Source organism: Bos indicus, chromosome 8, assembly GCF_029378745.1.
Source record: "Bos indicus isolate NIAB-ARS_2022 breed Sahiwal x Tharparkar chromosome 8, NIAB-ARS_B.indTharparkar_mat_pri_1.0, whole genome shotgun sequence".
In the NCBI taxonomy this organism is placed as follows: Eukaryota; Metazoa; Chordata; class Mammalia; order Artiodactyla; family Bovidae; genus Bos; species Bos indicus.
Window position 1 is genome coordinate 6,706,063 of NC_091767.1, and position 250,252 is coordinate 6,956,314.

A 250,252-nucleotide genomic window follows, 5' to 3' on the forward strand; every position below is an offset into this window, starting at 1 on the left:
GGTGATCGTCGGAATTCGTCATTGATTCCTCTCAATCCGTAAATATAGTGATTTACACCTTAAGTGGGTGGTATGTTCTGCAATTAGTCTACAGAGCAAAAGTCACACAGGCTAAAAATTAGTGAGACTATTTTAAAGTGCCCATGAAATACACTGAACATGATTGTGCCTAAAAAGGTTGAGTATGTTATTATTTTCATACACTAAAATATGAAAACTACTAAACTAGACTAAAGAAGAAAACTAAGGCAAGATCTATAATGTGAACGTCTGTCCATTCAAACTGGTCTTCTTTTACGACAGACATAGAATTCCTAGTAATGAATTGGAGATGAATGGAAGACTTTGAAAAATTGTCCTGCTTCCTGGTCCATTTTTACTGTATTTCTGTTTTCACAGTAAGCTTTATTCATGTCAACAGTGTTAAGATGAAGATGAAAAGAGATATAGTGAAGTCACAACTATGCATGTGGATGAGATGATCATCAGGTTCCCAAGTTAGGGAGTAGGTTAATTGGGTAACATTACATCTTCCCTGTTGTGGTCCTTATTCTGAACTGTCATATCTTTTAACCTCTAACTCCTGTATGGATTACCATATTCTCTCTTGTGATTGGTAGTTATTTTAATATTTGTACTATCTGTCTGTAGAGCCAAGGTCTTAAATACATATTAATATTTTGATTCAATAAAACATAGGCATTTGAATAGCTAATTTCTCACCTCCAATTTTCTAATTTTTTCTCATTAGGAGGAAAACAAAGTCAATATGTATAAGAAGTAATGAATATTTTTTTAGATATATCATTTTCTAATTCATTCTTCAATATTCTAGTGCATGTCAACTCACATACACTGTGGTTCTTTTTCTTCCTTCCACCACTTCTATTTTTTAATAATGAAAAAAATTATGTATTTATTTACTTAATTATTTTTGAGCAGAAAATAAGGAGAGTTTCCATATGTCCTTTCCACTCCCAGGCACCCCCATTATCAGTACCTCCCACAAGATAGTGTGTTTGTCACAAGCCATGAACCAACATTGATACAGCAGTATCACCCAAGTTTATCATTTGTATTAGGTTCACTCTTTATGTTATACTTTCTATGAGTTTTGACAAATGACTAAACACGTGTGTCTACCACTATAGTATTGATGTTATACAGAATACTTTCACTGCCCTGAAAATCCCATGTTCTACCCATTCAACCACTAACCTCTGGCAACCACTGATTTTTCTACTGCCTCCATAGTTTTGCCTTTTCTAGAATGTCATATAATTAGAATCACACAGCATAGAGCCTTTACAGAATGGCTAATTTCACTGAATAATGTGATTTTTTTTCTCCATGTCTCATTGAGTGTTAAATGGGAATTTTAAGGAGCCATTAATAGCAATGTTTTTACTTAACTCTGAAAAGAGATGTAAATGTGCTTTTTGAACAAAATTATTGATTATTTGAATACCTCCTGCTTCTTTGAGAAAAGAGATGTAAATGTGCTTTTTGAACAAAATTATTGATTATTTGAATACCTCCTGCTTCTTCAATAAAGTGTGGTCAGGAAGATATGAAAATTATGACACATTAATTATTATAGATGCTAAATAATAGAAAATGTAATGAAAATGAGATAATTAACTCTGACCTAGGTTCACTGGACAGTATGAGCTGTTGTACAGTAAGTTTTTAGTATTAATGAACTCTTGCTTGTTGCAAGTAGGAACTGATTGTATGTTTATAGAATTGGATTGAATGAACTCTAATGATATGTTGATGCTGTGAAAGTGCTGCACTCAATATGCCAGCATATGGAAAACTCAGCAGTGGCGACAGGACTGGAAAAGGTCAGTTTTCATTTCAATCTCAAAGAAAGGCAATGCCAAAGAATGCTCAAACTACTGCACAATTGCGCTCATCTCACACGCTAGTAAAGTAATGCTCAAAATTCTCCAAGCCAGGCTTCAGCAATACGTGAACCGTGAACTTCCAAATGTTCAAGCTGGTTTTAGAAAGGGCAGAAGAACCAGAGATCAAATTGCCAACATCCGCTGGATCATGGAAAAAGCAAGAGAGTTCCAGAAAAACATCTATTTCTGGCTTTATTGACTATGCCAAAGCCTTTGACTGTGTGGATCACAATAAACTGTGGAAAATTCTTCAAGAGATGGAAACCCCAGACCACCTGACCTGCCTCCTGAGAAATCTGTATGCAGGTCAAGAAGCAACAGCTAGAACTGGACATGGAACAACAGATGGGTTCCAAATGGGAAAAGGAATACTTTAAGGCTATATATTGTCACCCTGCTTATTTAACTTATATGCAGAGTACATCATGAGAAACACTGGGCTGGAGGGAGCACAAGCTGGAATCGAGATTACCGGGAGAAATATCAATAACCTCAGATATGCAGATGACACCACCCTTATGGCAGAAAATGAAGAAGAAATAAAGAGCCTCTTGATGAAAGTGCAAGAGGAGAGTGAAAAAGTTGGTTTAAAGCTCAACGTTCAGAAAACTAAGATCATGACATCTGATCCCATCACTTCATGGGAAATAGATGGGGAAACAGTGTCAGACTTTATTTTTTTGGGCTCCAAAACCACTGCAGATGGTGATTGCAGCCATGAAATTGAAAGACGCTTACTCCTTGGAAGGAAAGTTATGACCAACCTAGATAGCATATTGAAAAGCAGAGACATTACTTTGCCAACAAAGGTCTGTCTAGTCCAGGCTATGGTTTTTCCAGTAGTCATGTATGGATGTGAGAGTTGGGCTGTGAAGAAAGCTGAGCGCCGAAGAATTGATGCTTTTGAACTGTGGTGTTGGAGAAGACTCTTGAGAGTCCCTTGGACTGAAAGAAGATCCAACCAGTCCATCCTAAAGGAGATCAGTTGGTGTTGAAGCTGAAACTCCAATACTTTGGCCACCTGATGCGAAGAGGTGATTCATTGGAAAAGACCCTGATGCTGAAAAAGATTGAGGGCAGGAAGAAAAGGGGATGACAGAGAATGAGATGGTTGAATGGCATCACTGACTCAATGGACATGGGTTTGGGTGGACTCTGGTGGTTGGTGATGGACAGGGAGGCCTGGCATGCTGCGGTTCATGGGTCACAGAGTCGGACACAACTGAGTGACTGAACTGAACTGAATGTTATGTTGCCCAAAAAGAAGGCAAATGTTTAAATGTTATATTTTTTTATATATTTAATCCAATTATTTGCATGGATTGAAAACAATAGTTTTATTCTAATTTAATTAAAATGCAGCATAGAGAATTAGGACAGTCATTTGAAGTTCATGGTTAAATAAATGTAACTATGGTGAAGTCTGTCACAATAGGAAATAAAATCTGTTTTTCTATGCTTTAATTCTTTATGTCCTATGTTTCTTTAACAGTAATATTCAGACTCTTAGTTTTTAAAGGAACTTAATATGTCATCAAACTTGAGGAAATAATCAATTACTGTTTGACTGAATGTTCCCTTTCTCAGGTGGTTGTTTTAATGCATATATTAACTATGATACCGATGAAGAACTGCTATTGAATCTAAGTCATGAAATCTGTTCTTCAACTTTGCTCCAATCCTATCAGGGGATTTACTCAGTTAGAAGCTTGGTACACATCACCAGGGTACTCAGGGAACTGAGTACATGATTATTGTCAATGGTGAGAAATTATTTCTGAAAATATGTATATAAACAAAGAACAGACTTCCAGTTTTTTTACAATTGCTTTAAAAGTAATTTCATATTATTAACCTTAAAAATGCATTCCAATATACATGAGGTGCAGACAAATGGTGTTTGATTCCAGTGATACAAAAAGTACCTGCTGTTGCTGCTAAGTCGCTTCAGTCGTATCCAACTCCGTGAGACCCCATAGACGACAGCCCACCGGGCTCCCCCATCCCTAGGATTCTCCAGGCAAGAACACTGGAGTGGATTGCCATTTCCTTCTCCAATGCATGAAAGTGAAAAGTGAAAGTGAAGTCGCTCAGTCGTGTCCAACTCTTCTGCAACCCCATGGACTGCAGCCTACCAGGCTCCTCCGTCCATGGGATTTTCCAGGCAAAAGTACTGGAGTGGATTGCCATTGCCTTCTCCATAAAAGTTCCTAGAATAGTCAAATTCATAGAACCAGAAAGTACACTGGTAGATGCCATGGGTCAGAGGGTGGGTGAGAGGGAGGGAGAGAGAATGAGGAGTTAGTGTTTAATGGGAACAGAGTTTCAGTTTGGGAAGGTGAAAAATTCTGGAGATGGATGATGGTGAGAGTTGTACAACAATGTGAATGTTCTTAGTGCTACTGAACTGTACAATTAAATATGGGTAAAATAGTATGTTTTATATTATGTGATTTGACTAGAATAAATTTTTTTAATTTTTTTTTCAATAGTATTTACGAGATATTGTGTTTGTTTTTAAAAATTAGTTTTGAGCTGTAGCTACCTGTATTTAGTTACCATCCAGTCTTTACTTTAAGGCAAAATTCAATTGAAATTTACATCAAATCTGTCAGACACATATAGCAATTGTGTGAAATCAAGCAAATCCATTAAGTATAACTTTTCAGCATCAATCATTCTGATAACAATTGTTCAAAAGACCTCATTCTATACAGAGCTTGATTTATTTTAGAGAAAATGAAGTAGAAAGATTAAGTGAACTAAAATAAACTCAACATCTCTATAATATTTTCTTTTATAAACTATTTATATATCAAGAAAAAACACTGGCTGGAAACTGCTGAAATCAGATAACAGGGCCCTATGAATCTCTTGACTCTAAGAGGGTGCAATTAACTGATAAAGGGGGTATGTTTACACATCTTCAAAACTATCACCACCCTTTAAAAAACAGATCCGTTTCTTCTTTGGCAGTTATATTCTATGGGAAAAGAATACAATTCTATTTTGCTTTCTAATTTTAACTTTGGAAGACAAAGTCTCAAAAGACTGTTTGATTTAATTCTAAGTAATAAAGGTAAAAATTCAGGGACTTCCCTGGTGGTTCAGTGGGAAAGAATCTGCCTGCTAATGCAAGAGACCTGGGTTCGATACCTGACCCAGAAAGATCCCACATCCTGTGGAGCAACTAAGCCTGTGCACCATAGCTACTGAGCCTGTGCTCCAGAGCCCGGGAGCTGCGACTATTGAGCCCACATACCCTAGAGCCTGAGCTCCAGCAACATGAGAGTCCACTGCAATGAAAAGCCCAGGTCAAAGAACAGCTCCTGCTTACCAAAACTAGAGAGAAACGTGTGCAGCAATGAACACTCAGGCACCCCACTCCAGTACTTTTGCCTAGAAAATCCCATGGAAGGAGGAGCCTGGTAGGCTGCAGTCCATGGGGTCGCTAGAGTCAGACATGACTGAGCGACTTCACTTTCACTTTTCACCTTCATGCGTTGGAGAAGGAAATGGCAGCCTGCTCCAGTGTTCTTGCCTGGAGAATCCCAGGAACGGGGAAGCCTGGTGGGCTGCCGTCTATGGGGTCGCATAGAGTCGGACATGACTGAAGCGACTTAGCAGCAGCAGCACAGTAAAAAAAAAAAATTAAAAATTCAAACTTAAAAAAAATCAGTGTTCAATTGTTGAAATATAATTAAAAAGAAAACCTTTAACTCAGAAAACCTCTTTACAAAGATAGTAGAAAATAAATCCGTTTTATTCATGATCAAAAGTGAAACCAGAATGTGATACGCATCACAACTGGTTAAGAGACTGCAAAATCAGAAAGAAACCTCACCTCTCAGTGTATCCAAGCGGATAAAACCCATCAAAATAAACATCACTAGTTCTCAAGGAAGTGGACCTGATAGCACTTTTTGTTTCACTGATTCATCCTAACTTTATCACGATAATTGGGGAGATCCCCTGTGCTGTCTATCTAGAAGAGAAAAAACAATTCTACTAAATTCAAGAGGATACAAGAGAGTTAGACTCTTCCTTTCCCACAGGACTGAGGAGACAGGAGTGCTGTCTATCTCAACGTTTGCCTTTCAAAAAGATGGCTCACAGAACCTTGTGAAAACATTCCCTAGCTATGAGACTGGCAGAGACTTATTTAGTCATTATTAAGATTTACAAACATTTGAAAAGGACAGAGGAAAAAATTCTGGAGCCAAACGCAGAGAGAGGGAGAATTAATCATTGTTTTTTAATTGGAGTATAGTTGCCTTCCAATGTTGTATTGGTTTCTGCTATACAGCAAAGTGAATCAGCCATATGTATACATATGTCCACTCTTTTTAGAATTTTCTCCCCATTTAGGTCACCGCAGAGCACTGAGTAGAGCTCCCTGGGCTACACAGTCAGTTTTCATTAGCTATCTATTTTATACATAGTACTGTATATATGTCAATCCTAATCTCCAAATCCATTCCACTCCCTCCTTCCCCCCTTGGTAGCCACACATTTGTTCTCTATGTCTGTGCCTCTATTTCTGCTTTTCAAATAAGTTCATCTATACCATTTTTTCTAGATTCCCATATATGCACTAATACACAATATCTGTTGTTCTCTTTCTAACTTACTTCACTCTGTATGACAGTCTCTAGGTCCATCCACATCTCTGCAAATGGCACAGTTTCATTCCTTTCTACGGTGGAGTAATATTCCACTGCATATATGTACCAGATCTTTTTTACCATTTCTGTGTAGATATAATCTTCTTGTTTTTAATTCATATTTGCCTTGATACCATGTGAAGGAATAGAGAAATAGTGTTATAAATTTACTATAATTCCCTTCCTCCTTTTTCAATCATCTGGAGAGCTTTCTTCAGGTGCTACCTATTTTTAAAAACAGCTTTATTAAGGTGTAACTGACAGGGATGTACAATCCATTGCAATATTTAAAATGTACAATTATATTTGACATATATACACACCTATGAAACTATGACAACATTGGGAAGGAAAAAGCTTTCCTCTACTCTTCTAGGTTCTTTTGGCTGTTTGAATAATTAAGTTGGCATAAGACAGATTAACAGGATAAAAACAAATTTAATTACATATGTATGAGAGCCCCATGAGAATACAAGACCCATGGGCAGTCATGCAGTGAGGCTTACACACCATCCTGAGCTATGGAGAGTATATAAAGGTCTGGGACTTCAAAGAGGGAGGAAGACAATTTACGGGAAGATGGGAGAGGCAAATATTTGGCAAACAAATGTTTGTAGTGCCATCTGGAGACATGCGGCCCAGAGAGGAATTTGAACAAACCAGCTTGCCTGAGCTCCCCGAAGCCAACTCACCCTCTCTGTAGTTCTCCCTGGTGATCACTCTCTTCCTGGACTAGACCCTCCATCCAAGTTCTTTTAGTCAACTAAAGAGGAGGTTAAAAAGCTCCTCCTGAGTCTTTCAAGCCTTGTTTGTCTTCAGCTCAAGATAACCCATGTGCCAAAGTGGCAAATTTTGGGGAGGCTCCTTCTGAACCCCTTCTATCACAGTCCACACAGTGAACCTATTCATCATCCTTGAACGCTTTCTCCCACTTCTAATTCCTTCTCTCCACCACTCCCACTCCTCCCTTCTCCAGGCACACACTGTTCTACTCTCCATCACTATAAATTAGTTTCATGTTTTAGAGTGCTATATAAATGGAATTATTCATTAGGTACTTTTGTAGGTCTACTTTTTCACTCAGTGTAGTGTCTCAAAGCTCATCCATGTTGTCACAGGTTAGATAGGTCTTTCTATTCATTGCTGAATAGCAATGAAAAGTATATACTAAAAATGTGCTAATGCACACATCTATTAATAGACATTTGACTTGCTTCCAGTTTTTTACTATTACGAATGAAACTGCAGTGAACAGTATGTGACTGGTCTTTGGATAGACATGTATGTTCTATTTTCCTGGGTAAATACCTATTAGAGAAATGACTGAACTATATGGGAGTAAAGAGTAGCAGAATGATGATGTCGTTGTTGTTCAGTTACTCAGTCATGTCTGATTCTTTGCAACCCCATAGACTGCAGCACACCAGGCTTCCCTGCCCTTCACTATCTCCCGGACTCAGCTCAAACTCATGTCCACTGCATCAGTGATGCCATCCAACCATCTTGTCCTCTGTCACCCACTTCTCCTCCTGCCCTCAGTTTTTCCCAACGTCAGGGTCTTTTCCCATAAGTTGACTCTTTACATCAGATGGCCAAAGTATTGGAGCTTCAGCGTCAGTCCTTCCAATGAATATTCTGGGTTGATTTCCTTTGGGATTGACTGGCTTGCCATCCTAAAAATATGCCTTTTTAGCATAAGGATTATTTTGAGTGATTATTTTTTAATATACAGCTGACACAGGAGAACCTCTGAAAACAGTAGGATTTACTTTTTTGTGTGAAATTTACATTTATAAAGGAAATCTCCTTTGGTAAGGATGTCTCCCCTTTCTTCCAGGAAGGAAGGATGACTCTGAAGTCCAAGAAAATTTTATCACTGGTGAAGTCAGTGACTTACACCTGCCTAACAAACATTCTTGTTTATCTTGCTTTTCTAGGTACCTCCCCATATCTGTACCTGCCCCCCAATGCACAGTTTCTTTTCTTTTGTTTTTAGCTGATGATATTCAAACTGGAGTTCTAAGCCTCCTTGGAGAGTTACTCCTTTTCTCTTGGGTAACTCCCCTGTATGCCTGAGATATACATGTTAATTGTGTTTTAAGAGAAGATTCTCAGCCAAGAACTCAGAAGAGTAGAAGGAAATTAGGAAGGAAAATTATTTTTCTTTTCCTATAGGAGGCATGGGCTTCCCCAGTGGCTCAGCAGTAAAGAATCTGCCTGCAATGTAGGAGACGCAGGAGACTGGGTTTGATCCCTGGATTGGGAAGATCCTCTGGAGGAGAAAATGGCAACCTACTCCAGCATTCTTGCTGGGAAAATCCCATGGACAGAGGAGCCTGTGGGCTGCAGCTCATGGGCTCGCAAGAGTTGGGCATGACTGGGTGACTAACACTTTCACTTCACTTTTACTTTAAATATCTAAGCAATGTATGGCACCCACTCCAACATTTGGTATAATATGTTTAGTTTTTTCTTTTCCTTTAAATTAAGCCAAATTAATAGCTTTGGCATCTCATTGTGGTTTTAATTTGCATTTTCTTAATTATAATGATACTGAACACATTATAATATTCTATGAAGTGCAATGGAATAGGCCACTCCAAATATGCCACTCTGGTATAAGGGTTACTTTGAGTTGAAGGTAATTGAGAAGCAGCAGACACAGGAAGAACACTCTGTCCTCTCTTGTTCTGCCTGAAAAGCAGGACATAAATTTCCCTTTATAAAGATGACATAAATGTCCATATGTGAAGGCGTTCCCCTCTCCTGAACCAGGAAAGAGTGAACAACTCTTATCTGCTTAACACACCTTACTAAACAATCCTTATGCCAGTTTCCTAGTCACCGTTTCCACCCCTGGGAGCCCAAAGCTTCTTTTATCCTATATCTTCACCAGGGGCTTCCCTGGTAGCTCAGACGGTAAAGCGTCTGCCTACAATGCAGGAGACCTGGGTTGGATCCCTGGGTAGGGAAGATCCCTTTGAGAAGGAAATGGCCACCCACTCCAGTACTCTTGTCTGGAAAATCCCATGGACTGAGGAGCCTGGTAGGCTACAGTCCATGGGGTCACAAAGAGTCGGACATGACTGAGCAACTTCAACCTTTGTTAAATGATAAATAAGCTCTGAGTCAAGCCACCTCTCGGTTTTCACGTCTTTCCTGTGAATTCTCCATGCATGTAAAATTAAAAACATCACTAAAAGTTATATGCCTTTCCTCTGTTCATCTGTCTATTGTCAGTGTGATACTCATGCCTTAGATGCTGTACCTAAGAGGATAGAGAAAAAGATTTTTCTCCCCCACAGCATCCATATATTTGGTGAAGCATCTGTTCAAATTTTACTTTTACTTTTTTTTTTTTTTTTTTGGCCAAGCTATGTGACATTTTTTTCCCTAACATCTTCAGCATTTAATCAATGAATTGTTACATCTGCCTGCAATACAGGAGACCAGGGTTTGATTCCTGGGTCTGGAAGATCCCCTGGAGAAGAAAATGGCAAGCCACTCCAGTATTCTTGGCTGGAAAATCCCATGGATAAAGGACCCTTGTGGGCTACAGTCCATGGGGTCCCAAGAGTCAGACACAACTTAGCAATAAAACCACCAAAGAATGTTCAAATTATCACACAATTGCACTCATCTCACACACCAGCAAAGCAATGCTAAAAATTCTCCAAGCCAGGCTTCAAGAGTATGTGAAGTGAGAACTTTAAGATGTTCAAACTGAATTTAGAAAAGGCAGAGGAACAATAGATCAAATTACCAATATCCACTGGATCATCGAAAAAGCAAGAGAGTTCCAGAAAAACATCTAGTTTTGCTTTATTGACTACACCAAAGCCTTTGACTGTGTGGATCGCAACAAACTGGAAAATTCTGAAAGAGATGGGAATACCAGACCAACCTACCTGCCTCCTGAGAAATCTGCATGCAGGTCAGGAAGCAACAGTTAGAACTGGACATGGAACAATGGTCTGGTTCCAAGCTCAGAAAAGAGTACGTCAAGGCTGTATACTGTCACTCTACTTATTTAACTTATATGCAGTGTACATATTCCAAAATGCCTGGCTGGATGAAACACAAGCTGGAATCAAGATTGCAGGGAAAAATATCAATAACCTCAGATATCCAGATGACACCACCCTTATGCCAGAAAGCGAAGAGGAACTAAAGAGCCTTGTGATTAAAGTTAAAAAGGAGAATGAAAAAGCTGGCTTAAACTTCAACATTAAATAAAGAAAGATCATGGCATCTGGTCCCATTGCTGCTGCTGCTGCTGTTGCTGCTAAGTCGCTTCAGTCATGTCCAACTCTGTGTGACCCCATAGACGGCAGCCCACCAGGCTCCCCCATCCCTGGGATTCTCCAGGCAAGAATATTGGAGTGGGTTGCCATTTCCTTCTCCAATGCATGAAAGTGAAAAGTGAAAGTGAAGTCGCTAAGTCGTGTCCGACTCTTAGCGACCCCATGGACTGCAGCCTACCAGGCTCCTCCATCCATGGGATTTTCCAGGCAAGAGTACTGGAGTGGGGTGCCATTGCCTTCTCCAATCTGGTCCCATTACTTCATGGCAAATAGATGGGGAAACAATGGAAACAGTGTCAGACCTTATTTTCTTGGGTTCCAAAATTATTGCAGATGGTGACTTCAGCCGTGAAATTAAAAGATGCTTGCTCCTTGGAAAAAAAAAAGTCATGAGGAACCTAGATAGCATATCAAAAAGCAGAGACATTCCTTTGCCCACAAAGGTTTGTCTAGTCAAAGCTATGGTTTTTTCAGTAGTCATGAATGGATGTGAGAGTTGGACTACAAAGAAACCTGAGCACTGAAGAATTGATGCTTTTGAACTGTGCTGTTGGAGAAGGCTCTTGAAAGTCCCTTGGACTGCAAGGAGATCAAAACAGTCAATCCTAAAGGAAATCAGTCCTGAATATACACTGGAAGGACTGCTGCTGAAGCTGAAGGCAGGAGGAGAAGGGAATGACAGAGGCTGAGATGGTTGGATGGCATCACTGACTCGATGGATAAGAGTTAGAGCAAACTCCAGGAGTTGGTAATGGACAGGGAAGCCTGGTGTGCTGCATTCCATGGAGTGGCAAAAAGTTGGACATGCCTGAGCGACTAAACTGAACTGATGCGACAGGTGAGAGATTAGTTTTCCAACCAGGGATCACACATGTACCCTCTGCACTGGAAGGCAAAGTCTTAACCACTGAACTGCCAAATTTTACTTTTAACTGGGTTGCATGCTTTCTTATTATTGAAATTTGAGAATGCTTTACATACTTTTATATAAATCCTTTAACAGACATACGTTTTGCAAACTTTTTATTCTAGCCTGTGGCTTATCCTTTCATTCTCTTACCAGTTACTTTTGAAGAGCAAAAGTGGTTCATTTTGATGAATTTTTAAAAATCAGTTTGTTCTTTAATGGATTGTACTTTTAGTGTCATTGTTGTCCTTGTTTAGTCACTAAGTCATGTCAGACTCTTTGTGACCCATGAACTGTAGTCTGCTAGGCTCTTCTGTCCATAGATTATCCAGTCAGGAATACTGGAGTGGGCCGCCATTTCCTTCTGTAGAGGATCTTCCCAACCCTGGGATCAAATTCATGTCTCCCGCATTGGCAGGCAGATTTTTTTTTTACCACTAAGTCAGCAAGGAAGCCTCTTCTAGTGTCGTATCTAAGAACAATTTCACTAACAAAATCACAAAAGTTTTCTCCAATGTGTTCTTGAAGTAGTATAGTTTTAACATTTACATTTAGCACTAAACCCATTTTGAGTTAATTCTTTGCATATGGTACAAGATATCAAGCAAAGTGGGTTTTTTCTGGCTTTTTTTTTTAACTTTTGTTTTTGTTTGAGCATATAGATATCTATTTATTCCAGCACCATTTTTTGAAAAAGCTGTTCTTTGACCACTGAAATGCTTTCATACTTTTGTCAAAGCTCAGTTGTCTTTGTATCCATTTCTGGATTCTCTGTTATGTACCATTGATCTAGTTATCTCTATTAACTTCCATAAATATGTTTTAATTGCAGTTGGTTAATATGTCTTGAAATCCAATAGTGTTTATGCTCCACTTTGTTCTGCTTTTTCAAAGTTGCTTTGGTTATTCTGTCTTTTGCATTTCCTAAGAATTTTAGAAACAGTTTGTTAATTTCTATAAACTTTTCTATCAAGGTTTTGTTTGGGATTGCCTTAAATCTAGGCAATTTGGAGACAACTGACATCTTAACAATACTGAGACTCCAACCCATGAATGAGATGTGTCTCTCTGTTTATTTAGGACTTTTTAAACTTCTTTAATTTACACACAGATCACAAACATGTAAACCAATAATTACAATAAGCCTATGAGCCCACAAAGGAGAGGCTACTAAATTCTACCTGCAGTTTCAGAGAAAAATTTTGAATAGAAGGTAATCTTTCTTCTGACTTTTACAGTAAATATGTGAACATTAGGTAAACAAGTGAGCTCAGAGACAAAAGAAAATTCACTGGGGTGTGAGTTAGGATTAAACATTTAAAGAAATATGTAGTTATGGTTTGACATGTTGGAAGTCATTACTGGGTATGAGAATTAAGAACACAGATATGTGTTTAGACCTTGATCTTAGTGCTCCTGGAAGATAACCAGTCTTATTCCTGTGAGCAATAGGGGATATTAAAGAATTTTAGCAGAGGAGCCACAGCATGTTGAAACCATCATTCTGAAAGTTGAGTGACTTGTTTAAATATTTTTAAAGATGTTTATATTTTAAGCCATATAAACTCCCGGGGGGTAATCTCCATATTTGTGGAATACCATGCACATTGTATAAATATTATTTATTTTTGTTTGACTTAAATTTATCTCTTTTTAGCATTATAAAATACATCTTAGCTGTGTTGACATAGGACTCCAGTGAGCAAGTTTAACCCTAACACTGTACTTGATTCTGATGTTTTTCATATTTTCTAGTTTCAGTTTTTTTTTTTTTTTTTCCATTTCAGTTCTTTTAAGCTTATTCTCGGGTATCATCATTTAACTGTACAAAAGAGTTCCTTGTTTTTTTGTTTTTTAACTGTACTGATTTTGTTTGTTTTTATTACGTTCAGTTATAAACTCCCTTATACATTTAGTGGGTTTCGCTGGAGGCACAGACGGTAAAGAATTCACTTGCAATTCGGGAGACCAGGGTTCTATTCCTGAGTTGGGAAGGTCCCCTAGAGGAGGGACCAGCAATTCATTCTAGTATTCTTGCCTGGAGAATTCCATGGACAAGGGGCCTGGCGGGCTACAGTCCATGGGGTCACAGAGTTGGACATGACTGAGCGACTTTCTCTTTCACACTTAGGTGTGTTAGTCACTCAGTCATGTCCGGCTCTTTGTGACCCCATGGACTGTAGCCTGCCAGGCTCCTCTGTCCCTGGAATTCTCCAGGCAAGAATACTGGAATGGGTTGCCATACCCTTCTGCAGGGGGATCCTCCCAGCCTAGGGATCCAACCAGGGTCTCTCGAATTGCAGGCAGATTCTTTACCATTTGAGCTACCCCAATAACCCCTTTATTCATTCCTTACCCCTGATCTCTGCCTATGCTCAACACTGCCAGCTATTTTCAGTGTCATGTCATTTAAATACATATGATGGTTTTCTATGACATTATTTCTTGCAGTTAACTCTCTTTGTGCAAACAACTCAGTTGCTTTTACTCCTTAGGCTTTTCTCTGTAGGGGGGCAACATCCATTCATTGTTCAACTTACTCTCCCCTTCACTATGATCTAAGCAAGGGTGGGAGGGTGACCTCTTAGTACTTTTTTGAATTCCTGTGTCCCTTCCTAAAATCCTGCCTTGCTATCAACATACATTTTGTCCAACTTCTATAATGCAAGTGAGTCCATTTTATCACACACAGTGATGACTGTATAGAGAATGCTGACTAGTTAGATAACCCAGGTATTATGGGTTAATAGTTGAGTCAAGGTTTGTTGTGTTGTTATTGTTTAGTTGCTAAGTCTTGTCCGACTCTTTGCAACACTATGGACTGTAGCCCACAGGCTCCTCTGTCTGTTGGATTTCCCAGGCAGGAACACTGGAGTGGGTTGTCATTTCCTTCTCCAGGGGGACTTCCTGACCCAGGGACTGAACCCACGTCTCCTGCTTGACAGGTCAGTTCTTTACCTCTGAGCCACCAGGGAAGCCCCTGACTCAAGGTTTCAGTCAGTTCAATTCAGTTCAGTTGCTCAGTCTAGTCAAAGTTTAGAGAAAGTAAAATCCAGGCTTCTGAATTCCCAGTCATGTTTCCTTTTCACCTTTCTGTTTCAAAGTTAATTTCTACTGTTCCAAAGAAAATTGTGTTTTTCTCTAGCTAAATATTGCTCCTTGATATTTTTTTCTCTTCCCTGTATCATTTATTTTGGTTCTTGACTATTCTTCCATCTTTAACTCTGAACTTCTGATTCTCCTCTCTAAGTAGTTTCCTCATTGGTCTTAAACAACTTTGTTTCCCACCATATCAGCTTTGTTTGCATCCTTTAAAGAAGGTGAAATAATATTTCTGACTGAACCTCAGTCTTCTTTGACCCAGCTGTTGACCCAAATACTTTCAAATACAATGATTCCTAAATTGACTATGGGATCTCAGAACACATGTTCCTGAACACATTTCATATTTTCCCTACAAACCTATTGCTTATTCTCTCTAATCTTTCAAACCTTTGACTATAGAGTTTTATCTTAATGCCTAGTTAGTATATTCTTGCTCTTTCTTAATCAAGTATTGCTCTATTTTTTTCAAGTATAGAATATTTTTTAAGTATATAAAATTTTAATTATAGAAATTTGAAAGCCCAAATTTCACTTTGGGCTTCCCTGATAGCTCAGTAGTAAAGAATTTGCCCGCCAATGTTGGTAAGATCTCCCAGAGAAGGAAATAGCAACCCTCTCTAGTATTCTTGCCTGGAAAATCACATGAACAGAGGAGCTTGGAGGGCTACAATACATGCGGTCACAAAAGAGTCAGATACGACTTAGCGACTAAACAACTCTATCACTTAACTGCATTTTGATTACTGGAATGCTTTTTTGGATTTTTATTAACTTGTATAGCTATCTACATTTAATATATAGTTTATATAAATCTATTTAACAAAAACGCCAGTCTTTTGAAATTAATCTCTAATATGACCTATGGAATGATTTGGGTCTAAAGAACTCTTCTGCTTATATTATGAACAGTTGTCATAAATAATTAGCAATTACCCCTGATTGAGTAATAAGATGTGTGTAAAGGTCGGAGAAGGCAATGGCACCCCACTCCAGTACTGATGCCTGGAAAATCCCATGGATGGGGGAACCTGGTGGGCTGCAGTCCATGGGGTCGCTAAGAGTCGGACCTGACTGAGTGACTTCACTTTCACTTTTCACTTTCATGCATTGGAGAAGGAAATGGCGACCCACTCCAGTGTTCTTGCCTGGAGAATCCCAGGGACGGAGGAGCCTGGTGAGCTGCTGTCTATGGGGTCGCACAGAGTTGGACACGACTGAAGCGACTTAGCAGCAGTAGCAGCAGAGGTAATAAGTAGTTAAGTTTTCTTTTTCTCATGGTACTTTGGATAAAAGTCAAACTAGGTTGCTAAATTTAGTGTGGTTCATAATCAGAGTAATATGATATTTGTTGAAACTTTCAACTAAGTGAGACAGACTAAAATACAGATCAAATATATTGTTCTACCGGAGACTAAAACAACCACTGTAAATAATAGATTGACCTTTTTCTCTTGATACGTACTTCAAATATTACATCAAACTCTCCCTCACTGTTTTTAAATATTGTTAGGGTGAGATAGTCTGAACATGGTAGTAATGTAAGTTCCAGAACTTTTTCATGTATGCAAAACATTGTAGAGTCAACTGCCTAAAAATTAAATTGTGACAATTTTTTACTGTTAATCCAAAAGCGTTTTAAATGAATCAATATTTTACAAATCATAACAGTACTCTCATACATTTAAGGTAGGAATATGCATACATAAGGGGCTTCCCTGGTAGCTCAGCTGGTAAAGAATCCACCTGCAATGCAGGAGACCCGGTTTGATTCCTGGGTTGCGAAGATCCCCTGGAGGAGGCCATAGCAACCCACTTCAGTACTCTTGCCTGGAGAATCTCATGGACAGAGCAGCCCAGCGGGCTACAGTCCATAGGGTTGTATAGAGTCGGACAGGACTGAAGCGACTAAACAGCAGCAGCAGTATTTATAAGGGCTTCCCTGGTGGTTCAGACGGTAAAGAATCTGCCTACAATATAGGAGACCAAAGTTCTATCCCTGGGTGAGGAAGATCCCCTGGAGAAGGGAATGGCAACTCAGTGCAGTCTTCCTGACTGGGAAATTCCATGGACAGAGTAGCCTGGTAGGCTACAGTTCATGGGGCGACAAAAGAGCTGGACACAACTGAGCAACTAACACATGCATATATAAAAATGTGAAAAATCTACCTTTTATTCATCTTCAACATTTAGAACCAATGCGAGTTCCCAGATACCTCAGATGATTAATGAGTAGAAGACAGATAGGACAGTGGGGTTTGGCAGGGGAAAGAAGAGTGGAACTCAAAAAACTGGGTCCAGGGGAGTTAGAAATGATTGATTTCCTATGGCAGCTTTTGGTCAGAGATCCACACATTTAGTATCCCTAAAACAAGGAATGTAATGGGCATTTCAGGACAAAGGGAGGACAGGCTGAATGTTGAGATATGTCAGGCAAAGAATGCCATGCAGTCAACGCATAGCTCTGTGTTCTTATTTTTATTTTCAGAGTCTCTGTCTCTGGGTAGACCAGAGATTGCAGTACTTTGGGAGATCTGTTATAAATTTGATTGTATCTTAATGTTTTCTCTTCCGGTGGAGTTTTTACTAGCTTCAGCCCCATTGAGTTATAGCTAACCGAACTGACCACAGGCAACATTTTGCTCCAGAGTTCAAGGGTATGGCTCAATTAATGGAAATAGATTTGTGGCGCCTCCACATAAATCCAAGGAATTCTAGAAACCAAGCCAAGTCAACCACTATAAGTGGGAGCCAATAATAAGTGAAAATAGCTCCTCAGGCCACTAAGTACTACTTGGCATTGAATAGCAATAATTTGATTTATATTGCCTTTATGTTTTTACAAAATCAAAACTCCTTTTTTAAAGAAAAAATTTTTTTCAAATATACTTTGAGGAACCATGAACAATCTCTTTAACCGAGGAAACCTTGGGAAAGGTGTTGTGCCAAATTATTCAAGGCTAGGGTAGAAGCTTTTTTCTGCCTTTGTTTCATGTTTTGATCTCAATAAGCCATTTGTTTTCCCTTTTCTAGGCATTTAGGTAAAAAAGATTTAACTATTTCATAATAAATAATGTCCCCATCTCCCTGAAAATTTCAGACACTATTACTTTTCAGTGTAATTCTTAAAATCCAAAATGCAATTTGAATTTGCATATGCATTTAAAAGGGCTTCCCAGGTGGCTCAGTGGTAAAGAACCCACCTGCCAACACAGAAGACATGGATTCGATCCCCGGTTGGGAAGATTCCCTGGAAGAGGGAATGGCAACCCACTCTAGTATTCTTGCCTGGGAAATCCCAAGGATGGAGGAGCCTGGAGGGATACAGTCCATAGGGGTGAAAAGAGTTGGACATGACTGAATCGGCTTAGGACGTGCGCATGTATTTAAAAAAAGATGATGAGGGGTAGATGGAAGCAATTGATATAAGAACACCCTTCACAAATCCTCTGCTGCTGCTGCTGCTGCTGCTAAATCGCTTCAGTCATGTCTGACTCTTAGCGACCCCATGGACTGCAGCCTACCAGACTCCTCCATCCATGGGATTTTCCAGGCAAGAGTACTGGAGTGGGGTGCCATTGCCTTCTCCACACAAATCCTCTTCTATCTTCCAACTGACTCCTAGTTGATTCTAAGTGCATTTTGAGGAGCCATTAAATCTAGGTTTTATTTTATCAGTGATATAGAAGCAGAGAGAAGACTCCCTCCAAATATTTATTTTAAAACCTAGAAAAACATTTTGTTTAATCAGGGTAAATAAGATGAAATGCAGTGCACTGGACTTTAAGGAAAAAGTTAAGATTATATTTAGATTTAAGTTTTTTTGCAAGAAATGCTGTATTAGTTTAGGTAATTGCTAGGATTTCCTTTTTTAAATGTTAACGTCATCTTAGTCAAAGTGACGAACGTGCACAAATTTAGAAAATACTGAAAGTACTGAATAATTATAAACAGCTTCTTGTTCCAGTGTTCTTGGCATCCAACTCTATTCCTCAGAGGAATGTATTGTCAAATCGTTTAGCTATTTTTAGCTTTATTCATGGGCTTCCCTGGTGACTCAGATGGTAAAGAATCTGCCTACAATGCAGGAGACCTGGGTTTGATCCCTGGGTTGGGAAGATCCCCTGAAGAACGGAATGCTACCCGCTCCAGTATTCTGGCCTGGAGAATTCCATGGACAGAGGATTCTAGCAGGCTACAGTCCTTAAGGTCGAAAAGAGTCGGACAGACTGAGTGACTTTCAAAAAAAAAAAAAAAAAAAAAGCTTATTCATATATGTTATACTAGCTAATATTAAGGGTGAGAGAGGCAACAGACACTGACTTCCCTTATGATATTAGGGATTTAGATCTGCTATATAACATCTAGTATCTGATTTGAAAGAGAAAATGAGAAAAAAAATTCTAGTACTTTTGTTTGTAGCTCCCTTAGCATGCAACAATGAAGAATCCTTGTACCATTTAAACACCATTTGCCCCAACACATCATTAATAAATGTGTGCTTTGAGAATAGAATAAAATTAATTAAAAAAAAAATAAATGTGTGCATGTGCTCAGTCATGTCTGACTCTTTGAGACACCCATGGACTGTAGCCTACCAGGCTTCTGCATCCATGGAATTCTCCAGGCAAGAATACTGGAGTGGGCTGCCCTTTCCTACTCCAGAGGATTTTCCTGACCCAGGGATCGAATTCCCTGCTCCTGCATTGGCAGGCACAGTCTTTAACACTGCGCCACCTGGGAAACCCCATTAATAAAACAGACATATAAAACACTCCATTGTGCAAACTTAGAGTTATTTGCACTATCCTGAAAATAGCAAGAATTTTACCCCTTTCTCTCTCACCCTAGAATATCTAAATGCAAAATATCTAAAAGCATATCTAAATGCAAATGATTGTGAGTAGAATTATTAATAAATTTAATGTATTAAAATTTGTGCCTTAAGGTAAATAATTTGTCCATTGAGGGAAAAGTTTACTACCTACCTCACATCAAAATAAAACTAATTTTAAATGGATTGCCAATCTAAATATAAGGCAACACACTAAAACTTATGAAAGAAAATACAAAACAATTTCTTCACATCTTTGGAAGAGGAAAAGATTTCTTAAACAAGACATAACATCCACTGTGCATAAAGAAAAATATTGAGAAATTGGACTATATTAAAATGAAAGATTTAAGGACATTTTTATTAGATTGGACAGACCAGAAACAGACTTGTAGAAAAGATCTGAAATTATTTATCTGACAAAGAACGCAGAGAATATTGACTACCCAGGAAATCAGTGGGAAAATTCTGAATCCCGGATAGAAAGTGGGCAAAAAATTTGAATGGAAGCATCACAAAAAGGGTTATCCAAATGGCCAAATTATTTATGAAAAAATGATCAACCTATTGACCATCAGGGAAATGCAGATGAAAACCACAATAAGATACTACTACACACACACCAGGATAGAGTTTTCAAATTTAGCAAATAAAATATAGAATTCCTAGATATGGGTGAATTTTAGATAAATAGTGAATAACATTTTTGATGTAAGTATGTCCCTTGCATGTGTGCTATCCAACTTTTTGTGACCCTGTCAACTGTAGCCCACCAGGCTCCCATGTCCATGATACTCTCCAGACAAAAATACTGGAGTGGGTGGCCATCCCCTCCTCCTTCGCAACCCAGGGATTGAACTCAAATCTCTTACATTTTCTGCATTAGCCAGTGGGTTCTTTACCACTAGCGCCACTGGGGAAGTCACAAATTTCAAATGTAAATGGAAGTCCTGTATTCTCTGATAACACTAAGAATAAAGGCTGAAATGGAAATGATGAGTCTTACCAAGCATTGATGGCCATGTGGAGCCTCTGGGACTTTCCAACATTGCTGTGTGGAGTGGAAATTGGTGCAAGACTTCTTGGGAAAACTCTTAAGGAATTATGTATTAAGTTCAAATCCAGTAAGTCTTAGGACTCAGCAATCCCTCTCTAAGGAATACAAAAACATATGTACATAAACATTCACCACGCCATTCTTTGTATCAGAACTATTTTCAAAAAGCAAAGCAAATAGATGTTTATTAATAATACAATTGACAAATAAATTATATTAATATAATAATATAATGATACATATGCTTCCCTGGTGGTTCAGGCAGTAAAAAAATCTGCCTGCAATGCAGGACACTCGGGTTTGATCCTTGGGTCAGAAAGATCCTCTGGAGAAAGGCAAGGCAACCCACTCCAGTGTTCTAGACTGGAGAATCCCATGGACAGAGGAGACTGGCAGACTACAGTCCACAGTGTCACAAATAGTTGGGCACAACTAAAAGCAACTTCAAACAGCACAGCATGTAGAGCCTTTTGACTTGTGTCCATTTCTTTGTGCAGGTTATTTCAGCAGTAAAAAGGTTTTTTTTTGTTTTTTTTTTTTTTAAATCATTCACAAAGTTAGCAATTTGTTTTTAGTGGTAGAAAATTATTTGTCACACTCTTGACAAATGATTTACCTGGTTCATTGTGATGATGTCTTTGAGGTGAGCCCCTGGGAAGCACTGGACCCTCTGCGAGAGAAGGGCCTCACTCTCTTCCTGTCCCCGCAGGGTGAGGGGAAGAGAAGCAGAAGTGGCTGTTCTGGGCAAACACTCACAGATGCACCTGTCAGCTTGTGGAAAATAACTGTTCCACAGGTTTAGGTCATTCTACTGTAAATCTGTCTGCTTCAGTCTATTTTAGACTTTACTCCCTCTCTGGTGTGCTCTCTCTAGCTCATGTCCTTTGTCTGAATTCCTAGCAGTCGGCTGGGGCTTTGGCTTTGCTTTGAGGCTTAAATGTTTCCCCTTTGTCTGCCTTGGCTTCATGACTCATGCTTGTTAGTACTTAGGATAATCTGAATTGATACCTATACCCTTCCTCCATCCTGTGCCCTGGGATGCTGTCTTTCTGGGATGCAGTAAAACTGAAAGTATCACCATGTAGAGAAGGAACATTATTACCCAAAATATTTTAATGATGGAAGGAAATCTATGATATAATTGTAATTTGTTGTTGTTCAGTTGCTAAGTTGAGTCCAACTCTTTGCGACCCCTGGGACTATAGCCGACAGGTTCCTCTGTCTACGGGATTTCCCAGGCAAGAATACTGGAGTGGGTTGCCATTTCCTTCTTAGGTGGTCTTCATGACTCAGGGATCAAACCCTCAGCTCCTGAATTGGCAGGTGGATTCTTTACCACTGAGCCACCAGGGAAGACCCAGAGTTGCAATACTGTACCACATTTTTATTATTGAACATTTATATAGTTCCCAGGTTTTATTACAATAAGCACATCAAGAAATTTCTTTACACATAAATCAATATATATAGTTATTATCATTGCCTTTGAATGTATACCTACACTGGCTGAATTGAGGATCAAAGCTTTGTGAACATTTTTGAGCTTCTTAAAATATATACATATTTAATTTATTTTATAGATTCCACCAGCAACATATGAGTCTCATTAATGCCGAACCTTACCAGATTGAGTTGGACCATAAGGCTGAGTGCCAAAGAATTTATGTTTTCGAACTGTGGTGCTGGAGAAGACTCTCGAGAGTCCCTTGAACAGTAAGGAGATCAAACCAGTCAAATCTAAAGGAAATCAACCCTGAATATTCATTGGAAGGACTGCTACTGAAGCTGATGCTCCAGTACTTTGGCCACCTGATATAAAGAGCTGATTCATTGGAAAAGACCCTGATCCTGGGAAAGACTAAGGGCAGGAGGAGAAGGAGGTGACAGAGGATGAGGTAGTTGAATGACATCACCTACTCAATGTACCTGAGTTTGAGCAAACTCCAGGAGATTGTGAAGGACAGGGAAGTCTGGTGTGCTGAAGATCATGGGGTGGCAAAGAGTCAGACAGAACTCAGAGACTGAATAACAATGACTAGATTGAGTATTGCTTTTAAAATTTTAATAATTTCACACATGAAGATGGTATTTTATTATTTCTATTTTTATTTCTCTGATAATCATGCCTTTGAAGTAACTTCTGTTTACAGCACATGAAAGTCTAAGCCACTGGAAATATTCAATCTGAAGCTGCCTTACTCAAAATGATATATTTAATGAGAATCTCTTCTAGTGTTTTTGTTTTTTAATTGTATTTACTATGATGGTTGATTGGTAATTTTTATCAGGAAGTCTGGACCAAAACCATGTCCACTTCTGCTGATGGTCTATAACTTTATGGCATTGATTTTTCTTTTTAAAAAATTCATTTATTTTTAATTGGAGGATAATTGCTTTATAATACTGTGTTGGTTTCTGCCATGTATCAAAGTGAACCTGCCGCAGGTTGTTAATGACTTTTCATTTCTTTTGTGTGCAGGAGAGAACTCAACTATCTTGTAAACACAAGACTGACCTGTTGGGAGCCCACCCTCTGTCAGTTCCATGTGGTGCCAACCCTGGGTTTCTTGTCCCCTTGCCTTTCCTGTGAGTGTCACCCTAAGGACTGCCTTCCCTTACTGGCACCAGTTCTTCCTCGTAACAGCAACTGAATCCCATTTGCAGCTTTTCCAGAACTTGCAGAAGTAGCTCCATCACATCTCGTATTATTAACTGCCCCACCAGGAATTGGGGTCCCTCTCCACCCTCCAAGGAGTTCTTCTCGAAGCTCAGGGAACCACCATCAGCTGTCAGCAAGTTCCTCTTCTTAAGAAGTGTTGCTTCACAGAGCTCCTCCTGTAAATCTCTACATTTCAAAAATCTTAACCTTTCTTCTCGTTTCCCCAGCAGTAAGGTATAAGCTGTTTCTTGCAGTTACCTCCTCTGTGGTTACCTTCCAATTCCCTTTTTACCCTTTTGTTAACTGGTTAATGACTTTCTATCTAGTTAGCAATTCTGTATATTAAATTATTTTCCCTTTAAATAACTGGTGAGATTTCTTTCACTGGACTGGACCTTGGCAGGGGCACTCCAGAAAAGTCAGTCACAGAAAATATGATCATATTCTCTTTATTGAAAATAAACATTGTATGGCATAAACCAACACAACATTGTAAAGCATTCTTCAGTTAAAAATAAATTTTAAAAAGGGTAATCCAAGTGAAAATACTTTTAAAAAGAGAAAATGAAGGGCCAGATGCCTACTACAAAAAAGGGTCAGAGAGATGACATTTATTAATGTGTAGATAACTTTAGGTTAATTTTGCATTGTATAGTTTAAGGCATGTAAAATATGATAGTATAACACCTTTTAAAGTTGTGAAGATTAAAATGGCAAAACTAAAATTAGGAGTTTCAATGGGTTCCCTAGACTGAATTGCGTTGTCCCCAAATTCACATGTAGAAGCCATAACATCCGGTGTGATGGGATTTGGGGATGAGACCTTTGGGAGGTAATTATGGTGAAACGGTATCATGAAGACAGAGGCCTCATTCTAAAACGAGTGCCTTTTTAAGAAAAGCCACAGGGAGTTTGCTCTCTCTCCCTGCCATGGGCATACACAGAGAGAAGGCAGCTGTCTGTAAGCCAAGAAGAGTTTTCACCAGAAACTGGCCTTGCTGGCACCCTGATCTTGAACTTCCCAGCCTCCAAAACTGTGAGAAAATAATTTTCTATTGTATAAGCCACCCTAGTCAATAGTATTTTGCTGTGATGGCATGAGCAGACAATTATAGCAGAAGATGTTCCACCTCATTGGAAAGAAATTATTAAAATTTGATGGTTTGGAAATGAAGCAATGAATGAAAATGTTTTTAGGGAAAAATCCAAAGTGGAGAAATGTTTTTACACTCATTGATTCAGAGGAATTCTGTGGTCTGGGATGTCAGAAATCTAGGAGATTCTTACAACTGACAGTCATTAATTGAAATCACTGTGAAATTTTACTCACTTATAAACCTATACCATTGGCTTTCTGATACGGTCTTCCAGGGATTGTGCTATGTTTTCCCAGACTCAGTCTTACTCTCTCAAACAGTCTACCTCAGTGACCAAGATGCTGTAAGAAATTATTGAAGAACGTATGGAAAGGGGTTATTTTGATCAGAACCTGACGAAAGCTGCAGCTGCAGTTTCTTCAGCACTGTGCCCTACTGGGCTTAGCCTTGAAAAAAGAAAGTGTTGGTCACTCAGTCGTGTCCAACTACTTGAGACCTTATGGACTATAGCCCACCAGGCTCCTCTGTCCAAGGGATTTTCCAGACAAGAATACTGGAGTGGGTTGCCATTCCCTTCTCCAGGGGAACTTCTTGATCCAGGGATCAAACCAGGGTTTCCTGAACTGGGGACAGATTCTTTACCATCTGAGCCACCCAGGAAGTGGCTGCCTTAATTTGTAGTATTTCAGTATTTTGAAGGGCATGATCAAATTGCTTGGATTTGAGAATGCTTACCATTCTGGGAAAGAGTTTCGGGTCACAGGACTCTGAAAGGCAGGTTAGAATGACCTTTTCTCTGGCAGTTAACATAGGCCATCATGTGTTAAGAAAAGAACAGGAAGCAGAGCTCACAGAAAGCCAAAAGAAGCATCTTGGGGGTACCATTTATTACCAAGTCAACAATGTAGGAATAAGGCTGCAAAACCTATGCAAACCTGCAGAGGGGAGAAACATGAGGGCAAGTACTGAAGTAAGATGTTTGGTTAAGGAAAAATAACATATAAATGAGATAACCATTAAAAAATGAGCAAACACTTCTCAGTACACATTGAGATGTGTGCCACATTCCAGGTTCTAAGAAAGAGCTGACATTTCAGCCTCTGGTCTTCTGGGGTGGGGGGTGGGCATGTTCTGTGGCTATGATACGGCAGGTAGAGTGGAGAGAGAATGTGAATTTGTAGCTGTGATTATCCTCTTTGGCTTTTCATTTTTATAGTTAAATCCATGTTAAGAATAAACCACTTTTATGGCAGAAAGCGAAGAGGAGCTAAAGAGCCTCTTGATGAAAGGGGAGAATGAAAAAGCTGGCTTAAAGATCAACATTCAGTGAACTAAGATTGTGGCATCTGGTCCCATCACTTCATGACATATAGATGGGAAAACAATGAAAATGGTGAAAGACTGTTTTCTTGGGGTCCAAATCATTGCAGATAGGGACTGCAGCAATAGTGACTGCCATGAAATTAAAAGATGCTTGCTCCTTTGAAGAAAAGCTATGACAAACCTAGACAGCATGTACAAAGCAGAGACATTCCTTTGCTAACGAAGGCCCATATAGTCAAAGCTATGGTTTTTCCAGTAGTCATGTATGGATATGAGATCTGGGCCATAAAGAAGGTTGAGCACCAAAGAACTGATGCTTTTGAACTATGGTGTTGGAGAAGACTCTTGAGAGTTCCGTGGACTGCAAGGAGATCAAACCAATCAATTCTAAAGGAAATCAACCCTGAATATTCATTGGAAAGACTGATGCTGAAGCTGAAGCTCCAATACTTTGGTCACCTGATGTGAAGAGCCCACTCATTGGAAAAGACCCTGATGCTGGGAAAGATTGAGGGCGGGAGGAGAAGGGGACAACAGAGGATGAGATGGTTGGATGGCATCACCGACTCAATGGACATGAGTTTGAGCAAACTCTCGATTCAGTTCAGTTGCTCATTCGTGTCCTACTCTTCGAAACCCCATGGACTGCAGCACGCCAGGCCTCCCTGTCCATAACCAACTCCTGGAGTTCACTCAATCTGAAGCAAGTCAGCAGAATGTATTCTACTTATTGAAAACATTTGTGACTCATGAGCCCTCTTAAATGAGATTAGTAGCTGTTTCTCTATATCTGATCTACAAACATATAAAGTGAGTTGTGTTTCTCCTTATTTCTTTATTTGTTTACTTATACTAAAATTACACAGACGGATGCATAAAAATGAGGGAAAAATAAATCACCTGCAAACCCAGAAAGTAATCTACTATTGTTTAATTGATTTTCTCCAAGTTACTTTCATATACATATTCATATAACAGCAATCTTGGTGAAAATATAATTTTATTTTATTTTATTTAGTTTATAAATTAATTGAATTAAAAATTTATATTACTTTCAATTTAATGACTATATAACATATACCATAACTATATATTAATATGGTATATGTAGGATATATTCTATAATAATTATAGACTATAATTTAAATAGTCTTTGTTAGTAAACAAAGCTTCCATTTTGTTTCTATTAGAAACAATAGTTCTACAAATACCTTTATTCTTTCACTTTTGGGGCTTATAGTTTTTTCCTTGTTACCAAAGACAACAAACATGAAAGTCCTACATGGAGATAAAGGCTGTGGCTTGGAAAACATTGCTGTAGTAATGGGATTAACTGATATATATGTTATACATACAATATATATGTTAGCTAGAATTTCTTATGTATTTTCCATTAAATGAGCTGGTGCTTTTTAAAATACGATTTGAAAGAATTATAGGACGAGAGCAGGAGTCACTTCAGGCAGATTCTACTTCTCAGCTTCAGTTTCTAACTCTTTGTAGTTCCCCATTTGCTTCGTGGAGCCCCGTGGGTATGGTAGGATCTGACCACCATGGAAACTGAAAACAGGGCTGGGGGTGGGGCTGGGGGTGAGAGTTGGGGGAGGGGTGGAGTCTAAATGGTGGTTATTTTGGATGGGATACTAGTAGGCTCATTGTATAAACTTAAGGTGACTTGGAAAGATAAAGAAAATGAACCTCAAGAAATTCCAGTGAAGGTAGAGAGAACCTGAGGTAAGAAAAACAAATTCTAGGAAGTTTTTCTTCAGAGAGTTTTAGATTTCATGACCAGGATGGTATGAAGGGAAGCACAAAGAAGAAAAGGAAGAAGACATTATTACTGGCATTTTAGCGTCTCCAACTGCCATGAAAGTATGTGGTGTAGAAAGGAAGTCTATTCTGTCTAAGTCCAAGAGAAATTAATTTTGATTCAGTTGGGACTATTTAAGACAGACATCTGGCTACTTCATAGTGACCTGAGACCAACAAAATCTGTTTTTCCCAATTTTTCACTAGCTCAGTTTGAATCAAACTGCCAAAATGTTATTTTATGAATTTTATTGGTCGACTTCAACTCTAAGTTAAATATAAACATACTGCATCTGTTGAACCTCAGTTTGGTCTTATTTATAAAATACGTATGCCTCATGTATATTAAAAAAAAAAATCTTCCAATAACTGAATTAATTAAGATAAGTTGAATTTACTGACTAGGTTTTTCCAAGAAGGGTTTCCATGGATTTTTGAAAATAAATGTGACCATAAAAATAGGACATTATTAAGATATTCTTCCTGGTCCTCCTTTCACTCTTTCCAAAACAAAAATTGAAACTTAATTTGACCTCTTGTACCATGGTGTTTGCCATGTATTCCAAAACCAATTATCATCACAAATAAAACATTCACTAAAACAGCTGCCATGGAAAACTGATTTTGAATGATATGTTCCAGAGTTGCGTCTTATCCTCAGCATCAGCTAATACTTGATCCCTTCACAGGGTGTTTGGTACTCTAATTGGCTGTGTTTGTATACACGCACACACAGCCACACACACACACACACACTCATATATATACAATTTTTAGTAAAGTGCAACTAGTATTATTTAACATAATATTAAGTAACACCACTTTGTTACCTAAATGTAGTTTTTAATTTTTTATTGGAGAATAATTGCTTACAATATTGTGCCAGTTTCTGCTGTGCAACAAATGTGAATGAGCTATATGTCTGTGTGTGTATATATGCATATATTATATATATATATATATATATATATATATATATACTCCCTTTTGAGCCTCCCTCCCATGGCCCCCATCCCACCCTTCTAGGTCACAGAGCACCAAGCTGAGCTTCTTGTGTTATATAGTGGATTCCTAGTACCTATCTATTTTACTCATGGTAGTGTATATATATATGTTAATGCTGTTTTCTCAGTTCGTCCCACCCTCTCCTTCCCTACTGCATCCACAGTTCATTATTTACATCTGCATATCTATTCCTGTCCTGCAAATAGGGTCATCAGTACTGTTTTCCTAGAATCCACACATGTGTGTGTGCCCTGTCATGTCTGACTCTTTGTGACCTCAAGGACTGTAGCCCACCAGGCTCCTCTGTCCATGAGATTTTCCAGGCAAGAATACTGGAGTGGGTTGCCATTTCTTTCTCCAGGCGAACTTCCTGACCCAGGGATGGAACCCACCTCTCTTGAGTCCCCTGTGTTGGCAGGCCAATTCTTTAACACCCAGCCACCAGGGAAGCCCTGTTCATGATTTTAAACATTGTTCCAGATTTTACCACAATTTAGATGTGGCTCAGGGAGGCAGAAGGTAATACAGGACAGGTTAGCCCATGTGGACCCTGCCACTTTAAAATCCCTGGGATGTCCTGTGATACCTTCCACAGGCCATCATCCTTATGTGACTTTGCAGTAACAGATACCAGTGTCACAGAGGAAGGAGAAGAGCACATATGAAATCCTCATCAATCTGAGGAAGAATACATTGAAATTTCATAGCAAATGGCTGCAAACAGTCAAATTTCCATCTTAGTCTTTCTGTGCATCTAAATGCTTGTGTAGTCTAATGACTTTCAAGTTATTAGATATTCTTCCCTAATATAAATTAGCAGAGATTTTAGGGGCTCAAAGTAAATGAATAGCTAAGCACAATAAGAACTCCTAAGGTAGATAAAATTTTTCTCCCTAGAGAAAGAAATTATCTTTAGAGATAATATTTACCTGAAGTCTGTTATCTTGTAGGAAATTGAGTCTCTACATCTCCTTTCTCTCCTTTCTAGATCAGGAAATTGCAAACACTCTCAACCAATTGGGAAGACATTTCTTTTCTTTGAGCAAGTTCCTCCTCCTCCTGCTGCTGCTGCTAAGGCGCTTCAGTCGTGTCCGACTCTGTGCGACCCCATAGGCGGAAGCCTGCCAGGCTCCTCCGATCCTGGGATTCTCCTGCACCCCTTGTCAATTTGCTAGCTAAGTGTCCATTGTTGTTATTGTTGTTTGCTCACTCAGTTGTGTTGTTGTTTTTGTTCAGTCTCTCAGTTGTGTCTGACTCTTTGAGACCCCATGGACTGCAGCATACCAGGCTTCCCTGTCCTTTACTATCTCTCAGAGTTTGCTCAAACTCATGTCCATTGAGTCAGTGATGCCATCCAACCATCTCTTCCTCTCTCACCACCTTCTCCTGCTATCCTCAATCTTTCTCAGCATCAGGGTCTTTGACAGTGAGTTGCAACAGTTACATCAGGTGGCCAAACTATTGGAGCTTCAGCTTTAGCATCAGCCCTTCCAGCGAATATTCAGGGTTGATTTCCTTTAGGATTGACTGGTTTGATCTCCAGCCAAGTGTCCATGGCTATGCTTATTTGTCCATCCTTATTGTTCTCTAGGACTCTGACCTTTCCTTGATCTGGGTTAATTCCCCAGCCTTCATTTTTAAGACTTATGTTTGTGACAATGTATGTGAAAGCATTTTGTGCAATTGTGGACCCATAGTTTTGCACAATTACAGGGTTTGTGTGTGTGTGTGTGCGTGTGTGTGTGTAAGAAAGGTTCATGGCAGTCATCTTTTTGAAGGCAGTAACTAGGGGATTTATCCTGGAGCTATGTGTGCCTGGAAAGTACTTGATTTTACTGACATTTCATGTTTATCTGTGGTAGATTTGGAAAGGCTATTGGGGCATGTGGAGGGACTAGAGGTCTCAATGATCCTCTCCTAAATTAGTGAGAGTTTTCTTACCCCAAAACAAGTGTTTTAGAGTTTGTTGAAATTTATCTAAGCCATTTATTATGATACAGGAGATGAAAATTTGAATATTTGACAGAAAGCATGAAAAGAATGACAGAAAACATATTGGTTAGCTTTCGGTCAATGAAAATTGACTTTTTTTTTCTTAATAGAACAGTAGAGCAATAACATGGGTGACATTACTGTTTAATTTCTCATCTGTTAATATTAGCAGAGTATCTTACAATTATATTCATTGGAAGGACTGATGCTAAAGCTGAAGCTCCAAACTTTGGCCACCTAATGTGAAGAGCTGACTCACTGGGAAAAGCCCTAATGCTGGGAAAGATCAAAGTCAAAAGGAGAAGAGGGTGACAAAGGAAGAGACGCTTAAGTAGCATCACTGACTCAACGGACATGAATTTCAGCAAACTCTGGGAGACAGTGAAGGACAGAAGAACCAGTGTGCTACAGTCCATGAGGTTGCAGACAGTCCCACATGACTTAGTGACTCAACAACAACAACAACAAATCTTACAGGTATAGCAGGTTCCTTATGTAAAGACTCCTTTTACTCAGCTGACTTGTGTGAAATAATGGCTATAACTGAGTTATAGTGGAGACTGTATTCCCCATCTGTGCATCCATCCTGCCCTTCCTTTATTGTGTAGCTGCTATGTGATTTGAGTCTGGTCATCCTCTCTCCAACTCTAGGGGTGAGCCCTGATTGTTCCAAGACAACCAGAGCAATCCCAGGTCCTTTCCCTACAGAGATCCTTTCAGAAATCCAGTGATCCAGACAGAAACCAATCCACACATGGCTCAAGTTCAGGGTTTGATTCAGAAGTTAGCATCTTATGAAGAAGGAACTGATTAGAATTGAGCTTGGAACTTTTTGTTTTTTAAAGGAAATTACAAAAATTTTTTTAATTTATTTATTTTAATTGGGGGTTAATTACTTTACAATATTGTAGTGGTTTTTTTCCATACAGTCACATGAATCAGCCATGGGTGTACATGTGTTCCCCATCCTGAAACCCCCTCCCCATCCCATCCTTCAGGGTCATCCCAGTGCACCAGCCCTGAGCACTCTGTCTCATGCATCAAGCCTGGACTGGCGATCTATTTCACATATGAAATACACACATATTTCAATGCTGTTCTCTCAAATCATCCCACCCTTGCCTTCTTCCACTGAGCTTGGAACTTTTTTTGATGACTGTAAGAAGAGAAGAGAGACAAGCAAGGTCAAATACACCCAGCAGTGCCATATTCTTCCATAATGAAGTTGGTACAGAAAGAATACAGAGCCTAGAGAATTAGTCACAAATAACCCTTGAACAAGTTATGCCTATAGTTTGTCCTCCTGGGCTCTCAGGCTCATAAATGAATAAACTACCTGGATTGATTTTTGTTTTTATTATTTGCAACCATAAGCCTCATGGCTGTCATGAGTGTATGTATCCAGTGGCATTTTGATAAACTTGCATAAGGATAATAATGGTATCTTATCTTGGGTGAGGAACTTTGGGATTTGTTTTCCAGAATTTGCATACATTTCTTCATTAATATTTACAGTGGTTGGTGCACAGAAGTCTATAGTTTTGTGATTATCTTTGCTTCAAAAAGAAATTGTGATACAGAGTAATTAAGCAGTTTCTTTCAGTTTAATCCATAATCATGTAGAGTTAAGAAATTAAAGAAGTTGTACAGGAGAATAGAGTGGAAGAGTTGAAATACACACAGTAATTTAAATGGGGCGAAAAAAACAGAAATGGCATGGGAAAAGTTTCTCTTTTTACAAAATTAAAGAAAAGCATCTGGGTTAGATCTTACAGTTGAAGAGAGAACATTTATGTCTCTAGTCTCATTTTAATGCCTCAACTCCACAGTAATTACTTTCCTTCAAAACTTAACATATTGAAGTGAAAAGGAGCACACAGAGTCTTAGCTGCAAGCTGGATGCAAAGAAGGATAATCAGTCAAATGATAAGATGATGAGCTTCTTAATATCTTTTTTATTATTCCAATTTTTAAAATTTGTCGTGTTCACGTTATGAGTGAATAAAAATGAACAATACTTTTTCTTCTCTAGTAAGCTGTTATCTGATTGTAAGTTATTTAAGGAATCCTGGCTCAGAGTGGTATTCCTCCCCGGACTGAGGGTCTAATCCAGGAGAATGTTTCTCTAGTAAACAGAAGAAACCTGGACAGGGGGCTGTGGCTACGACCTACCACCAGGTCAGCTTCTAGTTTTTATTTTCAGCGCACGACTAGAGACACAAAGCTGTGCTGTGTGAGTCATTAGCTGATGGTCACTCTGTTGCTAGAACGTTCCATCCTGCAAATGTCAACATTAGAGTGCTCGAAAGTCCCAAGAGATTTCAGAATGAGTTGCCAATTAAAGCTCAGCATCTGTGTAGATTAATAAGAGAGGAGATACTCTCCAGAGCACCAAAATATGGGTGGTTTGAGACAAGCAGACATGTGGCATTATCAGTCATTTTTGTAGTTACAAAATGTTGAGCCTCTGTTTGCAGCTGACATCCACATTGCTACAATTTTCATAAGACAAATTGTATTATTTGAGATATTTTTCTTCACTGCAGTGCCTCTAAAATAAAAGGCATTAATTTTCAAAAGATATTAAGACTACTCATGTTTGGCTATATGTAATAATGAATCATCTTATTAATAATTGCAAATAGTTTCCTGGAAAATTACTAAGTTATCTGTTGTATTCAAGGACATTTGTCACCTCTATACTTTAAGCCTTGAAAGACACTGGTATTTGCATATAAAAGCTCATGATAAAATGCATGTATCAGTATTATTCTCTAGGTAATGCAGATGGCACAATTCTTATCTCTGACCTTGACCAAAAAGATTTCATTGCTTTATTGCTCATGATTGTAGAAGTATTCAGGTGTCTGGTTTTCCTTAATTCAATCTTTTTTAAAAATTGAAGTATAGTTGATTTACAATTTTCACATATACTGCAAAGTGAGTTAGTTATACACATACATGTATATATATATACACACACACACACACACACACACACAGGCTTCCCTGGTGGCTCAGATGGTAAAGCATCTACTTGCAATGAGGGAGACCTATATTTGATCCCTGGGTTGGGATGATCCCCTGGAAGAAGGCATAGCAACCCACTCCAGTGTTCTTGCTGGAGAATCCAGCAATAATCCCCACGGACAGAGGAGCTTGGCAGACTACAGTCCACGGTGTCACAAACAGTTGGACATGACTGAGCAATTAAGCACAGGATATAGGCAGATACTGCTGCTGCTGCTGCTGCTGCTACTGCTGCTGCTGCTGCTGCTTCTGCTGTGGCTAAGTCGCTTCAGTCGTGTCTGACTCTGTGCGACCCCATAGATGGCAGCCCACCAGGCTCCCCCATCCCTGGGATTCTCCAGGCAAGAACACTGGAGTGGGTTGCCATTTCCTTCTCCAATGCATGAAAGTGCAAAGTGAAAGTGAAGTCGCTCAGTCATGTCCTACTTAGCGACCCCATGGACTACAGCCTACCAGGCTCCCCCGTCCATGGGATTTTCCGGGCAAGAGTACTGGAGTGGGGTGCCAGTGCCTTCTCTGAGGCAGATATTAGATATTCTTTTTCAGATCCTTTTGAAAAAGTTTTATTTTATATTGGAGTAAAGTTGATTTACAGTGTTACATTAGTTTCAAGTGTAGAGCAAAGTGATTCAACTATATAAATATATACGCAAGTATCTATTCTTTTTCAAATTATTTTCCCATTTGGTTTATTACAGAATATTGAACAGAGTTCCTTGTGCTATACAGTAAGTCCATTTTGCTTATCTATCTTATATATAGTACTATGTATATATTAATTCCAAACTCCTCACTTATCCCTTCCCCTTCCCCCTTTGGTAACCATCAGTTTGTTTTCTATGTCTGTGTATTTTATTTTTTAAATTGAAGCAGAGTTAGTTTAAATATTATATTAGTCTCAAGGGTACAAGATAGTGACTCGGATTTTTTATATATTATAGTTATTATAAAATGTATATTTCCTTTGATCTAGCAATCTCATTATTAGCAATTTTTCTTGTGCACACACAGAGACAATTTCCAATACACATGTAAAAGATATTTACTGAACACAGTTTGTTAAAGAAAGCAATAAAAAAGATAAATAGAAACATCCTTTGGTGGGTGAATGAGAAAATAAGTTTAATCAATACATACTGTAGAATACTTTCTAATCACTAAAAAGAAAATAAGTAGATCTATATGTACTAAAAATACACACACATAAATACATAGAATATATATATATATTTAGAATAAATATGTATATATTTGGTGGCTCAGTGGTAAAGAATCCATCTACCAATTCAGGAGATATGATTCGATCCCTGGTCCAGGAAGATCCCCCTAGATGAGGAAATGGCAACCCACTCTAGTATTCTTGCCTGGGAAATCCCATGGACAGAGGAGCCTGGTGGGCTACAGTTCATGGGGTCATAGAGCTGGACACGACTTAGTGGCTCAACGACAACAATATATACTTGTCGGGGACTGGGAGAATAAGTGCTGGAACTACTGCTTAAAAACAAAAGAGAAGTTGCTAATTGATGACCATTTATCTCTCAATCTCTCCACTTTTTCCTGGACAGTCTTGGTAGTAAACGTCCTGGATTTAGTGGGCAATGTTGCTATTCCCCCAGATTTCTTGGACACCCTTTTAAGTCTTCTCTGAGGGTAGAGGGCGTGCCCTGAGATCTGCATTCAGTGGCCAGTGTCCCCTTTCAGAGAGCTGCTCTGGGGCCTCTGAAGCAGATTTGCCAGCAGATGCTATGAGCAGAAGTACCTGGAAGTTTCCTACTCTTCACCCCAACTACTGGTAAACAGTGGCTGTTGAGCAGGAGAATTTATGAAAGCCTGGCTTCCTCACCTCTGGAATACCTTTTGAGCCATCACTTTCATTCCTGTTGGTCTCTGGGATCAGGCTAAAGCTTATCCAGTGGTAGGACTCAAGCCTCTGGTCCCCTCTGTGCTTGGCTTCCCCTTTTTACTCTGACCTGCTTCCCTCGTCTCCTTATTTACCCATCTCCCCCAAGTGTCCCTCCTTAAGGAATCCCTTGCAAGTGAATCCTGGTCTCAGCATGTGCTTCTGGGGAACCAGACCTAAGACCCTCTCCGCTCACATGCTGGTCCCATGCAAGAGCTGCTTCCTGCCAGCCTGCCTTCCCTAAAATATGGTAAGACCTTGGACAATTCCAGATCTCCTAAAATATTTAATATGAGACAACAAAAGTAGTTAATTCAGAGGAGATAGTGCAATTCTATCTTTAAAAGTATATGAACGTTGTTGCCTACCAAGACAAGTTCCAACTTTAGATGTTGGCCTTTTCATGATATAATGCCAAGTTCTCATGAAGCGATGATACGATAGGACTGCTCAGACCAAGATGCTGGCCCCGCGCCTTCCTTTCTGGAATTGCTCAGCCAGTGGATCTAAGACATAGATGCCTTAGGCCCTTTCTTTGGGCTTTCTCAGCTTTCTCTGCCAATTATGCTTTGGTTTTTTACCATTGTTCATCAGGAACCAGTTTACCGCATTTAGTATCAAGCAAGTGCCAACCAAACTGAAGTGGATTTCTTCCCAGGGATGAGAGATGCGTGGTTAAGAAGAATCAATTTCATGAGTAATTTCTCAGCTCCATCTGATGACTTTTAGTAATCACAAACTGAGAGTGTGAAATGAGATTACATTGTAGGAAAAACAATTTTTGTTGCAGCAAGTTTGGTGGTCTCTGCTGACGTTTCTTTAATTATTCCAAACAGCTTTATCATGATCATATTTGATAGAATACAAGCTAGCACAAGAGCTTGTAGCCTGTATAACATGCTGGAGACTAAGCCAAATATATAATTAAAGTACTTTCATTCTATGGGATTTCCATTCTGTGGAAAAATTTTTTTCCACAGAATTTGTAATTTGGGGTGTTTTGCATTCACTACAGAAATTGTAGTGTATACAAATTGTACATTGCAACCTACTGTCAGTTACCACCTATTTTTTAAGGTAAAAGGTAAAGATAGACAAAAAGGTATACAATACCCCAAAGGTAAAAGGATACAATTTCATGAGCTTTGAGAGATGCTTATACCCATGCAACCACAACTTTATCAAGGTAGAATGTTACTATTTCTGGAAAATTCTCCCATACCTCTTCTTGGAGAGTTACCACCTCTCCTCACAAACAGAGGCAACCAATGTTATGTTTGTTTGTCTCAGTTGTTTATACCATTAATTTTGTCTGCTCTAAAACTGCAAATCCCTGGACTCATACAGTACATACACTTTTGTATCTAGTGTTCACTTAACATAATATTTTGGAGAGTCTTCTATGTTTTCAAATGTAGCAGCAATTTGTTTCTTTCTATTACTGAGAAACCATCCATTAAATGAAGATACTAACATTTGCTGATGCAATATGTTGTTGATGGACATTGGGGTTGTTAAGAGCATTTGTCTATTATGAATAAGCCTGCCATGAACAGTTTTTGTGGATGTGTGGTTTCATTTCTCTTGGATAAATATATAGGAATGCAATGGCTGGGTCATACTCTTAAGTGCATATTTAATTGTGTAAGAAACAGCCAGGGCTTTCCCCAAGTTTATTGTATCATTTTACATTCTTACCAGCCATGTATAAAAGTTCTGGTTGCTTGCAACATAGCATAAGATGTCGGAGAAGGCAATGACACCCCACTCCAGTACTCTTGTCTGGAAAATCCCATGGATGGAGGAGCCTGGTGGGCTGCAGTCCATGGGGTCGCTAAGAGTCGAACACGACTGAGCGACTTCACTTTCACTTTTCACTTTCCTGCATTGGAGAAGGAAATGGCAACCCACTCCAGTGTTCTTGCCTGGAGAATCCCAGATACGGCGGAGCCTTATGGGCTGCGGTCTATGGGGTCGCACAGAGTCAGACACGACTGAAGCGACTTAGCAGCAGCAGCAGCATAAGACGTGAGGATTTCCACTTTAGCCAATCTCATAGGTGAATGGTGGTATTTCACTGTGGTTTTAATTTGTATTTCTCTGATAACTAATAATTTTGACTCCTTCCTAAGTGCCTTTTAGTCATTCATAAATTCTTTCTGAAATATCTATTAAAAGGCTTATAAAATGGAATTACTTGTCTTTTTAACTATTGAGTGGTAGAGGTTCTTTATGGGCTTTTTCAAAGGCTCAGCGGTAAAGAATCCACCTGCAATGCAGGATGTGTGGGTTCGATCTCTGGGTTCAGAAGATCCCCTGGAGTAGGACATGGCAACCCACTCCAGTATTCTTGCCTAGAGAATCCCATAGAAAAAAGGAGTCTGGCGGGCTACAGGTCCATGGAGTCTCAAAGAGTCAGACATGACTGAAGTGATTTAGCACACACAACACAGGGGTTCTACAGTATAATGTTTTTTTCACTTTTGAATTTTATGACCATGTTTACAAATTCTGTGGCTTGCTTGTTCATTTGATTAATAGAATCTTTTGATGAAAATATTTTAATTTTAATAGTCGTTTAGTCATTTTTTGCTTGATTGTTATTGCTTTTTATGTCATACTTAAGAAATCTTCACCTACCCATAGTCAAAAAGACACTCGCCTATGGTTTTCTCCAGATTTGTGACTTTAGCCTTTATGCTTAGGGCTATGATCCATCCCAAATTAAATTTTTCTGCTTGGTATGATGCCTGAGGGTGGAGTTGAAGTAAATTCTTTTTTTAAATTTTACTATCCTTAGAGGATAGTATTTCAACACTATTTGTTGATAAAAGGTTCCTGTAATTTCAGGATAGCTGAAGACAGCAGTTGCTGCTTTGGTCCCTGTCTTCCAATACTTCCTCCTCAAATACCACAGAAAAATAAAAGGATTTGAAAAAACTACCTCCTCTCAAACTTGAAGACAGAGAATGCTTATCCCACAACATAACTGGAGAATTTAAATGCAAAAGGGTAAAATTCTAGTGAACAGTCTGTCCTTTGCTTATCCTACTTTAAAGTTTTGTGGCAAGAAAAAGCAGGCCAAGAAACTGTGGGAAGAAACCGTGGAGAAAGGGATGGTCCTAGAATTGATCTTAACCATCACCAAAAAGAGGAATGCACTCTGAGTCTGAAGAAAATCAAAATACAAAATGAAGGAGTTTCCAGGACTTCCCTGGAGGTCCAGTGGTTACAGGTTTGACCCCTTGTTAGGGAACTAGACCCCACACACTGTATGATGTGGCCAATAAAGTAATTAATTAATGCAATTACTTTATTAAAAAAAAAAGAAGGCATTTCCTGGTAGACCAGACATGGAAGGGATGTAAACATATGCATGAAAAAAATAAAATTAGAAAATAAGCATGATGTAAAGTGACCTTTGAAGCACAACTTCTAGAGAGGAAAATTGTAAAACCCAAAGGGAGAAGCAGCACTTCAGAGTTCGGTGGTGAAGGAGGAAAAAGCAAAGGGAGAAATTTGGCAGGAGTCCCACAAGAACACACGAGACAGCAAGTATCAGAAAACAAGCCATGCCTCTCTCTCTCTATCAGAATAACCCACTGATGAATCTCGACTTTGCCTCACTGAATGAAGTTAATACCTGTGAAGCAGGAATCTTGCAAACCTTTCCAGTGCTGTAGACATGAAGAGAAAAAGAAATAAATCTTTACAGAATTTTTAAAAATTAGAAAATGAATTCCAATACACCTTGATGAGGGGCATTTCTCCCCTCTAAAAAGAATCATGAAGCAGAGTCACCCAATAATCCCTCAGAACGGTAGCTGACTTTATAGTTTGCAGACCGAAAGGGATTTACTATTTAGTACTGCTATGGCTGAATGTTTGTGTCCCCTCAAAATTTGGAAATTGAATTCCTAATCTCCAAGGTGATTAAATCATAAGGTAGAGCCCTCATGAATGAGATTAGAGCCTCACAACCAGTCAATCCTAAAGGAAATCAACCCTGAATATTCATTGGAAGGACTGAAACTGAAGCTCCAATACTTAGGCCACCTGATGGAAAGAGTTAACTCTCTGGAAAAGACTGTGATGCTGGGAAACATTGAAGGCAAAGGAGAAGGGGGCAGCAGAGGATGAGACGGTTAGATAGCATCACTGACTCAATGGACATGAATCTGAGCAAACTTGGGGAAATAGCGAGGGACAGAGGATCCTGGTGTGCTGCAGTCCATGGGTCAAAAGAAGTCGGACATGTCTTAGCAACTGAACAACAACAGATGTTGGGCTTTAAGGAAATGGAAGAAGATATGTCACGGTTACTAGATACTAAATACCAAATATTTTCTAACAGTGATACCGAGTTTTTCTCAATGAATATTCAGACAAAATATTAAAAGAATGGCCAGAAAAGACTTTGATACTGGAACTAAAATCCAAGAGGAAATATCACACATATGAGGATAACAAGATTTTACATAAAATAGACTGGGAAGACTTCCACCTAAGAGAATTTAGAAACTTGTGCTACCACTAAAATTTAAAAAATGTTCATATTTGAAGGAAGATGAAAATCTAGGTTGCAAGTGATACGTGACTGTAAGTATAATATTGGGAATTGCAATATGATATTTTCAAAGGCAAACCAAAGAATGGTTTTCACATTGTCTGAGAGGATATGACTGTTTACTAAGAATTTGTCAGCGTTATAGACTGCAGACATAACAACAGTCTCCTCCTGTTTGGAGGACACAAATATTCAAGTCATTAGCAATATGCCCTTTGAGGAAGAAAGGCAGTTTAACACTGTCATGTTTCGTAATTAACTGTTCAGTTCAGTTCAGTTCAGTCACTCAGTCATGTTTAACTCTTTGAGACCCCTGGACTCCAGCACACCAGGCTTCTCTGTCCATCACCAACTCCCAGAGCCTGCTGAAACTCATGTCCATCAAATCAGTGATGCCATCCAACCATCTCATCCTCTGTCATCCCCTTCTCCTCCCACCTTCAATGTTTCCCAGCATCAGGTCTTTTCCAGTGAGTCAGTTCTTCACATGAGGTGGCCAAAGTATTGGAGTTTCAGCTTCAGCATCAGTCCTCCCAATGCATACTCAGGACTGATTTCCTTTAGGATGGACTGATTTTATCTTGCAGTCCAAGGGCCTCTCAAGAGTCTTCTCCAACACCACAATTCAAAAGAGTCAATTCTTCGGCACCCAGCTTTCTTTATAGTCCTACTCTCACACCCATTCATGACTACTGGAAAAACCATAGCTTTGACTAGATGGACCTTTGTTGGCAAAATAATGTCTCTGCTTTTTGATATGCTGTCTAGGTTGGTCATAGCTTTTCTTCCAAGGAGCAAGCATCTCTTAATTTCACGGCTGTAATCACCATCTGCAGTAAATTTGGAACCCTCAAAAATTGGAGAAGGCAATGGCAACCCACTCCAGTACTTTTGCCTGGAAAATCCCATGGATAGAGGAGCCTGGTAGGTTGCAGTCCATGGGGTCGCAAAGAATCGGACACAACTGAGCGAGTTTACTTTCACTTTTCACTTTCATGCATTGGAGAAGGAAACGGCAACCCACTCCAGTGTTCTTGCCTGGAGAATCCCAGGGACGGGGGAGCCTGGTGGGCTGCTGTCTATGGGGTCACACAGAGTCGGATACGACTGAAGAGACTTAGCAGCAGCAGCAGCAAAAATAAAGTCTCTCACTATTTCCCCAACTATTTACCATGAAGTGATGGAACCAGATGCCATGATCTTAGTTTTCTGAATGTTGAGTTTTAAGCCAACTTTTTCACTCCCATCTTTCGTTTTCATCAAGAGGCTCTTTAGTTCTTCTTTGCTTTCTGCCATAAGAAACATAATTAACTGGTTTTTTTTAATTATTATATTTATATATAATATATATAATTTTAAGTTAATATAATTAACTGTTACTATTGTCTAAATGATGTGCAAACATAAGAAACATCCATCTTCCCACTGTTGATTCAACAACCAAAACTACACTGTAAGTACTTGAAGGTTGTGTTTCTCTTATCACTGCAGCATCAGTGCCAGGACACTGTCTAGAAACTCAGAGACACTCAACGAAATTAGTTAAAAAAAAAAAAAAACACAAAGAATAACACTCAGGTGCTCTTGTTTTCATCTTTTTACCTCCATTACCTGGCATCTGGTAGCAGTTCAGTAAATATTTATGGAATGATCCTAACCCGTTTTCCTTAAAATGGTGAACTGCTACTGCTACTGCTAAGTCACTTCAGTCGTGTCCGACTCTGTGCGACCCCATAGACGGCAGCCCACCAGGCTCCCCCGTCCCTGGGATTCTCCAGGCAAGAACACTGGAGTGGGTTGCCATTTCCTTCTCCAGTGCAGGAAAGTGAAAAGTGAAAGTGAAGTCACTCAGTCGTGTTCGACTCTTAGCGACCCCATGGACTGCAGCCCACCAGGCTTCTCCATCCATGGGGTTTTCCAGGCAAGAGTACTAGAGTGGGGTGCCATTGCCTTCTCCGAAAATCGTGAACTAGAAACTGTAAATTTAAAATAGGGATATACAATAAAATGTCAGGAGTCATTGGCCAAGGAAACCATGTTTTGAAAGGAGCCCTAAAATATGACTTTATTCTGAATAATGCATTGAACTTATCCTACTGATGCTTTTTGATGATTATCTAATTTAATCTTTGTTAATAAAGGCCTACTTATTGGTAGAAATTATGTTGATGAAGGTTTCTACCCCTCAACTGTACATCTAGTAAAATCTAGTGTTTGTATTAATAAATCTGACTTGTTTTGCTGTTTTAATAATAGAAGAGATGTGGATTTTGAGTGATCGCTCCACTCGTGTGGTTGTATGAACCACCTACAAGCTAATTGTTCTACAACCTGTAAATTTCTGCTTCTCTCAAGTTCTACACTTATCAGTCCTACAAAGAGAAATTTTCACTTCCATTCTTTATGAAACACACCAGATGAGCCCAGTGTGGAATTTGCTGTCTTCCTCCCAATCATTCTCCAGGGTCTAGAGTCCCCATGCCAATTCATGGCTTCAAAAACTTCCCCAAGCTAGTAATTTTCAGCATCTTTTTGCTATTTCCCTCAGGATTACCCTTCACTGGACCTGGAGTAAAACATATTAACAAGATAATGTGATACAGAGCAAAGTCAAGAGGTGTCAGATGTGGGAGTTGATAACTCCTTGTTCCTTCCCAATTTAACATTGACTCTTTATAAAAATCTCTCTTGGAGAGTGGATCAATACCTGAATTCATTTTGTTGCCAAATACATATGGAAGGACTGTGCTTGACAGTTAATTGCAAAAAAAACTTTTATTACTGAAGAGGAAAATCCCTAAATTCTCTTTTGATCTGTGGGTTTGTGTGAACAAAACTTGGGTCTGCTCGCCCACACACAGTAAAGCCAATGTACTGTGACATTAAGTTGTGATGAAGGAAAGTACAGCGCTTATTGCAGGTATGAATACAAGGAGACCAGGATAGCTGGGTGCTCAAAAAGCCTGAACCCTCCAATAGACTTTGGCAAAGCATTTTTTTTTAAACTTTTTATTTTGTATGGGTGTGTAGCTGATTAGCAACATTATGATAGTTTCAAGTGAACAGCAGAGTAACTCAGCCATACACATGCATGTATCCATTCTCCCCTATAGTCACCTCCAATTGAGGCTGAAAGTGAAAGTGTTAGTTTCTCAGTTGTGTCTGATCCTTTGTAATCCCATGGATTGTAGCCACCAGTCTCCTCAGTCCATGGAGTTCTCCAGACAAGAATATTGAAGTGGGTTGCCATTTCCTTCTCCAGGGAATCTTCCTGATCCAGGGTTCAAACCTGAGTCTCCCATATTGTAGGCATATTCATTACCATATGGCAAAGCATTTTTAAAAGCCAGGTGAAGGAAGGGGGTTTCAGGGTATATGATCAGCTCATGCACAGTTCTCTGACTGGTTGGAAGATGTGGTAACAAGACAGTGTCATGGGGGTCAGCATTATCAATCCTTAAGCTCCCATAGGCCTGGGGGCTACATGCTCATGGTCATCAAGTAGTTAATATCTTCCATTGGGTGCGAATTTCAGCATCTGTAAAACAACTCAGGAAATGTGCATCAGATACTATTAGGTGGGTACTTCAGGGAGGAGCTACAGCAGAGGATATGGGGGAGGAGGTCTGTCCCCCTAGGGTTCTGCTTGGGTACAGGTTTTGAAATATTTTTGCAATTTCCTGTCCTCTGATGATGGGATCTTCTCATTTTGAGGGCCAAAGAGGACTGTTTCCTCTAACTACTGAAATCTGACTATTCCTTCAAGGCTTACTCAACCTCTGTCATGAAGCATTACTGAATTATTCAAATCTTCCCTGGGACTTCAATGCCAAAAGTAATCTCTACCACTTAAAAGATACCAATCATACACCACTTCCTATTTCAAGTTACTAGTAAACATTCTTGGATGTTAGGCTTCTGAATGGAGGGTTACATGTGTGTAACTCTAGGTGCCCCATGGCTGCAGAAAAATAATTTACACAAGAATTTATTCAATGCACTGAATAGTTTGGTTTTTGTGTTTTTCCAGGGATGGCCAGAGGGTTTTTGTTTCACTGTGATTATACCTATCTTTTCTTGCATATTCCTTTCTATAAATTCTGTAAATTCTGGCTTGGATTTATTTGTTGGATAATTTGTGAGATAGTGCGGAGGTTCAGAGGGAAGCAGGCTGTGCACATAGCATCTACAACTGGTCGTTGCTGTTGTTGTATAGTCACTAAGTTGTGTCTGACTCTTTGCAACCCCATGGAATGTAGTTCATCAGGGTCCTCTGTCAATGGGATTTCCCAGGCAACAATACTGGAGTGGGGTGCTATTTTCTTCTCCAGCGGATTTTCCCAACCCAGAGATCGAACCCCAGTGTCCTGCATCTCCTGCTTGGCAGGCAAATTCTTTACCACTGAGCCACAAGGGAAGCCCTCTAAAACTGGACTTTAGCAAAATGGTCTGTCCTTAAACAGATGAAGCTGCCATGTCATAGTTAGGAAAACTGCGATAGAAATTCTCTCTTTGACTAAACTCCAATATGATTTTTGGAAGCGGAAGACTGTTCCTGGGTTGTCCTAGCCCCCGGCACCGCCTGGAGCTCCTGTCTGGAAAAGCTTAAGGCCACCAAAACAATTTACCTTTGTTCCAGCTCACACCTGAGGATAGGCCCCCAGAGCACTTATTAACAAAAACAAACAAACTGACTATAGTCAAGTCTTCCTCTGTCCCTTTGAGGTATATATATATATGTCTCCCCTACAACCAAAGGTGTCTTTTTCAAGGACTTGAAAGCCATTCCTTTGAAATGTAATCATCAGGAAGAATGGGGCCCCTGTCTGCTCTTTGTGGGAAGACAGAATCTCAACTTCAATAAGTGCTAGCTGGAACGCACAGCTGGCCTCAAGGCAGCCTTGACATTGACCTCTTACCCAATTTTTAATAATGCTTCAATTCCCTGACTCTGCTTGGGTCTCTGCTTATCCCCACTCCACTCCCTCACTCTTCCTTTAAAATCCCCAGTCACCTCCCCACCAATCCAAGTAGAGCTAAACTTACTCTGCAGTCTTTCCAACTGCAGGAGTTAACACTATCGAAGATGTTTTTACCATCTTTAGTATCTGGCTTCGTCTTTGACAGGCAGCTGTTGTGCAGCTTGTAGAAAATACTTTGCTGAACAGCTTTGCGTGGTTAACTGTACAATCCGCTGAGAGACTGTCCACTTTTTGCCCTCTGTGTATTTCATTGTCTTGCAAATACTGTCTACAATTAGCACAGTTTTAAATCTGTCCTTACCACTACTGTTCGGACACTACTAGTCTAGTTAATCTAATTAACTAGTCTAGTTAATCTAGTTATGGATTGGTAGAACTCTGAACTGAATGTAAAAATATTTTCTCTCCCCTTTAGTGATCAGCAGAATTGAGTTATTCTGCACATGGCTTTAAGGTTGGTAAATACTTCCTCATATGGAAGCCAATTGTTGTGTTCAAAATATGCAGATTATTTGTTGCAGTCATGTGGAAGTTAGAGTGACTATTTCATGTCTGACACCCAATAAGAAACTATTGCTGATGTGATCAACTGTGATTTGTTCTGCCAACATAAACATGTGTATTTCACAATTTTTAATTTGACCCAAGAAAAATATATCTATATAGTATGTATGTAGGTCTGTATGTTTGAGTGTGTTTTGTTTTAGTGAGGAGGTAAGGAGAATAGAACTTGTTAAGCTTTAAGATTTACCATAATAACAGCTGTTACTTATTATTTTTATACTATGAGTACATTATATACATTTATGTACATTATACTTAATCATTACAACAGGAAAGTAGGCAGTACTTTTCCAACTTCAAAATAAAGGCAATGAGACACAAGAGAGGCTTGTAGTAAGGAATTTAAACCTAAATCTGTGCTCTTTCTACTATACCTCTTTCTACTATCCCTCCCGACTAACATATAGTCAGTAGTTTGGAAAGTAAAAACTTTTTGTTGAACTGTTCTCATGAACTTGCTGGCAGAGTCCACAACACTGAAAAACTATAAAGGGAAATCCCTGACTCAAACTTAGAAACCAAAAAAAAAAAAAGCATTTATTGGCTGTTGCTTAACAAACAGAGCCAGAATAATTTCAAAAATAATTTAACTACGTTCTATGATGACTGTTTATTCCAAATTTAGAGATCCAGAGGACTGTGGAGAAAGGTGAAAACTTGGCTGTTTTGCACACTTAGAGTGAATATGTTGTATACTGTTTTTTAATGTTGCAAAGAATTTTCCTAGGAGGTATGTTAAAATTAAACAAAGGAAAAGACAGCTGTGCCAAAGGAAATTGGTGAGAAAATAAAATAAAAACAAAAATATCATCCATAAATAGAAGTTAAATATTCAGCTTGTTAAGTTTTGACTCTTTTATAGTCGGTAATTTATTTTCTTCTCAGATATGGTGCTAAAGTACAAACAACTCTGCCTTTTTTTCCCAGTGTGTTATTACTTATGTTTGCCTCTGCTGTGGCTTACAAGCCTCTGTAGTTAAACTTCACTAACATACTGAGAGCAGTAGCAAATGTTCCACACTTAATAAAATGAGTTTGCCTGTTTGATATAATAAGCTGTCCCTGGGACCTCCCTGGTGGTCCAGTGGTTCAGACTCTGTGCTTCCCCTGCAGGCAGTGTGGGTTCAATCCTTGGTGGAGAAACTAGGGTCCCCATGCAGCAGTTCCACCAAAATAAATGAATAGATACGTAAATAAAATACTCTTGAAACACATAAGAAACAACTCCTTTTTTTTAAAGTTGTCTTATACAAAGAATTACTAGTCTTATGAATAAAATATATATTATATCAGAGTTTGTCATAACTTTCTAAGGTCAAGTGTGACATAAGCATTTTTTTTAAGTCAGGAACTGAATTTTATATCTCTGAAGGCTTCTAGATGACACCACTAGATGGGACTTAATTTTAAAGATCAATGTAAAATTAGAATCCCTAATAAGAACTCTTTTAGACTTTAGAATTAAACATAATTCAGCACAATTGTGAAATTTCTCATTTTTGGCTTTGTTTTTCACCTGCCATCTTAGGTTCCTCATCTGGAACTCTAAACATTAAACTGGTGAAAAATAGATTGCTAAGAGAGAACATGAACAGAATTTTAGTAAGGTGCGTGACACATATGCAAGTGAGAATACTCAGTGATGAGTAACCCAAAGGACTGGTTAGAAGTTTGGTGTGTGTTTTTTTTTAATCTTTATTGAAAATATTGCAATAGTATTGTTTCTGTTTTATGGTGGTTTATTTTTTGGGTGGGAGGGCCTGAGGCATGAGGGATCTTAGCTCCCCAACCAGGAATCTAACCTTCAGCCCCTGCACTGAAAGGAGAAATTTTAACCACTGGACTACCACGGAAGTCCCAGAAGTTGTGTTTGTACACCATCCTAGGCTAGAGGAAGTAAATAGGTTATGAGGGTTGGGAATTCTGAGTAAGCACAAGTCATGGGAAGATGCCCAAGAAAAGTATGGTAAACAAGGATCATTCAGCATTTGTAACGCAGACCCGTCAGAGTCTACTGATGAGCTGAGCTGTCTTTTTCCTGGTACAGGAAAGCAATATACCTTTACAAATGGAAATTTCCTTCACACAGGGAAAACTTGTGCCCCATTTTTAGAGCACTTCCCCAGTTTCATGGTTCTCACTGGCTTTTAGCTGAAAATAAGTGAAAATGTGAAAGTGTTAGTCGTTCAGTCATGTCTGACTCTTTGTGACCCCATGGACTGTAGACAGCCAGGCTCCTCTGTCCATGGAATTCTCCAGGCAAGAATACTGGAGTGGGTAGACATTCTCTTCTCCAGGGGATCTTCCTGACTGAGTGACTGAACCTGAGTCTCCTGCATTACAGGCAGATTCTTTACTGTTGAGCCACCAGGGAAGCCTTGGCTCAAAAAATCTATATGCTACAGAGGCAAATTTTGTGGTGGGATATTCTGATACAGTTCAGTTCAGTTCAGTCACTCAGTTGTGTCTGACTCTTTGCAACCCCATGGACTGCAGCACGCCAGGCCTCCCTGTCCATCACCAACTCCCGGAGTTCACTCAAACTCATGTCCATTGAGTCGGTGATGCCATCCAACCATCTCATCCTCTGTCATCCCCTTTTCCTCCCTCCTTCAATCTTTCCCAGCATCAGAGTCTTTACTGACTAAACAACAACAACAATCTCTTTAAATAACCTAGAAAATCCAACTCGTTGTTGTTTTATCTTTTTGTACATAAAGGCAGAGCAGTAGAATGACTGACTGAGGAGGGAGTCTGGTATCTGTCAATGTTCTTTATTGCAGGACTCATGGGCATCATGGCAGCTTGGCTTTGGATGTCTAACTTTGGTTTGAGACAAGAAATATAACTGCACTTTTTTTTTGCTTCTTATATAATAATAATTTTTTCATTTTCTCTGTTAATAGAGAGCTTCTGCTGAGTTTCATAGTTCTTCATCAAATGCTTTTTTAATTTCTCATGCTTTGTATCTTCTTATTGGATTTTCTAATCAACCTTTAAAGTGAAATCATATCATTCATGGTGAAAAACCCAAAAAGCTGAAATAATTTTCACTACCAAGAAGGTTATTTTTTCAGTCTTGTTTCCTTCCTCCTCCTCTCTCTGCCTCCCTCTCTCCATTCTTCTGCTCACTTCCTTCCTTCCTTGTTTCTTTCCTTTCCCCATCTCGACACTTTTTTGAATATATTTCAAGTACATTGAATGTTAATGTCTTCTGGACTTTTGGCTCTGTCCCCTCCCTCCCCCAAGGAATCTAGTTTCATCTTGAAGAGTTCTCCCAATTGTCCTGTTTCTCATTGCTCTCTTATTCAGCACATGTTATAACTAAAAGAAGTCAGGATTAGCATTGTATGTGATATAAATTGCTGGGTCCTCTAACTTGATTACTTAAAATATTCTCAATTATCTCTGCTCTTGACTTTTTTTCCCTCCTGCCCTTGACCTTATTTTACTTTTCTTGTCCTATGAAGTTGTATGTAAACATATTTTAAAGAAGACAACTTTATTTTTAAACTTTCTCATTGTTGTGGTTTCTCAAAAATGGAAACAAGCCCTGGTCTAAAAGCCCTAGTTGGGCAGTGTGTGGACTCTTTGCTACCCCATGGACTGCAGTATGCTGGGTTTCTCTGTCCTTGACTATCTCCTGGAGTTTGCTCACATGTTCATTGAATCAGTGATGCTATCCAATCATTTCATCCTCTTCTTCCCCCTTCTCCTCCTGCCTTCAATCTTTGCCAGCATCAGGGTCTTTTCCATTGAGTCAGTTCTTCGCATCAGGTGGCCAAAATATTGGAACTTCAGCATCAGTCCTTCTAATATATACTCAGGGTTGATTTCCTTTAGGACTGACTGGTTTGATCTCCCTGCAATACAAAGGGACTCTCAAGACTTTTCTCCAGCACCTCAGTCCCAATCTCCCAATTCAACCTGTCCCCCACTCATTCTAGCTTTCTTATTTCTTCTCTCTCCACCTTTGCAGAATAATGTGATTTGTTTACAGTGTGTTATATAAAGCTTCTTTTTTTTTTAAAAAAAAAGTCTTCTTCACATATATATATTCTTCTTTTTCCAATACTTATTTTTGGATTCTATTCAGTGGGATATATTTGACTTTATGCTTTCAGATTTCAAATAAATGCAGTCTTATAGACCACAAAGGAATAATTATTAATTATATCAAGTGACTTTGCAGGAGGGAAATACTTAGAAACCTAAGTGGAGCTTTTAAGGACCTTCAAAATCTAATCTACAGCACTTTGTCATCTTTTTATCAATTCTCTTACAGAGAAATTTACTGTATATTTGAGGAAATGGATAAATATAAACAGAAGATAGAGATTAACCTAATTCAGGTTGACTAAGAAAAAGAAGGCGTACTTGAATTTGTGTTTAAGGGATGACTGGAATTTCTGTAACTCCAAGTAGATTAGTACTATCCCAGGTGTGAAAAACTATATGAGTAAATTTTGTATGACATTTTGTCAAGATATCAAGTTTCCTGGTATGGTTTGTTTTAAGGGTAGTTGTACAGGTTGGATAAAGAAAAATATTTATTGCTTTGGGTTGATGATAAAGAGCCTTGAAAACATACTCAGAGGTTAAGACACTATTCCACTGTCTCCAGAAAAATCATCAAATATCTAGAATGAGGAGAATGATAAGATTAAATCTGTACTTTGAAAAAAAAATGCTCTTTTCTTAAGCGCTGCTGCTGCTGCTAAGTCACTTCAGTCATGTCCAACTCTGTGCGACCCCATAAACGGCAGCCCACCAGGCTCCCCTGTCCCTGGGATTCTCCAGGCAAGAACACTGGAGTGGGTTGCCATTTCCTTCACCAATGCATGAAAGTGAAAGTCATTCAGTCGTGTTCAACCCTCAGCGACCCCATGGACTGCAGCCTACCAGGCTCCTCCGTCCATGGGATTTTCCAGGCAGGAGTACTGGAGTGGGGTCCCGTTGCCTTCTTAAGCCCTAGCAGCCTCTAAAAGACCATGCAATTTATTTATGTACTACGTTTATTTTCTGTTTTTCAGTCTGAACAAAAAATTTTTTGTCTGAGTTTTAAAAATGCTTCCAAATAGTTAGTACATGCATGGTTCAGAGAAGATACTCAGGAAACATTTGGTAAATGAGAGAACAGATACACAATTTGGGAACTTAATTCTGGTGATAAGGTGAAGGGCACGCACATACACATTGTTGGGAGATCCTGATTGTATTCAGTCTCCAGCTTGACAGGTTCACTTACTCACTCTTGAACTCACATCCTGCATTTCCTTCTTGCTAATCGTCTCCCTTTTACTCACAGGAAAATTTTCAATGGCCCAACCCTGTTCATCACCTGCTTGACTCTCACCCATGGGAAGGAATAGCTTGAACCTCATACACCTGGGTCGATACATTTTTTTTTTTTTCCTTCTTAGGGCAATTACTTTACCTATGTGTGAAATGCGCACAGAAATACTACTTCATAGAATTTCTATGAGGCTAAAATGAGAAGTCATAAAATTCCTAGCAAAGTATCCAGCATACTATATTATTGTTGTTTGGTCTCTAAGTCACATTTTGTGATCCCATGGACTGTAGCTTCTCTGTCCATGGGATTTCCCAGGGAAGAATACTGGAGTGGGTTGCCATTTCCTCCTCCAGGATCTTCCTGGCATTTTATAGATGCTCACTAAATGTTGGTTTCCTTAACTTTCCGTCCTTCACCGGCTCAAGTTTCTAGCAGATCCTTAAAGTCTTTCCTGACCATCAGAGATCACAGCAACTGTTGTCACTTTTGAAGTATTCAATACACCCTTCATCACACCCTCTGCGATGATGTCATTTGATTAGCATCTGACTCTCTTTGATTCAGAACCGGGCACAGCTATGTATTCTAGCTGTTTCTGAATATGTGTGTGGTACATCACTTCATTCCTGTTTGACTCTTTGAGATCCTATGGACTGTAACTCATCAGACTTCTGTGTCCATGGGATTCTCCAGGTGAGAATACTGGAATGGGTTGCCATTTCCTTTTCCAGGGGATCTTCCTGACCCAGGGATTGAATCATTGTCTCTTATGTCTCCTGTATTGGCAGGTGGGTTCTTTACCACTAGTGCCGGGGAAGCCTGGTAGAAGAACAGAAGTAGCTCTGCTTCTGAATGTACACAGATTCAAAGTGTTACCACATCTGATCTTTGTTTTTGGTCATCAGACTGAAGCTACTGGCACATAACCTTATGCACAGTGAATGTTTGTATGTGTTGTGTTTGCCTGCATTGCACTAGTGATATTAGTGAAAGTTGCTCAGTTGTGTCCGACTCTTTGCAACCCCATGGACTATACAGTCCATGGGATTCTCCAGGCCAGAATACTGGAATGGGCAGCTGTTCCCTTCTCCAGGGGATCTTCCCAACCCAGAGACCGAACCCAGGTCTCCTGCCTTGCAGGCGGATTCTTTACCAGCTGAGCCACAAGGGAAGCCCAATAATACTGGAGTGGGTAGCCTTCCCTTCTCTAGGGGATCTTCCTGACCCAGGAATCAAACCAGGGTCTCCTGCACTGCAGGTGGATTCTTTACCAACTGAGGTATCAGGGAAGCCTTGCATTGCACTCAGTTCAGTTCAGTTCAGTCGCTCAGTGGTGTCCGATTCTTTGCGATTGCACTACTTTATATTTAATCTTCCTAACATTTTGTTCTTTCAGTATTATCAGGTTGACCAAAAAAGTCATTGTGGTTTTTTCATAAAATCTTACAGAAAACCTCAAATGAAACTTTTGGCCAACCCAGCATTTACAGAGACCCTACTATCTAGGTAATGGAGATAAAATATTTTCTCTACCTCATGAAATTTACAATACCGTAGAATAATATATATATATTTTTTTATTTTTTAGCTACTTACTCTTATTACTAATGTAACTGCTTTACCTACATGCAAAGAATTCTCTGGAGAGCACACCATGAAATTTCAATAATTTCAATAAACCTTGCTGGGGTTTTTGTGTGTGTGTGTGTAATAAAGTTTTATTAAAGTATAAAGGAGATAGAGAAAGCTTCTGACATAGGCATCAGAAGGGGGCAGGAAGAGTACCCGCTTGCTAGCATTGACAATGAAGTTATATACTCTCCAATGAATCCAAAGAATGTCTGGAGGTTGTAAAGACCTCATCAGACCTACTCCCATAATTTACATTATCCAAAGACTGTCCTTAGGCAGGATACATTATTGTTATATAATCCTAAGGAATGTGGAGAAAGAAAAAAGTTTGTCCTTTCTTCCTCCTTGAGAATTCCAGACCCCTCCCTCCTTGGGGACCCCCAGACTCCTTATCAACCTTCCTAGGAAATGACTGTCTCATTCCCCCCTTTTCTTTTAGGAGAATTATGTTGCCTAGGGAAAAGGGGCATCATTCTCGTTCTATAACTACTTCCGAGCTGACAAGGGGCGTTGTCCCTAAATTGGTGAGACAACATATTCTCCTAATCCTCATATTGAGGATATTTGATCCAGGGGCCCCAAATAGTAGCTGGAGGAAGCTACAGCAGTAGCAGGAGTTTGAGCAACCATTTGTAACTTAAAAGCTTTCATGCGGCTAGAAACAAATCCAGTTATACAATTACAGATGCAGGGAGCAAACAGCAAAAACACAACATTCAGAATCAAAATTAAAAGTCACATTATGTCCATAGTTAAAGTGCAAAGTATTGCACCAGTCCATTTTAGGGTTGGTAGATGTCATCAGATGAATAAGAGACATCGCATGTGATTGTTGTCGAAGGTATTCACAGACTTGGAGAAAGTCTTTTCCTTGAAGTGGAGATGTCCACCTCCAGAAGCCTTCCACTGATGAAGAGGGGACCGCTCCGCAGACCCAGCAGTTAGACGGATTGTGGAATGCAGCATAGGAGTGAGCCCAGGACAGGAAGGCATTGTCTTGAGGATCCAACGGCAGACTCAGGATATTTGGAGTCAGCAGAAGTAGACTCACATAGATTATCAGGCCCATCCGCTGCCCTTTGCTTAACTCTAGAGCTTGGGTCAGGGCCACAAGCTCCGCCAACAGAGCAATGGTTCCCTGGGGGAGAGATTTTGCTTCCAAAACCTGTTCAGCAGTCACCAGGGCGTAACCTGCTTTATGCTTTCCATCCCGAACAAAAGAACTGCCATCTGTAAATATTTCCATGTCACGATTGTCTAATGGGGTATCCTTTAGATCTTACCAAGCTCCTTGCTGGGTTTTTATCTGAAGGACAACACAAGAAAGTTAGATTGTGTTCTTATCAATTTTTCTTGCATCTATATGCTGCCATTGTTAGGTAGATTTCAGGTCTTCTGGGCTATTATATCAGTATTCAGTGATACTGGTTTTGTAGTCTCATTGTTTTTCAGTCACTCAGTTGTGTGTGACTCTTTGTGACCCCATGGACTGCAGCACTTGTCCCTCACCATCTCCTGGAGCTTGCTCAAACTTATGTCCATCCAGTCGATGATGCCATCCAACCATCTCGTCCCCTGGCGTCCCTTCTCCTCCTGCCTTCAATCTTTCCCAGCATCAGGGTCTTTTCCAATGAGTCAGCCAAAGTATTGGAGCTTTAGCTTCAACATTGTCCTTCCAGTGATTATGCAGGATTGATTTCCTTTAGCTTTGACTGGTTTGATCTCCTTGCAGTCCAAGGGGCTCTCAAGAGTTTTCTCCAACACCACAGTTCTAAAATATCAATTCTTTGGTGCTCAGCCTTCTTTATGAGTGTGAGATTATTTTGGCTTTCATTAATCAAGTCTTTAAATTATTTAAATAAGAGTATTAGATCTAATTCTGTCAGAGTTGAGTTGCTATTCTTATTCAAGATGCTATGTTAACATATATGTTGCTCTTTTAGTGTATTTATATTATGTGAATTTATGCATATATGTATTTATACTGTATGCTTATTGTTTGCTATTTCTCTGTTAAATTATGAGCTACTTGAGAACAAGTACTCTATTACTCATTTTATAAATTATTTTAGCTTTCTGCATGATGTCACATTTGAAGTAGATGGTCATTTCCTCTTAGAAGTTGCTGATAATGAAAGATGACAGAAAATTTATTTTTCTCTTACTTGAGAATTCGTATTTTAGTTCTATACTTGGAGTAAGGAACGTGAAGATGCATATGGTTGTTTATTCTAAAATTTGTATTTCTCAATGTTCATTTGGAATTTAAAATCTTAAGATAACAATTCCCACTTATTACATTGTATTTCTACACAATAAATATATTGAATTTCTATATATTAGAAATTCAGAGAGCCAATCAGAATTGTTTTAAATTTAGATTATAATAAAGGAGAATCATTATCTAACTTTTAATGCAAGATGAAATATTCATTTCTGTTCTTTTAACCAGGTTTTAACACAAACTGTGCTTTGAAAAAATATTATTATACAGTAGTATTAATAGCTCAATTTTCTTCAGTTCAGTTCAGTTGCTCAGTCATGTCCAACTTTTTGCAACCCCATGAATCACTGCACGCCAGGCCTCCCTGTCCGTCACCAACTTCCGGAGTTCACTCAACTCATGTCCATTGAGTCGGTGATGCCATCCAGCCATCTCATCCTCTGTCGTCCCCTTCTCCTCCTGTCCCCAATCCCTCCCAGCATCAGAGTCTTTTCCAATGAGTCAACTCTTCACATGAGGTGGCCAAAGTACTGGAGTTTCAGCTTTAGCATCAGTCCTTCCAATGAACACCCATGACTGATCTCCCCTAGGATGGACTGGTTGGATCTCCTTGCAGTCCAAGGGACTCTCAAGAGTCTTCTCCAACACCACAGTTCAAAAGCATCAATTCTTCAGTGCTCAGCTTTCTTCACAGTCCAACTCTCACATCTATACGTGACCACTGGAAATACCATATCCTTGACTAGACGAACCTTTGTTGGCAAAGTAATGTCTCTGCTTTGGAATATGCTATCTAGGTTGGTCATAACTTTCCTTCCAAGGAGTAAGCGTCTTTTAATTTCATGGCTGCAGTCACCATCTGCAGTGATTTTGGAGCCCCAAAAAATAAAGTCTGACACTGTTTCCACTGTTTCCCCACCTATTTCCCATGAAGAGATGGGACCTGATGCCATGATCTTCATTTTCTGAATGTTGAGCTTTAAGCCAACTTTTTCACTCTCCACTTTCACTTTCATTAAGAGGCTTTTGAGTTCCTCTTCACTTTCGGCCATAAGGGTGGTGTCATCTGCATATCTGAGGTTATTGATATTTCTCCTGGCAATCTTAATTCCAGCTTGTGCTTCTTCCAGCCCAGCATTTCTCATGATGTACTCTGCATAGAAGTTAAATAAGCAGGTTTACAATATACAGCCTTGACGTATTCCTTTTCCTATTTGGAACCAGTCTGTTGTTCCATGTCCAGTTCTAACTGTTGTTCCTGACCTGCATATAGGTTTCTCAAGAGGCAGGTCAGGTGGTCTAGTATTCCCAACTATTTCAGAATTTTCCACAGTTTATTGTGATCCACAGTCAAAGGTTTTGGCATAGTCAATAAAGCAGAAATAGATGTTTTTCTGGAACTCTCTTGCTTTTTCCATGATCCAGCAGATGTTGGCAATTTGATCTCTGGTTCCTTCACCTTTTCTAAAACCAGTTTGATAATCTGGAAGCTCACGGTACACGTATTGCTGAAACCTGGCTTGGAGAATTTTGAGCATTACTTTACTAGCGTGTGAGATAAGTGCAATTGTGCGGTAGTTTGAGCATTATTTGGCATTGCCTTTCTTTGGGATTGGAATGAAAACTGACCTTTTCCAGTCCTGTGGCCACTACTGAGTTTTCCAAATTTGCTGGCATATTGAGTGCAGCACTTTCACAGCATCATCTTTCAGGATTTGAAATAGCTCAACTGGAATGCCATCACCTCCACTAGTTTTGTTCGTAGTGATGCTTTCTAAGGCCTACTTGACTTCACATTCCAGGATGTCTGGCTCTAGGTGAGTGATCACACCATTGTGATTATCAGGCCATGAAGCTCTTTTTGTACAATTTTGTGTATTCTTGCCACCTCTTCTCAATATCTTCTGCTTCTGTTAGGTCCATACGATTTCTGTCCTCTATCGAGCCCATCTTTGCATGAAATGTTCCCCTGGTACCTCTAATTTTCTTGAAGCGATCTCTAGTCTTTCCCATTCTATTGTTTTTCTCTATTTCTTTGCATTGATCGCTAACAAAGACTTTCTTATGTCTCCGTGCTATTCTTTGGAACTCTGCATTCAGATGCTTCAGTTACCTTTAAGTAAACCCAAGTTAGAGAAATACTCTGGTACTTGAATGGTACTTTTAAAGCTAGTGCAGTAAAAAAATCTCCAAAAAAAATTAATGATTAGGTGTTTTTAATGATGGCAATGTATACATCTTCTGACATTTGGCATAAATATCTATTGTTCTATGAGAAAGTTAATGCAAAACCATATATGAAGACTTTTTTTTTAATCAAACACTTATTTAAATAGTTAGAAAAAAGTTGTCTTAAAAATAAGTTCTGTTAATTTACTTCCCCAAATTTTATATATATGTGTGTGTGTGTGTGTGTGTGTGTATACCTTGTGTATATATATATATCTATGGGTATATTTGTATATCTACATGTATTTCTTTTGTGAGCTTGTCTATGATTTTTTCCAGACCTTGAAACAAATTCCAGAACCTCTGCCTTAGATGAAGCTGCAAAAGTTGCAAAGATGAAGAAATGTTCAAAACCAACATTTAACATCTGTGTAAGGAGATTGAGATGGCTAATTGAAAATAAAAAAATTAACTGATTAGCAAAGCTGGTGAAAGTAGACCAGATGGTTTGGATATTCAGTTATTATGTCCTTGATTTTCTGTTTTGCTTGGAAAAGAAGAAAGGCACAGGACCATAGGAAAGAGAAGCCATGTGAAACAGAGAAATCAGTAAGCTTATGTGAAAAAACCTTTCTTATAAAATGGATTTCTGTTCAATCCAGCCATAACAGAGAGTTTTAGGGCAGCAAAACATTTTTAACAGCAGTAATGGATAAAATTTGACAGACCTCTTTACAATGAGAAGCTGAAAATACTTTTTTTATTGATCAGATGAACACTTAGAATAACAACAAACACCCATTTTTACAATAAGTACCCATTTTTGAGAAGATGCCAACTTATTTGTGGGCATTCATGCAGCAATAAACTTGGCTAGGAATTATATATCATAGTTTAATCAAGCACTGATACTAAAGCTGGGAGGGATAAATTCAGAGTTTGAGATTATCATATGCTCACTACTATATAGAAAATAGATATCCACAAAGATATACTGTATATCACAAGGAACTAGACTCAATATTCTGTAATAACCTATCTGGGAAAAGAATCTGAAAAAAGAGTGGATATACGTATAACTGAATCACTTTGCTGCACACCTGAAACATAGCATTGTAAATCGACTATATGCCAATATAAAAATTTTAAAATGTAAATTCATACTAACAAACTTTTAATTTTATGCTATTAAAAATATAAAATATTTTATCAAAATTAAACATTCTAAGACCTATTTTCCACCTCTCAAGAAAAAGTCTACTCTGATTTCCCAGGCAGTTCTAATCAGGTGGGTCTGCTTGGCTACCTTTGTGCCTTCATCGCTTTTATTTCAAGAACGCTTTACTGAGTGTGAATTGTTTATCAAGCATTAATTAGATGCTAGTGCTACAAAGGTAGCAAAGAACGTCTGCCTTCAGGGAGATCAGTCCAGGGCAGACAGAGGAGAAACACAATTACAATGCATTGCTGTAAGTGTGGGAAAGGAATATTGAGGATAATTGCAGGGATCTGGGAACCAAGAAGAGAGGAATTCAGCCCCCAGATGGAGGATGCTGTGACTGGTAGTGGGTGTGCCATGAGGAGGGGGCAGACTCTGGTAGGTGATGATGCCTGAGATGAGTTTAAGGAGTCAGAACACCTGGAAAGTTCAGAAAGGGAGCAAATTTTCAGGAAATGGAAAAATACACAAATATAAGGTGGTGTGAAGTGTATGGAAAATTTAAACATGGTAAGAATGAGCAGGACGTAGGACATGGATAGTGCAACTGGAGTTGGAGAACTGGGAAAGTCGGACCACAATCTACCAAAGTTATTCTGCTGAAAAATTGTTGTGAGGCTTCCTGTTGTGTTCATGACGTTTTCCACAGTCCTAAGTGTGGCATCCAGACCTCACAGCCTCTCTCTCAGTGTCACATCACTGTTCATCACTGGGACCCTTCTCATCCCCATCTTTCTGCTTCCTTCCGTTGGTACCTGAGGGGCATCCCTAGTGGCTCAGAAGATAAAGAATTTGCCTGCAATGCAGGAGACCTGGGTTTGATCCCTGGGTTAGGGAAGTCCCCTGGAGAAGGGAATGGCAACCCACTCCAATATTCTTGCCTGGAGAATTCCATGGACAGATAGAGGAGTCTGGTGGGCTACAGTCCATGGGATCACAAAGAACCGGACACAACTGATCGACTAACATGGTTGGTTATCCATTTTAAATATAGCAGTGTGTACATGTCCATCTCAAACTCCATAACTATCTCTATCTCCCATCCTTCTTCTTTGTTATCCCCCATTCTTCCTCCTTGAAAACCCTAAGTTCTTCTCTAAGTCTGTGAGTCTGTTTCTGATTTGTAAATAAGTTCATTTGTATCACTTCTTTTTAGATTCCACATATAAATGATATTACATGATATTTCTCTGTCTGACTTACTTCATTTAGTATGATCATCTCTAGGTCCATCCATGTTGGTGCAAATGGTATTATTTCATTCTTTCTAATGGCTGAGAAGGAGAAGGCAATGGCACCCCACTCCAGTACTCTTGCCTGGAAAGTCCCATGGATGGAGGAGCCTGGTGGGCTGCAGTCCATGGGGTCGTGAAGAGTCGGACACGACTCAGCCACTTCCCTTTCACTTTTCACTTTCATGCATTGGAGAAGGAAATGGCAACCCACTCCAATATTCTTGCCTGGAGAATCCCGGGAACGGGGGAGCCTGGTGGGCTGCCATCTATGGGGTCGCACAGAGTCGGACATGACTGAAGTGACTTAGCAGTAGCAATGGCTGAGTAATATTCCATGGTATGTATGTACCACATAGTCCTTATCCATTCATCTGTTGATGGACATTTAGGTTGCTTCCATTTTAGGAATCTCAGTAGTCAACTTGCCCAGATACTGGGCTTTGTTGTATTTGAAAGATATTAAACTGCTTGGAGAATACTTCTTTTTTTAAACATTTAATTAATTAATTTATTTGGCTGAGTCAGATCTTAGTTGCAGCATGCAGGATCTTCGTTGTGGTCCATGGACTGTCTAGCTGTAAGCAGATGGGCTCCCGAGTGCTCAAGCTCAGTAGTTGTGGTATGTGAGCTTAGTTGCTCTGAGGCATGTGGGATCTTAGTTCCCTGCCCAGGAATTGAGCCTGCATTCTCTGTAAGGTGGATTCTTAACTACTGGACCACCAAGGAAGTCTCTGGAAAATGCTTCTTTTGTCAAAGTTTTTAATTTAAGTCTATAGCCTATTGGGATCTCCAAAATCTTAAATCTTAATGTCTCAATAACGATAACACTTACTTTACATTTCCATTCTTTGTCACCAATGCTAAACCACCTTGGAGCAAAATCGTGCCATTGGCAGAACAGAGATGAGGTGAGTAGAAGGAAATGCAAAGGAGGAAAAGCACGTTCATCCCATCCTGTACATCTTACCAAGCTGTGCTGACGAGGCTGTGGTGCTGGGAGGAAGGGCAGGAAGGGCACAAGGTCCCAGGGTCTTGATCTTTTAATAACAGAGATGGAAGTTCATGAGGGAACCACAGAGTGGAACTATAGCAGGAAATACTTCAAAACCAGAAAGGGCTTGGGGCTGTTGCCATAAAGCAGAGCAAGAAAGTCAACCATGAAAAAGAAACATTAAATTCAACTGAGAAACTAAGGAAGGGTAATGTCACAGTAGAATTACTAAAGGCACCCACAACTTCCCTGAATATTTTAGCTTCCTTTACAATCAATCAATGGTACTACTCATTTGTTTCTCTGTTTCATCAGAGGAAAGATTTATGGGAGAAAATAATTTGATGGTATGATACTCCTTGGGCTTTCCTGGTGGCTCAGATGGTAAAGAGTCTGCCTGAAGTATGGGAGACTTGGGTTCTATCCCTGGGTTGGGAAGATCCCCTGGAGAAAGAAATGGCAACCCATTCCACTATTCTTGCCTGGAAAATCTCACGGACGGAGGAGCCTGGCAGGCTACATGGATTCTCAGAGTCAGACACAACTAAGCGACTTCACTATATATGTATGATACTCCTTAAGGACGGTAGGACGAAAGGTGTACATTGCTAGCTGGGATGATATTTCTTCTGGTCTTTATATAAGGAAAGCACATTGAGAAAATTTAGATTAGGTCTTGATCATAGCAAAGGCTTCCCTGGTAGCTCAGATGGTAAGGAATCTGTCTGCAATGCAAGAGACCTAGCTTCAGTCCCTGGGTTGGGATGATCCCCTGGAGAAGGAAACGGCTACCTACTCCAGAGTTCTCGCCAAGAGAATTCCACGGACAAAGGAGTCTGGTGGGCCACAGTCCATGGGGTTGCAAAGAGTCTGAGCCACTAACACTAAACACTAACTAATAATAAGCATATGCTATAGAATGAAAGCAAAACCAATTCTATGACTTGGACTTTTGAGCCTAAAAGCCTTTGCTGAAATTTAAAATCAAAGTCAAAAGATTGATCCATGGGGAGAAGGTATAATGATGAATACCACAATGATTGTGTTGAAAGCTTTCATTTGAATTCAGATCACCTGGGATTTTGTTAAAGTGTGGATTCTGGTTTGGTAGGTGTGGGCAGGGCTTGAGCTTCTGCATTTCTCATAAGCTCATGGCCTTAGTCATAGATAACTTTTGAACAAAATGCTGTAGAAAAGCTCTTGGAGAGACTTAATTGGCCTACCTGGGTGTCAAAATTGTCATGGGTGCCTTTGGACTTGCATTTTTTCAAATGCATTTTAGAATTAGCTTATGTAGTGAAGATGGCAGAAAAATGTTATCCTAAACTATGCTAGTTGGCATCAGGATTATTTTGAGCTAAAGGTACTTGTAAAACAGTTAACCAAAGGTAGCTCCCCCTCTTTCTGCCTGAAACTGGAAGCTAAAACTCCAATATGAGGTTTGCCTTCTCTGTAACAGGAGAAAAAAAAAACATTCTTATTGCCAGAGAAGCTGAATTGAGCCCTAGAAAAATCTGTGCAAATAGACTTTGAAACATAATTCTTATTTTTCATTAACCTCCCTATACATTTTAGCTACTTTTTTCTTTTTGTTTTTGGCTGCTGCTGCTGCTGCTAAGTCACTTCAGTCATGTCCAACTCTGTGCGACCCCATAGACGGCAGCCCACCAGGCTCTCCCGTCCCTGGAATTCTCCAGGCAAGAACACTGGAGTGGGTTGCCATTTCCTTCTCCAATGCATGAAAGTGAAAAGTGAAAGTGAAGTCGCTCAGTCATGTCCGACTTTTGGCTGCTACTCTTTGTTTAATACTTCATGGCAAATAGATGGGGAAACAGTGAAAACAGCGGCTGACTTTATTTTTCTGGGCTCCAAAATCACTGCAGATGGTGATTGCAGCCATGAAATTAAAAGACGCTTACTCCTTGGAAGGAAAGTTATGACCAACCTAGAGAGCATATTAAAAAGCAGAAACATTACTTTGTCCACAAAAGTCCGTCTGGTCAAGGCTATGGTTTTTCCAGTGGTCATGGATGTGAGAGTTGGACTATAAAGAAACCTGAGCACTGAAGAATTGATGCCTTTGAACTGTGGTGTTGGAGAAGCCTCTTGAGAGTCCCTTGGACTGCAAGGAAATCCAACCAGTCCATCATAAAGGAGATCAGTCCTTGGTGTTTATTGGAAGGACTGATGTTGAAGTTGAAACTCCAATACTTTGGCCACCTAATGCGAAGAGCTGACTCCTTTGAAAAGATCCTGATGCTGGGAAAGATTGAGGGCAGGAGGAGAAGAGGACAACAGAGGATGAGATGGTTGGATGGCATCACTGACTCAATGGACATGGGTTTGGGTGGACTCCAGGAGTTGGTGATGGACAGGGAAGCCTGGCATGCTGTGGTTCATGGGATCACAAAGAGTTGGACATGACTGAGCGACTGAACTGAACTGAACTGAATATATATATGTTTGGTTCTTGTTGATCCTTCTTTGGGTCTTTATTTTCTTATGGGGCTCTGATGTATGTGGATATATCTATATATTAATACTTTTCTCCTGTGAATTTGCCTTCTCAGGCCCAGTCTAAGACTCTAAGAGGGTCCAGGGAAAGTTTTTCACCCTCTTTCAGTAGCTTCATGAATAATTCCCTGGATATTTTGATTGAAGTTACATTTGATTTGTAGATATAGTGAGTAGAAATGGAAATATATATAACATTAACTCTTCCCACTCTATTAATGTCTTTCTTGAATTATCTAAATTTTATTTATGTCCATCTGTGAGATTTTATAATTTTTTGGTATAGCAGTTATATATTTCTTTTAATGTTTTTTTCCTCTAGAAACACCATGTTTGTTGCTACCATCACAAATAGAATCTTCTTTATTATTGTACTTTCTAATGGGTTGTTGCTGATGTGTAAAACACCACCCACTTCTTCATATTGACCTTTTCCTCATAATTCATGCAAAACCCTTTAGTTTGTTCTCACGGGTGGTTTATATATTTTTTCAAAATTTTTCTATGAAAGCAACTGTTTACAGTTGACAGTTCTGTCTCTTCCTTTCTTCTCTCCTACCCTTTATTTCTTTAATTAAAGAATTTATGTTTTTAACTGGTGAGGAATTCCAATCTGACAATTTTTGTTGATATAATCACAATAGACATTGTTGTTCATTCTTCTCTTAATGGATGATATAACTATTAGTTCCTAGAAAAATTAAAATTATTATCTACCCCAGGAAACTTTCACCTACCACTTCCATTACCAAGGATGCTGTTTTGTACATATGCTTCCCAGTTCTTTCTTTTGGGTCATTCATGCCAAAGCTGAAATCTCACCTGCAAATAATTCATGACTCTTTCATGAATAATGATACAGGAACCCATGACAAGAACTAAGTAACTTAATCAATTGAGGGGCCACGTATTGGCCTCGACCTGAAAGGCACAGAGGTGATTGTGGCTTTAGTCAGACTGGTATTGAAGATTTCCTCTTTTTCTCTTTCATTTCTTAAACAAATTACTTCAGGGTTGTAAACATGACCACAGCCTGCTTTTTACAAGTTTACCAACTCCATGAGATGGGAACTTTTTCTCTGTTAAGGTATCTGATTCTGATTGCCCTCTTTGGGATTAGGTGCTCATCCCCAAGCCAATGACTGTTACAGGGGAAGAGATCCCATCCTATCTCCACAGTAGGTGGAATAGGCACCTTCTTGGCAAATGGTCTGTCCAAAATTTTTCAGCACCAAGAATAAATGGCTCACAAATCAGGCTGGATAGACCAAAATATCTGAGGTCCACTAAACATGATCAGAGGTATCTTTCCTGACACCAGCTCATCCTTTAATTCTTTCCCTAAGCAACCCCTGAATCTGGAAGATCCTCTGGAGAAGAGAATGACTACTGCAATCCGGTATTCTTGCCTGGAGAATCCCATGGTCAGAGGAGCCTAGTGGGCTACAGACCATGGTGTCACAAAGAGCTGGACACGACTGAGCGACTAACACTTTCCCTTTCCCTAATCCCTTTATGACCTGTATATCACTGATCCTGATTTGGAATTTCAATGTAGGCATATGTCTTGAATTAGAATGTAAGCTCCATGACAAAAGGGACATGGAGTTCCTTGTTACCTGTTGCATCTCCAGGATATATGTTGATGGGTGTTACATGGGAGGAATTCAATAAATCTTTTGTTAAAAAGAATAACTTAACTAAAATAATAAGAATAAAAGCAAAAATAAACAAATGGGACCTAATTAACCTTAAAAGCTTCTGCACATCAAAGGAAACTATTAGCAAGGTGAAAAGACAGCCTTCAGAATGGGAGAAAATAATAGCAAATGAAACAACCGACAAACAACTAATCTCAAAAATATACAAGCAACTCCTACAGCTCAACTCCAGAAAAATAAACGACCCAATCAAAAAATGGGCCAAAGAACTAAATAGACATTTCTCCAAAGAAGACATACAGATGGCTAACAAACACATGAAAAGATGCTCAACATCACTCATTATCAGAGAAATGCAAATCAAAACCACTATGAGGTACCATTTCACACCAGTCAGAATGGCTGCGATCCAAAAGTCTACAAATAATAAATGCTGGAGAAGGTGTGGAGAAAAGGGAACCCTCTTACACTGTTGGTGGGAATGCAAACTAGTAGAGCCACTATGGAGAACAGTGTGGAGATTCCTTAAAAAACTGGAAATAGAACTGCCTTATGATCCAGCAATCCCACTGCTGGGCATACACACTGAGGAAACCAGAAGGGAAAGAGACACGTGTACCCCAATGTTCATCTCAGCACTGTTTATAATAGCCAGGACATGGAAGCAACCTAGATGCCCATCAGCAGATGAATGGATAAGAAAGCAGTGGTACATATACACAATGGAGTATTACTCAGCCATTAAAAAGAATACATTTGAATCAGTTCTAATGAGGTGGATGAAACTGGAGCCTATTATACAGAGTGAAGTAAGCTAGAAGGAAAAACATAAATACAGTATACTAACGCATATATATGGAATTTAGAAAGATGGTAACAATAATCCTGTATGCGAGACAGCAAAAGAGACACAGATGTATAGAACAGTCTTATGGACTCTGTGGGAGAGGGAGAGGGTGGGAAGATTTGGGAGAATGGCATTGAAACATGTAAAATATCATGTAAGAAACGAGTTGCCAGTCCAGGTTCGATGCACGATACTGGATGCTTGGGGCTAGCGCACTGGGACGACCCAGAGGGATGGTATGGGGAGGGAGGAGGGAGGAGGGTTCAGGATGGGGAACACATGTATACCTGTGGCGGATTCATTTTGATATTTGGCAAAACTAATACAATTATGTAAAGTTTAAAAATAAAATAAAATTAGAAAAAAAATATTTAAAAAAAAGGAAAAAAAAAAAAGAATCCATATTTGGGAAGAATAACCTTCTAATACTGAGATGACTCAGTATTTTAGTCTTTTTTTTTAAAGTTGATAAACAAGAGAAAGTAGAACATTAGCTTATTGGTTCTCTTTTGAAAGACAATCTGTTGACAGTTAGATGTCTACTCTTGGCCTAGGAGAGCTATGACTGTCACCATGAACTTGAATAAATTGAAGGCTGATCTACATGCACAATTTTTAAGCTTTATTATTTTTATAACTACATCTTGCTTTAAACACATATATTTAAATATGTGTTTCAGTATATGTGTTCTTGCTGTTATCTTCAGTATGCTAACTTCTCTAAAACCTTCACTGTCATGTCTATAAAAATGGAGTCTTAATGCCCACTTCATAGAATATCATGAAGATTAAATGAGACAAAGTATTTTTTAAAACTAACTGCAATACTTTGCAATAGTGGGATTTTTTGAAAATGATCATTCTTATTGTAATTGTTTCTTGCCTTTTGATATAGAGTGTGTTTGGGGGTATACTTTGTTTCAGCCATGATAGAGGTGGCTGGCTTCCCACATAAACCATCTTTGATATATAATCTTTGGCAAGTATAATGCTTATATATATAGCATTTCTGTTATAATCCTCTGTGTTTAGGTTAACAGCTTCTTTCATATGGCAATTTTAGTATATGTGCTGCCAAAGTGAGCACTAAGGATCATACTGCAGAGGACACAGTGACTAAGCAGAAAAGAGAAAAAAGAGTTGGGATCATTTTATTCTAAGATGTCAGTGCTCAGTGGCAGGCATTCCGGCCTCAGGAATTCGGATGTTCACATGGGTGGTGGAGGACAGGATACTAGGAACTGAATTTCCATTTCCCAATCATCCAAACGTCATCCCTTTCATCTGGCTTATAAAATGTTTTCTAGGGTTATTACAAATCAACATATTAAATGAGTTTATCATTAACAAATCAACATATTAAATGGGTTTATCATTAAAGATATTGGCTTATATGTAGCATCATCTAAAACATGCTAAGCAAAACAGCAAGTAAAAACAAGGGCAAATTGTTCCAAGTAGCAGCAATAGTCTGAATCCGCTTAATGGATGGTTTCATTTTGAAAGGTCCACTCTTTCACCTGAGCCAGATACATTCTTGATTCACCACTTAGCTTTGCCCTTCTAGAACTTTCTAAGTGAAGACATAAAGTAGGCTGGAAAGGGAGCTCATCCAGTGGAAAATCGTGGGATATCAATTTTACAGGGAGACCTTCCTGGATGTGAAAGTCCTACAGGAAGGTGAAAACTACCTGGAACCAAAAGCTAGAGAGGCATACAGTATTGAAGGCCTAGCTTCAGAGAAAAGACCTGCTGGACAACAGAGACAATCAGAGAAGCAGGTTAAGATGTTCCAGTCTATTCCTCAAAACAGATTTTGTTTTCCCAGGTGGACCATTGGTAAAGAATCTGCCTGTCAATGCAGGAAACAGGGGGTCTATCCCTCGGTTGAGAAGATCCTCTGGAGGAGGAAATGGCAACCCACTCCAGTATTTTTGTCTGGAAAATCCCATGGACAGAGGACCTTGGGAGTCTACAGCCTACGGGGTCACAAAGAGTAGGCATGACTGAGTATGCACACAGACACACACACAAAGTGTGCATTATAAGAATGAGAGAGACATACCAGCAGGAAGCAAATAAAGCAAGTCAGACTGAAGCATATAAGGGCTATCAGTCTGTAAGGTCTGTCATTGCTGCTATGCACCTGTTGTCTGATTTTCCAAAGTTTGTGATTTCCTATTTTTCTTTTTATCCTTATTTATCTCTAGCCACTTGGGTGCTTTCCTTCTGCATAAGGGTTTGATGTATCTTCATCAGAAATTTCACGTTTTCTCCTGGTCTTTTCTTGTTCATTCACTTTATTGCCTGCTTTTCAGTTTAGTGACTTTTCTCATTTTCTTTTATTCCCATGCTTATCCGGATGTGGGTTTCCTGTTCATCGTGACCTTCAGTGCTGGTTTCTGCCTGTTAAGTTTTGTCTGTGTGATGACTCATTTCCTGGATCACGGGACAAGGATAGGCGGATTTTTCAAACCCTGCAGTGGGCAGCCAGAAGGGATTGAGAAGCAGTGTGCACGGTCACTAGGGTGGATGAAGAGGGAGAGGCTTCTGCTAAAGGGGGAAATAACTGCTTTCCAAAACCTTTGGCTCTTACATACTTTTATCCAAATCCAGCCTGGCTGATCATAATTTGTTTGAATTCATGCATTATCCTCCTAAGTGGCCTTTCTGTCACCACTCTTTGTAACTCATCTATCACAAAGAAGCCTGATGGTTTTTCCTAAAACAAAGCATGTGTGGTTCTCCTCTGATAACACGTTTTTCTTGCTTTCCATTATCTAAGAGCAAACCCTCTTATCTCTACGAAATCCAAGCTTGACTATCAGGATCTTCACAGTTTTATCCCAACACCATCTTTCTAACCTGTGAAAGTGAAAGTCACTCAGTCATGTATGACTGTTTGTGACCCATGGTCCATGGGATTCTCCAGGCCAGAATACTGGAGTGGGTAGCTTTTCCCTTCACCAGAGGATCTTCCCAACCCAGGGATCAAACCCAGGTCTCCTGCATTGCAGGCAGATTCTTAACCACCTGAGCTATCAGGGTAGCCTTCCAATCTGGAATCTCACCAAATCCATCACTCTTCTTTCCACTCCATGAACCTGGACTCACAGCCAACAGAACTTCTCCAGGCCACTTGTGCTAGTTTCTGATTTTTCAACATCACACAAGTTCCGGTAAACCCAGGATAGCCTTCTTCTATTGCCTCACTTGATCTTTTTTTCCCTTATGTTTACTTACTGATTGATTTTCGGCTGCACTGGGTCTTCACTGTTGCTCTCAGGCTTCCTTTAGTTGTGGAGAGCAGGGGCCACTCTTTCGTTGTGGAGTACAGGCTCTAGGAGTCACAGCCTGGGTAGTAGTGGTGCAGAGGCTTAGTTGTTCTGTGGCATGTGGGATCTTCCTGGATCTGGGATTTTGAGCCCACGTCCCCTGCGTTGGCAGGTGGATTCTTAACCACTGGGCCACCAGGGAAGCCCTTCGCTCATCTTCTAAACCTCAAAGATCACCTCTTCTTCCCACACTAACTATTTGAAATACTTATTTACATTTGATGCAGTTTCTTCATACCTTCTCTGACAGTTGCTCTCACCCTCTTATCCTCCTTCTCATCCTTCTCTTCCTTTCCATTTCCTTCTTTCAACTGTTGGCAAAAATAATTAATCTATAATTGATTATAATAGGAATAGAAAAGAGTTTTATTTGAGTCAAACTGAGGACTATAGTTTGGAAGACAGCCTCTCAGATAACTCTGAGGAATTGCTCTGGAGAAGCATGGTTTTCAGCACAGTTTTAGATCTTGTCAGAACACAGAACATCAAACAAGTCAGGTGTACATTCCTTCAAGTTTTCATAAAAATAGAAAAGCATATATGCAGCAAGTGAGTAAGACCAGTATGTCATATGAGAAGGGAGTCTTATCATTGAAGGAGGACCAGCATTAGTGACCCAGGAAGGGAGGCATTTAATTTTTATTTTTAACATGAACATTCTTTGAAAAAGGGAAAGTGAAAGTAAAGTTGCTCAGTCGTGTCTGACTCTTTGGAGATCCCATGGACTGTAGCCCACCAGGCTCCTCTGCCAATGGGATTTTCCAGGCAAGAGAACTGGAGTGGGTTGCCATTTCCTTCTCCAGGGGATCTTCCCAACTCAGGGATCGAAGCCGGGTCTCCCATATTGTAAGCAGACACTTTACCATCTGAGCCACGAGGGAACATTCTTTATTTCTGCTCAATGCACTCTTTCCTTTAATTAAAGCAGAGGTACAATGTATGTTTGATAGCCCACAAAAAGGCAATTTTAGTTAGCATAAAATTCAAATTAAATCATAAATAAACCAAAATTAGTTCCCCATACCTTAAAATGTGAAAATTGCTTTCATAATGACAGATATTTTTGGAGCATGTGCTCTGCCATATGGTGAGTTAAACGGAAGCCTGCAATCCCCGTCCTCGAGGAGCTCACCGTTTCAGCACAACTCATCATCTATTACTTGTTGTCCACCACTGGTTGTAAACTGCTTGCAGGGCAGGAACTGACTTGTTGTTTTCACATTTTCAGTAACACTCAGTACAGTAGAGGCCACAGAATAGATTGCCAGAAATATTTCTGGAAAGAATAACCAAAGAAGTTAATGGAGTTTTTAAAATAAAAAGTTTTTTCTCAGACTCATAGACTTAGAGAATGAACTTATGGTTGCCCATAGGAGGAGTGAGGGGAAAGAATAATCAGAGCGTTTGGGATGGACATGTACACATAGCTATATTTAAAAGGGATAACCAACAAAGACCTACTGTATAACATAGGGAACTCTGCTCAATGTTATGTGGCAGCTTGGATGGGAGGGGGGTCTGCGGGAGAATGGATACGTGTAAATGTATGGCTGAGTCCCTTGACCGATAGTTCACCTGAGACTATCACAACATTGTTAAACAGCTGTACTCCAATACAAAATAAAAAGTTAAAATGACTTTTTCTAGCTGTATTATGTGTATTTAATATGTCTTCCTAATCAATTTGATAAAACAAACACAAACACTATCATATCATGTGTATGATCTCATTTATACTTCACAGCCCTCTGAAAAGGGCATTATTATCCTTATTCTATAGTTGAGGAAACCAAGGTATAAGTGGTCACTTACAGAAGACGTTGGCTCCTGAGATCGCAATCTTTTGCTCTCTCAGTTGTCTCCAGGATGTCTTCTGGCTGTTGTTCAGTCACTAAGTCTTGTCTAACTCTTTGCCATCCCGTGGACTGCAGCACACCAGGTTCCTCTGTCTTTCACTATCTCCCAGAGATGCTCAAATTTATGTCCACTGAGTCGGCGACGCTATCTAACCATCTCATCCTCTGCCTCCCTCTTCTACTCTCCTGGTCTCTCTTTGTAATCACTGGAACTATTGAAAACAAAGTACTTTTGTCGTGTATGTACATTAAATCTCAAATGGCCTAATACTCATCTAATGTATTGTGATTTCTTATGAAAGAAGAAATGTCTCATTTCAGAAAGAAAAAAGGAACATGGAATGTTATATTACTAAACACACAAATCATTTTAAATGTTGAAAACAAGAGTGGATAAACAAGGTCCTATTATAGAACACAGGGAAATATATCCAATATCCTGTGATAAACCATAATGGAAAAGTATATGAAAAAGAATATGTATATATTTGTATAACTGAATCACTTTGCCATACAGCGGTAATTAACACAACATTGTAAATCAGTTATATGCCCATAAAATAAATTTTAAAAGAATGTGTAATAAAGCTACTTTAAGGTGTAGACCAGAGTTATTGTTTTCTTGAGATCATCTCAACCTGGTACAAAATGTTCCTACTTTAAATTTCAAACAGGTTCACAGTTAATTTCACAGTAATTTGTCACCTTGCCTTAAGTATTGAGCTTCTGGAGGCTTACACCCACTGGGTGTGTCCTAATGATGTGGAGATGCCTAATGAAAGTACAATGAATCTGTACCAATAGAGGTTGGGTGGTTTTACAATTTATTCTGCTATTATACTCTTCTTTAATTTGGTCTACATGCTGCTATAAAGTTAAACAAATGCTATTAACACATTTTTAGCCTGTTTAGTGCTTGCATATACTGATTTAAATCTTAAAAGGAAGCACATGGCTTCAAACATATGGAAAGATTTTTCTGCTGCAAATATTAAATATAAATATTAATATTCATAAATATTATGAGTAAAGGCAAATGTATAATACAAATATAAAATACAGTATGAAAATGCCTATCTTGCTCAACCTTATAATCAGTGTTATAGTAAAATTAATATAAATATACATAAGTATATGTCAAGCCAGACTTCAACAGTGTATGAACCATGAACTTCCAGATGTTCAAGCTGGATTTAGAAAAGGCAGAGGAACCAGAGATCAAATTGCCAACATCCATTGGATCATAGAAAAAGCAAGAGAGTTCCAGAAAAACATCTACTTCTGCTTTATTGACTATGCCAAATCCTTTGACTATGTGGATCACAACAAACTATGGAAAATTCTTCAAGAGATGAGAATGCCAGACCACCTGACCTGCCTTCTGAAAAATTTGTATGCAGGCCAAGAAGCAACAGTTAGAACTGGACATGGAACAACAGACTGGTTCCAAATAGGAAAAGGAGTATGTCAAGGCTGCATATTGTCACCCTGCTCATTTAACTTATATGCAGAGTACATCATGAGAAATGCTGGGCTGGAAGAAGCACAAGCTGGAATCAAGATTGCTGGGAGAAATATCAATAACCTCAGATATGCAGATGACACCACCCTTATGGCAGAAAGTGAAGAGGAACTGAAGAGCCTCTTCATGAAAGTGAAAGTGGAGAGTGAAAAAAGTTGGCTTAAAGCTCAACATTCAGAAAACTAAGATCATGGCAACCAGTCCCATCACTTGATTGCAAATAGATGAGGAAACAGTGGAAACAATGTCAGACTCTATTTGGGGGGGGGCTCCAAAATCACTGCAGATGGTGATTGCAGCCAGGAAATTAAAAGACACTTGCTCCTTGGAAGAAAGGCTATGACCAACCTAGAGAGCATATTAAAAAGCAGAGACATTACTTTCCCAACAAAGTTTCATCGAGTCAAAGCTATGATTTTTCCAGTAGTCATGTATGGATGTGAAAGTTGGACTATAAAGAAAGCTGAGCACAGAAGAATTGATGCTTTTGAACTGTGGTGTTGGAGAAGACTCTTGAGAGTCCCTTGAACTGCAAGGAGATCCAACCAGTCCATCCTAAAGGGAATCAGTCCTGAATATTCATTGGAAGAACTGATGCTGAAGCTGAAGCTCCAATATTTTGGCCACCTGATGCGAAGAATTGACTCATTGGGAAAGATCCTGATGCTGGGAAAGATTGAAGGAGGGAGGAGAAGGGGACAGACAGAGAATGAGATGGTTGGATGGTGTCACTGACTCAGTGGACATGAGTTTGAGTAAATTCTGGGAGTTGGTGATGGACAGGGAGGCCTGGTGTGCTGCAGTCCATGGGGTCGCAAAGAGTTGGACACAACTGAGTAACTAGACTGACTGACTGACTGATACATAAGTATTTATGTATCTATTTAACATACAGATTATATGCTATAAGGCTGAATGAGGTGGGCATTATATATTATACTTTTGCCTTTCTTGAGGGCCTAGTATGCTTGTCTCAAATATGTTCCCCATTTTACTGGTTCAGAAATATTTATGGAGTATAACTAGCTATTAGCTGATGTTTTAGTCACAGGCATACTGATATAAAAAAAAATTAAGTTTGATCTCAAGGAACTTGGGCTTCCTTGATCGCTCAGTTGGTAAAGAATCCGCCTGCAATGTAGGAGACCCCAGTTCGATCCCTGGGTAGGGAAGATCTGCTGGAGAAGTGACAGGCTACCCACTCCACTATTCTGGCCTGGAGAATTACATGAACTGTACAGTCATGGGCTTGCAAAGAGTCGGACATGACTGAGTGACTTTCACTTTTTAAGGAACTCAGGAAATTTGGTGAGATGGTCAAGAAAATAATAACAGAGAAAAGCAGTTTTAACAGATGTATACACTGAGTATTCTGGAAATCAAGAAAAAGAGACTCAGAGAAAAGCCTGAGTTTACTATTAAACATATTCAACATACTTCTATAATTCATTTGATATCATTTTCCAAGGGGAATTATTATTACAAGATGATAATGACATGATATCAACCGCAAATATTGGAATGCCAAACTCAGAATGACAGGTATAAAAATGCCCTGACATCTGGTAATACTTGGAAATTTGTAAGTAATTTAATATTTTTGGAGCTAAAGATATATATACATCCCAGGTGAGAGAGACGGCTGGAGTAGTAGGATGTCAGTGACAGAGTTCCAGCAGAGAATTTTAAGCAGTGATGTGACATGATCAAAGCGTATCTTTCTTTTTTAGAATTAACCTTTGAGACTGGTTGAGGGGTGACTAAAACCTGCAGTATGGAAACGATTTAGAATCCATATGAGAAAAGATCAAGATCTGAATGATAATCATGTCAGAGGGAATAGATACAAAATTACTAAAACACATGAGTGAGTGAAGTCGCTCAGTCGTGCCCGACTCTTTGCGACCCCATGGACAGTAGCCTGCCCCAAGCTCCTCCATCCATGGGATTTTCCAGGCAAGAGTACTGAAGTGGGTTGCCATTTCCTTCTCCAGGGAATCTTCCCGACCCAGGGATCAAACCCAAGTCTCCCGCGTTGTAGACAGACGCTTTACCGTCTGAGCCACCATAGAAATGAATAAATCAAAGAGTGGATGGTGAGGATGAAAACATTTCAGATAGCTTGAACATTTAGAGCACACTTTAGTGATGCTTATGAGAGAGAACACAAGAAGTTGCGTAGTTTAGTTAAGTCTGGCATTGTGCTATGTGTTCAGTCGTGTCTGACTCTTTGCAACCCCATGGACTGTAGTCCATCTGTTCTCTGTCCATGGAATCTTCCAGGCACAAAAATACTGGAGCCAGTTGCCATTGCTTACTCCAGGGGATCTTCCAGATCCAGGGATCGAATCCATGTCTCTTGCATCTCCTGCCTTGGCAGGCAGGTTCTTTACTGCTAGCACCACCTGGGGTGCCCAAGTCTGGCATTGGAAATGAGTTTAATGTGAGTTTAATGAATTTGGAACCCAGGTCAGGGGACTGGGCTGTCAGCAATGATCTGAGAGTAGTTATCACATGGGTGATAGTTGAAGTTGTGTTTTTTTTTTTTTTGGATGGAATTTTCTGAGAATTACACATAATGCGAAATGAAAAAAGAGTCACAAGTGAAGACAGCAGCCATTGAAAGGCCCATGAAAATCAAGGATTAAAATGTCTATTCGGTTTGACCATGTTAAAATTGCCTTTGGGAGATAAATTTAGATAGAGTAAGTAGAGCTAGCACCAGATGTAAGTGCGATATAGATATTAATTACTGATATGTAAAAATCATTCTTTAAAATCTTTTAAGGCCATCTGATGATTTTAATAAATGAGAAAATTTATGAATAAATATGGCAATGCTATTATTTTATGTCTTGGAGATCACTGTCATGCTCCATGTAAATAATTGAATGACTCTCAAAAAGTATTTATCACATAGGGACAAGAAGTTTTCCAAACTTTTATCCGTATTTGAGTGGTGAATTCATCATTGGCTGATTTGAGGAGTACCAAGGACTCTGTTTTGAAGATACTCTATATTACAGCAGGAAGCTTACCTCAAAATCCAAGAGTTCTCATAGAATCAGGGAGGAATAGGTCTCTGCTCCAATGGAAGTAAAAATTTCCCAGTAGAACAGCAAGTTTCATCAGTGTTCCTTACCAATGAAAAAGTTAATAGATTTTCTAGTGGATGAGGCTTTTTTTTTTTTCAAATCATAGAATTTGAGTAGGATTGCTGGTAGTGTTTATTTCTCATTATTTGCTTATTTATTTATTTTCTGATGTGTTTTTTGAGTTCAGCTCTTATTTCTCTTCATGAAACTTCCAAGAGCAATAACTGTGTTGAAAGTCTTAATTTATTCCATTTGGGTTTTTTTCCTGATGTTTTAATTCTTTGTTCTAAGCATATCTTTTCTTAGTTAACTTTTGTATCTGTTTTCATGGAAACTTTTAATTTCTCACTGGATATTCTGTACACTTAGACTCTTTCATCATTTATTTGTTCTGCTTTTTCTGATTTTGGGTATTATATCCAAACAGATACATGGAACAAATCTCTCACAGGGAAAAAAAAAACCCCTTTGCAATCACTGTAATAGCATGGCAAGAAAGTGCAAGGTGATCAAAAATAAACCAAAAGATTGAATCTTAAAAACTTAAAGTGTAAAGTTTGTAAATAAATAAAAACCTAAAGTAACCAGTAACTAAGTAATAAGAAGAGTTAATGGGAAATAATTGGATTTACTTTTCTGGACTTAATATTCAAGAGGAAAAATAAACTAAGTATTTATGTTTATGACCTATATACTTCTGGATCTCTAACAACAACAACAAAAATTAGGATAATTCAGTTCAGTTCAATTCAGTTGCTCAGTTGTGTCCGACTCTTTGCGACCCCATGAATAGCAGCATGCCAGGCCTCCCTGTCTATCACCATCTCCCGGAGTTCACTCAGACTCACGTCCATCGAGTCGGTGATGCCATCCAGCCATCTCATCCTCTGTCATCCCCTTCTCCTCCTGCCCCCAATCCCTCCCAGCATCAGAGTCTTTGCCAATGAGTCAACTCTTCGCATGAGGTGGCCAAAGTACTGGAGTTTCAGCTTTAGCATCATTCCTTCCAAAGAAATCCCAGGGCTGATCTCCTTCAGAATGGACTGGTTGGATCTCCTTGCAGTCCAAGGGACTCTCAAGAGTCTTCTGCAATACCACAGTTCAAAAGCATCAATTCTTCGGTGCTCAGCCTTCTCCACAGTCCAACTCTCACATCCATACATGACCACAGGAAAAACCATAGCCTTGACTGGACGGACCTTTGTTGGCAAAGTAATGTCTCTGCTTTTGAATATGCTATCTAGGTTGGTCAATTACCTTTCAGTATTTAAATTCTAATATTTTCAAACAACATAATTTTGCTTTCTTACTATATTATACTTGTTGTTGTGTCACTAAGTCATGTCCGACTCTTTGAGACCCCATGGACTACAGCCCACAAGCTCCTCTGTCCATGGGACTTCCCAGGCAGAAATACTGGAGTGGGTTGCAATCTCCTTCTCCAGGTTATCTTCCCGACCCAAGGATCAAACCTGCATCTCCTCCTGAATTGCAGGCAGATTTTTTACCACTGAGCCACCAGGGAAGACCTTTCTTACATTAACACTCAATTTTAAGAAGTTAAATAATAAGAAAACTCATCCTCTGAGCATAAAGATTGACTGCAACTTAACTATGTCATGTATATAGGGTACATGCTTAGTAATTTATGAAATAATTTTAATACACGACAATCCTATGTCACTGCCTTAGAATGGTCATACCAAGTAGCAGTGGATATATTTATACCATGGTCAAAGTCTAGTACATCCTCAGGATTCAATAAATATGTTTTTTAAAAGCTGAATGTATCACAGTCTTGTCATTTGACTAATAATGCACATATGAGTCAGTCCCAAAGAATATGAGGAGCATGGTGACTACATTATATCCAGATCACCACTGGTAAGACATGTGAGATCCACAATAGTGTAGATTGTACTCATCAACTAGAAGCCTCTGTTGAATAAGGAAAACAAAATAAAACATAATTTTCAAAAATATGAGAAGGTTAAGAGTCACTATTATCAGAGATCTTACCTTTTGAGCACAGTACGCCCATATTGAATGCATTTCTAAGATGTTTGCTCAGTTGAATCAAATTTTGAGTTGCTATTTTTAGCGTCTTGTTAACTGAATTGACTGACCTTTTTAGCCCAAACAGCTGAGCCGTGTTTGCTTGTAGATGGCATTTTTACCAGCTATTCTTGGACTGAAAAGCACTCTGCACTCTGTGGTCTCAGCAATTCTGTTTATTGTATTTCTAAATACTATAATAAAAAATCAACAAGTACCGTTCTATTTATGCAATGAACTATTATTTTGCCATATAAAGAAGTAAAATATTGATTCATTCCACAACATGGATGAATCTTGAAAACAGTCTTAGTAAAAAACTCAGACACCAAAGGTCAGGTGTTGTATGATTTAATTTACACAAAATGTTCAGAATACACAAATCCACAGAGATAGATCACTGGTTGCCAGTTGGTAGGGGAATGGTAGGAGGAAACGGGGGAATGACTGATAGCAGGTATGGGATTATTTTTTAAAGCAATGAAATGTTCTGGAAGTAGATAATGATGGTGGTTACATAACTATGAATATGCTAAAGCCCAGTGAGTTGTACATTTTAGTCTGTGGTATGGGAAAGATATTTCAATTAAATTTTATAAAAACTAGCTAGAGCTTTAAGTCTTTACCTTTTGACTATTAAGCACTGGTTCACTCAAAGTGTATTTTTAACCTGTTTTGCCATTTATCCTTAAAAAGTGTTTTTCCTAAAGGTAAATGTGTGAGGTGGTGGCTCTATTAACTTGATTGTGGACCTCCTTTTACAATGCATATGCTATCAGATCATCTTGTCGTAGGCTTTTTATACTTCAGTAAAGCTGGTGGGGAGAAGAATCTAATGAGACAAAAGAAAGACTTAGAAAACTGCAGCCAGAGCGGAGAGGGCTTGGAAAATATAGGTAAATGAACAATAAGTAGCCTGGTGAAAAGTAATATGAAGCAAATAGAAAGATGATTTAGGGATTTCTTCTATGCTTCTAAAATGCCATCTTAATTATGACAGCGTAGACCACTTTTATTTCCTCATATTAAAACTTCTCTACTCAGGGACTACTCTGGTGGTCCAGTGTTTAAGAAACCGTCTTACAATGCAGGGATGCAGGGGACATGGGATTGATTTCTGATTGGGCAACTAAGATCCTACATGCCACAGAGCAACTAAGCCCACTCACTGCAACTAGAAAGGCCATGAGCTGCGACAAAGATCCCACTGCTACCTGATGCAGCCAAACAAATAAATATTAAAAAAAAAAAAAAAAATTCCCTGCTCAAATCAGAAACATCCAGGGCCCTTTAAAGCAACAATAACAACAATAAGAAAAAGAATGTATTTTTCTTGTGCTGATCATAGTACTAAAGTGGTATGAATTGGAAACTCTGTGGTCAGGCTGTAACTGATATAATTTGAGGAAAAGTTCAATTTAAGGGGCACCCCAAGAATGATACTGGTGGTAGTTTTGAGTTATCAGGACCTGTTTCAATAAGTGCTATGAAAGATGTAATGTATGGTGAAAAAAATAGAAGTGCTCTATTGAAGTGACCATGGTGGGAGTTTTAGTGGACAAATGTACGCCATAGCTAGACTTGGTTTGTGTACCACACCTATGGAAATACAGCTCCAAATTCTACAGTTAACTCTAGGGATCTTCATATGTACGAGACTGGATCAGCAAAGGGACATGCAATCCCTGACATCTGATGTTATTTCCACAAGTTTTTACCTAGTCCCATTTTATTTTGGTGACATGACTGGTGAATAACAGGATGCTGCTGCTGCTGCTAAGTCGTTTCAGTCGTGTCCGACTCTGTGCGACGCCATGGACGGCAGCCCACCAGGCTCCCCGGTCCCTGGGATTCTCCAGGCAAGAACACTGGAGTGGGTTGCCATTTCCTTCTCCAATGCATGAAAGTGAAAAGTGAAAGTGAAGTCGCTCAGTCGTGTCCGACTCTTAGCGACCCCATGGACTGCAGCCCACCAGGCTCCTCCGTCCATGGGGTTTTCCAGGCAAGAGTACTGGAGTGGGATGCCATTGCCTTCCCCGGAACAACAGGATAAGTCCTCCTAAATGAATGTTTTACTTCTCTTAAAACTGGTGGTGGAATGATTTATAAACTTTTTTTTACCCATAAATGGTTGCATCTCACCAGTGACATTGTTCATCATTTAGAATACTTTCGGGTTTCACCCCCTTTCCTAAAAGAAACCTTAATGTTTTCTTGTCTTACTTTTTATGACTTCCCTGCTGGTAAAGAATCCGCCTGGAGGCAGGAGACCCTGGTTCAATTCCTGGGTTGGGAAGACCCATTGGAAAAGGTATAGGCTACCCACTCCAGTATTCTTGGGCTTCCCTGGTGGTTCAGCTGGTAAAGAATCTGCCTGCAATGCGGGAGACCTGATTTCAATCCCTGGGTTGGGAAGATTTCCTGGAGAAGGGAACAGCTACCCACCCCAGTATTCTGGCCTGGAGAATTCCGTGGACTGTATAGTCTATGGGGTCACAAAGAGTTGGACACTACTGAGTGACTTTCACTTTCACTTACTTTTATATTGGTGTATAGTTGCTAGTCAAGGCTATGGTTTTTCCAGTGGTCATGTATAGATGTGAGACTTGGACTGTGAAGAAAGCTGAGCGCTGAAGAATTGATGCCTTTGAACTGTGGTGTTGGAGAAGACTCTTGAGAGTCCCTTGGACTGCAAGGAGATCCAACCAGTCCATTCTGAAGGAGATCAGCCCTGGGATTTCTTTGGAAGGAATGATGCTAAAGCTGAAGCTCCAGTACTTTAGCCACCTCATGCAAAGAGTTGACTCATTGGAAAAGACTCTGATGCTGAGAGGGATTGGGGGCAGGAGGAGAAGGGGATGACAGAGGATGAGATGGCTGGATGGCATCACCTACTCGATGGACGTGAGTCTGAGTGAACTCCGGGAGATGGTGATGGACAGGGAGGCCTGGCGTGCTGCGATTCATGGGATCGCAAAGAGTCAGACACGACTGAGTGACTGAACTGAACTGAACTGATAGTTGCTTTACAGTATTGTGTTATCACTATGGAAAATGGTATGGAGGTTCCTTAAAAAACTAAAAATAGAACTACGTTATAACCCAGTAATCCCACTACGAGGCATATACCCAGAGAAAACCATAATTCAAAAGACGCATGCTTCAGGTGTTCATTGCAGCACTATTTACAATAGCCAGGACATGGAAACAACCTAAATGTCCATGGACTTTATTTAATATTTTATGAATTTGTCTTGTATAGGACAAGTAAACATTTTGCTATATACTGGGTCCCTTTCTGGAGAACTCCAAATGACTGTTATTCTTACAGTCTCCTTAAACTTTTCTTACACACAGATTGTATGTTCTAGCATTTCTATCACTATATTGGTGACTCTTTTATATTGGCCACAGCTAATGAAACAGGAAGTGGTTACCTAATTCTTACACACAGATTGTATGTTCTAGCATTCCTATCACTATACTAGATGACTCTTTTATATTGGCCACAGCTAATGAAATGGGAAGTGGTTACCTAAGCCAAACTAGGCCAATGTAATAAAGTGGATAACAGATTAAGACCTAACATAGATGCAAAGTTCTGCCCGCTAGAAGCAGACTATATTGGAATGTGATGGTCCCAACCAGTTAAATTCTTGCTTTTGTGGAGTTTAACTAGGGGACCTAGTCAAAACTAAGAGGAAAAAAAAAATCTAGTATAGTCAAAGCCATAGTTTTTCCAACAGTCATGTATGAATGTTAGGAAAGAGCTGATTCTTTCAAATTGTGGTGCTAGAGAAGACTCTTGAGAGCTCCTTGGACTGCAAGGAGATCAAACCAGTCAATCCTAAAGGAAATCAACCCTGAATATTCTTTGGAAGAACTGATGCTGAAGCTGAAGCTCCAATACTTTGGCCACCTGGTGCAAAGAGCAGACTCACTGGAAAAGACTCTGATACTGGGAAAGATTGAGGGCAGGAGAAGAAGGGTGCAGCAAAGGATGAGCCAGTTGGATGGCATCACCAACTCAATGGACATGAGTTTGACTAAACTTTGGGAGATACTGAAGGACAGGGAAGCCTGGTCTACTGTAGTCCATGGGTCGCAAGGAGTCGGACATGACTGAGTGACTGAACAACAACGATGACTGAGGAGCTTAGTAATTGGTAATGACAACCGGGAGACCAAATGAGGAGGTTAGCAGTTGATAATGGGAACAGAAACTAGCAGTGTAGAGACATGACAAGTCTGAAGCAGCTACTATGCATGGAGAAAAAGCTAGGGGAGAATAACTCAGTCATTATTCATGGAAGCAATTGAAGTAAATTAGGAGTATGTTTGAAAGCCAGAGCCTTGGAATAGTGAGCCACTGAGAGTAGGAAGCAATAAGGAAGCTGTGAGGGTGTGACCAGCTGGTGACATTTGCCAGTGTTCCAGTGTGTTTTGGATGGCTTCTCAAGGTCTGGGAATACCGATTTAGGAGGCAATGGCACCCCACTCCAGTACTCTTGCCTGGAAAATCCCATGGATGGAGGAGCCTGGTGGGCTGCCGTCTCTGGGGTTGCACAGAGTCAGACATGACTGAAGCGACTTAGCAGCAGCAGCAGTATTCATTTTTCATTCCACATATACTTATCAGTTGCTTCTGTGCCAAGTGCATATGCATGAACAGGAGAGTTCTTAGCCCTGTGGATTTATATTCCAGCAGCACTGGATTATTTTTATAATTTTCTCCATATCTTTATAACAAAACTGTGTCACCTGAATTAATACAAATGTGCCTTTTTCCCTTTCAGTCTGAAGGAGTCTAAAAACATGTTATCACAGAGGGAACTCTGCTCAATATTATGTGGCTGCCTGGATGGGAGAGGAGTTTGGGGAAGAATGGATGTGTATATGTATGGCTGAGTTCCTGTGCTGTTCACTTGAAAATATCACAATGTTGTTAATTGGCTATACTTCAATATAAAATAAAAAGTTAAAAAACAAAGCATTATGGTTATCAGTGGACTTTGATTATACAGGTTAGCCCTATTCCTGCAGATAACTGACAGTTTAAAATCACAAATTACTTGCAAAATATAAAAACCATGTGAAAGTAAACTCTAAAATTATAGCAGATAAGAAAGAAAATAAAAATAAATTCTTAAAATGCTGTTTGTGTTTCATTTTCATAAGCATTATTTTAAGGAATTTTTTTACAAATAATAATGCATTAAGTTTTCATGATAATTCTATTAAAATATCTAAGTTTTACAGAAGAGGAAATAAAGGGGAAAGCAAGGTTTACAATTTTCATGTAAGATAGATGGTGCTGGTAATTCCATGGACAATGGCTAAATGGTGCAGCCAAGTTTTTAATCAGATAGTTAGGCTCCAGTGTTCGTGTCTTAGCCACTTTTTCTGCTACCTTTTGAAATATCTGTGGTAGAATACCCTTTGTGTCTGAGTAACTACATTTATATGGATATGATCCTTCTCAAAGAATACTTACCTTGTATCTCATTAATTTTATGGAGCACAGGGTTTCTATTCAGTCTTTAATATACATATCTTCACAAGTATCTCTACGTAAGGTATTATATTATGGGAGGGTGAAGTGATAGTACTGTTAGTAATGTTGGTCACCAATTATATCAGAAGGTAACAACTTTTCTTCTTGAAATCTTCCCAGAATCATCAATCACTATAGAAACACACATTATCACACATAGTAACATCATGGTGAATCATAGTAATTCTCAGAGGGATGTGCACATTAATTTCCTTTATTCATCAGAAGCTCTGAGTCACAGGGGTGAATGGACATATCACAGCTACCCTCCAGGTACTACAGTAATTCCTCTGAAAGATGACTAGTTTGTTATATAACACCTTTGAGAAAGTTTTTCATGTGATTCTCACCTTTGCTACATAGTAAATCTCTACTGGCTCAGATACAATTATGTTTTTGCATCTCCTTTAGATTGTTTTGTTCTGTGGAATTATGCAAAATGGTTGAAAATATGCAAATGATTGAAATCCATACACAATACCAGTTGACCTCATGCTGTCTCTTCAATTTACAACAGTGCCGACCCAGAACACAGAGGATTATGTTCACAGTAAATTACTTACATACATGTTTTGAATATCATCTATCTTCTCATTTTTCTTTCAATGTATTGAATTTTGATGGAATTCACCAAGATCCCCAAAGTTACCACAGATGGTTTTGATATATACGTAGGAGGCCCTTGGAGTAACGTTTGTTGAAACTTAAAGATGAACAAATCCCAAAATTCACTAGTGCAAAATGATTAAAATGTTTAAAATGCTGCAGGTGGCTTTCAGATTTATTCCCTGAGGTATGAACTTGTTTCCAAGGAAACCTCTCACAAATGGTAGGAAATGTCTCACTGAGTGGCTTTTTCACCTGTTCCCCTGGTTTGTGAATGCCCCAAGCCCATTCTGTAGAGTGCTGCTGACAGTTTCTATCCTGCTATATTTATGAATAAATTATAGCCCCCCAAAGAACTAAGCACAACTGTCTAGGAGAAAATTCTCCTGGTTTTATTTTCTGTAAGAAAACAACAGAGGATCACATTGATTAGAAATAGTTTCAATGATTGAAAAAATCTGGATAGAGTCAGAAGGAATTTAGAATAAACCAAAAAGAAACACAAATTCAGTAATTGTAGTGGTAACAATATACAAACTAAATCATACTAAATAATCTGGATAGTGGCAAATGATTGTTGATAATTTGGGGAACAGTGTGATTAACAGACTAGGTATGAATTAAAGTTCACCTTATAGTAATATTATTTGGGGAGGGCAAATAGAAAACTATTTTAAATTTTAACTGTTTTTCTATTACATTGTTTACTATAAGAAATTCATTATTACATTTAGTGGGTCAGATTCTCTTCTACTCTCAACTTCCCAAGCTCAAGGTATGTATGGGACCATAAATTCTGAATGTGAGAGACATCTAGAGCATTAAAATGCCTTCTTTTATCAACTACGAAAACATAATTTAACTCCAACTAATAAGAGGGACATAAGCATAAAGCATAAATATTTTTCCAGTAGTTGTTTCTAGATATGAGAGTTGGACCATAAAGAAGGCTGAATGCCAAAGAATTGATGCTTTCGAATTGTGGTGCTGGAGAAGACTCATGAGAGTCCCTTGGACTGTAAGGAGATCAAACCAGTCCATCCTAAAAGAAATCAACCCTGAATATTTACTAGAAGGACTGATGCTGAAGCTGAAGCTCCAATACTTTGGCCACCTGATGTGACGAGCTGACCCATTGGAAAAGACCCTGATGCTGGAAAAGGTTGAAGGTGAAAGGGGAAAGGGGAGCGGTAGAGGATGAGATGGCTAGATAGCATCACCAACTAAATGGTCATAAATTTGAGCAAACTTTGGGAGATAGTGGAGAACAGAGAACCTGGGGTGCTGCAGTCCACGGGGTCACAAAGAGTCAGACACGACTTAGTGACTGCACAACAGCAACAACAAGCACAAAGCAAATTAACACGCCAGAGACTGGATTGGTGCTTATTTCTATTCTGAATATTTATATTTAATTTTTAAAGGGAATTATTAGGGAAGCCAGGTTAGGAGCATTCTGACAGCTCATTATAAGCTTCAATTTCTACAGTAGCCAACATTTGGTACTTTGCTATAGTTCATTAATTTATTTATAAAGCAATTATATATTGGTTGATCACTTACTAGATAAGTACTTGATGTTAAGGTTACAAAAACAGAGTAAGTCAGAAAGAGAAAAACAAATATCATATGTTAACACATGTATGTAGACTTTAAAAAAATAGTCCAGATGAACCTAGTTCCAGGGTAGGAATAGAGACGCAGATGTACAAAATAAACATGTGGACCTGGGAGTGGGAAGGGGATGATGGGATGAACTGGGAGATTAGGATTGACATAAATATACTGCAATGTGTAAAATAGAGAGCTCGTGGGAACCTGCTGTAAAGCTCATTCAGTTCAGTGCTCTGTGATGACCTGGAGAGGTAGGATGGGGGGATGGGAGGGAGGCTTAAGCAGGGGGATATATGTTTGCATATAACTGAGTCACTTTATTGCACAACAGAAACTAACATAACATTGTAAAGCAATTATACTCCAAAAAAAAAAAAAAAAAAAGAGTCTCTACTTTTAAGAATGCAGTTCTAATGGGGATATTAGAAGATTTATAGTTGCGTGGTATTAGAGATATGAATTAGGGAGAATGTGTGTGTGTTCTGTTGATCCTGATCTTCATTTCTAGACTTTTAACTCCATCAATAGATTGTAAAAAATATTAGTCTTGTGTATAAGGAACAGCTTGCTCATGGTTTCATGTGTGGAGTGACACTAAGATTAAAGAAAGGTGCAGAGAGACACATCTAATACTAGGTAGTAGGCGGTGATTTCAGGGAAGGTGATGGCACCCCACTCCAGTACTTTTGCCTGTAAAATCCCATGGACAGAGCAGCCTGGTAGGCTGCAGTCCAGGGGCTCGCGAAGAGTCGGAAACAACTGAACAACTTCACTTTCACTTCTCACTTTCATGCATTGGAGAAGGAAACAGCAACCCACTCCAGTGTTCTTGCTTGGAGAACCCCAGGGACGGGGGAGCCTGGTGGGCTGCCGTCTATGGGGTTGCACAGAGTCAGACACGACTGAAGCGACTTAGCAGCAGCAGCAGCAACAGGCTGTGATTTTTATCATCTATAACAAAGGCCAGTCCACACGGTTTTGGCCTCAAGTACTCTTTTTCCACACCTCTTTTGTTGTCGCTGTTGTTTTTTTTCATTAGCGATGACTAGAGAAAATTAATCTGGCTCAGAGGCAACTGGACTGCTTCTTGACCACTCCCAAGGTGTAGGTAGCTTTTACATGGGTGGATGATCTCTTTTAGTGTGATACATATAAAGCAGGAAGCCTGAACCTCTATAATCTCCCCTAGATTCTAAAACCTGGTGATGACATAGGCAGATATAAATTTTGAAGAAGCAGATAACGTATTTATCTTGAAATATTTCAGTGAAACTCAATCTGACTTTATTGTGATGGCTTCTAACTTGCCAGAAGAAGTCACATGAAAAATATTATATTCACTGAAAATTCTTGTGATTTATTTCAACCATGACTATGGCTTGACTCATTGGAAAAGACTCTGATGCTGGGAGGGATTGGGGGTAGGAGGAGAAGGGGACGGCAGAGCATGAGATGGCTGGATGGCATCACTGACTCGATGAACGTGAGTCTCAGTGAACTCTGGGAGTTGGTGATGGACAGGGAGGCCTGGCGTGCTGCGATTCATGGGGTCGCAAAGAGTCGGAAACAACTGAGTGACTGAACTGATGGCTTGATTTATGTGCTTGATTTTCAGGTTTTGAAAATGGCAGCTAAGCAACAATATCTTAAGGAAATTTTCTTAATAAATGTACAGAAAGTAAGAGTAAACTCATAGTTACAGCTTTTATGCTGACCATCAAACAAGCAATAAAAATGTCATAGATTTATTGAAGAATAATACATACTTAAAGAAAGACATAAGGGTGAATAATAAAAAGCAAAGAGGTTCTTAGTTTAACTTTCAAACATTCAGTTTAGTTCAGTTGCACAGTCATGTCCGACTCTTTGCGACCCCAAGAATCGCAGCACGCCAGGCCTCCCTGTACATCACCAACTCCCAGAGTTCACTCAAACTCACGTCCATCGAGTCAGTGATGCCATCCAGCCATCTCATCCTCTGTCGTCCCCTTTTCGTCCTGCCCCCAATCCCTCCCAGCATCAGAGTCTTTTCCAGTGAGTCAACTCTTCACATGAGGTGGCCAAAGTATTGGAGTTTCAGCTTTAGCATCATTCCTTCCAAAGAAATCCCAGGGCTGATCTCCTTCAGAATGGACTGGTTGGATCTCCTTGCAGTCCAAGAGACTCTCAAGAGTCTTCTCCAACACCACAGTTCAAAAGCATCAATTCAAACATTAGGTCAATTCAAATAATTGCATGTTTGTTTTCTTTTTCCGATGCATGTGTCTACATATTACCGTTTCAGCAGGTTTAGCATGGTATTTCACGGCTGCTGTCAATTCCTATGTTTTTAAATTATTTTGAAATTGGAGTAAGTCACCTATAATTTTTTTCTTAAATTAAAAATTCACCATGTACAAAAGTTGATTTGCAATGTATTTATTTTTCTTTAGGATGTCATAGAGCATAGATGAATAAAGAGATTTTATCTAAATGCTTTTCAAACCCAGGGATTTGTGCATGAGATGAACATTTTTAATGTCTAACTAAAATAGTCTCCTTTTTATTATTAAATTGAAACTGAAATTACTAATGAAATGTATCCATATATTGAAAGCTAGAGAGAAAAAGTAAAAGGAAACATGTAAATTAACAAGTTTTTGTAGTTTAAGGAATATGATTAGGACACTGTTGCTATTTTCAAAGTATAGATTTTAAATCCTGCATTGAAACAGACAAATAATATGACTCACGATTGAACTAAAACTAAGTCGTCTTGAAAATGTATTTTAATTTTCCATAGATCATTTCTCTTAAATATTTGATATGTGGGCCTATGACTTCTACAGTATGAGTGGCCAGGTCACTCAAAGAAATTAAAACAATCATGTCAGTGTTTTAAGACGGAGTTGCTTCATATGCTGGGATAGTATAGAGACAGAGTAAGAGCTTTTGTCGTCTTTCCTTTATTTTTTTTTTTGTCTCTACATGTACCATTTCCTGGTGCTACCTGGGGCTTCCATGATGGCTCAGTGGTAAAGAATCTGCCTGCCAGTGCAGGAGACCCAGAAGCACGAATTCAATCCCTGGAAGATCCTCTGGAGGAGAGCATGGCAACCCACTCCAGTATTCTTGCCTGGGAAATTCCATGGACAGAGGAGCCTGGCGACTGCAGTCCACGGGGTTGCAAAGAGTCGGACGTGTCTGAGCAATTGAGCACACATTAGCATTTCCAACTGTCCGGCATCCAGTCAGTTGTGGAAGAGTGAGTTGACATGAAACAAAGCACACAGAAGTGGAACTTGAAAGATGAAATGTAGATGATGGTGAGACCCCTGCATATGTTCTCTTGTCTTCAGATTTAACATATATCCTCAGTGGTGCTGACTCTGTATTTATACTTCTTATATTAGCTCAGGAGCAACTGCATGGCTCCCAGCAAGAATCCCTGATAAAACTGGAATGGAGTTGAAAAATAAAATGGGTACCATAGCAAGTTTCTCTCTGTGACACTGGAATTTCTCTTCAGCAGCTGATACTCATTTTAACTTTGTATTTCTTTCATGATATAGGTGTCTCAGACTCTATAGTGAAATTGTCACTCCAGAAAGATATTAGTATTTATCTTAGAACTTCTGATCACAGCAAACCAGGGTCTTCTTATCTCCATATGAAGATCAAGAACAAGGACCAACTGAGAGGACAGGTCTGGTTTCTGAAGTTACTGGGATCCAAAGCATGAAGCAAAATCGCCTGTATCTTTAGGCTCCATTTCATCATTTGCAGCATAAGGGTTCTGAATAGGTTATCCCTCAAAACTCTGCTAATAAAGCTGTTAAAGAGCAGGATTATACTGATTTGTACAATTTACTTTCAGTCTATATAAATACACTCTTGTATGAAAATATTGCCCTAAATACTCATTGAAATGACATTTAAAATTCCCAAACCAATGGGAGGGAGCCATCTTGTGGTTTAGACCCAAAGCAGCTTACATTTATAAACGGAAAGAATGTATATTCTTTGCAAATATAATAAATAACAAATATATATATATGTATAATATTGTTATGCATAATAAATACATTATGAACATAATCTAAAGTCTTCATTTACAGGAAATTTAAAGAAAATTCTGAATATGAGTAATTATTCTTTAAACAATTCTGGTAACTTATTTGAAACCAAGGGTACATAGGGCCTAGCATAAGATGGTTGTGATTTATTTTCTTATTTAGCAAAGACATTTCAGTATGTACTGAGCTAGTAGTTGTAATGCTTACTGAAGATGCCAAAGGTGTTTTGGCCATCTCACTTAGGAAATAATGGAGAATAATGATATTAAAGCAGACAATTATATGTTACCTTTATATTCTGTAATTACTTTTCTGAGTCATAAAAATCAAGCACATTGACCAGTTAGAGAGTTAATTATGCTGATAATGGCATGTGAACTTGTCATAGTTTGTTGCTTAAGAATACAATGTACAACACATATTAAAGGCATACATGTTTATCATAAATAATACCAATGTAATGTAAAAGTTAATAAAATATGTTAATATATTAAATACTATACTATAATATTACTTCTTAAATTTCCCGTTTAGAAACTAAATTATATTGTCTATCAGGTGAATAAATCATATGAAGATATTTTCCCTAGGTGTGTTTCTTTAAATAAATAAAATAACATTTTTTACATATCCCAATATTTTCACTAGTCAACTTTGCAGATAGTATGAAAGAGACATTTTTAACATAACCAATTTAGCATCAGCAAATAGGTTCTGATTTTTCAGACTCAAAGTATATTACAAAGACTATATTATTTCTAGTTATTTCTCATGCTTCCTCTTTTTCATTCAACATGGAAAAAATGGAATCAATCATATGAATTGGAAAAGTGTTTTAATTTATTAAATGCCACACATTAAGTTCCTTAATTTTAGAAAAGGTTGAGTCTTGTATAGAGATTACTTATTGCTCATAAACAGTACGAACATGAAATGTGCACGAAATAAGCTTCTGATCCATGACACATGGTTCCTGCAAATGTTCTCTTTCTTGCTTTGCTCTTGAATGTGGAAGCAGCTTTCCTGTTCACCGCCGCTTGGGGTTTCCACTGCCTAATCAGGAGGAACTCAGGAAGATTTTTTGATGATGATGGAAACAAAGAAAGATGGTATTACTCAGAGATAATATTACCAACGGGTAGACTTCTGGTATTTATTAAATATGAAGTAACTAATTAAAACATTATTTCTTTCAAGGGATGCAATAAACCATTGTCAGCCTCCTAGCGGCAATTTCCAAGTAACTAAAAAAAAACAAAACTACACTGTTGGATTTTCTACTCTGTTTCAAATAATTTGGAAATTGAATAAATTCCCTTGCTTTCTTATTTACATTTCATTCCATATTTTTTGACTTGTCACTTAGGAAATGCAAGGTTGCACTCACAAGAATGATCTTTCATAGAATAAATATTTCAAGCTAGGTCATTCTGTACAAAATCAGTTTTTTGGAGAAAAGTAACTGTTTCAAAAAAGACCCTATAAATCTATAAATATGATTACTTCTGTAACTATTTAAAAGAGCCTAATTTATTTATTTACTCTGTAGAAAATGAATCTGACATTATCTCAAAAGATTGAGTGATTATTTTTTGGATGGCTGAAACAGAGACCCATTTGGAAGACCAGGAGCCTCGAAGCTAGACAAGCAGATGTTGTCATTAGATTTCTAATTAGTATACCTTGTCTGGAGAATCAGTCTTTAGTCTGCTAATGCCTCTTGTCACATCTGGGACCATGAGTGAGGACAACCCCAAGTTCCCAGTGTCCTGAGTGGGCTTTTCAGAGCAGCACACCACTGGGGTTAAGACTGCTTGCCGAGAAAACATGGTAAGACAACACACAGGGTCAAATATAAGGAAACAGTAGCAAGACAGCTACATATTTTCAGTGTACCATGGTTCGGTTAATGATAGTCTCATTCCAATTTAATTTTTCCATGAACAGGTAATTAGCAATGGAAACTGTACAAAGTGAGAAACAAGAAATACATATATCAGGGAAAATAAGTTTATCAAGAAAGCAATTGTCAGCAAGAGTAAATTGGAATAAACAATTCAGTGGTACCGAAAATAGAAAATATAAGAGAATAATGAAAACATTTTAAACCATGAAAATACACATTGATGTTTTTAAGTTATAGTTTATCAATAAGTTGTGCACATGATGCTTACTCATATACATTTTGGTTAAACGTCTTTCACCCATGGATATCTCTAGCACTTAATACTTAGAGATGACCTTGCTTGAGTCTATGACATGAAAGAATAAATGGGGAGTTAAACTATAACTCATGTGGCCTTCAGGGCCAAAGAACAAAATGATCATTAATCATTGAGTAATTAGGAAACAGTAATCAATAACAAATCAGTAACTAAGACTAATATTCTTATCTATAGATTTTCCACCAGATGTGTAAAACATGTCACTCTGAGATGCCAGTTGAGAAGCAGTCTGGGGTCGGTTTTCCAACCCCAGGATCATATCTTGTTTTCAGGATTATGAACTGTCCCCTCTGGACTTGTTCCAAGACTCTCATGCCTGATAGCATCAAGTTTATCAATAATATACATTTATTTTGTGGCCCTTGCCGGGGCCTGCTTTTCTTTTATTCTTCCTGTCTCCTACAATGACAGCATTTCAGTCAAGAGTTTCCATTGATACTGTGGTATGAACCATTCAACTGCAACTCAAGAAGTTAGTAAAGGCCAGGTCATTAAGAAAACACAATGCCAACGCAGCAAGCAATTTCCAGTCCATCAATTTTCCTGAACCTTAGGCATTCCATAAATACAAAACTACATTTAAATTATAAGTACTTTGAAAATGAGAGACCAATTATCATAGATCATATTGCAATAATTTCCTAATTTCTGACATCTTAATTTTTCTTATTTCTTTGCCAACTATCGTATTATCACTAAACTCTAGCATCACTGTTTAGAGGAAAACACCACACCAAAATTCTAAAAATAGAAAAGACCAACATTCTATTCTGAAATGGTCTCTATGGGTAAGTTAAATAGAAGTGGTTTATTCAACAAAGAGATTTTAAGGAAAAGATTTTCAAACAAACAAAACTTATTAAAAAATAATGTGAAGTAATTTTTATAGATAGTCATACATCTTCTCTCATTCTATTCTAAGTTGAAAAGTTCCATTCACCAGCCTCTTTACTGTACTTTTTCTGTAATGATATACATATATTAAGTCTTCTCTGAATGGTGTATTACCAAGTTTGTAATCTCTGTATAATAACTTCCATCAGAAATGCAGAAAACATGACCCTTTCATAAAACTCAAAAAAGTGGGACAAAAGAGTTATTCATATTGAAAAGAGTTAATTTTTATTGTTTCTGATCAAATTATCTACACTTACATGATAAATATTATATACTGCACATGAGCTAATGACTCTGATTTGAGAATTTGTAACTTTCAGAATTGAACTAAAGATTATACAAAGAGGAACAAGTTGATAAAACAATGCATACAATTTTAAATATATTTTCAGCATAGTTTCCTGAAAAATATGATATCATCTGGACAGGAAAGTAGACAGACATCAGACTCAGGAAGACGTGTTTTAAATCTACAGAAAAAAAAATAACACCATAGAAGAGCTGTACTTTTTTTGGTAGTCTTTTAAACAACTTGGCTCATGAATAATAAATCACTGTATATGACATTATAATAGTACATTGAAAATATATGGCACATTTTCTTTTCATTTTGTTTTCCACAGCAGGTTATATAATATTCATAGAAAGGCTGTCTAGTTCTATTTTTCCCAAGTATCATAATCTATCATATGTTAAAATACAAATTTAAGGAAAAGCCATTGCATAATTCATAGACATGAAAGTGAAGGAGTGCAAAATTATTCAAGCATGTTCAATACAGTCTCACTCTGAACCTTTCCTGACCTTTGATCCACAGGTTCTTACTCTTCATTTACATTACAAGCCAGACTGAATAATGAATATGTAGTGGGTTTGCCTGAAGACGCCTTGGCTAAAACCATTCCAAAAAAAAAAATCAACAATTAAAACAACTTCATTCATTAAATTTTTATTATATTGATAGCTTTGCTCTGAAAATATTATGTTTGACTGATAAAGTGAACGTGTTAGTCACTGAATCGTGTCTGACTCTTTGAGACCCCATGAACTGCAGCCCACCAGGCTCCTCTGTCCATGGGATTCTCCAGGGAAGAGTACTGGAGTATGGGACTTCCTTGGTGGTCTGGCAGTTAAGACTCCCAGTGCAGGGAGCCCAGGTTTGATTCCTAGTCAGGGAACTAGATCCCACATGCCACAACGAAGACCTGGTGCAACCAAATTTTAAAAAAGAAAAGAATACTGGACTGGGTAGCCATTCTCTTCTCCAAGGGATCTTTCCGACCCAGGGATCAAATCCCGGTCTCCTACCTTATAGGCAGATTCTTTACGTCTGAGCCACCAGGGAAGTCCCATTAGGGTTTTTTTTTTTTTAACAGATTCATATCATGAAATACATTGTTAAACACTTAATTGAAAATATTGCCACATTATAGGAAGACATTTAAAGTTACTACAAATGATTCACATAGAATTTTATCAATTTCTATTTATTGATAAAGATAATTTTAAATTTCATTGTTTTATGCACCTGAAGCATCTCATTGTTGAACACAAAATATATCGATAATTTACTTAAATTAGAATAAAGCTAGTGATAGGGGATTAAAAAGGAATATTGATGAAGCCCCCACACAGGAAGTAGATATGAAAAAACACATGAGGCACTGTCCTTAAGGGGATGGGGGAGACTTAGTTGGAATATATTAAGTAAAAGTCATTTCTTGATAAACTTTTTTTTTAATCACTTAAAGCTGTGTTATAGCAGAAGAGGCTGTATTCAGAGTAATGAACTCTCTGTTGCTCTAAGTGTTTCAGGAGAATGTAGATGATTTTGTACCAGGAATGTGCCAGAGATGGTGAAGATTCTGACACTGGAAGGAAAGCTGAACTGAAACAACTCAAAGGTTTATTTTTAATTTTTAATTATAAGGATATAAATGAGAAATAATTACAATGAATATGAAGAAAGAAACATTATAAAACATTCAGTGATAAATTGAGTATTATTAGAAGAATAGGTTTGTATATGTTCGTGTCAATTGTTCTGACTTGTGCAACTCTTGTCAATAACCCAGAATTCCATACTTACTCTGAACATACTGAATTCAACACTCACAACAATGCCAGGTACCTAGAAGGTGCTTCAGGAATGTTTGTTAAACCAATGATTGAATTATAAACTCTCATGTTGAACACCAGCATGTATACATGTTTAAAAATGTGTCTAAGGGATATTAAGGTACAGCCAGGAATCAAAATCACCATTTTTTAAAATAATACTCTACCACCATCAAAACCCTTTTAGTGTGTTTTATGTGTAGTACTAGTTATGACTGATTGTCTTTGGGAAGAACTGATGACAAATATTTAGTCATTCTTCAAACACAGTCCAAGCAGTGTTTTAGATTTCTATCATTAATGGTTGGAGAAAAATTTGACCCGCATAGCTTTGTTCTTATGTTGTTGAGCCAAAATATTCTGGTTTCATAAATAAGTGTTTCCCACCAGAAATCACTGATATTGCAAAACACATCACAGAATTAAGAGCATCTTCCTAGAAAAGCTGACTTTCTTTGCATTTCCAATTTGAAAACATTTATCCCACAAACAGCAGCAATGATAAGTGTGTGTGCACACACACACACATGTGTGTGTTTGGGAGAAGGGAAGAAAAGAGATGAGGGCAACATAAAAATGGTAGAAGGAAGAATGAGTAAGAGTATCCTAGCAACTGGCTCAGGATTCTGTTTTTAGGCTGATTACTGATAGAAGCTTCTCCAGAATATTTTCCCTGCCTGAGTTATTTTCAAATCCTCGGGGGCTATATTTTACACATGGACTCTAGGCATCCTTGTTATCAAAGAACATGTGCTTCACTTTTTAGGTAATTAGAACAACAGCCATTTCCTTATGGAAGCTGAGTATATTTTTAAAGAGGAATGGTGGCTGGGATAAAAGTTTAATTTTAAAGTTATTGAATTAACTCAGTTCCTCCCTATTGTGTCCTACTCATTTATTCACAGAGAGTTTATATACCAATAAGAATAAAACGAGATTGCTATATTTTATCACTCTTTGCTGGGCCTTCCCTCGTAGCTTAGATGGTAAAGGCTCTGCCTTCAATGCAGGAGACCCAGGTTCAATCCCTGGGTCAGGAAGATCCCCTGGAAAAGGGAATAGCTACCCACTCCAGTATTTCTGTCTGGAGAATCCTGTGGACAGAGGAGCCTGGCAGGCTGGCAGTCCACGGGGTCTCAAAGAGTCAGACACGACTGAGTAACTAACACTTTCACTTCACTTTTCATCACTCTTTGTAGTACTTGAACCAGAAAATAAAAACCAATGCACCTGCTGAGGAAGACAGATATTATGGGTATTTTATTTGTATTCAATCAAGGGAGAACCTGTGTGTTCATATACACTGTAGTTTCTAAAATATTTAATTGAAAAGCACCCTACTGTCTTCCAGACACAGACTTTAATTCTTATCATTCTTTAGCATCCTTCATTAAAGAGATGAGTTGGTGAACTTCAAGGTCTAAAATACGTCATGGAAACTGAGATGGTGACTGTTTGCTTAGTTAAAGGTTGTTATTCACTGATCATTGGGATGGACAAGATTGTTTCTGCACTGCTATGAATGGTCCCAAGAAGAGGATACAGTAAGGAATTATGTAGGCATTGTGGAGAAGAAGATTTGGTTGCCATTATATTCAAAATTTCAGTCTTTTTTGGAATTCTAATCCTCATGGTCTTACCTTTCCACTGCCCATTGCTCAGGAAGGTTCAGCTAAGCAAAGTGGTCTTGTCAAAAAATATTGGAAAAACTGCACCAGAAAATCCTTTAGTTTTGCTTGAGCAAATTAGACAGTTCAGGATACAGTTTTAAGAAATATTGAAATTTGTCATTTTAAAAAGTTGTGCAGTTTTTGCAACTCAATTCTTTTCTGAAATGCACATGATGGTGGCAAGTTTTTATAGTCTGCCGGAGCTGATGATGGTGGATTCATTTTGATATTTGGCAAAACTAATACAATTATGTAAAGTTTAAAAATAAAATAAAATTTAAAAAAAATAAATAAAAGTTCCAGTACCTCTATAATTGCATGTAACTCAGTCCAAAAGTCAAGGGGAGGCAATATAATGATCTAGTTTAAAAACTGAATACCCAAATGAACAAGCAAAATGTCATTATCATAATTGTGCTTGACAAGTAAATATAACTCAAAAGACAAATTTATAATTATAAAGGTGCAGAAACTATTCTTTGAGTCACTGAAACAATTTCCAACTAATCCCTTAAATGAACTCACATAAATATTAACGCACAGGCTCAGTTTCATTGATGATATTTTCCTTGGATAGACTGTTAAAATTAAAATGCCTTGAGGTGGAACCCATATTTATTCTCTTAATGTGTTTCAGTCAAGTTCATTACCTTGCAGTCTTTGCCTTGTCAGCATTAATGAGTATGGACAGACAGACTATATAAAAGTCAGTGCTCTGTCCTTAGGGTGTTTTGCTTTTCTTTACTAGGTCAGCATCAACTAGATGAGAAATACAGATGGTATATGCTCATAAATTTTGAGAACTTTTCCTGTTATCTATGTTTCAAGGTCTGTGAAATCTATTTAGAGTTGGAGACAGGACCTCAAAGATTACTAATGATTCATTGGTCTAAGAACTGTGGCTTATATGCCTTCTGAGTTTCATTCTGAGAGGGCTCTAACAGGTTGTTAGGGGACACCTGTGAATGTCAGTGTTGCCCACTTCCTATTTATTTAATATTGAAAGAATTTTCTGTGTTTAATATTGGCAAGTCCCATCTTTCCTTGAGTACTTTTCATGGAATGTGTACTTTGTAGATGAAAGAACAATTTAGCTGCCAATATATCTCAGTCTTCCAAAGTGAAGCAGGTTGAGGTATATCATGTTAAGAATAGAACAGTATATTTTTAAAAACAGGGTGAAAGACATTCAGAAAAGAGAACGTATAGTATGGAGGGTACACTTATTTTTCTCTTAAAATCTTAAAAACTACATAAGTTGCACAGAGTGCTAAAACAGGTAACAACTTTCTCTCTTCCATCAAACATGCAGCCTCATTTTCTCACGGTTTTGCCCTAAAATTTCCATTATCTTCCATAAGATCCTGGGAATTTATAAGCACAATGCATGTATTCATATTTTAGGGATATACAGATTGAAAGCATCTGTAATTTAAAATTAAAGTAAAAGTTTTTAGAATGAATATACCTATAGAATAGGAATTGACTATAGGATAAGTAGGCAGAACAGTCCCTTAAATTCAGCAGCTGGGAGTAGCGTAGGCTCTCCAGGTGAGTAAGTGTTCTGGAGAAACAAGCAAAAAGTATGGAGACGTTTTAGAAACCCTTGGCTTTCTGCTTCTACAGCAACTTTCTGGAATCTGTTTTAAATAGTAAAGAAAGTTCTAGGTCCTCACTATAGTTAAACTCCAATTCTAATAGCTGGGAAAGAAAAAGATGTTACATAGTATATGCTAAGGTATCAATACAAGGTTTCCTAAAATTCACATGTAACTACAGATTTCAGTGGTTGAGATACAAAATTAGAAAAAAAGTAAAGCAAACTGCATGTAGAAAAATAACAAACTTCTTAATGTGACCATTTCAAAATGCTTCAGAATATCCGTATTAGAATTTCAACCTATGTGTGGGTACCCAGGGCATATGCACACATTTTAATTTTCACATCATTAATAGATTTGCAATTGGCTTAATTTGAAATATCAGGGTTTGACACAGGGCTCATTTAGGCAAATACTGCCTTAGGATGCTAATTACAATAAATTTTCACCATTTAAAAGGGTATCTAGGAGTTCATTTTAAAGGGTATCTTCAGGAGTTGGTAATGGACAGGGAAGCCTGGTGTGCTGCAGTCCATGGGGGTCACAAAGAGTCGGACACAACTGAGCTGATCTGAATTGAGGAGTTCGTTAAAGGGGACAGGTTCCTTTAAACTTTTTGGATTCAGATATATTTGTGATGTCACTGTTGCCATAGGAGTGAAACATTAGAGTTTTTTTTTTTTTTTTCTGGCTGTACTATGCGGCATGTGGGGTCTTAGCTACCTTATCAGAGATTAAACCTGTGCCCCCTGCATTGGAAGCACAAAGTCTTAATCACTGGACTGCCAGGGAACTCCATTTTAAATTAAAAAAAAAAAAAAATGTTTTTCAGAGTATTTTCTTTGCATAGGGAGACAATGTTAAGTACATATACCTAAGTAAAATTTAATTCTTTTGAGATAGAGAGATTTCTACCATATCAACACCCTTGCTGAAAAAGCTGTTTCATGGCTAGTATTTGTACATTCTAAGTTTCAAGCTTAAAAAAAGAGACACTTTTAATATTCTCAAATGTAAAAACAAGTGATGTTCATAAATTTCTTTAGGGGCATAGGTTCATTGCCTATGTCTATGTATGTCTAAGCAAGCATTGTACATTTGCTTTTGGCAGAATTCATTTAATTTAGGCAATGATGAAGAACTTTAGAAATAAGATGTATGAAGTATAGAAAAATGTGTTCAAGTATTTCAGAGATATGTTGAGACAACACATAGTTTATCATCGATTCAAACCCACTAGCTTATCCTCAGAAAACACAAACAACATATCTACCTTTAATCCACCTTTAGTACAAGAATATATTTCCATGATTTTGGTTCATAAACACTCAGTGAAGAAGGACATGTCGAGATGCAGAGTTCTCAAAATAAAGTACATAGTAGTATCTTCTGCTGTGGCATTTTCATTTAAGGGCAACCCTTTTTTTCCCCTAATTGTATTTTAAATTACCTACAAAGTAAGAAAATTTGGAGTTTTAGTAGCAAAAAATGCCAAATATACATTATTTTTAAATTTACTTTTTTTAAAGTACAATTAGGTAGACCAAAGTTTGATAACATTGAAACATTTCAGCTTTAAATGGCAGCTCTTGCTTTTAGTTTAATAATAAAGATCAGAAAATAGTACTGTCTTGTTCAAAAGTGCCTATTTATCCCTCTTAAATCTGAGTTACTTGTTTTCTTCATGATTAAATCTTTATCTGTCAGTAATTTGGCTTGAGTTTCCATCTAGAGAATCTGACCAGTAATTAAACATTTTTAAAAAGGATTGTAGAGCTTTTTAAAAATACAACACTGGTGATAAAAATAATGCAAAAAATAGCAAAACAGGAAAAGAATCAGAGTCTGGTTCAATTTAACCCCAAAACTCTATCATATATTTTCACTTAATTACATTGCATGAAATGAGTTAATGCCCCATTGTAGTTGAAATAATTCCATGGGGTTCCTGATAAGTTTTAAGTAAAATTTTTGTTTAGAATTATTCACAATTAGTGGATGTATTATATGTTGAAATTATTAATTCAGAAATACAAAGCAATCAATTCTCATTTATAGAAGTGACTTATTTATATAATTTAGAATTAAAATCTTCCTTCCTTATATTTAGGGCTACGATTTGGAACCCATATAACTTTGATGGGAAGTCTGTTCTTATTTTTAAAAATCTCCCTAAATTTATTTTGGTTTTTATTAAATTCATTTTTTAAAAAAATGTAAATACTATAATCTCATTGAATTTTAAAGTCTCATTCTAAACTAAAATATAAAAGTCTTACTGAACTTTGTTCAACTATATCAAAACAATAAACATAATTACTTACAGATGATTAAGCAACTATTAAAAATCTAACAAAACAAAGATGCTGGCTTGAATTTTTTCAGTGTTTGGCAACAAAGAAAAATACATAGCTATAACACTTTTTAAAAACAATTGTGTTTTTAGTATATCTACATTCATTCACAGATATATAAAGTTAAGAAAAGTAGATTTTATGTATAATATGATTGCTTAGGCCATTAAAAACATTTCCAAAGAGGAAAATTTGATATTTCAAACAATTAAATTTAGTACATAAACAATAAAAGTTTTTTAATCTCCTGATTTTAATTTTCTATTACTTAAGTTGGCTCTATAGCATTTGTATGTACAATTTTCTATTATTATTGAGTGAATTTGTCACTTAACTATCATATTTTTCTATTTTGTAACTACAAGTATAAGAAAATATTTTAAAGCCTCAAGCTACATTTTTAAAATCTTCAACATTTCCTGTTTTTCCTTTTTAAAAGTTTTCTGTGCAAATTTTACTTTTGTGTTATTTAATACTGAATTGAAAAATCAAAGAATTTCAAAGCAATTCTCACATGTACTGTTATGTGACATCATATTACATACAAACACATTGACAATAATATGTCCACTTGTAAAATTTACTGTGAAAGAACAGATAATCTTAATGAAATAGAATCCCAATAATACATATATTTTATATTCATTAAAGGAATCATAACTGCCCCATGACTTTGCATAGCAAGTCATAATAACACCTTTCCATGTGTCACTTGAGCACAATGGTCATCATTTGTATACCACACACACACACACACAAACACCCTTATGGCAAAAAGCCTTCCTTCTGAGTTGACACACTGAGTTTGTACACTTGCACACTCCCTGAGGCTTAATCTTACTGCTGATGAATATCCTCATGCCTAAGAATTTTATAGATAACCCAGTAGAAAATATTAAAAATCAAAAAGGCTAATGGGAAGCAGGCTCGGGAGATGGTGTCAATCTTCTTGGCCCTGTCGATAAAGACCTTCCTCATCTCATCTGGGCTCTTCGGCATTACTTGGACAGGATGGTTGGGGCCCTTTGGGGTCACACCTTCTTTGGTTTGCAGACACGGCCCCATTCCATAAGCTGTGAAGCTGAACCGGCTTTCCCTTATCTCATCATCCTGTCATAAGAAAAATAGAAGCACTGAAGTCATAGAATAAGGCAAGGCATGTATAACAAGTGCTTCAGAACCATAACTGAGGCTTTATCATGATAAATGATAACATTATTATAATGAAAAGATAAGCATATCAAGGTGAGTTGACTTTTTTTCCTATTCAAGTTTTATCCTGCTGTATCATATAGATGAGTCTATTCAATAAAACTCTCAAGTGTTATGTTTTAATGGAAAAACTAAATATTCTGGTATTCCCTACATATTGCCAGACCACCTATATAAACTGGGCAAGAAAAAATTCTATGTGGCTAATAAGTTATCCAACATCTGTTGGGTCATCGAAAAAGCAAGAGAGTTCCAGAAAAACATCTACTTCTGCTTTATTGACTATGCCAAAGCCTTTGACTGTGTGGATCACAAGAAACTGTGGAAAATTCTTCAAGAGATGAGAATACCAGACCACCTGACGTGCCTCTTGAGAAATCTGTATGCAGGTCAAGAAGCAACAGTTAGAACTGGACATGGAACAACAGACTGGTTCCAAATCAGGAAAGGAGTATGTCAAGGCTGCATATTGTCACCCTGCTTATTTAACTTTTATGCAGAGTATACCATCATGAGAAATGCTGGACTGGATGAAGCACAAGCTGGAATCAAGATTACCAGGAGAAATATTAATAACCTCAGATATGCAAATGAACACACCCTTATGGCAGAAAGTGAAGAAGAACTAAAGAGCCTCTTGATGAAAGTGAAAGAGGAGAGTGAAAAAGCTGGCTTAGGGTGATAGTGGCCTCATAGAATGAATTTGGAAGTTTACCTTCCTCTGCAATTTTCTGGAAGAGTTTGAGCAGGGTAGGTGTTAGCTCTTCTCTAAATTTTTGGTAGAATTTAGCTGTGAAGCCATCTGGACCTGGGCTTTTGTTTGCTGGAAGATTTCTGATTACAGTTTCAATTTCCGTGCTTGTGATGGATCTGTTAAGATTTTCTATTTCTTCCTAGTTCAGTTTTGGAAAGTTGTACTTTTCTAAGAATTTGTCCATTTCTTCCAAGTTGTCCATTTTATTGGCATATAGTTGCTGATAATAGTCTCTTATGATCCTTTGTATTTCTGTGTTGTCTGTTGTGATCTCTCCATTTTCATTTCTAATTTTATTGATTTGGTTTTTCTCCCTTTGTTTCTTGATGAGTCTGGCTAACGGTCTGTCAATTTTATTTATCTTCTCAAAGAACTAGCTTTTGGCTTTGTTGATTTTTGCTATGGTCTCTTTTGTTTCTTTTGGACTTATTACTGCCCTAATTTTTAAGATTTCTTTCCTTCTACTAACCCTGGGGTTCTTCATTTCTTCCTTTTCTAGTTGCTTTAGGTGTAGAGTTAGGTTATTTATTTGACTTTTTTCTTTTCTTGAGGTAAGCCTGTATTGCTATGAACCTTCCCCTTAGCACTGCTTTTACAGTGTCCCATAGGTTTTGGGTTGTTGTGTTTTCATTTTCATTCATTTCTATGCATATTTTGATTTCTTTTTTAATTTCCTCTGTGATTTGTTGGTTATTCAGCCGTGTGTTTGTTGTTCAGCCTCCATATGTTGGAATTTTTAATAGTTTTTCTCCTGTAATTGACATCTAATCTTACTGCATTGTGGTCAGAAAAGATGCTTGGAATGATTTCAATTTTTTTCAGTTTACCAAGGTTAGATTTATGGCCCAGGATGTGATCTATCCTGGAGAAGGTTCCATGCGTGCTTGAGAAAAAGTGAAATTCATTGTTTTGGGATGGAATGTCCTATAGATATCAGTTAGGTCTAACTGGTCTATTGTATCACCCTAATACCAAAACCTGACAAAGATGCCACATAAAAAGAAAACTACAGGCCAATATCACTGATGAACATAGATACAAAAATCCTTAACAAAATTCTAGCAAACAGAATCCAACAACACATTAAAAAGATCATACACCATGACCAAGTGGGCTTTATCCCAGGGATGCAAGAATTCTTCAATATCCACAAATCGATCAATGAAATACACCACATTAACAACTTAAAGAGTAAAAACCATATGGTTATCTCAATAGATGCAGAGAAAGCCTTTGACAAAATTCAACATCCATTTATGATAAAAACCCTCCAGAAAGCAGGAATAGAAGGAACATATCTCAACATAATAAAAGCTATATATGACAAACCCACAGCAAACATTATCCTCAATGGTGAAAAATTGAAAGCATTTCCCCTAAAGTCAGGAATAAGACAAAGGTGCCCACTCTCACCACTACTATTCAACATAGTTTTGGAAGTTTTGGCCACAGCAATCAGAGCAGAAAAAGAAATAAAAGGAATCCAGATTGGAAAAGAAGAAGTAAAACTCTCACTGTTTGCAGATGACATGATCCTCTACATAGAAAACCCTAAAGATGCCACTAGAAAATTACTAGAACTAATCAATGAATATAGTAAAGTTGCAGGATATAAAATCAACACACAGAAATCCCTTGCATTCCTATACACTAACAATGAGAAAACAGAAAGAGAAATTAAGGAAATATTCCATTCACCATTGCAACAAAAAGAATAAAATATTTAGGAATATAGCTATCTAAAGAAACAAAAGACCTATATATATAAAACTATAAAACACTGGTGAAAGAAATCAAATAGGACACAAATAGTTGGAGAAATATATCATGTTCATGGATTGGAAGACTCAATATAGTGAAAATGAGTGTACTACCCAAAGCAATCTATAAATTCAATTCAATCCCTATCAAGCTACCAACAGTATTTTTCAGAGAACTAGAACAAATAATTTTACAATTTGTATGGAAATACAAAAAACCTTGAATAGCCAAAGCAATCTTGAGAAAGAAGAATGGAACTGGAGGAATCAACCTGCCTGACTTCAGGCTCTACTACAAAGCCACAGTCATCAAGACAGTACGGTACTGGCACAAAGACAGAAATATACATCAAGGGAACAAAATAGAAAGCCCAGAGATAAATCCACACACCTATGGACACAGTCAAAAAATGGGCCAAAGAACTAAACAGACATTTCTCCAAAGAAGACATACATATGGCTAACAAACACATGAAAAGATGCTCAACATCACTCATTATTAGAGAAATGCAAATCAAAACCACAATGAGGTACCATTTCATGCCAGTCAGAATGGCTGCCATTCAAAAGTCTACAAGCAATAAATGCTGGAGAGGATGTGGAGAAAAGGGAACCCTCTTACACTGTTGGTGGGAATGCAAACTAGTACAGCCACTATGGAGAACAGTGTGGAGATTCCTTAAAAAACTGGAAATAGAACTGCCTTGTGACCCAGCAATCCCACTGCTGGGCATACACACCGAGGAAACCAGAATTGAAAGAGACATGTGTACCCCAAAGTTCATCACAGCACTGTTTATAATAGCCAGGACATGGAAGCAACCTAGATGTCCATCAGCAGATGAATGGATAAGAAAGCTGTGGTACATATACACAATGGAATATTACTCAGCCATTAAAAAGAATACATTTGAATAAGTTCTAATGAGGTGGATGAAACTGGAACCTATTGTATAGAGTGAAGTAAGCCAGAAAGAAAAACACCAATACAGTATACTAACTCATATATATGGAATTTAGAAAGATGGTAACAATAACCCTGTATATGAGACAGCAAAAGAGACACTGATGTATAGAACAGTCTTTTGGACTCTGTGGGAGAGGGAGAGGGTGGGATGATTTGGGAGAATGGCATTGAAACATGTATATTATCATATGTGAAATGAATCGCCAGTCCAGTTTCAATGCATGAGACAGGGCGCTTGGGGCTGGTGCACTGGGATGACCCAGAGGGATAGGATGGGGAGGGAGGTGGGAGGGGGGTTCAGGAAGGGGAACACATGTACATCCATGGCAGATTCATGTCAATGTATAGCAAAACTAATACAATATTGTAAAGTAATTAGCCTCCAGTTAAAATAAATAATTTTTTTTTAAAAAAGCTGGCTTAATATTCAACATTCAGAAAACTAAGATCATGGCATACAGTCCTATCACTTCATGGCAAATAGATGGGGAAACAGTGGAAACAGTGTCAGACTCTATTTTGGGGGGCTCCAAAATCACTGCAGATGGTGACTGCAGCCAGGAAATTAAAAGACGCTTGCTCCTTGGAAGAAAAGTTATGACCAACCTAGATAGCATATTAAAAAGCAGAGACGTTACTTTATCAAAGGTCCATCTAGTCAAAGCTATGGCTTTTCCATACTCATTTGAAAAGACCCTGATGCTGGGAAAGATTGAAGGCAGGAGGAGAAGGGGATGGCAGAGGATAAAATGGTTGGATGGCCTCACCAATTCAATGAACATGAGTTTGAGTAAACTCTGGGAGTTGTTGATGGACAGGGAAGCCTGGCGTGCTACAGTCCATGGGGTCACAAAGAGTTGGACACCACTGAGCGACTGAACTGAATTGATTAAGTTATGTTGTGTCTAGTAATGTTCATGTACTACATTTTTTCTCATCATGTGTTTAAATGGGTGCATATATGTTGTTAAAGGGAAAATACCAGGATCACTGACTGAATTTTTCTTTTTTTGTGGAGGCAAGTTTTTTTAATGCTGTTTCCTACAACTTCATGTTACTTCATTGGGAAATACAGCTTAGATAGACAACACTGCTGGGTTATTGTTACTCCCCTTGATGTTTTATGCTAACCCATTTGGAATACCATCAGATGGTCAGATATCCTAGTTGATACACAATAACTTTTCGGGTATATTGGTTTAGTTGAAATTATGAAGGAAACCTGGCAGAAATTGGTTTCATGTTAAAGAAAATTACAACATGATAAAAAGTTATGTTCTAAAAAGTAATGTTAATTTTCTCCTAAATGCTCAAATTGAAGAGAATTCATCATGTATGTATATGAAAAGAAAATTTTAAAGAAAAATTACTTAATAAAAAGATGATAAATGAAATATTTTGTAAGAGGAAAATATGGTAATTAATCATTTATAATGAAATTCATTCATGAATAATTTAATGTATTTGTTTAGAATATAACAGTAGGTAGCTGCCTATTTATTAAAAGATGACATCTTATAAAGGTATTATATCTCTATCCTTATAGTAATAGAATGGTAAATTAAGAGTTAAAAGTAATTAATTGGCCCACATTCTCAAAAAATTATTTTAGGTCTGTGAAAGTACAGTCTCAATGAGCAGTATATTATAAAATATTAAAGTGAAAAAGAGAAATTAAGATGAATTCCAAAATTAAGGAGATGATGTAATAATTCATGAAATAATTTCCTGGGGAATTGTTACATAAAACAATTTCACCTGTAAAAACAGAAACATAATTATTGGAAAATATCTCAACTGTAAGATGTATAAGCTGGAATCAAGACTGCCAGGAGAAATATCAATAACCTCAGATATGCAGGTGACACCACCCTTATGGAAGATAGTGAAGAAGAACTAAAGAGCCTCTTGATGAAAGTGAAAGAGAAGAGTGGAAAAAGTTGGCTTAAAACTCAACATTCAGAAAACTAAGATCATGGCATCTGCTCCCATCACTTCATGGCAAATAGATGGGGAAACAGTGGAAACAGTGTCAGACTTTATTTTTGGGGCTCCAAAATCACTGCAGATGGTGACTGCAGCCAGGAAATTAAAAGACGCTTGCTCCTTGGAAGAAAAGTTATGACCAACACAGACAGCATATTAAAAAGCAGAGACATTACTTTGCTAACAAAGGTCTGTCTAGTCAAAGCTATGGTTTTTCCGATAGTCATGTATGGATGTGAGAGTTGGACTGTAAAGAAAGCTGAGCACCTAAGAATTGATGCTTTTGAACTGTGGTGTTGGAGAAGACTCTTGAGAGTCCCTTGAACTGCAAGGAGATCCAAGCAGTGCATCCTAAAGGAAATCAGTCCTGAATATTCATTGGAAGGGCTGATGCTGAAGCTGAAACTCCAATACTTTGGCCACCTGATGTGAAGAACTGACTCATTTGAAAAGACCCTTATGGTGGGAAAGACTGAAGGTGGGAGGAGAAGGGGACCACAGAGGATGAGATGGTTGGATGGCATCACCAACTCAATGAACATGAATTTGAGTACGCTCCAGGAGTTGTTGATGGACACAAAAGCCTAGCATGCTGCAGTCCATGGGATCACAAAGAGTCAGACACGACTGAGCAACTGACCTGAACAAAGGATGTATAAGTAATTGACTTTTGAGTAAATAAGTGTGAAATGAAATTGATGACCCAAAGTACACATAACTGTTGTAATCTTACAAAAAAACTGGAAACTGATTTCCCAGTGGTCTTTAAAAAGGATGTTCATTTATACAGCCAATAGTTTTCACTTCTGTGGGATTGTTAAGGCTAAATAACTGTTTTCTTTGATTTTTCTTTTTCTTTATGGAGAAATAATTGACACAGAGTTGTATAAATTTAAGGTGTAGTGTGTGATGGTTTGACTTACATATATTGTGAAATGATTACCACAGTATGTTTAGTGAACATCCATCATCTCACATAGACTAAAAAGAGAAAAAATTATCTTTGTGGTGAGAACTCTCAGGGTCTATTCTGTTAAAAACTTTCCTGTATGTCATATGTGCTATATCTTACAGCAGTGTTAACTACAGTTGTGTTGTACATTATGTCCCTAGGGCTTATATATTTAGAGCTGGAAGTCCATACCTTCTAACCATCTTCCTCCACTGACCATCTGTTCTAGAGAACTGAGTATTTTCAAACCTTCAGAGAGCTCCCCACATAGACTCTTATCTCAAAACAGAGAAAATCCTCTTCAGATTTAACATATGTCATGAACAACTATAAGTTTCTCATCTCTGTCTTTCCAGTGAACTCTGAGTAAAGGCTTAATGCCAGGTCTTGCTGTTGAGGACTGCAGAGAAACACTAGTACTTCCAGCATCATTTCCTTGAAAACAATGGCCTTAAGGTAACAGGAATGAGGAGTTTGTGCCCTGTGCTGTGGCTCCTGCCCTGGCGGAGCTGTGTGGTGGCTCGAAGAGTGAGGGGCCAAAAACGCTCTTGAGTGGCTGCCCCCACCCCAACTCCTGAGATGGAGATGCTGTGTCTGGTCTGTTGCCTGCCTTGTCTGCTCCTAGAGGACTGAGTAAACACAATATCAGGTTAAAGTCTATTGTGTCTGGAGGGTCTGACTGAGAGTTTGAACCCAAAACCTCAGCGGTGGTGACGGAAGGTGACCTGGCTTTCAGATCCTTTCAGCCTCAATGTGGCCCAAGTTTCTGGGAGGGAGTTCTGATGAGAACTTGACCCTGATCCTCCTTGAGTTTGAGATAGCAAACCTGCAGGGAAAATACTGGGGATAAATCGTACTGTTGGGAGATGGATGACACAGCTGTATGCCCTGTTGAATTGATCACTGAGAGAAAACCAATTGGAAACTAGGTTATAAAACAGGGGAAAGTGGCTCAAGATACAATTGATAATTGATAATCTCTGTGCAACTTGGCTTCCCAGGTAGCTCTAGTGGTAAACAACCTGACTGCAATGCAGGAGACATAAGAGATGCGGGTTCCATCCCTGGGTCAGGAAGATTCCCTGGAGGAGGGTATGGCAGTCCACTCTAGTATTCTTGCCTGGGAAATCCCATGGATAGAGAAGCCTGGCAGGCTAGAGTCCACGGGAGTCTCAAAGAGTCAGACATGACTTAGTGATTAAACAAAAATTAATAATAATAGAAGGAAAATAAATTAGATTCCTCAAGCCTTATCCTCTGACCTAAACTCTGGTAGACATGGTGATTCAGGGAATCCCCTAGGCCTGGGTTCTCAGGTGGCTCTCCTTTGGGCAAAGAAGGAGGGTATGTATGATTTGTGGAGAGGTTTACCCTAGCAGCTGACATGCTGGGTTTCACTAATGGGAAAAAAAAAAAATTCCAGGCCATTCAGAAGAAAGAGCTTGGCCAGAAGAGAATCTATCAGCTCTCTTGAGGTGACTTTTAAAAGAACGAAAATTGACAGGATTCCTATGAAAGGTTTCCTGGCAGGTTGTCACCAGTCGGGAGGAAGGAAATGGTTTCAAGTTCCTGCAGCTGCTTCCCTTAAGAAACCCTGTTCAATCTGCTGTTTTCATCTCAGAAGTTAATCTAGTGATGCCAATGGGAATACAAACAAAAGGGGCTGACCAGGTGGCTGAATTGACTCCATCTGCAAAGACAGAGTCCGAAGGCCAAGTTCTCCTTGCCCAGTTCTGAGTGGGGTCCCAGGCTGTGCCATGGTTAACATAGAAGAGTCGTGGGTGGTAAACACAGCTCTTTGGGACTGTGGAAGCCGGTGTACCATGTGCAGTCAGACTGTTGAAAAGTGAGAAGATGATATTAAGAATAATAAGAAGCTGGCGGGCACAGTGATGCTGGGTTCATAGGCATCATGGTCATAGCAGAATGACCATGATGACATGCAGATAGGAAAATAAGGGACTGAGATATATCCACTGGGCTTCCCTTGTAGCTCATGGACAGAGGAGCCTGGCAGCCTACAATCGATGGGGTCGCAGGAGCCGGACACGACTTAGCGACTAAACCACCACCACGGTATATCCCTGATAGCTCAGTTGATAAAGAATTCATCTGCAATGCAGGAGACCCTGGTTTGATTCCTGTGTTGGGAAGCTCCTCTGGAGAAAGGGAAAGGCTATCCACTCCAGTATTCTGGCCTGGAGAATTCCAAGGACTGTATAGTCCATGGGGTTGCAAATAGTTGGACATGACTGAGCAACTTTCACTTTCACTTTCAAGAGACATCCAGTAGGTGGCATCAACCAAAGACTAAATGTATTAATATAATTGGAAAGGCTGTGACCACGGATGAAGGACCCGGCCATTTTCTGTCTTGAGCCTAATCTTGGGTTATTGTTCCTTGTGCCTGCTGCATGTGGTCATATCCAACTCTTTGATGGCTGAACACTTGAGTTCACTAAGGAAATGCCCCCCAATAGCCTCTACCAGGATGGACATGGCAAAAACTGTTTAGGAGTTTCATTATAGGAATTCCAGGGTAGAATTAATTAGGTGATAGAGTCCCCATCTAGTTGCTGGCTCAGAAGGGGACTATGTCCCAAGGTGGATGTCTTGGATTGGCCTTTGACATAGTCATGGTGGTGAACAAACCATGAAGCAATGGATATAACATGTCCCTCTGTTGATTGCCCACTGAAGCCATTGATGTGGTCAGAGCTTGTCCAGAATATTAACAAGATTAAAAAAACAATTGCTCAGGATTGCTTTTGGATCGAATCTCCAGAGGACAAGTGCTAACACAAAGCTGACAGATGGAATGCCACTAGGGTTTTTGCCCAGGGCTCTTGGAGGAGTCAACTGACTATAGAAGGAATAGGGCTTCCCTGGTGGCTCAGATGGGAAAGAATCTGCCTGCAGTGTGGGAGATCCGGGTTCAATCGCTGGATTGGGAAGATCCTCTGGAGAAGGGAATGGCTACCCACTCCAGTATTCTTGCCAGAAGAACTCCACGGACAGAGGAGTCTCACAGGCTACAGTCCGTGGAGTCACAAAGAGTTGGACGCAACCGAGTGACTTTGAGACAGAGAGTCCATATTGGGCTTTGTTTACACTGTAACAAAAGCCACAGCTGAAAATACTATTTATGGCTTGAATCAGGTCCTTTCATATCAGTCTGGGCCCCTGGAATAGATCCCTTTGGATAAAGGAACACATTTACAAATGATCAGTGTATAAAATGTTCCAAGAGCACAACATAGTAAGGGTATATCAAATTCCATCAGCTCACAGAGCAGTGGTTGAAACGCAAATTAAAACCTTATTACTAGGGACTTCCCTGGTAGTCCAGTGGATGAGACTCTGATCATAAGCAATAGAAGCTATATTGAAACAAATTCAATAAAGACTTTAAAAATGGCCCCCACAAAAAAATAAAAAAAAGAAAGAAACACCATTATCACTAAACACAGGATGGTCAGGACATGAACGGTTGCCTGGTTGGGTCACTGGACGAGTACGCAGACCACACAGTGATACTAAGAAGCAAATGCCTTTAGAAAGGTTTCTGGTTTCTGGTAGTGGACGTGTGTGTGTGTCTAGCATTGGGGGGTTGGGGGATAGGAAGGCTATTACTTAACTCTGTCCCACCTCACAGGTTTCCCTTTTGTATCACCTGATATTATGGTTTTGGGTCCACGACTGTATTTTCCAGTTGAAGGGCTCATTTCTACTCATCATACTATATGTATTTATTTAGACTAGAAAGCCATTCATGCTCTCTGTGGAAGAGGGATCTAAACGTCCTATGTGCTTGAGTAGCTGGAAGGCCTTCCACTTAGATGAAGATACTTTATCTGCTGTCTCTCTTGCTTCTTATCCTACTGAAAAGCTAAGCAAATGACATATGAGATCAAAGCTTATTTCTGTCTTGAAAGTACAAATGCCTCCTCAAACCTGTAATCAGAGCTATGGAGCTGCACTGACAAAGCTACTTTACTTTGGATATTGATTTTAATAGAAAATGACACTTTTGAAAAACTGAAACTTCAACATCATCAGGCAGCATTGGCCTAGCATGAAAACTGGCCACAATTTGTAAAACTATGATATTCTATGTGCATGCAATAATGACAGTCCAGGCCAGGACAAGACTTCTCACAGTGAGGTCCATGCAACAGCTGTCTCAGAATCACTTGGAGGCATGGCTGAGATCCAGTTTTATGCATCTCAATTGCACAGATTTGCACTCATTAACATTTAGGTTGTCTCTGTCATCTGCATTTCCAAATTCTCCAGGTGATCATAATGCTCAAATATGTAGAAACAAAAATTCCCAAAAGACACAATGCAGCTATCTAGTTAGCTGGAATTCATGGTGATGTAACATTTTTTGAATTCCTCTAACACTTTCTTTTTTTTTTTATTAGTTTTGCCATACATCAACATGAATCCGCCACGGGTGTACACATGTTCCCAATCCTGAACCCCCCTCCCACTTCCCAATCCCACTGCTGGGCATACACACCAAGGAAACCAGAATTGAAAGAGACACGTGTACCCCAACATTCATCGCAGCACTGTTTGTAATAGCCAGGACATGGAAGCAACCTAGATGTCCATCAGCAGATGAATGGATAAGAAAGCAGTGGTACATATACACAATGGAGTATTACTCAGCCATTAAAAAGAATACATTTGAATTAGTTCTAATGAGGTGGATGAAACTGGAGCCAATTATACCGAGTGTAGTAAGCCAGAGAGAAAAACACCAATACAGTATACTAACACATACACATGGAATTTAGAAAGATGGTGACGATAACCCTGTATGCAAGACAGCAAAAGAGACACAGATGTATAGAATAGTCTTTTGGACTCTGTGGGAGAGGGAGAGGGTGGGATGATTTGGGAGAATGGCATTGTAACACTTTCTAATTTAAATTTAAAGTGGTAGTTTATGAAAACATACTCTGTAATGACATTTGATGCTTTTGAACTGGGGTGTTGGAGAAGACTCTTGAGAGTCCCTTGGACTGCAAGGAGATCCAACCAGTCCATCCTAAAAGAGACCAGTCCTGGGTGTTCATTGGAAGGACTGATGCTGAGGCTGAAACTCCAATATTTTGGCTACCTCATGCAAAGAGTTGACTCATTGGAAAAGACCCTGATGTTGGGAGGGGTTGGGGGCAGGAGGAGAAGGGGACGACAGAGGGTGAGATGGCTGGATGGCATCACTAACTCAATGCACGTGAGTTTGGGTGAACTCTGGGAGTTGGTGATGGACAGGAAGGCCTGGCGTGCAGCAATTCATGAGGTCACAAAGAGTCAGACACAACTGAGTGACTGAACTCAACTGAATGACATTTGGGCTAGTACTGAGATATTATTTTATTTTTTAACAATTCCTGTTTTTAAGTCAGGCTGTGTCTAGGAGAGGCTGTATGTAAGCCTATTTATGTGAACTATATCTTTATTCATTTTTAAATTTATGATGGACCAAAGAATATTTTAGGAGTAGAATTTTGACAATTACATTTTATAATGTGATTTGGTGCTGTATTGTTTTCAAAAGCATCTGGGATATGATTTCACTAATAAATATATCACCGGTGGCTTTTCTATTAATTTTGGAGGTGAAGAAATAGAAATCTTCCATTTCAGTAAAAATATTTCCCTTGTTAAAACCTGTCATTCAAACATTTATGGGGGGCTTCCCAGGTGGCACAGTGGTAAAGAACCCGCCTGCCAATGCAAGAGACGCAGGTTTGATCCCTGGGGCAAGAAGGTCCCCTGGAGTAGAAATGGCAGCCCATTCCAGTATTCCTGCCTGGAAAATTCCATGGACAGAGGAGCCTGGTGGGCTACAGTTGATGAGGCCACAGAAAGTCAGACATGACTGAGAAAATAAGCACATAACTAAAAAGTACATCACGTTATTTTACAACAACTAATTTTTCTGCTTTGTAAAACTCAGTCAAAAGATTATCCTGTGTTTATGTATGTTTACAAGTGCAGTGATATTCTTTATTCCAATTAGCACTCAAATTTTTTTTTGAGATAATTCAATTTTCTGGAGCTACCTTCAGCTTGGCTTTCTAATAGAGTGAAGGCCACAAAAGTAAGGTTTAGACAAACATCTAAAACTTTTGACTCACTATAGGTTAGCTAGTGTTTAAAGTTCAGGAAATTAAGCCCCTTTACAACTCAAAATATAGACAATAAGAAAGATTAAATAGAATGAATTAAAAATGAACTAAAGAACATGGCTGATTCAAAAAGTAAAATTGAAGAAACAGCTTAGTTTACCCACAAGTCAATCGTCTCAATATGCTTCAAGCAAGTTAGAAGGATAGGCAATAAAAAATATAAAAAGTCATTTTGTTGGTGTATAATTCTTTCTACAGGAGGACCTGTTTTCACTAAATATGGAAATGAGAAAAACGTTTCAGTAATTAAGCAACAATACCATACTGTGAAACATTCTCAGTGCTTTTCTGCCTTATTTAGAGAATTATGCCAAAGATTGACTCATGTAACATGCATATTATAACTAGAATTATTACAAAAAGACAATTCATGGGCAGATATAGTAATTCAATTTAATTTCTTCATCTTTATCATCAAACATGATATATTATCATATATATGAGAAAAGAATTAATTTCCTATCCTCTTCTTAGTTTTAAAATAGCAACAAAAAAAACCTTATTTGTTTGCTGACATGGTGAAAGCATGAAGATTGCTAGTGAGTAGTTACAAATCATTAATCATATAAGACAGCCTGAATGATGATTAATTATGACAATTGCTGTGAGATACAACAGCATTAAGTATGTTACTTTCATCCTGATGTTTTCCTGGGCTGCTGCTGCTGCTAAGTCGCTTCAGTCGTGTCTGACTCTGTGCGACCCCATAGATGGCAGCCCACCAGGCTCCCCCATCCCTGGGATTCTCCAGGCAAGAACACTGGAGTGGGTTGCCATTTCCTTCTCCAATGCATGAAAGTGAAAAGTGTAAATGAAGTCACTCAGTCGTGTCCAACTCTGTACGGCCCCATAGACAGCAGCCCACTAGGCTCCTCCGTCCATGGGATTTTCCAGGCAAGAGTACTGGAGTGGGGTGCCATTGCCTTCTTCGTGTTTTCCCCCTAGTGGATACCTTTGAGATTTCTTTATACAATGAAGATGCTAAGTAAATTATTCTAAAGGTTGTTTTATTTAAATAATTTTCTGTAACTTTTAATTGTCAAGTAGGAAAATGACAGAAGAAGGAAAAGTAAATTGATATTAATTCACATTTATATGATTTCAAAGTATGTAGATTTTTAAAAAAATGTTTTTTAAATTTTTTGAAAATTGCTAATTAACAAAACAATGGATTGTTTTTGTTGAGAGAAATAAGCATCATTTAGAAAATTTTAAGGCAAGGTGAAGTATGTGAATGAATTAAAAGTTGTTCTCTAGGATAAGTATCAGCCTAAAACAAAAATCCTGTTTAATACATCTGAGTACATTTCTGTATCACCCACCCAAACATGGAAGGCTTAAAAGAGTACAACTATGTATGATGTTAAAAATACTTTAGACTTACAAGTCAATTGTCAATATAAAATTCCTTGAAATTTAGCGTCCAGGAGAACCTTGCATTTATTATAGATGACATATGAATTAGCTGGGCTTCCCAGGTGGCTCAAACAGTAAAGAATTAGCCTGCAATGCAGGAGACCCAGGTTCAGTCCCTGGGTCGGGAAGATACGCTGGAGAAGGGGATGGCTACCCACTCCAGTATTCCTGCACGGAGAATCCCATGGATAGAGGAACCTGTCGGGCTGCAGCCCATGGGATCACAAAGAGTCAGATACAACTGAGCGATACTGCTACTACTGATACTACTTCCTCTTTCATGAAGTAGTTATAAACTAGCCAAATTTATGCTCGGTGTATTGAATTTAGATTCAGAAATGGTTTGGAGATTATTGAATGGTAAAATGTAAGCTTAAAAGGATGAATATTTTAGGTGAAACTTTGTGAAAACATGATATGTGTACATACATAGGGGAATTGAAAAGTCAATGAAATAATTTTTTTTTAAATCTGCATATCTATTTCTAACTTAATGTTCTAGATTCTTTCAGTGCCAACTTATCATCATAGGGTGACATAAGATAATATTTTACAGTAGATAGCACATAAAGAGCACTGTGCCTGTTTTATTTAACTGTGTGATGGAAGTCATTATACAGCGTGTGAACTTAAGTAGAGACTATTTTATTTATTGAATATTATTTTCCTAAACAGATATTTCAGAGGGGATAGAGCTCTAAAAAATAGTTGTATTTAACATACACTTGGAATACTTGTTGTAGGAAATAATCAAATTTTTATAATTTTTCTTTTACGTAAGAAGAAATTTCTAATCCCTGTGCATCAGTCATTCAAGTAGAATTAGTTTGAAATTGTTGAGAAACTACTTTTTTTCAAGTATATATCAAATACTTACCTATGGAAAGAATATCTTCTATTTTAGAATATAGCATAAACTGACCTCCAATGGAAACTTTAGAAAATAATTCCATGTATACAGGTACTACATTGCTTCCAACCATGAAGCCTCATTCCTTCAACCAAAATAGTATGCATATATATTTATAATTGGGCTTCTCTGGTGGCTCAGTGGTTAAGAATCTGCCTGCAATGCAAGAGACCCAGGTTCAATCCCTGAGACAGGAAGATTCCCTAAAGAAGGGAATGGCAATCCAGTCCGATATGCTTGCCTGGAAAATTCCATGGACAGAGGAACTTGGTGGGCTACAGTCCATGGGGTCACAAGGAATCGGACACAACTGAGCAACTAACACTTTTTGCACGTTTTTCATATTTATATCTGTTCTAAATTTTATTTGTTTTCATAATTATATTCTAGACCTCACAAAGGGTATTAATACAAGGCAGAAAAATCAATTATTTGTTATTCTTAATAGTTACCTTGAGTTATTTTTTAAAGTAATACAGGACATAAATACATATGTAAATAAGTTTTTGTACAAATAATCAAAATACAGTCAATTATTTTAAAAAGAAAACAAGCAAAAATATACACTTGGCAATTAGTTTTTGAATCTAGAATTTGTGGTCCATTCTTATTTCATTTGCATACACAAGTAGCAATTAATATACAAGAATAAGCAGGAAGATACACCCGAACACCATGTATATGTATTTTTGCTCAGCAAACTTTCATTATCACATTGCAAAGCAAAAGCTGCATGAAATGCATTAAAGCAATCCCATATCATCCATATTTCTCAACAAGTTACATATGTTCAGAAATATTTCGGCATGTGTTTAAACCCTCCAGGACTAAAGTAATGATATCATACATGGGAAGAGCAACTTCTAACCAAAATACTTTTGTATCATGCATACACCCACACACACACAGCACTAAGGATAAGCATTTATGGCAAGGTGCGGTGGTGTGTGATTGGCACACAGCAGGCTAGAACAGTGTGGGGTGGGGAAATTTGGATACAAGCGCGAACGTGTATTCTTTCACAGTATACAAAAAGGATCCATTGTACGTTTACAGGGGAAAAGGTAAGGCGTAAAAGATCATATGCAGTGCCTAGGCCAAATGCTAAACCAAGGTAAAACTTTCCCGGGAATAATATGTTTATCAGTGTAAAGCCCTTTGTTATGTGAAGCTTTCTATAATGGGGCAATTTTATTTACTGCCTCGTCTGCCGAATTAAAATACTATGAAAAACATGCAAATCAGTACTGATGAAAAGAAAGGATATTCAGTTAATTTTTAGACTTATCTTGATTATGTTAATTTAATGATTTAGATTGCTTAGACTGTCACTAAGCAAAGTGTATACTTTGGTTTTTTTTTTTTTAATGATGAATTCATTTGGCCCAGAGGACTATTAGGTTGAGAAAAATTGTTTTCAAAAAGTGAAAATGATCAACCTTAATTATCATCAACCTGAATGATAATTAGAATGTTATAAAAATAAATGTGATGCATATATTTCTAATCAAATGTATTTGCATTTATTGTATTTTTAAAATGTATTTGTATTTTCTTAAATAATATAGCTAGTAAACCATATTGTTTCCTTTTTAAAAAATAAGTATTTATTGACTGTTAGCAAAGGAAATCTGTATTTTCATCAGAGTTATTTTTGTACTGTTTTGTCAGGCAATATCTAATTGAATATATATTTCATACTAACATTCCTTATATACTGTTTAGTTACTGAAAATTTAAATATATACCTCTCCCAAAGACGCAACTATGTGTTATGAAAATTCAAGGCAATGAATTTTTAAAGAAAATTAGTTAGGATAATTACATAAAACTAATTGGATCATGTGAATTTTCCCCCCAGGGATGAAAATTGAAGACATAGGTAGCTACAGTGGGAACAACTATGAAATTTTAGTAGAAAAGAAAAATAGTTGAGGAAGTATTATAATATAGGAATATATAATATAGGAATATAATTAATAACTGCTTTAAAATAATCTTTGGTCTAGATACTTGTTATGAAATTAAGATCACTATTCATCTAACAGTATGTCTGTTGTGTATTCACACAATTGTATCTATTCTTAAGTGAGATTTGTCGTAAAAATTATCTGGAGAGGTATTTTTAAATACACTTTATTCCAGAAATTTTAATTTAGTAGACTGGACTGTTTGGATATGATTTCCCAAGCTAAATTCTTGGGTTTGGGTATATTTAAAATTTAATTAGAGTGATATATTATGGATCTCCAAGTCAAATTACTAATATGCTGTACTGTAGATTACATTTCTAAACACTTAGCCATTCTAATTAGAGGTGTGTCCTTGTTATCTATTTTTAATCAAACATTTCCAAGGATGCTGAAATCAAAATAAAATTAAAAAAAAAAACAAAATCATTCATTTACTCTAAAGAATCTCAACATATATTAACATTAAAAATAGTTTGTAAAGATACATAAGTTAGATAAAGCATTTTATTTTTGCCTTATTTTTAGGTCTCTATTTTCTGGCAAGAGGAGCTGTTTTTAGAACTTATTTGTACAAATAAATGTCCCATCTATTTTGCAACTACTTTTGTCAAAGTGTATGATTATTTTCTCTACAGAGACTATTATAAGATGCATGTGATATTTCTGTGTAATATATATTTTTAAATTATTTTGACCAAACAAATAACTCAGTTCATAGAATGAAAAATAACATTTCAAAATTTTTTTACTGAGTGAAGAGAGACAACGGGAATTGTTAGAAAAAGAGAATATTCTTAGCTGAAGGGGATTGGTGGTTGTTCAGCTTCAAGTGTGCAGGGGTCTGTGTTTCCCCACCCAACACTGCCTGAGTGCAGAGGATGCTGTCTGCTTTTTTTTTTTAACTGATGACCACATTCTTCTACTTAAAGTTAAGAAAATGAATTTACCGTGTCTGAGAAACGGTAAAACTTCTCCAATGCAAAAGCTTCTGTCTGTGGGAAGGTAATGGACCAACAGGGATTGAGAAACCAGAGAATCAAGTCATAGATGGTTAAAATATAATTGCACAATTGGCATTCATTGCACACATCATCTTAACAAATGTAGGTATCAATTAATAGTTTCTCACATACATAAGCTATCCAGCCCCAGAGTATGAACTAAAAAAATAAATGAATTTCTTTACTGTACTATATCTTAATTACAATATATGTTCACTGAGTATTTCAAATGGTGATTAGAAATACAATCAGATGTTACTATTTTTGCACTTCGACACTTTTCTAGAGTGCCAATCACTAGAAAAATTAATCTTGCTGTCTTTCTGTGAGCTAAATAATAAAGGGTGTCAAATATTTTTATCCCAATACACTTACAGGTGGTAAAACTGAATAAAGAGTTGCTGTGGCATGGATTTTTTTAAGGAGGAACCAGAAATGAGTGTCTAAGTTTGTAGAGCATTATCTTATCCATTGGCTGCTCTGACTGCCAGATATGTGGTGGGTGCAGAAAAGGTCTGAGCTCTCATCTCCCCTTGGAACATCACCTGTGTACGACTCCTCATTTCTGGTGTTGGCAGCACGTGGCTGATACATCCTACACTGAAGGAAGGAGAAGAAAGGCAGAAAAATGTAAAATAAATGTGAAAAAGTGAATCAAAATGAGAGGGGGATATAAGTATTGCTTTACTTTTGATTCATGATGTTGGAAGGAAAAATTGTCTTGATCAGTCATTCAGCGGGGAAAAAATGACCACACCTTCACTCCTGGGATACAGAATGCTCTGTCTTATCACAATGTTTCAGCCTGTGCCAGGTATCATGAGAAAAAGGACAAAATGAGAAGTAAGGGAGGTTAGAAAGAAGTGGAGGGGGAGACGGGGAGGCAGAGTGAGAAAAGTGTAAGGACACCAGCAGACTAGGAGAGGCTGGGGGCAGGAGATAAAGTTCATCTCTCCACGAAAATATATGTTAATATATAAATGATGTGCTTTAATGCTTATAAAAAATTGGTCAGATACAAGCTCTGGCATTGTTTTTCTGTCAGCCGTCTTACCCAGAGTATTGCAATGCTGAAATTTCTCCCATGCTACAGTGAATCAGGATGTTTACTGGAGCAGGTGATGATTCTGAGGAGTCAATTAGACACTACTGAATAAATTACTGCTTCAGATGTTCAAATTGAGTAGACTCAGCCCTGAGAGATCATGGCTTAGGGTTTTTTTTTAACATTTTATAAATATATAAATTACAGTCAGTCCTTCAGAAACCATAAGAAATTCCTTAGAAATTAAATTCTTAAAAATGTATGCTATATATAAACCAGACTATTCATTTTAAGATTTGAGAATGTTTTGACTTAAGTATCTCAGTATATTGGATTCTGGTCACAGTTTTCCTTGTAATATATGACTGTGACATTTCTCTATAGCTTGAGACCATTTGCTTTTTTAAAATGTCAGCTGGCACATTCACATTAAATGTAAACTCAAAGATAGGTTGGCTCACAGAAACTCTTTCAGAAAAGGTTGATTGAAATTATGTGCATATAAAGAGAGATGACATTATAAGTCTTATTAGAGGGGAACTACCTCATCCTGTACATCCAAATCCAATTAGAAGATTACTTCTACAGTTTCCTGTGGTCTCCCAGGGATGTCCCTGATTTATCAGGTGATAGCAAGGCAAAAATACACGTTTACTGTGTTTCCAATGGGGATCCAGAAGAAATGTCTCAAAAACACAAAGATACATATAAGAAAGAGACCACATAGCTTTATGTGAACATCAGAGTATTATAAAATAAATAGATAACATTTGATTAAAAAAATTCAAGGAATTAGTTCAAAAAAAGAAAAAATTAATAGCAATAGTTGATGACTTGTGTCAAGTAAAGCCATCAGAAACATTACAGCATTGCAAATAAGAAATGATAGATTTTATTAGTTGAAGCAAAAAATGATGTTTTTCCAGGACAGATATTAGAAAGAAGTCGATAAAGCTCTCATGTCACCAGATCTGCTGTGTAAAGTATTGGAAAGCAACTAGATGTTACTATTTTCTCCCGGAAGCAATTTTTGACAATGTAAGTTTCAGTTGGACAAAATCAAAGGACAGTCATCTCTTTGAGTTTCTATCTCCATTTTCTTTCTGTACATCCCTATTAAACATAACAAATTCACTTTCCAGGGAGAATTGTATCCTAAGGAACTTCATGCATTTAATCACTTACCTTACTCCTTCTCTTTCGTCGAAATCTCAGAAGTTCTTTGTGTTGTCTTGATACAAAATTTACCGCTGCATATTCCAGAAGTGCTGAAAACACAAAAAGGAGGCACACTGCCATCCAAATATCAATAGCTTTGACATATGAGACCTAACCAGGAAAGAGAGAGTGAGAAAAGTGACTTGTTACTTCCATGGAGAACAAAAATGGACATCTGTTCTAAATTATACCATTTATATACTAGTAATTTTTTACTTAAAATTTTTGTAAGTTTTATGTATTAGTCATACATTAAAATATATATTTCTTGCTAGCAATTTTTTTTTTCAAATGAAGCACTAGACCAAATGTATGATGAAAGAAAATAAGATGAAAGGTAATTTTATCATCAGGGTAAGATAGTATCATACTTGAAAAGTGTGCAGTAACATTGAAAGATACCTGCAGAGTAGCAGAATGCTTGAGAAAGTCTGAAGCAATATTGAGATATAGAAAATACTATTGAACTTGTAGCTCCGTATTTTCTTAATTAAAATTTATTTTTTACTTTGAAATAATTTTAACCTTACAGACATGTTGGTGGAACAGTAAAAAGAACTCCCAAGTTCAACAGTTGTTAATGTTTACTTACATTTCTCTCCCTTCCCTTAATCTCGATCTCTTATGTTTTTCTCCCTGAATTATTTGACTATAATATGCAGACATGATGCCCTGATACTTATGTGTTTTTCTAAAAGGACACTCTCCTACACACACTCAGTTGACCTTTCAGGGCTCAGGATAAATTTTGCTAAAATCTGATTCAGAATCCTATGACATCTGTGTTTACCTGAACACACTGTGCTGTAATTGCTTATTGCTTGTTTTCTTTTTGGTTAGAGTGTGAACTCTTTGAGGACAGATGGCATTTGTTTTGTTCACCACCACAGTAGTGTCTGACCGATGTGTGCATATTTGCTGACTGAATGAGCAGATAAATGAAGGTGCAAAATGTTAAAACACCAGGGAGGAGGGAGCCATAGATAATGATTCCTGTGGAAATTCACTATCTCGAGTGATGCTCTGTTAATACCTGGAACTGAATTGATTTTCTTTTAAAAAGAACTGTCAACTTACACCACTTCCAATGGTGTCAACTTACATGTGAGATGTGCCAACATGGGGGCCCTCTGCATCTCCTCCTGTATCTTAAGTGTGATTTCTGCTGATCAGAAAGAACTCTACCGAGCAGAGACAGAAAGAACTCTACCGAGCAGAGAGATGTATGCCCTCAATTTATTCCATGGTTGTGCTAAGTGTCCGTATGTTTGTAAAGCATAGATTTAAATCTCATGAGTTCTGCAATTGTGTCAGAAATTTCTGGCTGCCCTCAAATGCATATGGTCCCAGAAGATGTAATACAGTTTTCACAGGCACCATCTCAGGCTACACCGTTCCTTGGGAAAATAGGACTCATAAAGTGTGTGTGCATTTTTTTTCAACAACCAGGATCTATAATGACATGAACCAAGAGATCAAATAAGAAATTTGGTTTTCAAATGAACCTGACAACTGTTTTCCTATGACAACAGAACTATGCAAACATCATCTATGCAGCCCACATTCTGCTTCTTGTGATCAATACTTGATTGTCGAGACTGAAAAGTCAACTCTCCTCATCCTCTCCTCTGACTCCCACCAACTTCAATTCTCTCTCTCCTCCATCCTCACTGACCCTCCAAGGACAGCAACCACAGGCCCTGGAAGGTTTGGGACTCTAGCACTAATAACTTTAAAACAACACAGCAGTGGGACTTCACTGGTGGTTAAGTGGTTAAGATCCTGTATTTTCAATGCAGGGGGCATGGGTTTGATCCTTGGTCAGGGAAGTAAGATCCTATATGCCATAAAGTGTGGCCAAGAAATAAAAATACATAAATAAATAGTTTTAATAATTCTACCTGTTTAAAAAATAAATAAAATAAAACAGCAGTTTCCTCACCAACACATGGACAACATATTCATGACATATGACACTCATCGCCTGTGATTCTGGTACCGCCTTGTTTCCACCCACTCCTGCCCCTGTCCTTTGTGGCAGCCTCATTCTAATCCAGCCCATCCCCCTGGACCACCATGCCATGGCCCCATTGTTCACTGTGCTATTGGAAACTTGATCTTAAGTAACAATCTCTCCTTGGTATTATTCCTTGGGTACAGGAGTATGAGAAAATGAAGCCTAAATGTTTGCTGACTAGACACTCTAGGCAGGAGAACCGTTGTCTTGGAAACCAAACCAAAGCCACATGTGGAAGACTGCTTCCTTCCTGAAGCTCGTTCTTCCCCTGGCTCCTTGATCTGCATTCTTTGGGTTTCCTCCCTCCACCCCACCCGACTCGGCTCTCTAGGCCTTTCCTCTTCTTCCTGAGATCCTCAGAGACAGGGCCTGGGCCCCGTCTGTTCTCACACTGAAACTTCTCACTTTCAGCCCTTAACTATTACTTTAGATCCAATTCCTCCTTTGCACTCAGGGTCCCCCGCCTCCGTTTCCTGACTAAACCTCCCGCTAGCCAGTTTCTTACACGACTAGCTTTTGGATGTCTCAGGCTCCTCAGACTTCATTTGACTGAAAAGAAAAGCTAGGAATCTCTACTGGACTCAACCAGCAAACACACACAACTGCCTTTTCCTCCTCATTAAAGGCTAGGCTCTATTCATCTCCAAATCTCACAGCAAAAAACCAAGTCCGGGAATCCTACCTTTTGGCTATTTCTGAAATTTATCGTTTTCTGTCCTTTCTTACTGACATCGTATTGTGTATTGATCTCAACCACCATAATCTGTTTCTCAGTTTCTCTTAGGGCTGAAGTTACAAAGATAGTAAGACAAACAAGGTATATCTTTGTTAAAATTGGGGTATAATTGCTTTACCATGTTTTGTTAGTTTCTGCTGTATACAACAAAGTGAATCAGCTATATGTATACATACATGTGTTCTCTCCATCTGGGACCTCCCTCTTACCCCTCATCCCCCTCTAAGTCATCACAGAGCACTGAACTGAGTTCCCTGTGCTATTGGAACCAACATTCAAGAGGGGGGAAATAGACAGCAAAAGTAAGCACACAAATGAAGATAATTTAAGAGAACTGCAATAATGAAACCCCTGTAGGGTCATGGGAAAGGGACAGTGTGAAGGGGGCTGTTAGGTGGCACAGTTCCTAAAGGCCTCTCCGAGGGTGTGATACAACGACCATCTCAGGCCACTTTCTTGCTTGCCCGTCATTCTTCACATTTCTTCCTCTAGTTCTTGGCAGAGACCAATGGACAAGCTCCATCCTGCCTCAGCAGCTTTGAACTCCCTGTTACTTCTGTCTGAAACACTCCTTCCTTTATGGAACCCTTGCTAAATCCTTCAGACTTTAGCTTAAAAGCCATGATTTCAGGGAAACCTTCTCCAAATGCTCAGATCAGTACAGCCCTTCTCACCTTCTTACCTCCACTTTCCTCCTAGAACCCATCTCTCAAATGACTCATTGCAGTTGCAATGATATTTATCTGTGGGTAGTTCTCACAAGGTGACCACTGCTGCTACTGCTGCTGCTGCTAAGTCGCTTCAGTCGTGTCTGACTCTGTGCGACCCCATAGACCAGAGAACATCATTTAAATGCCCCCCCTTCAGCTAATTACTCTGTTCCACAGCCCCTAAGGGCCATTTTCCTAAAACTCTGGGTGGAGGAATGCAAAAATGAGCATGTCCCTGAGGATTTCAAGGTGAAATATCTATACTGATATTTTAGCAAACTATGTGTTGACAGCAAACACCAAATAATGAATCTTATTATTGACCTTGCCCCACTGTATCATCATTATCCATTTACATATCTTTCTCCTTTTAGACTAATGTATCCTGTGAGTCAAGGCAAGGGCCAGGTCTTATTCAGCTTTGTGTTTCAAGGACCTAACACAGTGCCAGTTATATGATGGGCTCTCATAATATTGAATTGATTGAACCATGTGGAGTGACTTGCAATCACTGGCCATTTATTATTAGAGAAATAATTATAATAACTAGCATGCCAGGAATGTTCTTAGGAGTGTCTGTAGAACTACTGAGTGTTCTTAGTAATTGTCCAAAAGTAGCACTTTTAATCCGCACAACTATTCCTCTTATAAAGGTGAGGAGACTGAGACACGTGAAATAACTTGTCATTTTATACACTCAGTTCAATTCATTTCAGTAGCTCAGTCATGTCCGACTCTTTGTGACCCCATGGACTGCAGCATGACAGGCTTCCCTGTCCATCACCAACTCCCAGGGCTTGCTCAAACATGTCCATCCAGTCAGTGATGCCATCCAACCATCTCATTCTCTGTCGTCTCCTTTACACTACCCTGTGTAAAATAGATAGCTAGTGAGAAGCTGCAGTATAACACAAGCTCACTCAATGTCCTATGATGACCTGGAGGGGTGAAGGGGGAGGGAGGTTCAAGAGGGAGGGAATGTAAGTATAGCTGATTCACGCTGTTGTACAGCAGAAATTAACAAATATTATAAAGCAATTACAGTCCAATAAAAAAAATAACATCAGATAGCAACCGCTATACACTGAATATGGTCCTTCAAAAATCCTGATGTTGAAATATACCTCTAAGGTGATGGTAATAGGATGTGGGATCTTTGGGGAGTGGTTAGGTCATGAGGGTAGAGCCCTCGTGAATGGGATTGGTGCTCTCATTAAAAGGACCCCAGAGAGTGTGTTGCCTTTTCTATTATGAAAGAACGCAGCCTGTAGATTGCCATATATAAACTAAAAAGTGGGCTCTCACCAGACACTGAATCTGCCAGCACCTTGATCTTGAACTTCCCGGGCTCTAGTTTCTATTGTCTATAAACCACCTCATCTATGATACTCTATCATAGAAACCTGGACAAACTGGATGCTACCAAGTTGCAAAGCTAGGATTTGAATAGGTCATCTGGCTAAAAAAATCTGTAACTCAACTACTATTATACATCACCTGGTTATTAGGCTCCTTCTATTTAAGCTACCACCATAAGTTAACAACTGTGAGCACACTAAGTAGAAATAAGTATCTGTATCTTAATATTCCAGGCTCTTCAAATTTTACATGATAGTTAAGGGTGAAATCATTACATAGTATACACATTGGAGGGTTCTGTATGTTTGTTGATCCTAAAATCCGACAATAAACTTCCTAGTAGACAATGTAGAAAAGGAGTTGTGAGAATGTAATTACCACATCAAAAACCAAGTGTTTGCTCTGCAGAAGCGAAACTCTATCAGGCAAACATTTTACCCTTTGAAATACAATGAGAGTCCCCTCAACAATATTCTTACATTAGTTAGGATGAAGTGTTTTTATGAGACAGTTGCCTACTTGCCACGTGATAATCCAGGAAGAGATCAACTTGATAAATTATCATTTGAATGTGCAGAGAGCTGGGTTACTGCAAAGCCTTATCTTTTTCATTTTAAAAAATAAGTTTTATAATGTGAGGAAGGAATATAAGCATCATTGATTCTACAGACTTCTTAGATCATGTGATTTTTTTTTTCCAGAAAAATTCTCTATTTATTTTAACCTGAATGAACTTTTTAGACAACCCAATATTTTGCAATATTATCATTAGAAAACAGAGAAAATCTGCTTCTGGAGTCCTGAAAAGATGCATATTGGATTTTATCATTAGTACTTATCCTGGTTATAAAGATTGGAATCCAGTCCCCTTGACCCTGGGAAGCATTTGTGTTCAGGAAACTTGTCTAAGCATGATTTTCTTTATATCTACTTCCAATGATACAAGGAAGTGGGCATAGGAGGATTCAAGCTATGATTTGATAAGAATAACCAACAATCCCAAATCTCACTGGCTTGAAACAGCGAAGGTCAATCCATGTCCACTCAGAGCTGATGGTAACCCTGGACAAGTGTCGTCGCACTGTGACCTCAGCTCCTAGTGTGGTCCCTCTCTGGAACACTGGTGGTGACCACAGCAGAGGAAAACCAGAGCACGGGTCATCTCACATTTGGTAATAAATAATCCAGGCCAGAAGAGGCACAGATCACCAGGCTCAAAACTCACTGTTTATGTGTTTGTGCCCGCATGCTCAGTCACGTCAGGTTCTTTGTGACCCTATCGGCCGCAGGCTGCCAAGCTCCTCTGTCTATGGGATTCTCAAGGCAAGAACACTGGGGTGCGTTACCATCTCCTCCTCCAGGGGATCTTCCAGACCCAGATATGGAACTGAGTCTCCTGCCTTAGCATTAGCCAGAACTATTTACCGTGAACACGAGAAAAACGGACCTGGGAGGTGCAACCTCATCGTGTGTCTGGAAGGGAGACAAAGCCCACAGGTGGCAAAGGAAGTGGAGGCGGGGAAGGGTCTACTTTGTGCTTCTGAAAACTAAACAAGGATTCTGACAAGTCCAGGATTGAAGACAAGTGTGGACTGTGATCTGATCACTGTGATATCTTGAGGGGAGAACTAGAGCAGCTTTCAGTTCTGTTCAGTCTCTCAATCACGTCCAACTCTTTGTAACCTCATGGACTGCAGCACGCCAGGACTCCCTCTCCATCACCAACTGCTGGAGTTCACCCAAACTCATGTCCATTGAGTCGGAGATGCCATCCAACTATCGCATCCTCTGTCATCCCCTTCTCCTCCCACCTTCAGTCTTTCCCAGCATCAGGGTCTTTTCAAATGAGTCAGCTCTTCACATCAGATGGCCAAAGTATTGGAGTTTCAGCTTCAACATCAGTTCTTCCAATGAATATTCAGGACTGATTTCCTTTAGTATGGACTGCTTGGATCTCCTTGCAGTCCCAGGGACTCTCAAGAGTCTTCACAACACCACAGTTCAAGAGCATCAATCCTTTGGTGCTCAGCTTTCTTTATAGTCCAACTCTCACACCCATACATAACTACTGGAAAAACCATAATCTTGACTAGACAGACCTTGTTGGCAAAGTAATGTCTCTGCTTTTTAATATGCTGTCTAGGCTGGTCACTGTCAGCAGTGATTTTGGAGACCCAGAAAATAGAGTCTGACACTGTTTCCACTGTTTCCCCACCTATTTGCCATGAAGTGATGGGACCAGATGCCATGATCTTCGTTTTCTGAATGTTGAGCTTTAAGCCAACTTTTTCACTCTCTTCTTTCACTTTCATCAAGAGGCTCTTTAGTTCTTCTTCACTTTCTGCCATAAGGGTGGTGTCATCTGCATATCTGAGGTTATTGATATTTCTCCCAGCAATCTTGATTCCAGCTTGTGCTTCTGCCAGCCCAGCGTTTCTCATGATGTACTCTACATATAAGTTAAATAAGCAGGGTGACAATATACAGCCTTGACATACTCCTTTTGCTACTCAGAACCGGTCTGTTGTTCCATGTCCAGTTCTAATTGTTGCTTCCTGACCTGCATACAGATTTCTCAAGAAGAGGTCAGGTGGTCTGATATTCCCATCACTTTCAGAATTTTCCACAGTTTATTGTGATCCACCCAGTCAAAGGCTTTGGCATAGTCAAGAAAGCAGAAATAGACGTTTTTCTGGAACTTTCTTGCTTTTTCAATGATCCAGCAGATGTTGGCAATTTGATTTCTGGTTCCTCTCCCTTTTCTAAATCCAGCTTGAACATCTGGAAGTTCACAGTTCACATATTGTTGAAGCCTGGCTTGGATAATTTTGAGCATTACTTTACTAGCGTGTGAGATGAGTGCAGTTTTGCAGTAGTTTGAGCTTTCTTTGGCATTGCCTTTCTTTTGGATTGGACTGAAAACTGACCTGTTTCAGTCATGTGACCACTGCTGAGTTTTCCTGATATGCTGGCATATTGAGTGCAGCACTTTCACAGCATCATCTTATAGGATTTGAAATAGCTCAACTGGAATTCCATCACCTCCACTAGCTTTCTTTGTAGTGAGGCTTCCTAAAGCCCATTTGACTTCACAATCTAGGATGACTGGCTCTAAGTGAGTGATCACACTATCATGATTATCTGGGTCCTTAAGATCTTTCTTGTACAGTTCTTCTGTGTGTTCTTGCCACCTCTTCTTAATATCTTCTGCTTATGTTAGGTCCATACCATTTCTGTCCTTTATCAAGCCCATCTTTGCATGACATGTTCCCTTGGTATCTCTAATTTTCTTGAAGAGATCTCTAGTCTTTCCCATTCTGTTTTTTTCCTCTATTTCTTTGCACTGATCACTGAGGAAGGCTTTCTTATCTCTCCTTGCTATTCTTTGGAACTCTGCATTAAAATGGGTATATCTTTCCTTTTTTCCTTTGCTTTTTGCTTCTCTTATTTTCACAGCTATTTGTAAGGCCTCCTCAGACAGCCATTTTGCTTTTTTGCATTTCTTTTTCTTGGGGATGGTCTTGATCCTTGTCTCCTGTACAATGTCACAAAGCTCCATCCACAGTTCATCAAGCACTCTATCAGATCTAGTCCCTTAAATCTATATCACACTTTCATTGTATAGTTGTTAGGGATTTGATTTAGGTCATACATGAATGGTCTAGTGGTTTTCCCTACTTTCTTCAGTTTAAGTCTGAATTTGGCAATAAGGAGTTCATGATCTGAGCCACAGTCAACTCACAGAGCAGCTTTAGAGGGCAAAACTCACTGCTTTAGAGAGAGCAGCTGTTAAGTAATGAGAGGATGACAGAGGAAAACAAAACAAAACAAAACAAAACAGTACTGATCTTTAACTCCACATTTGTTCAAACCATGTCAGGTCAGAGTTCAGTAAAATTAGTCACAAGCAGGTTACAGAAGAGTCCAGATAGTGCTCTAAAGTGTTGATTTAATCTAGCAGAGGTAATAGATTTTTCAGATTATAAAGACAGGCAGGCTGCCAGGCAAATTCAAGCATGGGAATGGTGTGCTTGTACTACACAGGGTCTCAAAAAAAAGAAAAAGACTGTGCCTCCAAGTACGGACCACGCTTCACCAGTTAATACTCATCCTTGTCCCTTACTAGTTCCACCAGACCCAACTGTTCACTTATGTGTGCATACACCCTCCAAAGTCAACTGGTTGTGTTCCACTTTGATTCAGGGCAAGAGATGGCTTGCACGTATCTCAGGCAATTCTTTATAAATCAATTTAATGTAAGGCAAATTTTTGGTGAGATAATTAAGTAGCGACAATTTTAGATTACATTCCTTTACAAGATCATTGACTGAGCTAAACCATACGAATGGCACCATCTGCTATAGTTGAGAAGCTTCTTGTCCAGATGCATAACTTTATCTTACCATGCATAGAAATGATCAAATGGATCGCCTTAGGACAAATACTGTCCTGCTGGTAGATGATAAGGCATGAATGGGTAAATAGATTAGATTGATTAGACTATAAGCCAGACTACTAAATTATAGCAAATTATACTCACTAATTTATGTTATAACCCAGACTACTATTAATCAAGAATTTCTTGAAATAGAAATATATAGTGCACTTATAAGAAGCACAGCTTTGAAGGATAAGAAATTGATTAAACCAGAAAGTGGTGTGAATCTCCAAATCTAATGCAAACCAACATGCAGGCACTCTACACGGTTAATATCCCAGGACAGTGAACATTTTCTCAATTCTTCTCTCAGTCCAAATTTGCTTTTAATTTGAGAAAGAGGTATAACAAACATCACAGTATATTGCTTTTGATTAGTTAAAACAGTCCTTTCAGTAGGGTGATTCATTATCCGTTGGATGATGATCAATCCTGGTAAATTCTCCCAGTTCCTCTGAATTGTCAAACCGATGAGTAATTCTGGCTGTGAAATGGGCAAGCGGCTCAAAGGTATTTTTCTGAGTTATGCTGAAAAATTTCCTGCTTGTGTCATGGCTTTTTTCCTAGGGGGTTTGTTTCGATCACATTGGTATTTATCTTTCGATCTGTAAAACCCAAATTGTATTACACTTAATCCCTCATTTCTTCCAGTGTAAAAGCTGTATAAGAATTTTGAATATAGTAATGCTTATAGAAAAAGTATTATATTAGTTTCAAAATTATTTTGAGTTTCATTTAAGACTAAAAGCCAGAGAGATGAAGAAAAAAAAAGCTTTTTTTTTATAAGTGTTAAAGTAAAATGAAGCAAACTGAAAAAGAAAATGAACTGTCTGCAGGACTGTATTCTTGGAATTCTAGGTGGTGAATCACACAGATTTTGTGAACTCTGATGTTTATCATCCTGGAGGGCAATTCACAACCGCAGAATCCTACATGTTACATTCATACTAATTACAATCCTCATAAACTTAGTAAGTGAATGATGCTGCATAGAGTCTTTATTTGCCATGTAAAGGCTTTTACTTTAAGAAATGAAATGGCAGAACTGCATTATATCCTAAGTCATGAACTTGACAAATCTTTCCAATCACCAGATGAGAAAAACACAATTAAAAAGGGTAAGGTATTTTGAAAGGTCATTCCATCGTCCCTGACTTAGGCTTCAATTATGGGAGCTTTACTTCCATCTTTTCTATAGGACATGATTCTCAAGACTAGCAAAAAAATCTAGATGTTGCTAGAAATGCTACTTAAGTGCACATTGTTACTAACATTTGTTTATATTTTTTGTGTGTGACCTGCTTAAGGAAACTTGAATTATATTTGTGACTTCTCTTCCCTGTGCATTCTTGCCCTGGAAGTTTTGTATTTCTAGAACATCATCTTTATTATACCTATATACCTTTCTAATACCTTTTCCCAACACCTCAAGATCTGACATTTTCATATTTAACTTCAATCAGAAATCAGGAAGACAGATAAAACTTGTAAGCTATGTCTAACACTGATTTGGGGACCAAATTCTTTATTCCTTTGGCAAAGGGGCAGTTTTACATCAGATTTATCTGTCGGCGGGGAGGGTGGGTCATGGTATGGACTGTAGGATTTATGTGAATACAGAAAAGGGAGTTTAAGACATTAAATAGGGTAAAATTGGCTCCAAGTTGCATAAACACCTTTTGTTTGTAAACTTAGCTTGATGTTAAAGCCCCTGCATTATGTCATTTCAAAAATTTTTTAACTTTGTGATTTGATCATATATTTTCTCCAAATTGTGCCATCAGATTTAAGAACTTATGTCATGGCTCTGTCTCTATGTCATCCACAGAGGATCTGCTTGATGATTGTTAAATTCAACTTAATGAGACCTAGTAAGCCTAAATTGTAAGCACTAAGATCAAATATAGAACCAGAGACAATTTTCAATTTCTATTCTTACTATACTCCTTGGAAGGAAAGTTATGACCAACCTAGATAGCATATTCAAAAGCAAAGACATTACTTTGCCAACAAAGGTCCGTCTAGTCAAGGCTATGGTTTTTCCAGTGGTCATGTATGGATGTGAGAATTGGACTGTGAAGAAGGCTAAGCGCCGAAGAATTGATGCTTTTGAACTGTGGTGTTGGAAAAGACTCTTGAGAGTCCCTTGGACTGCAAGGAGATCCAACCGGTCCATTCTGAAGGAGATCAGCCCTGGGATTTCTTTGGAAGGAATGATGCTAAAGCTGAAACTCCAGTACTTTGGCCACCTCATGCGAAGAGTTGACTCATTGGAAAAGACTCTGATGCTGGGAGGGATTGGGGGCAGGAGGAGAAGGGGACGACAGAGGATGAGATGGCTGGTTGGCATCGCTGACTCAATGGACGTGAGTCTGGGTGAACTCTGGGAGTTGGTGATGGACAGGGAGGCCTGGCGTGCTGCGATTCATGGGGGTCTCAAAGAGTCAGACATGACTGAGCAACTGAACTGAACTGAACTGATTCTTACTATGGGATCTACCTATGTTTAGGAATTACTTATTTACTGAAGACAGAAAATACAGTAATAAAATTGTATACTATTTGTATGTAGTATATCTTTTGCTTTTAAAAGAAAGGGCAGGAGTAAATAATTTTTTTAATTTTTGCACCTTTTTTGTTTCTCTTTTTCCTACAGGAATAAGGCAGGGAAAAAAAACTATTAACATATTCAATGAAAATACTTTTAAATTAAATATATTACTCACATCAAATACTGTATTATAACATTAAATATACTTAATAACTATTGTGTGATGTTAATGAATTAAAAATGAGCCCACTTGTATCATATTTATATTGAACTTGATTGAAGTAATTTTTGTTAACTATACTTTGAATAGATACTAGAATCTTTTTTCAAAAGATTTTTTTTTCTTTAATGTGGACCATTTTTAAAGTTTTTATTGAATGTGTCACAATACTGCTTCTATTTTATGTTTTGGTTTTTTGGCCCCAAAGCATGTGGGATCTTAGCTCTCCCACCATGGACAGAGTTCGCACCCCCTTCATTGGAAGGTAACATCTTAACCACTGGACCTCCAGGGAAGACCCAATATTAGAATCTTATATTCAAATAGTGAGAATCAAAACATTATCAACAGTAATAGTTATCAATAGGAAAACCTGATTACTATACAACCCCTCTCCCCATTTAATTACTGCTGATATTTACAATGTACTCTCCTTTATAACTGCAGGGTAGTTTTTTTTTTTTTTTTTTTTTTTTAGGAGAATGAGAACCAGTTAGAAATGGCAATAGTGAATACGAATACTTTATTTTCCTTCCCATCCCCTGCCTTTTCAGTGTAATGCCAATAGACCTCCATGTGTCCACATAATCATGGTATCCAATTATAAATAACTCCAGTTCATTTCAGTTCAGTTGCTCAGTCATGTCCAACTATTTGCGTCCTCATGAATCACAGCATGCCAGGCCTCCCTGTCCATCACCAACTCCCGGAGTTCACTTAAACTCACGTCCATCGAGTCGGTAATGCCATCCAGCCATCTCATCCTCTGTCATCCCCTTTCCCTCCTGCCCCCAATCCCTCCCAGCATCAGAGTCTTTTCCAATGAGTCAACTCTTCACATGAGGTGGCCAAAGTACTGGAGTTTCAGCTTTAGCATCATTCTTTCCAAAGAACACCCAGGGCTGATCTCCTTTAGAATGGACTGGTTGGATCTCCTTGAAGTCCAAGGGACTCTCAAGAGTCTTCTCCAACACCACAATTCAAAAGTATCTTCGGTGCTCAGATATCTGTTAGATTTATATTATCTAATCATCGTAATCACTTTTATAGTTGATGATTTCAAGAAGAATAAAAGTTAATATGAAAGCTATTGTGATGTTTTCTAGAACCATTGTTTTTATTATACTGCAAGGTAGATACATGCAATATTTAATACCTTTTTCATTAATTTGGTGATTCTCAGGGGTACATATGATTCTTCATAAATAAAAAGTAATTCAACTGAGTTTTTACATTCTTTTTAGAGGGACAAAAAATGGCATATTCTTGCTTTTTAAGTTAACTACTAAGCAAAGTTTAAAAACTCACATTTACTCTATAGAGGTGTATCACATTCCGCATGACATTTACTCTATAGACCTGTATCACATTCTGAGGATAAAAATATGTAAAAGATAGACTATCCTCTCAAAAAGCTACTCCTGGTGGGTTTCACAGACAGACTGAATAAGGGAAGACACCACTGTATACCTAGACTTTCCTGGAGTTTCCTAAAGCAGTTCTTTCTAGAATCATAGTTTATAAATTAAAATTATATTTTGTCCCTCTTATTATTTCCTCTATTCCTACCCATCTCAATACTGAATAAAAAATATATTGAATAATTCCCTGTGTCAAGATCTTAACAACATATTAGTATAAATCAAATATATACTCAAAATAGTTTAATAACTATTACTACTCTCTCTTTCACCTGGGTTAAAATCTAATTCTCCCAAGGAGTATTGCTTTTCCACATCTAAAAAAAAATTCACAAAATGTTGGTAATCTCAAAGAGTTTGTGAGAAGGGTTTTGAGGTAAGCGGGTCTAGGCTGTGACTAAGCTGTATAACCTTTCCTTGTGCATGAGGGAGACAGAGTCCTAGAGGAAGAAAGGAGGGAAGATACTTTGAATATACAGTATATATACTAAAATATACTTTGAATATACTTCCTCCTCTTTCTGGACTTTCATTTGCTCTTACAAGAATCATCTCTGGTCTGCTTCCCTATCAATCTGTAGTTCACTCCTTGAAGTCTTAGGCCTGGATGTCCCTGGTCAGAACTTTGGGAGTTCTGACTTTTTGACAATTCAATGTGGCTATCATATACATCTCAAAGTTAACATGCTTAACCATAGAACTAATACCTCTTTGACCTTCCTCATGAGTAAATATTACCACTGCATGCCATTACCCAGCGGAAAGCCACTTTTGACTCCTGATTCTCCCTTAATCCTCAAAATTCAGTTCAGAAGCAAATCCTGTCTCTTTCACCTGCAAATACATTTTCTCTAAAAAAAAAAAAAAAAAAAAACCTACATCTTTCTAACTCCGCCTGCGATGCTTCATCTCTGCAGCTAGCAACCTAGCCAGATCATCCTCGGCTCTGAACTATCGTTTTCATGGTAGCACCTCTGCTTCCATTTTTACCTCTTCTATCTGATCTTCACATAGAAATGAGAGTGATCACTCCTCTCAATAAAATCCTTCCAAAATCCATCCACAATAAGCTTTATATTTACCAAGTTTTATAAAACCCTCCATGACCTGGCTCTGTGATCACCACCATTTTTCCTCACTCATTCTACTCCAAATAAATCATGTTAGGAAGCATTCCTAAAGTTTTCTAACTTTGAAAAATTGCTGGCAGTAGGATGCGTTGTCACCCTCTTCTGGCCACCTACTGCCGGCACTGCGGAAATGCCAGATTGCTCCAAGCTCCAAGAAATGAATCACAGGAGTTTTCTTGCTTTGGGCTATCATACTCCTAATTTATGAGACTGTTGAGGCCAGTGCAACAGGAAATTTCAGAGAGGAATCTCAGGTCTATAGTTCACGAGGTGCTGACTCAAGTCAGCATTCTCAGAGATTTTCTACTTTGACTTTTACTTGACATATTTCCAAGCTCCTTCTTATCTACAGGACATGTACTGGCACAGAGCCTGACAAAACACTCGGCGATGATCATAAATTAGTGATTTATCATTTCTTCCTCCCACATCTGATAATCCCCTATTGTTTTCCTGAATTTAATTTTGCTTTCCTCCTTCCTAGATTTCGTCAGTAGGAGAATGGTGGATGTTTCCATGGCAAGATTTTCAGGCATCTGAGGGTTCTTTTGTGAGGGTGAGAATAGCAGATCTTAAGGGGCATGGTTTCACACTTCTATTCCTAAATCCAGTGTGAGCCCTTGCCCTTTGCCTTTCCAAATCACAATATCAGGAGTGCATTTTTTTAAGAGACATTCTACCCTTTTGAATGATCTCATTCAATAGGAAAATTTTTGTTTACTCTCAGACTTCAGTGTATGCCATACTGAATTCCAATGTACAAACTGCTGCACATAAGCAGTGCCTTAAATATCACAAAGGCTAAGATAATTACTAACTCTTAAGATATCTGTTTGCTAATCAATTCTTTTTTATGGCTCAAAAATAAATCTGCTATCATACTTCCAGTGTCTCTATGATCTGAGAGATAGACTTTGTATACATCTATGTATGTAATGTAACTGACTTCATACTTGAAAATTTACTCCTTCCCTGAGATCATGATGAAATTAATGCCTTTAACAAAATTTCTTGAGAAAAAGAATGAAGTCATCTCAGACCTCTCTTCCTTTAAAAAAAAAAAAAAAACCCTCATGTCTTCATTCTGTTTCTTTTTAATTTCTTTCTTTCTTTATTTCTGTTTCATCCACCCACCCCTTCATGCTCTCCTAATTCTGCCTTAATCTCTTTATCCAGATGTGTTTATGCTGTGCCTCATAGAATTTGTAGTTTCCTTAAACAGATCATTAAGTACCCCCACTTTCTGGATAACAACTTATAGAATGAATGAGCTTTCATTTCTGTTTAGCTCAGTGAGGAAAATCAATGAATAAACTGGTAATTTCATTTACAAATCGACTATGGAACTTCAACTATTACTCAGAGCCCTTGAGACATTTATATGTATATAAATAAGCGCCTAATATTATAAGCAGATTTACAGTTTTCACTTGGACGATATTTTATAAAACACTAGTTGATATGGATTATTTTGAAAATACAATTATATGTTAATAAAAGTGAACCTTATTTTGAAAGACAACCATTCAATCTTAGCAAGGCAGAGTGAGCATTGCTAAATATTAATTCTTTCAATAGTAAGTAACATTTTTAATGATAAAATATTTTGCCATCAACTTTTACTTATTTAGATATTTAACTGAATAAATTAGTCAGAGATGCAATTCATAGTAAGGCGTAAAGGAAGCCATGACAGCAGATTTATAATTTACTTGGCATGGTGGGAAAATAGCATCAAACATACAAGAAAAGTTAATACGATTTTTTTACATTAATGTACATCATTGTAATGAAAAGAATAGTGGAGCTTATTGGAGGCCAGACAGGATTACTTTATTTAGACAGTAGAAATTTCTTTCTTAGGAACCATTTAGGCGAAGAAAATAATTTTCTGTTGCTGTGCTACTAAATGGATAAAAAGGACTTCTATGTTTTATTTCACCACATCTTTAAAAAAAACAGTACTGGGTCTTTTACAAACCTCATACAGGAATAGTTTTATTTTAATTCTGGCAGCTCAGCACAGACTGAAATATTATGTATTAGATAAGTTTTTCTTTTTATTGACCTATGGCTGCTCAAAAGCCAAAGCAAACACACGTACAAAAAAGTAAACACTGTATTTGGCCCAGGGTGTAAGACTACGGGCATTTTCATATAATACTTGTGAGAGTATAATTGCTATAAATTTTTCTCAAGGGAAATTTGGCAATACAGATCAATGCATACAGCTATCAGTGCAACAATTCCAGTTCTAAGAATTAAAACTAAGAAAATAATACAAAATGCATGTAGAGTTATATATTCATGTATGTATATGTGTGTGTACACATTTGCACATATACATTCATGTATATAACAATCATTATATACATGTTCATTATTGTATTAGTCCTAATAGAGAGTGCATAGATTGTTATGACACATCTATACAGTGGAGTCATATACTGCCGTTTAATCTATAGATTTAACTTACATGCAAGTTTGATATACTTCTAAATATTTAAAAATCTATAAATAATAAATTCTGTCGAGCATAAGAGTATTATTGATGTTTAAATAATTGGGGGTCATAACACAAACTATGGATAAGAGATGTCATTGTTTGGTAGAATATTTTCCTTCACCTACGTCTCTGTTTTATAATTTTTTTTCTGCCTCGATTATATATTACTTTAAAAACTGGTGATGAATACAGATCTTCCTCAGTTTATGATTGGGTTACATCCAGATAACCCCACTGTAGGTTGAAAATAGCCTTAAGTTGAAAAAGCATTTAATACACCTAACCTATGAATGTCATAGCTTATGCCAGCCTACCTGAAACATGATCAGAACACTTAGTGGGCAAAATCATCGAACCCAAAGCCTGTGTGCTCAGATGCTCAGTCGTGTCTGACTCTTTGCGATGCCATGGACTGTAACCCACCAGGCTCCTCTGTCCTTGGGATCCTCCAGGCAAGAATACTGGAATGACTTGCCATTTCCTCCTACATGGGATCTTCCCAACATTTTATAATAAAGTATTGACTATTTCATGTAACTTATTGAATACTGTACTGTCAGTAAAAAACAGAATGGCTGTCTGGGTACAGAAGGGTTGTGAGTGTATCCACTGTTTACTCCCCTGGTCACATGGCTGATGGGTGCTGTAGATGCCATAACCCAGCATCCTGAGAGCAGATACCATGCAACACTGGGCCAGGAAAAGATCAAAATTCAAGGCTGGAGGTGTGGTTCCTGCTGAATGCTTGTCACTGTCACACCATACAAAAGTCCAAAAAATTTAAGTCGAACTGTCATAAATCAGAGACCAACTGTAAATACACTGAAAAAGATCTGGCAAAAATAATGCCACATATACAAATGAGTGCACGCATGAGTGTCTGCCCTTTCAGGGCACTCACCTTTGGTAAGGAAGCCCGTGATCCTGAACTCTGTGTGGTCATGGTCAGCACAGTGGTTATTCCCAAGGCTACCCGGGCCGGGGCAGCATCCATGTTGATCCAGAAGGAAACCCAGGAGAGAATGACAATCAGGAGGCTTGGAATGTACATCTGGATCAGATAGTAGCCCATTTGTCGTTCAAGATGGAATCGCACTTCTATACATGTAAACTTTCCTGATGGGTTGCAAAATAAATGCAGCAATTGGTAAAAACAGGTCTTCACTATTGCATCAAAGGTCACAATGTTGCTTTCATAATAATTTTGCCTTAAACATTATAATGTTATAATGAAATGGGGTCCTAAGTCATATATGCAAATTGGTTTCTGAAAAATATTTTTTTTTATGTGTATGTTGGCATCTAGAAGCAATGTAATAGAAAAGTGTTCTATTTCAGGAATAATATATAAAATTATTACTTCATATTTTATTAGCACTTCATAGTTGTCTAGGTACTAAAAAGTCTATTATTTCCCGTGACTTATGTCTGTTTTTGTACCTTTTTTTAAACACTGTACCTTGAGATTCTAGCCAGGATAATTAGGCAAAAAAAAAAAAAAAGGCATTTAGATTGAAAAGTAAGTAGCAAAACTATCTCTGTAAGCAGAAGCCATTAACTTTGTATTTAGAAAATCCTAAAAAACTCATTAAAAATCTATTTGAGCTGAAAAGCTCATCAAGGTTACAAGATACACTACCAGTATAGAAAAAGCAATTGTGTTTCTGTATACTAGCAATGAATAATCCAAAAATTAAATTAAGAAAACAATTCCATTTAGATAGAACCAAATAAAATAAAATATTTAGAAATAAAGTTAACAAAAAGTGTAAAACTTATACAATAAAAAATAACAAAACATACATCAGCCTCACTTTTGCTGTCTCGTACACAGGGTTATTGTTATCATCTTTCTAAATTCCATATATATGCGTTAGTATACTGTATTGCTGATGTATGGAACAGTCTTATGGACTCTGTGGGAGAGGGAGAGGGTGGGAAGATTTGGGAGAATGGCATTGAAACATGTAAAATATCATGTATGAAACGAGATGCCAGTCCACGTTCAATGCACGATACTGGATGCTTGGGGCTAGTGCACTGGGACGACCCAGAGGGATGGGATGGGGAGGGAGGAGGGTTCAGGATGGGGAGCACATGTATACCTGTGATGGATTCATTTTGATATTTGGCAAAACTAATACAATTATGTAAAGTTTAAAAATAAAATAAAATTAAAAAAATAACAAAACAGTTGAATAAAATTAAAGAAGATTATAAAAAAAGGTCATTGTGTAGCCATTAATCAGAAGACTCATATGGTTAAAATTTAAATATTTCCCATCTTGATTTATAAGTTTATTGCAATTTCTATCAAAATCCTACCTAGTTTTTATGTAGAAATTGTCAGGCTGATCTTAAAATTAGTATGAAAATGCAAGTGAAGTCGCTCAGTCGTGTCTGACTCTTTGCGACCCCGTGGACTGTACCCCACCAGGCTCCTCTGTCCATGGGATTCTCCAGGCAAGAATACTGGAGTGGGTTGCCATTTCCTTCTCCAGGGGAAAATGCAAGGGACCTACAATAGCCAAAAATAGCCTTGAGGGGAAAAAAGAGCAAATTTGGTAAAGTCACACTTTGTAATTTCAAGACATGCTGCAAATTTACAATAATCACAAACTGTGGTACTGTGGAGAAGGGAATGGCAAACCACTTCAGTATTCTTGCCTTGAGAACCACATGAACAGTATGAGAAGGCAAAATGATAGGATACTGAAAGAGGAACTCCCCAGGTCGGTAGGTGCCCAATATGCTACTGGAGATCAGTGGAGAAGTAACTCCAGAAAGAATGAAGGGATGGAGCCAAAGCAAAAACAATACCCAGCTGTGGATGTGACTGGTGATAGAAGCAAGGTCCGATGCTGTAAATAGCAATATTGCATAGGAACCTGGAATGTTAGGTCCATGAATCAAGGCAAATTGGAAGTGCTCAAACAGGAGATGGCAAGAGTGAATGTCGACATTCTAGGAATCAGCGAACTAAAAGGGACTGGAATGGGTGAATTTAACTCAGATGACCATTATATCTACTACTGTGGGCAGGAATCCCTTAGAAGAAATGGAGTAGCCATCATGGTCAACAAAAGAGTCTGAAATGCAGTACTTGGATGGAATCTCAAAAATGACAGAATGATCTCTGTTCATTTCCAAGGCAAATCATTCAATATCAGAGTAATCCAAGTCTATGCCCCAACCGGTAACACTGAGGAAGCTGAAGTTGAATGGTTCTATGAAGACCTACAAGACCTTTGAGAACTAACACCCCAAAAAGATGTCCTTTTCATTATAGGGGATGGGAATGCAAAAGTAGGAAGTCAAGAAACACCTAGGGTAAGAGGCAAATTTGGCCTTGGAATACAGAATGAAGCAGGGCAAAGGCTAATAGAGTTTTGCCAAGAGAACGCACTGGTCATAACAAACACCCTCTTCCAACAACACAAGAGAAGACTCTACACATGGACATCACCAGATGGGAAATCAGATTGATTATATTCTTTGCAGCCAAAAATGGAGAAGCTCTATACAGACAGCGAAAACAAGACCGGGAGCTGACTGTGGCTCAGATCATGAACTCCTTATTGCCAAATTCAGACCTAAATTGAAGAAAGTAGGGGAAACAACTAGACTATTCAGGTATGACTTAAATCAAGTCCCTTATTATTATACAGTGGAAGTGAGAAATAGATTTAAGGGACTAGATCTGATAAATTGAGTGCCTGATGAACTACGGATGGAGGTTCATGACACTGTACAGAAGACAGGGATCAAGACCATCCCCATGGAAAAGAAATGCAAAAAAGCAAAATGGCTGCCTGGGGAGGCCTTACAAATAGCTGTGAAAAGAAGAGAAGCGAAAAGCAAAGGAGAAAAGGAAAGATACAAGCATCTGAATGCAGAGTTCCAAAGAATAGCAAGGAGAGATAAGAAAGCCTTCCTCAGAGATGAATGCAAAGAAATAGAGGAAAAAAAACAGAATGGGAAAGACTAGAGATCTCTTCAAGAAAACTAGAGATACCAAGGGAACTTATCATGCAAAGATGGGCTCGATAAAGGACAGAAATGGTATGGACCTAACAGAAGCAGAAGATATTAAGAAGAGGTGGCAAGAATACACAGAAGAACTATACAAAAAAGATCTTCACGACCTAGATAATCAAGATGGTGTGATCACTCACCTAGAGCCAGACATCCTGGAATGTGAAGTCAAGTGGGCCTTAGGAATCATCACTATGAACAAAGCTAGTAGAGGTGATGGAATTCCAGTTGAGCTATTTCAAATCCTGAAAGATGATGCTATGAAAGTGCTGCACTCAATATGCCAACAAATTTGGAAAACTCAGCAATAGCCACAAGACTGGAAAAGGTCAGTTTTCATTCCAATCCCAAAGAAAGGCAATGCCAAAGAATGCTCAAACTACCGCACAATAGCACTCATCTCACATGCTAGTAAAGTAATGCTCAAAATTCTCAAAGCCAGGCTTCAACAATATGTGAACTGTGAACTTCCTGATGTTCAAGCTGGTTTTAGAAAAGGCAGAGGAACCAGAAATCAAATTGCCAACATCTGCTGGATCATGGAAAAAGCAAGAGAGTTCCAGAAAAACATCTATTTCTGCTTTATTGATCATGCCAAAGCCTTTGACTGTGTGGATCACAATAAACTGTGGAAAATTCTTCAAGAGATGGGAATACCAGACCACCTGACCTGCCTCTTGAGAAACCTATATGCAGGTCAGGAACAACAGTTAGAACTGAACATGGAACAACAGACTGATTCCAAATAGGAAAAGGAGTACATCAAGGCTGTATATTGTCACCCTGTATATTTAACTTCTATGCAGAGTACATCATGAGAAACGCTGGGCTGGATGAAGCACAAGCTGGAATAGAGATTGCCAGGAGAAATATCAATAACCTCAGATATGCAGATGACACCACCCTTATGGCTGAAGTGAAAAGGCACTAAAAAGCCTCTTGATGAAAGTGAAAGAGGAGAATGAAAAAGTGGGCTTAAAGCTCAACATTCGGAAAACGAAGATCATGGCATCTGGTCCCATCACTTCATGGGAAATAGATGGGGAAACAGGGGAAACAGGGTCAGACTTTATTTTGGGGGGCTCCAGAATCACTGCAGATGGGGATTGCAGCCATGAAATTAAAAGACGTTTACTCCTTGGAAGGAAAGTTATGACCAACCTAGATAGCATATTGAAAAGCAGAGACATTACTTTGCCAACAAAGGTCCGTCTAGTCAACGCTATGGTTTTTCCAGTGGTTACGTATGGATGTGAGAGTTGGACTATGAAGAAAGCTGAGCACTGAAGAATTAATGTTTTTGAACTGTGGTGTTGGAGAAGACTCTTGAGAGTCCCTTGGACTGCAAGGAGATCCAACCAGTCCATCCTAAAGGAGATCGATCTTGGGTGTTCTTTGGAAGGAATGATGCTAAAGCTGGAACTCCAGTACTTTGGCCACCTCATGCAAAGACTTGACTCATTGGAAAAGACTCTGATGCTGGGAGGGATTGGGGGCAGGAGGAGAAGGGAACGACAGAGGATGAGATGGCTGATGGCATCACCGACTTGATGGATGTGAGTTGGAATGAACTCCGGAAGTTGGTGATGGACAGGGAGGCCTGGCATGCTGCAATTCATGGGGTCGCAAAGACTCGGACACGACTGAGTGACTGAACTGAACTGAACTGTGGTACTGTTATAAGTAAAGATGTACAGATCAATGGAATAAAATTGAAAGTCAAGAAATGATCATTTATGGTCAATTGATTTTTTAAAAAGGATTAAGACTATTCAATAGGGAAAGAATGATCTCTTTAATACAGGGCTTCACTGGTGGCTCAGTGGATGAAAATCCACCTGCCAGTGAAGAAGACAGGGGTTCATTCCCCAATCCTGGAAGATCCCACATGCTGTGGAGCAACTAAACCCACACAGCACAGCCAAAAATAAATAAGTAAAATTATGTTTTTAAAAAAGAAACTAAAGTAAAATAAAAAATAAATGGTACAGGAAGAACGTTGCTTTGTGGAACTTTCTGGAATTTTTTTCCCAAATATTTTCCTTCCCAGTTGGTTGTATCTTTGGATACGAGCCCGTGGATATGGAGGACTGGCTGTACAATGAAAGTCAGGTCACATTTCTGGAAGTGCTGAGCCCGAAAGGAATCATAGTTACTCTAAGGATGTTAGTGGAAGGGCATTCACTCACCACATGGGAGAAATATGTCAAATGTGGGCAGTTTAACGGAACTTGTAAGAGTAGGTTAGGAGTTAGAATAGATATTACAGGAATATCCCATGCCAACAGAGAAAAGTGGACAGATAGCATGAATGTACAAGTTTTGCAGTCCTTGATGTTGATAACTGCATCTGATACTTATCCTCAAAGGTAACAGGCTACTGCATCAGTGTGAGTGGTAAGTGCTTAGTAAATATCTTGAAATGCATGACATTGTGGCCAAAATAAAAAATTAAGCAAGAGAAGCCTTAAAAAATATATATATCTCTTTTCTTTTGTTAGCAAACACAATGTTTATGACCCAGGGAAAGTTAAAAAGTACATTTTACTGCTCACATAGAAATTAAAGGAACTTTTTTGAAAAGAGCATTATTATTTAACTATAGGTGTTTCAAAAAGAGAAATTATTTAAATATAATGGAATTCCAAGCATTTCTTTTGTTCCATACAGACTAATTATATAGCAACATGCAATGAGTCAAAAGTTCTGCAAATTTCGAAGATGTCCATTTTCTGCTCGATGACTATAAATAACATTCAGCTATAAACTGCTGAAATAATTAGCCTAGCACTATAAGAAGCATCTGGATAGCATATAACTACAAGTCATAAGTGTAATAAAGAACACTGAACCCCTACCTGTGTTGTAATGTTTAGTGCAGTATCGTAAATCTTTCTCTTCTTTCAACAGAAACTGGGGTAAAGTGAGTCCTTCTGCCACTTGTACAGGTGCCTCATCTTGCCATTCAAATATGAGATCATTCATTGTGTACCCAACTAGACAAAACATAGTAAAAAATATTTAGAATGTAACAGGGCATTCAAAGATGAGAAATTGTAACAAATCACTTGTAGATTTCTCATAGCATGAGAAGACCAAATAATGTCATCTTAACTCTATTGACTGAACTATGCATTGCACAATTTCAGGCTATGAAGTCTATTCATATGAAATGTGTATCAAATAACATAAGAAAATGTAGTAAGCTAATAAGTATAACATATACATCCTTTCCTTAGGATAGGCAGATACTGCATTCACTCAATGATTCATTTTGGTTCCAATACACTAGGTCTCCCTCGCCGTTTCTCAAAGTATTCAGGGCCGTTTCAAACAAAAGCTGAAATTGTCACTGGTTAGGAAATGATATGAACTATAACATCCAGGGAGGGAATGTACAGTGCTTTCTTGGTTTAATCATTAACTGCTTTCGCTTATCACATCTGCTTCTCTGTCCCAAGTCCCAAAGTAGACAAATGATATTTTAGATAGAAATGTTTGCTATCCAGTGTACAAAAAAATACACAAGTTTGTGGAGAGATTATACTCTTGTACATGCAATGAGTCAATTAAGAACAGAATTAAATAATGTATTTTGTAGTAAGCTGGCACATTTTAGTAAATTAAAATGTCCTCTGTCTGTAGAAATAAAAGAAAATGAAAGTGAAGTCACTCAGTTGTGTCCAGCTCTTTGCGATCCCATGGACTGTAGCCCACCAGGCTTCTCTGTCCATGGAATTTTCCAGGCAAGAGTACTAGAGTGGGTTGCCATTTCCTTCTCCAAGGGATCTTCCTGACCCAGGGATCAAAGGGATCGAACCCAGGTCTCCTGCAGTGCAGGCAGATTCTTTAGCAACTGAGCCACCAGGGAAGCCCTCTGTCTATAGTAGTGGTATCTTTTTCTTCCCTGTGAGTGAGAAGCTGTTGAAATGTACACGTGAAGGCTGTTGCAGAGAAGGAGTCAATGTGAAATGTAACCTGTTGAGGAAGACGATTGCCAGCATTCATGATGGCCCTGGAGGTAGGCCTCTGAGCTAAGTCAGTAAGTTCAGTTCAGTCACTTAGTTGTGTCCAACTCTTCGCAACACCATGAACTGGAGCATGCCAGGCTTTCCTGTACATCACCAACTCCCAGAGCATGCTCAAACTCATGTCCATTGGTCGGTGATGCCATCCAACCATCTCATCCTCTGTCATCCCCTTAGTCTCCTGCCTTCAATCTTTCCCAGCACCAGGATCTTTTTCAATGAGTAAGTTCTTCCCATCATCTGGCCAAAGTATTGGAGCTTCAGCTTCAGCTTCAGCATCAGTCCTTCCAAAGAATATTCATGACTGATTTCCTTTAGGATTGACTGGTTTGATCTCCTTGAAGTACAAGGGACTCTCATGAGTCTTCTCCAACACCACAGTTCAAAAGCATCAGTTCTTCAGTGCTCAGCTTTCTTTATAGTCCAACTGTCAAATCCATACATGACTACTGGAAAAAACACAGCTTTGCACAGATGGACCTTTGTTGGCAAAGTAATGTCTCTGCTTTTTAATATGCTGTCTAGGTTGGTCATAGCTTTTCTTCCAAGGAGTGTCTTTTAATTTCATGACTGCAGCCACCATCTGCAGTGATTTTGGAGCCCAAAAAATTCTCCAAGCCAGGCTTCAAATTATGTGGACCGTGAACCTCCAGATGTTCAAGCTGGATTTAGAAAAGGCAGATGAACTATGACTTGACTCGACTTGACTATGAGGGCTATTCCATTTCTTCTAAGGGATCTTGCTGCAGTCGTAGATATTATGCTCATCTGAGTTAAATTCGTCCATTCCAGTCCATTTTAGTTCACTGATTCCTAAAATGTCGATGTTCATTCTTGCCATCTCCTATTTGACTACTTCCAATTTACCTTGATTCACAGACCTAACATTCCAAGTTCCTATGCAATATTGTTCTTTACAGCATCAGACTTTACTTCCATCACCAGTCACATCAACAGCTGGGTGTTGTTTTTGCTTTGGCTCTGTCTCTTCATTCTTTCTGGAGTTATTTCTCCACTCTTCTCCAGTAGCATATTGGGCACCTACTGACCTGGAAGTTCATCTTTCAGTGTCCTATCTTTTTGCATTTTCATACTCTTCATGGGGTTTTCAAGGCAAAAATACTGAAGTGGTTTACCATTCCCTTCTCGAACTAAGTCAAGGGGTCAGAAAAAGGAAGCAAAAGCTCTAGGTGAATGAAAACAACAAACACGAGAAACTCCCAAATTCTCTGCTAGTTAATGTTGTAGACAGGAGGCTGTGTGTGTGATAATAGTAGAAATAGCTGGTGATGGTGGCAACTGGAGCCTGACACCTACCCCACTCACTTGACCTGTGTACACCCCTCACAGCATCCACTCCACTGGACATGGGGAAGGTGGTACCAAGGGCGTCTGTGGTGAGAGAGTCTGCGTAGACTGTCTGGGATCCTACTATCAAACTTTCAGCAGCAGCTGCTGCCATGTGATAGCTTATTATGGAGCAAGTGTGATTTGGTAGAGGTTGTCAAGTCCTCCAGATTGAAGGGGACATACATGAATTCTGGTTCCCGAACACATATGAGAACCTGTAGGACTGTCTTCCAGATGATCGGACTTAGCACAGCAAAGACTCGCTTACACTAGGATATATTTCATTGAATCCTGCAATGAATGATTTGGTGGATAATAATAGAAGGCTTTCAATTTTATTTGTAAGTCTTTTGATATAGCCATTGTAAATATCATTTCACCTAGAGAGAAAATAGATGCATATTTCTCAAGGATCAAGAATTAGCAAAATATGCCCTGATTCTTATCTATTTCTAGGTAAACAGGTACTTTATTCTTTCACACATGCAATCCCTAAGGACAAAATATGTGAGACATTTCCCAACTCAGATAAACGGAGAAATGAACTGAAACCTGGTTTTGTTTTTTACATTCTAAATTTTTCCTAGAATCTTCTGTGAAAAGAAGGTAGCTCTCTGAAATTCCCTCAAAGAGAAGCTTTAGTTAGTCTCTGATGCAGTTTATAGGCAACATACATAACTTGCTCTTATAACAATCATCCTCACTAGGTAACTTAATGCGTATATCCTAACCATGGGGCTTTCCAGGTGGCACAGTGGTAAAGAATCCACCTGTCAATAAAGGAGACACAAGAGACTTGATTTCGATCCTTGGGTCAGGAAGATGCCCTGGAGAAGGAAATGGCAACCTGCTCTAGTATTCTTGCCTGGGAAATTCCATGGACAGAGAAGCCTGATGGGCTACAGTCCATGGGGTCACAGAGTCAGACAGGACTGAGCACACACACACTCTCCACATATCCTAATCAGAGTATGCTATTCCCTTAAACTATTTAAGTTTGAAATCAGAAGAAAAATAGTGAGATGGCAAGTTTGGGGAGGTAATACTTTTATTGAGTAATTTACTGGGTGTTCAAGGAAAATAACTGGTAATTTTGCCTCAATAAGCCTTCAAACGTAACTTTTAAAAGATCAATACTTTTCCACACAGTTCTCAGTGTTTTAGCATCCTTATGTTTTTGGCTGTTAGAACTTTATACAATTCTGGGAATTGCCAAGGTGAACAGACTGGCTAATGAGTTCAAGGCTGTGAGTTGAATTGCCTTGTATCATAGTGAGTTTCACAAGAAGGAATACTTTATTGAGGGAACAAAGACATTAACTCTACATTCAGCCAACAATCTCATAGGGGATTTGCAGGGAAGCATGTAAACAAATGACTCAGTGAAACCAAACACTTGTTTCTTCAACAAGTATTTATTGGGCACTGACAATATGTAAAAGCATCCTAGTGGGGATGCCGAGCATTATTACCAGGTACAAAGTAAGTGTCATGGGTGAGGTACAATGTGCTATGTGCATTCAGAAGAGGGATCTATGATATCCACGTAAACCTCATTTGAGTTGGACCTTGAAGAAAAGCAAGACCTGTATACAAAGAACATGAGAGAAAGTGAGACACTCATGCAAAGGAAAGAGTATGATTGGTTGAAAGAAACCACAAACTTCCAAGGTTTATAATAGGAATATCAATAGAGCCAGTTTGCATGAAGAAGCATATGGAATGAAAAGATGAATTAATGTAAGATCATATAAAATTTAATCTCAAGGTTGAAAGTTTGATTTTTTTAAAAAAATTCCCTGTGGGTAATGGTAACCAATTGGAATCTTTTGAGCAGGGGAGTGACGTGACAAAAACCGTGCTTTAGAAACATTACTTTAGTAGAATCTTTTCATGGGATGTACAAGATCCAAACCGCTTTCATAATCGTAAGACATTATCTGTCTTCTTCATTGTCTTGACATTTGCCCAGATGATAAAAAAAATAAATAAATAAGCAAAACTCCTAGTGTTTAGCATAGTTAAAAACAGTGGCACCAAATTGTGCTAGTGGTTACTGTATTCTTTGTGGCCACATCTTGCATTATAAACATTACCACTTTTATTTAAGGATGCCCTAAATCCTAGATAAAAACAGTAACAATCACCATCTCATTAAATTTTTACCTCTATGTCAATGTCCTTTTACTATTCTGTGTATCAAAATGGAAAGTATGGATAAAACACTTCAGCTGCACACTCTAAACATAATGGTTGTTTTAAGGAAAAGCACTGGTGTGACTGATTTGCAAGTAAGTTGGCTGGTTTTGCTTGAAATCCTATTTTTACTTGAAAAAATAAATGACTGGCAAACTGTGGTTATTAACTTAGAGGGATGGGTGGGGAGGGAGGTGGGAAGAAGGCTCAACAGGGAGGGGACATAGGTATACCTACGGCCGATTCATGTTGATGTTTGGCAGAAACCAACACAATATTGTAAAGCAATTATCCTTCAATTAAAAATAAATAAATTTAATTATTAAAAGCTGTGGTTATTACAATTAGGTACATGACCAAACATTTTCTTGAAAATAAAAGAAGTGAGTGAACCTCTCACGTTGAAGGAAACAGACACTATTTGTTGTCAATGGTAGATTTTGAGCTTTTTATTCAACATTAGACTTTTGGTAAAATTGTTTTTCCATCCCCTAAAACATTTTTTTTGATGAGCTCAATGGTGATATTAACAAATGTGACTTTTCAATATTGTATAATGTTATGTGTTAATGTTTGGAATATCTGAATAACTCATTAAGCCACTGTTTTCCAAATGAGCAAGGCATAATTTTAAAAATCATGCATATGGTAATGTTACTCTTTCCATACATCTGTAAAATAGATAGCAAATGGGAATTTGCTGTATGCCTCAGGAAACTCAAACAGAGGCTCTATATCAACCTAGAGGCGTGGAGTGGGGATGGAGATGGGAAGAAGGTTAAAAAGGGAGGCGACATATGTATACCTATGGCTGATTCATGTTGAGGTTTGACAGAAAACAACGAAATTTTGTAAAGCAATTATCCTTCAATAAAAAATAAATAAATAAATCATGCATAGATAAGAGATCCATTTAATATTCAAGATGGACAAACAGATTTTAATTTACAAGAGTCTGAAGAGTTCATTACAAGTGTATAGCAAAATGATTCATACCACTTTGAAAAATATATATGTATTTTTTCAGATTATTTTGCTGAATTTTACTGTACACTTGAAACTAATACAATGTTATAAATCAGCTACACTTCAACAAAATGAATTCATTGCAGTGGTTTCCAATTTCACATTGCAACCAACCTTTAAGAAACTACCACCTCTAGAAACTAAGACTTTCCCCCATATTATAGAACTTTCTTCTTTTTAAAGGTTGAATAGTACCCCATTGTTATGTATATACTACATTTTCTTTATCCATTCATCTGTCAATGGATATGTAAGTTGTCTCCACATCTTGACTACTGTGAACAGTGCTGCAATGAACACAACAATACTAGTATTTTTTCAAGATCCTGATTTTAACTTTTATAATAAATGTCCAGAAGTTAGATTACTGGATCATATGATAGTCTTATTTTTCATTGTTGCAACCCATGGATGAAGCTTGAAGATATTGTGTCAAGTGAAATAAGCCAGTCAGAGAAAGGCAAATAGGGCATGATTTCACATATATGCAGTATCTTAAATTATCATATTCATAGAATCAAAGAATGGAATGGTGATCGCCAGGGGCTGAGGAACTGAGAAATGAGAAAAATCAACAAGCATAAAGTTTTAGTCAAACAAGATGAATAAGCTCTAGACAACTGCTGTACAGCATTGTACTTACAGTCAACAATAATGTACATTTTAAAAATCTGTTAAAAAGGGAGATCTCATGCAAAGTGTTCTAAACACAATATAATACATTTTTAAAAGGTATATTTGCATTCTTGAGAAGGTAAAGAAAAAACTCTCATTCTTCCTCAATGTTTCTTCAGGAAGTCAGAGGTGATATTTTAGTAGACCATTTTGTCAAAATAGGGGGAAAATATAGAGATAAGGGAAAATAAGTTATAGAACTTTTCAGTTTCAAGTCTAAGTCACTGACACACAGCTATGCCTCAGTTCTTTGCCGACATAGAATGTGAGTAGAGTAGGCTTCTCTGACCATCTTATAAAATACTTTTCTTCAGTAAGTCTTTCCTGCTTATTTTTTCCATTGAACTTCTTTCTACCTGACAGTCATGTCTGACTCTTTGTGACCCCATGGACTCCATGGAATTCTTCAGGCTAGAATCCTGGAGAGGGTAGCCTTTCCCTTCTCCAGGGTATCTTCCCAACCCTGGGATAGAACCAAGGTCTCCCACATTGCAGGTGGACTCTACCAACTGAGCCATCAGGGAAGCTCTGACATGGTAGACAGTCATCAACTTTTTATTTGGTTTGTTTCCTATCTAACTTCCTAGAATTTAAACTTTGTAGAAGCAGAGATTATTCTGTTTTAATCACCAGCATGTTTTTCCAGTACCTAAAATAGTATGTAGCATATACCAGGAACTTGAATATATATATATATTCACTGACATATATACACTATCATAAGTAAAAAGAAGAAGAGCTCAGCTAGGTGCTTGGTGATGACCTAGAGGGGGTGGGACAGGGAAGTGATGGGGAGAAAGGCTCAAGAGGGAGGGGATATATGTAAATATATTTATATATGCACTATGGCTGACTTGCATTGTTGTAAGGCAGAAATCAACACAACACTGTAAAGCAATTATTCTCCAATTAAAAATTTTAAAAAATAGAAAAGGGTTAATTACTGTTACAGAAGGGTTTCCCTGGTGGTTCAGTGGTAAAGAATCTGTCTGCCAATGCAGGAGATGCCAGGTCAATCCCTGGGTCAGGAAGATCCCCTGGAGAAGGAAATGGCAACCCACTCCAGTGTTCTTGCCTGGGAAATCCTCTAGACAGAGGAGTCTGGTGGGCTGCAGTCCATTGGGTAGCAAAGGGTCAGATACAACTTGGCAACTAAACAGCAACAACTGTTATAGAGACAGAAAGACTGATCAAAGGAACCAAAGATAAAGTTTAGAAAGATATCTAAGCATGTATAAACACTGAAAAGTTCTGCCACTTGCCTACAGCACTGTAAGAGGTAGGGGGTGTAAAGCATCAAGTGCAATATAGCCATGTGAATGTCTATGGGTTGGGCTAAGGCACAGGTGTAATCTTGAGAGATTCAGAAAAGCTGGAGCCTGAACTTCTTGAGTGGTACCTCTGGGGCTAGTCAAGAGTGGGCAATGCCAGAAAAATGCCCAGTGTTCAGCTTTTGGTGGTTTATTGATACCCATAAGGAGAAGCAGAAGCATGGCAGTAATAGTCTGATAGATTTGGGTTCAAGACTCCCGTAGACCCAAGTCATGAAAGCTATCAAATCATGAAAAGATATGGAAGAAACTTAAATGCTTGTTACTAAGTGGAAGAAGTCAATCACTCTGAAAAGGTTACATGCTATATAATTCCAACTCCATGACATTCTAGAAAGGGTAAAACTATGGAGGTAGTGAAAAGCTCAGTGGTAACCAGGGCCCTGGGGCAAGGAAGGAGTGAATAGGCAGAACAACGAGGATATTTAGGGCAATGAAACTATTCTGTGTGTGTGCACACTCAGTCAGTCATGTCCGATTCTTTGCAACCCCATGGACTATAACATGCCAGACTCCTCTGTCCTTGGTATTTTCCAGGCAAGAATACTGGAGTGGGTTTCCTATTCTATACAATACTATAGTGCCATTTCCTATTCTATACAATACGATAGCAGAATACAAGTCATTACATACTTGTCAAAACTCAGAGAATACACACCATCAAGAGTGAACCCTAGTGCAGGTCCATGGATTGTAATAAGTGCATCTCTCTGGTGTGGGGTGTTGACACGGAGGATGTACTTATGTGTGGAGTCAGAGACGTATGCAAGAAATTGATTTTTGTTCAATTTTGTCATGAACCTAAAACTGCTCTTAAAAAGTCTGTAGTTGTTAAATTGTTCATTTTTATACGAACACCAAGTGACTGAACTATAATTCTGTGTGTGACAAAGCTGATGTCGAGCCAAAAATTGTATTTCCTCAAGGCATAACGTGTTGTTCTATTTACTGTTTTCATCAGCTAAATTTTTTTTTAAAAATTTGAACATTTGAAGAGTTACTGTATAAATCAGTTCATATATTCTGCAATGGTATTAAACTTTCAGTAAATAGGTTCTCCAAATTTTTGCTGAATTTATTCAAAATCAGTTAGAAATATTTAGTCAAATTATTTTACAAATGCAGCACTAAAATTTTAGATTCTGAAACTTTTTAGCAAATGGGAGTTATAGATATGATGCTTATAAACAGTAACACATTGAGATTAATCCCTATAACAGAAAGAGAGAAATACTGAGGTCTCAAATGTTGCACAATATTTATTTTTTATTTATGTAATAAATCTATTTTGGAACATCTTATGTGAAGATTATATTGATGGACTGTTTGTTTTTAACTGGATAATTTATATTGAAAGTCAATGGAATTCAGAAGGCATATTTTCCAGCAAGTAAATCAGGTGGAGAATTTGAAAAGATTCCTAAATAAAAGTGACTAATTTGACTGAGTTTTGTCCTGTAAAAAAAATTTTTTATAGAAGTTACTCATTGAAGAAAAAGGCAATATCTGTAAAAATATATGGGTTGAACTAGTTAGCTATTAATATTTCAATACAAAGAAATTAAGTTCTGAAATTATCAAATACTTTAGCCATCTCAACTATATAGAGATTATTTTCTCAGTAAGACCATTATAGTCTATACAGGAGGGTCCACCAACAGCATCAACAATTACAAATTTAGTACAAAAATTGCAGCTTTAAAGATGGCTCTAAATTATTTTGATTTGCTATTATATACTTTGTATATTTCTTTAGGAAGGATTATATTTTATACACTAGAACTATAGTCTTCCACTAATATAAAAAACATCAGTTAATAGATATTACAAAGATACAGTAATTTAAATACTTGTAGTGCCCTTCATTTATCTTCATAAGCCTCCCCATTTTGATGATAAATTATAGGGTCACCCTGATGATAAGGAGAAAGATAGAGACCAAGCTGGATGTAATCCAGCTTGAAATCTCCTGTTCTTAACAAACAGCTGGAATTTTAAAAACTAAAGGAAGAAAATGCTCACATTTGGCAGGTGCTGGCAGTCTTTGGCCGGAAGAGATGTTACTCCATTAAATTTTATTGACCTGATATATTTGACTGCCATGTCAAAATGTATTTAACTAAAACATTGTAATTCATAATGTGTGCATTTCATTTGAATAATTTTACTATAAACCAGACTGTTACCTACGGTTTTAAGTTCTTAGCCTTGTTAAATTATTTTCACTAAAATTCCCTCTTATAAATAACCTATCATGATTATTCTAGGCTTCCCAGGTGGCGCTAGTGATATAGAATCCACTTGCCAGTGCAGGAGACTTAAGAGATATATGTTCAATCCCTGGGTTGGGAAGATCCCCTGGAGGAAGGCATGGCAACCCACACCAATTATTCTTGTCTGGAGAATCCCATAGACAGAGGAGCCTGGCAGGCTACAGTCCATGAGGTCACAGAATCAGACACTACTGAAGCGACTTAGCATGCACAACCATTATTCTACTAGTATTTTGATTACATTTGTCTTTGAAGACCTAAAATACTTTATCATAGATCATCTGTGTAAACTTTCTCCCTTTCTCTCTTAGGACAATGTTGGAAATAAAATTCCTGACTCCTAATCTGTCTTCTCAAATGACAATCACTCTGATAACTTTGTACACATTTTTCAAAACTTCACAAACTTCACTAAATTATCACACCATGTTTTAAAGTTCTTATGAGAAATCTCAACTGAAGTCAGAAAAGGACCTAATTTTGATCCCATTTTAATGAGAAAAAGGTGTATAATTGGTTCTGGCCTGGGAGAGGTATGGAGGGCTCTTTGGAAAAACACTGTGTCTGCCTAGTGTTAGAGATTCAAATCTGCTCAAATTTATGAATTGATTAGTTTATTCACAGACCCAAATAATTCAAACAGACTCTGAGCCAATATCAGTTTTGCAACACTTAAAGTTTGTGTAGTTGGAGAAAGAAATGGCAACCTACTTCAGCATTCTTGCCTGGAGAATCCCAGGGACAGAGGAGTGGGCTGCCGTCTATGGGGTCACACAGAGTCAGACACGACTGAGCAACTTAGCAGCAGCAAAGGTTGTGTAAGGTTTGAGTAAAGAATCGGAAGGCACTACAAACCTTTGATTGGACCAAAGTTTTCCTGATGCCTGATATGTCAGTATAACTAATCATTCACAAGAACCAAAAGCTAGGTTAACCTTAGAGAAGGAAGTCTTACATGATATTAGCAAGAGAATCCATTTCAGAATCTTAGTTCCAGAAGCATTTGAAGAGTGTCATTACAAAATAGCAGAAAATTTTAACACGGCTAGAATAAAATTAAAAATTTTTAGTTCAACTTCTCTTCAAGGTGAAATATTATAAAATGTCTCTCACTACAATACATTCATTGAAGTACACAAGACAATATAACTAGCATTATGGTAATAAATGGATGTCAAATGTTGAAATTCACATTCAATACATAGAACAACAAAAATGAAATAATAGAATAATTATTTTACAATTTTCCATATAAACAAACTACATTTTCCCTCTCAGGTCTCTTGGAATTTATATATATTTTTCTATTCTTAATCTTTTTACTTATTTTTAGAACTTTAAACATTGCTGAGTGAAGCAAAAGATAGCTGATGTTTTATTTGAAATAAAAGCCTATATGTGAAAAAAATTTCTATCTAAAATGAAACTGGAGGATATAAAATAAAGAATCTCAGGCATGTATCCTCAGAAAGGAACTTAAGAACTGAGAGACTGATTTTCTGCAAAAGTCTGGTTTACAGAGATGGAGACTTACCTCCTGACCAACAAACATCCACCAAGAATGTCTCCCCATCCCCAAGACAATGAACTTCCTGCTTGGACTCTGGCTGGACTTGTCCCTCTTTGCGCTCCTTGCCCATAAACAGAATTCCAAGAACAGAACCCTCTATGGACGTGCTTGGAACTTGCTACAGCGTGGATTTCTCAAATTGCATTTCCTCTGCTATTCCCAATAAACTCAATTTCTGGTCATTTGAGCTTGCTTTTATTTACTTCTTTACTTAGGTCAACATCTCTAACATCAAATATACCTAAGATGAAAGTGACATTCATGCAGAAAAGTATCTGAATAACAGGAAAAGAATGACTTTATTCTTTTTCTCCTCAGATAAATGATGCAGTAAAATCAGCACTGACTCATAAAAGATAGATTTATAGGAGCCATAAATACAGTTGTGAGAACTTGCAATAATAAAATTTCAACTAAATTAGTATGTTTACAAATGGGATGCACTTTTGATGGACTCATCATACCAAGAGGTGTTGAGGGCTTTGCTACTTAAAGTTGCATGTGTCTTAAATTGCTCATCACAAATGAACCAGAAGTTTAAAGCTTTACTCAGTGGGCAATATCTCTATATTATTTTAGATAATTAATATTTGTTATTTAACAAAATTTTTTGTTAAATTATTCAGTTTTATTGCAATCCATGCTACCAGAGTATTTTTGTGCTTTAAGTCACTAGTTGCTAGCTGAATGCTGATTATTTCCGGTAAACATGAAAAACTAATTTTAAGAATTGAGGATTTTTGCATCCAGAGGATTATATCGTGGCTATATGCTAGTGGAGATGAGAGAAACAGTGATCATTACAAGCTGAGAAGGAAGGTTTAATCACCAATGAGAATGTCAGCTACTTGCAGAGCAATTTTTAGAAGACTGACCCGGCCTGTGAGTGTCCAGAAGTCTCCAGTGGAGGCGTGGGTCGACAGTGGACTGCCGCAGGGTCAGGAGCGCTGAATACAACAGTGCCTGCACAAGTCCTTTTGAATGAGGTCGCCATTATCTTTATTACCCCTACCAGTTTGGTCTCAGGTCAAACAACAGGGAGGGAACACAACCCTGCCCATCAACAGAAAATTGGATTAAAGTTTTACTGAGCATGGCCCTGCCCATCAAAACAAGATCCAGTTTCCCCCACAGTCATCTCTCCCATTAAGAAGCTTCCATAACCCTCTCGTGGGCTTCCCTGGTGGCTCAGAGGTTAAAGCCTCTGCCTGCAATACGGGAGACCTGGGTTCAATCCCTGGGTCAGGAAGATCCCCTGGAGAAGGAAACAGCAACCCACTCCAGTATTCTTACATGGAGAATCCCATGGACAGAGGAGCCTGGTGGGCTACAGTCCACGGAGTCGCAAAGAGTCAGACACGACTGACTGAAAGTGAAAGTGAAGTTGCTCAGTCGTGTCTGACTCTTTGCGACCCCATGGACTGTAGCCCACCAGGCTCCTCCATCCATGGGAGTCCATGGGATTCTCCAGGCAAGAATACTGGAGTGGGTTGCCATTTCCTTCTCCAGGGGATCTTCCTGACCCAGGGATTGAACCCAGGTCTCCCACATTGCAGGCAGACACACTAACCTCTGAGCCACCAGGGAAGCCCAGGATATTACCCATAAGAGGGCAGACAGAATGAAAACCACAATCACAGAAAACTAGTCAAATTAATCACATGGACCACAGCCTTGTCTAACTCAATGAAGCTATGAGCCATGCTGTGTAGGGCTATCCAAGACGGATGGGTCATGGTGGAGACTTCTGACAAAATGTGGTCACTGGAGAAGGGAATGGCAAACCACTTTCGTATTCTTGCCTTGAGAACCCCATGAAGAGTATGAAAAGGCAAAAAGATATGACACTGAAAGATGAACTCCCTAAAGTCAGTAGGTGCCCAATATGCTACTGGAGAAGAGTGGAGAAATAACTCCAAAAAGAATGAAGAGGCTGAGCCAAAGCAAAAACAGCACCCAAATGTGGAAGTGACTGGTGATGGAAGGGAAGTAAAGTCTGATGCTGTAAAGAAAAATATTGAATAGGAACCTGGAAAGTTAGGTTCATGAATCAAGGTAAACTGGAAGTGGTCAAATAGGAGATGCCAAAAGGGAACATTAGACATTTTAGGAATCAGTGAGCTAAAATGAACTGGAATGGGTGAATTTAATTCAGATGACTATTATATCCACTACGGTCAGCAAGAATCCTTTCGAAGAAACGGAGTAGCACTCATAGTCAACAAAAGTCCAAAATGCAGTACTTGGGTGAAATATAAAAAATGACAGAATAATCTCTGTTCGTTTCCAAGGAAAACCATTCAATATCACAGTAATCCAAGTCCATGCCACAACCACTAATGCCGAAGAAGGTGAAGTTGAACGGTTCTATGAAGACCTACAAGACCTTCCAGAACTAACACCAAAAAAAGACATCCTTTTCATCAGAGGGGACTAGAATGCAAAAGTAGGAAGTCAAGAGATACCTGGAGAAACAGGCAAGTTTGAGGTAGGAGTACAAAATGAAGCAGGACAAAAGCTAACAGAGTTTTGCCAAGAGAACACACTGGTCATAGCAAACACCTTCTTCCAACAACACAAGAGATGACTCTACACATGGATGTCACCAGCTGATCAAATTTGAAATCAAATTGATTATATTCCTTGCAGCCAAAGATGGAGAAGCTCTATACAGTCAGCGAAAACACAGCTGGGAGCTGACTGTGGGTCAGATCATGAACTTCTTATTGCCAAATCGGGACTTAAATTGAAGAAAGTAGGGGAAACCACTAGACCATTCAGGTATGACCTAAATCAAACCCCTTATGATCATACAGTGGAAGTGACAAATAGATTCAAGGGATTAGATCTGATAGACAGAGTGCCTGAAGAACTATGGACAGAGGTTCGTGACATTGTACAGGAGGCAGTGATCAAGAACATCCCCAAGAAAAATAAATGCAAAAAGGCAAAATGGTTGTCTGAGGATGCCTTACAAATGGCTGAGAAAAGAAGAGAAGCTAAAGGCAAAGGAGAAAAGGAAAGGTATACCCATCTGAATACAGAGTTCTAAAGAATAGCAAAGACAGATAAGAAAGCCTTCCTCAGTGATCAGTGCAAAGAAATAGAGGAAAACAATAGAATGGGAAAGACTAGAGATCTCTTCAAGAAAATTAGAGATACCAAGGGAATATTTCAAGCAAAGATGGGCACAATAAAGGACAGAAATGGTATGGACTTAACAGAAGCAGAGGTGCTTAAGAAGAGGTGGCAAGAATACACAGAAGAACTATACAAAAAAGATCTTCATGACCCAGATAACCACAATGGTGTGATCACTCACCTAGAGCCAGACATCTTGGAATGCAAAGTCCAGTGGGCCTTAGGAAGCATCACTATGAACAAAGCTAGTAGAGGTGATGGAATTCCAGTTGAGCTATTTCAAATCCTCAAAGATGATGCTGTGAAAGTGCTGCACTCAATATGCCAGCAAATTTGGAAAACTCATCAGTGGCCACAGGACTGGAAAAGGTCAGTTTTCATTCCAATCCCAAAGAAAGGCAATGCCAAAGAATGTTCAAACTACCACACAATTGCATTCATCTCAAATGCTAGCCAAGTAATGCTCAAAATTCTCCATGCCAGGCTTCAAGAGCACGCTAACCAAGAACTTCCAGATGTTCAAGCTGGATTTAGAAAAGGCAGAGGAATCAGAGCTCAAATGGCCAACATCTTTTGATTCATAGAAAAAGCAAGAGAGTTCCAGAAAAACACCTACTTCTGCTTTATTGATTATGCCAAAGCCTTTAACTGTGTGGATCACAATAAACTGTGGAAAATTCCTAAAGAGATGGGAATACCAGGCCACCTGACCTGCCTTCTGAGAAATCTGTATGCAGGTCAAGAAGCAACAGTTTGAATTGGAAATGAAATTACAGACTGGGTCCAGATTGGTAAGGTTTAGGTTTAGTCACTAAGTCGTGTCCGACTCTTGCGACACCATGTAGCCTGCCAGGCTCCTCTGTCTATGGGATTCTCCAGGCAAGAAAACTGGAGTGGGTTGCCATTTCCTTCTCCAGGTTATCTTCCTGACCTGGTAATTGAACCCAGGTCTCCTGCATTGCCGGCAGATTTTCCAAATTGGTGAAGAAGTATGTTAAGGCTGTATATTGTCACCCTGCTTATTTAACTTATATGCAGAGTACATCATGTGAAATGCCAGGCAAGATGAAGCACAACTGAAATCAAGTTTTCAGGGAGAAATATCAATAACCTCAGATACACAGATGACACCACCTTTATGGCAGAAAGCAAAGAATAACTAAAGAACCTCTTGATGAAAGTGAAAGGAGTGGAAAAAGCTGGCTTAAAACTCAACATTCAAAAAACTAAGATCATAACATCTGGTCCCATCACTTTATGGCAAATAGATGGGGAAACAATGGAAACACTGACAGACTTTATTTTCTTGGGCTGCAAAATCACTGCAGACAGTGACGGCAGCCACGAAATGAAAAGATTCTTGCTCCTTGAAAGAAAATCTATGACCAACCTAGACAGCATGTTAAAAAGCAGAGACACTACTTTGCCAACAAAGGTCCATCTAGTCAAAGCTATGGTTTTTCCAGTAGTCAGGTATGGATGTGAGAGTTGGAGCATAAATCAAGATTTGATGCTTTTGAACTGTGCTGTTGGAAAAGACTCATGAGAGTCCCTTGCACTGCAAGGAGATCAAACAGTCAATCCTAAAGGAAATCAGTCCTGAAAACTCATTGGAAGGACTGATGCTGAAGCTCAAGCTCCAATACTTTGGCTACCTGATGCAAAGAGCCAATTCACTGGAAAAGACCCTGATGCTGGTAAGATTAAGGGCAGGAGGAGAAGGGGACAACAGAGGATGAGATGGTTGGATGGCATCACCAACTCGATGGACATGAGTTTGAGCAAGCTCCAGGAAGTGGTGATGGACAGGGAAGCCTGGGGTGCTGCAGCCCATGGGGTCACAAAGAGTTGGACATGACTGAGCAACTGAACTGAACTGTGTCCAGACTACTCACATCAGTTCCAAAAGAGTAATTTTGGAAAAATTTATGAAACTGCTGTTAACTTAGGGGAAAAAACTCACTATTCCTAGACAATGCTCTGACTTCTATTGATGGCATGTATGGCTTCAGTCGTGTCCGACTCTGTGTGATCCTATGGACTGCAGCCCATCAGGCTCCTCTTTCTCCAGGCAAGAATACTAGAGTGAATTGTCATGCCCTCTTCCGGGGGATTTTCCAGGCCCAGGGATCGAATCTGCACCTCTTATCTCTCCTGCACTGGCAAGTGGGTTCTTTACTGGGTTTTTTTATTAGCACCACCTGGGAAGCCCCTATTGATGGCATATTTGTACCATATTAATATATAAAGAGCATATTGCAGAAACTGCTCACATTTATGAACTCATTATAATGATTGTATTTATTATTTTAAGTCAAAACTTAAAATAATAAGCAGGCCTAAGAACTGGCAATGATATGAGTCCTTACTCCTAATAAGTGCTAACAATTTGATAGTGGGTTTGGCTTTTTATTTTTTTCATTTTGTTCTGTTTTATAGATTTGCATATGGACTGTCTTTCCAGTCTGATGCAGAAAGCAAAGAAATCAACAAATTTCTAGGGACTGGCTACCACAGGTAGGGTATTTCGTGAAAAAGACATAAGCTTACTTGGGACTTAAAAGACTCCAGAAATTTGATTAAGCATTCTATAAATGCCTTAGAGACTTTAAAATCTCCTGGAATGTCAGCAGGATACGTACAACGTGACACAAGCAACCTCTGGCCATAGCTGCCCCAGAGGGAAGTGTGAATTTGTCAGCCACAGGCATTGTCATCACCACTGGTCCTGAGTTTTGACCTCAGCATCGCATTAAAAATGCTTCTAAAGACCATCTCTATATTCACGTAAACTCTTTAATCACATTCTTGTGTTCCATTAAAAAAAAAAAACAGATTATTTTCGCCAAACTTTCACTGCATATTTTTTCTTTCTTTCATATTTTCATTTTCTTGTGTTTCAGTTTTGCTTGTTTTCCTCCTGATTTTCATTATAGATCATTTAAGTTATAATTTTTTCATTGTTTTTTTTCTCAATTCCTTTTTGTAGATACACCATGGTTTGTAGATGTGATGTTTTTAATGTTACATGTCAGATTTATGGTCTTGCATATTTGAAAAATGTACGGGATCCTAGAGTTGAGGGAATCTTTGTCGTCACCTAATGCAGTTCACTTATCGTACAGAAGAGAAAACTGAATATCTGGGAAAACACTACATCTACATAGTTTACACAGTTGCTTAATGAAAGACAAAGGCACAATGGATTTTCCTGAATTCGTTCTCTGACACAGGTAGTAGCAATGCATGGCACAGTTTAAGTTATTGAGATTGAACATGGGACAACCTCTGGGGAAGGGATATTCAAGTTTTGAAAAAGCATACTCTGAAAAGATCATTTGGAGTAGGTGGCAAATAGGAGGGCTGGAGGAACTGGGGTTATTGGAGGAATTAAGCAAGAAAGAAAATTGTGACACTCTGAGCTATAATTAGAAAATGGTAGGATCCCAGAAAAATGACATAACACTTTAAATTGAAGGTGATTTTGAATACTCCTTTTATTTTTAATTGATGGATAATTGCTTTGCAATATTGTGTTCGTTTCTGCCATACATCAACATGCACCAGCCATAAGTATACACATGTCCCTTCCCTCTTGAGCCTCCCTCCCATCCCATCCCATCCCTCTAGGTTGATCTTGAGTATTCTAAAAGGATTACTGAAACTCCTACCCATTGGGATGGCTACCAAAAAAATGCAGATAACGACTGTCGGTGAGGACGGGAGTAATTAGAACACTCCAGCACTGCTGGTGAAAATAAAACGGTGCAGCTATAATGAAAAATGGGATGACAGTTCCTTAAAAAATTAAAAATGGTGTTAGCTTATGATTCAGAAATTCTACTTCTGGATATATAGCCAAAAGAATTAAAAGCAAGGTCTTGAAGAGATATTTGTACTCCCATTCCATAGCAGCACTATTTGCAACAGCTAAAAGGTGGAAGTAATTCAAGTATCCACCAACAAATGAATGAACTGCATGTATATATCACATGCAAAATGTGGCACACGATGGAATATTACTCACTCTTGAAAATGAAGGAAACTCTCATACATTCCACAACATGGATGAACCATGAGGGTATTATGTTAACTCACAACAAGACAAATACTGTACAATTCACATATATGAAGTATCTAGAGTAATCAAATCCATGGAAACAGAAAATATAATGGTGGTTTCCAGGGGCGGCAAGGAGGAGGAAATATTGAGTTCTTTCATGGGTACAAAGTTTGTCTCACAAGATGAGAAAATTCTGGAGACTGGTTGTATAGCAATGTGATATACTTAACAATACTGAGCTGTACATTTGAAAATGGTTAGGATGGTAAATTTTAAATATGTGTGTGTGCATGCCTGCCTAGGCACTCAGTCATGTCTGACTCTTTGCAACCCACTGAACTAGAGCCCGCCAGACTTCTCTGTCCATGGGATTTCCCAGGCAAGAATACTGGAGTGGGCTGCCATTTCTTCCTCCAGGGAATCTTATCCACCCAGGAATTAAACCCACATCTCCCATGTCTCCTTCATTGGCAGGCAAGTTCTTTACCACTGAGCCATCTTGGAAGCCTTTATGTATGTGTATTTTACCAAATCAAAATTAAAAGTTAAAAAGAAAAGCTCCTGAAAGTTGTAGGCAGAAGAAGAATGAGGACAGCATAGCTTACGGAAGACCTTAGTGGCATCATGGCATGAGTTAAAAGTAGAGCCTGGGTAAGATGATGAGTTAGCCTCAAGGCATTCACTGTGTATGAGAGGGCATTTGTTCCACAGAGCTAATTGATAATCTCCTTAAAGAGCTCACAGCAAGGAGGGGAGGGTGGGATAAGGTGGGATAAGGGTGGGAAAGGAAGATTAACATATATACACTACCAGAGTGCATCAAGGCTGTATATTGTCACCCTGCTTATGTAACTTATATGCAGAGTACATCATAGAAAATGCCAGGCTGGATGAATCACAAGCTGGAATCAAGATTGCCAGGAGAAACATCAACAACCTAAGATATGCAGATGATACCACCCTAAAGGCAGAAAGCAAAGCAGAACTAAAGAGCCTCTTGATAAAAATGAAAGAGGAGAGTGAAAAATGCTAGCTTAAAACTCAGCATTCAAAAAGCTACGATCATGGCATCCAGTCCCATCACTTCATGGCAAATAGATGGGGAAAAAGTGAAAACAGTGACAGATTTTATCTTGAGGGGCTCCAAAATCACTGCGGAAGATGACAGCAGCCACGAAATTAAAAGATGCTTGCTACTTGGAAAACAAGCTATGACAAACCTAGACAGCATATTAAAAAAGCAGAAACCTAACTTTGTCAACAAAGATCCATCTAGTCAAAGCTATGGAGAAGGCAATGGCAATTCACTCCTGTACTCTTGCCTGGAAAAATCCCATGGACGGAGGAGCCTGGTAGGCTGCAGTCCATGGGGTCGCTAGGAGTTGGACACGACTGAGCAACTTCACTTTCACTTTTCACTTTCATGCATTGGAGAAGGAAATGGCAACCCACTCCAGTGTTTTTGCCTGGAGAATCCCAGGGATGGGGGAGCCTGGTGGGCTGCCGTCTATGGGGTCGCACAGAGTTGGACACGACTGAAATGACTTAGCAGCAGCAGCAGCAGTCAAAGCTATGGTTTTTCCAGTAGTTATATATGGATGTGAGAGTTGGACTATAAAGAAGACTGAGTGCCGAAGAATTGATGCTTTCAAATTATGGTGTTGGAGAAGACTCTTGAGAGTCCCTTGGACAGCAAGGAGATCAAACCAGTCAATCCTAAAGGAAATCAGTCCTGAATATTCTTAGGAAGGGCTGATGCTGAAGCTGAAGCTCCAATACTTTGGCCACCTGACGTGAAGAACTGATTCATTTGAAAAGACCCTGATGCTGGGAAAGATTGAGGGCAGAGGGAGAAGGAGGCAACAGAGGATGAGATGGTTGGATGGCATCCCTGACTCATGTCCATTGACTGGTTTGAGCATGAGCAAACTCTGGGAAATAGTGAAGGACAAGCAAGCCTGGTGTGCTGCAGTCCATGGGGTCACAAAGAGTCGGACAGGGCTGAAGGACTGAACAATAACGTGTGACACAGGTTGCTGCTGGGAAGCTGCTGTAAAGCAGAGAGAGCTCAGCTCAGTTCTCTGTGATGACCGGGACGGGTGGGACAGGGATGGGTGGAGGGGGAGGTTCAAGAGGGAGGGGGATATATGTACACGTATGGTTGACTCACTTCATTGTACAGCAGAAACTAACACAGTATTGTAAAGCAATTATATGATTCCAATAAAATAAAGAATCCATGGTTTAAATATAATTACAGTGGGCCACCTTAACTGCTCTAGGTAAGACATGCACATGTGATTATCTGTGGTTAAGAGAAAGAAAGAGAACATTATCTTAATTTTCATCATAATTTCTGGGAATAATAAATTACAAACAAAAGAGACAATTTCAAGGAGCTTGGATGTAGTAGCAGGGGTGGAACTCATAGGTATTATTGTTGCTAAGTCACTTCAGTCGTGTCCGACTCTGTGTGACCCCATAGACGGCAGCCCACCAGGCTCCCCCATCTTTGGGATTCTCCAGGCAAGAACACTGGAGTAGGCTTTCATTTCCTTCTCTGATACATGAAAGTGAAAAGTGAAAGGGAAGTCGCTTAGTTGTGTCTGTCTCTTTGCGACCCCACAGACTGCAGCCCACCAGGCTCCTCCGTCTGTGGGATTTTCCAGGCAAGAGTACTGGAGTGAGGTGCCATCGCCTTCTCTGATAGATATTATTAAGGAAATATAATAGCTATTATTAAGGAAATATAGTGATAGTTATTATTAAGGAAATATAAAAATATAGTTGGATAGAGACTGACTTGTGAGAAAAGGTGGTCAGAAGTGGCCTGAAGAATTGCAAAGCTATCATGAGATTAAAGCTGAGAATATACTCAAGTTTATTAACAGGTAGACCATGCATTAAAAATAAAGGAGCTTAACACCAAACCCACAAAATTCTGGAGAGGTTAAAATTTAGTCTGTGTGCAGGTAAGTTAGGAAGCCATCCATGGTCAGTAGATGCCAATAGCATCATAAAGGAAAAGCCATGCTTATTAACATCATGTAATGATCTTATGACCAAGTGTGCTGGAATTCTAAGGCAAATGTATATATTGAAGGAATTCTTATGTTATCCTTATGAACAAGAATTTCAAAATACTGTTAAGGATAATATGCATAGGTGATTTATAACTGATTTAAAGAGCAATTGTTAATTTTTTTCTTTTGAGTAGTACTCCATCTAGAAGAATCCTTCTAGTGCATTGTTGAACAATTTTCTCAGACCAGCCTTTTTGGATTGTATAATGGTTCAGTTCAGTTCAGTTCAGTTGGTCAGTAGTGTCCGACTCTTTGCAACCCCATGAATCGCAGCACGCCAGGCCTCCCTGTCCATCACCATCTCCCGGAGTTCACTCAGACTCATGTCCATCGAGTCAGTGATGCCATCAAGTCATCTCATCCTCTGTCATCCCCTTCTCCTCCTGCCCCCAATCCCTCCCAGCATCAGAGTCTTTGCCAATGAGTCAACTCTTCGCATGAGGTGGCCAAAGTACTGGAGTTTCGGCTTTAGCATCATTCCTTCCAAAGAAATCCCAGGGCTGATCTCCTTCAGAATGGACTGGTTGGATCTCCTTGCAGTCCAAGGGACTCTCAAGAGTCTTCTCCAACACCACAGTTCAAAAGCATCAATTCTTCGGCGCTCAGCTTTCTTCACAGTCCAACTCTCACATCCATACATGACCACTGGAAAAACCATAGCCTTGACTAGATGGACCTTTGTTGGCAAAGTAACGTCTCTGCTTTTCAATATGCTATCCAGGTTGGTCATGACTTTCCTTCCAAGGAGTAAGCGTCTTTTAATTTCATGGCTTCAATCACCATCTGCAGTGATTTTGGAGCCCCCAAAAATAAAGTCTGACACTGTTTCTACTGTTTCCCCATCTATTTCCCATGAAGTGATGGGACGGGATGCCATGATCTTCATTTTCTGAATGTTGAGCTTTAAGCCCACTTTTTCATTCTCCTCTTTCACTTTCATCAAGAGGCTTTTGAGTTCCTCTTCACTTTCTGCCATAAGGGTGGTGTCATCTGCATATCTGAGGTTATTGATATTTCTCCCAGCAATCTTGATTCCAGATTGTGCTTCTTCCAGCCCAGCGTTTCTCATGATGTACTCTGCATACAAGTTAAATAAGCGGGGTGACAATATACAGCCTTGACGTACTCCTTTTCCTATTTGGAACCAGTCTGTTGTTCCATGTCCAGTTCTAACTGTTGCTTCCTGACCTGCATACAAATTTCTCAAGAGGCAGATCAGGTGGTCTGGTAGTCCCATCTCTTTCAGAATTTTCCACAGTTTATTGTGATCCACACAGTCAAAGGCTTTGGCATAGTCAATAAAGCAGAAATAGATGTTTTTCTGGAACTCTCTTGCTTTTTCAATGATCCAGCGCATGTTGGCAATTTGTATAATGGTACGTTGCTGAATTCTCTAGACTATTAACTAGAAAAGATACAGATCATCAGGTAAAGATTATGGGCTGAATCTAACATAAAGATGTTTAACTGGGGCAAAGGCAAACTTGTAATTAGTCAAGTCACCCAATTGGGTAGACATAAAACAAGATATATTGTGGTATCTACAGTAGCTGATGTAGATGTGATCTGGGTCAAGAGTGTTTTGCAGCTCCCTGTGATCTTAGATCTTAGACTGCACATCACAAAATGATTGTCATTGTCAGCCAAGGTGGAAGGGGGGTGGAGGGATGTGCATGCTAAGAGGCTTCAGTCATGTCCAACTCTTTACAACCCTGTGGACTGTAGCCTTCCAGGCTCCTCTGTCCTCGAGATTCTCTAGGCAAGAACACCGGAGTGGGTTGCCATGCCTTCCTCCAGGGGCATCTTCCTGACCCCAGGATCGAACCAGCATCTCTTATATCTTTTGCATTGGCAAGCAGGTTCTTTACCACTAGAGCCACCTGAGAAACCCACAACTTGGTATAGGCCAATTGTAATACAAGGGAAGACATTCAGGGGAGGAGAAATAGGCAGAGGAAGGAACTCTAAGCCTTTTCATCTGAGAAAGCAAGTAAAATTACTGGGTATATTTAACTGTAGAGCTAAATTATGTATACCATAATCACACACTATAAATATTTTGAAATTGTCAGATAGAGTTCAAAGTGACTGAATGTTGCTTAATGTAAGTTTGTGGGCTATTAATTCACATGAATTTGCTTTGTCTACTTCTTAATTGTGTAACTTTGGGAAAGTCTCTTAAGCTTTGTAAGCCTTAACTTGCTGATATTTAAATGGAAATAAAACCTATCTTATTAAATTGTGGTTAGGACTAAATCAGATAAGTAATGAATATAAAACAATTGTGACATTATCTTTTTGAAAGATTTTTAACTACATGGTCTTTTATTATATTGTCAAACACTCAGAATATCTGATAATTAGCAAAATTCAAATTACAAATATATGGACAAATTAGGAGAGTTAAATAGAATACGTTAAATAAATGTGTTAAATAGAAAGGAATATTTAATGTTTAAGTGGGAACTGATTTTCCAAGTAGCTAGTTAGTTCATTAGTGAATATTTTTGTCTTGAGAAAACTTGCTTTCTAACCACCATTGTAACCACAGAGGATTAAGTAATAACTACTCAGAAAATAAGAACAATTTGTATCTCTAACTATCCAGGCAAAAAGCATAATATTATTTTGAATAATATTCACATTTTTTTTAAATTATGAAAGAGTTTGAATAACAATAGAGATTATTAGGAAATAACTGTAACCTTTTTAAAAATTAGTCTTAACATAAATTCCAGAGTAACCAGTCTGAATCTTTTCAGACATGGTTTCAAAATGAATCTGAAAAATTAAATAGCAAAAAACTCTCATCTATTTTAGATATATCTATTTGAAAACCTCATTAAAGCATATTTCAAAAGCTTCTTAAAATTTCAGACAGTAATTTTTATTCATTTTAACTCTTATAAGTAACTTTTACTGTAATTTTAGGGATTTAGGCTGTTCTTTGCAGAAAAGAATTCTTTCATCAATGAATTATTTCCTCATTTTTTCTTTTCCAACTTGAATAATTAAAACTTATTTAACTTTCTCTGGTGATGTTTTCCTCTTTTGTTACCTACATTCTTCTTTAGATGTGAAACACAGAATTATACTGTTTATTGGACATAGTGATAGTTTGTGTATCCTATGTCATACTGTCTCCAACTACAAGTTGACACTTGCCATAGGCACTTGCTATTTACCCCTGAAAGAAAGTGTTAGTCACTCAGTCGTGTCTGACTCTTTGTGACTCCATGGACTGTAGCCTGCTAGGCTCTTCTGTCCATGGAATTCTCCAGGCAAGAATACTGGAGTGGGTTGCTATTCCCTTCTCCAGCAGATCTTCCCAACCCAGGGATTGAACCCGTATCTCCTGCACCTCCTGCATTGGCAGGTGGATTCTTTACCATTCAGCCACCTGGGAAGCCCTCTACAAAGATTAAATCATGTGCTGCTGCAGCTGCTGATTTTCAACACCCATTGAAAGGAGTTCAGGGTGAAGAATGGGAATGAGGCATTCTGTGCTCAAGGAAAAACTGGCAGAACAGGTCTTCAGATAGATATTTTCAGGAGCCGATTTTATGGGCCCAATTCTCTTATTTTCTCATAACTAGAAAAGCACTACAATCCTTCATGGAGATGACTGCTTCTTGTGACTAACAGAAACCTTCTATAAAAAAAATGTGTTTGATTGCATGTATTCCCTCTTCACCAAAATCACATACATACCCATTCTCCCTCTGCCCCTTTGGCTCTTTGGAACAGCGTCTCAGAGGTATCTGATATGTATCCTGGGCTAAGTCCTCATTTTGTCCCAAATAAAATTTAACTCACAACTCTCATGTTGTACATTTTTTAAAGTCAACACTGTCTTTTAATGAACAAGAAAGCTTTATTATGACTCAAAGAAACTACTGTCCAATATTCTTTCAAGATCAAAAATATCCTCTATTTCTTTTTTTAACTAGGGGGAAAAAATTGCCCATTTAGAAAGTTTCTTTATGACATAAATAAAAGCTGAATATTAAATCTTTTTTTTTCCATACCTCTATTTCTGCACATTGCTTTGCACTGTAAATTCCTTAGGGGTGTAGTATAAATTATAAAATAGCTGTGTTTCCTTCCCTCATAGATTAGCTGCTTATCAAGGAAATAAGTAAGATGCTTTTATAAGTAAAACAGCAATATCAATGAAAATTTATTTTTTTAAAAGATAGCCCTAAGTTTTACTTCATACAGTCAATTAAAAAAAAAAAATGAATCATGTATTGAATCTTGAACTTCAGTAAACTAAACTAGTACATCTAATTCTGAGAAGCAAAGTTAGTGATCACTTTAATATTTAGTTCATCTTCACTAGAAATGCCACTCAGTTTTATATATTGCCAGCAAAAATTGGGGTGCAAATTATAGACTATTTTAAAAATTAAATAAAACGCTTAGTGAAAAGCAGGGCTTCATTGTAGAATGCTCTCTGTAGTATATATGATTTCATATTTTATTAGGCTTCTACTGATGTAAATTTTGGAAAATGCAAATTGTCAAGGTAATTGGCCTGTATTTTCTGGCTGGACTTGGAGAGTAAAAAAATGACTACTACAAAGAAGGAAAAATAAGCTAACACAATTTCTTTTCACCCCAAAGCAAGCATTTACTGTATTTATTTCAGAATTCTCTTCTGAGGTTGAAAGAAGGATATTCAAGACCAGAAGAAAATATTTAAGAAAATATTAAAATTTTGGGCAAATAAAAGCAGTTGGGTAAATCTGTTGAGATTTGAGGAACAAGTAGACTATGGCAGTGGTCTCCAACCTTTTTGGCACCAGGGACCATTTTTGAGGAGGACAATATTTCCACAGACCAGGGGGAGGAGGAGATGGTTTGGGAATGATTCAAGCTCATTACATTCGTTGTGTGCTTCATTTCTATTATTCTTACATCAGTTTTGCCTCAGATCATCAGGCATTAGATCCTGGAGGATGGGGACTCCTGGACTGTGCGACAGGCCTTTAGATTTCATAAGGGAAACATCTGAACCTGGGCCATATAAATGGACCACATTCTTCCTTTATTTCAGTGGAATTCTCAGTGATAGGATTTAGCATTCCAGGTTAATCTAAGGGTAAAGTTTCCATTTTTCCTTTTGGTACTCTCCATGGGGTTCCCGCAGCAAGAATGCTGGAGTGGTTTGCCATTCCCTCCTCCTCGCCATACAGTTGTGCTCATTTCACATGCTTGCAAAGTTATACTCAGAATCCTTCAAACTAGGCTTCTGCAGTACACGAACCCAGAACTTCCAGACGTATAAGCTGAGTTGAGAAAAGGCAGAGGAACCACGAATCAAATTGCCAACATTCACTGGATCATAGAAAAAGGAAAAAAATACAAGAAAAACATCTACTTCTGCTTTATTGACTATGCTAAAGCCTTTGACTGTATGAATAAAAAAAAAAAAAAAAAAAGGAAAATTCTTAAAGAGATGGGAATACCAGACCACTTTACCATCTCCTGAGAAACCTATATGCAGATCAAGAAGCAACACTTAGAACCTTACATGGAACAACTGACTGGTTCAAAATTGTGAAAAGAGTAGGACAAGGCTGTATATTGTCATTTTGTTTATTTAACATATACAGTGAAGAGTCAGACACGACTGAGAGACTTCCCTTTCACTTTTCACTTTCATGCATTGGAGAAGGAAATGGTAACCCACTCCAGTGTTCTTGCCTGGAGAATCCCAGGGACAGGGGAGCCCGGTAAGCTGCCGTCTATGGGGCCACACAGAGTCGGACATGACTGAAGTGACTTAGCAGCAGCAGAGTATATCATGCGAAATGCCAGGCTGGATGAATCACAAGCTAGAATCAAGATTGTGAGGAGTAATGTCAACAACCTCAGATATGCAGATGATACCACTCTAATGGCAGAAAGCAAAGAGGAACTAAAGAGCCTCTAGATGAGAATGAAAGAGGAGAGTGAAAAAGCTGGCTTAAAACTCAACATTCTAAAAACTAAGATCATGGCATCTGCTCCCATCACTTCGTGGCAAATAGAAGGGGATAAAAGTAGACGCAATGACAGATTTTATTTTCTCGGGCTCCAGTGTCACTGTGGATGATGACTGCAACTATGAAATTAAAAGACACTTGCTCCTTGGAAGGAAAGCAATGACCAAATTAGAGAGTGTATTAAAAAGCACAGACATCACTTTGTCAACAAAGGTCCATATAGTCAAGCTATGGTTTTTTCAGTAGTTGTGTATAGATGTGAGAGCTGAAAGAAGAATTGATGCTTTCAAATTGTGGTGCTGGAGAAGACTCTTGAGAGTCCCTTAGATTGCAAGGTGATCAAACCAGTCAACCCTGAATATTCATTGGAAGGACATTGAAGCTCCAATACTCTGGCCACCTGATGCAAAGAGCCAACTCATTGAAAAAGACCCTGATGCTGGGAAAGATTGAGGGCAGAAGGAGAAGGGGATGGCAGAGGATGAGATGGTTAGATAGCATCACTGACTTAATGGACATGAACTTGAGCAAACCCTAAGAGATTGTAAAAGACAGGGAAGCCTGGCATGCTTCAGTCCATGGAGTAGCAAAGAGCTGGACACGACTGAGCAACTGAATAACAACAACCTCTAAATGTAGGTCTTTCTTAAGAGTTGGTTCTTCTTTGTGGGTTTGCTTGCATCTCTGTACTCTCTGCTTTAAAAATTTCATCTTGTTGAACTACTCTGTAGATGGCTCATAACAGTACATCTTCATAACACAGTGAGCTCAGCTTGGTGTCTGTGATGAACTTGAGGGGTGGGATGGGGTGTGGGAGGGAAGCTCCAGAGGGAGGGAAAATGTGTATACTTATAGCTGATTCACTTTGTTGCACAGCAGAGATCAACACAACATTGTAATGTAATTATCCTTCAATTAAAATTCAGTTACAAAAAACCAGTACATCTTCAGTGTTAACTCCTTCCTTTGGCTTTTTATGTACATTTCCCAAATCACAAATATATTAAGACTGGATTTATCAGTATTCCTTTTAACATTTATTTCTCACTCTGTTTTTTTCTCTGTCAGTATTTCCAAAATGATTCTACTTATCTAAGCTCTTTGTCTCTGATTAATTGGGCACTCAGAGACTTTGCATCCACTTTGTATTGCCAACAAAGGTCCGTCTAGTCAAGGCTATGGTTATTCCTGTGGTCATGTATGGATGTGAGAGTTGGACTGTGAAGAAGGCTGAGCACCGAAGAATTGATGCTTTTGAACTGTGGTGTTGGAGAAGACTCTTGAGAGTCTCTTGGACTGCAAGGAGATCCAACCAGTCCATTCTGAAGTCCATCATTTCTTTGGAAGAAATGATGCTAAAGCTGAAACTCCAGTACTTTGGCCACCTCATGCGAAGAGTTGACTCATTGGAAAAGACTCTGATGCTGGGAAGGATTGGGGGCAGGAGGAGAAGGGGACGACAGAGGATGAGATGGCTGGATGGCATCACTGACTCGATGGACGTGAGTCTGAGTGAACTCCGGGAGTTGGTGATGGACAGGGAGGCCTGGCGTGCTGCAATTCATGGGGTGGCAAAGAGTCGGACACGAATGAGCGACTGAACTGAACTGAACTGAACTGTATTGAAGTAAATGAAAACAGTGGAATATGTACCCCCAAAATATGCCACTTCGGCAGAAGAATGATTTTAAGCTAAAGGCACCTGAAAAACAGCAGGTGTGAGAAGGGCATTCTAATCTCTCCTTTTCTTTCTGAAAACAGTAGACTAAAAACTTCCATGTGAGCTGTACTCACATGGAGCTCACACTTCCAAGGAGCTGTACTCCTTGTACTAGGAGAAAAAGAAACACTCTTCAACAGGGGATCAAAGCCAAGAGAATTCTGTAGAGATATTGTTAAAATAATTCTCATCTTCCTTTGGCTTCCTCACATAGCATTATTTTTCCACAACTGCTTCTCGCTTTTCTTTGTTTAACCTGGTATAAAAGAATTTAGGCTTTGCCACTTCCTTGACTATTCATTTCCTTCTGTAAAACTTATATTAAATAAATTTGTATCCTTTTCTTCTGTTCATGTTTTATTTCTGCTTAATTTTCAGGCCAAGGCTGAGGAGCCTAAGAAGGTAAAGATAACATTTTGCTTCCTCTACAGCATCAATCTGTATTGTATCTACTTTCCACACTGCTCTTCTTTGCTCCTACTTTCATTCTTTTTATTGGAATATTATGGAACCTTCTTAAATAACTTGGTTCATCTGTATGAGAGAATCTTCAAGAGCATAATATTAACCAACTCATGTTCTTGCTCCTAAATCTTCCACAGCTCCTCACTATTGGATAATATTTAGTATTCTTAAATTAATAATTAGGGAACCAGTCTGTCTTAGACTATTTTTCATATGATTTTTTTCCCTCCATACTCTCCAATGTACCTAATTTTGCAACAAAGATACCTGTCCTCAGAATGCCTTCAAGGTAGAGTTAGAAATCAACACTGCTAGGAATCCTGTATTGCTTCCCACTCCCAACTCCAACCTCCAATTTTTATTGCTAAATAGATCTTCCAATTAAAACTAAATTTTAGTTTTCCTTTCATTTAATTTAGTAATTTATCCATGGGTGTGACTAATATTTAAGTTGAAAGTGAAAGTGAAGTCGCTCAGTTGTGTCCGACTCTTTGCGACCCATGGACTATAGACCACCAGGCTCCTCCGTCCATGGGATTCTCCAGGCAAGAATACTGGAGTGGGTTGCCATTTCCTTCTCCAGGGGATCTTCCTGACCCAGGGATTGAATCCAGGTGTCCCGCATTGCAGGCAGACACTTTAACCCCTGAGCCACCAGGGAAGCCCTATATTTAAGTTAATAAAATGTAAATATTGAGTAAATTAATATATTCACATTAATTAACTTATATTAATTAAATTAATCCACTTATATAATATATTTAAATTTAACAGGAAGATATTATATTATCTTCCTGCTAAGTTTTATTATCAGAGAAATAGGTATTTGCACTTCCTTTCTTTAAGAGAAAACCAGTGTGCAGTGTTGGCAACAAGTCCCCCTACGAAGTAGGCATGCCCTCTAGTGGCAGATTCACCACCCTACAGGACTGGAATCTCATGCCACCAGTTCTGAAGTTCCAGCTGCAATTTTTTTCTAAAGGAATATGTCAAACAGGCACTTTTTTCTAAATATAATGGAGTATCATGGGGTTGCAAAGAGTTGGACAAGACAGCGACTGATCTGATCTGATCACAAAAATATTACATAATGTCGACCAACCAAGTTTGGGGTAATAAACAGATAAGTTTAAAGAAATAAAAGGACCTAAAGTTTTCATGTGTTAATATTTTGGACAGAAAGAAGGACGTTTCTGAGGGAAACCTGACAGACACAAGGACATTTCTGACAGAAAGAAGGTCTTTTCTGGGAAAGAAACTTGACAGAAAGAAGGCATATTTTGTACTTACCACCTCAATAATTTGGGGTAAAAATATTCAAAGTAACGATTTACACAGGTGGAAACATGACAATAACAACAGTTCTGTTGTGTGTATGAGAAATAACACATGACAATGTTTGGATTCCAGCACGCACTTCATAAAAAAAAGTACCATATTTTTCAAAGTTAGCATCCATTTTACCATTGATGAGTATAAAGAGAATAGATATGTCTTAATCTTCAAAAATGGCATTTCTAGCTTGAAATTTACTTTAAATAGCAGTATAGAGTGTATAGAGTGTAAGACAGATACCAATCCATAACAGGTGCAAAATAACATGTATTTTCAGTAAATGTCAGAAAAAAACTAAAAAACTAATAATATATATCATGCATTATTATAAATCTACTAATTTTTTACATGTTTTTTCTAGAATTTTTTAGGGGAAAAAAAGAGAATTCAGATAGAAACTAGATAGAAAGGAGATTTCTGACAGAAAGAAAGTGTTTTCTGGGAAAGAAAACCGACAGAAAGAAGGCAATTTCTGACAGAAAGAAGGGCGCTTCTGAGGGAAACCTGACACAAAGAAGGAGATTTCTGACAGAAAGAACGTCTTTTTCTAGGAGAGAAACCTCACAGAAAAAGGGTGATTTCTGACAAATGGCAGAAAGAAGGATGTGTCTGAGGGAAACCTAATGGAAAGAAGATTCCAGACAGAAAGGTTTTTTTCTGGGAGATAAATCTGACAGAAAGAAGACAACTTCTGACAAAAAAGACATTTCTGAGGGAAATCTGATGGAAGGAAGGTGATTTCTGACAGAAAGAAGGATGTTTCTGAGGGAAACCTGACAGAAAGAAGGAGATATCAGACAGATAGAAGGTCTTTTCTGGGACAGAAACCTGATACAAAGAAGGATATTTCTAACAGAAAAAGGTCTTTTCTCAGAGAGAAACCTGACAGAAAGAAGGCACTTTCTGACAGAAAGAAGGACATTTCTGAGTAAAACCTGATGGAAAGATGGAGATTTCTGACAGAAAGAAGGTTGTTTCTGAGGGAAACCTAATAGAAAGGAGGAGATACCTGACAGAAAGAAGGTCTTTTCTCAGAGAGAAACATGACAGAAAGAAAGCAATTTCTGACAGAAAAAAAGAACGATTCTGAGGGAATCCTGACACAAAGAAGGGGATTTCTAACAGAAAGAAGGTCTTTTCTGGGATATAAACCTGACAGAAAGAAAGCACTTTCTGACAGAAGGATGTTTCTAAGGGAAATCTGATGAAAAGGAGTTTTCTGACAGAAAGGTCTTTCCTGGGAGCAAAACCTGACAGAAAGAAGGCAATTTCTGACAGGAAGAAAGACATTTTTGAGCGAAACCTAACACAAAGAGACTTCTGCCTGAATATGTTTTGAGGGAGAGAAACCTGAAAGAAAGAAGGATGTTTCTGAGGGAAACCTGATGGAAAGAAGAAGTTTTCTGACAGAAAGGTCTTTCCTGGGAGCAAAACCTGACAGAAAGAGGGCAATTTCTGACAGAAAAAAGGATGTTTCTGAGGGAAACCTGATGGAAAGATGGAGATTTCTGATAGAAAGAAGGGTGTTCTGAGGGAAACCTAACAGAAAGAAGGAGATATCGGACAGAAAGCAGGTCTATCCTGGGAGAGAAATGTGACAGAAAGAACGCAATTTCTGACAGAAAAAAAGGACAATTCTGAGGGAAACCTCACACAAAGAAGGGGATTTCTAACAGAAAGAAGGTCTTTTCTGGGAAAGAAGCCTGACAGAAAGAAGGAGATTTCTGACAGCAAGAAGGACATTTCTAAGTGAAACCTGACACAAAGAAGGAGATTTCTGACAGAAAGAATGTGTTTTGGGGGGGAAAAACCTGACAGAAAGAAGGGGACTTCTGACAGAAAGAAGGATGTTTCTGAGGGAAACCTGATGAAAAGGAGTTTTCTGACAGAAAGGTCTTTTCTGGGAGAGAATCCTGACAAAAATAAGGCATCTAACAGGAAGAAAGACATTTTTGAGCGAAACCTAACACAAAGAAGACTTCTGCCCAAATATGTTTTGAGGGAGAGAAACCTGAAAGAAAGAAGGATATTTCTGAGGGAAACCTGACAGAAAGAAGGAGATATCAGACAGATAGAAGGTCTTTTCTGGGACAGAAACCTGACACAAAGAAGGATATTTCTAACAGAAAAAGGTCTTTTCTCAGAGAGAAACCTGACAGAAAGAAGGCACTTTCTGACAGAAAGAAGGATGTTTCTGAGGGAAACCTAATGGAAAGATGGAGATTTCTGACAGAAAGAAGGGTGTTCTGAGGGAAACCTAACAGAAAGAAGGAGATATTGGACAGAAAGAAGGTCTTTTCTGGGAAAGAAATGTGACAGAAAGAAGGCAATTTCTGACAGAATAAAAAGAATGATTCTGAGGGAAACCTCACACAAAGAAGGGGATTTCTGATAGAAAGTCTTTTCTGGGAGATAAACCTGACAGAAAGAATTTCTGACAGAAAGAAATAAGGATGTTTCTGAGGGAAAACTGCCAGAAAGGCGATATCAGACAGGAAGAAGGTCTTTATTGACAGAAAGAAGGACATTTCTGAGGAAAACCCGACAGAAGGAGACTTCTGACAGAAAGAATGTGTTTTTTTTTTAGTGGGGAGAAACCTGACACAAATAAGAACATTTCTGAGGGAAACCTGATGAAAAGAAGTTTTCTGACAGGAAGGTCTTTTCTGGGAGAGAATCCTGACAGAAAGAATATTTCTGAGGGATACTGAAAGAAAGAAGTTTTCGTCCAGAAAGATTTTTCCTGTGAGAGAAACCTGACAAAAAGCTGATTTCTGACTGAGAGAGGGACTTTTCTGAGGAAAGCTGACTGAAAGATTTCTGACAGAAATAAGGTTTCCTTCGTGAGTGAAACCTGACAGAAAGAAGGCAATTTCTGACAAAAGGAGGGACTTTTCTGATAGAAGTAAAAGTTGCTCAGTCGTGTCCAGCTCTTTGCAACCCCATGGACTGACTATACAATCCATGGAATTCTCCAGGCAAGAATACTAGAGTGGGTAGCCTTTCCCTTCTCCAGGGGATCTTCCCAACCCAGGGATCAAACCCAGGTTTCCCACATTACAGGCAGATTCTTTACCAGCTGAGCCACAAGGGAAGCCTAAGAATACTGGAGTGGGTAGCCTATCCCTTCTCTGGCGGATCTTCCTGACCCAGGAATCAATCCGGGGTCTTCTGCATTGCAGGAGGGTTCTTTACCAACTGAATATCAGGGTAACCCTTTCTGATAGAAAGAAGAGATATGCCAGAAAGAAGGACTTTTCTTTAATGGAAACATGATAGGAAAAAAAGGAGATTTCTGACAGAAAGAAGGATTTCTTTGTGATAGAAACCTGATAGAAAGAAGATATCTATAAAAGTTATTTTATATAAACCTGGCAGAAAGATGGAGATTTCTTTCTGTCTTTCTGTCTTTAGACAGACAGAAGGTCTCTTCTAGGGGAACCTGAGAGATAGGAGATTTCTGACAGAAAGAAGGACTGTTCTTCGAGGGAAATCTGACAGAATGAAAGATTTGTGAGAGAAAGTAGGACTTTTTTGAATAAATTCTGAGTGAAGTTTGTAGGAGGGAATTCTGAGTGAAGGAATTTTATATTTATTTCAGTCTGTCAGGTTTCCTTTGGTGAAAGGAATCCTGCTTATAGGTGAGTATGAGGGAATTTTTACACCTTGAAATTGAAATTGAATTTTGAGAAAATGAGATTTGAGATATTATTGTGAAGAATGAGATTCTATGTAATTCTGCGAGAAAGATTGAGAGTCAGGGAAATCTGAGAGATAGAAGGAGATTCCAAGAGAATTCTGAGAGTAAGTAGAGTCTGAGGAAATTCTGAGAGAAAGAAGAGGGTCTGCAGAATTCTGAAAGAGTCAGAGGTAATTTTTAGAAGAATGATAACAGGAATTACTTTGAGAAGTTTGGTGAAAGGATATCTGAGTGAGAGAGGGTTTGATTTCATTATCCATGAGAAAGAGTATAAGGGAATTCTGAGAGAAGGAAGGTGAGATGGTATTCTGAGAATGATATTCAGTGAGTATTCCGGGAGAAATCTGTATCTACTATTTTTTAAAAATGTTCAGGAAAACTTGTGTTATTCTTACTTACAGCTTTCCAGTTGCATTATACATGTTTGTACATCCATTGGAAAATTCTTGAGATCCATTGGACAGGAGAGTGTTAATGTCAACCTGAAAGAATTCAAAGTAATCATTTTATAAAGAAATTTGTAATATCATCAGACATGACTGAGCGACTTCACTTTCACTTTTCACTTTGATGCATTGGAGAAGGAAATGGCAACCCACTCCAGTGTTCTTGCCTGGAGAATCCCAGGGATAGGGGAGCCTGGTGGGCTGCCGTCTATGGGGTCGCAAAGAGTCAGACACGACTGAAGCGACTTAGCAGCAGCAACAGCATAATATCATATTAACATTCTATTGTTCAGGATACAATGGAAAACAATGCTGTTTTGGTTATGGCTAACATCTACTCAAGAAAATTTTCTCCAGCTTGTATATATAGTGTGAAATAACTGTATCCTTTAAATAAATCTGGTTTTGGAGGGAAGAAAAGCTGTATATATAAACATCTAATCACAGTTATTTATTTGTATATTTATGCTTTCCTTTAGATAGTACTGGAGATATCTAAGAGTGGTCTCTATTTCCAGAAAAGACCCTTTTAAAAAAGATATTTGAGAGTAAGCTTTATAAAATTAATACCAAAGGCCAAAAGACAAAATTCCCCCAAATCATAGAGACAACATCATTGAGGCAAGTACTGATGACCAAAAACTTCGTTTGGGTTTTTCCATAAGATGTTACAGAAAAACCCAAACGAACTTTTTGGCCAACCCAATAGATCCAAGGTTTGGAATCTGGATGTGAAAAGGCTGAGTGCCAGAAAATAATTTCATGAGACATCTTTTAATGTCTTTTTAACTACACTGAAGATCTTCTCAGTGAACATCCAGTGGAAAAAAACTCTGGTCTAGAGGATTCCAAAATTCTCATTATTAGGGCTTCCCTGTTGTGGAATTAGAGCATTTCACCACATTGTATTAGGTCCACAAAATAGCCCTCTCAAACATGTGTGACATATTCTGTGTTCAGCAAACAAACTTTTGATGGGACTTCACACAAAGTGAGATGACATGATGGTGAACCCTACTTTTCCTCATTTCAGAATGTATTATAATGTTGACTTTCCAGGTAATTTACTACTCGAATTTTTTTTTTTTTCCTTTAAAGAGTACATGACTTCAGGGATTACCTATCTTCATGGATTACCAAGAGTTTGTAGTTTCTGGATATGAGAAAAAGAAGCCCACATCCAAATAAATCCAAATTTATTCAAATGAAGTTCTTTCCTAAGAACTCTCTAGCCAGTCCCTTTTTTTTAAAGCTTTCCCAATGAAATGAAGTGTATTAGTGGATATCCTAGGCTGAGTCATTCATCTAAACTCTGTGACCAAAGAATTTATGGTCTCCAATTATGTCATTTCACTCTATTTCAGTTTTCACGTCTCCAAAAGGAAGGTAATAATAATAATACCTATTCTGGAGACAGGTTGTGAGCAATATATTAGTTAATCTGTGAAATGCTCAATCAAGTGCTTGACACCTAGTAAACAATCAACATTAGTTATTAAGGATTACTAGCAATGGCACCCCACTCCAGTACTCTGACCTGGAAAATCCCATGGACGGAGGAGCCTGGAAGGCTGCAGTCCATGGGGTCGCTGAGGGTCGGACACAACTAAGTGACTTCAGTTTCACTTTTCACTTTCACCCATTGGAGAAGGAAATGGCAACCCACTCCAGTGTTCTTGCCAGGAGAATCCCAGGGACGGGGGAGCCTTGTGGGCTGCCGTCTATGGGATTCCACAGAGTCGGACATGACTGATGTGACTTAGTAGTAGCAGTAGCAGCAGCGCATTCTCACTACCCCAGGCCTCCCCATTTCCTCCTCCCCCAAATTATACAGTATGCACACAAAGATGACAGAATTAAATCACTTATTAAAAAAATTAAGTTTTAGCAAAAAATAGCCATCAGCTCTACTAAATGCAACCACATTCTCTGAAGTAGCATTTTTATGTAGGCCATAGACATAAAGCTATAATGATGTACATCTGACGATAAATACTCTTGGTAAGGTCCCAGTGACATCATTTGAGAGGCATAAGCTGACAGAGGGTGAAGCTGCTGACTTTTTAAGAGTCCCAGGGGATCATCTGACAATTCACTCAAGTTAGAGTCCATAGCACACTAAAAGAATCCACACAGAATTGAATCTTCAAAAGCAAGTTTTCTCCTAAATCAGCTAGGTTAAGTGATCCTGCAAGTGTGATATTGTCCATCTGCAAAATTCTTTCTTCAAAAGGCAATTGTAAAATCTGCTGGACACAATGTTCTCTGTCTTGTGAAAAGGTTTATTAGAAGTGTATGCACAAGTACAATTTGAACGTACACTCATTAATTTCCCAAACATCCAAGACTCTCTAGCCAGCCAGTTTCAAATATTGGCTTAGAGAATTAATTCTGTGACCTTTTGTATGGAAGTAAATAGCATTCTTAGAATCTTTTCCAGGCTCTCACCATGCATGTGATGTCAAATTCATATCTTTGCTATTTTTCTGGTGTAAAAAAAAATAGACATTGCATAATTCTTTAAAAAAAAAAAAAGATACTTGGAAGGAATTATTTGGCAATGAAAAACACTGTTTGTAGGATTTCTGTCATAAATCATACCCTGAATAAAAATCTATTTGTTGACTTTCTTTTTGTTTAAGGTATAATACAATAGCTTCTTTAACAGCACAGGGATGAAAAAATGTGTCATCTTGGTGAGTGTGATCCTGCATTTCTTTATTAAAACATATAAATTAAAGATTTGTCCTGACCACATCAAAAGAAAACTAAATCAAGATGTAATTAATCACATTCTACTGTTTAGGAAATACTGTGTAAGAGAGGACATGGAGTTCTCTTTTCTGAAACAAGACACGCAAACAGGATGTGTGTTTCTTTCATTTTCCCTTAAAACATCTTGGCTTAGTTAAGCAGCAATGTCAAAAAAATAAGACCATGACTGTAATCTATTTTAAATAATTCACCTCATTAAAATCAAGGTATTACCAATTTTCAAACAAGCATTGCTTGTTTGCCCAGAGTATGTGGTCCCAACCATTAACTGAAGTATTTTGTAAAAAGGCTTTTTGATGCAACTTTAGGCTTTATTTGCAAACAATAAGCATTTTATTAGTTTTTAATATTTCTAAATGTACTGTTATAAGGACAATTGCCTCAACTATAAGCATTGAAATATTATCTGTAATATCATACTAGGTAATGCTTTTTGCTTACTGTGTGGTAGGCACTATTTTAAATATTTCATATATGCCTTAATTCATTTATTTCTTAGTATGAATTTACAGGTAAGTGATGTTACCTTTACTTAGAGATGAGGAGATTAAGACTTAACTCTCCTGATATGTAAAGCAGAAATTGATAGAGCTGAATCAATAGACCTGAGAGTCTGGCTGTAGATTCTGTGCCCTTAACCTTTAAGTCTACTGCCTTTCAAGGGCATTAGAATGCTTTTCATGAAAATGAGTTCTCATCCATCTCATTAGAACTGATTCAAATGTATTCTTTTTAATGGCTGAGTAATACTCCATTGTGTATATGTACCACTGCTTTCTTATCCATTCATCTGCTGATGGGCATCTAGGTTGCTTCCATGTCCTGGCTATTATAAACAGTGCTGCGATGAACATTGGGGTACACGTGTCTCTTTCCCTTCTGGTTTCCTCAGTGTGTATGCCCAGCAGTGGGATTGCTGGATCATAAGGCAGTTTTATTTCCAGTTTTTTAGGGAATCTCCACACTGTTCTCCACAGTGGCTGTACTAGTTTGCATTCCCACAACAGGGTAAGAGAGTTCCCTTTTCTCCACACCCTCTCCAGCATTTATTGCTTGTAGACTTTTGGATCGCAGCCATTCTGACTGGCGTGAAATAGTACCTCATAGTACGAGACAGCAAAAGAGACACTGATGTATAGATCAGCCTTATGGACTCTGTGGGAGAGGGAGAGGGTGGGGAGATTTGGGAGAATGGCATTGAAACATGTATAATATCATGTATGAAACGAGTTGCCAGTCCAGGTTCGATGCACGATACTGGATGCTTGGGGCTGGTGCACTGGGACGACCCAGAGGGAGGGTATGGGGAGGGAGGAGGGAGGAGGGTTCAGGATGGGGAACACAGGTATACCTGTGGCGGATTCATTTCGATATTTGGCAAAATTAATACAATATTGTAAAGTTTAAAAATAAAATAAAGTTTAAAAAAAATGAGTTCTCTAATTATTATGACTTTGAAAGTGTGCATTTATGTAACATAAAAATGATGATTTTCATACACTATGAGTTATTAAAGTAAAAGACACATGTGGTTTGTTCAAAAAGAAACTTAGTCATTAAACTTTAGAAAATAGAAGAAAGCTGCCCATGGATTTTACATATTTACTTGGGTGATTTGACATTTCGTCAAGAAAAATTCTATAAAGAGTAAATAAGGAAATAACTCGCAGGGTTTCAGATTGTTAGAACACCAGATGGAAGATTGGAACTAGTGTTCTAGTTGGAGTTTTGTTGTCCTCTGATTCTAGAGATGATCATAAAGCTTATTAACCCATCACCTGTGCAATCTCAGTCTTGTTAATGGTCACTTTAAGAAGCTGATATAAGCTATGGGCCTCTTCAAAAGACTGTACGTAACCAAACACACCAAAACATCCTTACAACATATATTTTATGGCATTGTAAATCAATTTTCCTTGAGTAAACAGCATCTTAAAAAGCATCAACAAAGAATGAAATTAGAACACTTCCTAACACCCTACACAAAGATAAATTCAAAAGGGATTACAGACTTAAATGTAAGACCAGAAAGTATAAAACTCTTAGAGGAAAACATGGGCAGAACACTCGATGGCATAAATCAAAGCAAGATCTTCTATGACCCACCTTCTAGTGTAAAGGAAATAGAAACAAAAGTAAACAAGTGGGACCTAATTAAACTTAAAAACTTTTGCACAGCAAAGAAAACTATAAACAAGGTGAAAAGACAACCCTCAAAATGGGAGAAAATAATAGCAAATGAAACAACTGACAAAGGATTAATTTCCAAAATATACAAGCAGCTCATACAACTCAATATCAGAAAAACAAACCACCCAATAAAAAGTGGGGGAAAGACCTACATGGACATTTCTCCAAAGAAGACACACAGATGGCTAACAAACACATGAAAAGATGCTCAACATTGCTCATTGTTAGAGAAATGCAGATCAAAACTACAATGAGGTATGCATCACATCACACCAGTCAGAATGGCCATAATCAAAAAGTCTACAAACAATAAATCCTGGAGAGGGTGTGGACAAAAGGGAACCCTCTTGCACTGCTGGTGGGAATGTAAGCTGATACAACCACTACAGAAGATGGTATGGATATTCCCTAAAAATCTAGGAATAAAACCACAATATGATCTAGCAATCCCACTCCTAGACATATACCCTGAGGAAACCAAAATTGAAAAGACACATGTACCCCAATGTTCATCCCAGCACTATTTACGATAGCTAGGACATGGAAACAACCTAAATGTCCATTGAGAGATGAATGAATAAAGAAGTTGTGGTACATATACACAATGGAATATTACTCAGCCATAAAAAGGAATGCATTTGAATCAGCTTTAATGGAGTAGATAAACCTAGAGCCTATTATACAAAGTGAAGTAAGTCAGAAAGAGAAAGAGAAATATCACATATTAATGCATGTATATGGAATCTAGAAAGGTGGTACTGATGAATTTATTTGCAAGGCAGCAATGGAGAAACAGACACAGAGGACAGACTTACAGACACAGGGAGAGGGGAGGAGAGCGTGAGATGTATGGAAAGAGTAACATGGAAACTTACATTACCATATGTGAAATAGATAGCCAATGGGAATTTGCTGTATGGCTCAGGAAACTCAAACAGGGGCTCTGTATCAACCTAGAGGGATGGGATGGGGAGGGAGATAGGAAGGATGTTCAAGAGGGAGGGGACATATGTATATCTATGGCTGATTCGTATTGATGTTTGACAGAAAACAACAAAATTCTGTAAAGTAATTATCTTTCAATTAAAAATAAATTTTTAGAAAAACTTTTAAAAGCATCAATTGAAATGTTTGCTTTTTTATTTAAAAATTAATGACTAATTTCAAAAAATAAGTACATATTGTATAAGTAATCTTTAATTCTTTTCACAACCAAATTTCAAAGAAAGAGTGATAATAATAAGTATTGTTGCTCAGTCACTAACTCCTGTTATGGACTGCAGCACACCGGCTTCCCTTTACTTCACTGTCTCCTGGAGTTTGCTCAGACTCATGTCCATTGAGTTGCTGATGCCATCTAACTATCTCATCTTCTGTCATGAGCCTTTCACAGGTAAAGAGAACTGTCCCAAACCACAGCCAGTAAGTAAATTTACCTCCTGTTGGGTCTATTGAGAATGGAAGGCCCTGATGATACTTTCTCGTGAACCATTTATTTCTCAGGGTTGTCTGTGTAGCTGCTCATTCTGAGAGATGAGAGCACATTCCCATGGACAAAGAGAAGGCTTGCTTGCTGCTTGCTATGAAAGCAGTGGATTCCCCAATCTCAGTGTTCCACAATTGTGTGGCAGATCCCTGGATGTGTTGTGTCCATCTGTGTCTGCTGTATTCTTCCCACGAGACCTGAGGACCATGCAGAAGTTGGGCAAATGTGCTGAGGCGCCTGCTGCTTGGCTGCAGTGAGTACTTCATTCCTCTGTCTCTGATCCCAGAGACCTGCGTTGGCAGTCAGCACCCATGAAGTACATAATAAGCTAACTTTATAAGTAGAATAAAGTCAAATCCCAAACTTGACAATCCAAAATCATGTGTCTTGTCCCAACACCTTTGCTTGAAAAGCATTTCACTCCAAGAGGGAGGGAATGTATGTTTACATACAGCTGATTCACTTTGTTGTACAGCAGAAACTAACACAGTCGTAAAGCAATTATACTCCAATTTTTTTTTTAATTTTGACATAAATGCAGAATTCTTCTCTTGCAAGTAAATGAGTAAAAATCATGTTAAAAAAGAAAAGAAAAATTATCAACATAATTAAAAATTATAATAGAAGTTATTAATATAGTTTACTTAAAATTTATCAATGTAATTCATGGATGGCATTTAGAAGCTTGACAATTACATAAAACATATGGAAAAGAGCTTTGCCCCACCCATCCTTACCCCCAGTTCAGTTCTAGCTCCTCAGAGGCAGCCTTCTTTGGAAATCTGTTTGGGACTTGTATTCTGTATCTAAATTGCTATCACGCTATGCTGGATTTTTAAAATATGTGAAGTTTCCTATTAATTTGCTACAAAGGAAAATAAGAATATACTTCCCTTATACCACACTCTCTGTACACTTAACATTCCAGCAGAATTCAAAATTTAGGTATGTAAAAATTAACAGTGAAATTAATATTCAGTGTTTACATGTTGTGAATATGCAATTAGTGTTCATAGTTAAGGTTAGTTGTTTGCCATAATTACAGCTCTTGGATAGTGTTTGTTTTCCCTAGTGTTAATAACTGTCTTACTTTAATGATCACTTCAGTTTCTATTCCCTACTATTACTTCAAACTCAACAAACTCCTTATCAGAACCAAGTCCTTCTCAATGATTAAACAGACCAGACAGTGGATCTCTTCCTTATTTTTCATGGAAGTCTCTATTTCTTTTCAAGTCAGATATTGAACCTCTGTATTGATACTCTGCTTTTCATATCCTTTCTTTCCTATTTCCTATTTCTCAGTATCTTGATTCTGCTTCTTGGCAGATTTCTCCATTTCATCTTTCAAATATTCCACTAATGATTTTTCCACTTCAGTTTACTATCTGTACTTTCCTATGCTCTGAATGACTTCATTTCTCCTTTCCTGAAAGTCTCCTATTTCATTTCTGTCCAGAGATTTCTTTTCATGGTCTCTTCTGCTTCTGGCATTTTCTCTTGAGTAATTTTTTTCTCTTTTTGTTTCTTTAATTTTCTTCTTTTTGCTCTTTATTTCCTCTGCATGTTTATTCTGACCTCTGCTTCTTTTTTTAATTACTGTTATTATTATAGGATGTCCTCCAATGTCTGTTTATATTTAAGAATGAGGTAATAAAACTAGTTGGAATTCAATGAGCAAAAGATGATTCATTGAGTTATGGCATGATTCATTCATCACAGGGTGGCTGCTCAGATTTTTCACTGGTGGTTCCCCAGTTGTCTGTAGACCTTTCCTCTTAGACATTCTACAGAGAACAGGCTATCAGCATTCAGTGTGCAGACCTCACTGTACCCTCATTTTCTTGATGTGATGCTTCTGACAGACCCAGCTGTGCCTGTAGTCCCTACTCCAGAAGCTCTTGGAACAACCTTGTTGGAGTTTTCTGTCCTCCTGCTTTCTGCCCAGATCAGAAGGCATAAAAGTAGATCCTAGTCTGAGAAACATGGGCACGAAAGTGAGGATAAAGGGCTCACTGTTGTTCCTGTAAAGTTTACATCAGATTATTTTTTTTTTAATTTTTAAAGACTTTTTGATGTGGACCATTTTTAAAGTCTTTTATTGAATTTGTTACAATACTTCTTCTGTCATTTATGCTCTGGTTTTTTGGCTGAGAGGCATGTGGGATTTCAGCTCCCCAACCAGAGATTGGATCCACACTCCCTGCACCAGAAGGTGAATTTTTAACCACTAAACTGCCAGGGAAGTCCCTCAACTCTTTGTTTTTTAATTTCCTTTCTAGTCCCCTCTTTCTGATATCCTAGCTACCTCAAATTTCTAAAAATTTGAGGATATTATTTCTTCCTTTTAGGTTCCCCCATTTTGTCTTAGGTTTTAGCTATCTCTGTGAAGTCAGTTTTCACAAGTGCATTCATTTTCAAGCCTCCTAAAATATCTCGTCATCACTCATCTGTCACTTTTATTTCCCATTCCTTTCATCTTCCTGTGTGTTAATGTCATTTCATTCCTTATTCAGTTTATTTCTTTGTTTTAGTGGCTTTAAGCAGGAAGTACAGAGAAATTTTAAGTTCAACAGGTCGAGTTTGCCAGGACATTCTTCTTTCTTTGAACAAGCAAGAATGCAGATCGCTCATGAAACATCACAGGTGCTCCATTTGTAAATCGAACAAGATTTTTTTTCCCGAGCACAACTTTTGTTAACAAAGAAACTGCTTGCCATTTGAAATTTCAAAGTCCTGTGAAATTTCCAAAAACAACTGAAAAAAAACATGAATTTAGTCTTTGATCATGTGAGCCAGGATAGAGCAAACAAAAACTAGATGCCAAGAGACATCATCTGTTTCATCTGAACTCATACTGAAAGAAGAAAGATGCAATTCTGAATTATTCTATAACTTTTCTCAAAATATTAGAAGAAATGTGGGCAATTTATAATGGATGGCACCATTTTCCAAGTCCATTAAGACTTGATATAAACAAGTAAATAGGCATAATCGTACGGGATACAATAAAACACACACATTGTTATTTCAACAAATCTAGATATTACAATTTTGCAAAATGATTTTCCAAGCTACTTGGTGATATATTCTTGCAATTCAAATTATATCTTCCACAAAGTTTATTTTCAAGTTAACAGGAAAAGAAGTAAATTCGATTTGTTTATACCTGTTATGGATCCCCTGATAACCATCACAAAGCCACATCACAGAGGAGCCAAGGATCATGATTTCAGGTTAAAAGCCTCTGTCACTTAAAATATATGTATTTAATTCATAAGTAAAATATAACTCTTACTAAAAAATTCAAATAATATAAACTTACATATGGGGAAATTTATAGCTCACCTTTATTTCTACCTAAATTCTAAGGTTCTTTTCCATAATTGGTTATTTTTAACAAATTGTGGGTATCCTTCTAAACTTCTTGTATGGAATTAGATATATGTGTATTTTTTTATATTTTATTTACTTTTTTTCAGTTAAGAGAACAATGTTAATTTGTTTTTTGTAACTGGAGGATAATTGCTTTACAGTGTTGTGTTGGTTTCTGCTGTACAACAACACGAGTCAGCCATATGTATACATGCATCCCTTCCCTCTGGAGCCCCCTCCCAATTCCCCCACCCCAGCCCTCTAGGTCATCACAGTGCATGGAGCTGAGCTCCCTGTGCTATACAGCAGCTTCCCACTAGCTACTTACTTTATCCATGTATATGGTAAGTGTATATATGTCAATACTGCTCTCCCAGTTTGTCCAACTCCCCCCAGATATATGTGTATTTTTACATACACTTTTATGTTACATATAGAGAATGTTTTAAATAAAAATAAGCATGAAACATTTCTAACCCTAAGGATATTTTGAAGGCATTTTCTTACGAATACATTTAGCTCTAGATCCTGCAGAGTATTTCATGATTTGGGGCTATCATTTTGTTCTGCCTTGTTCTCATTAGCAAATATCCAGGGTCTTTTGTTGCTGTTTCAGTGGTACAGTGTGTATCTTTGTAAATGTGTCTTGTTGTACACATGAACACATAAATAACATAAATTCCTAGAAGCAGCATTGTTGGGTTGAAGGATAAATGTATTTTACATTTTTGTATAACCCAACAAATCATTTTACAAAGTCATCTGGGTATTAGACAAAGGGTATTTACAAAGTCAAAGGGTATTAGCACTAAATATTACATCTCATTAATTTCTGCCAATGTAATTGTAAAAAGTTCTCTTATTTCTTATTTGGCATTTTCCCTTACACCAATGTTATAATTCCTGCTTCAACTGTCAAGCATAATTTAGAAAATTCAAGAGGAGAAGAAAAGTCTATTATATTTGCTCATATTTCTGATGACAGTTTCCTTTCTTCTTTCTTGATGCTTCAATGTTTCTTCTCTTATTGGTTCCTTTCTGTTTAGAAAACTTCCTTTAGCTGTACTTTCAGGGGAGGTCTGCCCACCTACCTGCCTGCTAAGTCACTTCAGTCATGTCGTGCCCCACTCTCTTTGCAACGCTATGGACTGTGACACATCAGGCTCCTCTGTCCATGGGATTCTCTAGGCCAGAATTCTGGAGTGGGTTGAAGTGCCTTCCTCCAAGGGATCTTCCTAACCCAGAGATCGAACTCGCCTCTCTTACATCTCCAGCATTGGCAGGCGGATTCTTTACCACTAATGCCATGAGGGGAAGAAGGCAATGGCAACCCACTCCAGTACTCTTGCCTGGAAAATCCCATGGACGGAGGAGCCTGGTAGGCTACAGTCCATGGGGTCGTGAAGAGTCAGACACGACTAAGCTATTTCACTTTCACTTTTCACTTTTATGCATTGGAGAAGGAAATGGCAACCCAGTCCAGTATTCTTGGCTGGAGAAACCCAGGGACAGAGGAGCCTGGTGGGGTCGCACAGAGTCAGACATGACTGACATGACTTAGCAGCAGCAGTGCCATGAGGTCTATTTGTGACAAATTCTCTTAATTTTCCTTTATCCAAGAATGTCTCAATTTCCCCTTCATTCCTAAAAGATATTTTCACCAGGTGAAAGTGAAAGTGTTAGTTACTCAGTCGTGTCCAACTCTTTTTGACACCAGGCTCCTCTATCCATGGAATCCTCCAGGCAAGAATACTGGAATGGGCTGCCATTTCCTTCTCCAGGGGATCTTCCCGACCTCAGGATGGAACCCAGCTCTCCCACATTGCAGGCAGACTCTTTACCAACTGAGTCGCCAGGGAAGCCCTTCACCAGGTACAAAGGTCCGTATAGTCAAACTTATGAATTTTCCAGTAGTTATCTATGGGTGTGAGAGTTGGGGCATAGCGAAGACTGAGCACTGAAAAATTCATGCTTTTGAATTGTGGTGCTGAAGAAGACTCTTGAGAGTCCCTTGGATAGCAAGGAGATCAAACTAGTTAATCCTAAAGAAAATCAACCGTGAATATTCATTGGAAGAACTGATAGTGAAGCTGAAGTTCCAGTACTTTGACCACCTGATGCAAGGAGCTGACTCACTGGAAAAGACCCTGATGAAAGGAAAGACTGAGGGCAGGAGAAGAGGGTGGCAGAGGATGAGATGGTTGGATGGCATCATCAACTCAATGGACAGGAGTTTGAGCACGCTCCGGGAGAAAAGGAAGCCTAGTGTGCTTCAGACCATGGAGTCCTCAAGAGTCAGACACAAGTGAGCAACTAAACAACAAGATTCCAGGGATACCAGTTCCTTTCTTTCAGCACTTGAAAAATGCATGTCTTCTTTTTGGTTTCTATGATTTCTGATCAGAAATTAGCTATCATTTCCATTGTTTTTCCCCTACAGGTAAGGTTTTGTTGCTCTCGATATTATCTGTATTTTTATTTAGTTTTCAGAAGTTTGCGTGTGATGTGATTTGGTATTAATATCTTTGGGATTTAGGCAGTATCTTGAATTTGTAGATCTATGCCTTTTGCAAAATATATACATTTCAGCCATTAATTCCTTTAATATTTTTTGCAGCTCTATACCTTATTCTCTGTCTCCATCTGAGACTCCGATGACACGAATGTTAGATCATTTGTTATACTGCCACAGGTCCCTGAGGCTCTGTCCTCCACTGGCCCCCAGTCTATCGTTTCTGTTGTTTAGAATGTGTAATTTTATTATTCTTAGAGTTCACTAGTTCTTTCCTCTTTTAACATGGAATAAAAAATATGAAAATCATATATATATTGAGATAAAGAATTAGCATGATTTACAAAACAGCTTTGTATAAAAATGTTTTCAAAATCACTAAGGTACTAAGATTAAATTTTCATTCCTGCTATTTCTATTATATATTATTTCATGGAAAAAATAACAACTATCCCTGATATTGGGCAGATGAACTCAAAATCAAATATACCCATTCCTGGTGAGAATAAAAGTTAAAAAATAGAAAATAGAGAGGTAAAAATCTAAGGAATTAACTTTCAGGCTATAGATCCAATGCCTAGTTTACCTTGATACTTTTAAAATATGTTACTGGTGATACACATATTTTTGAAGCAATTGACTATTGCTATAAATAGAGTATATTGTGTCTTCTGAGAAATATGATATGAATTCTGATCCTAACCTTCTGTTCTTTTCAAAAAAAATTAACTAAGTCACTAAAACTAATTATGGAAAATCAAGATAAATTAAGAGAAAATTAAGATAAATTAATTTAAGAAAATTGAGGTAAATTAAGATAAAATTAAATAAGACAGTCATTTTATTTTAGAATTTTTTCATATGGAGCACAATTCTTCAGGTAGATTAGTGTAAGTACCTATTTACTGAATTTATACCTATTTGATATTAGGTATAAATAGCAAAGCTGAATTTGAATGAGTTTCAAAGTTCAACTGTCAAGAAATGTTACTATTAATGTTTATATTTTGATATTATTGCTATATTTTGGTATTAGCTTTGAAAGGCTACATGGTCTTTGGAGAAATGTATAGTAAATAACCAAAATGTAAATTAGATCTTTTTCTAAAGATTGACCACAGAAGTTCAAGGACATCTTTAAAAAATACATACACCTGATAAATAATTTATGGGAAATGGATCCCAGAGAAGCAAACCTAAATATTACCTCCTGTATAAATATTTAAAGGAAGTATGCATACATAAAAATGTAATCACAACATATGATTCAAACTACATTCAATTTACCTTTAAACCACCCACCAATTTGGCTGATGTAAGAACCCAGGCCATTTATTTTAAAAAGTGGATTTCCAAGAATCACTCATATAGTTCCTGGATCTGGAATTTGGTGTCTTAAAGTTGATTAAATATATTTGGGAAATGATATATCATAGGAACTTAAGTGGAACAATGAAAGCACTTACTCAAACATTTCAAAACACTCACTAAAAGCTAAAAAACAAACAAACCACTACTCTGTTTCCCTGAAATGCTCACCTTATTGAATAAAGAACATTCCCATTCTTGAAAATTCGTAACAATTTGTTGTCTGTAGTCACTTCATGAAAGTTGGCTCCCTTTTCATTGGCAAAGAACAAATCAGGTTTCCAAATGGAATCCAACATGGAAGGGTCTAGGTCTAAGGAGTCATCAGGGTATTCACTGTATGCAAGACGCGGGTCGTTCCATTTCTGACGAAGAAAAATATTCACTCTGTAATCCTGTGACAAAAGAAAGAAAGAGGGGAAAAGGCCTGTTTTTAAACGCTTTGAATTGTATGTGTTAGTCTTTCGGCTTCTCTGCCGCCGCTACTGCTGCTGTTAAGTCACTTCAGTCGTGTCCAACTCTGTGTGACCCCACAGACGGCCTCCTACCAGGCTCCCCCGTCCCTGGGATTCTCCAGGCAAGAACACTGGAGTGGGTTGCCATTTCCTTCTCCGATGCATGAAAGTGGAAAGTGTAAGTGAAGTCGCTCAGTCGTGTCTGACTCTTAGTGACCTCATGGACTGCAGCCTACCAGACTCCTCCATCCATGGGATTTTCCAGGCAAGAGTACTCTGAATTATAGCAAAAACTGCTGACATCCTTGTGAGATTTCCATACCCCTCAATCCTCAGTCATTACCACCAACAGTCTCTAGTTCTGAGGCTTTGCCCATGTTTCTACATGCCTCCAAAGAAAAGGCCACAGAAGAGCATACTTTTATCAAGCTTATATTTTGCTGTTTCATTCTATTTTTACTTTCTTGAATAAAATACTGAATTGCTATTGGACACTCAGAATAAAATATTTTAGAATCACTTCTTTTAGTAGGTGTCCATTAGCATCCAGAATGCATTTAGTAAAATTTTCTTGAAAGCTGCCTATTCTGTAAAAATAAACATATGTATTGTTTACAATAAAGCCCCATTTTCTCATATTTAATATATCACAAAGGTTCTATGAAACTGGTGAAGTAGTAAAAATAAAAGGTGGTTTTGGAATAATAAAGGAATGTTATTGCCAGTAATACTTTAAGATTTGACTTATGAGATTTTCCAATTAGATCTTTCATAGTTGAAGACAATGGCACCCCACTCCAGTACTTTGCCTGGAAACTCCCATGGATGGAGGAGCCTGGTGGGCTGAAGTCCATGGGGTCGCTAAGAGTCGGGCATGACTGAGCGACTTCACTTTCACTTTTCACTTTCATGCATTGGAAAAGGAAATGGCAACCCACTCCAGTGTTCTTGCCTGGAGAATCCCAGGGACGGGGGAGCCTGGTGGCTGCCGTCTGTGGGATCACACAGAGTCGGACACGACTGAAGTGACTTAGCAGCAGCAGCAGTTATTAATGAAAGAAAAGTCAAAGATTCCAATCAAATTCTTGCTTATAGGTTCCAGACTAAGGTTCAGTTCAGTTCGGTCCTCAGTTGTGTCTAATTCTTTGCGACCCCATGAACCACAGCACGCCAGGCCTCCCTGTGCATCACCAACTCCTGGGGTTTACCCAGACTCATGTCCATTGAGTCGGTGATGCCATCCAACCATCTTATCCTCTGTCGTCCCCTTCTCCCCTTGCCCTTAATCTTTCCCAGCATCAAGGTCTTTTCCAATGAGTCAGCTCTTCGCATCAGGTGGCCAAAGTATTGGAGTTTCAGCTTCAACATCAGTCCTTCCAATGAATATTCAGGACTGATTTCCTATAGGACTGACTGGTTGGATCTCCTTGCAGTCCAAGGGACTCTCAAAAGTCTTCTCCAACACCACAGTTCAAAAGCATCAATTCTTCGGTGCTCAGCTTTCTCTATAGTCCAACTCTCACTGGAAAAACCATAGCCTTGACTAAGGTACAGAGTGACAAAGATTGACAACCATGTGTTTGTGTTGTATTTGTACACAGTAGGTAAGTACTATCTATGACTATAAAATTTTGAAATGAGCAAATAAACATGCAGACTTAGTACAAGCATAAGTAAAATGAACATTTTAAAGAAAGCTTCATTTCCATGGAAGATAGCTAAGGCTGGAGATACTCAGAGAAACAATATCTGTTTTCATCTATTTTATCATTCTTTTTTTTTTTGAAGCATAAGTTTATTTTTTTTTAAACTTTACAAAATTGTATTAGTTTTGCCAAATATCAAAATGTATCTTTCTTTACATACCAAATTACCAGTCACCAGAATTGAATAACCAAACAATCAGAAAATATGCTTCCATAATATTAGACCCAAAGATTGCTTATCTTGCAATGAGGTCAAATTCAGAGTTTGAAGTGCATGTTACAAATACATATGTTCCCTTGATCATTATTTTTGCACTGGGACTCTTATATTCTAACTGGAGCTGAGGTTACACACCAGAGAGTACTTTTCTGCTTTCTAGTTGCTCCATGTATCTTCCAAAGTGACAATGGAGCAGAGATCACTTCAACTTTCTACCACAAAACTCACATTGATGTGGAAATCTCACAAGCCACAAGGATGGGCCGTCCTCCCCCAGCATAGGGCTCAGAGCCCAAGAAGTACAGTTTCATGGCTGGTGGTCAGGCCCCATATCCCTCGCTGTCCTGTAGTCTGTGCCTCCACCCTAACTACCACCAAACGCATCAGTGATGGGACTAGCATCAGTTTGCCTCCACCTGGTCTATAGGGAAAGACTAAAACAAGACAAGTTATGATGATATCTGCCAGGAAAAGTAACTGATTATTCCTTTAAGACTGATTTGTAAGACATTTTTTTAAAAGCTGATGTATTTTTATATTGTAACTAATTTATTGACGGAGTACTCTGCGATGCTAAGAGTACTTCCAAGCTGCAGTGCATGTGATAAGGTGGCGCTAGTGGTAAAGAACCCACCTGCCAATGCAGGAGACTTAAGAGACATAGAGAAGGCCCCTTAAGAGACATGCCCCTGGAGAAGGGCATGGCAACCCACTCTAGTATTCTTTCCTGGAGAATCCCATGGACAGAGGAGGGTCACAAGAGGAGGGTCCATTGTGTTGCAGAGTCAGACATGACTGAAGTGACTTAGCCTGCCTGTATGTGATAAGATTTGATTGACTCTCCTCATCTTTATATGATTGATTTAGTGATCAGTTTGATACAAACAATCGCAGATTCTTCCAGAAACACTTTTTGCTCCAAGAATGAGCTGGGAAAAAAGACATCAAGTAGCCTTCAGTTTGTTTGTAAATCACATAAGGAAAACATCGACTGTCATCCGTCAACACAGTCAAATATTTTCCTGCGTCCAGTGTGCTCCTTCTCTGTGAATAACCAGAACTATCTTTGTTTAATAACATGTCTAGGTCTATGGTTTAGAGCCAGAGTCCAAAGCATACCTGAAAAATGACCATTTTCTGAAAACCCAGAAACTTAGGTTTTAACAGTCCACACAGTTTAGGTTTTGACCTGCCTGCAAATGAACGTTGTGATGGGAAGCTTCCCTATCAAACAATCAGCTTCAGCTTTTTGAAAATAGACATTTAAGCCCAACTCCTCAAGCCAATGTATCCCATCTATGCTCAGCAACCTATTATATTCATTATTTTTGAATTCTGAAAGGAAGTGAAAGAGTAGTCTCTCAGTCATGTCCAACTCTTTGCAACCCCATGAACTGTAGCCCGCCAGCTCCTCTTGTCCATGAAATTCTTCAGGCAGGAATACTGGAGTGGATTGTGATTCCCTTCTCCAGAGGATCTTCCCAACCCAGGCATCGAACCCAGGTCTCCCACATTGCAGGTAGGTTCTTTATTGTCTGAGCCACCAGAGAATCCCTTATGAATCCTGATCATATGTGAAAATGTGCAAAGACAGACAAGGGTATAAAATAACAAATGTGTATGCAGCCTATGGAGAAAAAAAAAAAAGTTAAATGGATTTACTAAAGTCAGTTTAAAAATCCAGTCATTCCTTGGATATACTTAAAGACTAAGTGTCTTTTGTTTGTTTTGGGTGGTTTTCTGTTTTATTTATTTATTTTTATTAACAATTTTGTGTTAGTTTCAGATGTGTTTTATTAATGGGATTTTCCCTGTTCTCCTGGCTCTGCTTCTATAAGGTAGAAAATGTAGAAAGGTCATATGTGAGTTTTAAAAAAAATGAGATAATACATCATGAGAGTAAAATCAATATTTTTATCTCACATTTCTAAAATCTACCCATTTATTAAATTCATTCCTAAGTTTTATAAGGCAGCTGAATTGACATTTACATGCCTAGAATCATATTTTAGGACAGAGACATTAATGATTCCTTTTCCCTAGAAATGTATTTTGTAGTAATATATATATGCTTGCAAACTCTTCAGAAGTTAATTTTATTTTTTCATCATTTTGCATGTCATATAATTACTGAGTGATTTCTAAATGTTATACCAGTGTATTAATCTTACACAACAGTGATAGAAACATAATCATTATTTCATAAATATATAAAAACTAATTTTGACATTTTGGAGTCCAAATTTATTATTATTATTAGAATAGAGTGTATCATGTTATTCTAACTACTTTAAATTAATTGTGCAGGAAAATATTCTGTTGACCAAGTAAAATTATATACCACGTTTGGATTTGAAAATAAGCATCTATTAAAATGTGGTTTAAATTCCATATGTATGTCACATAGTAAATAATTATAGAACCACACTACACTTTCTCTCCTAGTATTTGAAATCTTACATTACGAGATACAAGTAAATAGTAATTCTATTAGGTAAATATTATAATGATTAATACACTAGGCTCAGAAGTAAATCTTCTTGGTATCAAATGTCAGCTCTCCCAGCGAATAGCTTTCTTTTTCTAAATTAATTTTTACTGGAGTATGATTGCTTTACAGTGTTGTGTTAGTTTCTGCTGCTGCTGCTGCTAAGTCACTTCAGTTGTGTCCGACTCTGTGCGACCCCATAGACGGCAGCCCACCAGGCTCCGCTGTCCCTGGGATTCTCCAGGCAAGAACACTGGAGTGGGTTTCCATTTCCTTCTCCAACTACTGTATAGCAAAGTGAATCAGCTATACATATACATATATCCCCTCTTTTTTGTATTTCCTTCCCATTTCAGTCACAATAAAGTGCTGAGTAGAATTCCCTGAGCTATATAGTAGGTTCTCATTAGTTACCTATTTTATGTCAATCCCAATCTCCCAATTCATGCCACCCATCTCTTCCCCACTTGGTGTCCATGTTTATTCTCTACATCTCTGTCTCTGTTTCTGTTTTGCAAATAAGATCATCTATACCATTTTTCTATATTCCACATATATGCGATATTTGTTTCATATACAATATTTGTTTTTACTTTCTGACTTACTTCACTCTCTATAACAGTCTCAAGGTCCAGCCATATCTCTACAAATAATAATGTAGTACATATATACAATGGACTATTACTCACCCATACAAAGGAATGAAATCTAGTGAACAGCTTTCTATTCTTTCTGTACCTTGTTTGATCAACAGTGAGACAGGGATGATTATAACACCACTTCCTCTGATAGGGCTCTTGTGAGCACTGGATTGATCTACGTGAAGCACTTGGAACCACATTCATTAAATGTTAGACTCTCAAAATTAACAGCTATAGTAAACAGAAATTTGCTTGTATTTTCTGTCTAAATTAGTTTTGAAGTAGTAGTGGCATTTTTGTTTGAATTTGGGATAACTGAATTTGCCATGGAAGAATACGGGATGGGTAACTGTAATGCTGAAATCTGGTGAATAATATCTTTGAGAATTTGCAAGACTATTATGATAAACATCATTAACTTTTGTATTTCAACATCTCTGTATTTTTATATTTTCTGTTTATTCCATTGCCCCTCCTCTCCCTTTATATACAAACATAGATACATATATACATATTAAATTTGTTCTGAGTATATAAGGCCCTTTTCCATCACAGTAAGTACAGTTTACATTTCACTTTGTGCTGATGTTACACTAGGTGCTCCGTGGATTCCTTCTACTATCCTCAGAGAAAATCTGTAAGTGTTATTAGGTGTACTTAACTTCACAGGTATGGAGAACAGAACAAAGACGCATTAAGTAACTTCAGCAGGATTACAGACCTATCAATGGCAGAGCTGTAATTCAGGCCCAGAAGCTGTGTTTCCAGTTTTAATGATGTACTTACTGACTGTGTGATCCACAGCCATTTATGATTCCCCTGTATGCAAACCAAACATTTTATAAACAAATACAGATTCTGGTCTATGTGGTTAATGGTGGGGATTTCTTGGTAAGGAATTTGGGGATTTACTGATCAACATGCTCTCTGATGGGAAATTACAAGCACTAAGTCTAAGTATGCCCAGACTAAATAATAGTTGCCACGTTGTCATTTCTCCATAAAAGGTACCCTGGTGGGAGAACAAATTTAGTGGAAAACATAACCCTATGTATTAAATCAGCTAAAATGACATATAGAATATTATTTTCATTTTTGCCCTCAGTTCAGTTCAGTTCAGTCCCTCAGTCGTGTCTGACTCTTTGTGACCCTATGAATCTCAGCACGCCAGGCCTCCCTGTCCACCACCAACTCCCGGAGTTCACCCAAACTCATGTGCACGAAGTCGGTGATGCCATCCAGCCATCTCATCCTCTGTCGTCCCCTTCTCCTCCTGCCTTCTATCTTTCCCAGCATCAGGGTCTTTTCCAATGAGTCAACTCTTCGCATGAAGTGGCCAAAGTATTGGAGTTTCAGCCTCAGCATCAGTCCTTCCAATGAACACCCAGGACTGGTGTCCTTTAGGATGGACTGGTTGGATCTCCTTGCAGTCCAAGGGACTTCCAAGAGTCCTCTCCAACACCACAGTTCAAAAGCATCAATTCTTAGGCGCTCAGCTTTCTTCACAGTCCAACTCTCACATCCATACATGACCACTGGAAAAACCATAGCCTTGACTAGACAGACCTTTGTTGGCAAAGTAATATCTCTGCTTTGGAATATGCTATCTAGGTTGGTCATAACTTTCCTTCCAAGGAGTAAGCATCTTTTGCCTTATAAGGATGTATATAATTGCTAGCAACTAACTGAAATGACCAATTAGAAAAAAAAAAAAAAGTAGAGAGAAATAATAGCCTAATGTTAACAAAGCAAGTTAAGTGCTTCTCTTTCCTCTGATCCATAATTCAGTTCATTTTTAAATTTCCTGCTTCAGGAAATTTCTAACCCAGCAACTAAGCCTGCCCCCAACCCTTCCCTGCCCTCCTTCTCTACTCATTCCTGTGCCTCTGTCTCCTCCTTCATCCTTCTCCTCCTGCCCCTCACTCACACACATGCACATGCCACACTCAATCTTACTACCTCTTTAGGACCTGCTGCCAAGTTCCTGTTTTGTGGTTGTGTGCAGGTGTTTTTACATTGTATTGTTACAGATCCAAAAAAAAAAAAAAAAGATGTCAACAATGCTAGCACTGTTGATAACTTGATACCTTTGCTTTTTTTTCTTTTTCCTACACACTGTCACACAGTTGAAATTCTATCCTCCCTGCACTTTTGCATCTTTCATTTCACTTAATGTATTTTAGCATTTCTTGGTATTCTTCTTATTCATCATTCCAATGGCTATATGATGCACTTTTTTTACACAAATACTTTTTCATATGATTGAATAGGATCTAGTGCATATGGAATTATGCAAGTTGTGAAAAAATTTAGTGCTCATTTATTTTCAATAGCCAAATAAATTTTTGCTTTATGTCTCAATAAATCTGAGCAAGAATTAGTATAAAATACTTATAAAGAATCTGTGGAGCATATTACCAGAAGATAATATTTCTGAGAAGAAAGCATTTAAATAAGAAATTAATATCAAAGACACTTAAAAACTCCATGTATTTGGAAATTAAATGTTCACTTTTAAATGATGGGTTTATCTAAGAAGCCATAACAAGGAAAATTAGAAAATATTTGTGCAAAAAATTTGTTGCAAGCAGCTGAAGCTGCCCAATGCAACTAAATACATTGTGGAATCTTGAATAAGGTATGAAAACAAATAATGGACACTAGCATAAAATTTTGTGAAATTTGAATAAAATCTGTACTTTAGTTAATAATACTATATCACATATTAATTTCCTGGGCTTTTTAAAAACAACATAGTATTTATATTCTCAGAATTGGATTAGAAGCTTCAAGTCTTATTCAAAAAAATTTTTAATAAAAAATTACTTTTGGGAAACAAAAAGGCTTTTAAAAAGCTAAAATAACAAGCTTTCCACACTTTAAGCAGTAAAATTAAATGCCAGAGTAAATGGAAATATATCAAAGTTTTCAGTGAATATAAATTGGAAATCTAGGATTCTATTCATACTTGTGATTGTAGCTGTGGTTTAGTTGCTAAGTAGTATCTGACCCTTGCAGCCCCACAGACTGAAGCCCACCAGGCTCTTTTGTCCATGGCATTCTCCAGCAAGACTACTGGAGTGGGTTGCCATTTCCTTCTCCACTGTTCATATTTAGTCTAACTTTACTGAAGCTTTCAATGGCTAAGTCAAAGATCTCTCTTGGTAAATGTCATTTTGCACTTAAAAATATGTGGGTTATTCTCAAATATCTTTTGATATTGATTTTTAACACAATTCCACAGAGATAAGAGAACAGACTCTGTATGATTTCAATACCTTTAGACCATGAAATTTTTGCACCTTGTTTTATGTCCGTGGATATGTTCCAGTGTCTCCTGGTATATAATCAATGGGAACTTGAATAGAATTTGTCTTCTGCTGTTGTGTGAAACTGTATAAATCTTAATCATGTTTAAAAAAAGAAGATATTTCTAAAACAAGACTTTGAAAATGGTATTCTAAAAATAATCATCACAAAACAGATCAAGAAACACCAAACAGGGTATTTTTTTCTGGATCACTTGAGTATTTCCCAATTGACTGTAAAACTTATCATGTAAAATTGGGTTTATAGTGGCAATTATTACTGCCTTTCTTATTTATAATTTGATTTACTGAGATTGGCTTGACAAATTATACATTCACATACTAAATTTTGAAAAGGATGTTCTTTCCCAGGTTAAAGAGCTCAGTTGCTATCCCATTTTTAAAGATGTTGATGATGTTATCAAAGATGTTGTTAGAAAGTGGTACTTAGCTTGATTAACGGAGAAGGCAATGGCACCCCACTCCAGTACTCTTGCCTGGAAAATCCCATGGACCGAAGAGCCTGGTAGGCTGCAGCCCATGGGGTCGCTAAGTCGGACACGACTGAGCAACTTCACTTTCACTTTTCACTTTCATGCATTGGAGAAGGAAATGGCAACCCACTCCAGTGTTCTTGCCTGGAGAATCCCAGGGATGGGGGAGCCTGATGGGCTGCCGTCTCTGGGGTCACACAGAGTCGGACACGACTGAAGTGACTTAGCAGCAGCAGCAGCAGCTTGATTAAACTATTTGAAATTTATTTTACATTCATGTAATTTTTAACTTGATAAAAATTTTGCCCGAGCATGTAATTATTCATTTACTTTCTGCAAAAAGTAAGATGTGAATACTTAACGGTACATACATGTATTTGATCATGTGTATGTTGAAAAGTTAAGATGTAATATGTTTATTTTCCATATGTTGAAAAGTTGAGATAGAATATATAAAGATCATGACCCAGATAACCATATGGGTGTGATCACTCACCTACAGCCAGACATCAAAGACTGTGAAGTCAAGTAGGCCTTGGGAAGCATCACTACGAACAAAACTAGTGGAGGTGATGGAATCCTAGTTGAGCTATTTCAAATCCTCAAAGATAATGCTGTGAAAGTGCTGCACTCAATATGCCAGCAAATTTGGAAAACTCAGCAGTGGTCACAGGACTGGAAAAGCTCAGTTTTCATTCCAATCCCAAAGAAAGGCAATGCCAAAGAATGTTCAAACTACTGCACAATTGCACTCATCTCACACGCTAGCAAAGTAATGCTCAAAATTCTCCAAGCCAGGCTTCAACAGTATGTGAACTGAGAACTTCCAGATGTTCAATCTGGGTTTAGAAAAGGCAGAGGAACCAGAGCTCAAATGGCCAACATCCACTGGATCACAGAAAAAGCAAGAGAATTCTAGAAAAACATCTATTTCTGCCTTATTGACTACAGCAAAGCCTTTGATTGTGTGCATCACAACAAACTGGAGAATTCTTAAAGAGATGGGAATACCAGACCACCTTATCTGCCTCATGAGAAATCTGTATGCAGGTCAAGAAGCAGCAGTCAGAACTGGACATGGAACAATGAACTGGTTCCAAATTGGGAAAGAATTACGTCAAGGCTAAATACTGTCACCCTGCTTATTTAACTTATATGCAGAGTACATCATGCAAAATGCTGGGCTGGATGAAGCACAAGCTGGAATCAAGATTGCTGGGAGAAATATCAATAACCTTAGATACATAGATGACACCACCCTTATGGTAGAAAGTGAAGAGGTACTAAAGAGCCTCTTGAAGTGAAAGAGGAGAGTGAAAAAGCTGGCTTAAAACTCAACATTCAAAAAACTAAGATCACGGCATCTGGCCCCATCATTTTATGGCAAATAGATGGGGAAATAATGGAAACAGTTGACAGACTTTATTTTCTTGGGCTCCAATCACTGCAGATGGTGAGTACAACCATAAAATTAAAAGACACTTGCTCCTGGGAAGAAAAGCTATGGCCAACCTAGACAGCATATTAAAAATCAGAGACATTACTTTGCTGACAAAGTTCCATCTAGTCAAAGCTATGGTTTTTCCAGTATTCATGTATGAAAGTGAGAGTTAGGCCATAAAGAAAGCTGAGTGCCAAAGAATTGATGCTTTTGAACTGTGGTGTTGGAGAAGACTCTTGAGAGTCCCTTGGACTGCAAGGAGATCAAACCAGTCCATCCTAGAGGAAATCAGTCCTGAGTATTCATTAGAAGGACTGAGGGTGAAGCTGAAGCTCCAATACTTTGGCCACCTTTTGGGAAAAGATGACTCATTGGAAAAGACCCTGATGCTGGGAAAGATTGAAGGCAGGAGGAAAAGGGAATGACAGAGGATAAGATGGTTGGATGGCATCACTGACTCAGTGGACATGAGTTTGTGCAAGCTCCAGGAGTTGGTGATGGACAGGGAAGCCTGTCATGCTGCAGTCTGTGGGGTCACAAAGAGTCAGACATGATGGAGCAACTGAACTGAACTGATGTTCAAAAGTCCAGATAGAATATATTTATTTTAGCCAAAAACTCAACAGAATTTATTCAAGTTAAAAATATTGAAAGATCAAAGTTATTTAGAGTTGTCCAATAAATATTTATTTATCATGTATTGCTAACCTGGAATTTAGTTAAGTGCTGATGATACAATATTGAAAGATAATGTCTGCTCTCAATTTGTTCACTCTATTATAAAAGACAAACTGTAAACATAATTTTTTCCGTTACAAGTGCTATGTTGAAGTGCACAGCAAGCTATGGAAACATAGGGAAGAGACAGCTATTTTATTATGATAATATTTTACTAAAGACGAAAACAGACATGAGTATGTGTGGACTTTAGTTGGAATGCTATATCAAGAATAGAAAATAAACATATAAAATGCATTTTAAGAAATAAAAGATAAAGTTGATAATGCTGCTGCTGCTGCTGCTGAGTCGCTTCAGTCGTGTCCGACTCTGTGCGACCCCATAGACGGCAGCCCACCAGGCTCCCCCGTCCCTGGGATTCTCCAGGCAAGAACACTGGAGTGGGTTGCCAGTTCCTTCTCCAATGCATGAAAGTGAAAAGTGAAAGTAAAGTCGTTCAGTCATGTCTGACTCTTCGCGACCCTATGGACTGCATCCCACCAGGCTCCTCCATCCATGGGGTTTTCCAGACAAGAGTACTGGAGTGGGGTGCCATAGGAAGCTATAATACCAGATATATTTTTAAAGTAATCAAGTAGAATAATAAGTGAATGAAAATATACAATTGTTGATATTAAAGATATAGTAAATATGTAAAAGCATGTAAGAATCAGTTGAAAATAGAATTTGAATTGAATCTACAGCTAAAGAAATATCCCATGTTAAAATAGAAAATAGTTTCTTAGTTGAGGGGAAGCAGGGAGTGACATGAATTTTAGGGAAAAATAAATATCCAAAAATCTTTGTGATGATGGTTGCACAACTGTGTGAATACTAAAAATCACTTAAGTCTATACAATTTTAGCTAGATTAATTGTCTGGCATGTGTACAGTAAGCACTTATCACCTATACTGGAAAATACTTAGACTGGCAACAGACTTCTCCACATTAATAATGAAATTCACAACACAATGGGTCAGTTTACTCAGAATACTGAGGAAATTACAGTTAACTTTGAATAGTGTACTCAATAATATAATCTCAAAATCGAAGGTGAGTCAGTAAAGAAAAATACACAATTCAATCTTGAACATTTACAAAATGGACTTCTAATTAATTTACTTTAAAAAGACAGTACAAAACCCACAGAATTCTGTTCTGAAATGCAAAAAGGAATGATGGATGAGAACTGGTCCAAGTGGATATAAATTTGACTAGTCTTTGAATTTATGGGGTTCAAATGAACTGAAAAATGGAAAAGATATTATCATATACTAAGACTAAAACCATATGTAGAGATACCTCTAAAATATGTTAAACTCTTTCATGCAGGACATTTCATAATTTCTTGACAATGTAAATATTTAAATGGAGAGAGATGTCATGATTATACAAAAAAGATTAAATATTATGAGGTGAGCAATTCTTTCTAAATTGATTGTTAGATCCAGTGCAACTTTTATCAAAATCCATCAAGTTTTTTGAGGAGATTGACAAGCAAATCTTATAATTTGTATGATTATAGATTATAAGATCCAGGAATAGCCAAGACATGCTTATAAATAAAGAACAAACATGGAGAGATTTCATGTAATAGATGTTTAAAATGACTAAAATGCTGTAAGAGATTATGATATTGGTGCAAAGATAAACCTAATAGGACTAAAGGAAGAGCCTGAAAACAGTCCTTATTTGACAAAAAAAGTTTTCAGATGAGAGCTGGGTGCTTAACAAATGATTCTACTTAGGCCAAAAAGGTCACATTTTATGTCTACATGATACCAACCAAGAAAGCAAGTTTGGGTAGATTAAAAGTTCAAGCAGAATAGTAAAACTGAAAAAATAGAAGAAAATATAGCAGAATATTCTATGGCCTTGACATGAGGTAGATTCTTTAATAAATTCTATGATGTCAAAATTAAGAAATTCTATTCATTAACAGGCTATTTAAGGATAATGAAAAAAACAGACCACAATGGAAAAAGACATTTGCCACACTGGTAGAACTCATGATTGGCCATTGCCAGAATATAAAAAGGCTCACACCAGTGTATGAGAAAAAGACAAACAACTGAGTGGATACAGTCAAAGAAGAAATGCTTCACTGGACAGAGATCACGAATGTCCAATAAATATGTGAAAAAATGTTCAGATTCATTTGTAAATAAAGATGTGCTAATTAAGATATTGAGATACCATTTTAACCTACTGGGTTATTAAAAATAAGAGGTTTGATGACACAGATTTTGACAAAAACATAGAGCCAAATGATAGCCTATATACTGCAGCTGAAAATTGACACTGTAATTTTTTACAAAAACTGTATTGTAAATTTGAATACTCAATTATACAAATTATAATTAAATACTCAATTATATAACAAGAATACTCAGGAAGTTAAATTAATAGTACTTTTTAAAAGCTCACAATTACTGAGCACTGACATGAGCTTTTAAAAAGTACTATTAATTTAACTTCCTGGAAATAAAACCATAGGAATGATAATGTGCTTTGGGCACTATATATTACTGTGTGGAATTTTGAGTCCCTGTAAACAAGGAGGTAAATTAAATTCAGAAATGTACCAGATTTGGCCATGCTGCATAGCCAAGCATCACTGGTTTGGGAAATGAACTCGTATTATAGATGATAATAAAATTGCTCCCAGGTTGACCTTAGTGAATGGAAGTTTATTTGCTGGGGAGGGAGGAGAGCAGGTGGACCAGTTCATGAAAGGAAGGGATGCTCTAGATGAGGCTGTTCAGTGACCATGTTGGTGCAGTTAGACCCTTTGAGGGGATGAGGCCTTTAGAATGTACCTTTCCCAATGGCCCACCTTTGCTCAAGGCCACCACCTAAGGGAAGAAGGACTGCTAAAATTGGAAGGAATTTGTTTTTCAGATTTGGACTGTATCTCAGGCAGCAGAGGTTAGTGGGAAAAGCAACTGCATTGAAGGCAGAGAATCTTAAATTCACATCCTCTCCTAGCCAGTTCCTCACTGACCTTGGACAACTTACTTAATCTCTTTGAACCTCAGTTTCCCCAGGCTCTAAGTTGAAGACAATAAGTGTTTATCTCTAGTTTTCTGTAAGGATTAAAAGAATTAAGTAGAAGGTGCCTTACTTTTTCTTCCTGCTCACCTCAGTGAAATAAATAGTTGGACAAATATTACAAAATAAGAGAGCCCTCCACTATAATTGATGTCCTGATGGCTGAGTACTAGATACTGGTAGACACAGGATCAACTTCAGTCAAGATGGCAGAATGAACAGAGGCAAGGAGTCCTGCCCTCTCAACATTAGAAATACCAAACTAAATAATGTTTTTAATTTTTAACAAACTTTTTGGCTGAAAATCAGGAAAGAAAGCAGTTGCCAGGAATAAAGAAAGAAGACAAAATTATTTAGATGTAGCATGTCTTACAAGGGAAGGAAATCACAGGCTTGGGTCTGCCTAAGGAACTGTGGAAGTTATGGCTGCCCAGGACATGACGTCTGGACTGTGAAAGTTTTCAATTCACAGAGAGTCATTTTTTTCTGGTGTGCTAGCAGGAAAGTAGATAGACCATAGAAAGATTAATCCTGAAATATCCAGAAAATTCTGTTACCCAGAATTCCCCATTCTGCTGTTTTCATTTACTTGAGGTTTTACCATGTACACCAGGAAATGATTGCGCTGACTTTTCCTTTAACCCATAATCACTTAGCGTGTTTAGCTATTTCTCTTTTCTGTATTTCTCAGCTCCTTTGGAAAAAAAAAAAAAAAAAGAATACTCAGGATACCAAAATTTTAGTTCTAAGTATAAATCTTAAAGAAATCCTTCCACTTGTGCACCAGGTGATATTAACAAAATATTTATAGCAGCACTGTTAGTGATAGTGAAAAACAAAACAAAAACTGGAACCAATCCAAATATTCATTGGCAGAAAAATGTATAATATATTACAATATGTCAAAAAAAAGATACCATATAACAGTGAATATGAATTAATACTACTATTTGCAATGAGGATAAATCTTAGAAATGTTAAATTTAGTAAAAAAAATAAAATAAATGTTATAGCTCCACTTTTGTAAAATTAAAAACCAAGCAACGTCTCTCTCTCTCTCTCACCTACCAACCTACCTACCAATCTATCTATCTGTGTCTCTTTCCATCTCTCTAATAAAATTTTGAGAGCAAAAGAATTATAAACACAAAATGGTTCACAGTGGTAACCTACGGAGACCTTAGGAGAATGGGATTTGGGAAGGGTTGTATAGGTATGTTTAATATTGGTAACGTTTCAGTTTTGAAATTTGGTGATGGTAGAACAGTGTGTTATTGAATTATACACTGACACTTACATATATGATTTATGTAACTACTTACCAAAATATTAATATATGAATATGAAATTAATCACTGGAAATGCTCATTGGAACTACCATGTTAATTCAGGGTAAATACCCTACACATTGTAGCGTGTTTCCATTTATATACTTTCAGTTCAGTTCAATTGCTCAGTCATGTCCGATTCTTTGCTACCCCATGGACTGCAGCATGCCAGGCTTGCCTTTCCATCAACAATTCCTGGAGCTTGGTCAAACTCATGTCCATCAAGTCGGTGATGCCAACCAACCATCTCATCCTCTGTCATCTACATCTCCTCCTGCCTTCAAATTTCCCATCATTAGGGTCTTTTCTAATGAGTCAGTTCACATGAGGTGGCCAAAGTATTAGAGTTTAAGCTTCAGCATCAGTCCTTCCAATGAATATTCAGGACTGATATCCTTTAGGATTGACTGGTTTGATCTCCTTGCAGTCCAAGGGATTTTAAAGAGTGATCTCCAACACCACAGTTCAAAAGCATCAATTCTTTGGCACTCAGCATTCTTTATAGTCCAACTCTCACATCCACACATGACTACTGGAAAACCATAGCTTTGACTAAATGGACTTTTGTCAGCAAAGTAATGTCTCTGCTTTTAATATGTTGTCTAGGTTGATGCTTTTGAACTGTGGTGTTGGAGAAGACTCTTGAGAGTCCCTTGGACTGCAAGGAGATCCAACCAGTCCATTCTGAAGGAGATCAGCCCTGGGATTTCTTTGGAAGGAATGATGCTAAAGCTGAAACTCCAGTACTTTGGCCACCTCATGCGAAGAGTTGACTCATTGGAAAAGACTCTGATGCTGGGAGGGATTGGGGGCAAGAGGAGAAGGGGACGACAGAGGATGAGATGGCTGGATGGCATCACTGACTCAATGGACATGAGTCTCAGTGAACTCCGGGAGTTGGTGATGGACAGGGAGGCCTGGCGTGCTGCAATTCATCAGGTCACAAAGAGATGGACACGACTGAGCAACTGAACTGACTAAACTGAGGTTCATCCATAGTTTTTCTTCCAAGGAGCAAGCATTTTTTAATTTCATGGCTGCAGTCACCATCTGCAGTGATTTTGGAACCCAAGAAAATAAAGTCTGTCACTTGTTTCATTGTTTCCCCATCTATTTGCCATGAAGTTATGGGACTGGATGCCATATTTTCATTTTTTGAATCTTGAGTTTTAAGCCAACATTTCACTCTCCCCTTTAACACTCAACAAGAGGGTCTTTGGTTCTTCTTCGCTTTCTGCCATAAGGGTGGTATAATCTGTGTATCTGAGGTTATTGATATTTCTCCTAGCAATCTTGATTCCAGCTTGTGCTTCATCCAGCCCAGCATTTTGTATGATGTACTCCACATATAAGTTAAATAAGCAGGGTGACAATATTCAACCTTGATGTAATTCTTTCCCAATTTGGAACCAATATGTTGTTCCATGTCCATTTCTAACTGCTGCTTCTTGACCTGCATACAGATTTCTCATGAGGCAGGTAAGGTGGTCTGGTATTCCCATCTCTTTAAGAATTCTGCACAGTTTGTTGTGATGCACACAATCAAAGGCTTTGCTGTAGTCATAAGGCAGAAATAGATGTTTTTCTAGAATTCTCTTGCTTTTTCTATGGTCCAGTGGATGTTGGCCGTTTGAGCTCTGGTTCTTCCACCTTTTCTAAACCCAGATTGAACATCTGGAAGTTCTCAGTTCACATACTGTTGAAGCCTGGCTTGGAGAATTTTGAGCATTACTTTGCTAGTGTGTGAGATGAGTGCAATTGCATGGTAGTTTGAGCATTCTTTGGCATTGCCTTTCTTTGGGATTGGAATGAAAACTGACCTTTTCCAGTCCTGTGACCACTGCTGAGTTTTCCAAATTTGCTGGCATATTGAGTGCAGCACTTTCACAGCATCATCTTTGAGGATTTGAAATAGCTCAACTAGAATTCCATCGCCTCCACTAGTTTTGTTCATAGTGATGGTTCCTAAAGCCCACTTGACTTCACAGTCTTTGATGTCTGGCTGTAGGTGAGTGATCACACCATCATGGTTGTCTGGGTCATGAAGATCTTTACTGTATAGTTTTTCCATGTATTCTTGCCACCTCTTCTTAATATCTTCTGCTTCTGTTAGGTCCATAACATTTCTGTCCTTTATTGTGCCCATCTTTGCATGAAACATTCCCTTGGTAACTCTAATCATTTTTGAAAAGACCTCTAGTCTTCCCCATTCTACTGTTTTCCTCTATTTCTTTGTATTGATCACTGAGGAAGGCTTTCTTATCTCTCCTTGCTACTCTTTAGAACTCTGCATTCAGATGGATATAGCTTTCCTTTTCTCCTTTGCCTTTAGCTTCTCTTCTTTTCTCAACTATTTGTAAGACATCCATAGACAATTGTTGGGAGCTGCATTAGGCATTACTGACAAAATAGAGGCATGGTCCCCAGCCCCCTCTCCTCTTTCCACAGGCATGGATCCCGGGATGAAGGAGCTAGGCCTTGTAATTCTGACTTGTCTTTTCCTCTCCTCGGCTGAGTTGACTGAAAAGGAATATTAAGGTGCTATTGTTCTTCAGACGAGCATGAGAAGGCAAAAAGCCTTCTGCAGTTGTGCTCAGAAAATAATTCATAAGGTTAATCAATGACATTTGTTCAAGGACTTTTACAAAAGAGTGTTCCAGGATGAGCACATAGGCCGTAGCTTGAGGCCATGGGAGGGATTAATATCTGAAGCCTATTTGTGAGGAGAATGTTTATGGCAAAGGAGTTTACTGAATTTAGGGCTTAAAAATAATTAAAACAGTTAGAAGTTAAAGATTTAAGGAATGTTGTAAAGTTAGCATATTTTACTATAGCTTATAGAAGTTAGGAATTTTTAGAGACACTAGCTAGAAGCCTTTTTAAGAGAGAGTGAGCTCAGGATATTAGGGGCAAACAGGATTTAGGAAGATAAATAGTAAACTGAGGAATGTAGTATGAGCTACAATGTAATCACAAGTTAACTATAGGACACATTAGAGGAGGTAGATAATAGATGATAAGGCTGATTGCAAGAGAATCACTGAAGCAGGAACTCGGTTTGAAGAGCAACAATGGTTTATGGAGATAATAAATCTGGGAGAGGGGGAACTGAAAATGTCAAACCTCTGGCCTAATGTTTTTGTAAAAGTATAAAAGAGAATCTTAAACTTGAAATAAACAGGCAGTCCATAGAAAAATGAGAGGCTGTCTCACTGCCGACACCGTTCACCTCTTCAGGTTGAATCCCTGGTTGCTGGAGTTGGACTCCAGCAATCATTTTGCCTCTTTGCATTTCTTTTTCTTGGGGATGGTCTTGCTCACTGCCTCTTGTACAATGTTACAAACCTCTGTTCATAGTTCTTCAGGCACTCTGTCTATCAGATCAAATCCCTTGAAACTATTTGTCACTTCTACTATCACCGTAAGGGGTTTGACTTAGGTCATATTTGAATTGTCACCCTGCTTATTTAACTTATCTGCAGAGTCCATCATGAGAAATGCTGGGCTGGAGGAAGCACAACCTGGAATCAAGATTGCCGGGAGAAATATCAATAACTTCAGATATGCAGATGACACCAACCTTATGGCAGAAAATGAAGAATCACTAAAGAGCCTCTTGATGAAAGTGAAAGAGGAGAGTGAAAAAGTTGGCTTAAAGCTCAACATTCAGAAAACTAAGATCATGGCATCCGGTCCCATCACTTCATGGGAAATAGATGGGGAAACAGTGGAAACAGTGGCTGACTTTATTTTTCTGGGCTCCCAAATCACTATAGATGGTGATTGCAGCCATGAAATTAAAGACGCTTACTCCTTGGAAGGAAAGTTATGACCAACCTAGACAGCATATTAAAAAGCAGAGACATTACTTTGCCAACAAAGGTCTGTCTAGTCAAAGCTATGGTTTTTCCAGTGGCCATGTATGGATGTGAGAGTTGGACTGTAAAGAAAGCTGAGCACCGAAGAATTGATGCTTTTGAACTGTGGTGCTGGAGAAGACTCTTGAGAGTCCCTTGGACTGCAAGAAGTTCCAACCAGTCCATCCTAAAGGAGATCAGTCCTGGGTGTTCATTGCAAGGACTGATGTTGAAGCTGAAACTCCAATACTTTGGCCACCTGATGAGAAGAGCTGACTCATTTGAAAAGACCCTGAGGCTGGGAAAGATTGAGGGCAGAAGGAAAAGGGGACGACAGAGGATGAGATGGTTGGATGGCATCACCAACTCGATGGACATGAGTTTGGGTGGACTCTGGGAGTTGGTGATGGACAGGGAGGCCTGGCGTGTTGCGGTTCATGGGGTCACAAAGAGTCGTACACAACTGAGCGACTAAACTGAACTGAACTGAATACCTGAATGGTCTAGTGGTTTTCCCTACTTTCTTTAAGGCTGAATTTTGCAATGAGGAGTTCATGATCTGAGCCACAGTCAGCTTCCAGTCTTGTTTTTGCTGACTGTATAGAGCTTCACCATCTTTGGCTGCAAAGAATATAATCAATCTGATTTCCGTATTGACCATCTGGTGATGTCTATGTATAGAGTCTTCTCTTGTGTTGTTGGAAGGTATCTGCTACTCAGGGATCAAACCCAGGTCTTCCTCATTGCAGGCAGATTCTTTAGCAGTTGAGCCACAAGGGAAGCCCTTTATATACTTAATGCAATATATTTTATGATTTATAACATGTTTTTATAAAAACATGTTATAAATCATAAAATATATTGCACACCTTATTGGAGAAGGAAATGGCAACCCACTCCAATACTCTTGCCTAGAAAATCATATGGACGGAGGAGCCTGGTGCAGGCTACTGTCCATGGGGTCGCAAAGAGTCAGACATGACTGAGCAACTTCACTTCACTTCACTTCATGCACATCTTATATTATTTTTTAGGTAGAGTGATGGCCCAAAGACATTTGAATTTCAATCCTCAGGACCTGTGAAGGTTTAACTTTATTTGGCAAAAGAGATTTTGCACATGTGACTAAGAACCTAGAGGTGAGTTATCCAAGGTGGGCTCAATGTAATCACAAGGATCCATAGGAGTGAAAAAGAGGCAGAGTCAGTGTCAGAGTGATCTAGTGCGGGAATGCGTTGGTTTAAGATGAGGGGATGGGACTATGAGCCAAAGAATATAGGCAGCCTCCAGAAGTTATAGAAGGCAAGGGGGTGAATTCACTCCTAGAGCCTCCAAATCAAAGCCCTTCAGAAGCCTTGCTTTCAGCCCAGTAAAACCCATTTTGAACTTCTGACCTCCAGAATCATAAGAAAATACATCTTTGTTGTTTTAAGCCACTAATTATGTGGCAGTTTATTACAGCAGCATTAAAAGACAGATATATATATATACCTTAAAATCCCATACATTCTCATCCTCACTTTTTAAAGACAGTTCTAGAACAAGTCTTTCTGTTTTTTCGGGGGTTTTTTTGTTAGTCATTCAAGAAGGTAGGACATGTAAGGCAAAAAAAATCAATGGATTTATAGCCAAATGAAAGAAATAACTCAGAATGTTTTCTGTTTATAAAAGTCCTAATCAGAGGCCCTAATTTCAAATAATCAGAAAATAGCTTTTCTTTCTAAAAGAAACAAGGATAAAGTGCAAACTCCCTAACAAAAGTTTCTCTGGTTTAGTGTTATAAGATTTTCTAATTCAGTATTGCCAACATAGGTTACCATGCTTCACAACATTGGAACACAATAGGCAATAGAGGAATAATTGCTCCTAACATAAGCCTTTGTGGCTGTACCAGCTGCTGTACCATCTCTCTTACCACACGGGGGATGGTCATTTGGGGCCACTGATTCTGAAATAATGGCCCATTGGGGAAATGTTTCTCCATTCTCACTTGCTACACCAACAGGGAAGAAAGCAGTTTCATAAGAACTCTTTTAAGGCTCAGAAAGGTTATTTCTAATCTCCCCTTGGCTTCTTCATTATCCATATGTTTAGTTATATTCTAGAAAAGGGAAGAATTACTTAAAATTATAATTTTTAAGAAAATCTACTTATATACAATCCTGGAAACATAAAGTTAAGGGATTGATCTTCTTTGCAAAGCAGAAATAGAGACAGAAATACAAAACAAATATGTGGCTACCAAAGGAGAAAAGGGGGAATGAGAGGAATTGTGAGATTGGGGTGGACAAATATATACTGTTGATACTATATACAAAATAGATAACTAATGAGAACTTACTTTATAGCACAGGGAACTCTACTCAGTGCTCTGTGGTATCCTGAATGGGAAGGAAATCCAAAAGGGAGGGGAATATATGAATACATGTAGCTGATTCACCTTGCCTTACAGCAGAAAATAACACAGCATTTTAAAGCAACTTAATTTATTGAAATTAATTAATTTCAATTGTAAAGCAACTTAATTAACTAAAATTAACAAAAATTTTTTTTAAAAGACTGCACAAAGTTAGCACTTCCAATAGTTGCTTCCTTTCAATGAAAACTAGTAATTTACGCTGATCTTTGGTTGTAAGGTCACAGAGGAATCTTTGCCTTCATAGCTCCACAAGGCTCCGTTTATCCAGCAATGCCCTTCTGTCCCCAGGGTTCTCCTGCCTTCTTATTCTATCCCCTGGTATCTGCAAATTGTATGCCCAATGCTCAGCCTTCCCACAAATTGTGCCAGACAGTCAAGCAGAATGCTTTCTTTCCTTCACAGCAAGTCATACCAACAAATCTACAGATGAAGACAATGGCATCATTTCCTACCTTATACTTCTGCCAAAATCAGCCCCTAAAATGTTTGTTCACTCCACTTTATACTATACCAAGTAGGAAGAGGAAGTCTGCTGGTTGAACAGCATGGACATAGAAATGTTGTCACTACCATTTCCATTCATGACCCAAAATTTCTATCAAAAGTTATACCCAACATAGAATGTGTTCATTTGTTTGTTGTATTTCTACTTAATGTTGATCCCAAAATTGGCATGTTAAAATTAACCTAACCCTTTACATATATCGCTTCTTAATTTTCAATTTGTATATTGAATGACATGTTGGCAGTGACATTATTATTTATCTTCAGGTCTTCCATTAAGTAACTGTTTCACTACTAGAAATATGACTTGGATTACAAAAAAAAATCAAAGTTGGGTCCTCCCTGGCGGTCCAGTGGTTAGGACTTCATGCTTCCACTGCAGGGGGCCTGGGTTCCATCCCTGGTTGGGGAACTAAGTCCGTGTAAGACTCATGATGCAGTCAAAAAATGAACAAACAAAAAGATCAAATTCTCCTGGAAAATGAACTACCATTTGGTCTTCAGAACATCCTATTATCAATTAACACTTTAAGAGCTCCTCAAATCAAGCAAGAAATTCTAAGGACCCACTAACAGGAAGAATACTTTTCCGAGGATAGCTGAAGGGCACTTCACAGTCTAAATGGTGGGTAACAGAACCATAGAATAATAATTTTCTGAAGATCTTCCATGTTTCCTTGAACATCTAATGTAAACTGTATTATATTTTATGTGTCTTTTTCTTTAAATTGTAGTCAAATAATACAATGTTTGACATCAGTGACGTAGTACATTCACAATATAGTGTAACCATCACTCTATCTAGTTCCAGAAAACTTTGTGCCCACTAAGGGGTCACTTGTCATCTTCCGTCCTTCCAGTCACCACTAACCTGTTTTCTGTGTCTACAGATCTGCCCATTCTGAAGACTTCATACTAATGGAATTATACAATATATGGTCTTTTGCATCTGGTTTCTTTCACTCAGCATAATATTCCCATGGTTTATTATATAGGTGTTTTAAAGTGTGTTTAAAAATATGTAGAAATTATCTGTTTAATTTACAGAGACCTGAAGAATCTCATTGAGATAATTATATTTGCTGCTGCTGCTGCTAAGTGACTTCAGTCGTGTCCGACTCTGGGCGACCCCATAGACGGCAGCCCACCAGGCTCCCCCGTCCCTGGGATTCTCCAGGCAAGAACACTGGAGTGGGTTGCCGTTTCCTTCTCCAATGCATGAAAGTGCAAAGTGAAAGTGAAGTCGCTCAGTCGTGTCCGACTCTTAGCGACCCCATGGACTGCGGCCTACCAGGCTCCTTTGTCTATGGGATTTTCCAGGCAAGAGTACTGGAGTGGGGTGCCATTGCCTTCTCTGAATTATATTTGCAAGGTGATATAGTTTTAAAGATATAAATGTTTTTGGAAATGAATGCCATATATATACACATATATATACATATATATATCCACACACACACACACATATATATATATATATATCCACACACACACACACACACACACATATATATATATATATAATATCCACACACACACACACACACATATATATATATCCACACACACACACACACACATATATATATATCCACACACACACACACACACATATATATATACACACACACACACACACACATATATATATATACATATATATATCCACACACACACACACACACACACATATATATATATCCACACACACACACACATATATATATATATCCACACACACACACACACACACATATATATATATATCCACAATCAACATAAAAGATGAAAACAGTAACTATGTAAGCTGAATGATTACTAACTTTCAGGCTTGAAACTAGATGCCTTAAATAAAATTTATAATTGAAAACAAATACTGATTAAAATCTGCCTTGCATACAAGTCTTCAGGCATATATTTAACCTTGGAAATGACTAACAGTCTCACCTTGCATTTCAAGTATTTTTCCTGACAGCAGAGTCTAATGTTGTCAGAGCATTACCTAGTCACTTCCCAACAATCAGGTGTTATTTTACTGCTACCTGAAATTGGGGACTAATGTTACAAAACAGACTAACAAAGGAAGGAAGATTTATTCTGAACCTATACAGCATGAAACACTACCAAAGTAGATAAATTATGAAAATCCTTTCTTTACCTTAAGGTATTCCTACTTTAAGTATATTTAGATTTTTAGTTATGCTGCTGCTGCTGCTAAGTCACTTCAGTCGTGTCCGACTCCGTGTGACCCCATAGACGGTAGCCCACCAGGCTCCCCCTTCCCTGGGATTCTCCAGGCAAGAACACTGGAGTGGGTTGCCATTTCCTACACATCAACACAATTTTTACATTTATTATTTTGCAGTAATGTTCACACTTCCCTTCATAATTTTAATGAAATTTGAACACAGCTTGGATTTGGGAAAAAACCCAAATACATAAAAACAAATACATCTTATTGACAAAGGATTTTTATTTTATGGTTTGATACATACAAACAAATACATCTTATTGACAAAAGATTTTTATTTTATGTTTTTACACATGTCCTCAGTAGAAAAAATTGGTCATGCAAACAAATTATTCCAATAAACAGTTTCAGTAATTTTAAATTGTTCTTAACATTGAAGCTTAAAATATAACACTTTTATATTTTAATGGATATTTAAATTTTCAGTGGTTTTTCTGAAAAACTTCCTATGACTTTGGTGAATCTTTTGATTCGTGAGGGCTTATATTGTATATTATTTAGTTTGAAATGGTAGATGTTGATTACTAAAAGAAAAAAATTTCACTTTGGAAAAGTTTTATTGAGACATATGTTAAATGTTCAAGACAAAATTAAATTGTATTTAGAACAATGTTTTCCTTCTGAGCGATCCAGATAATTCTCCACTAGCTGTTTGATGATTTGGATATTGGCCAAGAAGCTGTGCGGAGGCTATTAACTGCACTTTAAAGCTGTAGAGGAATTAACTTCTTTTTGAAATGATTACAATTACAGCCTTATTTAGGATAGTTCTTAAGAGTAACAGATGAAGTGTTTGCTTATTCTGTATCAAATGAAACAATCCCTTAAAAAAATCCACAAGTTACTGCTGCTGCTGCTGCTAAGTCACTTCAGTTGTGTCCGACTCTGTGCGACCTCATAGATGGCAGCCCACTAGGCTCCCCCGTCCCTGGCATTCTCCAGGCAAGAACACTGGAGTGGGTTGCCATTTCCTTCTCCAATGCATGAAAGTGAAAGTGAAGTCGCTCAGTCGTGTCTGACTCTTTGCAACCCCATGGACTGCAGCCTACCAGGCTCCTCTGTCCATGGGAGTTTCTAGGCAAGAGTACTGGAGTGGGATGCCATTGCCTTCTCTGCCACAAGTTACTATTAAGGCAATTACCTAAATACTATAGCACATATGCAACCCATAAAAATCAGAAAGAAAATGTAGTCAATCACTAGGTATTTTGCTTCTTGGGCAGAAAACACTATAATTTCAATATTTCTATATTTACTGATATTTAGGATGATGCTTATATATTTAAAAGTATTCAGGTGTAGAGTAACATCATAGGCAAAATATAAATTGCCAAGTTTCCATGTGTTTTCACTTTGACAGAATATTTGGCAACTTGTAGGTAAGCTCTTCTATTTGAATTTGTAAGCCCAAGGACACACATTCTTTATTAAATGCAAATTCTGGAGTGGGTTTAGCACATAACTTCTAGGAATATTTATTTATGATTATTTCATTTCCAAATCTAGTTTTTTCCTGGCTCATTTTTTAATCTACCAGTGTATTATTTTCTCTTTGAATTAGCTTACTACTGATCCTTGAATAGTTTCATAACAGGAAAATTATTTTTACTGGTAAGTATGCATGGAATAAATTGTCTTCACTGATGCCATTTTATAGGACAAGAACAAATGCTGAGCTCTCCCTCGTTTTCATTCAGGCTTTCAGCCCTCACTGCATGATTCTCAGTCTACTGCTTACTATAGACAATACCACCCCAGAGCCAAGGCGGTGGCTCTCTTCTATGGTGGCTGATTATTTTCTCTGCTGGTCCATCTACCAGCACCATCCCACTGTGACTTCTGTTGAAATCATGTGAAAAAGGCCCAGAATAACTGCCCCAAACTTTGACCTACAAAATTATGAAATTATTGTTTTTGTAAGCCACAAAGTTTTAGGAGAGTTTGCCATGCAGCAGTACATGAAATGGGAGTTTATTGTTTAGTTGCTAAGTCATGTCCAACTTTTTGCAATCCCTTGAACTGCAGCATACTACGCTCCTCTGTCCTGCATTATCTCCCAGAGTTTGCTCAAATTCATGTCCATTGAGTCGGTGATGCCATCCAACCATCTCATCCTCTGTCATCCCCTTCTCCCCATGCCCTCAATACTTCCCAGCATTGGGGTCTTTTTCACTGAGTCAGATCCTCGCATTAGTTAGCCAAAGTATTGGAGCTTCAGCATCAGCATCAGTCCTTCCAGTGAATATTCAGTGTTGATTTCCTTTAGGATTGAGTGGTTTGATTTTCTTCCAGTTGGGTGTTCCAACTAGAAATGGGTGTTCCAGTGAGAAAAACTGTAAAACACATGTAATTGACTTTGAAACCAGGGAGCAGGCAGAAGTTTCAAGGGTTCTGGAGATTTATGCGAGGGCTGAAAGTATGAGGATGAAATTGTTATTATAGGATGAAGTAAAAAAACCTTTATTTTGTAGCAGCAGGATGTTTGGTAATGCTGTCATCTCAGTATGTGGGAAACAAATGCAACTAATGAACTGTTGTGTTGTTTTTAAAGGAAAAATAGGAAGAAAATATTTTTAAATTTTAATAAACATTTTTATTAGGAAGCTGAGAAGCCAAAACTGAGTCAATGGTTCAATATCTACATTCATATTGACCAGCAGCATATCTAAATAATTTGAGGTTAAGACAAATCATTCAGTGTTTTTAATATATATGCAATATATTGAGAAATATGATTTGAAAAGTAAGAGCAGTGAAGCTTGCTTCGACTGTTGACATGGTCAGAATGGATTAAGTTTTATTACATAATCCTCAATAACTGTAGTACTAAAAATTGTCAAGGGCAAACAATTTAGTCCTAATAAGCAATAAGAAATCAAAGCCCCAGAAAAGAAAGAGGATTACAAAATATATTGCCTTTTGAATCTAATAGCCACTGGGCTTTTTACAGGGCAAGATACTGCTTCAACTGATGCAGAAATTTAAGAAGGTAAAATATCTCTCTCCTGTTTGAAATGTTTGACTTTTCCTCTCTGTTTCAAGAGTAAAAAAAAGGCAGGAATTTGGACTTCCAATGTAAGCTGTTGGCAAGTTGTAAAGTCACCATGATCAGCCCAGACGAATGCCAGCTCTTAGAGCCATTTCAGCAGCTTTCCCAGAAGGACATGAATTCCTAGAGGAGAATTTCTGTGAATGCATCCTCTTATGAAGACACCAAGTCCTTATGAAGCCCAATCCCCATCCGAAGGCACAGAGCTGGTGGGAAGGAACAATGCCGTAGAGGAGAGAAGGCAGATGACCGGAGGTCCACGCTGCTGCCTCTTCTGTTTGCCTGCATCTTTCTCATTTCATAGAAGCAAGAAAGAACAACCTGTTGGATTGTGTAAACCTCCATATATGTTGTTGAATGAAAACATTTCCTTAGGAAATCCAGAAATAAAGTAAATAAATAAATCCATTCTGATTTTAGACTTACTTTGATTTATATAAATAGTAGAGAGTTCCCTGTACACTTCTGATCCACCTTCCCCTAATGTTATTATCTTCTGACAACAGTATAGTGCTTGAAACCAGAAAATTAACACTGATACCATACTGTGCTGTGCCGTGCTAAGTCCCTTCAGTAGTGTCCAACTCTTTTGTGACCCTATGGACTGTAGCCGGCCAGGATCCTCTGTCCATGGGATTCTGCAGGCAAGAACACTAGAGTGGGTTGCCATGCCTTCCTCCAGGGGATCTTCCCACTCAGGGATCGAACCTGTGTCTCTTAAGGCTCCTGCACTGGCAGGCTGGTTCTTTACTACTAGTGCCACCTGGGAAGCCCCTTGATACCATACTATCAAACCTTTTTTAAAATTTCAAGAATGTCTAATGTCTTTCTTTTCCCTGCCTAGGATCCAATGCAAGATCCCACAATGCATTCAGCTATCCATGAGCTCCAGTCTGTGAGAGGCCTCCAGTCTTCTCTTGGCTTTCATATCCTTGACACTTTTGAAGAATACTGGCCAGTGGTGTTATAGAATGTCCCTCAATTTTGTATGATATTGTTTCACAATTAGGTTGATATTGTTCATTTGTAACGAGAATATCCACTGAAAGAATATCGTTTTCTTCCAAGTGCATGCCATCAGGGACAGTCAATGTTCCCACACCTCATCATTTGTAACTTTAAGCTGGATTACTTAGGTAAGTGGTGTCTGCCAGGGTTATTCCCATTAATGCTATAGTGAAGTTTATGTGTTACTGTGTGCATTATATTGGGAGTTTGCCCACCCCAAATCCTGGCTGATTTCAATTATTTGTCTGTTTTTGCTGAGGTAAAACATTTACTGTGAATAAACCTGGCAAGTAAAACAATATCTTATCTTCTACAGCTTCATGGGTGAGGGTTGCATGGCTGAAAAATAGATGCAAAGGATGAACCTGTGGGATACTAAACCAGAGAGCACACACAATTCACTTCTTTGCAGAGTGACAGATGCTAATGTTAGGGCCTTGACTGAGAAGGTGCGAAGCTTCAAGCATTGGAATGAGTTGGGAAGATTTAGAAACCTCCAAGTACGCTGAGCCACAAAACTCCACTGCTCCTGTGTTTGCAAAAACTTCTTCTGGCCAGTGTGATGAGGAGTATGCCTGTTCTCACTGGACTCTATCTCTACCATTCAACATTCCCCCCTTGATCTTATAATTAAGATTAGATCTCAGAAAGCAGTCAGCAAGTCAGTTACAACCATTTCCAGGAAAAGTTTTACACCCCAAGGCACTGCTAGATGCTCCTAATTTATATGTGCATAAATATTTATATGTGGAATGGATTCTGAGAGTACTAGACCATGGAGTATGAAATGAAATTTCAGAATTGGCTAAATTTATTGATCTGGGTGCACTCACTGAGATTCTGGATTTAGTGTATTAGAGCTCAGGGAGTTAGGAGTGGTTCCAATTGCTTGCGGAGTTGGTTAACTAAAAGCTAGAACCAGCAGGGACGTGTGCTGAATGAGGCTGGTATGCTATGCATTTGTTAGTCAATCATCAAAGATCTCTAAAGACTTAAGAATTGAGATGTAGCCGGTTCTGTACCCTTGAAAAATACAGTGATGAATGACAGAACAGGGTCTTTTCCCCACATTTTAGAAAGTTTATTGTGTGTGTGTGTGTGTGTGTGTGTGTTGGTTTCTGCCAAACATTAGCATAAATCAGCCATATGTATACATATGCCCTCTCATTGTTGAATCCCACCCCCTCCCACCTCCCACAGAACAGTTCAGTTCAGTTTAGTTCAGTCACTCAGTCATGTCTGACTCTTTGTGACCCCATGGACTGCAGTACACCAGGCTTCCCTGTCCATCACCAACTCCCGGAGCTTGCTCACACTCATGTCCATCAAGTTGGTAATGCCATCCAACCATCTCATCCTCTGTCATCCCCTTCTCCCCCTGCCTTCAATCTTTCCCAGCATCAGGATCTTTTCTAATGAGTCAGTTCTCCACATGAGGTGGCCAATGTATTTGAGCTTCAGCTTCAGAATGGGATCTTTTTAAAAAGCACTGTTATGGGTGTGCTCTGAAAGTTATTGACATTATAAGATATGGCCACTTAAAAGGCTCCTAGAGTTTAGTGGTGAGATAGTTGCCAGCATTACTTATTACACTTAACCCCAGAGACAAAGCAGACTTAGTTCCCATAACTGGAGCAGAGTTGGCGTGCCTATTCAGAACAGGTGAATCACAGTGGTCTTCGATGGTAGATGGATGATCACAGGGACAATAAGCTTGAGATATATGGGTAACTCACTAAGGAATATCCAATTTGCCCTGATTAATCAAAAGAACTTTAAGGCTGAGAAATAGAGAGTTTATTCAAGTTATCAAGACACACAAATGTCATTTAATTAGAAGACATGAGTGAATTCAGAGTCAAGCTCCCTCGGAGAAGGACCTTTAGTACGTCACAAATGCATGCTGTGTTTCTGATACAGAACTCAGAAGCAATATATTATTAATATATGCTGAGAAACAGGAGCTACAAGGATCAGTGCTTCTGAAAATGCTGGACGACAGAAAATTCAGTGCCTGGACATACAAAATACTACTATGTAAGCTGGTCAGAGTAGCAAGTTATGGGAGAGTCAGATAGTCATTAAATTTTGATGAGCACTTATCTCACATTGGTTTCAATGATTCTGTGAATTCATTTTGTTTTATGATTTTGTTTCCTAAATGAATGGCTATATAATTTATGCATATAAAACCCCATCAACTGCAGAATCCTGACATAATCTCTTCGACCTATGAAGTAAGAATTATTAAGATGAGAAGATGCACATGGATTCTTCTAAAGCTGTTTTCTTCTTAGTATAGCTAAGGAAAAGCAGCATGGAATTTCTGAGGGACCAAAGAAATGAGTGACTCCTTCAAAGATCTGTATCATGGTACAGCAGTGAGTCCCTTCACATCTCCATCTAACTGTCCTTTCAGACTATGGAGAAGAGACCTGAATCTTGATAGATGACAACAGACAATCTTAATTTCATTCAGCTATTACTTCCATGATAGCTGTTGTTCTATATTTCATTTCCTTATTGGAGCAAATTATTTTACATTCACTGGCACCTGCTTTATGATTGATGAATGACATATACTTTTTCTACATTCTACAGCAGAGAATATCAGAAGCATCAGCTTGCATCCAGTAGAGATATCTTTGGTGCTTTGCAAAAACAGAATAGATCCAATCCTGCAGCCTTGTGCCATAACTAAGTCTATGAGAACACTGATCATCCAACTTCACGAGACACCTTACTGGTCTGCTATATTGAAGACACCATGCTGATAGAATATGTGAGCAGAAAAGAGCAGATGCCTTTGGAAGAGCCAGAGAATGGAAGATAGGCCTCAGAAGACTTCAGCAATGTTGTAGGGCATAGAGGGATTAGAGTATGACTGGATAACTCTAAAACTGAAGGACAATGGAATATTATTCAGCCATAAAAAGGAACAATACTGGGTCATTTGTAGAGATGTGGATTAACCTAGAGACTGTCATATAGAGTGAAGTAAGTCAGAAAGAGAAAAACAAATATCATATATTAACACATATATGTGGAATACAGAAAAAATGGTATAGATGATCTTATTTGCAAAGCAGAAATAGAGAAACAGATGAAGAGAACAAATTAAAGAACACCAAGTAGGGAGAGATGGTGGGATTGACTGGGAGATTGAGACTGACATCAGATCAGATGAGACCAGATCAGTCGCTCAGTCATGTCCAACTCTTTGCAACCCCATGAATCACAGCACGCCAGGCCTACCTGTCCATCACCAACTCCCGGAGTTTACTCAGACTCACGTCCATCGAGTCAGTGATGCCATCCAGCCATCTCATCCTCTGTCGTCCCTTCTCCTCCTGCCCCCAATCCCTCCCAGCATCAGAGCCTTTTCCAGTGAGTCAACTCTTCGCATGAGGTGGCCAAAGTACTAGAGTTTCAGCTTCAGCATCATTCCTTCCAAAGAAATCCCAGGGCTGATCTCCTTCAGAATGGACGGGTTGGATCTCCTTGCAGTCCAAGGGACTCTCAAGAGTCTTCTCCAACACCACAGTTCAAAAGCATCAGTTCTTTGGCGCTCAGCCTTCTTCACAGTCCAACTCTCACATCCATACATGAACACTGGAAAAACCATAGCCTTGACTAGACGGACCTTTGTTGGCAAAGCAATGTCTCTGCTTTGGAATATGCTATCTAGGTTGGTCATAACTTTCCTTCCAAGGAGTAAGCGTCTTTTAATTTCATGGCTGCAGTCACCATCTGTAGTGATTTTGGAGCCCAGAAAAATAAAGTCTGACACTGTTTCCCCATCTATTTCCCATGAAGTGATGGGACCAGATGCCATGATCTTCGTTTTCTGAATGTTGAGCTTTAAGCCAACTTTTTCACTCTCCACTTTCACTTTCATTAAGAGGCTTTTGAGTTCCTCTTCACTTTCTGCCATAAGGGTGGTGTCATCTGCATATCTGAGGTTATTGATATTTCTCCCAGCAATCTTGATTCCAGTTTTTGTTTCTTCCAGTCCAGCATTTCTCATGATATACTCTGCATATAAGTTAAATAAACAGGGTGACAATATACAGCCTTGATGAACTCCTTTTCCTATTTGGAACCAGTCTGTTGTTCCATGTCCAGTTGTACCTGTTGCTTCCTGACCTGCATATAAATTTCTCAAGAGGCAGGTCAGGTGGTCTGGTATTCCCATCTCTTTCAGAATTTTCCACAGTTTATTGTGATCCACACAGTCAAAAGCTTTGGCATAGTCAATAAGGCAGAAATAGATGTTTTTCTGGAACTCTCTTGCTTTTTCTATGATCCAGCGGATGTTGGCAATTTGATCTCTGGTTCCTCTGCCTTTTCTAAAACCAGCTTGAACATCAGGAAGTTGACAGTTCACATATTGCTGAAGCCTGGCTTTGAGAATTTTGAGCATTACTTTACTAGCGTGTGAGATGAGTGCAATTGTGCGGTAGTTTGAGCATTCTTTGGCATTCCCTTTCTTTGGGATTGGAATGAAAACTGACCTTTTCTAGTCCTGTGGCCAGTGCTGAGTTTTCCAAATTTGCTGGCATATTGAGTGCAGCACTTTCACAGCATCATCTTTCAGGATTTTGAATAGCTCAACTGGAATGCCATCACCTCCACTAGCTTTGTTCATAGTGATGCTTTCAAAGGCCCACTTGACTTCATATTCCAGCGTGTCTGGCTCTAGGTCAGTGATCACACCATCGTGATTATCTGGGTCGTGAAGATCTTTTTTGTACAGTTCTTCTGTGTATTCTTGCCACCTCTTCTTAATATCTTCTGCTTCTGTTAGGTCCATACAATTTCTGTCCTTTATCAAGCTCATCTTTGCATGAAAAGTTCCTTTGGTATCTCTGATTTTCTTGAAGAGATCCCTAGTCTTTCCCATTCTGTTGTTTTCCTCTATTTGTTTGCATTGATCCCTGAAGAAGGCTTTCTTATCTCTTCTTGCTATTCTTTGGAACTCTACATTCAAATGTTTATATTTTTCCTTTTCTTCTTTGCTTTTCCCTTCTCTTCTTTTCACAGCTATTTGTAAGGGCTCCCCAGACAGCCATTTTGCTTTTTGCATTTCTTTTCTATGGGAATGGTCTTGATCCCTGTCTCCTGTACAATGTCACGAACCTCATTCCATAGTTCATCAGGCACTCTATGTATCAGATCTAGGCCCCTAAATCTATTTCTCACTTCCACTGTATAATCATAAGGGATTTGATTTAGGTCATACCTGAATGGTCTAGTGGTTTTCCATATATATATATATATATATATATAATTGATACTATGTATACAATAGATCACTAATGAGAAGCTACTGTATAGCTCAGGGAACTCTACTCAACACTCTATGATGACCTAAATGGGAAATAAATCCAAAAAAGAAAGGATATATGTATATGCATAGCTGGTTCACTTTGCTATTCAGTACTCTTGGCTGGAGAATCCCATGGACAGAGGAGCCTGGTAGGCTGCAGTCCCTGGGGTGGCGAAGAGTCGGACATGACTGAGCAACTTCACTTTCACTTTTCACTTTCATGCACTGGAGAAGGAAATGGCAACCCACTCCATTCTCATACTGGAGTGAGAATTCCATGATGGAGGAGGCTGGTGAGCTGCCATCTATGGGGTCACACAGAGTTGGACATGACTGACGCGACTTAGCAGCAGCAGCAGCAGCAGAAACTAACATAACATTGTAAACCAACTATATAATCCCAGTAAAAGTTAATCTTTTAAAAAAGGAAGGACAAGTTGTTTCCTTCCCACGAAGAATGAGAAGCAATACTGATTGATTGCACTGTTTTTAAAATTTATTTTTACTAGAGTACAATTGCTTTACAATGTGCCTGGGACTTTTTTTAAATTAATTTTTACTGGAGTATAGTTGCTGTATGATATGCCTGGGTCCTTTTGAATTATGGCAGCAACACACCACATTGTGTAAGATGTTTTGCACCATTCATTAAATAACCATGAGACTGCTAGTTCTGAGTGATGATCAACCTGGAGCTGCCTTTACCAATCCTTCCGACACTTTTATAAGAAATTTCATATATGAAACGAATCACCAGACCAAGTTCGATGCATGATACTGGTTTCTTGGGGCTGGTGCACTGGGATGACCCAGAGGGATGGTACGGGGAGGGAGGAGGGAGGGGGGTTCGGGATGGGGAGTACGCGTGTACCTGTGGCAGAATCATGTTGATGTATGGCAAAACCAATACAATATTGTAAAGTAATTAACCTCCAATTAAAATAAATAAATTTAATTTTAAAAAATAGAAATTTCATCTTTGCACTGTATCCATTTCAACCTAAAATAATTAGAGTGTGCTTTGTTCTTATGCAATTTGATGTTGAAGGAGACAAAAAGAGATTTGAAATTAACACCAAAGGTTGAGATGTCTGAATCTGTTCAAAATTTCAAGTAGATTTCATTTTTGACCAAGTCCTGGGTATTCATAGAGGTGGGTGATGGAAGTGAAAAAAATGCTTACAGAAGATGAGGTCTGGGGGATGGAGGTGTTGGATGCTGCACCCACTCAGAACTAAGGCTGACCTGGAGACAGAGGACAGCTGCCAAAATCTTAGATGAATGGAGGGACCAGAGCCCTGGTGTATAACAAGCCTACACAGGGAAGGAGTGTGAATGGTCAAATATAGCAGTTTCAAAGCCAAATTGAAGAGGAAGTCTGGAAGTGAAAAATGTCACTGCCTAACACCAGTAAAGGGATGGAGGCAAGTCCAGAGGATAGAGAAGGAGATAAGAGCTCAGTAGGCTAAAGTGGGGGGGTGGGGGGGATTCTTCACTAATTCCAAGAGAAAAAAAGAATGGAAAGAAGAGTCCTAGTTGGGCTGGAAGACTTAAGGAGGAAGCAAGCACTCCCAAATATCTTCCCTACCCTAAGGTGAAAAACAAGACTTTATTATCATCTACAGAAAAACTGAATGGGTTAGACAGATGATGACTACCCAGGACTGATTTGTGAATATCTGCACTTTATCTTCTTAATGTTGATCTATGTTGTAAGATCAATTTTGTTCATTAAACTTCTTAATATAAATGCCATGAAGAGGAACACCATTGTTGTGAACTGTTTTTGGACTCAGATCATTTCTATGTCTTGTTAGGTGGCCAACAAAAGTGTTTAATTGATCTTGTGACAGTAAATTCTATAGATTTATAGACATTCATTTCATAGAATGTCCTCCACTAGAGAGGACCACGTGCAAATAATTGCCACTTTCCATTACAAATTAGTCTACAGTAAGGCAGAAAGAGCGGAGTTAAATTAAGTGACTTATGTCTTTGATACTACATTATAATCTTCTTCATTTTTCCCAACCCAAATATTTCAAAACAAAATATCATTAATCTTTCAATCTACTCTGCCAGAGTAAAAGGAAACCGTTAATACAAGAACACATGTTCAAAGGAAGGAGAGAAATCACAGAATTTTGTGCCCAACAACTCCCTGCTCTGAATAGAGTTTTCTTTCTGTTTTCTTGCATCAGTTTCTCTTTGGCACATCCCCCCACAGAATTGAAAATATGCTTTCAAACTTTGTGTTTGTTTTAACAATATTGTAGCACAACTGGACAATTGTATTCTTTGTGATATTCTTTATAAGAAAAATTTACCTGGGTGAATAGGATATGTAGACTGTCTTTTTTGGGGATACAGTAATTATAAGGATGGTTTGTAGATGACTACACTAGGCAGAGATTTATTCCTATTTCTATGGGGTCACCAGGATGTGTAACCTTCATGATACCTATCTTTCTGCAACCTCTCCCATAAATATGGCCTGTTTCTGATTCATGCTTATAAATGAGAGTTCAGAACACATTCATGCTGCTGGTCACTGGTTACTCATGCTTGAAATTAAAAGTCTTTCAGACCAATGCCACTGCTGTGTCTATTGAGGCTTTACCCATTTCTCAAAGTAAGAAAAAAAAGGCAGGCAGTGAGGATAAGATGTTAGCAGACACATTGTGAAAAAGATAGCAGGATGCTTTCAGGTTATTCTTAAAGTAAGTGAAATAGCATTTGTCTAATTATATGTTATATTCACATTATTAAATTTAGAGATATGAATTGCAGGAAAAAATGGGCTTTTCAAATTATACACATTTCATTCCTAGTGTCACGAAGAAAACATTACTGTGAAACCTAGTTGATACCTGAAATAATTGCATCCTGATATTTTTTATTTTTAAACATTACTCTTCAATTACCATAACTACTATATAATAGCTCTTATTTCTTATCATAGAGAACTTCTCACACTGTATTTTAGCATTCTTAATGAATTTATCTATCAATACAGCTAAAAAAATACATTTTGAGGAAAGATTATAAAATTCCATGGGAAGATGTGAATTAAAAAGTCAAGTTCATTTGGGCAGTAAGAGCCAGCATTGTGTACAATAGTTACTTAGCTCCTGTTTTAGAAACTTTAGCACCAATTTAAGATGGTGACAAGGACTCAGACTGTAAAAACAGATGATACTGCAAAACAGGAAAAAAACAGCAATTTATCCACTTGTGTTAAGTACACAATAGCAAAGTCCTCTTTTTAGAAACAATACTTCTGGTTAGCCTATAGTGTGTGTGTGTGTATATTTATACACACACACACACACACACACACACATATATATCGGGCTTCACTGGTGGCTCAGATGGTAAAGAATCAGCCTGCAAAGCGGGAGACCTGGATTTGATCCCTGGTCAGGAAGATCCCCTGGAGAAGGGAATGGCTATCCATTTCGTTTCTTACCTGTAAAACCCCAAAGACAGAGGAACCTGGAGGGCACAGTTCATGGGATCGCAAAGAGTCAGGCACGACTGAATGACTAACACACATACACACACAAATATATATAAATATATGGAGAAGGCAATGGCAACCCACTCTTGCCTGGGAAATCCCATGGACGGAGGAGCCTGGTAGGCTGCAGTTCATGGGGTCGCAAAGAGTCGGACACGACTGAGCAACTTCACTTTCACTTTTCACTTTCATGCATTGGAGAAGGAAATGGCAATCCACCCCAGTGTTCTTGCCTGGAGAATCCCAGGGACAGGAGCCTGGTGGGCTGCCGTCTATGGGGTCACACAGAGTCGGACACGACTGACTTGACTTAGCAGCAGCATATATATATGTGTATATATATATATATACATTTATATGTGTACATATATATACTTAAGAGCTACTTTATGCTAAGATTAATCTAGTTATTAATGATATAATTATTAATTTATCAGAGTGGACTGTGCTCCTATAGCCTATAATCAACAACAAAACATTTTAATGCCCATAGATTTCAACAAAATATTAAAAAGGAAAAGATGAATAAAACTTAAAAGTAAATTGGATAAAATATAGGATGTTAATGAAGTCAATTTGATAAATCAGTACAAGGAGTTAAATGACTTTCTAACAGAGACAAAGTAGCATTAAAAACAATCATCACTGTAGTATGTAAACACATTGTCTTTGCGTAAGTTGTTGAGTTATTTGTACTGAAGGAATCTAAAATGGATTGATATGAAATTACAGCTTATTTGGGACTCATGAATTCCTTGTAATGTATTTACTAATGATAATCTTTAAAGACAGGAAATATGCAGCACAGAAATAAAAAGAGAAACTCTGATGGAAAGAATGAGGAACAGAATATCCAGTGTAATAGGTTTCACAGAAAGAACAAATGAAGGAATAAAATTTGAGTAGTATTATTCTTAGAAGGCAATGGCACCCCACTCCAGTACTCTTGCCTGGAAAATCCCATGGGTGGAGGAGCCTGGTGGGCTGCAGTCCATGGGGTCGCAAAGAGTCAGACACGACTGAGCGACTTCACTTTCACTTTTCACTTTCACACATTGGAGAAGGAAATGGCAACCCACTCCAGTGTTCTTGCCTGGAGAATCCCAGGGACAGGGGAGCCTGGTAGGCTGCCATCTATGGTGTCTCACAGAGTCAGACATGACTGAAGTGACTTAGCAGCAGCATTCTTAGAAAATTAACATTAATCATAGACTCAGAAAGCAGTGAAAATGCCTTCAGTTCGGTTCAGTCGCTCAGTCGAGTCCAGCTCTTTGCAACCCCATGAATCGCAGCATGCCAGGCCTCCCAGTCCATCACCAACTGCTGGAGTTTACCCAAACTCATGTCCACTGAGTCGGTGATGCCATCCAACCATCTCATCCTCTGTCATCCCTTTCTCCTCCTGCCCTCAATCTTTACCAGCATCAGGGTCTTTTCCAATGAGTCAGCTCTTCTCATCAGGTGGCCAAAGTATTGGAGTTTCAGCTTCAACATCAGTCCTTCCAATGTACACCCAGGACTGATCTCCTTTAGGATGGACTGGTTGGTTCTTCCTACAGTCCAAGGGACTCTCAAGAGTCTTCTCCAACACCACAGTTCAAAAGCATCAATTCTTCGGTGCTCAGCTTTATTTACAGTCCAACTCTCACATCTATACATGACCACTGGGAAAACCATAGCCTTGACTAGACGGACCTTTGTTGGCAAAGCAATGTCTCTGCTTTTTAATATGCTGTCTAGGTTGGTCATAACTTTTCTTCCAAGGAGTAAGCGTATTTTAATTTCATGCCTGCAATCACCATCTGCAGTGATCTGGGAGCTTAAAATAATAAAGTCTGACACTGTTTCCCCATCTACTTGCCATGAAGTGATGGGACCGGATGCCATGATCTTAGTTTTCTGAATGTTGAGCTTTAAGCCAACTTTTTCACTCCCCGCTTTCACTTTCATCAAGAGTCTCTTTAGTTCTTCTTCACTTTCTGCCATAAGGGTGGTGTCATCTGCATATCTGAGGTTATTGGTATTTCTCCCAGCAATCTTGATTCCAGCTTGTGCTTCTTCCAGCCCAGTGTTTCTTATGATGTACTCTGCATATAAGTTAAATAAGCAGGGTGACAATATACAGCCTTGACGTACTCCTTTTCCTGTTTGGAACCAGTCTGTTGTTCCATGTCCAGTTCTAACTGTTGCTTCCTGACCCGCATATAGGTTTCTCAAGAGGCAGGTCAGGTGGTCTCATATTCCCATCTCTTTCAGAATTTTATACAGTTTATTGTGATCCACACAGTCAAAGGCTTTGGCATAGTCAATAAAGCAGAAATAGCTGTTTTTCTGGAACTCTCTTGCTATTTTGATTATCCAGTGGATGTTGGCAATTTGATCTCTGGTTCCTCTGCCTTTTCTAAAACCAGCTTGAACATCTGGAAGTTCTCGGTTCATGTATTACTGAAGCCTGGCTTGGAGAATTTTGAGCAGTACTTCACTAGCGTGTGAGATGAGTGCAGTTGTGGTGTAGTTTGAGCATTATTTGCCTTGCATAATAAAAATCCATGTGCAAGTTTATGAAGAAAAAGGAGCTAAAACCAAATTATCATTAAGAGGAATGAAAATGAAGACAGTATAAATATTCCTCAGATGAAAGGATTGTAAAGGACTGAGGTAGTAAATAAGTTTATGTCAATAATTTGAAAGATGTAAAGAAATGGACAAATTCCTCGGAAAACAAGACTTTTACAAAATGTATACAATAGAAAAACTAAATAGTCCAATATTTGTTCAAAGAATGAAATCTATCATTTAAAATATTTCAACAAATAAAATGACTGACCCAGAAAGCATTATTGGTGAATTTTACTAAATACTTCCAGAAGAAGTAACACTGGTTTTATACAAACTATTTCAGAGAGTAGAAGTAACACTTCCTAATTGTCTGAAACACAGCATAATATTTTTACCACACTGTGCTCTTGGCACTGTAGAAAAACAGTTCATAGTTCAATATCTTAAACCAGATGTTATAAAATTAAATCCAGCAATATACAAAAGGACAATCAATTGTGATCAAGTGGGATTTAACCAAGGAGTACAAGATGATTTACTATTTGAAAATCAATTAATTTATTTGTATATAGTCTATAATATTAACAGAATAAAAGAGAGAAGGCAATCATTTAAAAATGAATGCTGAGGTAGTACTGAAGAAAATTCTGTGCCTCTTCACAGTTGAAGAAAAAAACCTCAGCATCCAAGTAATGGGAAAAAACTGCCTCCATGTGATAAAGATCATTTAGGAGAAACCTAAAATTAATACCATTCTTCACTGTGAAATATTGCATGCAAACTAACTGGTATCAGAAAAAAGACAAAGGTGACTAATCTCCATCCATTTTTTTAGCATCATACGTAAGTTATGAATTAGTACAGTAAGATAAGAGGAAAAATGGAGAGAGGATGAGTAGGAAAAGGAGGAGAGAAAAAGAAAGCGATATTTAAAGCATAAAGACTGGAAGGGAAGATGTACAAATAAAAGGTGTGTTCAAGAGATATTAAATATCAAGTCTAATTTAATGCTATATAAAATAAAAACAATATGACATTTATAAGCATAGACAAATTGATCACTGGCACAGAATTGAGAACTTTGAAACAGACTCATTCAGTTTAGGAACACATAAAACAGAGGTATAGTTATGGATTATTGGAAATAATTACTCAATTGTGAAGTAAATGAAAATTAATGCTTCCTGCACATCATACACACACATAGAACTGCACAAAATTCCAAGTGAATTCAAACCTAAATAGGAAAAGCAAAAGCCTTTTTAGGAGAAAATATAAGAAGAGATCTTTGTGAACTTAGGTGAGAGAAGAATTTGTTAAGACAAAGAAACACAAGTCAGTAAGTAAAACAAGATTACATTTTGTTAACAAAAATTAAAATTATTTAAACATCCAAAGACATCATAAACACATTGAAAAGAGCAGAATTGGTATTTATATGTATGCAACTGACAAAGTATTCACCTTTGGAATAATGCATGTACATGTGTGGGTGGGCTGGAGGTTACATCTGTGTGTATACAATAAAAGCAAACAAATATAAATTGGGAAACAATGCATAGAGGCATTCTGGACAAAGAACACCAAAGTGACTCCAAAACACTCAAGAAAAATGCATAATCTCACTCTTAATCAAGGAAGTATATGATAAGAAACAATTAAATCCCAAGTGGGTAAATACTAGCTGTGGGAAACATAAAACAGGAAATCTCATAAATCTGCTAGTAGGTGTTTCAGACTGGCCACTTTAGAAAGCATGTCTAAACCCAGTGATTTTACTCCTAAGAATATCAACTTGGGCCACATTATTCCAATTCTGAGTACAGACGTTGTAGAAGAGGGCTTCCCAGGTGGCTCAGTGGTAAAGAATCTGCCTGCCAATGCAGGAGACACGGGTTCAATCCCTGGGTGGGAAAGATCCCCTGGAGAAGGAAATGGCACCACACTCCAGTATTCTTGCCTGGGAAATCCCATAAACAGAGGCACCTGGCAGGCTACAGTCCATGGGGTTGCAAAGAGTTGGACATGACTGAGTGCACACACACTCACATACACACCTCACACATACCCTACAGAATATTCTACGTATGTATATTGGAAGATAACATGCAATAATTTTGAAGGCACAGTTTTTTATAGGGGCAAAACATTACAATAGAAAAGTCCAACAAATGTAAAACAGATAACTACATTATGGAATATTTGCTCAGATGAAAGTGAATATAATAGTACAAGCCTAAAAACAAGGATTATCTCAAAAAATATACATTTGAACCAAAAAAAATGGAGTTATTTGTGAGTATTATAGTATGACAATCCTATTGGGATTTTCAGTCATGCAGAATGAATTTTAATATTAAATTCAGGAACAAAGCTTTCTTTGGGAAGGTAGAGAAATGCGCTTTGGGCAAGAGTTCATAGTCAATTTCAATTTGTATTTGTAATGTTTAGTTTCTTAAGATGGTGACAGTTGCATGAGCATTATTATGTTATTTTTAATAGCTATGCAAAAAGTGCATAACTTTATTTGATAAAAATACACTTAGAAAAAAAGACAGCGTAGGAGTTTTAAAGATTCCATTAAGAACACATAAATGACACCATGAATTTTTTATGCAATATTAGCTTAGATTTCTCTGAGGAATCTAATGATCCAGTGATTTGAAGTAACACCTACATCTGCATGATTACTATTGCCACTAAAATGTGAACCTATAATTTGTGTGGAAAATGGAAAAAGCGTACAGTCCGACCATTCTGTGAGATCACAGCAGACCCTCAGACATTCTCACCCAGTCCCACTATATGTCTCTGTAGACAGGCAACTGAAAAAGCATTATACCAAACACCTTACCCTTTTTGTTTTTATTTTGTGAAATTACTTTGTTCTATGGGCTCTGGTAAAAAGCCACAGTTCACTGAGTAAGTATTGACTTAAGGCACACAGCAGAGCAATTCTCTCTCCAACATATGTGTGGCAAGATGGAGAGCCATCTGTTTGATGAAGATAGGAGGTTATGCCAATACATCTACTTTGAAATACTATGCTATATACACACCCAAACTGCTGCAGAGGTATATGTGAGGCTTTTTTTTTTTTTAAAAAAGCTCAACTTACAAATGCTGTCATCCTGGCATATAATCCTTATGCACAACTCACCACAGGTTTACAGGAGTATGCTTACCAACATGCACTTAATGCAAAGATGTTAAGCTTCACCTCATCATAACAATAAAAACAATTACTGTAAATACAGAATAAATTATTATTTGGGGAACTGAAAAAAAAAAAAACAATTATGAGCTCCTCTTGTCACCACCATTTTAAAAGACAGGATAAACGCACCTCTCTCACCAAGGCCGTGCTGTAAAACGGAAGGGTGACTCATGAGAGTAAACAAGTTATATTATTAATTTAATCTTTTTTAAGAATTGTGGTTTCTGACAATTGTTAAATCATTACCTGCTGAAGAAGAAAGTGAATTTGGTAGAATAGAGGCTGAACAAATCCTTAGAGAATCTCATTACATATAATGACCTCTGACTCTGAAAAAGTGAAAGTTCCTCAGTCGTGTCCGACTCTGCGACCCCATGGACTATACAGTCCATGGAATTCTCCAGGCCAGAATACTGGAGTGGGTAGCCTTTCCCTTCTCCAGGGATCTTCCCAACCCAGGTATCGAACCCAGGTCTCCCATATTGCAGGTGGATTCTTTACCAGCTGAGCCACCAGGGAATCCCATCTGACTCTAACATAAGGGAAATAAGGAACTTCAGTATTTCCACTACATACGTAGAAAAATTTCAGTGATTCTATCTCAAGAATAATAAAATTGTACTCAAGTGATAATGATTGGTAATGTATTATTTAGACAAATCAACATTGGGAAAGGATGAATTTCACAGTTAAAAAGAAGTTTGAACTTACGCTATTGGGAAGAAATGTACATAAATACTCAGAAAAACAAAGTTGGTGCAAGAAGTAGATGCAAAATAAGTTAAAGATTTGAATTAACTTAATCCCCCCCCCAAAAAAAATGGCTAAATAAGCAGACTATCAGCTAGAGAAATTTTCTCAAAAATCAAATAATTACCTCAAATGGACTAATGTTTATTCTTTTTTTTTTTAATTTCACTGTATTTATTTTTTTTCCTTTTTTAAAAAATTATTTATTTTACTTTACAACATTGTATTGGTTTTGCCATACATCAACATGTATCTGCCACGGGTGTACCCGCGTTCCCCATCCTGAACCCCCCCTCCCACCTCCCTCCCCATGCCATCCCTCTGGGTCATCCCAGTGCACCAGCCCCAAGCTTCCTGTATCCTGCATCGAACCTGGACTGGCGATTCATTTCTTATATGATATTATACATGTTTTAATGCCATTCTCCCAAATCATCCCCCCTCCCTCTCCCACAGAGTCCAAAAGACTGTTCTATACCTCTGTGTCTCTTTTGCTGTCTCACATACAGGGTTGTCGTTACTGTCTTTCTAAATTCCATATATATGCGTTAGTATACTGTATTGGTGTTTTTCTTTCTGGCTTACTTCACTCTGTATAATAGGCTCCAGTTTCATCCACCTCAATAAAATGTTTATTCTTAAATGGGGAGAGATAGAATAGGTTAGAGACTAGATCAGAGGAGGGAGCTTCATCTAGTTGGTTGGTAAAAACACTGAGCATGGTTAAGGTCTTTGTTAAGCAAAGACATAAAGATTGGGAGAATTATTTAGTTTTATTTTAGATATGAATTCTCAGATGCAAAGATATCCATTAACGATTATAGGTCATTTGAAATTCCATCCTCTCAATGTAATACATTGTGTTAGTTGAATTCAGTTATTTATTGTGAGAACAAAAGAAAAGTACATATGTATAAAAAATGTGAATGTTGAGTAAATGTAAGAACGACTTTAAAAATAAGTTAGTATTATGGCAAGTAAAACAATGGAATAAAGTTTAGTTGCAAATCAGTGATGTTGGAAATGATGCAAATAATACATCAAAGTAATTAGGGGTAGCAAAATATTTTATGATTTTAAAGTAAAAGATATAACAACAAGTTCTAATTTCTTTCTATGCCTGTATAGATAGACACCATATTTCAGATACTATATTTAATACCATTAATTTTTTAAAAAAATACTGAATCTGATTATGTGGATAAAAATAATGTCACATATTTAGGGGTCTTGGAGACTAAAAGGAAAGATACTAAGGTGGACTTAGTTAATTTTATGATATTTTACCTCTAAGATGTTTCATTAGTATTCACTGATGTTGCTCATAACTGAAGAGGAAGATGATAGACGCTAAGAATAATTTGAAAACTATACATTATGATAGAAGATGAAGGAATTGACAGGATTTCTACAGTAGAGAAGGGAAATAAAACTGAGTGTCTCTGAGAAGCTGTATTTGTAATATTTTTCAAGCTTTGGGTATAGTAGTATTCTGCAAAGAAATCTGTCTAAAATTATTAAGGGTAAGAAATTCAGCAGGAACAGTCATCCTATGCAGCTTGTGTTATAACCACTTGGTGGTAGACTGATGAATTATGTCATAAAAAGCAGAGAACTTCAGGAACATGACAGTTTTTGATTTTAATGAGGAAATCTGGCCATGTTCTCTCTTTTTTTCCAAATCCCTTACTCCATCCCACAAAAACAAGTCAGGCTAGAAACCTTTCCAACTATTGCTGTTGAAACTGTTTTGCTGACGTGATCTTGCAAAAGAGAAAGTATAAACATATGTCCAGGCTTTCAGGATGACACAGTGTTGGATAATAGCAATTAAAATGAGAAAGTTGCCAGGGCTAGAAATATAATTTGGGAAGTCTAACTAGAAAAAAAAGAGTAGAGTTTCCTTTATCTATGAATATGATTTGAATTGGGTATGGACAAATACAGGATTATAAATCAGGGCCATATTTTCAATAAGAATCCATAATAGGTCAACTTCTGAAACAGGATTATAGTGACTTCAGGGTCAAAATAGCACCAGAACCACAGTATGCTTTTACAAGCAAATAATATAATTTTCTCTGTGTTTACACATATGTACATACCTAAGTGTTAACTTATATAGTCCAATGAAGATAATTCTATGCAATTTCCCCAAAATGAATTCAGTTCTTTTCCAGTGATGCTTTTCTTATAATTATACTGTATTGAGTTTTAATAGAACCACAGAGATAGCATTAAATGACTAAATGTTGTATACATGAGCAAATCAGCCTTTTAAAAAGTGGTGCCTGAATGAAACCTCTTCCTGTTGAGAAAGATCTTCTATATACACATATATAAACACATGTGCACACACACAACTCCACACAGCTCCCCATAAAATAATTCACATATTAGATTATTTTTCCTTAGAAAATTTGCTATCAAGTCATTCTGATACATGTAAAATAAGAATAATTCTCTTAATAATGGTTTTAGCTAATAAATCTTTAAGTTCTTCATATCATATTTTAGCTAAAAGCAACTCTGAAAATTAATTTGGATTATATTTGCTAAATGTAGGAATGAAGTATAACTCTAGGTAATTTAAGAAGCACAATACATAGTTTCAATTTTTAAAAATGTCCCTGATAATCTTAACAGATATTCAGAGGTTCATGAGTCCATCTCTGCATTTTTATTTTCCCTAAAATGCACAATGAAAATTATAGGACAAAGAAAAGATACAACATGATCTTTACAGAAAGTTATAAAATCCAAAGCAGAATAAGTTGGACTTGGAATGATAATCTGTTGGGCTTTAATAACTTGATTAAGTTCTCAATCAAGCAGTAATGAAACCTCAGTTCAGTGAGTTTAGTTAAATTAAAGCACACACCACAATTTGCAAAATATTTATGATATTTAAGCAGATACCATATTCATTTGGAAAAGTAATCAAAATACTTAAAATAACATTATAAGCACACTTAAGTATACAGAATAATTAAACATGACATTATTTACTCCTATGCTTATTTCTGCTTATTAAAGAGCATTGCAAATGAATAATTCATATGGTAAAATCTTAGGGGTTTTTTTTAATTTTAGTTTTAATTTGAGATCTAATAGTTACTGAAATGGGAGAGATCAATTGTGTTTTCACTTACATTTATTCTCTAATATATCATCTCTAAATGAAACATTATTACGTGACTTGATTGTAATTTAATTATACATTCAATTTTATCCTTTAAAATTTCATTATATGAATTTTAGCTTTAAATTACATAACATTAGCAGAAAAAAATTGACATGAACATTATTATAAATTACTCCAGTGTGCAATTCATTATAAAGTCACAGGCCTACCTACCATGGTTGTCTCAGCAATAGAACCAAAGCTGTTTATGAATATGTTGCATGTGACGTTAACTGCAGGGCCTGAAAGAGAGATTAAAACAGAAGGGTGATTGGATGCTTATCTAAAATATTTTCAAATAATTCCATGCATCTGATATGTCATTTTAAAAAAAGAATTCAAAGCATTTCATTATCTGCCTACAAACTCTGTTATTAGGCTTGATATTATATAAGCCTTGTTATTAGGCTTGATAGCTATATAAATAAAAAACACTGAAATACTGTGTGATAGGAGTTAAAATAATTCAGTTCATCTTATCTAAGCTAGTCAGATAAAATCACAAAAACTGATACCTAACCCTAATTTCTTTTGTTAGTTCATTTTCAGTTCAGTTCAGCTCAGTCGCTCAGTCGTGTCCAACTCTTTGCAACCCCATGAATCACAGCACGCCAGGCCTCCCTGTCCATCACCAACTTCCGGAGTTCACTAAGACTCACATCCATCGAGTCAGTGATGCCATCCAGCCATCTCATCCTCTGTCACCCCCTTCTCCTCCTGCCCCCAATCCTTCCCAGCATCAGAGCCTTTTCCAATGAGTCAACTCTTCGCATGAGGTGGCCAAAGTACTGGAGTTTCAGCTTTAACATCATTCCTTCCAAAGAAATCCCAGGGCTGATCTCCTTCAGAATGGACTGGTTGGATCTCCTTGCAGTCCAAGGGACTCTCAAGAGTCTTCTCCAACACCACAGTTCAAAAGCATCAATTCTTCGGTGCTCAGCTTTCTTTATAGTCCAACTCTCACATCCATACATGACCACTGGAAAAACCAAAGCCTTGACTAGACGGACCTTTGTTGGCAAAGTAATGTCTCTGCTTTTCAATATGTTATCTAGGTTGGTCATAACTTTTCTTCCAAGGAGTAAGCGTCTTTTAATTTCATGGCTGCAGTCCCCATACCAAACATAATTGAGTCTCTCAATCAGTTGTGAGAGCTGGACTGTAAAGAAGGCGGAGAGCCAAAGAACTGATGCCTTCAAACTGTGGTGCTGGAGAAGACTCCTGAGAGTCTCTTGGACAGCAAAGAGATCAAACCAATCTTAAGGGAAATCCACCCTGAATGCTTGTTGGAAGGACTGATGCTGAAGTTGAAACTCCAGTTGTTTGTTCATTTGATATGAACTGCTGACTCACTGGAAAAGTCCCTGATGCTGGGGAAGATTGAGGGCAGAAGGAGAAGAGGGTGTCAGAGGATGAGATGGCTGGATGGCATCCCTGATGCATGGACATGAACTTGGGCAAACTTTGTGAGATGCTGAGGGACAAAGAGGCATGGCATGCTGCAGTTCATGGAGTCACAAAGAATCAGACATGACTGGACAACTGAACAACAGTGTGGTACCTAGTTCCCTGACTAGGTATCAAACCTGGGCCCCCTGTAGTGGGTACATGGAATCTTAGCCACTGGACCACCAGGGAAGTCCCCAGTTTTATATGATTATGACAAGGTAAATAGTATGCCAACTAACCATATAATACACTGTGATCACTGTTTCTTTTCTGCAAAACATGTTCCTGAGGTGGATAATTGTTTTATGTATTTCATATAGTTTCTTCCATATGTATCATCAGATTACCCACAAGTTCTGAAATGTCTAAACTGTGTTTCCATATCAGACTCATCACATATTCTATTAACTCTCTCTTCCCTCAGGCTTACTCCATTCTAGATTTATTGTCCTGGAGCATAACAGTCATTCATGCTCTCCCATCATCCTCCTATAGGAGATAATGGAAACTGAGAGACTCTACTTTGGGGGGCTCCAAAATCACTGCAGATGGTGACTTCAGTCAGGAAATTCAAAAACGATTGCTCCTTGGAAGAAAAGCTATGACCAACCTAGACAACATATTAAAAAGTAGACAAAGGTCTTCTTTTATTTTGCTGACAAAGCTATGGTTTTTCCAATAGTCATGTATGGATGTGAGAGTTGGACTACAAAGAAAGCTGAGCGCCAAGAATTGATGCTTTTGAACTGCAGTATTGGAGAAGACTCTTGAGAGTCCCTTGGACTGCAAGATCAAACCAGTCCATCCTAAAGGAAATCAGTCCTGAATAGTCTTTGGCAGGACTCATGTTGAAGCTGAAACTCCAATACTTTGGCCACCTGATGCAAAGAACTGACTGGGAAAGATACTAGGAAACATTGAGGGCAGGAGGAGAAGGGGATGACAGAGGATGAGATGGTTGAATGGCATCACTGACTCAATGGACATGAGTTTGAGCAAGCTCCGGGAGTTGGTGATGGACAGGGAAGCCTAATGTGCTGCAGTCCATGGGGTAACAGAGAGTCGGACATGACTGAGCGACTGAACTGACTAAAGAGAAGATAAAGCAGAGATATTTTTTCTATGGTTAATTTATCCCATCATAAGAGAAATATGAAGTCACAATTAACAGTTAGAAGATATATATATATATATATAGTTATATATAGTTATATATGTATATATGTATTTTACTTAATGTAAGTGGTGGTGAACTCTAAAATATATACACAGTTACAGTTACAGTTTAGTGGCTCAGTCTGAGCTCTTTGTGACCCCATGGACTGCAGCAAGCCAGGCCTCCCTGTTCATCACCAACTCCCAGAGCTTGCTCAAACTCATATCCATTGAGTCAGTGATGCCATCCAGACATCTCATCCTCTGTCTTCCCCTTCTCCTTACACCTTCAATCTTTCCCAGCATCAGGGTCTTTTCAAATGAGTCAGTTCTTCCCATCAGGTGGCCAAAGTATTGGAGTTTCAATTTCAACATCAGTCCTTCCAATGAACACCCAGGACTGATCTCCTTTGGGATGGACTGGTTGGATCTCCTTACAGTCCAGGGGACTCTCAAGAGTCTTCTCCAACACAGTTCAAAAGCATCAATTCTTCAGCATTCAGCTTTCTTTATAGTCCACACATGTGGACTATAAAAAACTCTGAAAGTCACATCCATACATGACCACTGGAAAAACCATAGCCTTGACTAGACGGACCTTTTTGGCAAAGTAATGTCTCTGCTTTATGCACAGGCTGACTGAAATCTTGAAAAGCTAAAAACCAATCTTTGATACTTTCTAAGTGTTAGTTGTTCAGTCGTGTCTGACTCTTTGCAATCCCATGGATTGTAGCCTTCCAGGCTCCTCTGCCTATGGGATTCTCCAAGCAAGAATACTGGACTGGGTTGCCATTTCCTTCTCCAGGGGATCTTTCTGACCCAGGGATCAAACCTCCATTTGCTGCATTGAAGGCAGATTCTTCACCCTCTGAGCCACCAAGGAAGCTAAGCTATTCTCTTTTTCTCTTGAGAACTCTAAAACTCTGATATTGTTCTTTGCTGGTGACAGCAATGTGAATCTAGGGGATACCCTTTTGCTTAAGATAAATTCTGTTGTGCTTTATTGACTCAAATCCATTGGAAGAGGGAAAACACAAATGTTTTAGTATTCGGTTAATACACCTTCCAGTAAAATGCAGCTTCAGGTACATCCATATTGGGGAAACATGGCCCCAAATGTAACTGCTGCTACAGAACTGTCAGCTCAATCTGACTGCAATCTCTTTGGCTGAAATTGGAATAAATAAAACAGTGGGAAGATGATTTTCTTATTTTAACTAGCAAGGAACAGGGGCTTTATTTATTTATTTGGTCTCATCCTCTAAATTAATTATTATGCATAGAATTGTAGGTAAAATTGGTGAAAAACTGGATTAAAGTTAAAAAATCAGTGTAGGCTTCAGTAACCTGAAGTTAATAAAGTCGGTTCTGATGCATTCCTTGGGACCAGGCGCTGTTCGGTACCACCTAATGACTCCAAAAAAACTCCGAAAGGAACAGTATTAAGCACTGTGCTGGGAGATGGGCTCCTGGGGTGCATTTGTTTTCTCTCTAAAATAGCACGTTTCCACAGAAGAGCCATGGTCACTTGTAGAAGTGGCTACTGAGGACTGGCCTAACATTTGGGAGAATGATGCCTCACATCGAATGAACAAGCCTCCAGATCTTGCTTCTCCAACATGCCTCCCACCAGATGCAATAATATCTTCCTAACAACCTGGCTTCAAGATCTCAGTTTGATGTGTATTAAAGTAAATCCCAGTGCTTTCATGTCTAAGCTTTATTGTCCAATCCATCAGTTATCAGACATGTTCCTCACCTGTTTATTAGTACATACAAAAGAGCAGACCTGGTTTCTATTTTACTGCTTATTTGTTACGTGTTTTCTTCTTCAGCAGAAAGAAAGGTGAAGGGATTCAGGCACCAAATCTTAATTTCAAAAATAGAGCACTCACTTGAAAGATATACATATATATATCCACACGATATGTATATATGCATATACCTGAAATACATATCCATAATAGAATTAATTTTTTAAGTTTAAAAATATATTAAGATATGAAGCAATGTAAAAAAAAAAATGTCTATTGTTTCTAAAGATAGTCTCGGGCTAGATCATAGAATTTCTACAAAGTAAAATCACAGTGTTTGTAATTGACTTCATGAACATGAAGGAGTCATTACAAGATCTTTATCATTAGAGTGAAGTAAACCAATACAACATGGTGAATGGTTGAATGGATAGCAAAAGCTTAGAGACAGAAAAAAACAGGGATCTATTGTAACTGTTCAGATGGGAAATAGAATGGCGCTGACCAAGGACAGTGACAGTGGAGATAGGTTACCAGGAACAAGATAGATACACTACCATAATATTTATAAAGTAGAATATTCTACATGTTAAGCTTCTGGTCCATGTCAGATCAGGGTAGGTCATGGAGAAGTCTTTTTACCTTCACTATAAATATATATTGGAAGGACTGATGCTGAAGCTGAAACTCCAATACTTTGGCCACGTGATGCTATGAACTGACTCATTGGAAAAGACCCTGATGCTGGGAAAGACTGAAGGCAGGAGGAGAAGGGGACAACAGAGGATGAGATGGTTTATGGCATCACTGACTCAATGGATATGAGTTTGAGCAAGCTCTGGGAGTTGGTGATGGACAGGGAAGGCTGGTGTGCCCCAGTCCATGGGGTCACATAAGAGTTGGACACAACTGAGAAACTGAACTGAACTGAACTGATTATATATACAGCATTAAAAAGTTGTATAGAAAATGATGCTCAGAGAAGACTGTAGAACTTCTATTGCCATTATAGAGAGCACCTGTTTAGCAGTTGTTGGTCAATTTGTTTCTGTGCCAAAGCAAAAGCTATTGCATCCATCTGATACACCTGTATGTTTAGCAACAGAACAAATAACTGCTATAGGATCTATATGGCAAGTTGTGCTTTAAAACTGTTCACTGCATTAGCCATCACTGGCCTGAAAAGCAAATGACAGTAGCTGCAGATGTTTTCAGCAGCATGTTTTCTCTTAGATGTTTCTTAAATGGAATATGGCTTTTAAGCTCAGAGGTGGACCAAGGCAACATGGCAAAGTACAAAGCAAACGCTTGCCAGTTACACTATTGTGATTCATGTTGGGGAAAAACTGTTCACCAGGCAGATACAGAGCAAACAAATAGACAAAAAAAAAAAATTCAAGTGTTCATGAAAAGGACTCTAAAAATTTTTAATATAATATTTCATTAAAGCCTCACCCTTATTAAAGATACAAGAATGCAATCGAAAGATTAAATTTTTAAAAAACCTGTTTAGATTTTGTTTTTATGTTTAGATTTGTTTTTATTTTATATATATATATATGTATATATAGTAGTCATGTCATGAGGAAAGATATTTTATTTTGATTGACAAAAGCATATTTGATGACTTTAAATCCATATTTTCAATTATGTTTCAGATACTAGAAAAAAGGTTTGAAAAGGACGGCCTAAAAATAGGATCCAGTTTATTCTTCCCCTTACCTTTCATTCCTGAAAAACGTAGCCGAAAGCCATCCACTTGGGCAGTACACAACAGACTTCAAGCTGGGATGGCTGCGGGGAGTGTGGTCAACTAGAGCAGGGTGAGAAGGATTTCACAGCATCGGGTGTTGAAGCCTGAGTGAGGCAGTCAGGTGTGGGATATTAGAACCAGAGAAGGGTAAGAGCATGTCCACATGGGGGCATCCTGGCAAGGGGAGTGACCGTCTGAACAGGACTCTCGGGCAGGAGAGGGAGCGGCAACAAAGGAGATTCATTATGTATTGATCACACATGTAATTATATTAAAGATAATGGGAGCCAAGGCTTCCCAGGTGGTCCGGTGGCTAACACTCCACGTTCCCAATGTAGGGGCCCAGGTTTAATCCCTGGTCAGGGAACTAGGTCTCACATACTGTGACTAAGAGCCCACACGCCACAACCAAGATCCAGTGCATTAAAATAAAGAAAGAGAATAATGGGAGCCTTGCTGTCAAATGAAGGAGTTAAAACACGGAAATTCAGAAACCAGAATAAATGTATGGTAGTATAGCTATCAGGGAGAATGCATGGTTTTCAATAGATAGAGATATAAATACATAGGTGTAAATTAATATGTGTGTATGAATATTTACGTGTATATGTGTGTATATAGGGACACATTCTATCAGGAATCTGCTTAGCCAGTTAATCAAAACAAACATCATCAGTCATGGTAAAAATTTACAAGGTCCACAATCTAATAAGGTGCAATTAGAACATAGCATCATTTCTGTGATATTCCTATCAAGATGCATTATCTAAACTGAATCATGAGGAAACACTGGGCTATTGCAAATTGAGAAACATTCTGTTAAATAAAGGAATAATATTTTTTAAATGCCAAGATCATGACAGAGGAAGGAGGGTCTGTTCTGCCTAAAGGAGACAATGAGAAATGACCCATGAAACATAAGACATGATTCTAAACTGGATTCTTTTGCTATGAAGCCATTATTTAGATAATTGATAAAATCTGAATGAGGGCTCTAAATTAGATGGTAGCAATATATCCCCTAGAGAAGGAAATGGCAACCCACTCCAGTATCCTTACCTGGGAAATCCCATGGACAGAGAAGCCTGGCGGGCTACAGTCCAAGGGGTCTCAAAGAGTCAGACATGACTGAGCACAATATATCCATGTTAATTTGCTTGTTTCAGTGATCAGACTGTGGCTATCTAAGAGAATATTCTTATCTGTATGATACACCCAACCATTGGGGCATCAGGTCAACAACTTACTTTCAAGTGGTTTGGGGAAAAAATAGTCTGTGCTAGCTATACTTGCAAATCTTCTGTTAGTCTGAGATTGTTTTAAAATAAAAAAGGGAAATAACCACTACAGAGAGAATATATTAAAGAATAATCAAACAAAATCTAAAAACATATGGTGCAGAATTTAAATCTGTGAATCTTTCAGGTGTTTGTCTACAATTTTAGAAAGATTTATTATTAGAGAGATTTGTTGTTAAAATGACCTTGCATGATATAAAAATGCAAATAGAAAATACAGCTTTTTCAAAAGAAAAACTGTGAATTTTTATTCAAGAAAAGTAGTGTCTGGATGGATAGGAATAATTAAAATGGATAAAGAGATTCTAACACTTTCCCTGAAAAAAAATGGGCAGAGATGAGTATTGGGTACATATACCATTCTGGGGATAGAATGTGTTATAGTAGAATAGAGTATATGAAAATTGGATTTATGAAATGGGATAAAAGGATTAATACAGAGGAATATCACAGATGAAAAGACAGAAAACACAAAGACATAGTGAAGGCAAACAATGTTTATTCCTAGATAAAGGGAACAGCCACCGGAAACAATAAAAAAAACAGCACAAATGCGGTAAATGTACAGGAGGAATACACAAACAGGTGGCTGCTCGCAGTCCTTTCTGCCTGGATCCAAATTAGATTTAAGGTTATAAAGACCAACTGAGGGCCTAAACAACAGAGTCAAA

At 38.2% G+C, this 250,252-nt stretch overlaps 1 protein-coding gene across 1 annotated transcript; it reads right to left on the reverse strand.

Annotated features, from left to right (window-relative positions):
• Positions 1-100,221: 100,221 nt before the first annotated feature.
• On the reverse strand, positions 100,222-242,410 carry GLRA3 (glycine receptor alpha 3). Its single transcript, XM_070794385.1, has 7 exons — positions 242,347-242,410; positions 194,847-195,070; positions 180,923-181,005; positions 145,436-145,573; positions 139,444-139,658; positions 121,422-121,565; positions 100,222-101,164 (listed from the first exon to the last, which is right to left on the reverse strand). Exons 1-7 carry the CDS (start codon positions 242,347-242,349, stop codon positions 100,892-100,894), a joined length of 1,080 nt encoding a protein of 359 aa, XP_070650486.1. The 5' UTR covers positions 242,350-242,410; the 3' UTR covers positions 100,222-100,891.
• Between the last annotated feature and the right edge of the window lie 7,842 nt (positions 242,411-250,252).

Coding starts and splice junctions, on each gene's coding strand:
- GLRA3 (XM_070794385.1), bottom strand. Junction 181,006..194,846: donor AATGTTCTTTATTCAATAAG/GTGAGCATTTCA, acceptor GAATTCTTTCAG/GTTGACATTAACACTCTCCT. Junction 145,574..180,922: donor TATAATGCAACTGGAAAGCT/GTAAGTAAGAAT, acceptor TGTTTTGTCTAG/TTGGGTACACAATGAATGAT.